Below are 258,354 nucleotides of genomic sequence, written 5' to 3'. Positions count from 1 at the left end.
CTGCAATGTCTGAGAAAAACATGGTGACAGCATGCTGGTGCTGCTTGGACCTGTCAGGCCTATTGGCCACATGGTGGACTGGCCGCCGGAGGGTCAGGTGTCCACACTTAGTCCAGTTGGCTGTGGTCATGGGGACAGGATATGTGCTGTAAAGCATGGCCACGGATGTATTTGCAAGTCTAATAGCATAAGCATTTAATAAACACTGTTATAAAGAATAATAACAGGGTGGGGTTATTGGGGTGCCTGGGTGGCTCAGTCGGTTGAGTGTCCGACTTTGGCTCAGGTCACGATCTCCCGGTTCTTGAGTTTGAGCCCCGCGTGGGGCTCTGTGCTGACAGCTCAGAGCCTGGAGCCTGGTTCCGATTCTGTGACTCCCTCTCTCTTGGCCCCTCCCCTGCTCACACACTCTGTCCTTGTCTCTGAAAAAATAAATAAAGCATTAAAAAAAATTTTAAAGAATAATGTTCGAAACTTGTGGAAATTCATTCGAAATTTACCAGTAAAGGAAACAACCCCTTATGAACTGCCCAGACCTGCCCAGGCCCCCACGCCAAATTACCTGTTTTGTACACCCCATTTTTATGACCGCATCCGCCTGACTCTTGATATACTCACATGCTTGTTACCACAAATACTGCTCCAGGAAGCAGTCTTAGGGGCCTCAAACTTGAATGATGGTATCGGAAGAAAGACTTTCTTTTCCTTTTCCCCCAAATGATCTACAATGTTATTAGAAAGAAAGTCTGTGATGTGAGAACAAAAGGCCAGACTCCTGCTCCGTACCTTCCCTTGTATTTACCCACTGGGCTCCTGACTCTTCTCTCCCTCCCTCCCTCCTCCCCTTCATCCCCAGTTATAAAGCCCTGCTCTGGCAAGGACAGCAAGAGCCTGAATCTTCAGCCAGATAGCTTCAAGAAGAAACAGCAGGACCAGTGGTACAGTGAAGGCTTTTGCTCCTTGTCGCCTCTATGATGACTTTTGGGGCAGAAAACGCACAAGGTTTCTCCACTCCCAGGCTACGGCCTGAAGTTGCCCCAGCAGCTGCTCACTCCCTAGGGTGGAAATCTCCAGGAAGATGAGTGTGCACGTGGAAAGGGCTGGAAGGACACTGCCCACCCACACAGCCCCTCCAAGTGATTTAGAAGGCGATATGTCCTCCTCCAGGCTCTTTCCTTCCTACTGTCGGAAAATGATCCACGTGGATGTGCTTGTGATGCCCGCGGTGCATTCCTACGTGGGGTTCTGTTTTGCAGTGCCCAACCTGTGCCGTTGTGCATGGCGGCACCAGAGGCGGATACCAGGTTGCTTCTCTGCCCCATCAGTGGGAAACTGAGTCTTGCTGACCATTAGCTATCTCTCCAAGCCTTCCCCCCATGCACGGTCCCAGTGGGGCCACCGCCACCTTCCCGTGTACCCCGCCTCAGCCCTTTGGAAGTCACCCCTCACTTCCAGGCTTTGGGATTCACGTCTCAGGTCTAGTACTTACTAGGACTGTGACCCCAGCAAGTGCCGCAGACTTCCTGGGCCACAAGGGCCTTACCTGTGAAGGGAGAGCAGTGCCAGCCTTGACATGGAGCTTCGGCGAGGATTCGTCGGGGAAACAAATGTGGTGTGGCACAATCGGGGCGCCGCTGGGTTCCCAGCGCCAGCCCCCCTCCTTATGTTCTCCCACTGATACGCCACACTCTGCCCAAGGAACATCAGCATTCGGCTACCTGGGTAGGTTCTCGCTCCAGCCCTGTCACTGCTGGTGGGGGTTGGTGATGCTTTAAACCTCTCAAGTAAAGAGCTGTAAGGGCAAAACAAGTGATACGTGAAATATTTACAAGCGTCCTGAACTGAGTTCCTTCTGAAGCGAAGGAACAAACTGAAATCCTTATCCCACACGCACCTGGCTTTTTATTTATTCCAGGGGGTTTCTGAGCTGCACATCTGTGCGTTAGGACACAGGTCAACTGATGGCTTCCAACCGAGACATCGCCCTTCAGTCCTGGGCAACTGCTCACCAGCCTGGCTCGCCAGGGGGGGCTGATGGCTCTTTCTGCCATGGGGTTCACGTTATCAACTAATTGCCCCAATACATGGACCGTCTGCCATGTGTCAGGCACTGTGCTAATTCATTTCATTATTCTATCCATTCCTTCCAATTTCTTCAGAAACTGCCATCACAGTGATCACCTGCAGTGTTTTTAATCATTGACAATTACCGTATTGCACGCTTTTCTTCCTCGCAACAATGCAATAAAACAGACATCTACAGAGGGTGTACTTGCTCTTGGCCCTTAAAAATTCCATTTCACATATAAATGCAAAGAACAATCTCAGACTTCCTTCTGGGTATATCCCTAGAAACCAGACTCTGAACGAAGTTCAAAAAACACCACCAGTTCTGAGGAAAGCAGCTCATGTCCTTGGGGCCCTGGCTTTCCCCAGGCGCCTCAGTTGGAATTCCAACCCCCCCCCCACACACACACACACCCCACCCCGCCAATTCCAATCCCTCCACACCTTCTCATGCTTCTCCCCTGGGAAAATAATAAGGGTTTAATATCGGGGGGGGGTGGAATTCGCGATAATGGCCCTTCCTACCACCCCCTCCCCCGAAACCCGTCAGCTCTCTACAGCTGCTGTTCCTAGAAGCCCCAGCAGGTGTCACTGTGACCCTGACCATCCTCCCAGGCCCCTCTGGGCCAGTGCACAGGACACCTTTGAGACCTGGGGGGGGGGGGGGGGGGGGGGGGGGGCTCCCAGAGGTGGAAATTCACCTCTAAGTAGAGTCCCACAGGAGGGGTCCTGGTCTGTGCTGCACTGTCTCCCAGGGCCATTTTAGGGAAGGGCTGTGGTTCAGTGAAGGTCCAACCTCACGGTCAAGGGGCTAGGCAGAGGTGGCAAAGTGGAGAGTGAAGGGGTAAGTGGGGTCCTAGACCCTCCTCCCTTTCCTGCCTCAGTCTCTTCTTGCACTGCATTAGGAGAGTGTCCTCCCCACCCCCGCTCTCCCTCAACCTACCCCACCACCAGCCCTGAGCTTTGGGGACAAATCTTGGTGACTGCTGAGGGCCACTCAAGGTCAGGAATCACTACACTGACGAGGCACAAAGGGGCCTGTATGTCAGGGAGGCTTCCCGGAGGAGGTTAGTGTGGACTCCAGAGAGGAGCTCCCCGCCTGGCCTCATGTGAAGAACAAGGGAGAAGAGGGGCCAACCTGGGGGGGCTCGGTACTGTCTGGGGGAGGAATGCTGAGAGGGGAGTTCATCGATGGCCATTTGGGGGGGATGTTTCTAGAGTCGGATATGCTTCCAGAGGCTCTGTCCCCACAAGCCGGAGAAACAGAAGCCACAGACTGTCTGTGTGTGTGTGTGTGTGTGTGTGCGCGCACGTGTGTGTAGATGGGAGAGAGCCTTGGGAGGGGTTAGCAAGGAGTTATGGGGGGATAACAGGATGCTGAGCAGGGAGAGGGGAGGGGGAGACCTTCCTTCCAGGTTAAAATTGGGTTGTCTAGTTGGGGGAGGGATGTGACAGGGGTGGGGTGAGGAGGGGCAGGGAGGAAGCACTAAGCCTGTGCCCGGCCACAGGTACAGGTCTGGGGCTGCCAAGTGTCTCTGCTTTCCTTGAGCCCTTGGCCTTTCTTGGGATGAAAAAGTCAGTGACAAGCCAGGGAGAAGGGCTTTTCCACAAAAGGTGGACTGTCCCACCTTTAAGCCCAGCTGGACCCCAGAGGGCCCGGGGGAACGGACCGGTTCCCTCCTCTGCATTCCTTCGTGACCCCTCTGTCCAGCTCCCCCGGAGCCCCTCGAGCCATCAGTGCCAGTCACTGCCCACCCGCCCCTCCCCCACCCCATCTCCCCCGCCCTCAGAGCTGGCAAACCTGCCCTTTAGGTCATCACCTCTCGGAGATTTGACCCTTCTGGAAGCAGGCCTTGACACCTGGATGGGGCCTGGCCCAGATGGGGACGGGGGAGCCTCGAGAGCTGGCAAACACACACATACTTGGGCAACACACAAGGGCGGGTAGAGGGAGGCAGGGGTCCTGGCTTCTAGGAGAACCTCTCAGGGCACACGTATACACAGGGCGAGAGATTTCGCAGAAGATGCAGTGATTTCTCTGTTGTGTCCAGAGCTGGTCTCTGCTGAGCTATTTCGCACTCAGCCCCCGGGGGAGGGGAGGGGGGTGGGGAGGGGGGAGCAGGCTGCCGCCCCGCCAGGCCCGCCCACTCAGGTGAGCCGCCAGCAGCGCCCCCCCTCCGGTGCACACGGAAGCCAGACGACCAGCTGGGAAGTTGGGGTGGGCGGGCTGTCTGCCTCTTTCCAACACAGACTCAGAGGCTTTGCAGAGGCCGGGGGTGGGGGGGGGGTACTGGTGACGCTCCCAGGACTAGAACTCGGGCCCCAGTGGCAAGCCAGAGGATCGGAAGAAACCGTGCAGAAGAAACTGCTTGCTCCAGTCTGCCTGCTGCACGAAGCAACAGAAATCACAGCCTGTTTTTCAGTGGGGGAGAAGAACTCAGGGCTGAAAGGAGCCCTGACACCAGAGAGATCACACCCACGTCGGATAAAATCCGCTGGGGCTCCAGCCGGGCTCCCGAGCCCAGCAGCAGAGGCCGCAGCAGCCTGGCTCACTGACCAGCCCCTGTACCGAGTGCACTGTGCGTGACCCCCGCGGCTGATGTCTCTCAATTGACAGCCGAGGTCTGGGACGCTAGAGTCCTCGTGGTGCCAGCAGCCCTCCTATTTACGCCTGTGGCCGTGTTCACTCCCAGCCCAGCAGCTGGGCTGCTAGGGCACCGTCCCCCAAGTGCTAAGGCATAGCCTTGGGATCCCCGCAGATCTATCATGGGGTCTGTGACAAGGACCAGGGGCCCAGACGGCAGGCTGGGGGACTTATCAGCTCCCCAGTCCCCCGTTGAGGATTCGCAGATACCGAGACACCCCCCCCCCCCCCCCCCGCCCCGTGCCCTCACGGCCCACCCAGAGCCAAGAGAAGACTCTTCCGCGAACATGCCACATTGGATGCTCCCGGCCTCCCTGCCCCTGCCGGCCCCTGCCAGTTTCCTGGTGCCCCTGGCTGGTGAGTTTCACCCCAGAAGTGGCTGCGGCCTTTTGGTGGCCAGGGCCACCGCCTTCCCCGAGACCTTTTCCATTGCTCTGTAGCCCAGTCTTGCTCATCCATAACCCCCAGGAGCGGGGGCAGGGCTGGGGGCGAAAGGGGCTCTCTCCAGGCAGCGGCAGGGGGCGGGGGCCAGGGGCTCCCCTAACTGCAGAGGCTAGCCTTACACACCCAGCAACACATGTCCCCCTTTATGGCCAGGGCTTTCTCTCGGTGCTTAAAGGCAACAGTGAAAAGAGCAGGACTGATTCTGGCTGCCTAGCCGTCTCCTGGCAACAGGCCTGGCAGGAGGTCTTTCTTTCTCCCCCCCCCCCCACCTCCCTTCTCTTCTCCACCACCCCCCTTTCTCTTTTCCCCCCTGTGTCTTGTGTTGTGTATCATTAAAACTTCCCTCCCAGCCACTTCGCAGCCAACGACCGGGCCCTTCTGGGGCGGCTCAGCCAGCCGGGCCTGGGGGTGGGGGCTCCGAGGGGTCAAGCCCCCAGAGACGAGGCTTTGTGTTCTGGAACCAAGGCTTAAACTCAATTTGGCAACCTTCGGCACGTTCACGAGGGGCAGCCACTAGAACCACCCCCACCCTCGCCCCGCACGCCCCTCTTCCTTCTTTCCCCCCTCCCCTGTCTCGGCTCTCGGCCTCTTCTGTTAGTGCCCTGAGCCTGCCAATAGTGCCCCTGGGCACTGTCCAGCCGTGCTAGGGCCTCCCGGGGCTGGACACCAACAACCCCTCACCTAGAAGGACAAGCCTCCGCCGAAGGCGGGGACAGCCCCAGTTGGAGGCCTGCAGCCAGCTCCGGCCCAGTGTCCCGGTCTGCCCTGAAAGAGGCAGGAACACAAAAGATAGTGGGCACGGGGATCATGGGGAGGCAGGTCATCCACTGTGAGTGTCGGGACCGGAAGGACTCGTCACTTGGCCACTTCAATCTAGAGGGACACTGAGACCCAGAGAGGGTAAGTGCTTTGCCCGGGAACACACAGCCAGTCAGGGGGACGATGGGGCTGGAACCCTGGTGTCTGCTGTCCCTCTTCTGTGGCTCCTTACACTCCTTACAGGAGGGGAGCGGGTGGCTCTCTGAGGCCACTGCACCTTCTGAGCTCTGACTTGCCTGCCTCAAGGCTCTCTGCCTCGTCCACACAAAACACTTCCATCACGCCTGCGCTGGGGGGTTGCCCAGCCGCTCTGCACAACTGGGAGATCGATGAGCTTCCTTCTCCATCCCTCCCCCGCCCCAACAGTGAGTGTCTGGGTCACAGAGTGCTGGGCCACCCTGTCATCTAACATATCCATAAGGCTGGATGGGTGGCCCCGAGTTTCCTATCTCGGTCAAGGTGGGGTGATGCTGGGAGTGAATCTCAGCTCTTGGCCACAGTGGCTTCCAAATCGAACTCGGATGCTTCTCCCAGTTCTGCCGGTTCCAGCCTGGCTCACCCTCAGGGCCCCTGGCCAACCAGCAGGCGCAGGTCACCAAGAAGGTGCCCTGGCCACACAGGCTGGCACCTGAAGGACGCCCTGACTGCCAGCACTCTGCTCTGCTCCAGCCACAATCCAGTGTTTTCCAGATTCCGGGCATTTCCACCCCACATTTACTCCATACTACCTGATCTGCTACTTTCTTAACACTTTCCTTTAAATTGCTTTGCTTTGTTCTTAATAACTCCAATTAAAAAGGAAATGTTAGATTACTATGATTTTCGACAATGTGATTTCATTCTAACCAGACGCTGTGCTCCCCGCCGCCCCCCCCCCCTTACAAAGGTTCTGAATGTGTGACCGTCTCTCTTTATTAGAAAGGAATCTTAGTGTCGTATTAGCAGCAAACAGACTTTCTCCTTGACAATACTCAAAAGGAGTGAAGGAGAATGGAATAGGGAATGTGAATAAATGAGCTTTCTCATTGTGTGATTCAGAGTTATTAAATACCACGCTTCATCTCGCGGGGCATCCATGGTCCTCTCCAGCTTCTGAGAAACGTTACCATTAGCGATGGAAATGCTCTCCAAATTCCAACCTTTGGCCAAACGATGTTTCAGACTTTCTTAAATTCTGGAGCAGGAAAAAAAAAATTAAATTAAATTGAAAATATTTTGGTGACGCCACGTTCTTCTGATTTGGACTTCAGAAAATGATTTCTCACCTTAGCACCCCCCTCGATGTGCAGAACAAAAGGCAGAGGGGACCTGGGGAGGGTCCAGGTAAGGGTAGGCGAGACAGATGAGGGGAAAAAAGCCTCAGGCCCAGCAAAGGGTATCTGGGAACATCATCACTATCAACCGCTGGCCCTTGATCATTCCACAGTCTGCTCAAGATTTTGCCATTTTGGGGTTTTAAATAAGTCTTAGGGCACCAGCATTCATTGTCTTCTATATGCCCCAAGCTCTCTGGGTAAATTATTCCATTTAGCCCTAGGAGTTGTGGAATTAGCATACCCATTTGACAGATAAGAAAACAGGCACACAGAGGTCCAAATAAATCGCCCAAAGTCACAGGAAAGCAGTGGATTTGAGCCAGGATTTGAAATGCCTCCGTCTGATCCCACAGCCCATGCTCCTCCCACAGCATCACTCTGACCCCCTCCCTGCAACCCGAGGCTAGCTGGCCAGTGGGGACAGACCTTAGGAGATCCTGGCCCCTCTGATAAAAGGGGAAAGCTGATGGTAAGAGGCCTGAACATACGGGGTGCAAGACAGAACGCAGCTCCCCTCCCCTCTCCCCCGGGCCCTGTTCCCAGAGGAGCCTTCCACCGGCCCCAGAGAGCACAACCTCAGGAAGTACCATGCGGATGTGTGGGAGGGGGCTTCTCTGGGAGCCTGAGGGAGCCGGTGAATGGAGGGCTGTGATTACAGGTGGAGAGAGTGTGGGAGGAAGGCAGCTGAACTCCAGCGTTTTTTCCCTCTTTGGTTAAATGGAGATATACCTCAAACACCATAAAAATCACCATTTGAAAGTGTTACCGTTCCGTGGCTTTCAGTGTATTCAGTAAGTTGTGCAACCATCACCACGATCTAATTCCAAAAGCTTTTCATACGAACCCCCAAATATACTTGTACCCAGGAGCAGTCAAGCTGCAGTTTCTTAAGGTAAAAGGAAAAGGGAGCACGAGATGGAAAGTATACGCTGGATTCATTTTAAGCCCCATCTCAACCCTACACCGTCTCTTTTGTTGTTCCCTTCTCCCTCCAAGTTGTCTCCAGAGTGAGTCTCCCAGCTCCGGGCTCCCACTGCCACCTCACCTCCACCCAGACTGAACCCCCAAGCCGAGAAAAAGAAGCCTAACCGGCCCTTAAATGGAAGCAACTCAACTGTAAGTCAGTCGGCAACCCTGAATCTAACCGCACTGCACTATACACACGGTGGGCAGGAGGGCGCAGATTTCACTTAGGAGGACGGTGGTTGCAGGTAACAGCCTGGAGTGACCTTACAACAAGGAGAGTGTGTTATTTCACATAATGAGGAGTTCCGAAGCAGGACTCCGCCGTGCTGAGCTGATGTCTCAGCAGTGGTGTCAGAGACCCAGCTTCTTTCACTCTCTCTGCTCTGTTCTTCCTCCACTACTCAGCCCCGGGCCGTCTCCCTCATGGTCACAAGATGGCTGCTGCAACTCCAGGCATCCCACCCAGACACGTCGTCCAAAAGCCAGCAAAAGGGACATTTCTGAGTCTCATTTTAAAGAGCCCCAGAAACCTTTTCCCAGAAGCCCTCTTGTACCGTCCGGCAGACCTCCCCTCATGTCTCAGTGACCACAGCTGGGTCACCTGCCTCCCTCTAAACCAATCCTTGGTAAGAGGAATGATCCCAGCTTAGACCAATTAGGATTTATCTCTGAGCCAGGTCGGGGAGGGGTAGATAGCAGAACAGGCTGAGGGCCTCTTTCAGCCTGAAGGAAGGGGCCACCAGCATAGAAGACGTTGCCTTCGAGAGGCTCAAGAAAGAGCAGCCGACTGCTATAAAAGTACAGAAGGGCCACTTACTGATCACTTCACATGTCCTAGGTGCCATTTCAGACACTGCGGCCATCACGCCACTGACTAGGCAACAGCCATTGGAGGCAGGTGTTATTTTGCAGAGGAGGAAAGAGGCTTAAGAGAGGGTAGGCATTGTGCCCGGTGTCACACAGTAAGAGGCAGAGCTGGGATTCGTTGGGTTACAGCAGTGGCAAGAGATCTGGGCTCTAAGACAACCTCTCAGACACAGGGTCTCCCCACCAGACGCATGAAACCCCCTTCGGGCCTTACCCGTAAGCCAAGATGAAGCAGAAAAGGAGATGGACCCTGCCAGGTGTGGGGCAATGCCAGACAGGTGCCCCCAGACAGCCCAAGGACCTGCCCATACCTGTCCCAGCCACAGCCACCTGCTCCTGGGCTCCTGCAGATGAGGCAGCTCTGACCCTGTCGCCAGCCCACCGGGTCTCTAGCCGTGTGTCCAGGCCCCCAGGCCCCGGGGCCAACAGCAGGCCCATCCTGGGGTCCCACCGATGGCTGCTATTGGCTGCAGTGGTCCGTGGACAAGCTAATTAGCTGGCAGAGCTCTGGCGGGTACCAACCACGTTTTGACCAGAAATCTCTACACTCTCTCCAAGAATCCTATCAGTCCTGTTCTGTCCCATCTCCCTGATGTGCCTCACAGAAGTCTTCCCCCCAAAAGACCCCTGAGAGGGAAAGAAAGTTCATGGCTCTTATCTTGGTTTCAAAGGAAACTGGGAGCCATAGTCTACGAGAAAAACTGTGCCAGCCATACGTGGCCAGCCACAGGAAGGTCTGGTCTACTTCCCTGGGCAGGATCACTTCCCCTGGTGGGCCGGCCCTGTCTGGGTGAGGGGCTCCCGGCTCTGAGGCAAAGGCAGAATAAAGGGGCTGGGGGATGGCAGGAGAAGGGGAAGAAAGGGAAGGAGAAGGAGGGAAAGAGGAGCAGAGAGGAGGTGCTGGCAGCATGGGGAAGGGCAGCATGAGGGCCCCCAAGCCCCAGACGCCAACCTCTGACCTCCCCCCACTTGGGGCAAGGCCAGTGTCCTCCGAAAGGGAAGCAGGAGCCAAACAACAGAGTGGAGGTGCTGGGGTAGGTGGCGAGCTCTAGGGGTCAAGGTCTGCTCACGATGGGGATCCCCAAGGGCCCTAAGGAACCCAGACATGAGAGAGCAGTCCTCCCATCTGAGGCCTCGGGTCCCAACCTCCCCCCTCCCTCTCTCAGCCAGTCATCAACAACGTTTATCTGGGGCCTGCTGTGTGCCATCCCCTGCTCTGGGTGTTGGGACTTCAGACATCCCACAGAGATTTGCTTTTATGTAGCAGGGGTCACTAAAGAGAGTTTTTTTAAGTTATTTATTTTGAGAGAGAGAAAGCGAGCTAGCGCGCAAGTGGGGGAGGGGCAGAGAGCCAGAGGGAGAGAATCCCAAGCAGGCTCCGCGCTGCAGCACGGAGCCGGATGCCGAGTTCTGATTTAAGAGTAGACCCGCAGTGAGCAACTTAACGGACGTATGTGATATACAATGCATGTAACAGAAGGTCACTGTTAAGGGCTGTGCAGAAAAAGAAAGCGGAATAAGAGGCCAAGAGGGACAGGGTCGGGGAGCAGCCAGTGGTAAGGGGGATCTCTCCGAAAAAGAGATTTTGAAGTGGGTCTCGAGTTGGAATGTCAGAGGCGATTTCCCTGGATAAGCCGTTCTGGGGGAGGCCCTTGGGCGCCTGGGGTGGCGGGGGGACTGCTTAGCTGAGTCTGGCTGAGGCAGAAGGAGCGACCCAAGAGAGCAAGTCGCATGTTCCTCAGCCCCTAAGAGCAGAAGAAAGAAACCCAATATTTATTATTCCCGGCCGCGGTCTGGCATTCTGTCAGCACTGTTCTCATTTAACGCTGACAGCTCCCTATGAGATGTGAAGTATTATCTCCACCTCCCACAGAATAGAGGAGGTACAGCCATAACCAGCAGCTGGCCAATGGTGCCCTTCCATTCCCTCCATGCTCCCTTCCCTTCCAAAGGACCCTGACCCCGAATCGCTTTCCAAAATGCCCTTGGGGACCTCGAGATGACCAGCACCAGAGGAGTTACTGCGACAGGAAAACAAAACAAACAAACAAACAAACAGAAACAACACCTTCGCTTTCCCTCAGGTGGCACCTGTGAACCGGGGTGCGGGTGGGCCAGGCTGGGAAGGACTCGGTGACATCACTCTACCGGCGGCAGCCTCGCAGATCTTGACACAGAGCTGAGGCAGCCGCGGGGTTCCCGCTCATGGTGCCCAGGAGACCTCACATCGCCTCAGCCCGCCCCGCGTCCTGCATCTCGGCCGCTCGCCCTCCCCAGGGAGCCACCTGGGTGTGGAGGAAAGGGGAGCCCGAAGCCACGCACACCTTATCCTCAGCTAAGCTCGGGATTGCGAAGTAGATTAAGGGCATTCACTCACGAGGACGCCTACTTAACCTGGATCCCCGAAGATCCGGGCTGCTCACCGACAAAGTCTCCGACTCCCCCACCCGCGGGGTGCGGGTGCGGGTGCGGGGCGGGGCCACCTTTCTCGCCTGCCGACTTTGCGCCTTTTAGTATCAGCACCGCCGCCAGGGGGCGCGCCAGGGCCGGACGACGCAGGGGCTGGCAGGCTCCCGGCTTTTTTTGTGTGTTCCGCTGGCGTTTTCTGCTCACCTATGGTGCTTAGCCAGTGCAGGCTTCTGGCATTTCCAGGACGCTACCTCCACGCTGGGCAGTTTAAAGCAATCTTATTCTGCGAATTCCTGTGCTCACCACCCACGCTCCAGCCTGCCTGCTTCCAGGCTGTCCTCTCTGGTTGTCCAGCCTTCTGGTGGCCTCCAAGGAGCTCGCTTGAACGTTCTGAAGCTCCTATAGCTCTTAGGAGACAGTTAAAAGCCCCTCTCTCCCGGGAGAGACCAGTGGAGGTCCCCCCCTCGCTGCTCCCCACCCCCCCCCTTGCTATTTCCCCCTCTCTTCACCCTCCCCAGGCTGGTGTGGGCGCCAGGTTTCTGAGCCCCGAGCAGCTTTCGGGCACGTTCCGGGCAAAAATGAATAGCACGGCCCTCGATCGATCGATGGGAGATTTCCTCCTCTCTCCCGGCGACAGACGGGTAGCCCCCTGCGGGCGGGCGGGGGCCTGGCCGCCGTATTCTTTGTCTCCGCGGTGCCTCCGCAGGGGGCCGGGCGAGCGGCGCTGAAAACACAGCTGGCCCACTGCGGGCTTGGGGGGAGCGCACATCAAAAGCGACCTCCGGGCGGCTAGCGAGGTGGGGGTGGCATGGGGCCGGGCAGTCGCTCGGCAGTCCCCGAGGTCCCCGAGATTCACACACACACACACAGCACCAAGTGCTTCCCACGTGCCAGCCCTCGGCTTCCGGGGCCCCGGCCCTCCCCGCCTCCTGCGCCCCCTTTCTAGAGGCCACCTTCCCATTCGGGGCGGAGGCCTCGGGGTCCACCGCACCGACGCCTCCACCACACACCCTCGGGCTGGCCTGGGGGTGAATTTAACCCTTTCCCCACGGACTGCAACCCACCCTGAGGTTCGGGGTGCCTATTAGAGAGAGGGTGTTTCCGTTTGCGACACGTAGCGCCGGGGCGCCCTCCCCCTCCCGGGTAGGGACCGTTTCTATGTTCCACAGGCAGCGCTGGGCGGGCAGGAGGAAGGAAATTAAGCCCGTGTTGAAGGAAGGACACCTGGCAGGGGAGGGGAAAAGGCTCAGGAATCCCCTCCTCGGGGGAGCTTTCAAGTGGGGGGAAATCCCCACACAAACTTCCATTCTCCAGGGCGCCATGCGGGGCCACTGGCAGGTTCCCACACCTCCCCCCCAGGCCTCTCCTTCACTTCCCCAGGCTGTGCGCCGCTGTCCCTGCGAAGGTCCGGGATTCTACCCTCCCACCCACTTGCTTGCTGGCCTCGAGTCCCTTCCCTGCCTCAAGCTCCTGACCTAGGTCTCCCGGTGCTCCCAGGCTGCCTGGAGGAGGCATTGGATACAAGTGGCCCTTTGGAGAATGGCCAGTCTTGCCTACACTGTCCAGGGCTCCTGGCTGGGCATGTCTCAGCCAACCCTCAACCCACCGACAGCCTCAGGGATCTGTTGCCCTCTCTTCCCAGGGCTAGCACCTATGGAATGTTAGGGCCCCAAAATGACCCCAAGAGGTCATCTAGTCCAGCTCCTGCCTCCTGGCCACACTGAATCCACAATCGTGTCTTGGTGGCCGGGGCAGGTAGTCCTGCTCAGTCTCAGAATGACGATTTGGGGCCCTTGGAGCCTCCCAAACTGCCAGGCAGAAGGTGAGATCCAGCAGGCACCTCTGATCTGAAAACCCACAGGGAGTAGCCATTGGGGGGGACAGAACACCTTGTGGGACCTAGCAGGCCCCCCCCCCCGGGTGTGTGGAGGGCTCTCTACCGCTAGAGCTGGGCCCTGGAGCTCGACAGTCAGCGAAAGTGGCAAAGCCACTGCGACCCTCTTTCCAGGTGAATCAGACACAAGGCACCCCCGAATTAGCCCAGCACACGGGCATTTCTCAAGGATCCCCATCTCTGCAGCCTGCACCCCAATCGCTGTTCCTGGGCAGGTTGGGGCTTTTTCGCCGTCTTGCTCATCCTTTTCTCAGCCTCCCTCCTTCCCCCTTCCTCCCCTTCTCTCTCCTGGGGCTCCCCCTGCTAGTCTCCCGCCCTCTTCTCTGTGTATTGGTGTCTCTCAGTTTCTCTCTCTCTCTCTCTCTCTCTCCCTTCTCCACTCTGTCTCTCCCTGTCCCCCCCCCTTCCCTCCTCTCTTTCATCTCTCCCCCCACCCCACCCCACCCCACCCCTCCAGCCGAGCACCCGGCTAGGAACGCGGCAGGAGCCGTGACAAGCCCAGGCGGCTCTCCCGACCCTTGGTGCCCCGGGGCCAGTTCCCCGAGCTCCCCGCGCCCCAGCAGCCGTTTAGGGAGAGGGCTCTCGGGATGGGCAGGGGCAGCAGGTTCGAGCTGTGGGCACGGGTGGCCCAGATCAAAGGCCAGGAACGTCTGGCCCCCTGGCCCGGACTTCCTCCAGCCATGCCCCCCACCTGGTGGAGAGATGGCCCGCCATTCCAGGCCTCTGCGGGACTTGGGGGCGGCTTTGCTGCCCCTTCTGCCGCAGTCCCCTGAGCAGTGGCCCTTGCCCCCCACCACTGGTCTTGTTTTCTTCATCCCAGGCCAGGGTCTGCTCTAGGGTCCAGGTGCCTCTGGGGCTTCGGGTGGTGGGAAAGGGTCTTGGGGAGCAGGCTGCCCAGGTGGCAGGGGGAAAGTCCCCCAGGATCTGGCGTCCATCTCGGCTCCACTCAGGGCTGAGACCTGATTCTTTGACTCTGGAGAGGGAGAGGACAGAAAGGACCCAGGGCGCCGTGGTGGGACTTTTTTCCTATGGTGGGGGCTGGGGGGTCGGGATACATTTGGCTTCCACACAGGGAAAGGACCCGGTTACCACCGAACCCCAGGTGGGAACTCAGGCAGGGAGTTGGGGGGAGGGGGCCCCCGGAGGGCAGCAGGGTCTTTCCGAAGACCCCAGCTGCTCCCTGCTGGGGCTGCGGCGTTCCCCTGGCCCCAAATGGTTCATCCCTAAGATCCAAATGGGACTGCGGGCACTGCTTCTGACCCGAGCTGGAGGCCAGGCCTGAACCCCTCGTGGAGGAGAAAGTGACCCGGCTCCGCGAGCAGGAAATGCAACTGGCCGCTGGTGTCAGTTGCAGGAAATGCAAAGGCAGCAGGAGGTCCCGATACCGATCTGATCCCTGACAAAAGACTCAAATGACACTCAGCTCCGTCCCCCGGCGCCGCCCGCAGCCAGACCTTCGAGCCTCCGCGGACCCTTCTGCGCGCCTCTCGGACACCCGGGAAGCGACCTCCTGCGGCTGGGGTCGAGTGGCCGGCCGGCTCTCCGGCTCCGGAGGCTGGAGGCTGGGAGGGGTTGTATTTCCCAACCCCCTCCGAGACCCTCGGATCCCGTCCTGGCCGAGCGAGGCTTCTGGAAACATCTCTGTGCTTTCTACTCTCGATTTCTCACACGCCCGAGTCCAGAGGGGTCACGGTCCCCCGAGAGAAAAGGAGCCACCCATCAATGCCCACGCCAACCCTGCACCACGTGAACGCCCCGGCCAAAGCCCCAGCTTCTTAAACCTGGCTGGCGGGGGGCCGCGGCAGTCCCGGGCCAGCAGAGGGTCCAACGTGCCGGCCCCTCCCGCCCCCCGCCAAGTTCCCACTGTGTCCGGGGCGCGGGCTTCGCCCAAGTTTGCTGGGCGATGCCCTTCCCGGAGCCCGACTCGTGGGCCGGGCGGGAGGGGCGCATGATTGACAAGCTGAACTACAGACTCATCTCTTACCTTAGGCCGCGGGCGCTGATTGGCTGCTCGCTGACATCCTCAAACCCGGCTGCTCCGCGCTGGGCTCGGGAGGGGGGCGGCTGCGGGTGGAGGTGCGCTTCTGACAAGCCCGAAAGTCATTTCCAATCTCAAGTGGACTTTGTTCCAACTATTGGGGGCGTCGCTCCCCCTCTTCATGGTCGCGGGCAAACTTCCTCCTCGGCGCCGCTTCTAATGGAGCCCCACCTGCTCGGGCTGCTCCTCGGCCTCCTGCTCTGTGGCACCAGGGTCCTCGCCGGCTACCCAATTTGGTGGTAAGACTCGCCTCTTGTCTGCCCGCGGCCCGATTTCTCCGCCGAGTCCCGGGGAGGTGGGGGGGGGGGGCGCGCCGGCCGGGGGTGGGCTGCGGCTTTTTTCTCCTTGCCTCCCTCCAGCCCCCCACTCGCCCACCCCTCCTGGATTTTCTGCTGGTGTCGCCTTCAGAATCCAACTCCTGGCTTTTCTGATAATCACCATTTTCCCTGCTACTCGCTACAGAGGCTGGAGGACTTTCCCCGGCTCAGAAGGTCTCTGATTCTTAAATCCTAACCCTTCGCCCGTCCCAATCTGGGGGGCCTGAAGACCCTCCATTTGCTTGCAGTTGGGTTTCTGGAAATCCAGCGCTGTCCCCGGGGCCCAGCCACTCCTCTTCTCCATTTTGGGGTCTTCATGGGCAAAATCATCCTGTTTCTTCATTGCCACCCCCCGCTCCGCCGGCGCCTCCATCAAGAGATTTCCCCACAATAACCCCGTTTTGCCTTCAGATTTCAGACCCCGATGGCTTCAGGGATCCCCGGGGTAGGGGAGCAGGGGGGATTTCATCAGATTCTCCCCACTCTGCTCTAGATTAATCTTGAGCCTCAGAAGTGAATATGGTATTTGCTGATCGAGATGCCATTGAATTCGGATTTTATACATTTCGTGTTTGTCCATCCTGGCAAAAGGGGGGGCTCTTTGAAAATGTAGTGGTTTGGGAGGGGGTGGGTTTGTGCTTTGACCAAAACCCCGATTCTCCATGTCAAATTCGTTCCTTTTGGAAAACCGAGGACCGAGGAGAAAGGGAGAGAGGGAAAGGAGAATTCTGTCCCCGAGAAATGCGGATACAAAAGACATTTTTAGTAAATAAGGCTGGGAAACCAGGCGCGGTGTTTAGGGGGGTGTGCGTGGATGGGGGGACTGACCAGGGAATAAACAGCCCTCTGGGAGCCCTAGTTCCCGGGAGTCCCCTTGTTTTCCAAGCAGCCCCACCGCCCCCGGCAGGTCCCAGAGGCCAGAGGGGAAAGACACACTGAAACCAGCTCTCTAAATTATACCCCGCCTGTCCTCAGTCTCCAGCCCCCTGCATTCCGGAAAACTTTAATTAAAGAATCTTACCCTCCTGGACGTAGGAGAGCCTTGGCCTGGGGGGTGGGAGGTGAGGAGGAAGAATTTGGGGTCCAGGAGCGAGAAGAGGGCCCGTGGCCCCTGGGGTGAGTGTCAGAGAGGAATGCCACCTGCGTGTCCCCCTTTCCCTGACTGGCCGCCCCCTCCCCAGCCCAAGGTAGGGGGAGCAGAGCCAGCAGGATTCCGGGGCCACACCCTGGGTCTGTCTCCGGTCGTTTGGGGACAGTAGCATTTGGGGGCCGGGACGGGGGCAGGAGCAGGGCATGGCCAAGGGTCCGTGTGGAGAGGGTGCTGAGAGTTGCTACCAGGACATATACCCAAGGGAAAGTCTTTCTTCTGCCCAACCCATCCTTCCCGCAGCTTCGGGCTGGCCTGAGGCCTCCTGTGCGGAAAGAAGTCCAAGGGGCGGCTGGGGCAGACAGGGATTCCAGGTTGGGGGCTCTGCCTAAACCAGTCCTGCCTTTCCAGCCCTTTCTGACCCTCTTTCCATCCCTGGGCCAAGGCCATGCTGTTCTTTGCCTTCCTGGGGACTACTAGGGGGGGAGGGTATGGAAGAGAATGTTTGGAGCCCCACTGGCTGCAGGGGCGAGGAAGAGAGACTAGGTCCCCTACCCCATTAACTGGAGGAGGGCACTTCCCCGGGCAGTGCCTGTGGGGAAGGGTTGTGTGTGGGGTGTCTCATGTGTAATGGTGTGTTGGGGAACACCTAGATAGGAAGATTTGGAAAAACCTGGAAAGCCAGGACATCTTCCCTGACATAATGCTGGGCACACGGCTTGTTTGGGGGCTAGCGGGGAGGGACTGGGGGGGACAGGGATGCTGCTTTGTCTGAGCAGAGGAGAGGGGTGTGTGTGTGTGTGTGTGTGTGTGTGTGTGTGTGTGTGTTCTAGGTCTATGATCCTGAGAGGTGTCAAATGTATACTAGTATCTGTATATGGAAGAGTCTGTGCCTGCCGCTGGGCGACCATGGATGTGAACTCATGTGAGATGGGGGGATCCATGGCTGTGACAGGGTGTGCTGTGCCCCTATAGACCAGTGACAGCAAGTAGCTGATTCTAGGATGTGTGTGTGTATGTGTGTATGAGACAGAGAAAGTCTAGAAGTGTCTATGCTCACGTAAAGGTCAGCACCTGTGTCTGCTTGTGACACTATGCATGACTGTGTTCATGACTGGGCATGCGACTGTTGTGTGTGTGTGTGTGTGTGTGTGTGTGTGTGTGTGTGTGCGTGTGTGCGTGCGTGTGCGCGCATGCCTTCATGACGGTGTAAGGGGAAAGCCCCACAGCTGTCTTTGTGCATGGATATCAGTGCTCATGGCCATGACCTGATTGTGCTTGTAAGTATGAGTGTGAGGCTGTGAGTGGGTCCGCCTGTGACCCTGCCCTCAAGTCACTGGCTGGGCCCACGGATGTGGATATGTTCGCGGACCTATGACTTACTGGTGTGAGTGACGTCCGAGCTTGGGTGCTTGGTGGGTGTCCATGGTCCTGGAGGGGCGGTCCAGCAGGAGACAAAGGTCTGACGAGGAAACTGCTGGGGACACAGCTGACCGAGGGTCGCGGGCTGGGCGGTGTGGGGCAGGGTACAGGGCCCTCCCTGGCGCGAGCTCATCCTGTCTGCCTGAGGACTGTGGTCAGCAGCCCTCCCCTCTCAGGCCATTTGTCTTTGGTCTTGGGACTGGGATGGAGGGTAAGTCGCCTTCTCAGAGCTGGGGCCGGGCCTGGGACGGGGACCATAGAGTGGACAGGCCTCAGATTCCTGTTCCCACTCTGCCTCCAGGGCGGTCAGTCGGATTCCAGGTCTTTGAGCGTCTGAGCCCAGCATCGCCTGCCCTCTTTGGCCCACCCAGCTCACACATTCCCCAGGAGGATTTGCAGGGGGAAGCTGTTAGCGGGGATTCCTGTCCATGCCACCCCTCCAGGAAGGCGCCCCCAGCCCCCTGCGGCCTGTGCCGCCCGGGCCCCAGCCCTGAGAAAAGGCGGACCAGAAAGTAGAGCCCTTATAAGGGCCTCAGACGGGGGCTCGTGGAAGGAAGAGATGTGCTCCGGGGCTTTACAGCCAGGTAGTGGTAGAGCTGGGACAGGAAGCGGTGACAGCAGCCCTGGATTCTAGAATTCTTCTTGTCAGTCCCAGTTAGCGCCTGCTGGAGGAACTTGTCTTTCTTCTCCCTCTTGGGGGAAAAATGAACTCCCTTATTAGGACCCATCCTAGGGCCCTGCTGCATTCCAGAGACAGAGGCCCTGATGGAAGGGGCCCTACCCGGGGGTCAGGTGCACGCCCTGCCTCTTTGTGACCCACCCATATGGGCGCCTGTGTCCTCATCTCTCACTCAGGGCTCACCAGCCTGCCCTGCCTCCTCCCAGCCGGGGTTGGGGGGCGGGGGTGGTGGCAGGGGGAAGCGTTCTGCCGAAGTCAAGGGCAGGGAGCTAGGAAATAAGACACCTGAGTTTTCTCTCCACCGTCCGGGACCTACTTCCCCACTCAAGTGGCTGCCCTAGTTCCTGCCTCAGTTTCCCCTGTCAGGTGTCCCGCTGCCTCCCCACCGCGCTCCCGCCTCCACCCGCCTTTCAGAGGCTTGTGAACATGTTCAGTCAAACCCCGTGGGGGTCAGTGGGCTGGGCCCAAGGAGGCACCTGGAGACTGCGGGGGAGGAAGGCCCCAGGCCAGGTGTTAACACTTGTAACAGGCAGGAATTACAGCTGGCTGGGGCTGGGGCTGGCGAGGAGCTGAGCTGGCTGGAGGCTGTTGATCCCACAGACAGACAGACAGACAGACAGATGGGCAGATCCGATGGCCGGGCTTGAACCGGGTGGTCTCCCTTCCAGGGCAGGCCTCTCCCTGGGGGAATGTGGCGGGGAAATTAATCCGGGTCTTTTGGAAGTGAGTTTACAACCCTCGCGCCCACCCCCCCCCCCCCCGCTGTGGGTGGGGTTTGCTGTCCAGCGGGAGCAAAATTGGTGGCCCGATCTGTTTGCGTTCTTATGATGGGACCACGTTTTGTTTTAAACAAAAACAAGAACAGGTCAAATGTTATAATAACACCAGGAGCCTGGAGCTGAGTTAGGATTGGGGGGGGGGGGGAAGGCTTGCGGTGGGGGTGGGGAAGGGGCAGCAGTCAGGGAAAGTTCTCCCAGAACCTCAGAGCATTTTTCGACAGCTCTGGGGCCAAGGGGCGAGCGATGGGTGGAGGCTGGGCCCTGAGCATCAGCCCCACCCCGGGGATCTTGGGGTCCCGAGATCTGAGACAGCTGCCTGGTAGGAAGACCTTTTGTGTGTGTGGGGGGGGGGGGTCGAAAAAGGCAGGAAGTTCTTTAGTGGACACTCTCCCTCCCTGCAGCTTTCCGTGGTGACAAACCCAGCCAGACCCCGCCGGCACCCACACTCTGGCATCTGGGCACGTGCTCAATAACTGATAAAGGTGGAGAAACTGAGGCAGAGCAAGAGGGCTCTAGGTGGAGGTCCCCAAAGGTAGATTCAGGCAAGCAAGCATCTCTAATCCACCTCACTGCAGAACTTAATGTTAAAAAAAAAAACCTGAAGGTACTTGGGCAGGTGGAGGATGGAGAAGCTAATATGGACGCTCCAGAAGGGGAAGAGAGCTCTGACCTTGGGGTTTTCTCTAGACTTTGAATAGGTCTGGGCAGGACACTAGGAGCTTTGAGTCAGGGCAGGAGAGGTGACTTTTCTCAGAGGAGGTTGGAGCTAACAGACTCTTCCAGGGAGAGTGGGGAAAAGGAAGAATTTCCTGGCCTCAGAAGGCAGTGAGCCCAGGGAGGGAGGGGGAGCTGGTGTTCCAGCCTTTTCCACCCACCCTTCTGTAAAAGCCACAGAATCCTTCTAAAGCCACCAAGGAGGGAGAGACATTCTCTACCTCTGTCCCTAACTGGGAGAGGAGGTATGCCTAACCCCTCCCTCAAAGGTTAGGGCCATCCGGGAATTACGTCTACACCGTTATGTTTTCGTGAGTGCCAGGAAGTGGTTAGAGCTGAGTGGGGAGACTTTTGTCTGAGTTCTGAGTTCTCCTGTGTGACCTAGGATGAGTTCCTTTTCTCCTCTGTGCTTTGAGTCCCTGACTCCCCTCCGGGCTTCGGGCTTCGTGTTCCTTACCGGGAGGGATCCGTTCTACCCCGGAGTTCACAGGGCTATGGCGGGGACTGATACATTGCTGAGAAACATCAGCCCCAGGTGGCCCCAGAGCCACCTTCCCCCACCCTCACCCCCCACCCCTCCCAGGCCCAGTCAGACATTCAGAGCCTGCCTCAGGCAGCCTAGCCCCTTCTGCAGCCCCGTCTGACCTCAGCCCCAAAGCGGGCAGCTCCTCTCCTGCCAGGCCAGGCTGCTCACGTTCACATCCGGCTTTTTCACGTACTACCTGGGTAACCTAGGGCAAGTTAACCTCTCCGAGCCTCAGTTTCCCCATTTATAAAATGAGAATAGTGATTGCTTCTACCTCACGGCTGTTGTGAAGATTAACTGAGTGGATACATATCAAGTTCTTAGAACAATGCCTGGCATACAGAAAGTACCTGGTAAATGTTAGTTACTTACACCCCATCTGCAAGCTAACTTGCCTCTTCCAAGAAGCCCTCCCAGGTTGGACTCACCTGGCTTTGTTTTCTCATCTTCAGAGGTCAGCTTGCCCATTATACTTGGCACTGGTGACCATGAGCCTGTTGCTTTCTTCTTCTTCTTTTTTAAGTTTATTGTTATTATTATTTATTTTATTTGTTTAGTAATCTTTGCAACCAACATGGGGCTCGAACTCACAACCCTGAGACAGAGAGTTGCTCACACGCTCTTCCGACCGAGCCAGCCAGGCGCCCTGACTGTAGCTTTATTCTTCGCTTGATGGAGTTCGGCCAGGCTGACCTAACCTCGGCTCTTGGCTTGCCCAGGAAGGGTAGGAAGAGAGGGCACCGAAGCCTCCCTGGCCCTCCTCCCACCCCACAGTCTGTGGGACTTGCAGCCACTGCCATTTCCAGCTGGGACCTGGAGCCACCTCGAGCCTGGGCCGGGCTGGGGAGGGGTGGGGGAGGCGGGCTCACAGGGGGAGTGGCACCGGGGCCGCCTGGAGCAGCCGGAGCACAGAAGTTGCTCCTCCAGGAGCCGAGAGATGATTCAGAAGGTGATTTATAGACGGAAGGCAGAAAGCTTGGCTCCTGGCCGAAGCGGCTGCTTAATTACATTCTTTGGTTTGGGGGGGTGGGGGGGGGGTGGGGGGACGAGTGGGGCGGCAGCAGAGGATCGACTTTTACCCCCTCCCCTTCCAGGCCTTGTCCCCATAGCTGCCCCAGGTCCAAGCAGTGTCCCCTCTTTTTCCTGCTCCCAGAGAAGGAATTCCCTATTGTCAATGCAAGCCTAGGCCAGGAGAGCAGGAAGAACTTCTGGGGCTGGAGGAGGGGGAGGAAAAGGGAAGAGGCCAGAGTCCCATCTCCTGGGACTCCTCCAGGGAGTCTGGCCTACAGAGGGGGCTGGGAAAGAGGACCGCCCTGGGGAGGATCACTTCCTCTCTCCCCTGCTTCTGGGCAGGTGAACAGCTAACCCAGACGAAGGCAAAGGGTTTCTAGAATCTTCCTGAAGGTACCGACCCCACACTTTCCCGCCGGTGCCCTATCCTACTGCTGCTTCTGGATCCTTCCTTCAAGTATGTTCCTTTTAGGTTGTTCGGTTTTTCAGCGAGCCGTGGGCTGGGGACTAGGGACCAGGGTTGATGCTGAGCGGTTGAAACCCAGTTCTTGAGTGCCCGACAACCTGTGCCATGTGGGCACAATGTCTGCCTCAGATCCAGAGGGCTCTCCAGGCAGGGTCAGCTTTGTATCAGAGGGAGAGGAACTTTGCTATCCTCATATTAAACCAACGTATCAGGGCCACCACACTTCTACTGCTAAAGCGAAAATTACTTCTGCACTGTTGACAAGCAATCCCCCCCTTCTGCTGAGTTACTTGCTGTGGTGACATCTGGATTCCCTGTGAACGCTGACCCGTGTGGCAGCCTGACATCTCTCTGCTACTTCTTGGTTCCCGTGCAGTCTCATCGTGGCTCTGAACCCCTAAGCCCCACCTCTAGTTCTGGAGGCTAGAAAGGTGTGTCGGGGGCAGGGTGGGAGGGTAGCCCGGACCGATAGAGTCTATTTATCTGTTTTGCAGCTCGGCATGTACAGCCGGGAGGAGTTGGCAGGGGTCAGGATGGGGACACTAGACAGCTCTCTGGTTCCCCCTGAGGCGGGCCTTCTCAAAATGGCCTCATTATGTGTGTGGAGTGAATTCCAGAAATGTCAGGCACACCCATACATCTAGGGCAAGGATGGAGACCCAGAAGCATGCTGGAGGACAAGAGGGGGCAGTGTGGGATGGCGGGAGGTTTCCGGCCCCGTGAGTTGGGGGTCCCGAGACCTGGCTCTGCCACTCGTTGTGGTCTGACATTAGGCCAGTCCCTTCACTGTTGTGGACCTCAGGAAATAAGGGACTTGGGCGAGCTGTTGGCCTCGGACTTCCAGCTCTGAGATTTCAGTCCCGGATTCTGATCACCCAGCGATTTGCATTAGCTAGCTGCCTGGTGGAGGGGGGGGTTCATCACCGAGAGTTGATCTCGGGGCAGGGTGGGGAGTAGTGAGCACAAAACTTTATACTCATCCAGCCGTGAGGTCATGGATGCGTCTCGAACCCTCCCAGGCCTCGGTTTTCTCATCTGCAAAGTGAGTGACGATAATAACACGATCACTCGCCCCGCCTACCCGTAGGGCTGCCAAGAGCTTCGGAAGCAGTGGTCTTTACGAAGCCCTTTGAGTAGCGTCAGGTTCCTTCCAGAGAAGTTAGCATCACTGCCGGTCCTACCAGAGAAGAGGAGTAAGATGCGGCCCCTGCTCAGAGGGTGCTAAGCGCGAACCCAGCAGGACTGTCTGAGCCTGAGGAGTTGGTATTTTCCGCAGAGGAGGAAGAAATGGGGCTGGATACGGGCATCTCCGCTCCTTCCTGGGGGCTTCGTGAAGCTCAGTGAGGAGTCCCCCAGGGAGGGGCAGAGGTTGAGGCCAAGTGGCCGCAAGACATGCCCGGGTCCATAGCGTGTAGTACGGGACACGGGAGCCCTCCCCACCTAACGCGGAGACCAGAGGCCTGACCGGGGCTCGGCCGGCACAGAGCAGGATTTCTAAGCAGCGACACGCAAAAGTGGGAGACGTGGGTGGAAGTGAAGTGGGGGTAAGAGTAGAGGGCTCTTCTGAGGCCTGTGGTCACCAGGTCATCGCCTGCATAAGGGCCGTTCACTCGAGCGAGGCTGGAAAGACCGGGGGCCAAGTGTGCTTGCCCGCGTACATGTGTGCGTGCGCACATGCGTGTTGGGGGTGGTAAGGACCAAGCACCCAGTCTGTTGGGAGGGCTGTTGGGTGAAACCTGCCCCTGGGCGAGGAGTCCCACTTATCTGACGGAGCCAGCCTGGCCAGCGAGAAAAACCGATCTCTCCTCTCTCTCCCCCTCTCTCCTCGCAGGGCCACTAGGAATGCAAATAGGGGTTTGTGGCAGTGCCAGTCAACTAGCCTCCTGCCTCCTGCCCAGCTCCTCGCCACGTAGCTTCCTAACTGGCATTTCTGAGGGCCTCTCCCCTGCTCTAACACCTCCTGTGGCTCCCCACTTCTCGTCTGGCACGGAGGCTCCCTAGGATTTGGCTTCTGCCCACCTACTTGGTAGTAGTTTCATAAGCCTCCGGGAGCACGCCCCCCTCCTCCCCCCCTCCCCCCCGCCCCCGGCCAGGTCCTCTGTGCCTGTTCGAGGAAATACCTCGTCACCCCCAGCCTCCCTTCCCCACACTCAACGGCTGAAATTCCACTTTGTCTTGGACCCAGATCAAAACCCTCTTCCCTCGGGAAGCCCTCCTAGATTTCCAAAGCGATGTCCTCCTAAGCGGGGAAAATGCCTTCACTCTCTGTCCCTACAAGCAGACGCGCCAAAGTTCCCACTGTCTTCTGCCATGGGCTTTGGGTGTCTTATTTTCGTCCTACAGATGCCCCCCTCGAGGGAGAATCTGTGTTGTAGTCCCCTTGTAACTGCCCCCCACCAGTGCCCGGCATCTAGTAGGGGTCAGTAAACAAACACGGCTCTGTGCCGTGTGTGATGCGCTCTCTCAAGGCACAGGGCCAAAAGGTGTTTCTGAGAGTCCCAGCTGCATCGTGCCTCGCGACGGTGTCACGAGCAGACTGAATGGGCCGAACGGATACAAACCCCACCTGCCGGTGTGACCTGAGGCTCGGAGCACCTGGCTTCTGCTGACTTTGAAAGGCAGCCGGACCTGCTTCCCCTTGGCCAGTGGTCAGCCTGCCCTGCTCCGCTCAGGTCCCCCTGGCTCAGGCCATGTGGCCAACAGCCCTGAACAGCGGGGTGGGAGCCCAGACCTGAGCAGGCTGCTGTCTGAGCCTTGTCCCTAGAGTCTCCGCTCCCCTGGGATTAGATTGTCCATCCCAGGTCCGTTTGAAAACTTTGTCCATCTGTGATCTCTCTCCCTCCACACCCCCCTCACCCTCACCAGCTCATGCTATACTTGGGAACCTAAATCTTTAGTTTTAAACTCCCATTTGGTGGGACGTGTTTCTCCCCCCCAGGATTAGGTGAGTGTTTGTTGGTGGTGTTTGTGTGCTGGTTCCCATACATACGTCATGGTCTTCTAGAAAAAATCTCACCCCACTCTGCAGTTGGGGACTCTGGTCACGCAGCCTGTATTTGGAATCCACATCCTATCGGGCCCAAAGCTTTTTCTCTCTCCCACCGCTCAGGCTCAAAAGCTGACTTCTTATTTGGGGCAAGAATTTACCTATTCATGTTCTACCTTATTCCCCAAAGGATGGCTTTGAGGCCAGATTACATGTGACCTTCAAATGGCAAGCTGCTACTTTGGGTCTATTGATACTATTTCTGAAACTCTGGGAGGTCCCTTAGATGAGGATGTGCGCTAGTCACTGGCGAACTTTCCACAGGTCTTCAAGCTGGGCTAGCTGGGTGTGGGCATTAGAGGCCAGGCGACCGTTTTGTCACCCCTGGGATGGGCGCAGGGTGCTTGGGCAAATCCCTGCTTTCTGAGCCTTCATTTTTCTCACCTGTGAAACAGAGTTCCAGCTCTAAGTTTGATCCTTCTGTTTAGTCCCTTCTGCCCCTTCGCGCCCGACCTTTGTCATACACATCCCAGAAAGCAATCGGACAGAATCCTTCGCGCCAAACCAATTCTCACGTTAGTGTATCTGATTCAACTGATTTTTCACCCCATCTTCACAATTCAGTATTCAACTTTATTCCTCCCTGAGGACAAGCATGATCTCTCCTTTCAGATGAAGTATATTTCCCTTTATGTCCTGGCTGTTAGGTAACCCAGAGTCAAACTTGGAGTTCAATCCTTGGCCCTGACTTGGCATATTTGTCTTCTTCACCTTGATCCTGATTTTCTGGTTTTAAGGTTATTATTTAATCCTGTGTGTTTTGTAGTACAAGCTCCTTAAGGGTACGCACCATCTTGCACACTGGCTGTATCCTCTGTGCCTGGCAAGTACAGAGTAGTTGCTCAATAAACATTTGTTGTCTTTGGAATAAACGGTTGCTATCAAATCCTTTCTGGAAATGGCAAGGCACACATACATTTTTTAAAAATCTTGCCCTGGAGCGCCCGGGTGGCTCAGTCAGTTAAGCGGCCGGCTTTTTTTTTTTTTTTTTTTTTTTTTTTTTTTTTAATGTTTATTTATTTTGGAGAGAGAGACAGAGACACAGAATCCAAAGCCAGCTCCAGGCTCTGAGTTGCCAGCACAGAGCCCAACATGGGACTGGAACCTGCGCCCCGTGCGATGGTGTCCTGAGCCGAAGTCGGAGGCTCAACCGACTGAGCCAGCCGGCCTCAAGTGATTCCGACTTTTGATTTTGGCCCAGGTCACATCTCACGGTTGTGAGATCGAACTCCGAGTTGGGCTCCGCTCTGGGAGTGGAGCCTGCTTAAGATTCTCAATCTCCTTCTCCCTCTGCCCCTCCCCTGCTCATGCTCTCTCTTTCTCTCCGGGAGGCGTGGTGGTGGGGGGGGGGGTGGTAGTTTTGCTCTATCAGGGGGTTGGGTGGTAAGAATTCTGATCAGTTTCTACTTCTTTATCATCGGCTCCCCCTCCACCAGAAATCTATTAAAATCTTGTCTTTGGGTAAGTGACCATCTTTTCTTTTGTCATGAGCTGCTTAATTCGAAACTTGAAATGGGAAGCTCTCTTGTTTCCGGCCAATGAGTCTGCTTTTCCCCTGCCCTGGCTCCCTTCATATCTGGTTCCTCCCACCTCCCCTTGCCCTGGAAGCCAGCCAGTGCCATTGCTGCCATTCTGCAGGTGACAGGATGCCCCGGTCGCATCCACCCCGTCTCTCCAGCTGGGATGCTCCCACTCCCCAGCAGCCACCGGGAGAACAGCTATCGCTAAAAGGCACGGTGGGGAGGGAGGCCGAGCGGGAGGAGGCCAGGCCCAAGGTCACGCCGCATGAGCACCAGGGCCCCTCTCCGCCAGCCAGGCCTCTCCCATTGGCGACACTGGCTTGGCTTGGAAGGTGCCAAGCCCCCACCTACCGACAGATCTCCAAGGAGGGGAGCTGGCCTGGGGGGCCAGGCGGGCCTCCCCCATCTGCCGGCAAGGAGTCCTCTCGGCTCTGTGTCACTTCTCCCCTCCCCTGCTTCTGCCCTGGGCAGCACCTCTGGAGACCAACCCACTCAGCCCCTTGATGTTAGGAAAGAGGACGCCCAACCACAGGCCGGGTGGACCTCCATTTTAACGGAAGCTTCTGCAAAGAAAGAGACTCTGGAGCCTGCCCCAGCTATCAGGAAGAATGGCGTGTAGGACGTCGCCACCGTCCTTGCAGCCGACCGCACCTTCCTCCCTATTTTGTGTGTGAGACAGCTGAGGCTGCCGGAGCCTGAGGAGGGAGCTAGGGAGCAAGCAGGGGAGGCAGGTCACGGGCAGCTGATAATTCATCGTGGACGGTGTATGCTGAGGAAACAGAGCACACACTTCATTTTTATTTCTTTTATAAAATTTTTAAAAAATTGAAAGTGTATTTATTTTTGAGAGAGAGAGAGAGGGAGAGATAGCACAAGCGGGGGAGGGGGCAGAGAAAGAGAGGGAGACACAGAATCCGAAACAGGCTCCGGGCTCTGAGCTGTCAGCGCAGAGCCCGACTCGGGGCTCGAACTCTGACCGGCAACATCGTGACCTGAGCCGAAGTCAGACGCTCAACCCACTGAGCCACCCAGGCGCCCCTCTTTTATAAAACTTTTTAAAGTTTGTTTTGTTTATTTATTTAGAGCGCGAGCTTGAGCAGAGGAAGGGGAGAGAGAGAGGGGAAGAGAAAGATCCCGTGCAGGCTCCGCGATGTCAACACAGAGCCCCGTGTGGGACTTGAACACACGAGCCGTGAGATCAGGACCCCAGCTGAAATCAAGAGTCGAATGCTTAACCCACCGAGCCACCGGGCGCCCCCGCACACACTTTAACTCATCCCCTGCCACGATCTCAGGAGGCAGATACTCTCGTTATCCCCATGCTACAGATGACAAAACTGAGGTCCCAAGAGAGCCCACCCATCGCCCCGGCCTCCACGGCTGGCCAGCCCGGGAGCTCCAACCACAGCACAAACCGCCTGTAGCCAGGCCCGCCAGGCCTCGCAGGCCTTCCAGTGACACCACCCCACATCCTGAGAGTCAGGAAGTTCCTCCTTAGGTCTCACTGCAGTCTTTCCTGGCTTAGTCCAAGCCCAGATTCTCTTGTTTGTCCTGCTGGGGACCTGAGCTGCACTGTAGATTTCCAGTTTGCCTCCAGGACAGGGGTGCATTTCTCTCTGAGTCTTCCCTTCTCCGGAACAACCCTTCCCGGGTGGCCCGGTCTCCCGCACGCCTTTGGCCACCTTGCTCTTCCCCTTCCAGTCTCTCTCCAGCTTCTCTACATCCTTTTGCAAGTTATGTGAGTCACACAACCTGCCTTTAGACCGGGGTGAAGGAGTCCTGCCAGACCCTTCAACTTAGAGGGCTCCGCTCAAGTGTCTTGAGGCCGTGTCCCTCCGCACCGGGCATGGGGTCTGGGGCCCAAGGGGCTGTACCCACCCAGAGCCCACACTCTCCGACCCCCAACCAATGCTCTGGGTACTCAAGCCCCTGGACTTTCTTGCCCAAATGGCCGTGAGCCTGCTTCTGGGCGGTGCAGACCTTTGTCTGGATTTCAGCCTGTCAAGGCAGACCATACTGCCGGTGTTGCTGGTGTGGGTGCCCCGGGGCGCAAGCGGTAACCAGGAGAGGCCATTGGCAGGGACGGTGCATGGGGGCTTGGAGGTTCTTTTGGGGTGTCCAGTGTGCGATAGAATAGAGATGGGCAGACAGCAGGCTGGGGGCTGGCTCTCCCCTTGTCACTGTTTTCTTTTTTTCTTATTTACATTATTTATTTATCTAAGTCATCTCTACATCCCACGTGGGGCTCGAACTCACGACCCCGTGATCAAGAGTCACATGCTCTACTGACTGAGCCAGCCAGGCGCCCTCCGCACCCCCACCATGTTTTCTAGCATAAAACTCCGTGGAGAACCCAGCCTTTCAGGTGGTGAACAAGGATGAGAGAATGACTTTTTTTTTTTTTTTTTTTTAATGTTTATTTATTTTTGAGACAGAGGGAGAGACAGACAGACAGTGTGATCGGTTAGGGGCAGAGAGAGAGGGAGACACAGAATCCGGAGCAGGCTCCGGGCCCCGAGCTGTCAGCACAGAGCCTGACGCGGGGCTCGAACCCACGAACCGCGAGTTCATGACCTGAGCCGAAGTCGGTTAAGACTGAGCCACCCAGGCGCCCCGAGAATGACTTTTTAACTCACGATTAGAGTATACACACGGGAAAGTATAGAAGGTAAAAGTGGAGAGCTCACTGAGTTGAACGGGAACACATCATATTTAACAGTTTGTTGACCCGATACGAAATCTTTACACGTTGGGCACTGGTAGAAGGGCCTCTGCTTACGCTCTCACGCAGGCCCGGGGGCCGCCCCAGCCTGAGAATCGGGGAGAAGGCTTGCTTCCTCCAACTTTGCATCGTCTGCCCTTTCCACCTTAGCAGGTCGACTGCCTTCTGCGCGGGCAACACCTCCAGCTCCTCCGCGTCTGGGGTCACCTCGCACCTTCAAGTCCCTTCTCGTTAAGCTGGAACGTTGTCTTCACCCCTCCTGAGCCTCGAAGGAGCCTCCTTCATGTTTGCTCGGTTTTGTCATTTTTAACCGGCCCCATCAGAAGCACGTTCAGCTGGCCGTTCTGTTGTGCCTCCTCCCGGGCACGGCCTGTGATGCCCTGCACGTTCCAGCCCCTCCCGAACCCCCCACCTAGCCCATGGCCCACTCCCACCCCCTCCCCATGACCTACTTTTCCTTGCATGGGTGAGAGTGTGAGCTTGGGGGACGGCAGTCCTGAGCTCTACCTAGATGGTTCTGCCTGTAGTAGCCGGGTGACCCGAAACTCTCTGAACCTCAGTTTTCTCTGCAAAATGAGGGTTACTCTCATTTCTCACGTAAAATGAGGAGTAAAGGACATAACACGCGTGGGACTTAGCGTGGGGTCTGGTGTCCACGCATTTTGCTATCCTTGATCTTGTTTTACTGTCTGTGTTGTCCTCACACTGCCTCATACCTCCAGGCCTCTATGCTCGGCCCTGCCTTCCTTTGGAAGGACCTCTTCAAACTTATGTTTATCTTTGAAAGCCCAGTTCAGGCAACATTGTGTCTGGGTGGCCCTCCTTCGGCCCCGGCCCCGGCTCACCCCCTTCCGCCTGGAGCCCTTTCATCGACTAGACTGGAGGCCCCTGTGGGCAGGACCAGCTCTCGGTCGCCTTTGAACCCACGTCCCCAAGCACGGCAGGGGGCATGCAGTGGGTCCTCTGAGACGAGTCGTGGAGTGAAGGGGACACTGCTGAGAGTCACAGGCCACTCACGGGCTCAGCCTTCCAGCCCCGGCTGGATGCTCAGAGCCTCTGTGAGGCCGTCCCGAGATAGCCTGCTGGCACTTTTCACGTACTCTCTTGAATTCTCACTGAGCCCTTCACGTACATCTGCCCGGCCTCCCCGACTAGAGAGTCGGCCCTTTGAGAGCAGGATTCCCCTGAAATGTCTTCATACCCCTAGTGAGCCTCCCACATCACCCTGAATAATGCAGGAGCACAGCTGCTAATTCTGCTGATTGGTGGCCGACGGGCCGGAGGCTCCTTCCCAAGCAAGCTCACGTCCGGTTTCGGCTGGTTCCCACTCTCTGGGACAGCGCTTCCCCCGACTCTGTGATTCCTCAGAGTGTCCAGCCCTGAGCCTCAAAGCCTCTGTGCTGGAAGGCAGCCTGGTGTTCCAGAAAGAGGGGTCAAATTGGCCGTAGCGTGAATCTCAGAGGTGCTACTTAGTTGCTCTGGAAGTTTGGGTGGCTTCTTAAAAAATCCCTGAGTCTCGGTTTGTTCGTCTGTACAACGGGGGTAGAATTTTCTGACCTCAGGGCAGATGCCAAGATGAAATGAAACAATACACAGGAGCTGAGTTAAAGGGGAATAAATGGTGACTAAATCAAGGATGTTCTGAAGGTCATTCCAGTGTAGCAGGGGTTATAAAACTATATCGGATTTGTGCAACGAAAAGACCTGAATTCCTTCCAAAACAGAAAAGGCCACACTCAGGGAAAACCGTATGCTCTATGCTGTTTTGTCCCAAGCAATTTAACCTGTTTGAAGAGAAAAGTGGGTGATGGGCATGGGGCAAAGTCTGTGACTCGGTGGACCCAATACAATGTGGACTCTGGCCTGACCTTACGTCCGGGTGTCCTGTTGGGCCAAAATACTCACAGAGGCCTGCAGCTCTTGGGAAGGGAAGGGCAAATCCGATGTGGAAGCTGTCAGTTCTTCCTGGGGTTCCAAGCAGTGGTCTGTGTGGGTTTCATACGACTCTGGTTACTGGCGTAGACACTGGCCATTTCAGCCTTGCCAAGTGCCGTGAGCCAATTAGGCTGAGGGCACCAGGAGGCCTGGGTAGGAGGCGGGCTGTCCCAGGGACAGCAGTGAGAGGTGAGAGAGGCCTGCCAGACCACGGGAAGGAATGTTGAGAAACTGAGGCACGGAGAGGCCCCTTAATGCTTTTTGTTCTTTAAAATATTTTTGATTGCACACTGATAAAAAAAAAAAATATATATATATATATATATATATATATATATATATATATATGTCATCTTTAAAAAATATATCCACGAGGGGCGCCTGAGTGGCTCAGTCAGTTAAGCGTGTGACTTCAGCTCAGGTTACGATCTCATGGTCCGTGAGTTTGAGCCCCGCGTCGGGCTCTGTGCGGACAGCTCGGAGCCCGGAGTCTGCTTCGGATTCTGTGTCTCCCTCGCTCTCTGCCCCTCCCCAGCTCATGCTCTGTCCTTCAAAAACAAACATTAAAAAATTTGTTTAAATAATAGTTTTCCCAGCTAAGAATGCCTAAACAATATGTATTTCATCTTGCTTCTTTTTAAGCGTTGTAAAAAGGACGTTATGCCGTCTGCAGTCTTTTGTAGTATGCTTTTCTCCCTCTACAGTAGGTTTCTAAATTTCAAACTAAGTTTTGGGTGTTACTGGAGCTCTTTGACTTTCACAGCTGTGTCATAGCCCATCGTCCGACGACGCCACACTTGGCCGATTCATCTCCCGCCAACGGACGGGTGTCTCGGGGTGCACACGAGTGACGGGTGACCATGGGGGTGCCTGTTGCACGATGCGCGAGTGTCCCCCTTTGCAAGTTGACACCAAGCTCTTCAAAGAGGTTGTGCTCATTTCTAACTCTCACCTTTGCTCTACATTGTCGCTGACGCTTTCGGAATCAAATGGCTTCATTTTTGGCAATCTGGCAGCTGCCAAACGTGATCCGTGGGCTTCCTGTGCAGAGATGGGACCTTTTTAAGGTCCCAGAGCTGGCGGAAGCAGAGGCAGGGCGGGGCGATGCATAGGACACGCATTTGGAAGAACATACGGCCCGCGTCTGGTGTGACTGGTGCAAATCCCCGACTTGGCCCTTCGGTCCTTCGTGCCCCCCGAGTTCTCTGCCTGAGGCCCAGAGGGCATCACTGGCATTCGGTGACGGGGCACATGGCTTAATGGAGCCCCAGCCTACTCTTCTCTGCCTCCCCTCACCATTCCTTGTGCTCCTCAAATGTGCCCTCCTGGGTTGTGAACGTGCCCGCTCGCTTTCCAGAAACAATGCCGCTTCGTCCAGGATGTCCCCCTGGCAGCCTCATGAGACCTAGGGTCCGTTTCCCCCCGGCCCTCTCTGTGCCTGAGTTACAGCCAGAACATCTCCCAGGTGTCACTTTAGGGAAGATCAGAAGGTGAATGTTTCCCCTAAATCTATCCAAAAGCCTGGACTCCTTCCTTCGGCAAAGCAAAGCCGTGAGCACCTCCACCCACCTCGGAAACCAGACGCGGCAGCCGTGTCCTGGCTGGAACCTCAGTCCTCACGGCTTGGCCTTGCCTGGGGTGAAACCCCACTTCCTCAGGCCTTTACTATAAAGATAAAGGGATCTTAGGACCCCTTCTTCGACTGGAAAACTCTTCCCTGTCACTTCTTCGCCTGACCATAACCTTCCCAGGATTTTTCAGAATCCAGCTCAGAGCTGCTACCTTCCCAGCCTAACTGCCGCCACCTTGCTCCCAGCTCATCTGCACGCATTTGGGCCAGAGCAGGGCTTCGGACATGCGTGGGTGAGCCTCTTACCCCTGTCCCACTTGGGACGTGCCACCTGCTACTCTTAGCCTCCTGGGGTTTATGGTGCTCATTAGCATATTAGCATTGATTAGCATAATAGCCACACAGGCCCCGCAGGCATGACCCTTGCTTTCATCTGTTTAGTCTGTTTCCCAAAAGTATTGAACTTGGTAGTCCCTTCTCTCTCCCCAAATAACAGCTATTACTCATTTGGAAAACACGATCTGGAAGATTCTCCTGCTCCTTTCACGTGTCAGTTTGTCCTTGTGGTCTTATTCTTCTCAGCAATCAGGCTGTGATTCCTCTTGCTTTCTATTTTGTATTTTCTTTTTAAATTAATTAATTGCTTTAGCAATCTCTACGGCCAACGCGGGGCTCGAATTCGCAACCCCAAGATCAAGAGTCGCCTGCTCTTCCGACTTAGCCAACAAGGCGCCTCTCTGACGTACAAAAATCATCCTTTGCGAACTACTTCGGTCCAGAGTAACCACCCCAGAGGGGTTGAATTGAATGAATGCATGTACTCGGGAATGAGTGAATGAGTGAATGAGTGAATGAATGAATGAATGAATTGAACAGTCAGTCAATTGGCTGGTCATCCAGCTGTGAAGCAGTCAGAAACTGCCGGGTCACTGTATCCTGGGGACACACTGCTATCTGGCCAGTGTCAGACCCTCTCCACAGTGGAATGACTCACTCTCCCGCATTAGGCTCTGGTAATTTTCTTTTTAGGCGTCTCTCTCCCGGTGAGACGGGGAGCCCCTGCAGGGCAGGGACCACATCACCTTCACCTCTCTGTATTCCCCACAAGTGGGTACACAGTCCCTGGTTGCTGAATGACATCTCTCCTCTGACTCCTTCCAGAGGGATCTAGAACACTGTGGTTAAACCTGCAGGCTTTGGAGCCAGACTGGATGAGTCTCTAACTACCCGGGTCACCTCAGGCAAATTACTTCATCTCTGTACTTCAGTTTCCCTAGCCAGCCGGGGGTGATAACAGTATCTTCCTTACCAGGTTGTTGGGGGACTATGTGAGTTAATGTGTGTAAAGCACATGAAATATGCCCGCCACGGAGGGCAGTGCTGGCCTGTGCTGGTGCCGGGAACCACAGTAACCAGGGACTGTGATGTGAGCTCTCCGTGCATCATCTCAGGGACCAGGAATCCGGGCAGCCGGATCATCTGCGTTACCCCGGGGCACCTCCCCTACCTCCTCACCTACGATCGCCCCCACTGAGAACCCGATGGGCTCTTTTACCCTCCGTCCTTCCCAAAAGATGGGAATCCAAGGCACTGCACGGGCGGATCGGAAGTGCGCGTGTGCACAGACGAGAGCGAGTGTAAGCGAGCGAGAATGAGTTCTTTGAGAGGCCTGGGGGGCGCCATCGCCTTCGTGGCAGACGCAGGGACACAAAGATGTTGAGGCAGGATGGGGAGAATACGCAGGAAAAAAAAAAAATCACCTGTGAATCAGCAATGCTGCAGAACTGGCAGAAGCCAATTTGGTTGTCACCGCTCCCGGCGCCTTGCCCAGGGCCCTGTGTGTGCCCAGGAAATGTTTGCAGGCAGGACATCTGTGCTCGCTTTTATCCAGGCAGGTTGTCCAGGTGGAAGACGGATGGTTATGAGAGGGCATCAGGACTGGGGGGGGCCATCCCTGACGGCTGGGGAGAATATGCTGGAATCCCTTTCCCCACGTGCCAGCTGGCCTTCTCAGACCCTGTAGGCCGACTCCATTCTTCTCCACTTAAGAGGAGAACCCCAGGAGTCATGGGGTTGACTGTCTTCCTTTTTTCCAGAGTGGCCAGGGCTTTAGCCTGGCCATCATCCCGGGTCTCGCGATATAATATGAGTGCGATGGAAGCATGAGGGAAGGGCTGGTGGGATGGCGTGAATGTAGGAGGTTTAAGACGAGCAACGCCACGGGCTGTTTATCTTGGAGCAGAGAAGGTCGGGGGGCTGCATTCCAGGCAGGGGAGCAGCTGCTCCGTCAGCACCTGAGGAGAGGCCACGAGAGCCAAAATGGCGGCTCCGAGGGATGGCGGTGAGCTAATTAGATGAGGTTGCCCATCACATGTCACAAGGCAAAGGCACCCACGAGTGGAAGCAGTCAGTGAGTTTGGCCGAGGGACCGAGAGAAGTGAGGCTAAGAACTGTCTGGCCCGGAAAGAGGAGGGAGTTCCCAGGAATCTATGGGCTGGTTGGTCTATCAAAAGCTTGACTGGTGTGAGAAGTTGCCGAGGGGGTGAATTTATGATTTCCGCCTCTCCGTGGTGGTGTAGTGTGTTCTGTGAATGAAGGGGAACCAGAATTCCGTGAAGATGGGGAAGAGCCCCTTATCACGGTTGGCTGAGTTCTTTGGCCCCTCAGCCCTTGGGATCCCAACTGAACTCCCAGTCTGGGCTACAGAGACTGGGCCTTGGTTTTGTGCCAAATTACCTTCCAGCTCCAACAGGCTTTTTTCAGGGGGAACGGCCCTGGTCCCCACTTCACTGCCTGCAGGGTCTAAACTCGTCAGCTGGGACCTCAGTCCCCGCTTCCTTCCCTCTTTGCTCCTTGGGTTTTGGTCTTTCTGAGTCACATCAATGTCCCAAAAGTCCCCTTCCTCTTCCTTTTCTCTCAGGGCATAAAAATCCACCTCAGAAGACCCCACCTCACCTTCACTTACTCGCCCCCTGTCTGAGGCTCAGTGTCCTTATTTGTAAAGTGGAGACCGTATCCATCTCTCAGGGCTGTTGAGGGAATTAACCAAGGCGCTGGGTGGGGAAATGCTTTCCCCAGTGGAAGGTGCTGGAGCGTTTGTCATCTCCCCGGACCCCTCTGGGACGCCTCCTGGGAGAGATCCTGAATTCACATGTCCTGTCTTACCCACAAATCCCTCCAGCCCTCAGACAGAGGTTTCTTTCCCACCGGGGGATGCCTTGAGTGTGGGTCTGGCCCTTTGTGAGATCCAGACAAGTCGACTTCAAGAACGGGAGGTCCATTACAACATGGAAAAGAAGGCAGACCAATAGGCAGGGACCCCAGTGTTGGGTTTACAGCCTGAGTGGCAGGATAGACTTGAGTACAAATTTCCTTCTCCTCGTCTCCCAGCCCTCCATCGACATGCTCCGTACAGACTCTGTCCTGAGAAACGTGTCCCCTCGTTGCTTTATGAGCCACTCGGTGCCACCATGTCCTAGCTGCGTGACCCCAGAGAAGTTTGCTCAGCCTCTCGGAACCCATGTCGTTCCGTCAGATGGGGGTAATTATAACCTCAGTGGGTTCTTTGGCAAATTAAACGATATATTCTACGTAACGTGCTTTACATGGCTCCTGGCACCAGCCAGGGCTCCATAAATGTGAGCTATTATTATTCACAATAATAACCAGTCTGAGCGCCCCAGTAACTTGGTCCCCTCACTACCTTACTTACAGAATTCAGTAATTTCTTTCCTCCTGACCTTATGAGACATCTTTACCCAAGTAAATACACCCTACATTCTCTTTTCCACCATTGGGCATATACCTGGACAGGCATTCCTCTTTATTTCACTTATAGCTCTGAGTGTCCCCATTAGCTCATCTCCCCTGTGCTGTGTGGGCACCTCCTCTTGCTTGTGGTGACTCGGGCCTCCTCTCAGGCCAGGGTGACTCCCGAGGGAACCTTGACGGGAGCTAATATGCTTTGACATTTTGCCCCTCGGGTTGAACACACATCCTATTTGTAGAGAAAATGTTTCTTTGTTTTGCTTTAAATGTATGCTACGTGTGTGTGTGTGTGTGTGTGTGTGTGTGTGTGTGTTGTGTGATTTTATCTCTTCTGCCTCACGTGTGTTTCTTCCTGGAAGAAATTTCTTCCTACTTTTGTCATGAATATGACTAGCACACAGAACTAAAAATATAGAAATTCCCCGTGGCCCCAGCACTGGTGTGGGCCTGGACAGGGTGGGTGCAGGCAGTGAGCTGAGGTTGACATGGCAGGAGGTGAGGACAGACCCAGAGGAGGTGAGTGGGACTCTACCATGGACTTGTGGAGAGAAGGCATTCCAGCGAGAGATGACTGGGGAGCTCGAAGTCCTAGACAAAAAAACAAAACACAGCAACAACCAAAAAACCCCAAAGGGGTAGCTGTGGGCAAGAATCGAGGAAGATGTGGACCCCCAGCGGGAGAAGGCCTTGGTGCCTTCGGTACCTTGAACCCCAAGAGAGTTGGTGTGGTACATCTCTGCAAGAGAGTTTCCACAGGCTCACAACATTCACACTGCCGCAAGGCTAAGAACAAGTTGAGATGCAGGAAGAAGGGGAAATAAAGGCAGAAAAAACCCAAGGGCAGCAGGACTGAAAGCTCGGAAGAGGGTCACCAGAAAAAGCGTCAGGCCGCAGGGGGAAGTGATCTCTCTTGAAATAGACTTTTTATCTCGTCTTTTCCCAGCGAATGTTAGCGCGTGTTTTGTAAGGCACACAAAATACGAGCATGGTGGCTGGCCGGCCAGTGCTGTAGACCCAAGGTGTGTGTGTGTGTGTGTGTGTGTGTGCGTGCGTGTCTGGAAGGACACGCCCAAACACTTTTTATGGTGTGCTGCTGCTGGGTCAAAAAAGTTTTGCTTCCTCCCTCGCTGTGAAGAGGAGATTTGTCGAGAGCCCAGGAGAAGGGATGTCGAGGGAGGGCTCTTTCGGGGGAGGAAGGTGGAAACACCGGTGGCTGGAAAGAATGGACTATTCCTAGGAGAAAGAGAGGTGGGGCCCCTGAAAGTGGATGGTAGGGAGTCAGCCCCCCCACCCCCACCCCTACCACCACCACCCTGGGCGGGGTCTGAGCCTTGTCTGTGACCCAGGACGCTAGGACAGCCTCCACCCAGTCTCCTCCCCTTAAGGTGGAGGACAAGCCGAGAGGAGGGGGCACCCAGGCCTGTTCCATCTGTTTCTCTGGGGGTGGGGCTGGGCCTCCGCAGCTGGAAGCTCCCCCGGGGCCATCTGACGCTCAGCCAGGCTTGAGAAGCAGTGATCCACCCCTCGGAGTGCTGGAACATGTCACGAGGTCCCGCACAGGTCTGCGGTGGACCCGGGACACAGCTCCTAACAGGTGCTCAGTAGATGTTTGCAAACCCCAGTCGAGGCGCCCGTGGCAATGAGCCCCTTGAGAAGAAAGGGCAGAGGGAATGAACGCAAGGACCCCCGCAGAGGAGTTGGCTGCAGGACTCAGGACTGGTGAATTGGGGAGGGGGAAGAGGGGGGCGCAGGGGAAGATGTTGAGGCTCGCTCCGGCTGCTTCCTCTGCAGATGGGGAAAGGGGCGAGGGGGAGGGGCAGCCACCGCTTTGAACTTGCGTGGAGCCTCCCTAGGCAGAGTGGGGAAGTCCAGGGGCCGCTCAGGGCTGTTTCACCTGCACGGGCTCGGCGCCGTGGGGGGACGCGCTCCTGGGAACGTGGTGGAAATACCCACTTTGAAAGCCAGGCAGCCAGCGGCGCCCAGAGAGCCCAGGAGCCTCGGTGACCTCGTGGAGTCTCGGCGAGCCCCCACCGCCCACGCCCTGTCATGCGCACCTGCCCCGTGGGTCCCAGCTCCCTGAGGTCTAGGGGTTCGGATCCGAGCCCGATGCGGCTGTGGCCAGCAGTCCCCGGTTGGGAGGAATTTTTATTGTTATCGTTCCTTCAAAGTTTTATGATGAAAACTGTTCATCCAGAAAACAAAAAAATACTACAAGGAGCACACATATACACACCTTCTAGTTCAACTGTTTTACGTTTTGCCACCGTTGCCCCACCCGTCACCCCCCCCCCCCCAAACGACCCCTGCCCCAAGTTTGGCGTGGGTTTTTTTTTTTTTTTTTTTGCTGAACCATTTCCAAGTAATACAGTCATGATGACTCTTCACCCCTGTATTTCCAAAATGTAAGGATAAACCCCTGTGGCCATATACCATATCACACTTAACAAAATTTATCATGATTCCTGAGGATTCAGATTTCCCCAGTAATCCTCAGAATGCCTTCCTTGTTAGGATTTTCACACTAGGTTCCAATTATTTGACTGTTATGTCTCTGAAGTTTATTTTAATCTAAAGCGTCTACCCCAACGCCCCAACACACGTGCGTGCACACACACACACACACACACACACACTTTTTAAAAATGACATGGACTTCTAGAAAGTTCAGGCCTCAGCCCTGTGTGCCGCTCCACATTCTCGATTTGTCTGGCTGCTTCCCTATCGTGTCGTTTGGTTTGTTCCTCTATCCTTCCTGTTTCCTGACTGGGTGACAGTTACTTCTCAAAGCCTGGGGAGATTCAGGTCAAATGTCCGTCCTTGACCAGAGAACGTCCTGCAGGGGGCCCGGCTACCGAACGTTGCGTCATCTCTTACCGTGCTATTGTCACACTCTGGGGGAGGTTTTTAATGATCCAGTTTTCTGGACGCCTCCCCAGAAAATCTGATTCAGCGGGGCTGGCTTTGGATCCCACGTGTCTGTGTTTTTCAAAACCACCCCAAGTGATCTCTGCGCCACAGTCCTGCGGCCTGTATCCCTGGCTGGTGGCAACCAGCTGGTAAATGCTCATCCTCGGGGCCTCTGAAAGGCGGGGTGAGGGAGCAGAGGTGGGATGGTTGATGTAGGGGAAGTCCTCGAGAGCCCAGCCTTCCCCAGTGTGTGCGATCAGTGCTGTCTGGGTGTGAAGCGGGGTGGCTGGGCCTCTGGGTCCCCGTAGCGGAGGAGCGTGGGGTATCTGGGGGCAGCCCCCAGGCTCCGCTGGGAGTTCTGGCAAGATGAGGGGCGCCCCCCACACTTGTCTGTGCCCCCAGCACCCAGCACTGGGCTTGACCTAGCATACGCGTTCGTTGAGAGACGACACCCACCAAGCTGACAGGGGAGCCCCGGGGAGATGCCGTGAGAGGGAATCTCAGCCGAGCGATTCTGTTTTCCGTGTTCCCTCCCGGGCTTCTTCCTAAGATTCAAACAAAGGATTTCTGGACGGTAGGGCCAGCAGCTGAGTAAGAAGGCCCAGAGAACCGGTAGGGCCATCCCCTGCCCTCAGCTCGTCCTGATGGCGGCCTGCGGGACCTGAGGAGGTGAGAAGGGCCAGGCGAGTCAGGGGGAGCGCTCGGTGTGGCCGCAGGAGCAGGGGCGCTGGACCTCTGGTGAGGTGGACACACTGCCCACCGCGCACAAACGAGTGACGTCATTCATCCTCTCGACAAACTAGTTTCAGTGGCGAGACAGGGAGCCAGTGGCCAGTTCAATGGAATGTGTTTAAGCGGCCCCCCCCCCCCCGCCCCGGGGTGGGTAGAAGAACTGGGAAATACCCAGAGGGAGCAGTTCAAACTGCACCATGAAGAGGGGGTCTTAAAATCGAACCTCGATGGATGGAAAAGAATCCAACGCGAACAGGAGGGCCGGGCAGGCTCTGTCTTGTCTTTTACCAGAACTTTCTTGAAGGTAGTGTATGCGAACCCAGCAACATCCTGGCCTGGGAACCAGCGGACTCGACTTCTCAGAACGAGCAACCTGGCCCTGTGGGGCCCTCCTTCCCCATCTTCTGTCTTCTATAATAACTTAGGGGCTGGAGGAGCTGGAAGGAGAGAATGTTCTCAGACTGAAACGAGCTAAAGATGCCAACGTGGTTTAGGAAGAGTTTACCTCGGAAATCGGATTGGTGGAAGGGGGAGACGGAAGACACAGGTGGCCGGGATCCAGGGGTCAAAGTTGTCCCAGCTGAACTCATCTGCAAGGCCCAGCTCCAAGGTGACCCCTTTGAAGATGGATTCCCCGCTCACAGCCCCTTTCCCTCAGCCTTCCCACCCCTGTGGCTTCCAGCCTGAATGAGATTTGTCACACTCCGCTGCTACCGTGGTCACCTGCGGGGATGTCTGCCCTGGACCAGGGTGGGGGCCTCCGAGGACGGCGGTGGCTGCATCTTATACGCGCCGGGCGCCCGGTACACATGTACTGAATGGGGCCCCAGCCCGGGGACCTGAGGCTTCGAGAAGGGACTGCACAGTGTAAGAGAGAGTTCCGGCTAGGGTCCCGAGGCCTGAGCTGACTCCCTGTGCTGCCTCCAACCAGTGGAGGAAATCCGGGCAAGTCACACTGCCCCTCTGGGCCTCAGTTTCCCCCGAGGAAGCGGACTAATGGTGTCCAAGACCCCATCCAGCTTCGACGTTCGACGGCCTGGTACTGGGATGGAATAATTAACACGTGTGGCTGTTCACAGAATGCTTCTAAAGCCTTTCTAGGGTAACCTGGGCCTCCTCCAACTGACAAGAGACCAGCAGGGAATCTCCTCGGGCAGACAGTTTTATTCAGCAGGTTTTTATGAAACACCTACCTTGTACCGGTGAGCGCCCAGAGACCCCTGGTCCCGCCACGGTTTCTGGAATGCTTTGCCTCTTTCGGTTTGGAGTGACTGGACCCATTGGGAGGGAGCTGTCAAAGAGTCGCCCCAAACTGAGAGGCAGGAGTGTGGCGAGCCCCAGCTAGTCATTTCGTGTCTTTGGGCCTCAGTCGCCTCATCTGGAGACAGCGTGAAACCCTTTGTGTGTCCGAGGGCAGAGGCTGGGCCGCAGCTTCCGCCTGTGAAGGCAGGACTCTGTCGAACAAGTACGAGATGGTGTGGCCAAGCAGGTGGCCCTGGGAGCGGCTTCCCCCTCTGTGGTCACCTGTAAGCATTTGTCCACCTGTGGTCCTAGTGCCTCTTGGGAGACCCTTGGAGAGTCTGAGGGGCGAGGCCCTGGGCCTGGACACCCACCTGGGCTCAGGCACTTCCGTGCCCCCCAGTGAGTCCTCCTGGGCCCATACCTGCCGGAAGGAGGGTACCCCCAGCTCACTGTCCTCTCAGGGTGCCGAGGGAGGACACAGCCCTGAGGAGACCCACCGACAGGTCAGAGCTGCAGAAACTCCCTCCCTCCATTCTCCTCACCTTCTCCCCGATCTACCCCCCAGCCTCTGTCAGGCCTCTCCCCCACCGCCCCCCCCCCCAACTTCTTCCCAGTCCTCACCCTCCTTTCCTTCTCCCCAGGTCTGACCATCCCGCTCTGAGCCCTGCCTCCCAGTTTGGCTGAAGGGGACAACCCCTGTCCCCCCACCCTCCTCCTCTTTCTTTCGTCTCCACTCTGATCAACTCCACTTTCCTATGAAATTGAGAGGAAAAAAAAAAAAAAAAAAAAAAAAAAAAAAAAAAAAAAAAAAACAACCCTCACGCTCACAACACAACAAAAAACAGGTTTAAACATTTTACAGGTTTCAACATTTTTCAGGCCGCCTTGTCACATCTTATCAGATCAGCCGGGAGCCGCAGGCCAGGCGCTCTGGGAGCTGCTTTGGAGAACAGAAGCTGTAACATTCCAGCTGAGGCTGGCCCGCCCTCCCCACCCCTCCCTCCCTCTTCTCCCCAGAGAAACACCCTACAGGGCTCCTGGGACTGGGACAGGACTGAGCGGATGGAGTGCAGGGCCAGCCCCTCCGCCCCTCCCTCTGACTGGGACTCAGTGTGTCCACCGCCCCCCTTCTCTTCCTCCCACAGTTGCCCAGAGCTGTGGCCCCTCTGGGCCCTCAGGTGGTCTTAGTTCATTCACCTCCTCAGAGGGCCCCACTTGGCCCTACAAGGGGACCTCTAGCGGGTGGCAGGCAGAGGGAAGTTGTCAAAGTCACTCACAGAATGTAGAAGTGACCACTTGGCCACTAAGGCCAGCAAGTCGTGTTGGAGAGTTTAGGGAGAGGAAGGAAGATATGAAAGTTCTTTTCAGGCTCCAGTGGCGAGTCCCCATGGCTGCCCAATGGGAGAGGATGGCTTTTTGCTTTGGTTGGGGGGAATGTGTGAGTTTATCATCCATGGCGGTGTGGACAGCTGGCCCGGAATACCCCCTCTCCCTCACATGCACCCCCAGTCTCCCATCTTCCCGTTCCTGCCACACTCATGGTGACTTTGGGCACGCAGTATAGGGTGATAGGTCCAGAAAAGGCTGCCCAAAGTCCAGCGGCACAGATTTCAGCCAAGCCAACCTGAGGGAAAGGCCGAAAACCTGCGTCCCAGGGTGAGACGGAAGGGCTCCTCCCAGGGAGGAGAAGGGTCGGGCTGGGAGGTGCCTCCCACCTGCACAGAGAGGGGCCCCGCAGGAGGACAAGGCTGTGGGCTGATGGCCTAGTGCGTGTTCAGAGCTCTCACCCAGGGAGGAGGGTGAGGACCGAAGTGAAAGAGGGAAAGACCAGAGCAAAGGCAGGGTGTGGTGACTCGCTCTGCCCAAGTATGCTGGCCGTGCCTCCACGGGGACCTCATCAGAAATACGGGGAAACAGAAGCCAGATGTGGGCACTTGGTGCAGGCGTTGGCTGAGCGAGGCCCAACCAACCCGGCTCCTGTGGGGGTTTGGGCGAGCCCACCCCATTTCTCAGCCTGCAGCGTGAGTCCGTCTGCTGTGAGGTCCCGGCCCCCCTCCCGGACGGCCCTGCATGCCTCGAGGCACCCCTGGGGCTCCTGCCTTGGCCCGTGGCATCCAGCACCCACACCACGTGGCTCCCTGCTCATCTCACCCTTTACCGTGTGCCTCCTGGGCGGGGGACAAGGCCTCAGGTGTCATCCAGCTGTCCTAGCCCCAGCACAGATTCCCAAATCTGAATTGCCAGGCTCTTTTTCCAGCCCTGTCTGGACACGGGTGCCTGGAGGTCTCCTCGGCCCCCCAGGCGATTTATCTTTGTTCCCAAACCTGCTCCACCTCTTAAGTTCCCTTTCTCCGTTGACATCATCTCCGTCTCCCTGATCATCCTGGCTCAGAACCTTGGTCGTGCTCTCTTCCTTCCTCTGGTTTCCATGGCCGCTGCTTCCTCTCCGCTCCTAATGCCTCCGCCCTGAGCCCCACTGCCACAGGCCCCACTAACAAGGATGGGTGATGCCCAGCCGCACAGTGGGTTCACCCGGGCCAGGGAAATCTTGCCCCTCAGAGGTCGTAACGTGCAGCCAAGTCTGAGACTCTCTTTAGCACAAATGTCACCCCAGCCTCCCTTTCCCAGCCCTGGGTCACTAGACCCCACCCTTCGGGGCCCATTTTGCAGTTAGACTTTGTCTTCTAGATTAATATTCCAAAGCCTCATTCGGGAGCCTCCAGTGCCGCCCAGGTTGCCTGGGTTAAGCTTGGTACCCAAGGCCCCTTTCCCCTCCTGCTCCTTTGGATGGTTTCTGGGCTCCAGCTGGGGTGGGACAGCTGCGGTTCCCTCTCCCACCCCGTGCCTGGGGCTCCTTCCTGTCCCCCCCCAGCTCCTCCCGGGGGGAGCCCCGGCCATGCCTTCGTGATCGCCACTGGCTAGGACCCTCTCGCCTCTGCCTTCCTGGATGCCTCGGCTCCTACCTACCGAGGCCTCTCTGGCCTGGTGGTTCCTCGGGTTGTAAGCTACAAGGGCCCCGGGACCCTCTGTCCCTTGTTCGTGGCACCCGTGGCACCTAGAATAGTAGTTGCTGGAAGAATGCCGTGGCTTCTTCGTGACTGACACACGCCTCCTGGCCTGGGTGCTCCGTGGGTGTGGTGTTAACGCAGCTTCACGCCCCCAGTACCTGGCACTCCGCCCGATTCCAAGTCATGACTCAAATGTGTGTGGAGTGAATAGGTGGGGGATGAATTTGTTTACCAAAGGAAGGCTTTCACCTGCTCTCCCAAGGGCAGGCACCTCCATTCACTCCGCAGGTTTACTGCCCTCGTGGGGCCCGGGCCCTCGTCTGGATGGCTGGGACTAAATCAAGATGGGAAGCCCGGCCGGAGGCTTGGCACCCCCCACCCCCACCCCCCACGGGCTCAGAAGCTCTGACAGTTGCTCCTTCACTGGTTCCTCTCTGGCCTCTGGGTCCCAGCTCAGTGCACGGACCCTTTCCACCCTCCCCATCCCTTCCCTTCCTGCATCCAAACAAGGGTGCTACTTAGCCTGCTGGAGACTCATGAGACCCATACAGCCCACTCATGCCTCCTGAGTGAATGACCTGAGGTCCAGGGAGATCTCCCAGCTTTGAGCAGAGGCTTCGCCGGGGTGTCTCTAGGCCTGCTCTGTGGATCACGGGAGCACGGGAGCCCCTTGGGACTCAGAAGCGACTCCCCATCCTTGGCCCGCACTGAGATGGGTGCAGCGTTGAGTTAGTGCTCAGCACCCACGGGGCTCGCACATGCTCCAGGGAGGACCAGTGGCTGGGCAAGGAGAGACGAGCCTCGTGAATCTTGAGGTAGGTCTCTCTTGCTCTGTCACGAGCTCCCTGCTAAGTCGCCCGGTGAGTCACCGGAGGCCTCTCAACATCAGGAACAGTGGTTACCTTGCCGTGTGGTTGCAGGAGTCAGGTGCATCAGGGCTCCCCAGGCCCTGCCCCTGCCCTGCCCCACCTGCTACATGCCACTGAACTTGTCAGGCTCCCCTCGTGCCGTCTGCCAGCCCCGAAGGGCCTCTTGACCTAAATGGAAAGGTAGTAGCCTTGAGTTCCCAAACCAACACTCGGCTCTTTACTTCCTGCCCATTTTCAAACCTTTCCTTCTCCTTCTGGGAGTTTCCGTCTTGTCCCAGGCCAGGGTGGGGCCCCACTGGACCCAGGAGCGGAGAGGGCACCTATCCAGTACTGCCCAGGGGGCCAGCAGGCGGAGCACCGAGCCCTGGGTTATTGTAGGGTTTCCTGAAACATGGTGGTCACTCTGGAGGAGAGAGAGAGAGACAGGTGACCGCAGAGCAAGTGGCTTCTGACTCCGTCCCCGTTCTGTCTCCTTCCTTCCCTCTCAGCACCCGTGTCAGGTGCCCTGCCTGGGGCTGGCAGAGATAGCTAGGCTTGAGGACTCCAAGAAAGACACGACTAGGGCAGGCGGCAGGCGTCCCCATGGAGCTTGCCCTGAGACAGGGGGGAGCAGAAGGGGAGACGTTCCTTGGGCTGTGCCCCTCCCCATCTTCCACAGCCCCACCCATAGGTCACTGTGTGACTTGGGAAAATGACAGACCTTCTCTGGGCCTCCGTCTTCCCAACTAGAGAAGGAAGGGATTGGACTAGACCAGCGGTTCTCCGGTTTCATCCTGCAGAGGGGCTGTTGGTGGGGGCAGAAACTATACTCATTAAGCAATAACTTCCCTCCCGCTTGCCGGCCTCTGGTAACCTCTACTCTCCTTTCTGTCACTAGGAATTTGCCTACTCTAGGTTCCTCGCGTACAACATTCGTCCTTTGGTGGCTCGCTTTTTTCACTTGGCATCATGTTGAGCAGGTTCATCCATGTTGTAGCAGGTGCCGGAACTTCATTCCTTTCTGTGGCTGAACAATATTCCACCTTGTGGACACGCCACATTTCGTCGTCCGTTCATCTGACCGACACTCGGGGTGCCCACCCGTCGCGCTGCCGTGAGGCTGATATACGCGTGCCTGTGTTCTTGCTTTCAATTCTCTTGGGCACGTATCTAGGAGTGGCACTTCTGGATTGCGTGGTGATTCTACGTTTCGCTTTTTGAAGCACGGGCCCCTCTTTTTGATCTGTTTTATGTAGAGCGGAGTAGGGGGGAAGGCTGTGTGCGACTCCACTCGGAAAGAGAAACAGCTAACAAATACGAAACACGGACACTGTGACCCCTGAGGCCCCTCCCGTCTCTAAAACCCTATTATGTTGGTGGTGGCGGGGGGGGGGCAAGGTAAAAACTATAAACAAGTTTGGGTGCGGCGGAGGTTGGGTGCAGGGCTCCAGCCCTAACGGAGCCTTAAAAGGAAAGCAGAGCAGGGACGGCACGTCCTGTACCCCCCTGCTGCAGACAGTCGGCCCGAAGTGGGGGGGGGCATGATGGGTGGATGTGAGAATCCGGGGGCCGACGATGCCAGCAACACCAGACGGGACACGCTCCCTGTGCAGAGCACTTGTGAGTGTCACCGTGGCGCGTAAGTCAAGTCAGCATCCAGGCCGACCTGCGTTCTTCGGTTACAAGTTTTATCTCTGCCCTAGCCCTCCCCACAGGCCCGCCTTCGGGCCTCTGGAGATGGGAGGTGTCGTCGGGGAGAGGAGAGAACCAGGGTGCGGTGGCAGTCGGATAAGGCAGTGCACATATTCAAGGCCAGCCTATTTGGACAGGGAATTCCCCCGAGAGGTCAACGTCGAGGGCCCCACGAGCAGCCTGTTGCATGCTGGCACCTGCTATGTGCCCGTCTGCCCGGCTGCCCGTGTCTGTCCTCGGCCCAGCTGGGCGGTGGGTGGTTGGGGTGGAGGACGAGCTGTCCTCAGGGGAGGGTGGCAGGGCCCTCGGGCAGGGCAAGGCCAGGAGCTGGGTATAAATAGCCCCCGCCCAGCTGGGAAGGCCCGGCAGTGCCCTCCGCCCTCCCCCTCACCAGCTGCCAATGCCAGGCGGGTCCCTACCTCCCTTGGGAGCCTGGCTGTTGCCCGCAGGTCCTAACCATAGGAACTTCCTCAGCGGAACCGAGGAGTCTTGTCCTGTGTGGAGGCGAGACCTCCGGATGCCTGGATTCCTGGGGAGTAAGGCCAAAACACTACAAGAAAAGGACATCAGACTGGCCTTTGGGGGAAGGAGTGGCTCCTTCAATCCTTCCCTTGAGAATTAGCAACTACCCATCGTGTGGCCTGGACTTTCAGTAGACCAAGTGTGCTCGTGTGTGTGTGTGTGTGTGTGTGTGTCACAGGCCGAGGTGTTGGAGAGATGGGAGAAGACACAACCTCTCTCCCTGGGGAACTCTTACTCCCAACGCAGATCGAACTGGAAACAAATGAGTCCAGGGCTTTGTGATAAGATAGGAATAAAGTACAGTAAAGACACAGAGGCGGGAGAGGTTACCTTCACCTGGGAGCCCCCGAAAGTCTTTAGAAAGGAGGTGACCCAAGACGCATGCGTTGAAGGATGGGTAAGGTGCTCGCCAGCAGCTTGGCAGGGGACGGGCACTCCGGGCGGAGGCCTCAGCCCCAGCAGAGGCGCGATGTGGGAGGCTGCCCGGCAAAGCACCCGGAGCCGCTTGCACTCGGGTAGGAAGAACTAGGGAGAATGAGGCTTGCTGCGTGGCACGCCACCCCCCCCCGGCCCCCTCCAGGGGAATGTGTACCTCCTAATGGGGGACGAGGAGCTGTGAGTTGAACTGACGCATCCGTGGCGGCAGAGGTTCAGACCTGAGCCCTGTGCGGGTAGGACGCTCGGTGGGGGGTGGTGCCAGGCCATGTCTAGGGGACGGCAGCCATCCTGCAGAAGTCAGTCCCAAGGCCGAGGCCTCGTCAGCCCCATTGCTGGCCCGTCGCCCCCATCCCCAGAGGGCCTTGCTCACTGCCAGCGGGATATCCAGATCTGAGCTGGAACCCTGGCAAGGAGCACCCTGGAAACGTCTCTGTGCCCTTGCCCTTTGGGTGCCTTTAACACTCAGCCAGATCCCAGGTGTCTGTCCAGCCACCCCGGTTAGCACTGAGCTGCTCTGAGCCCAGGCATCCTTCCCAGCGATGGATGGGAAGGGGTTCTGAAAATTCTGATGTGTTCTATCAAGTCAGAGATGGAGGGCAGGAGGCTGAGGGTGCTGACAGGGCAGGGACAGAGTGCTTGGGTCACCCCCCGCCACGGTAACTGCACGACCATCATTTATTCCTCTTACGTCTATGTTACAGGTGGAGAAACTGAGGCACGGCAAGGTTAAGGAAATTGACATCCGTAGTTAGGAAACAGCACTGGGGTGAATAGCTGGTTGGCCCCCGGGCAGCAGGGAGGGGCCAGGGTTTGGCGGGAAAGGGGAAAGGTCTCGTCTCTGAGGCAGGGAGTTGTTTTCAGAGGGTGTCACGCTTGGAGCCAGACAAACCCAGGGTTGAATTCCGGCTCGGCCCAACTTTCATCGCTGGGCAAAAAGAGGCTGGAGCGTTGGGGGCCTTGGGGCCTTGGCTGGTGAGCAGACCAATAAGTGGGGGAGGTGCCGTGGGACAGGGTCCCCGGTGCCAGAAGTGACTGTGGGACAGACCGGCCGTGAGAAGAGTGTGTGCCGTGGGGGCAGGAGGCCGAGCTGACGGCAAGCGCGGCCACCGGCCACCACAGGGGCGGTCCACACCTCCAGACACAGGCGTGGACGGGGGCCCGTGGTGGGGGCCCCGGGGAGACTGGCCCTGGCCAAAGGGGAAGGACGCTGAGGCTGGGAAGGGGGCCCAGGTCTTCCCGTGCCGCACTGGCACAGGCGTGGGGAGGGGGCAAGGACTTAGCACCACACCCCTGGAGAGGGGTTTTCATGGCACCACACTCAGGACCAAACCCAGGTGGGGTGGCAGGTTCCCCACGGGGCTCAGCTCTTGTCTCCGACTGTCCTCCTCATATGGGGCTTCGGGTCCTAAATGTCCAAGGAGGGAGTGGGAAAGGCCTGAGCTTCTTCCCAGGGGAGCCTCGCTCCCGTGCTGACTATCTACCCCCAACCCCGGGCTCGGGTTCCCACTCCATGAGGACAGTGCTGTCCGGCCGGCTGGTGGGGCTGGGCTGGAGGTCCTGGCTAAAAGCGGGTGGGGAGGCAGCCCGAACTGGGAGGGAGGCTCAACGCTGACACTTGGCCTTCCTGCAGACTTGGACAGGTTACTTGGCTTCCGGGCCTCAGTTTTCCTCATCTAGGAAATGGGACAATAACGATGATAATGAAGTTCCTATCTCATAGACTTGCTACAAGGATTACGTAAGGTAAGAGACACGAGCGCTTAGAACTGGCCCAGCATATAATCAGCGACAGATATTTGAATATCACGGTTATCATGATAACCTGTTTATAACTGGAAGCGGGGCAGGGGCAGAACAGGGCTCCATTGGGTGCCGGGTGCCATGTGCCCATCCGGGGGCTCTGGGCCGACCCGCTCTATCTCACTCGGGTGTGGGAACGGTGGTGTGGCTCAGGCCACAGATGGGCTAGTCCTGCCTCCTTCAGGACCCAAGCAGGCATAGCCCAGAAGACAGGTGGCACAGTGGTTTGCCCCACAGGCTCTGGAGCCAGATGTCTTGGGGTCCGATGAGCAACTTCTTAGCAGCTCTGCCGGCTGGGCTGGTTACTCAGTACACAAGTCTACACCATCTGGAAACAGGGCTTCTGTAATGCCCCCTTCTGTGTCACATAGCTGCTCTGAGGATTCAGTGAAGCAAACCCAAGGGGAAGACTCAGCTCGGGGAGCATGCCCTGCTCTGTCGCAGACCTGGCACCAAAAAGCCTTGAGCAAGCTGACTTCCTTCCTAAACCCCCGCTTCTTCGTCGCCACCCTGGAGAACTGATCAGAAATGAAGCACGTAGTAAGAGCTGATGAATGGCAGACATTTGGTTCAGCCCTGTGTCTAGTCCAGGAAGCTTTTGCATGGTTTTTTTTTTTTTTTTTCCCCCTGATCTGAATCTGGGGTCTTCTGGACCCTCTTCCCAAGGTTTCTGTCATCACTTTGTGTGGGAGACTTGACCAAGGTCACTGTCAGACTGGAGCCTTGCTGGGGTCGGTGCTGGATGTAAAGGGCCCCCATGCAACCCTTCTTCCAGCTCACACTGTCCTGACCACAGGGCTGATTGCGACTGGCCTTGAGGTCCACTGAGACCCACAGATCATTTTCTCGGTCTTTCCCACAAAATGTCATCCCTGCTCTTCCTGTGCTGGGGGAGAGAGTGGAAGAGCAGCACCTTGATTTTTCTAGTTTTTTTAAACTCTTGTTCCTCCTTCCCTGGCTTCCCCCAAGACCTTTCTTTCTGTTGACTCAATAAAATCTGAGGGTCTGACCGGATATGGCTTGAGATGTGAAGGTTAAAAGGTGAGGTGACTTGAGTAAGGTCGTGAGTGTTGGCTGGGAGAGTATGCTCTGACATCTTCTCCCTCCTGACACTGAGCTAAACTTGTCGTGCAACAAAGCCAAGTTCCAATTGCTGGTGAGAGGGAAGATGGCACTCTAGAAACTTCGAGGAAGCTGCCAAGATGGTCCTGGAGGCCCTGGTGGACAAAGGACAGAGGACCTGGTAGAAGCCATCAGTTCCCTGGGGAGACACTGGGATGCTTTGGGCTGGGCAGGCAGTATCCTGGGGAGGGGCACTGCCGTGGGCAGTGTGTGTGTGTGTGTGTGTGTGTGTGTGTGTGTGCAAATCTCAGACACACATGCATGTACAAGTTCCCCACTGGGACCGGGGCTTCTCTGCTTTAGCTGAGTTGGGACTGGGGTCAGGCCAGCTCCTGCCAGCATCCTTGACTTGGGTATGGGTTATTTCCCATGGGTCATAGGAGTCTCTATGTGGCTCTAGAAACTTAGACTCCCTAGAAGCTTGTCCAGCCCAACTGCTTCAATGCCCGTCAGGGCAACTGGCCCAGAGCCTAGGAGGGACTTAACCTGGGCTCTCAATAGGATTTTTCCAGTCCAGGCTTCTTTTCATGGTATTGCATTGCCCCCCAGGGCCCCCACAAGAGGTTCCTACTGGTCACTGTGCTCACGTCAGATATGCCCACATCAGAGGGCTGACTTGGTCTGGGTCAGAGCTCTGCCCTTCAAGGGATGGCGTATTCTTGAGGTCAAGACAGCGCATTCAGGTACCACGTTTCTCAAGGCCATGGGTTCGGGCTGACGGGCCCTCCATTGCTCCACCTGCCCCCAGAGGGCTCATGAGGAAGACACAATGCCCATGATGTTCCGTGTGCCCTGTGCCGGCAATGCCACTGCCCTCTGTCTGCCTGCAGGTCCCTGGCCCTGGGCCAGCAGTACACCTCGCTGGGCTCGCAGCCCCTGCTCTGCGGCTCCATCCCAGGCCTGGTCCCCAAGCAGCTGCGCTTTTGCCGAAATTACATCGAGATCATGCCCAGCGTGGCCGAAGGCGTGAAGCTGGGCATCCAGGAGTGCCAGCACCAGTTCCGGGGCCGCCGCTGGAACTGCACCACCATAGACGACAGCCTGGCCATCTTCGGGCCCGTCCTAGACAAAGGTACTGTCTCTGGGCTGAGTAAGAGGTGGGTGAGGGGCTAGATTGGGGGAGGGCATGAGGACACGCGAGCCTTCCACCTCAGCAGGCCTCAGTTCCCATCCCAGGGTCCCCAGGAGAGGGCCATAAAGCCGGTCACGGCCCACAGCCTCCACAGGAGTGGGCGGGCTCCCTCTCTGGATGGATCCAGTTGGGTCACCTTGGCTGCCACACCTTCCCAGGTGCCACTGGAGGTTGAGCAGCCTGGAGATGCTCTGTCTCCTGAGATCCTAGGGCAGAAGAGGTGGCCATGGCCTTCCTCCCCGCTCCCGGCTGCACAGTGGAGGGGGCAGGCCTTGATGTGGACACTTGCGACATTTTCCCAACACTGTGTTCAGTGCTATGCAAATCTAGCTTTTGGGTGGGATGAGGGCATCACCACCTCTAGGTTCCTCCCTTCTAGAAAATTCTGGAGTTGAGGAAACTGCCTGGAGCTGGTGGCATTGCATTGCCCCCAAGGTTTCAGGGAGAAGATCCCTCTGATCGCCATGTGCCCTGCAAGCTGGACGTGCCCAAGGACTGTGGAGGGGCTACTGGGCGTGCTGGTGTCCCGGTAACTTTCCAGCCCTCCTGCCACCCAGGAGTCTAACCCGCTGTACCTGAAATGAATGGGGTTCACCCAACTTGACTTCAAACATGACCAAAAGAGAGCGAGTGGTAGGGGGGCAACTGCTCCCAAGAAAGGGACTTTGAGGCTGTGAGTTCTGGGCTGAAGATGGGCAACTCTGAGGAACTGCAGTGTCCAGGAATGTAGTGACCCCAGCTGGCCTCCAAGGAGCCACCGCTTCCCCCCTCTGCCCCCACCCCCGCCCCTGTAGCAACTTGAACCCTCCCGACCACCACCAGGGCTTTGCCACCCAAATTGGTGAGCCTGGCCCTCCCTCCTACAAAACTGTATTCATAGCCAGAAGGAAAAGGGATCTGAGAGCCAGGTGGATCTGACAGGGGGTGGGTGGCAAGTGGGGGGACGGACTCCTACATTGAGTGTGTCGTGCCCCCTTTACCTGTGTCTCAAGTGTGCCGAGTCGCTCTGACCTACAGGCCATTGTCAAGGGACAGAAGGGCAATTAGCGAATCAATGGATGATGGTTCTGTTTACGCTTCTATTACCAAAGCTAATTATTCCTTGTTTACATAAAAGGTTTGGCCTCTAATTGGGGCCAAGTGGCGGCGGTTTGCATTTCAAACCTGATCTTGCCGGTGTGTCAGTCTCACCGCCTTCCGGTGCCCCACCTCGGGCCAGGGAGCGCTTAATCAAACAGCCTGGCGTCTAGACGCGCTCCCCAAAAGCAACACTCGCCTTCTGATTGCTTTGACCCTCTTGGGACATTTGGCAATGAAAATCGGGCCCTTTGAGCTTATTCCCCATTCACGTCCGTGTTTAACGTTTTAAATCGCCATTGTGGGTTCTGGTACCTGCCCCTTCATCATCCTAAATTGCAAGAGGGCAGTTTTGTGTTGGGCCGGGGCTGGGAGCTGGGTAACTTGCCCGAAACTCTAGGAATTTGATGAAGCCGAGGAGCGTCTGGGAAAAGGGCCCACGCACGCGCTGGCGCCCAGAGCCCGGGCCGTGAGCCGGGTTCGAACCCTGCCCTGGGCTCCACGCTGGCGCGCGGCCCTTGGCCAGCCCCCAAGCCGTGTGGGCCGCCAAGAGTTAATTTCTACCACCTTCCCGCTTGGAGAGCCAGGGTGGCAGGGCCCGGTCCCCGGGGCGCGCCTCTTCCGCGGAGGCCGAGGCCCACTCCCCACGGGTTGGCCGGCCCGGGGACTCGCACCGCGCGCCCGTGGGGCGGGGGCCGCGGGGGTCGGCGGCCGGAAGGCGACGGGGCCGCGACGGCGGGGCGCGGGCGAGCCGGGGATCGCGTTCCTCGGGCGGGGCGGCGCGGGCGGCCCGGAGGGGCTTAGGCGGCTTGAAAGGGGCCCGAGCGCCGCCCCCCACCGCGCGGCCCGGCCCCGCGCCCGCTGCGGCCGCCGCGCCATTCACACGCCCTCTGGCCATTCGGCGCGGCGCGGGGGCGGGGGGCGCCGCTTCAATGGGGATTTCGCGGGCCGGCGCCGGGGCCGGGGGCGCGGCCCGGCCGCGGGAGCCGCCCGTTGCTACGCGGTGGCGGCCGGCCCGGCGGCCCGGGCCCGGCGGCCGCATTATGCGGGTAATGCGGTGTGACACCGCGCGAACAAAGGCGGATTGAGCGGCCCAGCGGGCCCCGCCGGACGGGGACCGGCACAGCGGGGCTGTCAGCGCCGCTCCCAGGCTAATCCCCGCCCCGCCCCCGCCGCCCCCGCGTCCCCGGGGCTGGGAACCGAGCGCGGCCCGGGGCCCGGGCGCCGCCGCCGCCGCCGCCGCCGCGAGAGGCCGCGGGTCCGGCCGGAAGCGAGGCGCTGGGTCCTCGGCGCCGCCGTCCCCGGGCCGCCCGGGGGGGGGAGGGCGGGGGCTGGAACGGGGGGGGGCGCGGAGAGCGGGGCGGCGGGGCTCGGGCCCCCGGCCTTGGTGGCTCGCGGCCGCGGTCCGCCTGGGCTGCGCGGGTTCGCTGCGCCGGCGGGGCGGTCCGTGGAAGCGGGACGGGCGGCTCCTCTGCAGGTGGCCCATGAGGCCACCAGGCTCCCCGCTTGTGTGCGGGGGGCGGGCGCGATCTCCCTCCGCACTCAGGACGCGAGCCTGGCTCCTAAGCCGGCCCGCGTGGCCTTGGGCAGGTCACCTCCGGTTCTGGGTGCCTCGCCCGCGGGGAGAGAGAGAGTTGGACTGTCGTCTCCCAGGCCTTCGCCCCGTGGTCGTCAATGTCTGCATCTATAAAACAGGCCTATGTTAAGACTTTCTGCCTCGTGGTTAAGAGGATTAAATGAGCTAACGCACACGAAGGGCAGAATCTGGTGCATACTGAGAGCTCAAAGGTGGTTATCAGGATAAGGAGGCTAGGGGGACACCCCTAAGAATTTCTCCTTTCCCTTCACGGGACCCTGGGGCGGAACCAAGGGAACTGCTTTGTTTTCTGATCCTCCTGGTGGTGGCGGGCAGAGGGCTCGGGATGCAGGTCACTGCCGTCCTGGTCAGGAAGTCTGGTGACAGAGGGAACTTATACCCGTTTTACAGAGAGGGTAACTGAGGCTCAGAAAAGGACAGGGTCTGCCCAAGGGCATCCTGACTACGTTTAGGTGGTGGGTTCCCAGGCTGCCCGCCCGCAGACCTCAGGCTCTCTCAGGAGTGGGGGGGGGGGGGGGGAGGGGGGCTCAGGCGTGTGCTGTGGTCTCTGGAATTTGGGCAGATGCAAGGCAGGGGGCCTGGGGCTAGGCCAGAGCAGGACTACTTTATCTCTTCAGCAACCTGCCAGAGCTATAGTACCCACCGCTGTTTTTAACAGCCTCGGCTTGGCCCTGTAGCAGGTGTTGAGGCCCCGAGTTGATCAGTTACTGCCCTGGGCCTCAGTTTGCTCATCTGTAAAGTGGGGGTACCTCAGAGACTGGGCCAGTCAAAGGGGGTCGGAAGGGCACCTAGGTTCCTCCCTCTGTCCTCGGGGCCTTCTTCCCGACTGGGGAGGTCGAGGCAGAGAGGCTGCCCCCCGGGACCCGGCCTGAGCAATGCCCTCCCCGCAGCCACCCGCGAGTCGGCCTTCGTGCACGCCATCGCCTCTGCCGGCGTGGCCTTCGCCGTCACGCGCTCCTGTGCCGAGGGCACCTCCACCATCTGCGGCTGCGACTCGCATCACAAGGGGCCGCCAGGCGAGGGCTGGAAGTGGGGCGGCTGCAGCGAGGACGCCGACTTCGGGGTGCTCGTGTCCCGGGAGTTCGCGGACGCGCGCGAGAACAGGCCGGACGCGCGCTCGGCCATGAACAAGCACAACAACGAGGCGGGCCGCACGGTGAGCTGCGGCCGCCCTCGCCCCGACCCTGCCCGGTACCCCTTTTCGGACCCTGTGCCTGCCCCTCCCGGCTGGCCCCACCCCTGCCCCACCCTACCCTTCTGGTGCTTCTTGTACATGCGGGCTCCCTGCTCTCCTCTTTCCCCTGGTGGAGCCTGTCACCACCCCCCCCCCACCACGCCCCACAATCACCCTCCGTTCTCCTTGGGCTGTTCCCCTGCGCGCCCGCCCGCCCACCTTCCCCGGGGGTGCGTCAACTCGGGAGTGTGGTGGCCCCGTGGCGCAGGTACCCGCCAGCCCATCCAGTGCACTTGGGCAGCCTGTGCAGGGCTGTGAAGACCGGTGGGCTTGGCTTTGAGTTCAACCTCCACCCCTTCCTCTGGTGGTTTGACCTAGGGCGAGTCACTTACGCTCCCAGCCTCAGTTTCCCCATCTGTTAAACGGGGATCGCAATCCCTATTTCCTGCAGCTTTGAAATATGGCTGCGATTTCTGCCAATGCTTGGGCTGTGAAGGGGAGGGAGACGATGGTCATCGTTTTTAGGTCCGCACCTCGGTCCCCAATCCGTTGTCTTCCCGGCACCCAGTAGGCTCGGAGAAGGCTCCAGGGATGGGGGTGGGCGGGGGCACAGTGGGAGGGCCTAGGTGTACTCCCAGGTGGGGTCGTTCCGGGGGCCAGCTGCCACTCCTCTTCCCCAGACCATCCTGGACCACATGCACCTCAAGTGCAAGTGCCACGGGCTGTCAGGCAGCTGCGAGGTCAAGACCTGCTGGTGGGCCCAGCCCGACTTCCGTGCCATCGGCGACTTCCTCAAGGACAAGTACGACAGCGCCTCCGAGATGGTGGTGGAGAAGCACCGCGAATCCCGCGGCTGGGTGGAGACCCTCCGCGCCAAGTACGCGCTCTTCAAGCCGCCCACCGAGAGGGACCTGGTCTACTACGAGAACTCCCCCAACTTCTGTGAGCCCAACCCCGAGACGGGCTCCTTTGGCACCAGGGACCGGACTTGCAATGTCACCTCCCATGGCATCGATGGCTGCGACCTGCTCTGCTGTGGCCGCGGCCACAACACGAGGACGGAGAAGCGGAAGGAGAAATGTCACTGCATCTTCCACTGGTGCTGCTACGTGAGCTGTCAGGAGTGCATCCGCATCTACGATGTACACACCTGCAAGTAGGGAGCCAGGTAGGGTGGCGGGGTGGGGAGGGGGGGAGGGGGGCAGGGGGCAGGGAACTGGATTTGCCCCTCGCCTCTTCTCCAGCAGCCTGCTTCTATTCCTGAGTCACCCAAGGCACACAAGTTTCCAGGGACGAATTAGGAAGCCGGGATTTCCCAAGCTTCGGTGGCAATGATCCTTGGACCGCTTTCCTGCACGGATTGCCCAAAGCACAGATAACAGCGAGAGTGTGCACACAAGGCGGCAAGCAATTGATTAACATTTGTGTACAAGTTAGTCACTTATGAGCCAGGTCAGACTTTTGCGTGGCCACTGGCTGTCATTGCCGAGCATCTGTGGCGCCAGAGGAGGGACACTGGGGTTGGAAGCCAGGACACCTGACTTCTGGTCCCAGTGTTGCCCTGTTCCAGGAACTCCCTAATTTCCTGTTCTTCCGCTTTCGTGGGTCTCCGTTTCCTTACCGTAAAACAAGGGGGTTAAAATACTTGACATAGCAGGCCAAAGATCCTCTTTTCCCCCGGGGCAGAGTCATTTTTGCATCCACCTTGAACGGAGAGGGCAAGTTTTTGCACAAGCATAAATCCTACCGACCTGGAGGAGGTGGGTGGGGGGGAAGCGATGTATGTAAGCCCATATCCTGACAGATCTAAAGCTTGGGTGGGGCGGGGGCACTCTGAGCGAGTTTATGGAAGGGGATGGGGAGGAGGAGGGATTCAAGTTCAGAGTGATGGTGGTGAGTAATCAAGGGATCAAAGGCTGGTGGATTATGTTCCCAAGCTTCCCAGAGGTGGCCTGCGTGGGAGACACGCAGGTGCCAGGCCCCTGTGTCCATAGGTCCCCAGCATAGTTCAGGACTGATGGAGGGTGGTCCTCGAGTCTTGGAGGTGGAAGGGCTGAGGCCACTATGCCCCTTCTCCCTCTTCGCTGCCCTGAGAGGGAGCCTAGTCTATAGAGTCATGAGCCCTGGTCCAGCTGCCACCGCTTGCCAGCCGGGGGGACCAAGACCAGAGCGTTTTTACAGAGCTGCCTCCTTATCTGCCATCCTCCCCGGAGGTGCTGTGGGGGACCAATGAAAGGACACTGGGGACAGTGCTTGGTTCACTGCAAAGAACTTGCCTGCCTGGATCATCCCCTCACCCCCCTCCCGGGGGCAGGGCAGGAAAGAGCACCCCACCAGGTGATGCAATTCCCCAGAGGGCACTTCAGAGCTGGTGGCGCACGTCTAGGCTGTGCGGGCCTGGGGGCGGGGCCGGGCCTCCCTGAGGCTTGGGGGAACCCAGGTCATGGTCATGGGGAGAGCTCTGGTTGAAGGGGACTCACTCAGCCCATGTGCGAGGCCCCTCCGTGTAGCTCAGGTTACGACCTGGCCGGGATGGAGCCCGGAAAGGCAGCGGGAGGCACTTGGAAGTTGGTGGTAGTTTCTTGGTGTCTGAGTAAGTGCAGTGTGGCCAGTGGAAAGAGGACAGAGGTGGCTCCAGCTCCATCATGTACCAGCCGTGGAACCCCAAAGCCCAGTGTCCCCATCTGTACAGTGATGGTGGGAGCCTAACAGAAGTGTCGTGAGGCTCAAATGAGCCACCAGGGGTGTATGTTTGTCTGAATCTCCTACTAACAGAGAGGGACAGAGGCCGTCAGAGAGCCGTGACATGAGGGTGTCTTCCTGCGGTGAGATGGTGTCATCACCTGGCCAAGTTTCATTTCTTGCTTCTCACGAGGATAGAAGAGTTAGCGACCGTGAAAGAGCTCACAGGCCCACTGTAGCATGGCCACTATGGCCAGAGGCAACATGGTGTCCCCACCATCAAGCAGGACGTGGCCATTCTGAGAGGGAGCTTTGGGGAAGTCAGAATTTCAGAACACTCACACTGGACATCTGTCTGGCTTACCCATTGCCGGGGTCGGAACACTGAGCCCAGGTCTCTGCCTCCAGGAAGCTTCGTGTGTGGCAACTGCACAGGCCGTAGCAGCAGCAGCCCAGGTCCCATCAGTGGCTCTAGGGGGCTCTAGGGGGTCGTTGGTTCAGACCCGCAGCTGCGTCCCAGCACGTCCCCTCCTCCAGGTGGGCAGCCAAGAAGAGCCATCTGCCAAGCAGAGAAGGAGGTGTCTTGACCCTCAGGCTCCAGAAAATCCCCTGCCTTCCGCCCTTGGGGTTAGTACTGACCCTAAGAGGTATCAGTACATCTTCAGCCCTCTTTTCTCCCATTTCTGAAGAATAGTGTTTTCTCCAACCTTATAAAAGTGCTACGTAGACACGTTTTCCAGATGCCACGTCTAGGTAGATCAGGTCCCCAGGCCCTTCCTCTCCGTTCACTTTGGAGCCCTTGCTCTGGGACGAGTGGAGGACTCTCTCCCAATGTGGTGCCCTTTGAACAAATACTCTACTTGTTGAGTGATTTGGGACGAGCTGTTGAGCTTCTCTGTGCCCTGGCTCCCCCGTTTGTGAACTGGGGACAAGAGCCAGTCCCTCACGGGGTTGTCATACGGCTGTATACACAGGGCCTGGCACATGGTCCAAGGAGGTGGCAAAGATTCCCAGGCTAAGCAGAGCCGACCTCCGAGAGCGACTTACCCCAAGTCTGCTGCTTGATCAGAAGCCACAGGCCCAAGATTGGCTGAGACCTGGTTATCTCTCCCGTCTTTTCATCCACACTGACGCCATGGGCAAGATGGGAACTTTCAAGACAGGCCGGCAGGGACATGTGCCCTCCACCAGCTGGTGGAGCCCCCAGTCAAATGGCTTTCTACCACAGGAAGGCCACAGGAAGGCCAGAGATTCCCGGGCCCCCCTGGGTGGGGAAAACATCTTCTCTATTGCTTGTAGCTTCTGGGTCTCATGCTTTACCACTCATTTCCTCCCTTGGCAAGTACCGGGTTTATTCCTTGTTATTCAGATGTTGTGAGCCCAGTAAGCTGGACAGGTCTCTGGACAAGAGTCAGGTGGCCTGCCTGGCCCCAAGTGCTGGATCCGTCACTAACTTGCTGCAAAACCTTGGACATGTCCCTTTAATCTGGCTGAGCCTCGGTTTCTGCCCCCGGAAAATAATCTTCCCTGGGTCTCGTCAGCTCCCTGAGGAGTGGAGGGTTGATCGGGGATGCCCACGAAAGCGCTTTGGGGCTCAAATCCTTTATGAGATGGAAGTACACAAATGAGTAAGATGTGTACTTTGGTGCTCTCCTGAGAAGGAATTATTCGCAGTTAATTAAATAGACGTGCTCCTGTGTGGACGGCTCGTCATCAAACTATCGGTGCAACAGGGAAGCACAGGGCACGGGTCCACTCTCGGTGGGAATGGGGGGGGGGGGCTAGACTGGCAGGGTTCCCCCGGGGCCTACACAGGGCAGATTCTTGCAAGAGGACAGCTGCCCACGCCCAGGCTCCCTGCTGCCTGAGCTCCCAGCTAGAAGGTGGGGCAGGTAGGATTTGGATCCACATCGGTGGTGGCTAAAGCCCTACCGTTCCTGTTTAAATCTCGCACCCTTCCTCAGCGGCAAGCCCCAAAAGCAGAGGAGGGCAGGGGGTATGGAAAAGCCACTTAAGTGCCCCCGTTAGCCCCCGGGCACACGGGAAGTGTCGAGAAGCGTCGAGATCGCCTGTCATCAGCCTCGGATCTCAGCCCCCCAAAGGGTGGTTTCTCTGAGAAAGGCATCGCGTCTCTTAATTCTTCCTCTTTGTTTTCCAAAGGGCAGTGGGAACGGGTGAAGCGTGTGGCTGGGCAGATTCACCGAAGTCCCATGGGAAGCAGGACCTGGAGCCGGGCTCAGCCCTCAGCACCAGACAGCAAGGAACCCGGACTGTTGCCAGACGCCCGTGCGGTAAATTACCTGGACCCGAGCCGCCCGCTGACGGGGAGGCCCCCCTCGCGCTCTCTCTTAAGTCTCTCACCCTGCTCTGGATGGTGTGTGGTTTTTAAAGAAGGGGCTTTCTCTTTAGTTCTCTAGGGTCTGATAGGAACGGACCCCAGGCTTCTCTTTGCACATGTTAAAGAAAATAAAAAATGGAAAAAAAAAAAAAATTCTACTCCGACAGAACAGGCTGGGCTACCGTGAGCTCTCTGCCCGGTGGTGAAGACTTCAGCACAGGCAAGATTCTGTTTCCAGACCGCTCCTTCTGGTGATGCGCCAAGACGCCCGTGAGGTGGGAGTTACGAAGTAGGACAGACCCCTGCAGTCTCCTTTTCTCCGTCTCCTCCTGTGCAAATCTGATGTCCTTCCACATTCTGACAAAAGCCATAGGTTGAGCTAGGATAAAGTGGTAGGGAGGCCCAAGGCGATTGTGGGAGTAGGATTTTGAGTTTTGAAGAACCAGGAGCGCTGGGTGGCCTGGTAAGCTGTTTGAAAAGCAGCTGTGTGTTCTGTCTCGTTTTCTCTGTAACCCGGTTCTGCACAAGAGGCAGGCAGAGCCGCTCCCCCTCTTGTTGCCCATTCTGCGGTTTCCACCAGTAACGCGGGACGGTGGGGTTGTTTTGCTTGTTTTGTTTTTGTTGGTTTTCAGAGGATGATGTAAATAGGTTATGTTTCAAGGGGGCCGGCCTTCTGCAGCTCCAGTAGCTTCCTAAAGCAACAAGTGGTACCTTTAGACGGGGCCGTTCAATCCCTCCCAGCCCGGCTCACCGGCAGATTCTCCACAAAAACAAGTCCAGGTAGAGTGGCTGGGAGTCTAGGCCACCTTGGTAGAAGTTAGACAAAGGGTCAGGGAGTGGCGATCTGGTCCCGAAGTTCCAATTTGGCGACTCGTAGACGGTGGGGGGGGGGGGGGCGGGGGGGAGGTTAAAAGTCACTCCTTCGTCTCCTCTCTGAAGCAGACACGTCTTCTGGCCTCCTTTCCTTTCTTTGGCCTGTGTGGGTAAACAGAAGCGCCGAGTTCTTTAACACGCACCCTCCGGCCTCGCCCGCACGCGGACACCGCACCCATCCGCGCAGTTACCAAGGATCAGGGTTGGGTGTCCGAAGCGGGGCAAGCGGTCACTCGGTCCCTCGGGTAAAGCCTCTCACGGCCGAGTTCCCCTTGCTCTATGCTGGTCCTCTGGCGCGTCCTGAAGGAGGCTAGCAGGATGGAGGCAGGCGGATCGGACAGTATGAATCGATGCAGCTGTGTCTTAAGGAGAATCGGGAAGAATAGTCCAGAACAAAGTCGTTTCTTCCTTTTCTCCCTTCTCTCTCTGGTCTGCCTCACGCTGACCTAAGGTTCCGGGGTCTTCCCGCTTGCCCAGGCAGGCTTGCCACCACCATCTAGAAGCCATGCCCGCCCTCTTGAATCCGCTGGCAACGAGCCCTGATAAAGATCCACACCCCATCCCCTCTCCAGAGAGTCTGAAATGCCCCTCCCCACCTCACCTTAGACTGAAGTTTTAAATCATGTCAACCAGATGATGCTTGCTTTATGTGAGAATTATTTCAGCAGAATGGATACAAATTTTCAAAAACAGTCTTTTCATATCTATGTATTCTATATTAAAAGTGATAAAGTCATGTTTCTGGGGCGTATTCAAGTAGCTGACAAGTGATTATTTAATAATAGTACATTGAGTGCATTGTAATTATTCTTGCCGTAGTCAGGTAATAGTATCCAACAGAAATTTCCTACCAACCTGCTGTATCCAAAGTTTTGTAAAAAGTTGTAGAAGTTGTTGATCTTTTTGATTTTATATTCAAAAAGTCTCTTTTTATAAATATTATTTATTATACAATGTATATACCTTTGAGTTAACTAAGATTATATATTATATAAATATATATATATTTGGAGAAAATATATTTCATCATGCAGTTTTTTTCTGTTAAGTCATTAAAGAGAAGGTAAACAAACTTAAAACGGATACATTGTACCGTGTGTGGAGTTTCCAGATTCATGCTCAGGAGGTCGAGAGTATCCGATTCTGGATGTGCTGGCCTCCACCTGCACCCTTAAGTTAGTGCCCCAAATCAAAGCCATTCCCTCTGTTCTCTAAGCGGGATCATCGGAGACATCAGGGACAGTAGGTCTGATCCACTGCAGGGCCTTCTTACAGGCTTACTTTGCTCTAAGTCAACATCCAACAGATAATTCCCAGTTTTGCAAGTAAGCAGTTGGGCGCTAATGCTTTTCATAGACTCAGGCACCTCCACTGCACAAATTAATGTCACAGACACTCAGAGATGTGGCTCGAGGCCAGCAGACCACGGGGTTGGTTAATCCTTTCCTCACCCATGTTTTCAACTCCATTTATTGGGAAAATAGGATTTGCTCTATTGAAAATGAAACTTGACTGGAAATGGCTCCCCCCGCTGCTAGCTAATCTACAGAAGGGGTAGGTGGGTCAGGAAGATGAAGTGGTGTGCCCTAGCCTCTGGGTGGCCTGGAACAGGTGTCATTTGCAGCTTGCGATGGGGCAGAAAGGACTCCCCAGTGGGCACGCTCTGGGAAGGGCATTCTGTCCTCAAAACGCTGCTTCAAAAGGACTCACCTGAGACTCCCAAGCAATGCTTTCTCAACAGTGAGAGGCTATAACTCGGTTTTATGACAATAGACGATCCTTTGGTCTTCAGACCTACCCATAAAATGTCACCTTCGGTTTATGTAGCATGGCTAAAATGCTCTTGCTTTTTCTTTCTCCTGATTCACCTTTATTAGAAGCAAATCTTACTCATCTCACTGCATAGAAAAACATAAAAATAAAGCGGTCTGCCCTGTGTGGTGGTGACGGGCTGTCTCGTGCTACAATTCAGACCTCTAACCTTCGATTAGGAATGGCTACTACAAGTTCATGAATTTTACCGTGCCCGTTGCGTGTCTTTATTTAGTCCCTGAAAAGCTTAAACCACAAAAATGGTGGTATCGGCGGCACAAGAAATCGGACGTGGAAAGTATACGGAAATCTCTGTATCTTACAGCCCTGCTCATCTTGTACTTTAATTTTGACAGAAAGCCAATACTCATCTACCCCAGCATTCTAGGTAGTTTTGTTTTTTTTTTTTTTTAACCTAGAAGATTGCCAAATATTTAAATGGTCCCTATTCATACTTACCAAGGCCATTTGTAATCCTTTCTATGATTAATCATATACTATGATTAAAGAGAACACAGTTTATTGCAGTCCTTGAACGTTCAGTTTCTCCATAAGTATAAATACTAATAAACATCTAAAAACAAGAGGAAGTTTTAAAAAAATAAAGATCCAAGGGGCGCCTGGGTGGCTCAGTCGGCTAAGCGTCCGACTCTTGATTTCGGCTCAGGTCATGATCTCACAGCTCTGTGAGACAGTGCAGAGCCTGCATGGGGTTCTCTCTCGCGCCCTCTCTTTCTGCCCCTCCCCCCACTCGTGTGCTCTCTCTCAAAATAAATAAACTTAAAAAAAAATCTTTGGGCCACCTGGGTGGCTCAGTCAGCTGAGTGTCCGACTTCAGCTCAGGTCATGATCTCACAGCTTGTGGGTTTAAGCCCCATGTTGGGCTCTGTGCTCACAGCTCAGAGCCTGGAGCCTGCTTTAGATTTTGTGTCTCCATTTCTCTCTCTCTCTGCCCCTCCCCTGCTTGCACTCTCTCTCTTTCTCTCTCTCAAAAATAAATATTAAAAAAAATTTTAACCTTTAAAAAAAAAAGATCTGAAAGAGACAATATGAGATTCCTTTCAAAGCAGTATTTTATGAAAAAAGGGAAGAAAATGTGTGCATTCAAGGCTGAGGGGAAGAAGAACAAATAAAGGCAAAGGAAAGGCAGAGAAAAGCAGGGGAGAGATGGTGGTGAGGCTATGCTAGGTGCATCCAGTGATGGTATCCAATGGTCCAGTGGTAGATCCAGGCCACCCTGGGTATGTGGATGGACACGTAAGCTGTAGGTGATCTACATACACACAGGTGAAGTTAATGCAGCAAAATTTATGGTTACTCCGCTGTCATCATTTCTCTTAGCTTAACAGAGAACTTTCTAGGAGGCAAAGAGTTACCTTACCATTAAAATCTTAAACTCCCCAAATAGTGGGACAAAGTCAGTTGTGTGGAGAGACCGTATGCTGGGAAAATTTCAAACATGAGTCCTCCTTGCAAATTCTGTCTTCACGGCTCGGGATTCTTGCCCCTCACAGGTGCTCTGTGCTGCATTGTAAGGCCACACTGTCCGCACAGCACACGGCCTCTGTGGGCGCAGCTCCAGGGCCCAGTCTCAGCACCGCTTGCCAGTGGAGGAGAAACTTAGATCATTTTGCAGCAACTTCTGAAATTTACATGCATTTTTGAACTTTCATCCACACCTTCCCCAGTGTCGTCTTTGACGAGGCTTATGAATCAAGCGGCCAGGCGAGGAACATGAAATCTTGCTTTCACCTTTTGTGCTTGGGCTGGGCTGGTTGTTGATCGCTGACTCGGTGCTTCAACAAGTCTGTTAACCGGGACTTCATGATTTACACACTCGAATCTACTCTATGACTTGCTGTGGAAACTTAAAGCGGAGGCTGTTCACTGCAGGTTTTGGGACATGAAAAGACAGCCTTAAGGCAAACCATGTTTCAGATTTTAGCCACCATTATGGTTTTTCTGTTATATCCTTTTAAAGGTATTTGAGTGAAGATGTACAAATAACAGAAAGGAGGAGATGGCCTTTTTTTGAAGTTTTAATTACATTTTCTGACAAAAACTAGCCTGTTCGCAGTGGATCCATATGTGAAGAAACCCAAGGCAGCAGCTGGCTGCAGTCTCCTTTGCTTTGTCACTAAGCCTGTGACCTCAGACGCTCTCTTGCTCTGCCCAGCACAGTTCTGGGATAACTTCAAGACCCCACCTTCTCGAGGCTACACAGGGACCAGGGTGGCCTAGGGTCCTCCTAGGAGGTATAGACAACTCCTGGCGAGCTGATCCTGCTGTCAGAGAGGCTCTGAAACTGACCTCTTCCCACTGAGCCTTGCTGATTCTCTGAGCTGCCTTTCATCCTAGCCTGGTCCACCTGTGAAGATTGGGCTTTTAGACTAAGAGATCCTATAGCTCAGAAAAATGAAAAAGGATGCAGGATTCCAAAATGAAACAGGTGAAGAAATCCCGCTGAGAGTGTCTGAATCCCTTGGTTTGTGCATTTCACAGGAAGGAGTAATTCTGCGAAACAATTTTCTTTTCTGGAGTATCCCTAACCCATTTATAGCTTTGGTATAACTTGTTTTTTAGTAAGGTGCAAATAAGTAAAATAAGTATGGAGGTTCTTGTTGCGCATTAACATCTGAAAATACGCTAGTGATCTATTTTTCTTTTTAAATGACTATACTTCCCTAAATAGTGAAAATCAGTTTTTTTTTCATGTTTATTTTTAAGACAGAGAGAGAGAGAGAGAGAGAGAGCAAGCAGGGGAAGGGCGGAGAGAGAGGGAGACACAGAATCGGAAGCAGCTCCAGGCTCTGAGCTGTCAGCACAGAGCCCAAGGCAGGGCTCGAACTCACAAACCGTGAGATCATGACCTGAGCTGAAGTCGGACGCTTAACCAACTGAGCCCACCCAGGTGCCCCAAACCAGAGATGTTTAAATAAAAACAATCCATCTCCGTAGACTAGTTGTAACAAAGCAAGGAGGGGCTCTTCTGAGCCCCCTCTTCTTCACACATTCCTATCAGTCATACACTGTTTCATACAAAATACTGGTTTACAGAATGTTTTCAAGTATAGATATTCTTTATTGCATTCCTTCATTTGCATTAAATATATTTATATTTTTCAATATAGTTTTGGACAAAACACCAAGAAATCAACCTCATTTAACAAGAGACATAAGTTAATACAATGTGTGCTGCTTTCACAGGAAGAGAAAAGAGGCAAGCTGTAAAACAGACAAGGGAATCCAAGATACTGGCCACCGGGAATCACAGAATTTCACAATACAATCCACTTTTTAAAAAGCCACAAAATAAGCTAGGGGTGAAAACCCAAAACAAGATAGATATGACACTGAAGTCAACCAAAAATACATAGATGGCAAGATCTGGAGACAATTTGCCTTCTACCACGGGGACAAATGACAGAGCTACACCCAAGTGCCACTGTGGCAACAAGTCCCTGGGCGGCGTAAAGCCCCTTCAGATGGCTTCTGATTGCCTGTCCCTGCGTTTTAAGCAGCAGTGGGGAGAGAGTGGCCTGCTCTGTAAGTCTCATCACAAATATGATGACCTAACTAATTCCTTTTGACTCCGTTATAAGACAAACCACGGGCTCTCCTTCCCTTTGGAAGAAGAGTGTAGAGGGTAAAGGAAATGTGTTAAATGTACTGGAATGGATGTTAAAAGACTCAGAGGGCAAGGGCTAGAAAACAGTGTCTTCTGGAGAAAAGTGTTTTATTTAACAGATGCTAGATAGTACAGATGGTTTAAGATAAAGGAAGGATAAATTCTAAGTTGTTAAGCTAAGGATACTAATAAGCCTTTAATATTACAAAGAATTGTCCCATTTAGAATTGGACACTAGTAACGTGCTGAAAGTTCATAAATGATTTTATTGTAACGACTCCTTTCTATTTAGGGGTGTACGCTTTTTCCACATGGGTCTTTAACAAGTCTTGAACAACAAGCTACCAAGCGGTAACGGTTAGCAGATCTCTTACCACAGAGTAAGTCAGTAACATTGAGGATATGCCACGGCCAACACAGTAATAATCAGACTTCCTATTAAGAAAGACCTTTTGACTGCAACTTGGAAACATCTCTGAAAATGATTGAGAACAGCATTTCAAAATTCAAAGCCCTGTTCCTTCAGGCAAAGATAACCGCCAGTTTTCTGGGAGAACCTAAACCAAATACCCAAGTACCTTTAGTGTTAGCACAGGGGAGTTGTAAGATAATCCCTTTGAACCCACACTTCCAGTCACTCTTCCTGGTTTACATCTAGAAAGTCTTCCTTCTAAGAAGCCAAGTGTTGTCTTGGAACATTGTTACGTTTACTGAGGGGGTTGGGTGGCGATGGCGGTGGGGAGCTTAAAACGTGTAGTGTTCACAAGTGTAGTACATCACCCGCACTTAAAGACCGAGGAAGAAGAAATCATCTTAGCTTGCACAGAAAGGTAAGCACAGCATTCTAAAGCGAATTTGTACCTTCCACAAAACAGCAGAATATCTGAGTAAGCACAAGGGAGGGAGTTTTATTGCACTAATCATGCAGAGTGAGCACGTGTTGAAGGTAGGGACTGTTTCACTTTGTCCAGGATCTTGAGTTGAGTGAAGATCCCAGGCCATCTTCACCTTGGTCACTTCCCTTGGTCACTGTGTGTGTGCAAAGAGTCCGTTTTCAAAGTCAAGGGGGCTACTGAAAAAGAAATACCCAAAACAAACAAACAAAAAACCAGATGAGGGTCTACAAAAAAACCATGCGTCACAAAATCACTAAAAGCTTCTTAATGGTTTTTCTACGTTTTTCACTATGCATTTGCTATTAGATAGGCATTTCACAAAAGAAAACGGTCATAGCCCCATGCATTTAAAAGCAGGCTCCAATAAATATGTACCATTGAGTTTTTTCCTGCATTGTGACAAGGAAGTTTTGCGAAGCAGGACAAGGAGAACAAACCAACAGAACAACCAATTTCCTTGCTTGGTCTCTCAGGCCTACAACACAGTGAAGAACTCTAATAAATGGAAACAAAGTTGTCCAAGAAAGGTTGAGAATTCAAATTTATACGCACTGTAGAGCAAGTCTTAGAACAGGCAGTGGAATTTAACAGAGTGGTAAGTCTGGCTGACGGTCTTAAGTGTTGCATGTACTTACGCTCCTTCTTCTCTTAAGAGGGCCAAGAATTTTCTCACACGGTATTCGGGATCCATCTAAACACAACAGAAGAAATAAAGAAGATGGGTTAATGGTACCTTCTAATAACTATGCACTTCACGCCAAGGAAATGCGTGGTTTCATACTTCCTCCAGCGCTCTGCTGAGTCACAGAAATGTGTTAACCTGCTCCCTGACCAGCATTCTGACACACAGTGAAGCCGATGACCTCATTCCAGAGGAGTGAGCGGGATTTCCAAGTAGACAATTGCTGGGCATGAGGTTCCAAATGACCCAGCTGGTCATTCCCAGGCACCTCAGCTGAGTGTCCCGTTAGCTAGCACTGTGTAAGAGGACACGTGTGAGAGCAGACAGTGGCCACTCTTGGGGGCTCAAAGGGCATCCAAGTCATAGAACTTATTATGCAAGGTATATGAAACTGAGACCAAAAAAACCAAAATTAAATTAAAAAAAAAAAAAGGTGAGACCAAACTTAAAACCAATTGAGGGTGACTAAAAAGTAGCCTACCATCTATTCACGATTGACATGTTAGCTTTTCTTAGCCTTGGTCTCCCTCACATAGTTTCTTCTTTGCAATTAATTAAAACAAAATGTGCTGAAAGTAAAAAAAGGAAGAGTGGGCCTGACTCCCCTAACGCGACGCCTGGATAATCTGGGTCTCCCCTGACAGAAAAGCATCACACATGGGGCGCCTGACTGGCTCAGTCAATTGAGCATACAACTCTTGATCTCCGGGTTGTGGGTTCGAGCCCTGCACTGGGTGTAGAGATTACTTAAAAATAATATCTTAAAAAAAAAAAAAAAAAAAGGCATCATGAGTCCAGGTGAAGATAGAGAAGTTTTGGTTCGGGGGCTAGATTTAGGTTATTACTATTGCTCTCTATTCATTTTCCTTTTATATTCATATTTACTCATTTGTTTAAATATATTTTGTTCCCAGTGGTCAGCCAGAGATGTTATCTAAAAAAATGATGATTAAAAACATCTTTAATTCCTTAAGATGAATTTTTATTGTGAGAAACATGCCTAACTTTTAAAAAATGCTCCCGGGCAGGCATCTTTCCCCAGAGGGAACTCCCTGCCCTCCAGGAGTAGCTTTCAAACCTCGGTGCGGCTGTGCAGAAAGGTACAATTGGATCCCTCCAACCACAGTTTTGTTTTCTCTTTTTTTAAGATGTCTTCTCTTCTATCCCCAGAAAAACATCCAACAGAAGTTTCAAATGTATCAAAGTTAAGAGGTCAGACTACAAAGGACTAAGAAAAAGTACGAAGAACTGACAAAAGAAACATTTTCCCTCTTTGGGAATAGAATTACATATGAATCAATTGTCAAGTTCTTTAAAAAAAAGGAACTGGCTGGAGCTCAGCTGAAGTCCGTACTTGTAGGTCTTTGCCCATTAAATACATTTAATATGTGTGAGCAACGACTTACTGACTTGCCTGTAGCTATGGAATTAAAAGTCAAGAGAAAGGGAGGAAAAAAGTAATCTAGATAAATGACTTTATTCCCTCAGGTGACATCCAGTCAGAGCAGATACTCAGCACTGTGCAAGTTTTAACAGAATCGTGTAGAGTGAACAGAGAGGTAACAGGACTTATATTCTGCTCAACTACATGCCTCTTCACTTAGGCTCAGTCTCTCTAAGGCAGATCTAAAGAGAATTCACTCAGCTGCACGAAATCCATTTGACATGAAGGGGTTCAGACTCAGAGGCCTCTGAAGTGTCAGTCGCTGAAGATTAGGCCTGAGTGCCCCACTCTCACTTTCTGCCCCACATACATAGAGGCATTAAGGTGATCACTGACCTGCAGGCATCAAAGGAAGAAGGGGTAGGGACTGGAGAGAAAAACCCACATAGTTTCTTCTCTGCAATTATTGAAAAAAATTATGCTGAAACCAAAAAAAAAAAGAAGAAGAAGAAGAAGAGTAGAGCTGACTATCTTGACACATTTATCTTTACCCAAGGAAAGAGCTAATACATCTGTATATGCACCTTTACCAAGAAGAAGCCTGAGCAAAGTGATTAGACTGTAACTTTAATTTACCACTCACCATGGAAAATAAATAAATTTCAGTCTGGCTGAAAGTTCAATAGATTAAACTTTAGGTTTCTCAAAGCCACCATTTTGTTTTCAAATAGATGGGCCAGCAAAGATTAAAAAGGCTTCACTTCATGTTCTCAATTTGTTATTGGTCCAAGAGCCTATTTCAGGTGTCGCCGTGAAACTCAGACTTCCCCCCGCCACCCACTGCTCCCATCGAGTGAACGGCAGGACTGAGCAGCGGCAAACCATGCCAACAGTGCAGCCAGTGTGTCCACCGATAACCTGGGATGGACCCATCTGATGACAGTTTGATGAGCACCCTACTGTGTGTCCGGCTCTGTTCTAGGCACTGTGGATTCAAATAGTGAGTGATCGCCAAGATCCTTGAACTCACAGCACTTGTAGAAGTACATTTATTATCTAACCAGTATGGCAGATAAGGACAGAAGACACAGGACGGGCACATGCAGGGTGGAGTCCCCAAAAGTAGATGTGCGAAAGTCCCAGAGAAATTCCATCTGTCTTTGTCCAGGTACTAGCCTAGGGCTCAGTTTTCTATGTGATCCTGCATGCTTTAACTCTACAGTAGTTTGCATGAAATTTCTAGGAGCCCAGCCAGGGGGAAATATATAGAGCCTAAGTCGATTCTGTACAATTCAATTAACATGTCCCTTAAAACAGTCTCCCAGACCCCTTTTGGTGTAATGCACAGTAGCTTCTGGATCTCTGATGAACAACACCATCTTCCTTCCATCAGTAATTGGCTGTGTGACCTTGGATAACTCCTCACCACCTGTGGGACACTCAGTACCCTCATCTCTAAAATGGGGGGTGGGGGGTGGGGAGGAATAGCAAAGCAATTGCCCCTCAAAGCCCTTTCTAGTTCTAAGATCTAATGACTCCCTAAGTTAAAATTGAAAGTAACTTCATAATCTTTTCTTCTATTTCTGAATTTTAAGAAGAAAGAAAAGTACCAATAAGTTATTGCTGGTCTCAGAAGCAGGCTACTAATAGCAACTTGAGTTCAGAAATAAGAGAATTATGACAAATTATTCAAAACCCTGTAAAGGTGGGGTGCCTGGGTGGCTCAATCAGTTAAGCATCTGACTTCAACTCAGGTCATCATCTCACAGATTGTGAGTTCTAGCCCCACATCGGGCTCTGTGCAGACAGTCCAGAGCCTGGAGGCTGCTTCAGATTCTGTGTCTTCCTCTCTCTCTGTCCCTCCCCCACTCATGCTCTGTCTCTCTCTCTCTCTCTCTCTCTCTCTCTCTCAAAAATAAATAAACATTAGAACAATTAAAACCTTAGTAAAGGAAATATAAAACCTTTTGGTATATCATGAGGCTGTGTCTGAATCACACAGAGAATGAAGCATCTTACCTGTAGCGACATCTCGATCAACATTAGTAACTTCTTGATTCCTATCCAAACCTTCTTCCCTTTGACTTGCTGTGAAATTGTGGTACGTTCCTTATCTTTGAAGTTGCCCAAAAGCTACAAAAGCAATAAAAATAACGAAAGCACTTTGATAGTAAGTTAATTACAACAACATTAGTTAACAGTCACATTTATCCCTAAAAGAAGAGTGGTAAGAGCTACCTGACTGGTTTAAGTTGACAGGATTTTATCATATTTTATTTTATTTATTTTTTTAAATGTTTATTTATTTTTGAGTGAGACAGAGCATGAGCGGGGAGGGACACAGAGAGAAGGAGACACAGAATCTGAAACAGGCTCCAGGCTCTGAGCTGTCAGCACAGAGCCTGACATGGGGCTCAAACTCAGAACGGTGAGATCATGACCTGAGCCAAAGTCAGACACTTAACCGACTGAGCCACCCAGGCGCCCTGGATTTTATCATATTTTAAACTCCAAACTGACCTTCCTAACCCATTAGGTAAAATTATGAAAGTGAAAGCTGGTATCCTAAATCCTGTTTTCCTATAGACCTCCATTTAATTTAGAGATATATTTCCTGGCTGTGGGGAAAAAAAACTCCAACCAACCCATAATAAATATCAGTTACAATTTTTGAGTAAATTTTTTTTTAACATTTTTTAACATTTATTTATTATCGAAAGACAGAGAGAGACAGAGTGTGAGCGGAGGAGGGGCAGAGAGAGAGGGAGAGAGAATCTGAAGCAGGCTCCAGGCTCTGAACTATCAGCACAAAGCCCGACGCAGGGCTCGAACTCACAAACTGCGAGATGATGACCTGAGCCAAAGTCGGACGCTTAAGTGACTGAGCCACCCAAGGCGCCTCTATATCAGTTACAATTTTTAACATGTGTCAAAGCAGAGACTAAATTTAATTCTTACCCAACCTCGACACCAGAGCTGCTCACATAGGTAATCTGGAGACATTTATCATATAGAGAATTTCTATTTTGCTGGGAGTATGCCCCAACCGCATGGGTCTCGCAGAGTTCAAGAAGCTTTTACCACTGCTGAACAAATCACTAGGTAACATTTTTTTCACAGATCTCATCAAGTCATTTGTGTACACTGATATTAACCAAAAGTTTTAATGAAGAATATAGTTTTTTTTTTAAAAATTAAACTTTGGGGTGCCTGGGTGGCTCAGTCGGTTAGGCGTCCGACTTCGGCTCAGGTCACGATCTCATAGTTTGTGAGTTCAAGTTCCGCATCGGGCTCTGTGCTGACAGCTCGGAGCCCAGAGCCTGGAGCCTGCTTCAGATTCTGTATCTCCCTCTCTCTGCCCCTCCCCTGCTCGCACTCTGTCTCTCTCTCAAAACTAAATAAATAAAAACATTAAAAAAAATAAAAATTGGGGCGCCTGGGTGGCTCTGTTGGTTGAGCGTCTGACTTCGGCTCAGGTCATGATCTCATGGTCTGTGAGTTCGAGCCCACATTGGGCTCTGTGCTGACAGCTCGGAGCCTGGAGCCTGCTTCGGATTCTGTGTCTCCTTCTCTCTCTGCCCCTCCCCTGCTCACGCTCTGTCTCTCTCTCTCAAAAATAAACATTAAAATAAATGAATGAATGAATGAATGAATAAAAATTAAAAATTAAACTCTGTCATCCTCAAAAAATTTAAGAAAACATTCCTATATTATGAACTTAGTAAAGCAGTTCCTTTTACTTCTGCAGCTTTTTGAAGTCTGTAATGTTTTAATCACGGTTCCAATTTATTAAATGCAGGTAAATGGGCAGAAAGCTGTTGCAAGGGACCGAATTTTCTGCATGTTGATTACTCTACCCTCCCCTTCTCCCATTCCAAGTTTCTGGCCCACGTACCATATGCATCACTCATGGCGGGCACACAGGAATTCATTCCTGGCAGGCTGGGTACTGCTTACACCAAGGAATGGGAGAGTCATTCACTTTCACTGACATTCACCTCTTCCTCAAATTCCTGAAACTACTGAAAGTATATCCCAGACGCCCTGTTCTAGGTCAGCACAGAAATGAGGCACCGGGTGCAATGTCTGTGGTACACCCTGAGCGTTACTGCCACCCCAGCTCCTGTCGTACAGACAGTTTGCAACCCATTGACTTTTTTCACCTCCAGAGCTTCCAACAGCTGCTCTCCGGTGGCAATGTTGGGCACGTGGATGGTGGTGCTGAAAGCGTTCAACATTTCCATCTCCTGAAGGACATCTTTGCGGCTGGTGGTCCCAATGATAAGAAGCTTGCGGCCCTGCTCATAAGGAGAAAATGTGTTAAAATGCATAGGAGAAGACTGGTCAGGAAACCAGAGTAAGCCTGAACAATATCCGTTTATTTAATTGAGGAAATGTAAGTGATTAGGCAAAAGAAAAAAAATTCAAAATTTTCCTCATGAAAATCTAAAGAAAAGTATCAAGAGTATGATTCAGAAAGAGAGACACTTTCTTTGGAACATGATCCAGAAAGAGACAACAGCTCTTTCTTGTCATTCATGTCAATAAAATAATGGATAAATCAGGGAGACATACAAACCAAATAAAAAGACATATGTTGAAGTATATGTTGTAATTCATTTCTCACGGCCAACATGGTACACGTATGGTAGGGATTGGGAAAAAGGAAATGAATGAACAGAAAGTCTGTATCACCCACTTAGCAAAGATTTATTATGCTTTTAAGAAGGAGCAGGGTAACAAAAATTGCTTACATTTATGCAACACTTAACTGTGAAAGGCACGGTGCTGAGTGCTTTACATAACTGTGTCATTTAATATTTTTAAATTTCATTTTTATTTTTAACCCTAGAACATACAAAAAAATGTTTAAAAACTATAGCAGGCCTCTGCCACCATTTCCATGTCCCTCTTTCCAAAGGCAATCATTTTAAACTCTTAGTTTTTCTTCTTGTATTTACCTTCTTTTCTTACAATAACAAGGTGATACCACTATTTTTAGATTTTTGTTTTCCGCTTAAAATAGAATTTGATGACTATTATGGAAGATGAAGAAGATTTAATATTAATTTTTTACCCTCCCCCCCATGTGTCTCTTTTCTTGTCCTTCCAATGTAGTTATTTTATAGTCTTTGGTTCAATCTATATTCAGTATTTATCATGATTGCATAAATATGATTGACAGCTAAGCCATGTAATATACTATTACATTTCCTTTCTTAGGAAACATTTTATATTTATTAGAGTTAATAACTGCTATTTCACCCTTTGCTTAGTTTACCAGGTGCCTATTATAAGTTCATCCCCAAACACACACAACCATGAAAATCTTTTCAATACATTCAAACGTGTCAGGGAATTTTAAAGTTTGTTTGTTCGTTTAAGACCTCCCTCTCCTAGAGTCCTCTGTTCTCAAAGCTCAGTCTAAACTGATAGCTCTCTAGGCCTGTTGCACAGCTGTAGCTCTAGAACCTTCCTCTCTCCTGTTATATCCCCTACATCCCGGGGTCTTCCCTTTACTTCATTTATTCCCTTTTCCACGGTGCATCTACTTCAATAACTACCAGAGAAAGGGTGCACAGGAGGTGAAAATGTAAAGACTTTGAATGTCTGGAAATGCTTTTATTCCACCATTAATACTGTCTACTCCACACTTGACAGTTTGGCTAGGTAGAGAGAACAAGCCTAAATATAATTTTCCCTCCAGAATTCTGAAGGCATTACTCTATTGTCTTTTAAATTTCAGTGTTGCTGGCTAGAAGACTGACGCCATTCTGGTTTTCTGACTCTTTGCTTTTACTTTTTAAATTTTTTTTTTTTTTTTAAATTTTTTTTTTTTTTCAACGTTTATTTATTTTTGGGACAGAGAGAGAGCATGAACGGGGGAGGGTCAGAGAGAGAGGGAGACACAGAATCGGAAACAGGCTCCAGGCTCTGAGCCATCAGCCCAGAGCCCGACGCGGGGCTCGAACTCACGGACCGCGAGATCGTGACCTGGCTGAAGTCGGACGCTTAACCGACTGCGCCACCCAGGCGGCGCCCCATACTTTTTTAATTTTTAAAGGATCTTTTTCTCATCCTTATATTCTATAATTGCAAAATTAGGTACTTTGAGATAAGTCCTTCTTTACTCATTCTGCTGGTGCTAGATGGGTCCCTTCTAAACTGGAAACCTCTAATCATTCAGTTTTAGGAAATATCTTGGATTATTTCTTTTCATTCATTTTCTGTGTTTTTCTGTCTTTGTTTTTTGCCTCCCCACCCCACGGAATCTCCATTAGTTGCATACTGGTCTACTAAGACTAATCTATTATTGTTCTTTTCCTTTTTCTTGCTCCTGGTTTTTATTTTTTTCTCTTTCTAATGCTTTTTGGGTTAGCATCAACATCATCTTCCAAATTTATATTAAGTTCTTTGTATATTTTCATTTCTAAGCGCTCTTTCTTGTTTCTTGAGTGCCTTTTTTTTTATTATATCCTATTATATTTAATGGCTATGATGCCTTATTTTAAGTCTGTGTGAATCCTATAGATTTTATAATGTTTTCTTCTGTTTTCTGCCTAGTCCTTGTCTCCCTGGAGTTCCTTTTTTCCTATTTGTTTACTGTAGGTTTTCCTCAAGTATCTTGGTGATTGTTGGATGACCATTCAGATTTAAAAATTAAACTAATGACTGGAAGCTCTGAGTCTGAGGGCTTTAATACAGGATGATCAGATAAGACTTGGCTGATTATTGGGAGTCCTTCAAAGGTCAAGATGTGTACATTTTTCCCAGGGAAGAATCTTCCTCCTTCCTGAGGGCTCTAAAGGCTAGTTTCCAGCATTCTGGGAGTCGATGGGGGAAGGGGTCTGGGTATCTCATCATTCAATATGAAGACTCCCACTTATTCCTATTTACAGTATGGCATCTCTTGAGATCAGTGTCTCATTTACTGTTCATATAATCCTGACAATTAAGTACTCATGTTATCTCTACTGATGAGGCCATTGAATCTCACAGATAGAAGTAATTTGTTCAAGGTCAAACAACTAATATATAATGGAGGCAGGAATGGAAACCAGATCCAGAATCCAAAATTGTATACTGCTTTCTTCATGAAGAAAACACATTAAAAAAAGCCAAAACCAAAAACCGTTTACTTGGAAAATGGAAGAGGAACACATTTTAAACTATGTCACTAGATTGATGGTACACACTCATTCCACAGATAAGCCTTTAATACAACAATTAAACCTATTCACGGATCTTAGAAACGCATGATGTTAAAATAAATTATTATGTGAAAATTAAAATGAACGCAAGAAAAGATGTTAAGAAATTGAAGATCAGACACCAAAACAATTTCGATTTGGGTTTTGTAAACATTACACCACTACTATCAATAAGGCATACCAGCCATTCACAGTTTTATTCATCGTTTTTGTCCACCTACTGTGCCAATAATGGAAAATGAACCACAGGCATTATCAAAGAAACACAGGCATAAACAAAGGCATATCAAAGAAAGCTGAGCCCTTCTGGCACAATTAGTGACTGGCATATCAGATGACTGTGCAAAGACTATGGGGTACAAGTATATTTGTGGGGTGCCTGGGTGGCTCCATTGGTTACGTGTCTGACTCTTGATTTAGGCTCAGGTCATGATCTCATGGTTTGAGACGGAGCCCCTTGTTAGGCTAATGTGCTGACAGCACGGAGCCTGCTTGGGGTTCTCTCTCTCTCTCTCTCTCTCTCTCTCTCTCTCTCTCTGTCCCTCCCCTGCTTGTGCATGCACAGCACTTTCTCTCTCAAAATAAACAAATCCACATTAAAAAAAAAAAAAAGAAGTATACCTGTGGAGTTTAACTGAAGGATAATCATTACTATTCTTCAAGACATCAACTATCTAAAAACCAAACACGTTTTCAACAGAGCTTTGTCAAGCTCCTAGATGAATGTGGAATAGACGTTGTATATATAGAGAGACAGCTATGAAATAGATGATGACGCTCCAACATGGACAGGTGGGAGGTATTATGCACAGGATGTCGTGGTAGAGGGAGGGAACATGTGGCACAGAAACCTCTCCTGCTCCTTCTCTGGAACAGAGTCTTAAGGAATGAGTAGGCTGATTAGGAAGATGAAGGGGAAGGCTATTCCAAGCCAGAAGGAGCAGAAACACCTAAGTCTGAAGGTGAAATAACAAAACCTGGGGAGCTGAGGTAATTACAAACACAAACACATACACACTTCCGCTATCACAGAAGAGTGGTGCTCTAACATTCAGCACGAAATTCCATCTGTAAACTTGGGAAGGGATCTCTGAAGGCTAACAGATGCTAAAGGCCACACAGGCTGGTGGAGCTGCCTTACAATGAAAGTTAACTGACTGTTATCTCTCCTTTTCCTTAGGTTTTTAATGTTCATAATTCAAATTCCCTCAATTCCCTCCATTCAGCCTGTAATTCAAACTCCCTCATCTTGCCTTCTCTCAAGGAAGGCAGCATTGGCCCTAGAAGAACAGCACTGAGGAAGAAGCTTTTTACTCCAGAAAGACGGAATTGCCATTTTCCTAGTGAAAGTTTCTCTAACGTTAACAATGACTATGCTCTTCGGAGTGTTGAAAGACTGGGAAATGTAGAGCAACTTATAATGGAAACACTAATTTATGTTTTGCTTTACTTCTTGTTTAACAAGACTGCAAACACTGCAGAGAGGTCATGACCCAGGCGAGTTCAGGCCTTGACTTGTAAAGCATCATCTTTAAGAAAACACCGAAAATCATTACCAAATAATTAAATTGTGTTGGGTCATTTTGTCTATTAATTAGTGGTAATGCTCATGAGGAAGCTTTATCATGAAAAAAACTGAGTGTAATAAATCATATTGGAGAACATTTTGGAGGAAAAGCTGCCAGCAGCATGTAATAGGAAAGTCAGCTTTGAAAATAAAAGTAGAGCTCAACCCAAGAGGGGAAATCCAACTGGTTAATGTGTGGCTCCTAGGCTTAAGTCTACAGCATGGAAACATGCCCCTTGGTGGAAAGAAAAAAAAAAAAAAAAAAAGAGTGATAACTTATTTGAAGGGAAAAAAAAACTGTTCCCAGCATACTCTTTACTGAGATTTGCTAGTTCCTGATACAATAAAGAAACAGGCCTAAATAAAATGACTATCTGCCAATCGGATTATGATAAACATTGTTCCAAGGTTAAGTAAGTATTAGTTAACTAATTCTTGGTACCATAAGAAGCAACTCAGGTGAAAACATTACCATGAAAAAAGCAGGGCTCAGTCAGGTGTTGATCCTTCAAAAAAACACTTCTTTACATGATGAAGAATGAACAAAGTACTAAGCAGTATCTAAGCCTTTTGCCACACAAAGGACTAACCAGATAATCCACACCCTTTCAGAGGTCCTGCCCATTGATTGGCCCCAATAAACTGATTTGTAACAAAAGTTCATGTGGAAGAAAGCTTTTTTTTCTTAAATAAAAATGCCACCAATATAATACTGCAGTGAAATGGAAGGGCTGATTTTAACCTGTGAACAAAAGTAAAGTCAGTTATGCAGTAAAGAAAGGCCATTCTTTCCGTATCATTCAATGCTGAGCAAGTGTAATACACCCTTGGTAAGAAGAATTAACTGTGAACAATTGGAAACCCTGAAATGGATTAAGAAGTGAGTTTAAAAGTGCAACTCAAAACTGCTGTGTGCCGGGGGCCTTAAACTTTATGTCGATTGTTAGAATTTGAGGTTTTTGTAACTGAGAGTGAAAATGTTCAGAATAGTAAGGATTTCTAAGCCCAGTAAGCAAAAGACTCGTTGATCAGACCATTACCAAGAATTTATTCTGTTCAGATATTTATGGAATTATGAGATTTGATTTGTGTCTTCCAAGTGATTATAATTTAGCTGGGAAGAGCAAATAGACATTCAGGATGTGTACCAAGGAACACATCAGCAAACACAAGCTAATAATGGCAGAAGGGGATAGTTTTATTAGAGTAGGTTCCTCTAGGAAGATTCCCGTAGTACTGTAGGGACACTGACAGAGAGGAGGCCCTGGAGGAGACGGGACGGGTCTCTAATGCTACTAAATCCTATGTGGGTGGTGGAGGCAGCTGAGCCAGGGCACTAAAGTCTTTTTAGAGAGGGGAGTGGGCAGCCACTAAAAGGAAGACTCAGAATGCTAAACTAAGGAAGGAGATTTAGTATAACAAGCAACAGGAAACTACAGAAGGCTCTTGAGGAGGCAGAACGGTGATGGAGAGAGAGGATCCTGGCAGCTGGAGGCAGGCCGGTCTGGGGGCCCGCAGGAAGCTGCAGCACCAATGGTGTGCTGGCACTACAAGTCAGCGTGCCCAGGAAGGATCCATGTTGTCCCACCAATACCTCACACACGCCGTCCTTTTGAAGGCAAGCCCAGGGCTGGCAGAAAGCAAAGGAGGAGAGGCAAGTCCCCCCAATGGCCAGGTGGTTTAGTGCGGTAGCAAAAGGTCAGGCTCCATCATTCATAATCGCGTGATTTGGGGTAGATGATTTAACTTGAGTACCTGTCTCCTTCCCAACCATACAAGTGGGATACAAATCCTATCTACACCAGCTCAGGTGAAGAATGCTTGGGGAAGGGGGGCTCTTGGCCATCGCGGTCGGAGGAGGCCAAAATGAAAGGAGACGCAAGCTTGAGTGCATAGGTCTTGAGAGGAACCTGAAAAAGCATTCTCTGCCTAGGATGTCGGGGCCCCATAAGGGTAGGGTTAGGTCAGGGTCAGGTCTCGTGGGTGAGCAGTGGGGTGCCTGGAAATCCCTGTCCACCTAACACAGGGCCCTGGCAGCAAACGATGCACAGAGAGTGCATTCTCCCAGAGAGCCAACACTTCCTCTTAGGGGAAGATGAGAGCTCCAATCTTCAGCTTGACTCAGGTGGCAGTGAGGCCCAGACGGGGCCCAAACAGAAGATCAAACACCCCCTGGAATCGTGGAGTAGGTGAGAGTGAGTGGCCTTGTCAAGAGGCTTCTGAGGGAAAGGTCTGCTCAGGGCAGGGGTGTGAAGGAGCATTCCTGGTAAGCCGTGCTTTAGTCCACCCCTTACCCTAGCTTCATTCTTGGAATGGGAATAATTTCACACATTTTTACTTAGTTTGTATTAGCCAATACAGAGACCTTTAAAAAACATTCTACCTACCATAGTGCTTGTACAACTTTATCGCTGCATTTATTCGCAAGTCTGAATCTTGTTCCTAGACTATCAGCTCCCTGGGGGTAGGAGCCGTGTTTCATTGCTTGTGGCTGTGAGCACAACATGCCTGGTGCACGGAAGATACTCCTAGGCGCCCTCCGCCTAGAATGCTCTTCCCTTATACATCCACGTGATTCTTTCCCTAACGTCAAGGCATTGCTTGCACGTCACCTCTTCCACTGGGCCCACACAACCCCCCATGCTCCGCCATTTAAAACCAGTCTCCCCTTCTTCATCTCCCTTTATCCTGCTCTCTCTTCCACTGTATGGTTTAACATGCTCTATATTTTACTCATTTACTACTGTCTTTACTTGTTTATTGTATTAACTGCTGGTCCTCCTTCGGGAGGACAGGAGTTTTGTCTGTTGGGGTTTATTGATATATCCAGGGCTAGAGCATAGTGCCTTGAACATACTGCGAAGTGAATAAATTTGTGTTGAACAAAGGAACGGTGATCTCATTGTCGGCTTCAAGGGCAGCAGATCACTCCTTCCTTGTTACAGTCTCTCTTCTGGCCCTGGAGAAATGCACGTTATGCCAGTGTTCAACAGGAAAGTTAACTATCTACCATTTCAGAGTCTATACCTTGGAGCCTCACGTGGTGAACGTTAAAACAAGTTTTCAAGAAAATAATCCAGAATGAGCGGCACGTACGCTACATTTACAACGTAAGTAGATGCCATAAGGCTGTCGTCTCTCTCTTTTAATCAAGTGATCGATGAGTAGTTAAGCTATTGATCGGAAAATACGCACTTCTCTAACAGGGAAATGATGAGATTTATTAGAGGGCATTAATTTAAGCTAGTGAATTAAGTATTATGAAGCATCTCCTACAACTCTTGGTTTCCCCAAAAAAAGAGAAAAAATTGACTACCATTAAAAACAACCAGAGTCTGGACAGTAAAAGGAGAGGAATGGGGCCTCTTTGCATATCCTGCATGCATTTCTGATTTCTCATGCTCAAAATGTCTGTACCTTTTTTTTTCTGTAGTTAAATGTTTAAGTTGAATACCAAAGGAAGGATGTTTCAAATAAATCATGCTACAACTAGGCTGACGACTACACTTAAACGCTCCATCAGACTGTACCCTGAAGCAAATTCTTAGTCTACTGTCTTTGTAACCATCCTCATGGTGCTGTAAGAAGGACAGAGGACAATCAGGAGGGGAATTCATGATGCAGATTGGATATGAAATGAGAAACTTCACCCCAAATAATTTAAAATAATTACTATAGTAAGAGTAGACCACTTTGTGATATTACAGAATATTTCAGTACCAATATGTGAAAAAGACACTGAATCATCAGATTTTACACTTGGAGTCGCTCTTAAAGATTACCTCGTCTAAAGATTACCTAGTCCTCCCCTGGTTATTTTGTAGAGAAAACTGGGATGAGAGGTAAAGTGACCTGTCTGAAGCTTCTATACCCAGGCAGGGAGCTGAAGCTTCAGGCCTCTTTGATATTCCCATTATGCTTTGCTGTGCATTGTTCTCATCTGTGTAATTTGTAACTCCTATCAGCAATGGCTGATCTCTTAATTATGAGTTAGGGAGATACATCACCTAGAAATTATGATCTTTGAGCTCTTGGGAGAAAAGTTTAAATTAAGCAAATAGAGTTGTACTGACCATGGCACAGTATTCTTAGTGCCAAAAGGAATAGTTGTGTAGGCACTCTCTCTCATTAGAAACTGAACTAAGGGGTGCCCGGGTGGCTCAGTTGGTTAAATGACCAACTCTTGATTTTGGCTCAGGTCATTATCTCATAGTCGTGAGATCGAGTCCTGCATCGGGCTCTGCATGAGTGTGGAGCTTGGGATTCTCTGTCTTGCTTCCCTCTCTGCCCCTCCCCTGCCCGCATGCACACACTCTCTCAAAATAAATAAATAAATTAAAAAAAAAAAACAACTGAACTAAGATGATCACTGATTACTTAGCGAATCCAAACTCTTCAGCCTTGCACCGACAGAAAATTTCCCTCCCTCTCTCAACTTTTAGTTTGATATGCCTTTGATATGCCTGTGACCTCTGTGCTCTCTAATCAGGTCAATTTTCTTCTTCCTTCTCATTTTTTTTTTAAGGTTTCATTTTTTTGGAGTAACCTCTGCACGCAATGTGGGGTTCAAACCCACAACTCCAAGATCAAGAGTTGCACACTCTACCAACTGAGCCAGCCAGGCGCCCCCTTCCTTTTCATTTAATTTCTATCTCTGTGATTTTTATTCTCAGCCTTCCTCTTTATTAAAGTTCTTTCCAGAGTTTTCTACCAGTTTGTAATTATCTCTTAGGTCCAAGATATTTTAGAGAATGGATCGGTATGCCCAGTAATAGCACCTCACTTATCTGGAGGCCAATCTGCTAAGCAATTTCAGCTATCCAGAACACAGACAAGAACCAAGATATAAGCAAAAATACTCTAACTTCTGGGACCAAAACAAAACAAAACAAAACAAAGTGAGGTTCAAGTGACTCCGTGCTGCCAGTGCCAATTTATCCACTAGGCACAGTGGGCACAGCGGCCACAGGGCCCATAAAACTTTGAAGGGCCCACAAAAATATTCAAATTTTTTTTTTTTTTTACATCCGAAGAAACAAAGAACTTTCAGGTCAAAGAAAAAAATTTTTTTTACCATTTTAAGTAATCTCTATACCCAATGTGGGGCTCAAACTCACAACCCTAAGCTGAAGAGTCACATGCTCTACCAACTGAGCCAGCCAGGCACCCCAGTAAAATGTTTTCAATACCAACAGTTGGAAAATAAAATACTGAACTTTTTTAATGAAGGAAGGGGCCCAGGTATAGTCACAGGAAAGTTCCTTCAGCTCTTGTGGCCTGGTTACCCTTACTTTATAAAACAACTCATGAGTCCTTGCAGTTGCCTTTTTTTAGTGCACAGCTGACCAGAAGCAGCAAATTAGAAAAGTGGGAACCATCAGAGGCAGGGCGCCTGATATAATTCAATGGGATTTAGAAACAGCTAATAGTAAAACCATTAAGAAACATTAAGAACAAGGAAAGGTACCAAAAAATAAAAACAAAACAAAACAGGGCACACTGGACCCATTTAATGACTACATGGGCAGAGTCTTATACATCCCAATAGTTCTTGCTGTTACTCGTGGTATTACTGACTCATGTGATTATGATTTGTAATGATGATCCTTATTCTTTACCATACTGTTTATTATACTTTGCTTCAGACACCAAACAGGTATGTAACAATTTTTTTCTCTTAAAAAAAGGCTAAAGTGGGGTACCTGAATGGCTTGGTTGGTTAAGCGTCTGATTCTTGATTTCGGCTCAAGACATGATCTCTCAGTTCGTGGGATCGAGACCCACATCAGGCTCAACACTGACAGTGCGGAGCCTGCTTGGGATTCTCCTTCTCTCTCTCTCTCCTAACCACCCTTGTTCACATGCTCTCTCTCTCTCAAAACAAATGAATAAACTTAAAAAAAAAGGCTAAAGTATAACAATTGATATTTACAGAAGTTAAGCTTTAGCCATTTGGAAAAAAATAAAGCTTTTCATTTCTTATGAAAGCTCTCTCCAGTGAAACTGAATATGCTATATGAAGCCTGAGATAAGTAACTGTACACAAAACATATCCTTAAATTTCCAAGTGTCAGTGTGTAAATAATAAAAATTTGCTAATTCTTGCATAGACACATCCTTCGCTGTCTCTCCCCATCGCTTCACAGCTGGAATTCCTTAGCAAGGCACAATGGCCCTGATAAATCTCCCTTCTACTCATCTTTCAAGACCAAGATCAAGAACTATTTGTGAAACATTTGCAGATTCTCTCAGGAAAATTGACTGTGCTTTCCTTTATATTCCACTGGAACCCACATAACTTATAAAAATTAACTAGATACATCATGTGTACACATCTTTCTCCCTCACTGGATACTGACATGGACACCAGTCAGCCTCAATTAGAAAAAGAGTACCCCTCCTAGGGGGATGAACTAGAAAGAAGCATGCCCCTACCCTAGGCCCATTCCCCAAAGTCCCAGCACCTTGTATGAGTAACTCTCAGGGTTAAGGCTGCCAGACAAAGCCCCAGGTATGCCCCAAACAAGTATATCTCATGCAGTGCTTGATATCTTTCTGAAATTCAAATTTACCTGGACGTCCTTTATTCTTGCCTACTAAATCCAGCAACCCTACTCAGGGCAGATGCAGCCCCACACCAGGGTGGATGGCTTAGTGAGCACAGTGTGGGCTGAATGTTAACCCTCAATTGTCACTTGACCTTGTACACAAACTGCACAACTGAACAGGTGGCCCTGGATTTGAAACTCTTTGAGGGCAGGTACAGTGTAGTGGCTCACTCATCCTTGTATTTCTACAGGTTGGAACAAATGTTTATGAAATGCACATCCTAGTGAAAGCATACATCCTGTGAAGTAATATTTCAAACGTGGCATGTCGAAAGAAATATTTTTGGATGGAAAAAAAACTTTCCATCTCCCTTCCATGGAACGTAATACAACTGTCACTGTCTATCTTAGTCAATCTTGGTCACATTGGCATTCCTGCATCGTTAAGCTCTGACTGGAAGCAAAACACTGAGCGGTATGCCAGGTGGTGTCCAAGGTCAACTGTGAGAGCCATGAGGCACCCTCACACTTGTCCTCTCAGAGACACAGGTGTCTTATACACAAGACCTTAAACCAGCCTTAAAAGAAAAAAACAAGGTGGGGTGCCTGGGTGGCTCGGTTAAGCGTCCAACTTCGGCTCAGGTCATGATCTCACGGTTTGTGGGCTCGAGCCCCGCGTCGGGCTCTGGGCTGACAGCTCAGAGCCTGAAGCCTGCTTCAGATTCTGTGTCTCCCTCTCTCTCTCTGCCCCTCCCCAGCTTACACTCTGTCTGTCTCTCTTTCTCTCTCAAAAATAAATAATACATTAAAAAAAATTTTTTTAAAGAAAAAACAAGGTTAAAAAAAGCTACATGTAGACGAGCTTAGAGACAAAGGTACATTCATTTAAGTGTTAGTTAAATGGCACATCAGTTGAAAAGATTGGAATTAAAGAGTTTTGACAGTTATATGCTGCTAGTTAAAAATGAAAAAGAGCATACACATTTTTTTTCCTGATTATGAATAAATGCATAGTGTTGAAATTTATAAAATATAGGAAATAAAGTTGAAAAAAAATCACCTATAATCCTATCATCTAGGATAGAGTGGGTACTTTTAAGATGGAAAAATAATAGAACTTCCTTTGATTGCATTCTTTTAAAAATCACCCTTTTTGCATATGTTTTAAAATGAACATCATCTTACAGAATAAGAGATGTATTAAAATATTGGAAGGATGAGCTCAAATGCTATTTTGACTGGTAGGGGTATGCGTTCACAAAGTTGAGGGGCCACTGAGACAAAGGCAATCACAATAAACAATTTCGGCACACCTCCCCCAGTCCTTTCTCCTTTACGACTGAAAGCACACTCGGAGAGTAACTGAGGATTAAGTGAAAGGTGATTTGACAGTTATGTAGGAAGTTTCTGACCTAAGCCCAGTTAATACAGATAACGGGTCACTAGCTGGGTGGCCAGAATTTTCCATCTGACTGCTGTCACCTGGTGTTTCTCCCTGTCCGCCCTTCCCATTTTTGTTCCTCTTATTCTGGAAACTGCCCCCTTCTTCCACTCGCTCCGGGGCTAAGTAAGGCAGGCAGGGGCTGTAGGAGCAAGATGGCGGGCAGCTACGGGCCAAGAAAGCCGCTATGCTCTTTCTTGCCAGCATTTCTAGGGCTGGTTTCTTCAGCAGCAGCCACGTGGAGCCCAACTCCTTTGATATGGGTGGGTTGCTTTGTCGGTTTTATGTATTTTTTGTGTGAGGAAAGACAGGGTCAGAGTTTTCTTTGAGGTGAATCATACACTAACAACTGAGCTGTGCTTTGCGGTTTACAGAGAACTACAATAAACATTTATCATATTTCATTCTCACATCCTCAACCTCAGTATTATTATTGCTCCGATTCTAGAAAAGTGAACACTGAAGCTCAGAAGTGACTGGGTTCTAATTCAAGTCTCTGAATTCTAACTCCTGTGCTCTTATTTACACTGCCAATGCCAGTTTTGTGTGTGGTTAACACCCACCACCTTCAAAATAGCCATTCAGTGAATATTATCATCCACATAGCCTAAATAGGGGAAGAAAGGAAGGAAGGAAGGAAGGAAGGAAGGAAGGAAGGAAGGAAGGCAGGCAAGCAAAGCAAAGCAAAGCAAAGCAAAGCAAAGCAAAGCAAAGCAAAGGTGGGACTGTCTGGGGCCTTTCCTGTGGAAGCACTCTCTCCATTCCCCAGTGTGAGGTATAAGGAGGGCTGTCAAGAGGAAGATGTGGTTATAGACCAAGGAATGATTTAAAAAGATCAAGACCTCGTTCCATCTATATCCCAAGAACTATCAGGAATATTGATGGATTGTTCTGGACCTTTTGTAAGGTTCTCCTTAGTGGCTCTTCTCACCCAACATTGTCATGCCAGGTAGTAGAAAGCCCTAGGAAATCCCCAAATATCTGTGTGCTTGTTTTAGGGACAAGAAGGTAGGAGAGACTCTATGAAACACTGTTTTGTTCCACCTTGAGTTGGGAGAAAAGGGAGCTTTAGTCACAAGCAACAGGCGACTGCAGGGAAAGAGCCAGTATGTGGGCCAGTCCCTGGAGGCTGAGGATAAATGTTAATAGGCAGTGTCCGTGGGGACCTCACAATGGCCAGAAGCCCTAGTCCTCTGTCTACTCCTTCCCAGCTGAGCCCTGACATTCCCGTCTCTATTTCATTCTTCCTTTTATAACAGGGGTCTTTAATTCCCAGACCAGAGCACTTAGGAAGCTTCTAATTCCAGCAAATGGGAGATAGGGAAGTAGGGGGTACTTGTTTTTCCCCCAGTACTGCACATGAGGCAAGTTGTGCCTGGGCACTCCAAGTTGGAACCCTGAACTCACTCTCCATGAAAATCTGCTACAGAAAAATGGCTGCATTCTTTAGTTTTCCTGTCTTACAAGCTACAAAGATTCTGTGGACTATCTAAAGGTACCTCTATTCTTAAAACAAAACAAAACAAAAAGACAACAACCAGAAGATGTATTTGTAGTTCCATACAATAGTCTTCACAAAATACTAGACCCTCTAAGAACTTTGAAACAGCAACAAAACAGGAACAAACAGTATCTGAGATGTCAACCCTGGAGCCCCAACTAATGGGCATATTCAAAACAAGGACAGACATTCATTCCCTTTTTGAAGATGTTAGGAGAAGACTCTATAAGTCAATTCTTTACAAATGGCATGCTCTGTGGACAACAAAACATTCCTACTTTTCAGTAACTCCATGCTTTTTATAACAAAGCATTAATACCTTCTACCTGCGTAGTCCACGGGTTTACAGAGGACTTCACTATCCATTATACAACTATCCATTAGTTGGCCCTCATTGGGGTAAGTAAAGCAGGGAGGATTACCTCCATTGTACAGATGAAGAAATAAACAAAGATATTAAGGGACTAGTTCAAAGTGGACTGAGCTAAGACTCCAACTTAGGTTTTCTGACTCCAACACAAAGAGGAAGTTCTGCAGAGGGGGTTGTCATAACAAGGTTCACGGCACCGTGGAATACTATGGTACTAAAATCAACACTTTCCTAACACCGATGTCATGTCACAATAATATATTTAAGGTGATGGGGCTAGACCTGAAGACATTCTGGCAGTGAGAGGCTATTGTCTCGACACCATTAGCAGTTTCCTGCTGATTAAACTTTAGATATTTAATTCTGAGTTAGCTGAAAATACTGTATATGTTTTATAATTTTTGTATTCATTAATACCTATCATAGATGTGCTCTACCAAAAACCAAAACAAAATCCCGATTTTGAGAAACATGTATTTTAATGTGTCTGTTTTAATTTATTTATTAACTTGATTTGACTTATTTTTAAGTAGGTTCCACACCCAACGTGGAGCTTGAACTCATGACCCTGAGATCAAGACTCGAATGCTCTATGCTCTACCGACTGAGCCAGCCAGGCGCCCCTGAAAACATGGTTTTATTCAGCAGATATCTGTAGCAACGCTTTATGAAAGGGCTCACCAAATGTCTTTCACTGTAATTTATGTACTTAAAATCATTCTACATATATATGTACTATATGTATATTCGATTTAAGCAAAGTATAGGCAATTTTATAAAATACAGTAGCCATTTAATATCACTGACTTAATAAATGGAAAAATTGGGCCACTAAGTTGTCCACCATCATACAGCTTTTCTTCAACAAAGAAGTCCAAAGCACGAGTCACCACATCGGTGATTACAATGATGTGTCTGGCAAAATGACTACACCTCTTTCCTAAAGTGGTTATACATCTTACTGAGTCATATTGTAGTCATTAGCCAGAGTTAATTTTGAACAGATAGATGGGGAGATACTCATGTTGGAGCCTGCACGATTTGGAGTCTCTTCCATTATCTGCTTATTTTGCTGAAGAAACCCAAAGCCTGAAGAGTTGCTTAATGTTACCAAGACTTCCTAATACCATCTCTGAAGTAAGACCGCGCTCAGATGTCGTGTAAGGATTACACGAAAGGCAATCTTGTCTAGAGACCGGTGATGTCAAAACGAAATCCACGGGACACACAAATAACGCCCGCTCGAGTTCCCACCAGCAGCTCTCAACAGTTTCTTACTGGTTTACACGTGATGCCTGGCCCAGTTCTAAATCCTCCTTCTTTCGTATTCGGTAACATCCCCAGGTGCCAGAGCAGCGAGGGAGTTATTTTTACCCTCAACAACTTTGTATTTTAACTAAAACTCTAATAACAACCATGAGGTCTGAATTCTACTTCAGTAATATTGCTATGAATTTGGAGTGATCTTCTCTTACAGGAGTTCACCGTTGCCAAAGAGTTTTCGAACCGGTATGCCGCAAATAGGTTAAGGGTGGACTCAGATGTCAATTCTCGTCAGCCCTGGGGAAGGCTGGGTGGCCCTTGGGGTGGCTGCGTCCACTGACCCATGGGCCTCCTCAGATGTGACCATTTTCTCTATGCCACTACATGAGAAAGGTTGGGAAGCACCGGAACTCAAAAAGGCATGGTTCTCCATAGATCACAAGGCCATTCTGGTAGACACAGATGCCGTCTTCCAAACTGATTCCCCCCAAGTGTCAAGTAAACTGAGCACTGAAGCAGTCAGGTTAATGGGCTTAACTACTCCCGCACTTGAGGAAACTGGGAAGTCCTGTCATTTTACAGCTTGAGGAGTTCCTCTGCAGGCACTTGATTTTGTCTCTCGAAAGGAAAAAAAGGTGCCAGAAGAGATCTGTGAGGAAAATAATAAAGCCGTCGGTGCTGCAGGTTGCGGGAAGATTTACCTGGCCTTATGGCTTTGCTACTGCTTCTTCCTCGACATTAAGACTAAGGCTTTTCATCCTCCTGATCTTGAAAAGCACATTCCCCTCAACTTCCATAAATCCGCAGAACCTGAAAAGAGCCCCAGTGTCACCGAGTAAAAGAGCCGGCTTTAGGCATCTCACTGGAAGGAGGGGTGTCTTCAAGCCTCTCACTGCTAAGCCGGACATTTCCTAACACTGGACAAATTGTACATCCAGCTCAGGGAGGGTGAACTGCAGTGGTCTTTTACCCTCCGAGCCAATTGTTAGCTTTTCACGGGAATCAGCAGGGAAGCACATGTGAAGCCTCTGTGGTGCCGGTGAGCGCCCCCGTGCCTTGTGTGACTCTGCATGTAGATGAAGCAGGCCGGGGGCTTTCTGAGCCGCGGCCGCTGAGTTCTCAGAGCAGCGCTTTTCTCCGGCGTGGCTCCCTGCTGGGACAGCCCTTTTCAGTCCTCTACCCCCCCTCGATCTCTTCTCCTGCACAACACAGGGAAACTTGATTGAAATAAAGACCTAGGGAACATGTTTTATTTTCTCCTGTTCAATCCATTTTAGAAAAGCTTTTAATTGGTTTTAAAAAGATGCTAAACAAAATGTGATGATGTTTTTCAGTCTTCATGAACTACAGATACCACTTTTTATACTTTCAAAGGGCTAATAAATCAATCATGAAATTAACTCTCCAGCTAAATTTAAAGCAAACCCACTGAATACCGGGTTCATTAAAAATCTATGCATTTACTTAGAAAAATTTAAAATTCAAAGAAAATTATCCTGGTAACTGAAATCTGACTTGAATTTTTAGTCCTACACTGAAAATCCAAGACCAAAGCAATCACAAAGGGGAAAAAAGAAGGCTTGTGAACCAGTTTTAATAAGCCAATTTACAACGAGGAGGGGTGTGGGGGGAGGGGAGGAGGAGAAAAGAGAATATCTTGATACATAACAACATAGTGCCCCTGAAGGGATTCTTTTATTTGAGCATGTGCACACATGCACACATAATTTTTCTACGTGAAAGCTGGAATCACAACAAATGCGATATTAAGAATTCTGTGGCTGATATGATTACTATATTGTATACATGTACAGTTCCTCTTTTTAAAGAAAAATGCCTTCAACTTTTCTGTTTTGACAGCGATACAAATAACTAAGAGTTTCCTACCACCCTAGGTGGCTCTGCGACCCTCAGATTCATGCGCTTTTAATATTTAACTGAAAACACCTGAAAAACCTACATGGCTGATGGTCCGGTGGAATGAATGCTTCCACTGTAGAAAGACGAATCTTCTCGACACCGGACCACAGCCTGAAATTTTTCCCTGAATTCTCCTGAGAGAATATAAACTGACTTAAAAAGCAAGGTGGTGCAGAGACAGCATATTTTCATTTTGTCAAATGTATGCCAACTAGAAATACTGGCCACAGTAACTTCTTCTGCCACTGGTTCACGTAAGCAGCAGGCCACCATCTATCAGGCCGGGTCAGAGTCACCCAATCCTGATTCAGGACGGCTGGTATTCCTTAAAAGAGAATCCCTGCCATTTCCAATCACTAAGGCGACCAGATCTATCTTTGACTTCTTACATATTCCTATACCCTTCCTTTGCGGCCCTTAGATAAATTAGTCCTACATCCCTTTTGAATGATCCAATCCCTGTTTCTAAGACTTCCCCCAAGCCGGACCATGTACTTTGGATGCTCACTTCTTGCTTCGAGCTCCCCCATAACCCTCCTTTCATCAATTAGGTAGCTTCAGCAACCGCTTTTTTTAAGTTCCTCTTTTATTGAAATGTGAGTCACATAACACACAAGTCGCTGAGGTAAAGTGTACAATTCGATGGTTTTTAGGGTTTTTTGCGGATATGTGCAACCATCACCATGATCAATTTTAGAACATGTGAAACATCCCGAGAAACCCCATACCCGTTAGCAGTCACCTCTCATTCTCCCTATCCACCCCTCTCAGTCCTAGGCAACCATGAGTCTGTTTTCTGACTCTACAGATTTGCCAATCCTGGACATGTCATACAGATGGCGTCAAACAGTATGTGGTCTTTTGTGACTGGCTTCTTTTGGTTAGCATGTTTTCAAGGTTCATCCATGTGACAGCACGTGTCAGGACGTCATTCCTTTTTATTGCTGAATGATATTCCGCTGTATCCATATACCATATAGCACATTTTATCTGTGAACATCTAGGTTGTGTCCGCTTTTTGGCTATTATGAATAACGTTGCTATAAGCGTATCTACAAGCTTTCATGTGGACATAATATTTTCATTTCTTTGGGGTGTATACCTAAATTGTTGCGTCGTAGGGTATCTCTCACCTTTTGAGGAACTAGACCCAAAGGCTGCACAATTTTTATACTCCTATCAGCAGTGTATAAAGGTTCCCATTTCTCCAAATGCACAGCAACACTTGTTACTATCTGACTTTCTGGCTGTAGCCATCCTGGTAGGTATGAAGTGGTATCTCACTAAGGCTCTGATTTTCATTTCCCTGATGGCTAAGGATGCGGAGTATCTTTTCATGTGCTTATTGGTCATTTGAAATTTATTTTTGAATGTTTTCACTTTAATCATACCTCGACAAATATAAATTACAGTACAAAATAAAATACTTAAGCCCACCAAAATGAGGGGACACAGAAAAAATACCTTTAGAAGTAAGTTATCTAGGGGCACATGGGTGGCTCAGTCAGTTGAGCATCTGACTCTTTTTTTTTTTTTTGTTCAGGTCATGACCTCACAGTTTGTGAGTTCAAATCCTGCATTGGACTCTGCATTGACAGTGTGGAGTCTGCTTGGGATTCTCTCTGTCCCTCTCTCTCTGTCCCTCCCTCGCTCTCTTTCTCTCTCTCAGAAAAAGTAAATAAACTTTAAAAAAAGTTAAAAAGAAAAGAAGCTATCTATGTTTTTTGTTGAATAAGTTATTCATGAAGTACATCTGTATAAACCTGTACCAGATGTTAAGATTTAAAAACATTAGATAATGTTCCTTTCCTCAAGAATTTTACAATTATTTTTATAAAATGGAAAGTTATTCCTAAGTCTTTAAAGTGTTGTCTTTTTTTTTAATATGTCCTATTTTATTTCTACTGGTATCTATTTTGGATTACAAATAATAATTTGTATTCTCAACTAAGGTATGTCTCTCTTTTTAAATGAATGTGTTTAACAGTGTAGAGCACAAGCGGTTTAAAAAATACCATTAAAAAATTATTCTTCCTTCTCCTAAAAACTGAATAAGATACACATTTAAATGCCTGGAGAGTCTCCCAATCTAGTAATTTTTTTTTTTAATTTTTTTTTTCAACGTTTATTTATTTTTGGGACAGAGAGAGACAGAGCATGAACGGGGGAGGGGCAGAGAGAGAGGGAGACACAGAATCGGAAACAGGCTCCAGGCTCTGAGCCATCAGCCCAGAGCCTGACACGGGGCTCGAACTCACGGACCGCGAGATCGTGACCTGGCTGAAGTCGGGCGCTTAACCGACTGCGCCACCCAGGCGCCCCAATCTAGTAATTTTTAAATGCTATTTCATAAGAAAGGATTCTTTTTGTAGGTGATATACATGGTGATTCGGGGGTATATCCTTTGTCAGCAACTTTAGCTGTATCTATTTACATACTTATTGAAGGAATCAGAAAAGGGAAAAATATACTCACTTCTCTAACTTTACTATGAGCTAAAACTGCAATTACTGGGAATGATAGTTTATGGAAAAATGATTACAAAATCCTTACAGTCCATGTACGCAGTAAATTTTCAAGGTTGTTGTACCTTCTGTTTCTTTTAACTATTCTAGAAGTACAAAAAAACAAAAAATCTTAGAAAATCAAGACAAGTCAATCACTTAGTTCTGACACACACACACACACACACACACACTTTTAACTGTTAAATTAAAAAGTAGATTCACCAACTTAACATTAAATATTTTCCATGTAACTTAGTTAGAATCTCTAACTTCAAATACCAGATTCCCATACAGACATTAAGATGTTTTTCAACTTACTGCTTAACCCCTTTGTATCTGCTTTTGTCTGGCATTTCTTCAAGGTCACAGTATATAAAATCAGTCAAGAGAATTTGGGTCTTGTGTCATAGCCAAACATGCTCTGGAAGCCTCTACATAATTAACATATTTAACCAACCCTTGTAGATTAGTTTTAAATGTGTTAAGTTATCAAAATCACCAGTCTCCAATAGCAGCATCAGTAAAAATGCAACCACATGAACAAAGATCCTGGCTACAAACTCCCTACTCAAAAGTGCCACATGACACAAGAGAAACAATTCAAGCTTAACTGTAAAAATTTTTAAAAAGAAAAGAAGAAGAAAAATCTGCCTACAGGCAATGAATTTTCCCAAATACAAATTCTTAGGAAAACCTAGGAAATGATAAATGAAACAAATGGAAACATGCATTTAATCCCTCCTACACGAATATCATAGTCTTTCAAGGGAGAGGGAGGCAGGGAGGGATGTGTAATATGGGGGGGGGGAATTTATAGAACAACAAGAACAGAACACCAATCGAAACTAGGATTTTGAGATCTTCAGAAAAGGACACTTCTCTGTTAAGAAAATCATTTACCTTCAAATCGAAGGCCAAACCAGAGGATTTTGCAAAAGCCCCTCAACAACAGAATTTTATACGTTCATGGTCGCTTGCTTATTTGCCAGCTCATTCGCACCATTATGTGCAGTTTACTGGAAAAACTCTGTGAAAGGTTCCTTATATTATTTTTACCTGAGGAGGTGCCTTTTTCAGTAACACGAGAAGAGCCTGTAATACCAGATTAGAAAATCGAGGGCCAATGGGGACATAATCTGGAAGAGAAATATTGCTCTGTTTTAGGGATTCAATACATATATGCACATATTCCAAACATTCAGATTTTTCTGCATCGAGAATAAACACAGCTCCAAGTAACTGTCAGGCAACTAATGATAATTAGAAAAAAATATCTCCAATAACTTAAATGCTTAAAACATTATGTAAGAACTCTTACCCATACATTTTTTTTAAAAAGCTTCTAAATATCCATTTTGAGTTCAGGTAGACATTTTTTTTTTTTTTTTAAATATTCAGAGACATTCTTTTTAAGGGAGAAGAAAAAACCCAGATATATTTACTAAGCATTTCCAGAAAATTACCACAAACCACAATAGTATAGTAAGCTTGCAGCAACAAAACATACCAGAAAATGGGTAGGGGGGGGGGGGGCGGGAGGAGGGGGAGGGAGATGGCAAATAATAACGTAAGTAAGATACTTCAAAATGACTGAACTGATGATAGAGCCACTAAGACTGGTCCTCAGATGGGGAAGAACAGAGAACTTTCTACAACTTTCTGTTAAACTTCTACTAATCCTTCAAGATTCAGCATGAATGCTACCTCCTCAGCTTTCTCTGTATTGTGCTTAGAACGACCTTCAGGCATTAGCCCTCTGAAGTCAAAAGTGATCTTTCCCTTTTCTGAATATCCAGAACATATGGCACATTCTACTTTGCATTCGTTTTTCCCAATATATGTTATAGCGACAGCATCTTATTTTTTGAGACCCTACTAATTTTAGCCCAGTAGTAAGGGCTCAGCTTACTTGTCGAATAAATGAACAAACAAGTACAGATAATAACTATTCATACAAGTGAAAATATACTCAGAGGGCACACATTCCTGACATAGTAGTGTTGCTATGACCACACATCTCAATTGTGTTTAGATAAAGGAATTTACACAGAGCTATGAGTTTGTGCTTAAAAGCTTTTAAAGAAATAATCCTATAAACTGGGCCGAAATGTATCAAAAATAGCAGACCAAAACCCCAGGGTCACTAAATAAAACTACCAAATTAAGAAGACCTCAGATACACCTTTATATATAAAGGTATGTCTTTGCTTTATAACAAACATTGCCTTAAGAAACGAGAAAATAAATAACAGAGGGCTAAAGCAAGTCTGAAAATCATGAGGAAAATTTGGTAAGTACAGTTTCGCTGGAATCATTACTACACCATTTTGGATAGCTTGAGAAGGGATCACTCAAGTGTTGGGTAGTACCTTAAGAAGTTTATGAAGTCACCATGTGGGTTCCATTTCAGTACAGTTATCACAGCATCCTGAGTGACTGTTATAATGCACTTATTCCAGATTTATCTAATTTTTGCATGAAATAAAATGTAAGTAACAACACTTTTCTGACATTTACTGGGGGATTACTACACCTTATGAACTGTGTGCAGGGACTGTCTTATTCATTTCTGTATCCTGTAGGAGTGCATTTAAGCAAAGGAGATGTTTACTCAATATTTGTAAGAATTACTATAGAACACTTTTAACTTTCAGAATGTTTTCAACATATTTATCCTATTTTTGTCTTCACGATTACTCCATGGGATGAGTGAGGAAGGAAACACTGTCTCTGTTTTATAAGAACAGACACTGAGGTACAAGGCACTCGCAGCTTATCCCCAAGTGTTATTTCACTCCATTCATATGCCCCTCCTCCCTTACTTAGTTCTGTCAAAGTTCCTAAGTGGAAACTCTGGGGTACGGATGGGCAACTCAGAGGTACTAAACAGCAAATATATCCATCAATGGAAATTACTAACCGCTTATTATGGGCAGGGAACTCTGTGGAAGAAACAAAATAATATGAGGTATGGGCCCTTATGGGAAAGCAGTTGATAATGGAGTTATGGTCATAAGGCATATTTAACATGAAAACCACCACTGACTTTGCATATAAGAACATAGTTCTTTGTAAGACAAAGAAAAGTAATTCTATTGCTCTATAGTTTACAGATACCCATTATTTTTCTCCTGTAATTTGCGAGACATTAGTGTAATGTGGCAAAGATAGTACAATGGCAAAAGTTATGTGACTCACCAAGCAGTCTCTCAATGTCATCTACAACCACACAACTAAGCTGGGATTTGTATGCATCATCAAAGATCTGGAAGAAAGCAAAACCATTTATTTATTATCTCGCTGCTCTCCTTAATTATGACAATATCCACAAAGATAAAATTTACTTAATTCTTGAGCAATGCCTAAACAAAGCACAGGATAACACCAATATTTCAGACTCTACTACATTAGAATTTAACAGACAATATAGGATTTTAAAACTAAGAGTTCCTGCCATTTAAAAATGAGGAAATTGAGGCCCAAAGCAGTTAAATGACTTGCTCAAGATGACACAACTGGATCACAGCTGAGCAGGAAGTAGGGTGATGCTATTTTCAGCCCCACGAGCTGGATGTGTCACACGCAGGCATGCTGAGGAGTGCTGGTCATTAATCAACTGGCAAATCTCATCAAATTATCACAATGGTCTCTCCTATGTCAGGAGCGTGACTTCAGTGTTGTGACTCAAGAGCTAGACGGAGCCACAAGGGATGCGCAGAATAAAACTAGATGTCATTCTATTATCTATAAGAGTTGTGGCCCTGGCTAAGCAAGAATAACACTGAAAGAATCCTGTTCACTCAAATCAGACCATGGTCTGATGGTTAAAATGTTTACAGAAGAGTTAAAGTTGGTTATAAAGGATCAGATAGATGTATCTTTAGAACCAGACAAAAGATAACAGTACATTGTCTTAAGGCAGTGAAAGAAATGCAAATTAAAGCAAGCAGTAAAGGAAATCGTTATATCCTCACAAGGATGTAGCAATTTCAAGCCAGACAGAAGATTTAATTTACGTGTAAGTTGAATGTAAGTGCCCAAGGCCTTGAGACCAGGCTTTTCATAAATGTGGGCGTTCCTATTCTAGCGACTATAACTGGGGTTCAGGGCATCTCACAGATGTCATCTGTAAGAAGTAATTCCTGCATCCCAGCCCGGTCTTTCTGGTTGATAAATAACCTCAATGCACCAGGATGGTAGCCACCCCTCCACCCATCTTGCTTGGGGTGGCATAATAATCCTTAGTGGTTATCTTTTAACCATAGATAATTAAGTATTAGGTACAGAAATAAAGTAAATCAAAGCCTTCCATATTAATATTTTTCATATCAAATTTAAAGACAACTTGTGTATACTTGGTCTCTAAAGTAACAGTTAAGAAAATTTACCGTATGAAGATTAGATTAGCCTTGCTAGTTCAATTTAAAATACACAATTGGATAATTCATTTTTATAAACTTTTACATTGGAAGGTAAGAGATAACTTAAATAGCCTTTCACATAGTAAAGATAATCTAAGGCTCACCATACTTTTATTATTAGTTGTATTTTAACTTATCATTAAGTAAATATAATTACTTTGAAACTCAATGTTTTGTTAGACAAACAACTGAAGTACTTCAAAAAAGAAAACAAAATACTTTAAATGGGTAAATATAACTTAAAATATTAAAAGAAATTTAATTAAGTTGTAAAAGTCCCCTTTAAAGAAATTGCTAAATTTCACTAGACTTACAAATAGAATAAGAGATGTAACTGAACTTTTTTTAAAGTTTGTTTTCAGGAAGCCTTGGTGGCTCAGTCAGGTAAGCGTCTGACTTCAACTCAGGTCATGATCTCATGGTTCGTGGGCTCAAGCCCCATGTCGGACTCTGTACTGAAAGCTCGGAGCCTGGAGCCTGCTTCGGATTCTGTGTCTCCTTCTCTCTCTCTGCCCCTCCCCCACTTGTGCTCTCTCTCTGTCTCTCAAAAATAAATAAACGTTAAAAAAAAAGTTTGTTTTGTGTTGAAAAACTAGGTTTTAAATTACAAAATTTTAGTATGCTGACTTTTCATTTTTTTAAAGTTAGCTTTGTTTGTTTATTTAATAGAGAGCGTGAGCAAGAGAGGGGCAAAGAGAAAGAGAAAGAGAGAGAGAGAGAGAGAGAGAGAGAGAGAGAATCCCAAGCAGGCTCTGTGCTGCCAGCGCAGAGCCCAATGTGGGGCTAGAACTCACAAACTGTGAGATTATGACCTGAGCCAAAATCAAGAGTTGGACGCTCAACCAGTCGACTAAGCCACCCAGGCACCCCGACTTTTCATTCTTTAAGCCTCAAATTAACTCTACACGGTCCTTTTATGCTCAAAAGTCACCCTCAAAGATGTAAAACAAAAACCCTGGCAAAGTGGACAATCTAGATAGTAGGTTCCTCCCAACATGCTATCTGTTCTTTAAGGTAGGAACCATCTTCCTCAGTATTAGGTTTGCAATGTCTGACACGTCACTGGTGCTTAATAAAGGTTTCCTGCTTGCGTGTGTGAAAGAACACTTCTGTTGCTTGCTTTCCTTTGCACCGTCCCCTTAACCCCTCGCTCACTCTCCCACACTGTGTTAAATCCCATTTTAAAATCCCATTTACTCTTGCCTCCTCAGCTATGTATCTCCCCGCTGGATTGTGAGGTGGATAAAAACTTTATTCGTGTTGTCTTTAGGATCTGGCACAGAATAGTATTTACACTTGCCCAGTGGATTTGGTGGTTCAAACGACACAAGTTCTAATTCCATCTTGCCATAAATCACTTGTCTCTGTTCCGTTTTGGTACAGCATTTTGTATATTGTGCACATATTAAGGGTCCATTGTATTCTTCCTTGCATTATACTAGACTATAAGCCCTTTGAAGGCAAGTGGTGTCTTAATTATCTCTGTATCCTCACATTACTTAATATAATGCCTTACCAGAAAGTAATCAATAAATATTTTCTGTAAGAGTAAATTTGCATTTTAAATTCAAGCAGAAATATCAACAAGTAGTTGGAGATGTATGATTGAAGTCAGGGTATGGAGCTCACCTTCAGGGCAGTCAGTGATTGCTGAAACCACGAGAGGGGATGATATCTTCAAGGAGAAATGGTAGAGGTAAAAGAACAATGGGTCAAGTACCAAATCTTAGAGCATTGGTCTATTCATTCATTCAACATATAATTTTGAATTCCTATTATGTGTCAAGCATTAATGAAGGCAATGGAGAGAGTAACGAAAAAGACATATACGATCCCATCTCCGCAAAAACTGGAGTGGGGGAGCAGGTCCACGTAACCATAATGAAGCATGACGCTACTATGCCGGAGGAAATACAAGATGAGATGGTGCTGTATAGCGAAAGAGCTGGGGTAGTCACTGGGGAGACCCACACACGAGCTGGCATGTGGTCGGGCTGTAGTTCTCCACCCCCTCTTACGTCAGGGATGGCTATGGGGCTTGTGTCGGTTAATGAAATGTGACTGGCAATATAGATCACTTTCCGAAAGGAGCTTTAAGAGCTACTGCACGATTCACCATGTTCCCTTCATCTGGCCTCGGCTATCATGCCATCACATGTGAGATGGAGCCTCTGTTACATGTTAGTTTGAGTCTCTGAGAAACTTCAATGAGCAGAGCTCCCCCTCTGAGCCATGATGGACATGCAGTGTGAATAAGAATTAAACTGTGTTATGTTAAGCCACTGAGATTTGAGGGTTGCTCAGTATTGCAGCATAACTTAGCCTATCCTAACTGACACCGAGGATTATGGAATCAACGATGGTGTCCTAAGTTTAGGAAGTGACATTTAAGCTGAGACCTGAAGGATACACAACCAGTGGAAAACGGAGAAGAAACTGTTCCGGGAGGAGCATACTGAATATTAGGAGGCTCAGAGTGAGAAAATTCAGAAGCACTGCAGGAACTGACATATAGTCAGTAAGAATTAAAAGGAAGAGATGTTGGTGTGGTATGTGTGGGAAATGGTTGGTGAGAGTTGAAGCAGAAGAGGTGACGCAACAGCCTGGACGTGAAGTGTCTCACATCTCGTATGAGCTGAAGTTTTACTGTAAGGAAACGAAAAGCCACTAAAGGATTTTAAATAATGGACTAACATGTCAGGTTTATGATTAAGAAACACTTTTCTGCCTGATGTAGAGAAAACATCAGAAGGGAGTAATCATTGTTTAATACTGTAGAATTCCAGGTGAAAGATAATGGTGGTCTGGAAGCGGGAGGGGGTTGTTCTATAAGTGGATGGACTCTAGAGATGTTTAGGAGGCAGAACTGAAAAGACTTGGTGCTGAACGGGTGTGGTAATGAGGAGGAAACTAGAGTCACGGGTTCTTTCTGGTTCGGCCACTAAAATAGAGAACAGAGGAGAAGCTCGTCTGGGGATGGGTCATGATGAGTACATGTAAAGAGCAGGGAAAGAGAAGCCCCTCACCTCTCCTTGCACCGCCCCTCAAAGGGAAGGAAAATAGGACATTTATTTCAGCCTCCTGATACATAATGATGGACCCTTTTAGGTTTGAGTTGGTGAATTCAAGATAGTAGAAAAGTTTAGAAGCGGTTCCTTAGTGGCTCTTTGCTATTTTTTTAAAGACCGGACCCAATATAGCAGCCAGTGTGGTATCCTATAAACTTTAGTGATTTTAAGGAGTCCCTGAAAATAATGCTTGCTCTTCAAATCACTGTTCAGAATTCCACAAAGGCTCTGATGCCATCACGGAACTCTGTCTGTCAGGCTGCAATATTGTGGGTTAGAGCCACAGGGCCCGGGGACATGGTGGACTGGCTATTTGCAGTACTAGCTTTTTCCTGAATTAGTCCGTCTCCCTTCTCAAGAACAGTGGAGAGCTTACACTGCTACAGAAATCTTACTCGGGACATTGCTGGGGTCAAAACTGATGATAAATTGGTACGCTGTCTCACCAATTTACCTCAGATACTGTGTTCATGAAGCATTACAAATCCCTTCATAGTTGACTGCATGATTTACCTGTAAGATTTTAGAAGAAAAGTACCTACGGCAGTCATTTAATGTAGTTTTTTTTTTTTTTACAGACAGCTCTTAATGTACTAATTACTATCATGAGGAGAGGAGCACTCACAGCTAACTCTCTTAACGACCTACTAACCATGACAAAGGCTGTGCGATTCCAGTTGTAACTTGACCAGTTTCAGTTGACAGGTCAACTGAAACTCCTTTGGGTAGCAACTCTGCTCTAATTTAAATACACACACCCCTTTCACTTCTTACACACGTAATTCTTTACTAGTGTAATGGAAGGTCACCACCCTTCCCCCAGATCCCTGTTTCTGGCCTAGTGTCCTCAGTCCCTTCCAGTCTAGGCTCCCTGGCCCAGGCCCCAGCACAATGTTCACTAAGAAGACACTCAGATTTGACTGACAAGTACACGCAATTAGCTGCCAGATGAAAATCTAAGTGAGATATTTACACAGTGAGTTGGGAAGTTCTACCACAACTTTAGGTAGATAAACCCAAAAAGGAGGAGTGGTACCAGAAAGAAAGATGCAGAAAAAAAAAAAGAAAAATGTACAAACCGTCCCAGCTAGAGCACTACAACTGACGTGCCAAACTTACCATTGCTAAGGGCACACGGCAGATAGATACACAGTGCTGCTGCACAACAAATGACGCCCAACAAGTCAGGCAGATGGGCTGAAGCTGGGCTAGTGGTCATTCTCAAAGACTCCTTGTTTGCTTGTTTTCAAGATTTTTATTTTTTTATTTTTTTTTTTAATTTTTTTTTTTCAACGTTTATTTATTTTTGGGACAGAGAGAGACAGAGCATGAACGGGGGAGGGGCAGAGAGAGAGGGAGACACAGAATCGGAAACAGGCTCCAGGCTCTGAGCCATCAGCTCAGAGCCCGACGCGGGGCTCAAACTCACGGACCGCGAGATCGTGACCCGGCTGAAGTCGGACGCTTAACCGACTGCGCCACCCAGGCGCCCCATAAGATTTTTATTTTTAAGTAACCTCTACACCCAACGTGGGACTTGAACTTACAACCCTGAGATCAAGAGTCGCACGCATGCTCCACCAACTGAGCCAGCCAGGAGCCCCTCCCGAAGTGTCTTTAAAAATTAATTTAAATTCAGATCCTCTCACTTAGTACGACAAAAGTACGTACGATGCTCAAGTTTCATCTTAGTGGAGAGGTTCTCAGTTGGGGATCAGATAAATAGTTATCATGCAAACCAGGACACCTGAAAGTAGGGAGCTGTTAATAATCATGCTGGAAGAACAGGTAAAAACCAGGATTGCTCAAAGCAAATTGGAATGTCTGGTCATCCTAGTTTTATCAGGAAGTTTCCTACAGGAAACTTCTCAGTATAAAATTATCAGCATATAATATCAGTAAATATCAGCAGGTAAAATTATCAGTATATATAGCGTTAGAGTCTGATAAGAAGCCTGAAAGAGAAGGCTAAAGAAAAAGAATTGGAAGGACTGAAGAAAAAGTGCATAAAGAGTAGCATTGGTCAACACGGACATAATGACAGGTCTGTTCTAGAAGATGGACAGTTTCTCTAGAAAACAGAGAATCCCACAGTCTATTTCTACTCTTGAGTACCACATCTCTTGTATGCCAGGTAGGTAGCGGGTCATAAGAGACAAACTAAAGTACGAGGAGCCTGGGCTGAAGGCAAGAACATGCTGGAAGCACTATGCAAGCACGGAGGAAAAGAGGCGCGGGGCTCCTGCCACCAAGGGCTTGGGGCAGGTCTGATTCTGGTCCTCAAGGACACTGCAAGTTCCCCAGGCACAGAGCCCACTCCTGGAATCTACAGACAAGCTGGGAGCCACCTGTGTGTAGGGGAGGGGCAGCAGCTGCAGCTTCTGGAGTCTACATGAATACACATGGGAACACGCCAGCATGAGCTCCACGTTAATCCCAGCCTTTCAGAATCACAAACCACAGCAAAGCATGTTCTAAGTGGATTCTATCCTCCATTTTCTATAACCTCATTAGTGCTCTGAGGCAAGTGAAGCCAAATACTCTGGTTCTTCTGGGGCTGAAAGAGTTCATCTCAATTCTGAAGTGGTTGGCGTGAAGCACCTAGTTAGGAGGAATCTGATGACAGTAGGAATCTGATGACTTAGAAAATCCTTAATGTAGTAAATCTGTCAGCAATTAGTTGAAAGCATACCCTAATCATATTTGGTAGCATATAAAAACGTAAATGAGCAAATTCAAATCGGTGCTATCAGTAATAATCTCTAGTTTCTAAAAATAACCTGGGAGTAGACCAAGCAAACATTAGCTGTCTTCTAATGAAACTGCCTCAGGAAGTGGACCTAAACTTTTGGCAAAGCACTAAAGCTTCCTGGAATGACCTTAAAATCCCTCATTTGTTCTCCCTGCTTTTCAGGAAAAATTCTTACATTTTTCACATAACACAAACCACAGAGTGGGGTATTCTTAATAATATAAAAAGTCACAAGGTCTGAAAGTTCCACTAAAGATCTGCACTATTCTCCTTTGTGTGCCAGAGATACGAACGCCCAAAGACAGAGTGTATTAAACAAAACAACGACATGCGCCCGCCCCCCAGCCATACAGGGACCAGCAGTCACTTCCGGAGTGTCCACTTCTCTCATTTAATACGTGCACAAACTTCGGCAAATCAGCTACCTGATATATTAGGATGTTAACCAAAAACATCCAAATTCTGTTGCTTAGTAACTGCTGTCAAAAGATCCAATTTCCAGCTCTGCTCTTTGTATGGACTAAACCATGAAAAGAGGAGGATTAGGCACCATGATTCTGTTCTGTACAGACTACAATTTGCAGTGGGATTTACAGGAGGATATTCAGAGAAGATTATTTCCTTCTTGCAAAGCTAGTGGAAAGGAAAATTTCTCCCATTAATTTTCAGTCCTTTAAAAACAAGACCATATTATGTTATTAGTGGGTATGGTTTTATAAATCACTGATATTCCTACTTAATTTTGTTCAAACAATTTAGTCACACTGGATTGTTCCATTTCATCTCTGTACTGATCGTGTACTCAGAAAGCATCAAGATTACGTAGTTAGTTAAAATCAAACTCTACTGTTTTGTTCTTTTGTTCATTTAATGGCACTAATAGAAATAGTAAAATAGATTTTTAAAAAAATATAGATGCAAAATGGATAAAGGAACAGAAATTTAAAAACAGAATGGAGTTGGTACGCAAACATAAACTAGGGAGAAGAAGGTCTGTAAATCCTTCAAATATCTTAATGGAACATGTGGTATCCCCGCCCACCCCACCCCTGAATGTGGGGATAATGGCAGTGTTGAGAAAGGATTTCTCTCCACAGAGAAAGGATTTATTAAGCAAATTAAGAGAAGTACAAGGTAAATTTTTAATGAACTGAGAATAAACTATCATGTATTTTAGCACCCTCCATATGTGAACAAGAAGCAATAGCTTAATTACAATTAAATCTCTAAGATACTCATTGAAACAGGCCGAATGGCCTCCCTACTAACAAAAACTCTTACCTCTTGGTTTAAGCAATAAAATGGTACATAACAATATTCTATGAATTAGCTAGTCAGATCGTCTTTCTTTAGCAAAAATATGTTAAATTATATGAAATTATAGTTTCCAATTTCAACTATTACTGTTACAAAACATTTTAAAAACTCTTTCAATTTGAGTACTTACTCATTAAAATGTAGCTGAAGAAATTTTTTAAATGTTTATTTTTGAGAGAAGGAGAGTGTGCGCATGCCCGTGCACACACACATGCGCACGCATGGGTGGGGGAAGGGCTTAGAGACAGGGAGAGAAAGAATCCCAAGGAGGCTCCAGGTTGTCAGGGCAGAGCCTGATGTGGGGGCTCAAGTTCAGGAACTGAGACCATGACCTGAGCTGAAATCAAGAGTTGGATGCTTAACCGACTGAGCCACCCAAGTGCCCCTGAAGAAATAATTTTAAATACCAATCTTTTACCTCATAAATTGGCAAAAAAAAAAAAAAAAGTTGTTTTTTTTTTTTTTTAAAGATTTAATTTTTAAATAATCTCTACATCCAACATGGGGCTCGAACTCACAACTCCGAGATCCAGAGTTGCATGCTCCACCAACTGAGCTAGGCAGGCACCCCAGGAAAAATATTTTAATAATATCAAGTGTAGGTGAGAGTCCAAGGAAACTGACATTCACATGATGGGGCTGCGAATGTAAACTGGTACAACTTTTTGAAGAAGTACACTTTATAAATCAGCAGTATTTTTACATAAGAGTTTTGATACCAATATTCATCAGAAATCTTCAAAATATCAATGTTTTTACCTCAGCATCCCAATTCGGAGAATTCAAGGAAGTAACCCGAAATGTATAGACAGCAATAATGATAAGTAAAAATAACCACTACACTTTACTGAGCACATATTCTATCCCAAAGCACTGCACATACTTTACATAGATTACCATCTCACGTAATTCTGAATATTATCTTCATTTCATAGACGAGAAAACAGAGGCTTATAAGTTAAGTGACTGTAAGACCTGGTAAGTGTGGTGGAGCTGTGATTCTAAGGTAGATCTATTTGAAACCTAAGCCCAAGTTCCCAGCCAATAGAATATGATGCTACTCTAAGAAAAATCTAGTAAGAAAATGGGGACGGTGATTTCTCTAGTTTGATAGTTCTAAAGAATATTATTTTTAATTGTGAAAAAACCTGGAAACAAACTAAAGTCCAGCAAAAGGCGAATATTTCAATGAATATCATACAGGGGCGTCTGGGTGACAGTCGCTTGAATGTCCAACTTCAGCTCAGGTCATGATCTTGTGGTTCCTGAGTTCGAGACCTGCATTGGGCTCGCTGTTGTCAGCACAGAGCCTGCTTCAGATCCCCTGTCGCCCTCTCTGTCCCTTCCCTGCTCATACTCTCTCAAAAACGAATAAAAACATTAAAAATAAATAAATGAACATTATACAGTTATTGACATAATACTGAGATACATTTTAATGACACGGAAAAAGGCTCGTAATAGATTAAATGAAAAAAGCAGGTTTCAAACAGTATGTCCAGGGGCACCTGGTGGCTCAGTCAGTTGAGCGTCTGACTCTTGATTTCATCTCAGGTCATGACTTCAGGGTTCATGGGACTGAGCTCCATCCTGAGCTCCGTGCTATTGGCGTGGAGCCTGCTTGAGATTCTCTCTCTGCCCCTCCCCTGCTTGTGTTCTCTTTCTCTCAAATAATAAAATAAACTTAAAAAAAAAAACCCAAAACCCAGTATGTCCAATGTGATCCCCCATACACAATGCATGTGTATGTGTGTCGAAGCATACAAGAAAGTTGAAAGATAAACATGGATTCTTTTTTCTTTTCTTCTGTGTCTTTTCTGTATTTTTAAAATTATTTTTGTGATCAGGAAAAGCTACATCTTTGGGGAGGAGGGGTAGAACTCAAAAAGAAAGAAATGTCCTCTCCACGATCAATAAAAAATCATAGATTATTTGTGCTCTGGGGGAAAAAAAAAAAAAAAACGAAGAAAGAAAACATCTTCTTCCCATCCTTACACTAAAAATGGAGGAAAAATTACAGCAGTGGGAGGTAGACCAGAAGCACTAAGGAATGGCATTTATATTTCATTTTCAAAAGCAGCCTGGAAGACTTAGCACCTTTAGACTGGTTTGAGCCCTCAGGCGTTTGTCAACCTATCATTAGGCAACAATGTGAAAACTATTTGCAGGGTAGGATTTTGCAATATTTCTGATATATTTCTAAGACTCCTAGGCTTCATTCTTTGTTCTGTACTTTAGTTACAGGGAATGACTTTTTTTTTCTTTTTTCTTTTTTTTTGTCAAGAAAAACCGAAAAGTCTAATAGGAATTTATAATACTGACGACATGGAAATAATTTTTGTAACTTTAAGGGTGCATGGATGATCCAGACAGTGAATCATGAATCGAAACAATTTTGAATAAGCTTGTATAGACACTTATTTTTATATTCCTTAGCCTTCTGCTCATCTAAAACTCTACCTTGAAAGGCTTTAACAATTTAAAGATTAAATCATAAGTTATTAAGTCATTAATTTAACCATTTAAGCCTCTAAGCCCAGCATCTATTACCTTCCCCCCTCAAGTCAATTTGCAAGAGATTAAAATAATAAAAATGATAATATCTCACACTTACAAAGCAGCTTTGATCTGTAGGAGCCTAAAGTGCTTTTTTAAAACTTTATAGAAAAACTAGGACCATCCACCCACATCTCAGAGTACATCTGAGGTAGAAGCTGGCAGCTGGTGAAAAGCAATGGAGTCATTTACCATCTGTACAGAAGACTACTATTTTTGAACAAGTATAAGGAATTAGAGGACTTAGGGAAATACAAACAGAATTAGCCGCTCAATTAAGTGGTACGTTCAATGGTCACAGGGTCCAAGGGCTATTATCTAAAGTTTCACCAGAGGAAGTTGTTTAAGGGTTCCCCTGAGAAGGAAAAAACTAAAAAACAAAGAAAAGCAACCCCTACCTACATTAGGGAAGTTACTGGTTCTAGTGATTCCGTCTAGATTTTCCCCAGAAGGACAGGTACTACCGGTGTCACCTCAGACACAGAAAAAACTATGACATTTAGGTTCTTTTTGTGTCTTTTTGGGTCCTCTTTCACACCCAATTTCAAAGACCTTTATAAAGAATGTTGATCTGGGGTGGATTAAATGGGTGACGGGCATTAAGGAGGGCACTTTTCAGGATGAGCACTAGGTGTTCTATGTAAGAGATGAATCACTGGGTTCTACTCCTGAAGCCAAGACTACTCTGTATGAACTAACTTGAAAATAAATTCATAAAAAAAAATAAATTAAAAAAAAAACCCTAGAATATTAATCTTGATGTTACAGTGTGTAGGAGAAGAATCCTGGTTCAAGCTCTGCCCCCTCCACCCGTTTCAAGCACCTTATACCAACAATCTTCTGCCACCTGCACAAACGAGAAGCTGACTTCTCAATTTATATATATTTTAAAATATATTTTCCTCTTCTGTCTCTTCCCTTAAGAAACCCCTAAAGTCATATCCTATATCTTTATAAAGTGGGAGCCTAGGAACAAGGTAAAAGAACTCCTGAGCTATCTTTACCAGGCTGTACTCCAATTCTCAAGGCTCTTTTCTCAGATTCTGATTTTCCCACATTTCATTAAGTTAGAGTCAGTTCATATCTATAAAAGTTCAAGCATGAAAAATAGGATTTAAGTAGGAGAAATACTTCGACTAGATATAAAAAATAACTTCTTCACTGTCGGGGAGTACACCAAATCAGAATATCGACGGGAACACTGGCTCCCAAGTGACAGCCATTAAGTCTTATCAGTGATTTTTGTGTTTTTAAAGAGCAGCCACTTGCTATCCCAGAGGCCTGACACGGCACTTGCTCAAATGTAAGAGATGGTCTTAGAGTCCTTTCAGCTCTGGGACTCTGTTCTATGTTGCTCTTCCTTTCACTGACGGTTCAAAGTAGTCATATTAAGAAGGCGACAAATGGCACTTGGAAAGAAAAAGAAAAATGAGGACCGCATCGAGTCGCCAAGCAGATTGTGATCATTACCTACCATATCACCATCCTTTTGTAGGGGACTTGAGAATACCTTTCCAATGATCTACCTTTGTTCCTTCCCAAACCACACAACCTAACTGATCTCCAAAAGTTTGATTTTGTACACTGATTAAAAAAAAAAAATCCTAAATGAATTTGCTCCACTCTACTCAAATACTTTTAACCTGATCTTTCTTTCAATCAAGTCGGTACAAACTTAAGAGATGAAAATTAATAGTAATACGTATTAAACAAAACATCACTTAGAAGATAAAGGAATGCTAATAAAAATGCATTACAAAGTTAAATCTATCTAAACAGTCCCGTTTCCCCCCAAATTCTGCTGATAATTTAGTTCCACTTGAGAAGAACATAGCTGCTATGGCTTTTACATATATACAGGTACAAAGATAGACAGATATGTACATGTGTACACACATGTATCTAAGAGATAGGAGATTCAAATGAAAGCAAAAATCTTGATACCTTCTTCATGGCCTGACACTTGGCTGTCTCAGAAAAGCCAATCATCTTATCAGGAGAGCAGATCTTGATGAAGGGGAAGTTGGATTCCTCTGCAATCTTTGCAGCTAAAGCAGTCTTCCCACTATGAGGAGGGCCTGCATAAAGATATGAGCAAGTCAGGGGAAAAAAGCCAAACCAAGCAAAGGGGAATAAAACAAGTTTAAACTTTTATCCACAATGTACTGAGGTCTCAACTAGTTGCTCATTAACATTTCCTGACACAATTTCACAGCAGACATGTTTTCTCTTATTTATTAGCAACTAAACTTAATGAACTGATTAGCATTTCTCAAAGGTATGATGAAATACATTCCTTCTTTCTTTCTCATAGTCTTAATCTTTCAAACTTCTGGCTAAATATATAATATGCAAGGGTTTTGTTTCTTAAAAAAAAAAAAAAAAGAAGAATACCTTCAAACACATTATCTGTCCTATGTTATTAGTTCTACCAAATCACTTGTCTAATAAACAAATACGACCTTCTTAGGAGATAATATTGTGGGCAGGGGAAAACTGCCTTATTAGAAGCAAATACGACTTTAAAAGCTTAAATTTTAAAGATTTAGGCCTTCTCATAAAGGCCAAATCTATAAGCTTAACTGTATTTAGACACCTTCTCCTCCTTCCCTTCTGTGAAATGGAAGATGTGTCCCTTTTCCACCCATAAACCAACCGATTCTTCCTTCCCATCTTCTCAAGAACCTGACATTACTGACTGTATCCTCTTGCCCATATGTTCCATCTCTTTGTCTTCCCTGGTCTTTCCAATAGCATTTAAGCACATTTGAGCACAAAGCAAAAAAACTTTCTGGACTTCACACCCCTCAACACGAGTCTTGCTTCTCCCTTCAAAATGAAACTTCTCTAAACAATTATCTACACCGGCTGCCACTTTGCATTTTCCCTCCATTCTCAAACAAATGCTATGGTTTCCATTCCCATTACATGGAACAGGCTCCCATCTGGGTCATCAATGACCTCTATGTCACCAAATCCAACAGACACTTTATCTGTTGGCCTCTTAGGAATATTTGATACAATGGGAGAACTCTTCTCTTCTTAAAAATACTTTTCTTGGCTTCTGTAACAGCACCTTCTCTTCTCCGCCTCTTACCTCCCTGGTTACTCTTGCTCAGTCTTTGTCAACTCTTCCTGCTTTACTTGCTTCTTAAATGTTGACAAATCTCAGAGATCAGTTCCAAGCCCCCTTTTCTTCTCAACCTACACCCTTTCTGTAAGTAACCTCACCCAACCACCATGGATTCAACAACAGTCTATACACAGACAACTCATAAATGTTATTGTCAGCCAGACCTCTCTTCTGAGCCCACATATCCAATGGGCTGCTCAACATTTCCAATTCAATTATTCTATAGGAACCTCAATCTCAACATGTCCAAAACTGAACTCAAAACCTTTCTTCTTAAAATCTGCTTCTCCACTAGTGTTCCCAGTCTTAGTACACAGCACCATTTACCAGGTTGTATACACTAGAATCCTGGTGATCATGTTTGATACCTCTCCCCATATTCAATCTAGTTATTTAATATTTCTAAGCTTCAGCTTCCCCATCTACAAGATAGGGATAACAGAAGCATCTGCCTTCATAGGATTGAAGTGGGGTTTAAATAAGATAGTGTATGCAAAGTGCTAGTAGAGTGACTAACCAATAATAACAATTCAAAGAATGTTAGCTTAATTATGAGTAATAACGATGATTATTATAAATCCTCTTTCCTTCTACCTCCTAAATATTTCTCAAAATGGTCTGCTTATCTCCATCCCCACTACCAGGATGTTACTTCAAACCACAATCAACTTTCATCAAGGTGCATTAATGCGACTGCTTCTAACCATTGGTTTCCCCTGTATCTTTTTTGACTCTCCAATCCATTCTCTGTCACAAAGCGGTCACGACATTTTGAAAATACAAACCTTATCATGTCACTTTACTGCTGAAAACCCTACAAACTGCCCCTCAGACAGAGACTAAATCTTTAATATGGCCCACAAGGCTGTGCATGAACTGGCTCCTGTCTACTTCTTTGGTTTCATGCCTAGCCACTCTCCTTTTCTCTCTTTCTTTTTTTCTTTCTTTCTTCCTTCCTTCCTTTTTTTTTTTTTTTTTTATATCTATTTTTGAGAGACAGAAAGACAGAGTATGAGTGGGGGAGGGGCAGAGAGACAGGGAGACACAGAAACTGCACAGAGGGAGCACAGAGCCTGACATGGAGCTCGAACCCACAAACCACGAAATCATGACCTGAGCCGAAGGTGGACACCCAGCCACTAAGACACCCAGGAGCCCTTCCTTTTCTGTTTCCATCTCCTTCCCATCCAGGGCTTTTTCACATGCTGGTCCCTCCACCTAGAACATCTTCCCCAATTACTTTGCTCAGCCAGTTTCTCATCCTTCAGGTCTTGGCTTAATGTGTTTCAGGGAGCTTTCACTCCCAGACCTTTGAAAGGAGTTAGATTCCTCTGTCATGTGGACTCACCAAACTTCTCTGTTGTTGTACTAATCATAACTGTAAACAAGTTAACTGGTGAACAGAATGTCCTTACCTTTTTGTCTACTAACTAATCCTTCCAAGTCTAAATTAAACACCACCTTTAGCTTTCTTTGATCATCCTGCGCAAAATGACTTGCATTCACACACACCTTCACATATATACTATAGTTAAGAATTTGTTTACATGGGGGCGCCTGGGTGGCTTCATGGGTTAAGGGTCTGACTTTGGCTCAGGTCATGATCTCACAGTTCATGAGTTCGAGCCCCACATGGGGCTCTGTGCCAGGTCACGATCTCGCGGTCTGTGAGTTCGAGCCCCGCGTCGGGCTCTGGGCTGATGGCCCAGAGCCTGGAGCCTGTTTCCGATTCTGTGTCTCCCTCTCTCTCTGCCCCTCCCCCGTTCATGCTCTGTCTCTCTCTGTCCCAAAAATAAATAAATGTTGAAAAAATAAATAAATAAAAAATAAACAAACGTTAAAAGAAAAAAAATTAAAAAAAAAAAAAAAAAAAAAGAATTTGTTTACATGTTTTTTTTAATGACCAGACTGAACTCTGTGAATGTCTTTATATCCCCAGCAACTGGTTCAATACCTAAAACATTTTACTCAATGAATACTTATTTAATTGAATTAAGTATTATGTGGTATCATACAGTCTACTACATAATATTTAGTGAATATTTATTTAATCAAGTTGATTACTATGTAGTATCACACAGTCTATTAAGTAACAGAAGTTTCAATGCAATTCTACAAGAAAACTAGTTACTATCATTTGTCAGTAACATGCCCCCCCCAACTTTAATTTGTGTACAATATTGAATAGGTTTTAAACTGAAAATAATTCATTTTTCTGGAATGTGCTAAATAAATAACTTTGTAAAAGTGCTTTTTTTTTTTTAAACTTTTAATGCCATCTCTTCATTCTTTCTCACCTTCCAAAAGGACGCTAACCAGGGGTGTACGATCACTATTTTTAGTCTGCTGAACCAGCAGCTCCCCATCTTCTAGAACTCGAGTAACTGGATCGCCCCATTTGATAATACCATTCATAATGTAACTTGCATAATCCTCTTGGTTTGTGCCAAAAGCCTATGGAGGAAAATTATAATTTAAAGCATTTTGAGTGTCAGTATAAAAACTAAAATTCCCAAAAATATAAAAGATGAGTAATAATTCCTACATATTAAAAGTATTGAGCAATATCCCACATTAACGTAAAAAGCCTGAAAAGCATATAAAAACAAACAAAAAACCATTATCTTATAATTTCTCATTTAAACTTTACCCAACGGTGGTGGGGAGGAAGCTGTTTTGGGTGACTTAACAGAATAAAACAAAGATTCTAGGGTCAGATTCTACAAGAGCCCTAGCCCTTGTAACCCCTGAGAAAGGGCAGGTTCCAATGTGCTTGTTTCTATAAGGAGTACACTGCTTGTGTCCTTCTGTTAAGAACAAAGGGAGAAAGAGATTATGGACTTACAACTTAGAAACAGTTGGCTCAGCAGACAAAGATACTATCCTGACATTGACTGTCGGTGTCATGGATTAAAATGGGAAATGAAATGGCATTGAGGAGATCTTGTCCACATCAGCTTGGTGGTGGGGGATGTAAGTTAAATGGCACCAAGGTAAGTTTATGTGTGTAAATATAAGATTTAGAATGAGGTAGCAATAAGCAACTATAATGAAAGACTAAAGTATCAGAAAAAGGAAATAAAAAGCAATCACTATATATAATAATTTTACGTGTGCTCGCTACATATTAGAGCTTAAATCACATCCCTCTTCATTTTCAACTTCTAGTTTTAAATTGTAACTCCCACCAAACCAGCTGCCAAGGGTAATCAGTAACTTTAGTACTTAGCGACTTAATGGAATTGTGTTTTTAAAAGGTTAACAAGTGAAGAAATGAGTAGGAAAACATAACTCAACGTAATCTAAAGGTCCCATATCTTGAGAACTTCAAATTTTAAAAATTTACCACATCCCTCAAAAAGTCAATTTTTCATTATCCAACATATGGAATGATTTTAACAGCTCTTTAGAACTTGCACCTCACAGAAAGTCATCCTCTGTAATACTGTCTCAACTACCTACGGTGGTCTCTCATTACTCTGTTACTTTGCCACCAAATCATTTTGCAGACCACGCTTTTGTCCTTGAATGCACTAGTCCTTTGATTCCTGTACACAGAAGAAAGTTATCATTCCCTGTTTTGGATATGAGAAACTCGATGGCCCTGTAAAAAGTTATAAAGTAGGAGTCTAGTAAGCACTTGTTGAATGGCTACTGAAGGAAATATACAGATTGGCTCGCTTTTTGTCTTTAATTATTCCAAGTATATGCTGTAAGCTTCATAGCAGCAGCTTTAAGATACCTGAACCTGGAAACAGTAACCCTCCAGGCTAACCATATATAGGGGTCTTCCTTACTCATTCTGTCATTATATTTTCTGTTTTATCCCCTGGACCCTTGGAACAAATAAAAGGAAGTTATTAATTACTTAACTAAGCAAGTTATCTCAGCTTCTCCTTCCTGGTAGCCAAATTATTTGTCATTAAAAAAATCTTGGAATAGATCAGTTAGGCTGGGCTCTAATATTTTTGGTAACTATTATGAATGATAACAGCAAAAGATGAAATCATTTCCAATGCTCAGTAAGTTAAAGTAATTATTTTATATTTAAAAGTCACAACAGTCATAAAAAAGCAGACAGGGCTAAAACAAATTGATTTTAGTCTTTAAAGGAGATACTTGCAACACATAATTATTAAGAATATATAAAGAACTTGAACAGACCAAATAAAGAATAAATAATACAACAGAAAAACAGGCAAAAGACATGAATAGCATTTCACAGAAGACACTCATATAGCCAATAAACATACGCAGAGATACTTAAATTCATAGGTAATCAGTGAACTGCAAATCAAGGCCAAAATGACAGCTCATTTTACATTCGACTGAATGGCAAAAATGAAGTCCGAGAGTACCAAGTGTTATGAGATGGTGATCTCCCTATCATGAGGAATAATTTCAATTTAAGTACTAATTACTCAGCCATCAGCATTAATGTGCAGATATTTCTCCTACTGGACATTTCCAATCCTGAGATTTCCTGATTTTTAAAAGTACACACCATATAACCTTACAGAATATTGGGCAAAATGGCGATTGTGGGTTTGGTTTTTTTTGGTTTATCCATCACTCAATATCCATACTCACTGGTTTGATATCATTCTCCAAAGAAGCAAGAAAGTCTCCTCTCGTCACCTGCAGGCTCTCTGCTTTCTCCATGTCCACCTCTACTTTAGTGCTGGCCTAATCAGGAATGAAAACAAAAATGTAAGGCCTTCCAAGATTTAAGACTATTTTCAGTCTAAGAATGTAATACCTGGGGACTTTTTTAAAAAGCATATTTTCACAGACAAAAGACATCTCTCTCAAATTCACAAACATACATAACTTTTGCCCGAACAATTCCCCTTCTAGGGATTTATCCCAGGAGTATATCCACAAATGTATGCAAAGTTACATGTATCAGGATATCTGTTAGAGTAATTTGTAATAGCAGAAGATTAGAAGCAAATTAAGTGTCTACCAGAGGGTACCAGTTACGTACATTAGGACACATTTGGACCAAAGAACGCTGGAGAGTTTTGGTTTTTTGTTTTTTTTTTTCCTTCAAAATAAGGCACAAGGAGGAGAAAATACATACAAAGGGTCTCTAAGAACAGTGGTTCTCATCCTTGGCTACATACGGAATAACCTCTAGAGCCTTTAAAGATACACAGAAGCCCAGCCCCACTCCCTTCAGGATTTTGATCTGACAGGTTCAACAGAGGGTCCATGCATTTATAGTTTTAAAAAGTGCCACGGGTGATTCTAATGCTCAGCTAGGTTTGTGAACCATTATTCTAGAAGACCAAGGTCCTACAATTTTGATTTGTACTCATACTTTGTGCCAGCTCCAAATATTCTGCTTACTGCACCTGGAGCTAGCACTTAGAACAGACATCTGGAGAAGCATCAAGGCCTTTATCAGCACTTGGAGCTGCCTGGACCTGATGAGTGATTGAGACACTAGCACATTTTTTAACGCGACTGGGCTCACTCCCAATAGCACGAGGCAAATGAGTCTAATTTGTAAATGGCACTGTGTTTTTTAAAAAAGGTATCTTCAAAAACATCTGACTATAAAACAAAAGGAAATTAAGCAATATTAACCTTCCATTGATTATTATAAAACACGAGTCATGTTCCTTTAGGAACAGATTGTTGAGACAAATGAAATGACAAACATTTTGTAAAAAGTCTGACTTACAGGATAAAAGGAACTATGTCAGAAACCGGATCAAGACAGCAAAACAGAATACATTTATTTATCTCCCTTCCTGCCCCAAATCCCATGAAATGACAGAAAGTGAAAGATAAAGGTTAAAAAGCATAGAAGACATATGCAAAAATTTAACAGAGAGGAGTCTCAGAAGGAGAGAAGAGAAAGGATGATAGAGAAACGAACAATAAGAGACAGAAGAAAAAATGTTCTCCGCAACCGAAAGAGTGTCTTTGCAGTTTAAAAGATTCAATGAGTGCTCATTAGATAAATGGAAAAAACCCCACATCTGTCTAGACACACTGCTATAAACTATCAGAACACCAAAGGTGAAGAGAAGTCCTAGACAACTTTTTGGTGACAAAAACAGGTTACCTGCAAAGAAACCAGAGTAAAACTGGCATATCTCTCACTAGCAACACTAGAAACAAGAACACATATCCAGCTGTCTCCCCTAAAGAATGATTCTCACATATATTTAAGGAGGCATAGGCAAGCATTTTCACAATAGTTATTATGCACTGTTTTGGACACTAGAGACATAACAATTCAAAACAGGGTTCCTGCCCTCATGGATCTTACATTTTAGATTGTTGTAATATTCTAGAATACTGTGCATTTGTCCAAAATAATGAAGACTTGTGCATACTGATGGAAAGTTACCCAATATATATTGCCAAGTGAAAAATATAAACTGCAGAATAATTCCATTAAAATCTTTTTTAAAAAGCACACATATGTATGACTGTAAATGTAGAGAAAAGATTATAAAGATACATCCCAAATGTTGGCTACCTCTGGAGAGGGAAAGACAAGAGGTATTGGAGACAGCCCTTCTCACTTTTCCCTATATAATCTGGCATCTGGAATCTCCTACAAAAAAATTTATTCATACATTTATGTATGTATGTATGTATGTATGTATGTATGTATGTATGTAGGTATGTATGTATTTTGAGAGAGAGAGAGAAAGCATTAATAGGGGAGGGGTAGAGAGAGGGAGAGAGAAAGAAAGCATGAGTAGGGGAGGGGTAGAGAGAGGGAGAGAGAGAGAATCCCAAGCAGGCTCCACACTGTCAGCAAGGAGCTTGATGCAGGGCTTGAACCTATGAACCGTGAGATCATGGCCTGAGCTGAAGTAAGATGCTTAATCAACTGAGCCACCCAGGCGCCATTTCTAAGTTACTTCACATTTCTAAGTTAAAGAAAGGAAATGGTGTTACAGGAAACAGCACCTCTATGAAAAAAATTATAATGCTCAGTTCACAATACAGACATCTCTATAGTGCTTTATAGGTTATAAAGTATGTTTGCATATATTTTCTCATTTCATCATACCCATTATCTCATTTTATCCTACACAAGCCCGTACGTTTTCTTACATTAAGGGTAGGATAATTTAACTATGGGATATAAGGTTTCCTTCCCAGGTAATCTTACATACACGTTTTAAACTCTGATTAAAACTTTTTGACACATCTTAAAGGATTTGACAAGGTGTAAACTCTCAGGTGGAAGTGAAGGAGCTCTGACAGAATCACATTAAAACCCCAGTGAAGCCACCAGCCTCGTTCCAAATGTCCCCGCTCTATATAGCCCTGAACTTTTATTTTTTTTATTTATTTTTTTTAATTTTTTTTTTTTTCAACGTTTATTTATTTTTGGGACAGAGAGAGACAGAGCATGAACGGGGGAGGGGCAGTGAGAGAGGGAGACACAGAATCGGCAACAGGCTCCAGGCTCTGAGCCATCAGCCCAGAGCCTGATGCGGGGCTCGAACTCACGGACCGCGAGATCGTGACCTGGCTGAAGTCAGACGCCACCCAGGCGCCCCAGCCCTGAACTTTTATTATGATGTTTTATGTGCTGATTTCCTCTGCTAGCGAAACTAAATTCAAATGATAGAAACATATAACAATATGAAGGGAAAATCTTACCTTTCCACATTTGCCAAAAAAGTATGACAGATTTCAGGACTGAAACTGTGTGAAACTTGTCTTTTTGCCATTAAGAAAGGGCTCACTCAATGAATTAAAAGTAAATTAGATGGCTAGGGGAGTTAATTTAGGACAAATTTTTGTTAGGCACTACAGGAATTTTAGAAGTTACCTAATTGTAAACAATCAATATTCTAAATTATTCCTACCTCTTCATTAAAATAAGTTTTCTAAGGACTTCTCTTAGCTAACTTTTACTATTTTGTCAAAATTGGTAAAATCTAGTTTTAAAATATTCTACAATTCTGAGATGAACGTAAGGGAAGGGAAGCAAAAATAATATAAAAACAGGGAGGGGGACAAAACATAAGAGACTCTTAAATATGGAGAACAAACTGAGGGTTACTGGAGGGGGTTGTGGGAGGGGGGATGGGCTAAATGGGTTAAGGGGCATTAAGGAATCTACGCCTGAAATCATTGGTGCACTATAAGCTAACTAACTTGGATGTAAATTAAAAAAATAAAATAAAGTGAAATCTTCTACAATTCTGAATGTTTACTCATTCAGAAAACCTTTTCTCATTTGTCTGAATTACTGTGATTTTTTTCTACATTTTATTTATAACAGCTAATCAATATAGAAGAGGCAACATCTTTCAACTTATACCTGCAGAAACTAATAAGCTTGTATTTCAACACAAGCAAATTATCAAGTGGTCACCCTTAAATTTCATAACCTTTTAAATCTGACCTTTCAAAGTTCTTATCATTCCTCTCAAATTAAGGGCAGAATGACCTTAATCAATCAAAATTCTACAGAAAATAAGAAATAATGCTATTGAAATTGTGTAAGCATAAATCAGAGCTTTGATTCAGGTGGAAAGTGTCTGTGTGTCTTGTGTACGTGCATGTCCTCAATTTACTTCCTTACAACCGATTAGAGCAGAAGAAATTTGGGTTATGAGTCTTTTCTACCTGAAGCAGAAATTCCTTTCAAGAGAAAAACAACCAAATGTCATACGAATTTCAGTTGACCACAAACATGGGTTCAAGTACAAGTGACATGCACATCAGGTGTTTATGACTGGATTTTCCACTTGATTCAGAAAACTTAAAGAAAACAGTCTAACAGGGAAGACTCATTTAGTTGAGTCCACCTGAGTTTATTTAAGCCTAAATCTTTTGAAAAGGAAACAAAATAAAACCAATACTGGCTTTTTATAATGCAGAAACAGGACATTAGAACAAACAGTTGAATGCTATGGATGTTTTAAAGTTCTGTCTCAACTTTAGATCAAAAGCTTCAAATTAAACACTTCTTCATCAATCCTTACTAGCAAAGCTATAAACATCTACAGCAATGGAAATACTACAACTGGACGCCTTTTGTTCAGCTGAGGAGTCTTGTTGTGAAAGCAGTGTTTTGATGACAGATTTTTTTGAATGCAGAAAAGGCAATAATAGATGTTCACGTTATTTCTTTCTGGGGACTAAGGGTTAGTGGCCTACAAGTCTCTTCCCTGAAGTCCCTTGTATCAGCTATTTCATAAACACTGTAAAAAATTAAAAGCTGTTTGATACAAAAGACACTGATCACAAGTCAACATGCATTACCTTAAGTCTGAAAGTAAAAACATGGGAAACGTGAAGGAAAGAAAATCAACTACTTGCACTGCTTCTTACTTGCAAATCTGAAGGATAACATACTCTGTACGGTGGTAACTGACACAGTGAAAAAAACTGTAACTGCAAACAGTCAACAAACTCAGAAACTCAGACACTGGAAAGGATATTTACGGTATGCTCTCAAACCAGCCAATAATAACGAAATTGGAAATAATTAACATTTATTTAGTCTGTAAGGCATTTCCATATACAGTATCTGATTTCATTTTCACAAAAACCTGATGAGGTAAGTAGTTATTTCCCCTTGACAGAAATAAAGTATAAGAATTATAATGCAGAGCCACACCTACTGACTACAAAATCTGTGATCTTTCCAACATTCCTCATTGCCTCGTGTGTAGATAAACCCAATACATGCTTGAAGAATGTGTGTTTCTTTGTGAGACAATGGCTTAGAATGACATTTTGGATTAGGACGATTGTGGTAAAAATTACAAGTGACTAAGAAAATAATCTGGTGGCCAGTGCATATACGAAAACTCTGATAATACACGAGCCACTGTGGATTAAACCAAGATGCACTGATGTGTTCTGAGAGATCAGTATGGTGGGGAACAATTTTCATATCATTCACACAATTTTTCTTGAAGTCCCCATCACTTCTAAGACATTTCTTAGAGCAAGGAGGAAGGATGAAGGAATGATGGATGGATGGATGGATGGATCCATTCTATGAAGGACCCAGTACTATATTTCCACACTATCCTGACCTTTGGCATCCCTGAGCTAGAACAAAGTCACTTCTATTATGTAGGGAAATTACGACTTATAGGTAGAGCTTAATTCGGAATACATACATGAGTTTACTAGAAATATTTACCAAACACCTGCTCTGTTCTCAGTATTTAGACCTATTTAGGGCACTGGGGGAGATTCAGACATGAATAAGATATGGACTTAAAGTCTAGAACAGGGGTTGACAAACTTTTTCCGTAGAAAATGAGACAGTAACTATTTTAGGCTTTGTGGGCAATGCAGTCCTTATTGCAAATACTCAACTCTACCATTGTAGCATGAAGGCAGCCATAGACAACACATAAATAAATGGGTGTGTTCCCAGAAGACATTATATATAAAAATGGGTGGTTAACTGGATATGGCCCACGGGCCATAGTTTGCTGATCCTCAGGTTAGAACGAGTGATAGGATGTTGCCAACTCCACTCTCCTCAATACTCCACTCGACACAGCTGTCAGAGTGAGCTTCTGTTTTAGCACTATGTCACTGCTATTCTTAAAACTCTTCAATGGCTTAGCACTACTCACAGGAAAAAAGTCCATACTTCTTAGCACAGTATAAAAGGCTCTTTGTGCTCCACTCCCTGCTTTAGTCTCCTGACTTGTTCCTCACAACGTCTCTCTCTACCTCCCCTCCGCTACCTTTTATGCTGAAGCGATACTGAATTACCCTAAGACACCATGCTATTTTGTGTCTCTGTTCCTTTGCCCTCTACCTAAAATGTCCTACACCACCAAGAAACACATCCGCCCAGAAATTCCTCTGTGAAGCATCCTCTCACCCCACAAGTTGACCAGCTCTGACACGCTTTCACTTCCTTAACTCTCCTGTACTTTCTGTTCCTGAATGGGGAGATTAAACTGTGAGCTGCTCAGGGGCAGGCGGTTGGTTTACTTCTTTCAGGTGTAGCAGTAACTGCTAGCACAGCGTCTGGCAGAGGGTAGGTGCCAAATTAATCTACGGTGAACCAAAGTCAACTGAAGGTATCACAAAGCGATACATTACTACTTCAAGAAGGAAGACAATACAGACTTCTTGAAGGAGAACAATCAGAAAAGGTTTGAAGAAAGTGGTGGCATGTGAACTAGGTATTAAAAAGGAAAGTAAACGCAGACCGTAAAGACTTCTGCAAAAGCAAAAAAGTGAAAAAATAAATTAATGTCTGATGACCAATGAGTAGTATTTCAGTTTGGCTGAAGTATGGAGAAGAACTGGGAACACATTTGGAAAGGTTAGTTCGGGGTCAGATCTAGAGGACTTTAAAGATCTGGCTAAGAAGTCTGTACTTTGTGCTGAAAGCTTCTGTAGGGCACAACAGTATGAAACAGGAAGACTAATCCAACAGAAGGTGGGTAGAAACTGAAAGACACCTGCCAAGACAGAAGCGACATTTGCCAAACGACTTGATGTAGGACACACTGGAGTGACAGGAATTAAAGAGAATCCTGAAGTTTAAAGCCTGGGAAATTGGGATAAACAGGAAAATATGAACAAGAAGGAAAGTAGCTTAAAAAAAAAAAGACAGTGAATTTGGTTTTGGAATATTAAATTTGAGACCTGATAAAACACCCAGGTAGAGATATTTAGTATAAATCTGAAAGTGGGAGAAAGAAACTTTCAAGAGATGAGACGTCAATCTGGGAGTCATCCATCCATCTAAAGACGAGAAGGAATGATAAAGATTCGAAAGCATTTTATCAACATAAAAGTATCCTCATATGTATTTCTATCATAATGTCAATAACATTATTATACTAATTTGCAAACAGGTCCATCTGCTTGACTCTAAATTCCTTGAGAGGCGAGGTCACGGAGCTCGTGGCTCCATGAGAGACATGGCCAAACATCTGATGATGTGTCACCAGCTTAATGGTCAGAAAATAGCAGGTATTCGGTGTGTGTGCTGAATGAAGCAGCCCCCATAATTCTAGCATTGTAGAGAACACAATTTCCTATGACACATTACGACATAGCACAAACATTAAAAATAAAATCCTTCGAAATCTTCATCTTCACATGTCTGTATCGGATGGCGTCAATCGAAGGCAAATGTGTCAGTGGTTACCATGGGGCAGATGCCGCCCTTACATTTCTTCCTGCTACTCTGAAGATGTGGCAACCGACTATTCCTATTTTTACCATGTCTCTTCTCTATCAAAAGTCAGCATTACCACAGCCCTTGGCACATGTGAAAGGAAAGAATACTGACACAGTATTTATAGAGCTGCAGGCTCCTAATTTGTTAGTGATCTTACTGACCTTTTTTTTTTTTTTTTAATGTTTATTTATTTGGAGAAAGAGAGAGTGCACGTGAGTGGGAGAGGGGCAGAGAGAGAAGGAGAGTCAGAATCCCAAGCAGGCTCCATGCTGCCAGCGCAGAGCCCGACGCAGGGCTTGATCCCATGAGCCCGTGAGATCATGACCTGAGTCAAAATCAAGAGTCGGGTGCTCCACCGACTGAGCCCCCCAAGCGCCCTGATTTTACTGACCTTTATGTGTCGGTTCATAGCAGTGGACTGTGCCGCCCGCACCAGACCCTCCAGTTCGGCACCGCTGAAATTCTTGGTCTCTACAGCCAGTTCTTTAATGTCTACATCAGCAGAGAGTAACTGATGCCCTCTCATCCTTGCTGTGTGGATGTGAAGGATCTGTAGTCGACCCTTCTCATCTGGTAAGCCTGATAAAATTGAAAATAAAATAGAAATTATTATAATCCTAATGCTTTTCTGATAGGTACTTAAGTAGGTAAACCTGTGCTCCTCACGACATACAACTTTTCTATCTAGTGTTAAGTTACATGACTTTGCTCTTACTAATGAACTCTAAACATACACCCTTCTCCCAATAGGTGACAGACCTGCTTACCTATCTCCATTTTAACTTCCAGTCTTCCAGGTCGAAGGAGAGCCTCATCTATCAGATCTGGTCTGTTGGTCATTCCTGAGCACAAATTTTAAAACAAAACAACAAAGTTCAAAAATAAGATAAAATGTCCCTTTAGTGTATGTAAGAGTAATAATTTCTCAAACAAGACTTTTTATAAACATCAAATAGAAAGTCAATTATTCTCAAATAAAAATATGATTTGTTCTTGATCTGTTCTAATGAAAATACCTGAAGACTCTGCTTTAGTATTTCACTACACTGCCAATGAAATATAAATGTAATGAAAACTTCAAATATTTAAAAAGAGAATGTAAGGTTCAGAGAGGATAAGTAGCCTATCAAAGTGAGAGAGGGGCAATGTATGGGAATGTAATCTGTCCAACCTCAACGTCCCTCTCCTTTTCCGTAGGCCAATGGTTTTCAACCTTCCTAAGCAGCAGAAGTTTTGTTTTGTTTCTAAAGTCACCTTAAGAAGAATCTCAGTACAGGGGCATCTGGGTGGCTCAGGTGGTTAAGCGTCTGACTTCAACTCAGGTCATGATCTCGCAGTTCGTGAGTTTGAGCCCCACGTTTGGGCTCTGTGCTGACAGCTCGGGGCCTGGAGCCTGCTTCGGATTCTGTGCCTCCCTCTGTCTCTACCCCTCCCCAGCTCATGCTCGGTCTGTCTCCCTCTCTCAAAAATAAATAAAAACATTTCAAAAAAAGAAGAAGCAAGAAAGAAAGAAGGAAGAAGGAAGAAGGAAGAAGGAGGAGGAGGAGGAGGAGGAGGAGGAGGAGGAGGAGAAGGAGGAGAAGAAGGAGAAGAAGAATCTGAGTACATGAAGCAATTAAAAGAAGTTACCACTGGGATACATGATCTGAAGCTCACTCACAGACCCTGAGGCACCTCTGGGGCCCCTGGAGGCCTACAGGATGCAATTTGAAAACCACTGCATTACACTCTGCTGTCTTTTTCATCTTTGAGCTGTAAGCATACACCCATGAGTCACTAAAACCCATCTTTTATTTGTCCTATTAAGGCTAGACATTAAAACAGTCAAATTCTTCAATATCACTTGATTCTAATTTGGAAACATGGGCAGTCCAGTGTAATTACAACCTGCTCAGATCTTAATTCAGAACCTATTTATCTCACGTTTTTGAAATCATAGAACTTTTGTTTTTTTAAAGCAAACATACCAATGACTAAGATGTTGTTCAGCTGCTCTACCCCATCAATTTTGGACAGCAACTGGTTGACGACAGTGTCATGAACTCCTGTGCTACCAGCCATGCTCCCTCTTTGCTTGCAGATGGCATCAATTTCATCAAAGATGATTATGTGCAAACCACTGTTAGCACCAAGCTAGAAAGGGAAGAAATTATATTAAAGGTCATAACTTGAATATATTATTAAACAAACTAATTTAAAAAAAGCAAAACAAAGCTTCCACGGATTGATTTTGCTGCATTTTGACTAATAAATGCAGAAAGTATAATCAATCATGGCTGCTGTGCTCTCAAAGGCATTCCAGAACCTCATATTTAATAGCCATAAAACAAAAATACACATTATTTACTGATGAATGTGAACAGCCCACCAAATAACAACCTGTTCAATGACACACATTTCTTCTCTCACTATTTGAAAGAAGAATTCATAATTATCAGATCCATGTCTTAAGTCAGTGAAGGGCAACTCCCTCCCATTTTCCCTGAGTTTTGGTGAGAGAACTATCCCAGCTGCAGCAGGTTTAATGTTTGTTTGTCACACTATACGACTATGAACAGTAACTCCACTTGGAGGCCACCTGGAAAGGGGGCAGATGAGGGAAGGAAGTGAGCATGATTCACATTCTGTTACATCACATGAAAACAGATTACTTCTTCCTAACAGTAAACTGAGAACAGAGACACAGTTTATAGAAGGAATAGTCAAGGGGGTGCTATTTCTTCTGCATAGTGATTTCTGTTTGAGTTTATTGAATAGAGTCATTATTACAAGAAAATAATTTTATGTACTGTGAACCTTTAATAGATGCAAATACTTCCAAATGCTAATAATTCACTAGGTTAAGTTAACATGGACCTTCTAACAATTTATAGTCAAGTATTTAATTCTCCCATTAGGAACCAAAGAAGGAAGTATACTCTATACATTTCCTTTTCTTTTTTTTTTAAACAAAAACAACAACAACAAAAACCCATCAGAGATTAACAGAATATGTGAAAACTTGACTTACATATGGTTAATATAAATGATGGGTACATGTGATTCAGGATTAGATATGGTTGGTATTCATTAACCCTCTAAAAAGGATATAATATTTTTAATATTTATTTCATTATAAAAGCATTAGATACTAACTGAGCAGAAATTGTAAAACAAATAGAAATAAGTTAAAAATAAACTATGTCCTATCATACCTATGATATATACTATATAATACCTAAAGATAAATGCTGTTAACATTCTCTAGATTTATTTTTATATTTTAAATTTATTTTAGTTAAAAAATTGGGAGCTCACTGAATCTTGTATTTTCTTGAATATTAACTATTCTTTGAAAACTATTTAGGGTGCCTGGGTGGCTCAGTGGGTTGAGCATCCGACTTTGGCTCGGTCATGATTGGAGTCGGAGCCTGCTTCGGATTCCGTGCCTCCCTCTCTCTCTGCCCCTCCCCTGCTCACGCTCTGTCTCTGTCTCTCTCTCAAAAATAAACAAACATTAAAAAATTTTTAGGGGCGCCTGGGTGGCGCAGTCGGTTAGGCGTCCGACTTCAGCCAGGTCACGATCTCGCGGTCGGGAGTTCGAGCCCCGCGTCAGGCTCTGGGCTGACGGCTCAGAGCCTGGAGCCTGTTTCCGTTTCTGTGTCTCCCTCTCTCTCTGCCCCTCCCCCGTTCATGCTCTGTCTCTCTCTGTCCCAAAAATGAATAAACGTTGAAAAAAAAAATTATAAAAAAAAAAAAATTTTTAAAAATGGGAATGCAAGCTGGGGCAGCCACTCTGGAAAATAGTATGGAGGTTCCTCAAAAAACTAAAAATAGAACTACCCTAGACCCAGCAATTGCACTACTAGGCATTTATCCACGGGATATAGGTGTGCTGTTTCGAAGGGACACGTGCAGCCCCATGTTTATAGCAGCACTATCAACAACAGCCAAAGTATGGAAAGAGCCCAAATGTCCATCGATGGAAGAATGGATAAAAAAGAGGTGGTATATATATACAACAGAGTATTACTCAGCAATCAAAAAGAATGAAATCTTGCCATTTGCAACTACGTGGATGGAACTGGAGGGTATTATGCTAAGTGAAATTAGTCAGAGAAAGATAAATATCATATGACTTCACTCATGTGAGGACTTTAAGAGACAAAACAGATGAACATAAGGGAAGGAAACAAAAATAATCTAAAAACAGGGAGAGGGACAAAACAGAAGAGACTCATAAATATGGAGAACAAACTGAGGGTTGCTGGAGGGGTAGTGGGAGGGGGGATGGGCTAAATGGGTAAGGGGCACTAAGGAATCTACTCCTGATATCATTGTTGCACTATATGCTAACTAATTTGGATGTAAATTTTAAAAAATAAAAAAAAAAAAATTAAAAAAAGAAAAGTATTTAAAACTGTTATTTTTGTTTCTATTTGCAAAATACATGATTATAGAAAATGTGGAAAAATACTAAAAAATGTAAAGAAATCACAATCATCCAAAATTCAACTAGCTGGAAATAACTCCTATTATTAATTTGGTGCTATGTAAGTAGTTTGTAACCCTTTTTTCAGTCCAGATAGTATCTTCAGCCCTTTCACATAGCTATAAATAGAAACTGCAGAAGATAAAGGTCAATTTTACTTCATAATAATAAGACTGCAGTTAGGTCAGCGAGAAACAATTGTACATAAATAAGGTAAACAGAATCTGTAAGTTTATTTTGGTAATGGAAGTGGTGATGACTAAAAAAGCAAAGTTCTACTCTTCCTTCTCTTTCTCTCTGTCCCTCATGGGATTCTCTCTCTCTCTGCTCCTCGATCATGTGCGCCCTCTATCTCTAAAAAAAATCAGAAAAATAAAAATAAAATAAAATAAAAAAACAAAGTCCTAGATTTGATTATTGCCTGCATGTGGAAAGGGGAAGTGACAACAAAGATAAGAAATACCTTGTAGTTAGGATAAGAAAGATGCAGAATGAAAAGACGCAAAAGAAATTTTTTTTAAAGTTTCTACTATGATAATATTAAAGTGTCAACAGAATATCTAATTAGAAATATCCTCCAGGGGCATCTGGATGGCTCAGTTGGTTGAGCATCCAATTCTTGACTTCAGCTCAAGTCATGATCTCATGATTGTGGGTTCGAGCTCAGCGTAGGACTTTGCACTGACAGTGCAGAGTGTGCTTGGGATTCTTTCCCTCTCTTTCTGTCCCTCTCCCCCCCTCAAAATAAATAAATAAATAAATATATATATATATATAAATGACCTCTAGAAAAAAAAAAGATACATGCAACTAGACAAAAGAAAGATCTGAAAGTCATCTACAAGCAGTAAAGAAGAATCTAGTGGCAAACTAGATTCTGTAAGAAGATGAATCATATAATTAAACTGGAGAAATATAAAAGCAAGAAGGTTCTGGGCTGCAATACCATATGATGTCTACAGTAAAGGCAACCTGAAGAAAAAGAGAATCAGGAAAACATCACAAAGATGAAAGATGAAATGTTACATCAGAAGTAGGAAAATAAAAACAGCTCCAAAGCTGAAATTAGACTAGGTCTAAAACAAACCTGAATATGTAAAATATTTTTTAAAATCACAAATAGATAAAATACTCTATGATCCAGAAATTCCACTCCTTGGTATATAGCAGCTCTCCTCATAATTGCCCCAGACTGGAAACCCAAATGCCCTTAAGTGGCTGAATGGATAAACAAACTATAGTACATCCATACAATGGAATTTTACTCAACAATAAAAGGAGATGTCTGATACATGCAACAACTTGGATGTATCTCAAAGGCAATATGCCAAGTGAAAGAAGCCAGTCTCAAAGGTTACATACTACGATCCCATTTATATGACATTCTTGAAAAGACAAAACTTCTAGGGATGGAGAACAGATTATTAGTATCCAGGAGTTATTAGCAAAGGGAGAGTGACCATAAGGAGACAGCATGAGGGAATTTGAGTAGGGGTGGGGGGGTGATGATAAATGTTCCATATCTAGACTTTGGTGATGGTTACATGAAACTATACATGTGTTAAAACTCATAAAACTGAATACTAGAAAAGTCAATTTTACTTCATAATAAATTTTTAAAAATAAAGTATCTTATAATACTTATACTTCACTATTCATATTTGGAATATTGTTCACTCTTTAATGCAATTCTATGCAAGATGATAGTCTTATGTTCATCAAGGTTTCCAAAATTTAACTAGTTTTTTTTTCCTAAACACTACTTAAGATTGTTCTCTTTCCACCAATGTTTTAAAAACTAAATTCAAATCTGAAAAAAAATTTAACTTATTTTCTCAATATAGTCATATTTACCGAACAGATGTCTGATGATAAGTGATAGCCTGTTGCCTAAAAAAAAAATTCAACACCAAAAATGATTATCTTTCTAACTGCAGAAATGACTGAGAATCAGGAATTGGAACTATACCCTCAGCTTTACCAAACACTTCTGTATGATAGGGTATTCTTGCCATATTTGGTGCAAAACAAGGTCACTGCTGTTTGCCACTAAAAAACTGAGATTTTACATTATTTCGTAAGACATTTTTATTCAAGGTTGCCTGCCAATTTAGCATGAAACAAAAAGCTGCTAAAAAAAAAGTATGAATTTTGCTATCAGTGTGCCTTATGTTGCCACTGGAATCATGACTTCCTTCTCAGTCCAACCTCAAAAGTCATCTGCGTGGATGGGAAGCCAGAGACAATAGGAACACTGTAGGATCATAGGAGCAATCTGTCTTAAACATAATTCAGTATTAATTCTGACCTTTTCACAACCTTACTAATCTTGTGACCTGTCATCAAGTGACTTCCCCAACCTAGTCAGTACAACCACATCAATTTTTACAGGTGTGTTACTTAAATAAAGGTAAGTTCTTCTTGCAACAAATTAGGAGTCAGGTAAGGAAGATGTCAAGATTAATGTTCACAGATTACAGCTGACTCATCAATAAGCCCTTTACCAAAGAGTTTAAATCCTTTTTAGTTCACTGGCCTCTAGCTCTGTTCTTACCATCTGCAAAGTCTTCCGCCATAGAAACAAAGCTGATGCTGTCGCGCCCCTGGCAACTGCCTTTGATAACGGCTGTTCTATATTTAACTAGTTTGACCTATATGTAAGTGTTCATCTCCGTCAGCCTGGACTGTCCAGAATCACAGAGGTGATGCCTTTCCTTATTATGTAACACACACCTACCCTTCATGGGGTCATTAGCTGAGTATACCAAGCCCTTTCTGGATATAAGAATTGAGAAAAGGTGTAACTGAAAAAGCTGGCTACATTAATATCTACCTAGAAATCTTTGTCAATTCAGTTTTATCATTAACAGTGTCATATTTAAACTGTAAGTTTTTTTTTTTTAATTTTTTTTCAACATTTATTTATTTTTGGGACAGAGAGAGACAGAGCATGAACGGGGGAGGGGCAGAGAGAGAGGGAGACACAGAATCGGAAACAGGCTCCAGGCTCTGAGCCATCAGCCCAGAGCCCGACGCGGGGCTCGAACTCATGGACCGCGAGATCGTGACCTGGCTGAAGTCGGACGCTTAACCGACTGCGCCACCCAGGCGCCCCAAACTGTCTGCAAGTTTTAAAACAGCACCAAAGATACCTATAGCCATGTGGAAACTGTCACAACAGATTTTACAAAATGCTTCTTTACAGGACATTTTGACTCACCTGCACCTAGTGTTTAACATTCAGTACACCATCAGGGTGCTTTAGATAAAATTTCTGTTTTCAAGTTTTTTGTTGAAAAGTTTCAAATGTTTATAAATATTGGTATTTCATGACTTTTTATTAGAAGTCTTTCACAGAACAAAATGGAAAATACATTTTTAAAAACAGAATACATAGAATAAAATTCGTTCTATCTTGCAATTACCATGAATCCACTGGATCTTTTTATAAATCTAAGATATATTATGCTAGTTCAACATTCTAGAAATTATGTCATCATTACTCATCAATTATTCCTAACTATCTTAAAAAAGATTAAAATAATAAGAAAATGGAAGAATGATGGAAGTGCTCAGAGGGATAATGCAACGGTGGAAATCAATACCCCATGACATCACCCTTCAGCTTTCTTACTGTGTTGCCCCAAGTACACCACATCTTTCAAGAAGGTAGAAAAGAAATCTGGAGACAACATCCTCCATCTTTGTTGCCTGGGTTTAGCTTTAACTGAACACAGTGGAGAATTCAGATTTTTTTTTTTTTTAATTCTCTGGCCATAACGGCAAAGAAAAGAAAACGGACAGAGGAAGCTATTTCATATTTATTAAGTGAATCCAAAGATTAATGCAGAGTGATTAGCGGCACCTAATGAAGATGGTGAAAATCATCATTATAAGTAAAATCTCAGAGTCTGTTCCCTCAGATGTTATCCTGCATAAGTTTTCTCAACCTCAAGAATGAGTGAATATTTCTAAGGACCAAAAAAAATGGCATTTTCATCTAGTTACTTATTAAACAAAAATCTTCACAGTGCAATATTTTGTGACAAAAAACTAGACCATCTCATTTTTCTAAAAGGACACATGACAGTATTCTTTCATCTTTTATTTCATCTGTGCATTGCAATTTCCTTGATATGGTTTCAAACAGACAGATGCTGAAGACAGGTATTATAGAGAGATAATGAGAAGAAACAGGTGATACAGACATTAAAAATCCGATTGACCAATCTAAAAGGTGTATACAAGTTTCAAAATGAAAATGTTTTGCAACTATGGAGCACCTGGTGGCCATCCTCTCTTCAACAAAATGAAGACTTTTTAAAAAATTTCTTAAGTACTGTATCTTGCCAATGCGAGTATAAGAAAAACCAGAAGTTATGATAAGCTAGACTCTGTTAGAGGTGTATTTAAAACAGAATCAGTCTGTAGAAGGTCATGCGTGACAACTGATGAACAGTTAGTCACACTCAGGGGCTCCTGCCCATTTGGATAGATGGACACACACACACACACACACGTATCTTCAATCCCAGGAAAATATGGAATAAAAACTTGGTTTGCTGTATTTAAGTTCTTATTAAATATTTAATAGTCTTTCATTCCCTTATATTCTTACATTTGTAAATTATTTGTAAAATACCTTAAAAAATTTATTTTTTTGGGGCGCCTGGGTGGCGCAGTCGGTTAAGCGTCCGACTTCAGCCAGGTCACGATCTCGCGGTCCGTGAGTTCGAGCCCCACGTCGGGCTCTGGGCTGATGGCTCAGAGCCTGGAGCCTGTTTCCGATTCTGTGTCTCCCTCTCTCTCTGCCCCTCCCCCGTTCATGCTCTGTCTCTCTCTGTCCCAAAAATAAATAAACGTTGAAAAAAAAATTTTTTTTTAATAAAAAAAAAATTTATTATTTTTTAAATGTATTTATTTTTTCACAGAGCACGAACGGGGGAGGGGCGGGGGGGGGGCAGATGATCTGAAGTGGGCTGTGCACTGACAGCAGTGAGCCTATGTGGGACTCAAAAGTCAGACACTCAACTGAGCCACCAGGTGCCCCAAAAATAATTTTTAAAAAGGAATTCTTTCAACCCAGATAGTAAATGGTCGTGATGATTCTTCTTGGTATACTTGGTATTAAAAAGATTTTTGAAACAGAAAATACTGTAGTATTAGGGATGAATGGTAAAACTGAATTGGTTCTGGCACTATCTGAGGAGTTAAGATCAGCTACTGGACTTGTACCAATCCACCAGGACCCATGCCTTCTAGAACCAATGTGGCTTAAAAAGCCAGAGACTTGAACATATGAACAAGTGCTTAATGGGACACAGAGCAGCAGGGGAGAAAACCACCTTGTGTCAGTGAAACAATTAAGCACTCAACAAGCAGACTAGAAGCATTAAAAGGTTTAAGAAGGCAACGTTAACATTTTATTTTTACTGTCAATAAAAATAAGAGAAAGAGGGAAATGACAGGTTAGATTTGGCAAAGCTAGATTTAATAAAATATTAGATGTTATTGTGTTTCTATTATTTATATTGACCCATGTAAATCTATTATTATTCTTTTTTTTTTTTTAATTTTTTTTCAACGTTTATTTATTTTTTGGGGGACAGAGAGAGACAGAGCATGAACGGGGGAGGGGCAGAGAGAGAGGGAGACACAGAATCGGAAACAGGCTCCAGGCTCTGAGCCATCAGCCCAGAGCCTGACGTGGGGCTCGAACTCACGGACCGCGAGATCGTGACCTGGCTGAAGTCGGACGCTTAACCGACTGCGCCACCCAGGCGCCCCTATTATTATTCATTTTAATGTTTATATGATATCCCATTTGCTACCAAGGAAGAATCAAGATGCTTCTATTTTTACCCCCATTACAAACAGTGCAGCAATCAACATCCCGGTACAAGTCATTTTGTGCTCAAGCACTACAGTGTTTCTCTAGGGTTGCTGTTTTGTAGGAAAACTCATGGGTCATGGGGTTGCACATCTTCACGATGTTGCCAAATTCATACGCAAGATATTACCCATTTGGTATCTTCTTCTAATTCACCCTACAACTAATAATGTATATGAGGCCCTGTTTCTTCACAACTTCACCAACTTTTGGTGCAATTAGTCTCTGTAAATTCTGCCAGGTTGTTTATAAAACGTATCTCATATTATGCATTTTCCTGAGCATATTTTCATTTGCTTATCTTCAGTTGGGTTCTTTCTCTGAGAAGTGCCTGTTCATATCCTTTGCCCTTTTTTTTTAATTGTGATGTCTGCCTTTTTTGTACATATTATACAGGAGTTACTACAGAGAAGTTATTATATAAAATGCCAATTCTTTGGCGATTATATGCACTGTAAATATCCTCTCCAGTTTGAGATATCTGTATTTAGTGTAATTTGTCAGATGGAATCTTATATTAATGTAACCAAGTTAACATTTTTTTTCCTTAATGGATTTGATTTCTGTATCTTAATAAAGAAATTCTTCTCTAGCCTCAATTCTTAAAGCTTCTGGCCTATTTCTTCCAAAAATATTTTCTCTGGCAAGTTTTAGTTTATTTTTTGCAAATCCATTCTGCAATTCTGTATGATGTGAGATAGGGATTGTATTTTATCTTTATCCAAACAGAAAGCCAATGATCTCGTCCTGATTCATGGAATATTCTTCCCCCTTTGATTTGTAATGTCATTTTTCATACAGCAAGTTCTTCTGTGTTCTATTCTGTTTCTTCGGTCTGTTTATGCAAGAACATATAAATGTCTTGATTATTACAGCTTTTTAGTAAGTTGTGATACCTTCTGAAATAAGCCTTCATAATTTTCCAAAATTTTTATGGCTCCTTGAGCTTCCAAAAAAAAAAAAAAATCAAGTTGTTAAATTAAAAAATTGCTGTTAGATTTGATTGGGAAAGCATGAATTCAAAAATTAAATGACAGGGCAGACCTGTCATTTTTATGATATTGTCGGTATTCCCACATGTAAACATGTTTTATCTTATCATTAGCTCTTAAAAAAAGATTCTCAAAAATGTTTACAGTTTTCTTCAATTTTCCTGTAAGTATTCGATTCTAGGTACCTTATAATTATGACTGTTGATGTAAGTGGAAAAAATTTTTTTAAGTTATATTTTCAATATCTTCAAATTTTTTTTGAGTCTTGGCCTTCTGAAGTATTTGAGTTTTCTTGATTCCTTTCCCAGCTCCTTCTCATGCTTTGGAAAAGCATGAAAGTTATACACAAATTTCACATACACATTTATGTTCATTAATAGTGCTATTCTCTTCCCAAATAATACAAATATCTTATATATATTTAATCTACTTCCCATGTTTTGTTCCATATTTTAGTTCTACCCTTAAAAACCACCCACATTGATGATTATTATTGTTGTTGTATACAGTGAGTGATTATTAAGTTTACCTCTTTTAAATTTATTATTATGAAGTATGGTGTACAGAGAGGGAAGGTTCACGAAATATAAATGTATTTTTCAAGGAACCATCACAAAACTAACATCTAGATAACAAGAAACAGAACAGTGCCAGCATCCTGGGAACATGTCCTCACAGCCCTTCCTCAATATCCGTCCCCTAGTTTTCCCCATAGGCAACCCCAATTTGATTTTTTAGGGTAATTACTTCTTGCTTTTCTTTATACTTTACCACGTAAGCATGCATCGTTAAACATTATATTTTCATTGAACTTTACATAAATGGAATCATATAGTATGTATTCTTTCTCATCTGGTTTTTTTTGCTCAACATTTATTTGTGAGATTCACAACTGTGCATAGCCATAGTCTATTTCTCATTACTGTGTAGTACTTCATTGTATATTTACATGCCAATTTATCCATTTACTGGATATAAAGTTCTAAGTTAACAGTTATTCTCTTTCAACTTCTAAAAAGTATTCAACCGATTTCTGGTTTCCATCATTTGTGTTGAGAAGACAGCCACCAGCTAACTGTTGCTTAGTTAAAGATAATCTTTCTTTTTTCTCTGCTTTTAAGATTTTTCTGTTGTTATCTGGCAGTTTAACAAAGATTATCTATAGGAGTAAGCTTCTTTAGTATTTCTCTTGCTTGAGGTTCATGTAACTCCTGGAAACTATGAATTAATGTTCATCAGTTTTAGAAAGTTCTAAACCATTTTCTCTTCAAATACTGTTTCTGACCCATCCTCTTTTTCCCGACTTGCTGGAACTTTAAATATACTCACTAGACCTCCTTGGGGAATTTTCTATCTCTCTTCATTCCTTCCATCCTTTGTTTCTGGTTATTTTTGTCTAACATCTTTTAGTGCACTAATTCTCTCTTCACATGTGTCTAATCTGCTGTTTAAACCCATCTACTTGAGTTAATTTCAGTTGCTGAATATCTCATTACCAGAATTTGTTTTATTTTTTTAATGTTTTTATTTCTTTTTGAGAGAGAGAGAGAGAGAGAGAGAGAGAGAGAGAGAGAAGAAGGAGGAGGAGGAGGAGGAGGAGGAGGAAGAGGAGGAGGAGGAGGAGGAAGAGGAGGAGGAGGAGGAGGAGGAGGAGGAGGAGGAGGAGATGATGATGACGACACAGAATCTGAAGCAGGCTCCAGCCTCTGAGCTGTCATCACAGAGCCCTACGTGGGGCTCAAATCCACAAACTGTGAGATCATGACCTGAGCCAAAGTCAGATGCTTAACCAACTGAGCCACCCAGGTGCCCCTCCATTTGATTTTTTTAGTTTCCAGTGCTCTGCCAAAATTCTCAATCTTGTGTCCCTTTGAACATGGCAAGTGTAGTTATTTTAAAAGTCTATATCTGAGAATTCCAATATATGGAGGCCCAATTTCTACCACCTTTTGTTTCTCTTTCTTCAAGTGGTTTATGTCTTTGTATAACTGACTGCTTTTGATTATAACCAGGCATTTCATTTGCAAGCTATAAAAATAATTTGTGACTTTGCATGGTATTAACTTCTTCTAGGAAGGATCTATAATTCTGCTGGATGCTGGAGAGCATGAGCGATTTAGGAACTCTCAATTTAATTTTAGAGAAGTTAGATGTGATTCCAAGCTGATCTGCAGCTTTGACAGGATGTCTACTTCTGGTTAACTCTTGCTTCTGTGGTGTAGCCCTACAGGTTCCCAACCCAAACTGAGGCATGTTCATCAAGTGTCCTCTCTTCATGAGCCACGGATTGATTTTTTGCTAAAAATTTTTTATTTATTTATATTTTTAAAAAGTAGTTTCTAAACCCAATGTGGGGCTCGAATTCACAAGCCTGAGATCAAGAGTCACATGCTCTTCCAACTCAGCCAGCCGGGAGCCGCCATGATGGATTTTAATCCCTGCCCCCTTATTCCCACTGGCCCGTCCAAAGGGCTGCATAGCTGTTCAGCAGATCCTTCCAGAAATGGCAATATCTCCAGAGGAACGGTAACCGTACACACCAGGACCTTTTATTCTAGGCCTCCATTCTCCCCCTAGATCCTAAAAGTTCTTCGATGCCTTTAAGCGAAAACTTTTTCAATATTTGTTGAGTTCTTCTGGTAGTCTTCATGGCAGGCATGATTCAAATTTCCTAATATGCCACTATGAGAAGCAGAAGTTCCAGATTTTATCCACATTAGCAACCAATTTCATTGCTCAGCATTATTTCCTGTATCCTGTTTCCTTCTGGGTTCAATTTCCTTCAGTCTCAACTACATCCTGCTTCACATTCTTTCAGCAAGCCTCTGTAACTAGTTAATTCTATTAGCCTTTGCCTGAAAAAATATCTTCACTTCATCTTTATTCCTGAATGAGAATTAAGCTGGGTATAAAATTTTAAGTTGACAGTTATTTTCACTTAACTGTGAAGATATTCTTCCACTGTTGTCTGCCCTCTCTTGCTGCTGTTGAGAAGTTGGCTGTCAACAAAATGGATATCCTTTTGTATGTCATCATCACTTCTCTTTTGTTGACATTTAAGATGTTTCTCTTTTTCTTTGGCATTCTCTACTTTCACTACAATGGGTCTAGAAATAAATTAATTTTTATTTATTCTATTTGGGCTCATGGTGCTATCACAATCTAAATATTTTCTTTTATTGATTCTAGAAGATTCTCAGCCATTCTACCTTTGAATATTGCCTCTATGCTATCCTTTCTATTGGGACTTCTCATCTTAACTCTATTATCTCTACATCTCTTTCATATTTTCCATCTCTCTGTGCTATATTCTGGGTGATTTCTCTAGATCTATTCTTCTGTTTATCACTTCTCTTTTCCCCTGAAACTACTGGCTTTTGTTTAACACAGCTGCTAAGTTTTAAATTTTGATGATGACATTTTCCATTTATTGTTGTGGCTTTCCCATGATAATCTCTTGTGGCCTGGATTGTTGGAACATCCCCAGGGGTCTGCTTATAGCTAACAACCCCATGTTATCATTAGTCCAGGATTCATTTTTATTCTTATTTTTTTTAAGTAGGCTTCACACCCAGCATGGAGCCCAACACAGAGCTTGAACTCACAACCCTGAGATCAAGGCCTGAGCTGAGATCAAGAGTCAGGACACTTAACTAACTGAGCCACCCAGGTGCCCCTGGAATTCATTTTTAAGTTAATTTCTCAGCTTGGGAGCCCTAGACCACATAGATCAGTGGTGGTGGTTTATGTGTGTGTGTGCGTTTTTAAATCCTAAGCATCAGTTAAGAATCCATACTTTAGAATTCCCATTGGAGATTCCTTAGCTCCCACTCAGATGGTTAAATGTTTTTGTCATTTTGTTGTGGTCAGCAGATAATTTCCAGTCCATTCTTTTCATAGAGGGCACGACCCCTTTGAAGGTTCAGGCCCTACTCCATACCTTAAGCCAATTCAAGGACTCATTCTCTGTCTGCTAGTGGGTGCTAAAACTCAAACTCACACATTACCATAACCAAAAGTTGCAATGAATATTTTTACCACTCTAATTTTCAGAGTTTTAATATCTAGAAATCTCCTTTTCTTTCTTGAGAGATAAATTATACATTTAAAATAATTTTAGTTATATTTTATCCAGTATTTGAAGGTGTTTATAGAAGAAAGGTTTTCAGTTACCCAGTCTACTGTATTGCCAGAAGCAGAAATCCTATGGCATTGTTTTTAATTTAAAAAAATGTTTTAAGATTTTATTTTTAAATAATCTCTACACCCAACATGGGTCTCAAACTTACAACTCTGAGATCAAGAGTTACATGCTCTACAGACTGAGCCAGCCAGATGCCCCTATGGCAATGTTTTAAACATCTGTCTATGAAATAAACATGCTATATATAAAGAGATCTATACAGATCTAAATATACATCTATATCTATCTATCTAGAGAAAGATTAATTATAAGGAATTGGATAACTCAATTATGGGGGTTGACAAATCCCAAAATCTTCAGTTGACAAGATGGAGTCATAGGAGGGCCAATGGCATAGTTCTAGTCCAAAGGCCTGCAAACTTGAGACTGAAAGGGTTGATGTTTCAGTCTGGGTCAAAAGGCAGGTAAAAACTGATGGCCCAGATAAAAGCAGTCAGGCACTAGGAAATTCCCTCTTACTCAACACAGGAGCAGCCTTTTTTGTTCTAGTCAGGCCTTCCAACTGACTGAATGGGGCCCACCCATATTAGAGGAGGCAATTGCTTTAGTCTGTCTACCAATTCAAATGGTAATCTCATACAGAAATATCCTCACAAACACACCCAGAATAATGTTTAACCAAATGTGTGGGCACCCTGAGGCCCAATCAAACTGACATGAAATTAACCATAACAATTAGTAAACTCTGATTTGACTTTTAATTAATTTTTTTCCTAAGACCCACATCAAGCTTTCCTTTGAGGCCTAACAACTCTTACCTGTCACTCTACAACTGAGGTGACTCAATGGTAAGTAAACAAGCTGCTTTCTGCACATGGACCTTACATATACATAATTCTACAAGTCATGTGAATTTAATTTCCCCCTTTTCCAAAGGATAAATGAGTTCAAGTCTCTGAAAATAATGTGGAGTAAAAGTTACACCTGAAAATAAATTCATGATCTGTTTTTGCAAAACCTTTGGCTTACACAATCATCTATCTTTGTATTGTGTATATTTGGGTAATGACATTTGCTCCCATCATGTAAATCTCCCATAATCTCTGGTTCAGTGATATAATTTGGTACTAAATAAATTTCACCTGCATGCTTTTCAAAATACAGGTCACAGAAACAAGTTTTCCACCACAGCTTTGGGTTTCATTCATCATATTAAGTGATAACAAACTTGTACTAAGTTATATTAACATTACCCTTCTTTGCTCCTCTTCAGCATCAGCAAAGAGTTTACGAATGTTAGCCTCGGATTCTCCCACATATTTGTTAAGGATTTCTGGCCCATTGACCACTTTGGGCTCCCTTGCATTCAACATCTTGCCAATCTGTCGAGCCAAGAGAGTCTTACCACAACCTGGGGGCCCATATAACAGGATGCCTTTAACATGTTTGCAACCTAAAAAACAAAAGAAAACAGTCTTATATTAACCACCTAAAATCCAAGTGAGACATCTAAAGGAGTTTCCTTTCTTCTTCATATGAATGTTAGGAAAACTATAGTCATGCCATTAACATATAATATCCAAGTGCCATGAGCAAAACAAGAATGAACAACTAAAGTTCTTTTTTTTTTTTTTTTTTTTTTAAAGTAGGCTCCACGCCCAGCTTGGGTCTGAACTCACAACCTGGAGATCTAGAGTCGCATACTCTACTGGCTGAGCCAGCCAGGCACCCCTAAAACTCTTTTTTTTTTTAAAGAGAATCCAGAAGCAATTCCTACATGAGTGCCAAAATTTGAGGGGGAAAGCTGCCAATTAAAAGTCTTTAGAAAAGTATATTTGAACTATCATTTAAAACAAATACTTTTAACTCTGAAAACGTCTCTTTGACCTAAATACCTAATTAGGAACTATTACTTATTTTCCATTCTCCTTTAAAGTCAAGGAATAAAAGAGATCTGCTTTTAGGCAAATTTAACCCAACACAAATCTATTATAACACAGTAGGCTATGGAAACTGTATCTTAGTCATAGAAATTATAGGTGTACCTGTTGATACAAGCCCTTGAAGAACGGGCAAACATGTTTTGAGTTGGACTGGTATAGGCAATCCATAAGATCCAGACGGATGTCACACACTTAGTGGGTAAAGTTGAATGTCCTACTTCATGTGACTAATGCCAAGGGAGGCACACACTTTTCTCAGGGCCATCAAGATGAAGACGAAGTTTCAAAAGAATAGTATTCAATTCTTTTCTAAGCAAGCATTGCTAAATACCTTGAATGGTATCAGTAACAACAGGGAAAGAGCAAGACTGATGATTTTGACTCCCCAGGGTTTTTTTTAGCCAACTCTTCACGAGCATTTACTCCACTGCTAAGATTGCAGTGACCTGTGGTTTCAGTTTACTCGCTCTAGGAATTCCCACCTTTCCAGCAGTTTCACACTTAGGGTACAGGACTCTTTTTTTACAAGTTTTTTTCCTTATACTACACCAGAAAGGCACTTTGTGAAATAACAATTTATTAGATTTCAGTGTCACACTCAAAACTATAGGTGAAAAAGAAAATTTCTGAAAATGGAATATACATAGTGTTTGTCCTCACTTGGAACGAAAGCCTTAAGAAATAATTTCTTTAAAAAAATATATGACAATACATTTAATAAGTCCCATAAAAGCTATCACAAGGTACAACCAACTCTACTGGGAATTTTAACTTCTGAGTAGGAAGACCCTTTGGGTTATCAGCATGGTCACTGCTTCTATATGTCAAAAAAAAAAAAGACTCTCCTTTAAAATTTTTGAAAGTAATGAGATCTGTGCTTACGGTTAGATTTATAGAGACAAGGGGAACTTAGTGGAAACCCTTGAAGGCTTACAGTCTTAACCCTTCCCTCACAGAGTAAATTCCTGTCCTGAGAATCATGGTCCAATAAATGTCTTTGCCCTTGATCCACCCTTGGAAACACAAGTAGTAGGGAGATAAGGGGATAAGCCCTGAGCTTCTCCTAGAGGCAGAAATCACAGAAGCACTGCCAGCATCCAAGCCCCTGGGACACTTTTGATGAAAACTTTAGAACCTTGCTCCTCATCTTACCCTCTGAGCCAACCGCTACCATCATGATTTGAAACGATTCGTGTAAACCATAGCAGAGGGAGGTGGGCATGGTGGTGGTGAAAAACGGCACAGGATGGGGGAGCCACAAAGGAGAACATGAAGACTTACTGAGGCCCTACAAAGTGCCAGGCCTTATCCTCATCCTCCAATTTCTTAACTTTCTCCAAGTTTATCAACTACCTCCTAACCATACTTCCTTCCATATTAAGCTATACTTTCTTTCAAGGGTTCTCAACTCCTTGGCCTTCTTACACTTCTGTTCTACTCATCCCACAGGCCCTGAACACAATATGGCTTTACTGCACCTATGCATGGGCCACAGAGCACAGCCAGAGAAAATTACACCATTGTGCTGATAGGATGTCCTCACAATTTCATGCTATCCAATTTTAGTTCCACACTCACTGCCTGTCAATACTACTTGCCACCTTTTACTTGTTCTTGTTAGACCACCTTCCGCTCTCTGCACTACTTTTCCAGATCTTCCCTGCTCTGCTCTTCTCAAGTGCTACCCCACGCCATTAATTCATAGAGAAGATCTAGATTCCTGCTTCGCATATTTTTTAAAAAAGACGAACAGGTGTGAACTCCCTTCAGCTAATCGCTTCCCTATCCACAAATTTATCTGCAGACGCATCCAATCTCCACCTCAGCACTGGTTCTCAAAGAGGAAGAGTTCCTCTTCTCCAAGGTTTAAGTTGCAATTATTTGTTTATATACCTTCTTCTCTATTAGACCATGAACTATTCAAGGTGCTCTCTTATCCATCTGGCATCACAAACATCCACTACAATGCCTGGCACAGAATATGTACTCTTAAATAAATGGCTAAGTAAATTGTTGACTCCTTTCCTACAAACCTCAAAGAAAATGAGGGAAAGAAGACCATTTTAAAAAATTATTTGAAGCTCTTAATTTATGGAATAGTGTTTACTTTCACAGCTGGACTAATTTAAATACCTAGAACACGTATTTGCAATGACTGGGACTTTGCAAACTTAGCAGAGCTACATAATTTATAAATATAGATCTTCTTCAACTTACGATGCGGGCACCTCCTGATAAACCCATTGTAAGCTGAAAACAACCCGTGTGATGGTGTGGCTGTCCGGGGGTTGCAGATTGCCGCTGCCCAGAATCACAAGAGAATTCATGCTGCCCAGCTTTAGTCCAGGAAAACACCAAAATTCAAAACTTGAAGTACGGTTTCTACTGAATGCATATCGCTTTTGCACCATCATAAAGTCAAAAAGCATTAAGTCAAACCATCACAAGTTGGGGACTGTCTGTACTAGAGTCTTAACTCTGTAACTCTGTTTTTGTACATGGAAAATGCTCGATTTAATGTGGTTTGAATTAAATCGACTCAGATTTATAAAATAAACAATTCACAAAATATTACCATGAAGTTGAAGAGATAAAATTTATATCCATGGAACTTACTGTCTACCATACAGATCTCTGAAGTGACAGAATCTATTCAATATGACACCAACAGGAATGTCATAGAAGCTCTAGCCCGTGTTAGAACTAAAATTCTTTCAGGATCTCAAGAAAGCACATCAAAAATATACATTGACATGTGAAGATTTTCAAAATCCACTTCCACAAAGGAAGCAGTTACCTGAATAAGCGGTGGAAATGGGACTTTGTTATTACTACTGTTATGATAGCCTATTCTGACTTATTAAATAAGCATTGGTCTCTAATTTTAAATGAGTCATAAAAACTCTTCGTAAGTAATTCCATTCAACAAAAGTGTATTAAGCTCCTGTTTGGACTAGGCATGAAACTAGGTGTTAGGGATACAAACATGAAAAAGGCAGTCCCTACCTGCAGGGCATTTCTGGTTTAGTAGGAAAGACAGAAATAAAAATAGGTTATCTATAATATAATAAGACATTATCAGAGATATGTATGAAATGTTTTTGGAACCTGGCCAAGAGAGACAGATCCTGCCAGGGTGATGGCAGAAAATTAGGGATGGACAACAGGGGAAGAGATAAAATTTAGTGTGGGCTTTCAAGGACAGTAGGAGGTTCATGATTGGGCACGGGACAAGAAATGGCACCTAATGAAGGAAAGTAGCATGATCAAAGGCATAGAGGTATGGACATAGAAGCTGTCCTTTCAAAACAGCCAGTAGTAACCTGTTGTGGCTATAGCCTTGGAGTGGGGTTGGGGGGGTGGTGGGGGCTGGAGACTAGGCTAACAGGCTCCCAACTACAGAAGACCTTGATACCATGCCCAGGAGTTTTTAATTTGTTTTATAAAAACCTGAGGTTTTTAATCAGGGAGGGTGCACAGTGAGATATGTTTAAAAACTAACTCTGGCAGTAGAGTGGAGGAAGGTCTAGAGAACAAAGATCACGGGGTACAAGTGTAGTTGGAGGAATGTTTTTAACCTTTTTCTGGGGACTTTGCCTCACTGGCTGGCTCTGGATTTTTGCCAGTTAAGCTTTCATTTCCCTCCAAGTCCTTTGGAAGCACAGGAAAAAATGGGTCCAGAGGCCTTAGGAGGACACCTCCCTACTGATGCCCCAGCTTTCTCCTGAGCTTCTGCAGGGCATTAAGACCTGGCTCTGATGCTGGGAAGCCTCTGATCTGTGGCTGCTGGACTGTCCTGACTGCCAAGCTGAACTGATCCATTCACTTGTTCTTTCTTTATGTCTTACATACCCCCTCACTACTTAGAGGTGAGTGCCCTGGGCTGGTGAACTAAAAACAGCACAGAGCAGGCATGGAAAGCAGAGAAATCAGCGGAACTGACTCATTTAAATTGTCATTTTCTCTCATTCTCTTACCTTCTTCCCCATGGAATAGTCTAATGGACCTCTCCAGAAAAATGCACATTTAAAAAAATTTGCATGCAATTTTGAGGGTATTCTTAGATCCTCTGAGATCTATTCATGGAATCCAAAGTTAAAACCTCTGAATGTGCTACTGAAATAATCCAGGCAAGAGACCAGAAATGGAAAGAGGCAACAGTCATAAGAAACTGTAGTAGGAAAAGAAAGGAAGATTTGAGAGATACTCATCAGCACTCAGAGACCAAAAGAAAATAGGAGGAAGAGGAAGAATCAACGTTGACCTTAAGGTATGTAGCCTGGGCTCATGGTAAAATAATGATAACCCCAGAACATAACTAAGAAGTTAGCAAGAGGAGATTAGAGGGAATCATCACTTTGTTTTTGGCTATTAAGGTGTTTGAGATTCAGGCAGAAATGTCCATTAAAAAATAGGTTGAAAGCTCAGGAAAGATATCGAAACTACTGGTTCCATGTTTCTGAATGCCTGCTCTGGGCACATGGAAAGCCACAAGAAGTTTTAAGCAGAGGAGTATGACCATAGGGACAAATGCTGCAGAGACAGAGGATGAGGCCTGGAAAGAGAACACTAGATTTAAAAACCAGGAAGTTCAGGGGCGCCCGGGGGGCTCAGTCAGTTAGGCATCGACTTTGGCTCAGGTCATGATGTCATAGTTTGTGGGTTCGAGCCCCGTGTCGGGCTCTGTGCCGATAGCCCAGAGCCTAGAGCTGCTTCGGATTCTGTGTCTCCTTCTCTCTCTGCTCCTCCCCCGCTCATGCTCTCTCTCTGTCTCTCAAAAATAAAATAAAACATTAAAAAAAAAATTTTTTTTAAAACCCAGGAAGTTCATGCTTATCTGGGCCATAAGGTCTTAGGTCGGGGTCAGATCATTTTGGGTTGAGGTAGGAGAAGGAAGCTAAGTAATATAAGCAGGAACAAACAGAGATCACAATTTGGGGAACTCTGGCAATACAAAGGAGGAATTTTGAGAGAAATACCTTGCAAGATGAGTTAAGAAAAGGGGGGGAGGAAGTAAGCTGAGGTTATGCCCGTTGGATTCTATTTACTATGTGAAGTAGGAGCTAGTTCACCTACAAAATGAGGGATGAGGACAGGATACTGGGAAGCTTGGTAAAGATTTGGAAAGACCGTGGGGAACTAAGAAAATGTGTGGGAAAGTGTCCCTGAGCACATAGGTGCCATTAGGTAAGTGAACTCAGCATATGGAACTCAGGTCATCGAGGGACTCTCCTCTTTGTTGTGATTCTATAAGTAACTTAACAGTGTTACGTAAGGTGCAGTTTCTTATTCAATTCTATAAATACAAATTTCATTAAAGCTGGAATAAGAATCTTGACTTTTTTTTGGCTTGAACCACTTTATTTTGTTCAAAACTGAACCTTAAAATTGAGCAACATAAAGTAAATAAAAGCACTAATTTAAAGTCAACATATTATGGGCGCCTGGGTGGTTCCGTTGGTTAGGCATCCTGTTCTTGATTTCGGCTCAGGTCATGATCTCGTGGTTCGTGAGATCGAATCCTGCACTGGGCTTCTCACTGAAAGCACAGAGCCGGCTTGGCATTCTCTCTCTCTCTCTCTCTCTCTCTCTCAAAATAAATAAAAAGACATTAAAAAAAAAAGAGAGAGAAAGCCAACATATTTATAACTAAATTCTGTTATCTAATTTTCCCAAAGTGTGAGGGCGAAACCATCACAGGACTTGTTCTCAACATTTTCCCTCCACTTTCCACAAAGTTTAAGGCTTTGTCTTCATTTGTAAGTCATTCACATCTTTTTTCCTTCCTCTAGAACTTATATAAGAACAATTGTGGGCGGACAGCATAATCAAACATAGTTCCAAAGGATTTCTTCTCTTAATTTCCTGTGTTGAATGACTTAAGTGCTTATTTTATAAACTGTTCCTGTTAATGATCATCTTCTTAAAAATACCTAATTTTTATTTGGATACAGCACAAACATATTAACAACTCTTGGTTATAGTAACATAAAGAACAGTGGTAGTGAAAAGCATAATCTAAAATGGCCAAAAATAGATTTATATACAGTTTTGGAATCTAAGTTGCCAATTATATTTGCATATGGGAGTAAATCAAGTTCTGGGCTATCGTATTCTTTCACTCATTCAACAAATGCTACATTTGGTGGCCGTTCTCTTCCAACTACTTCTATTTTCTCAATGAAATCCTGATTCCAGGTCGTCAGCTGCTGGTGAGGGAGGGTGGACTGGAAGAGGTGGTGCTGGAGATCTGAGGAGAACGAAGAGGAACTAGTCATCTTAGACAGCAGGAGAGTAAACTGGCTAAACTAAGGAAATACGGAAGGAATACCAGAAAATACTGATGCCAAGGAATACCGAGGGCCCACTTGAGATGTGATTCTTAATTTCAAAGTAAGATCAGTCACCATAGCTTTGTGCTTTTCTTAAGCCATATTCAATAGTCTGGGTACCGACACAGAGTAGGCAGAAAGGGGAGACATACCTGGGGCTTTGACACACATAGAAGATGAGGAGCAAGGCCACTAAAGTTGTATTTGAGGAGGATAAACATGATAGACCATGGAATTGAAGCTGGGTAAAGAGGGAACAGAGAACAAAAAGTGTCAGAGTAAATGAACTGGAGGGTCCCGTGGGATCAAAGCAGTTAGAGCAGGGGGTGAGGGAATGCTAGAAGCCTAGGACAAATGCGAGGTGGCTTGAGGGCTGGATGCTTAACACTGAGATCTCCCAAGTGGTGGTTACTGGTAAGAGTGAAGCCTTCAGTATGACCAAAGAGGGGGTGGCTGAGATGGAACGAAGCAAAATTTACTGGAAATGAGGAATTCAAAGAACCGTGAAGACAGATTGTTGAGTAAATCCCCAACAGGAACGCCGAAGTCAAGAATAACAGAGAGAGAACTAAAACACACCGAAGGCTGCACTTAGGAACAGCAAGTAAGCCAGACAGCTTATCTGCCTCCGCTGTTCATTCTTCTCTCACAGGGCTACCCTTCCTCTTTCATTTTGTTCTTTAAGTGTTACTGACAGGGAAAAAAGTATGAACATTTATTGACATATCATTATATAACAGCTACTACTAAAGGTACGAACAATATCAAATGCCCAAGAAATAAACACAGCCAACGATAATGCCATTATTTACTAAGGATTTAAGTGAGTGACACACTGGAACCTCACCGTAAGACTACATTCAGTAAAGAATTTAGTATACGGCTTGCTTGTATCTCATTCTAGACCACCTGTCATAAAGCATTTTTTAACAACTTCCTAAAATATGAACTACAAAACTATATTCTAATTGTTTCACAATAGATATCTGTCCAAAGGATGAACATATGATTTGTGGTCAGGTGCCAGACAGATGAGGACCAACTGGATTAAATGTATTAGGAAATAAATCTAGTGAAAAATCTCTAGAGAACATTAAAAATTACTGAGTCCCACTTTTCTGACCAGTGGTTCTCAGACTTAAGAGTTCACAAAATAGTAAAAGACACCCCCCCCCCTTTTTTTTTAACTGAGGAGAAGCGCTGTCATGGGGTTACTTAGTTTTTTATTTTGCAAGGTAAAGGCTTCTTAAAAACAAAATCAAACTTGACATCTATCCCCACCATTTCATAAAAATATTTTTTCATATCAAGAGGTAGGGTGGACATAATCTCAGAATAAAGGACAGTTTTTGTATTAAACAAATTGAGTTTTATATATACATTGTTAAAAGTGGGGGCTCTGGACTCAGCTAGCCTGGTTTCAAATCCTGCTTCTTCGGTTTTAATAGCTAGAGACAATAACAGCAACCACCTCGGAAAGTTATTATGAGGATGAAATATAATGCACATAAAGCACTTAGAACACTTGCTGGCATACAGTAAGAGCTCATAAATACTGTCTATCGATTAATTATTCTTTACCATCTTGTTGGAGATAAGCGGTGAAATGAAACCAGTCTCCCCAACTGTTTTGAGAATTACATCACTGCTAGGTGACTGTAAAGCTTGAAAATAAATGACTATTCTGCTTATGTAATTCTTTCTGAGACTGACTATTGTGACCCCTTAACTTATCTAACACTATTGTCACTTGAACATTGCAAATTATAGTACACATTCTGCTGGACCTCAAGCTCCAAATGAGCACAGTAGTAAATAAGTTGGCGGTTTCACAAAGATTTGACTAGTGTTGCAGTTAGGATTCTCCAAAGCTTTAGCCTCCATCTTCCGGGTGGATTACTATCAGAAGCAATCCTGCCTGCTTCTCTTATGCCTCAGGCAGAGTCCATTCTTATCTATGCCTCAAGTTTTCCAAATTTATTTAGGGTCAATATGCAGCTCCTTCGCATAAACCAAGCTGCCATGACTATCAATTCCATGTGCATGCATCCTTCTATCTCCTCCACACCTTATTCTACCATAAGTATGCTTCTTCTCCAAAGTCCCCTGTATCTCCCCAGTGTAACCACTGTCATAGTCCCCCGCTGCCACTTCCCTCTCTCAAGGGGCACACACCTTGTTCTCCTGCGGCTCACCTGGAATGACTTGGTCAACTGGGGGGAACTGAGGCTAATTCTGGGTACTTCATCCAAAAGCCTATTTGTCATGCTACATGACCACAGCCTGCCCTCTGCAGATCAACCTTCCCACCTCACTTCTTATTCTCTCAGATGAACCAGCAATTCTCCAGCAATGTATAAAACCTGGAATACTATTTGAGCCCCAGCGGTTGATAACCAGCGATTATAATCATACCAATTTTGGTGGGGACAACTTGAAGGGGCTTTAAGGTGTGTACTACAAATAGCCTGAAGTGATTTCTGGCCTGAAAGTCTAAGTTGAAGAGGACCCTATCCACTCTAATAAGGCTTATCTAGCCTCTGATTAAAATGATACATGAAAATATAAGATTTCTAAAATACTAATTGAAATCTCTCTTCTTAAAATAGCTCAAAGCAAAATATATAGCCTTACTACTGCACTAAAATGAATAAACAGTAATGTTTGCTGTTTATAATCTTATAAAACATTATCTCAAAAAAGTAACAAGTAATTTGCTAGGCTATTTTACTTTATTTTATTTTTTTAACATTTATTTATTTTTGGACAGAGAGAGACAGAGCATGAGCAGGGGAGGGTCAGAGAGAGAGGGAGACACAGAATCCGAAACAGGCTCCAGGCTCTGAGCTGTCAGCCCAGAGCTCAATGTGGGGCTCGAACTCATGGACCGCGAGATCATGACCTGAGCCGAAGTCGGACGCCCAACCGACTGAAACACCCAGGCACCCCTAGGCTCTTTTATTTTAAAAAGCAGTGCATGGGTGTTTTATGGAAACCAATTTGGACAATAAATTTCATATATTATAAAAAATAAAAAAAATAAAAAAAATAAAATAAAAAGCAGTGCATTTTCTTTGTTTTCCTGAGATGATATCAGAGGCAAGCTGCACCAAGGAAAAACTGTCAGTCAACTTTTAGATATCCGAAAGGCGGGGGGGGGGGGTGGAATATATATATATATATATATATATATATATATATATATACACACACATACATATAGATATAAACTTATATATATATATATATATATATATATATATATATATATATATATATATGAAAGAAAAACGCAACCCAGTGATTTCATACAAGAGTGAACAGAATGATGATACATTAGAAGTGATCTCTGTCAAATTAGCATCAGGGTAAGGAGTGTTTACTTCATTTGGGGGGCAACATGATCTATAAAGAAAGTGTGAAGTGGGTTCTGAATATAACTGATGTTTAAGGGGTTAGTTCAAGTAGCTTCCAGTTCAAATGCAGACAGATTTGCCACATTTGCCTAAGAGGGAGACTATCAGCAGACTAGTGGCAAGTCAGGACATATTCACAAGTCTTGCAAGCTTTTCTCTGCAGTTGTACAAACCAGATTTGAATCCTTATTTTTAAACAGTGCATGCACTTGCAGAAATACGATCACAAATTAATATCTGATCTTTTGTTCTAAAGTTTGTGTGATTCCCACTTCTCCTAGAATCATGAGTATTTTCTTAGTTCCATCCAACTCATCATTTCAGTAGTATGCTATGATTATCGGCTTTAAGAAATGGTTTTGAATTTTCCAGCCAACCAGTGAGGACTTGGAGCATAACTTCCATCAGCTCATAATACAGGAGGCCCTTTCTGTTTGTTTGTTTGCTTCAAAGACTGGCAGCCAGCATCTAACACAGGTCATCATCTACATTTGCTGAGCTGTGCACTTACCAAATATTTAAGGCCCTGACCCCATCTGTACAGTCAGGTCTCTAATCATCCACGGGTATCATTCTGTCTAGCAGAGACTTGCTGCGCCCCACCAACTTTAGAGCACTCTCAGAACTCTCTTTGAGTTCCGTTACGATAAGTGAAAAAGGCCTACGCCCTGAGCACCAAGCAGCTGGGTGATGTCTACCACCTGACTGGTCTACATCCAAATTAGTCAACTGAGATTTAATATAGATCTTCTCATTAGATAGCCCAGAACCAAAGATGGGGTATGTGTAGCAACTCTCCAAACTAATCTCCGCCGACACCCCCACCCTGTTACACTCCCTCCTAGGGTGTGGCCTGGTATTTCATGAATTCTTGATGACAAAGATCATGCTTCCATTATGGCAGGTCCTGCCTTGCTGCCACCTGGCAGCATGTATTCTCACTGGTTTCAGAATTTTACAACTTTCCTCTCTTCTTCTTCCCTGTCCCTTGGCTTTCAACTTGTTGTACTTGCTGCTCTGTAAGGCGTCTGCTACAGACTAGCAAATATCTTGTCTTCTGAAGCAGACAACTTATTCTTTCCTTTCCCACACCTGGAACTTCTCCTCACTCTATCAAGTTCATGTTCTTCTGTTCCTCAGAAATCACCTCCTTAAGTAATGCCACGCAACCCCAACACATTTAACTGCGTCAATGCCACCTCGCTCGCATCACGTCCGTGGTCCTACTCTCCAACGCTTACGGTAGCAATAGTCAAACTTTAACATGCACCAACATTCAATGGAGCTTATTAAAATGCAGATTTTCAGGCATCACTCCTAGAAATCTGAATTCATTCATTAAGTCTGGAGTGGAGTGGAGGAAGGTGACTAGTTGATAAGTCCCTCCCCTGAGATGAGGCTAATGCAGAGGCCAGAGGACACTGAGAACCAGCCTTCATAGTTTCAACTGACACTCTATTAAGTTGTTTTCTAACAGTTCTTAGATTTTCATTTTATTTAGTGTATATTTTCTATAGCCTTAATTAAATCATAAGCTGAGGAGGACACATTTTTATTCCTTGACAAGTTGTAGCTGTAGAACAGCCGAAGAACTATTCTAACAAGATGAAAAAGTTACCAAGAATAAATGTAAGATCTCTGTACTTAAGTGTGGCTGGGGGAGGTATGGTTGCGTGAGAGATGACTTGGGGGATTTTACTCAACAGTAAATTCAACATGAGATAGGATCCAAGATAGAATGTGGATGTCAAAAATGTTAATGCAATTTCGGTGTGCATTAAAAGAAGACTAAGGTTTTGAACAACGGATGGATAGATCTGGTCTATTTCAGAACAGGGACGACACTTGCAGTACACCATGATTTCTGGGTTTCACAACTTAAGGTGAATATAAACAAATGTTAAAGTTCAGAGAAATGTGAATAGGATGGTAAAGGGCTGAAAATAAATTATAAAAGGATTGGCTGGAGGCACCAACCAAGCTGGGGGATTTAGCTTAGAGAAAAGATGAATTTTGGGGGCCTTTATGTCTGGATGGAAAAGCTCTCTTCATACACCTTCAGGGCTTCCACAGGGAAGTAGAAGCATCCTTGCTCTATATAGTCTTGGTGGGGGGAGATGTGTAGAAGCTACACATCTCATCTGAACGTAAGGAAGACTTTAACGTACAGTTGTCCAAAAAATGGAATGCAACATTTGAAGGGAATGAGTCCTCTGACACTGAAGGAATTCGAACTTAGACTACGGACCTTGACAGAAGTCATTTAGCAAAACTGGAGAGAAAATTCAAACCAAAGCACATGAACTAAATGATTTTTGAGATCCCTTGCAATGCTGAGATTCTATAATTCCCTAGCTATTCTTTGACAGAACCAGCTAGTATTGCAAAGAGGATGAATTTTGAAATAAATATTCCAGGATGGGAAGGAAAAAGGAGACTGAAGGCTAGGAAGATAATAAGGAGGCTACACTATAATTCAAGTGTGATTTACTGAAGCTATAAAAAAAGAAAAAAGGAGTGATCCGAAAAACAAAGCAGAAAACTATTAGGAGTATTCAATAATGGACTTGAAAAATGCACGCACACACAAGTACAGCCAACTGATTTTTGACAAAAGAGCGAAGGCAATATGTTAACGTATTGACTGAAGCAAAGATCATCCTTTCAACAAATGAAGCTGTAACAACTAGACATCCACATGCAAAAAAAAAAAAAAAAGAATCTAGACACAGATCTCACACCTTTCACAAAAAACTAATGCAAATTGATCCAGACCTACCTGTAAAACACAAAACCATAAAACTCCTAAAAGATAACAGAGGGCAAAAACCTAGATGACGCTGGGTATGGCAACAGCTTTTTAGACATAACACTAAAGCCAGATCCATGAAAGATATAACTGACAAGCTAGACTTTGTTAAAATTAAAAATTGTCTGTCAATGAAAGACAATGTCAAGAGAATGAGAAGGCAAGGCACAGACTGGGAGAAAATATTTGCAAAAGACACATGTGATAAAGCACCAAAATATACCAACAACTCTTAAAACTCAAAAATAAGAAAGCAACCCAATTTAAAAAATGGGCCAAAAGCCAAACAGGGTATACAGATAGCAAATAAGCATATGAAAAAATGCCCTACATCATATGTCATCAGGGAAATGCAAATTAAAGCAACAAAATACCACCACACACCTCTACAATGGCCCAAATCCATTCGATTGACAAGACCAAATGCTGATGAGGATGTGGAACACAGGAACTCTCATTTGTTGCCAGTGGAAATGCACTAGGGCACAGCCATTCTGGAAGACAGCTTCTTACAAAACTAAGCATACTCTTTCCCGCAATTGCACTCCTTGGTATTTGCCCAAAGGAGTTGAAAACTTATGTTCACACTAAAACCTGTACACAGATGTTTGTAGGAGCTTTATTCATAATTATTCTTAATTGCCCAAATGTGCAGGCAACTATGATGCCCTTCAGTAGGTGAATGGGTAAATGAGCTGTGGTGCATCCAGACAATGGGATATAATTCAGCGCTAAAAAGAAATGAGCTATCGAGCTGTGAAAAGACACGGAGGAACTTTAAATGCATACTGCTAATGAAAGAAACCAATCAGAAAAGGCTACACACTGTACGATTCCAACAATATGACATTCCGGAGACAAAACTATGGAGACAGTAAAAAGGTCAGTGACTGCCAAGGATGGGGGGAGAAGGCACAGAGGATTTTTTGGAGCAGTGAAAATATTCTGTATGATACCATAATAATTGATAGATACATGTCATTATATAGTTGTCCAAACCCACAGAATGCACAATACCAAGAGCAAACAGTAAATTTGGACTTTGGGTGATTATGATGTGTCAATGTGGGTTCAGTCATAACAAAGATACCACTCTGGTAGGAGATATTGATGATGGGGGAGGCTATGCATGTATACGGACAGGGGTATATGGGAAATCTCTGCATCTTCCCCTCCTTTTTGCTGTGGGCCTAAAACTACTCTTAAAAAAAAAAAGTCTTAGGGCGCCTGGGTGGCTTAGTTGGTTAAGCATCTGACTCTTGATTTCGGTTCAGGTCACGATCTCATGGTTGTGAGATCAAGCCCCATGTCTGCTTACCGTCTGCTTCTTTTTCTCCCTCTCCCTCTGCTCCTTCCCCACACGTGCCAGTACACTCTCAGGTGTGTTCTCTCAAAAAAAAGTCTTAATTAAAAAAAAAAATGCATACAAAGGAAAAGGGGAAGAAACATGACTCGAAGGACCTAGAAAATAAAGGTAACTGGGAAGAGATTACTATTTGTAAGATAAGGAAAAAAATGTTTAATAAATGTAACAAAGTTTTGAACATTTCAAGAATTCATTTCAGTAAGAATTCTAATGGAAGATGGTAAAAGCTTCTGGAGATATAGCCATATATTACCTACAGTAAAAGTATTCTAAAAATCGGGGTGCCTGGGTGGCTCAGTTGGTTAGGCGGCCGACTTCGGCTCAGGTCATGATCTCGCGGTCCGTGAGTTCGAGCCCCGCGTCGGGCTCTGTGCTGACAGCTCAGAGCCTGAAGCCTGTTTCAGATTCTGTGTCTCCCTCTCTCTGACCCTCCCCCATTTATGCTCTGTCTCTCTCTGTCTCAAAAATAAATAAACGTTAAAAAAAAAAAATTTAAAGTATTCTAAAAATCATCACTAAATGCTTGGACAAATGAATAAATTCACATGAGATACTACTTTTCAGAAATGGAATTAGTAAACCTCCACTCTGAGTATACTAACTTCCAAGAGTTGGAAAAATATAAATGTTATTTGAAGAAGAAATGAATAATTAATGCATACAGAATCCAAGAAGTGCCAGACCAAGGCTAGAACTGTAGTTACGGAAGCAATGTGCTAAGGGCTTTAACGTGTTCTCTTCTATAATCATTAAAATAGCCCTGGGAGCTAGGTATTATTTTTACTCTTCTTTTGGCAGATGAGGCACTGAGGCTTGTAGCGGTAAAATGCCTTTCCCCCAGAGACACAGCTGGCCAATGAGAGAGACAGAACTTGAACACCAACCTGCCTGATGCCAAGCGAGCCCTGCAGGGACGGCTCAGCTACCGACAGCACTGGGTGTCAGCTTTGCTGGAGACTCAGATTTAGTGGACTTGAAGGAGAATCTGGAAATCCATTTTGGGGGTTTTATAAAGCTCCCCAAATTCTGATAGACCTCAAAGATTGAGAACCATCGTGTTACTAAATAGAAGCGACATCAGAAGAGAGACATCTTGGAAGAACCCCCCAAACTGAAGAAACCTGGTGAGCTCTTTAGAGTGGGAAAAGACAACACTTAGTTGGAAGCTAGGCTCTTTGCTTTCATAGGCTGGGGGCATGGAGACCCAGGTACCACTCTCGACGCCCACAGATATTTACTGAGTATCCACTATATACCCTAAAATATGCTAAGCAGAGTGCTTTAAGGAGATGAATAAGATGGCCTTTGTCATAAGTAGCTCAATATTAAAAACCAAAGACACGACTATATACAAAGAAAATAAAGGGCTATGAGAAGCCAAAGAGGAAAATAATTACTTCTACTGGAAGATAAATGTGTGAGGGATCTTCCAGAGAAGGTAATCAAGCTACAACTTGAGGGATGAGCTTCCCTGCCAGAGTCTATGTACGGACCCCGTATCTCACTAAAAGGAGGCATTCATTCATATGGTAGCAGTTCTGGAAAGATTTCTATATCTAGTCCATCTTCTCCTTCTTACTAATGAGGAAACTAAAACTAGAGAGTCATACAATCAGTCAATGACATTTCTAAGGCTAGTCTCCAAAACTCTTGACACCTTGTCCATCAGTTTCCCACTAAACCATTACAGTTCTTGTATTTCTCTCTCTCTCATCCGGAGAACCTACTTAGTGATTAATTTCATCTATAACATTTTTACTTTTTAAGAAGGAAGTCTAAATTTGGCCGTGCATGAAAAAAAGGTTTACACTTGGGAATGCTCTTTGATATGGCGATTCCATTTCTAGGAATTTATCCTAAATAAATATGGATGTGCAAAAATATTTAGCTTTAAGCGTCCTTATCATAACATGGTAGATAATAGTGAAAAAGTAAATATAATATATATCTCTAAGTGTAGTAGAATGATTAATAAAACCATGGCATTATCATTCTATAAAATAAACTATAGAAGAATATTTAAGAAAGACTATTTACATTACTGAGTGGAGGAAAAGCAGTTATAAACCATAAAATACATTTTTGTCCCCCTCTATACATATACATACATACGTGAGTGTGTGCATGTGTATGTGTGTATACATGTACAAAGCAAAAACTAGTAAAATGACATACTCCAGATATTAACAATAGTTTTCAGGTGCTTTTTTTTTTCTTTTATACTTAGTGATTATCTTCTTTTACTCGTTTGTATTTTTTTTTTAAGTTTATTTATTTTAAGAGAGATAGAAAGAGCATGAGCAGGGGAGGGGCAGAGAAAGAGGGAGAGAGAAAATCCTAAGTGGGCTTCATGCTCAGCACAGAGCCAGACACGAGGCTCTATCTCACAACTGTGAGATCATGACCTGAGCTGAAATCAAGAGTTGGATGCTCAACCGACTGAGCTACCCAGGTGCCCCATTCATTTGTATTTTTGAAATAATAGACATGCATTTCTATAATTAAAAGAACTAATAAAAGTATTTTTATAAACAGATCTTAGATCTGGGAGATCTAAAAGACCCTATAAAAGCTGGTGAGATGACCAGATTAAAAAAAAAAAAAAAGAAAAGAAAAGAAAAGAAGGCGGCCCTGTCTCTGAACCCTCCAGGCCCACCAGAGAGCCTGAAGTGATCTAAAGGCAAGAAGGGGCTTTCTGAATCAAATTCAGACTCCAAAAAATAGTGAAGCTTGTTCTAGAGAATGAGGCTTCACATCCAAGTTGTGAAATCTGGAATAAGAAACCCAGTAATAAGTCAAATTATTTTAAGTGGCTGAATCAGGAAGCCTAAAGGTTACCAGACTGGGAACAAGGCAGCCTGGATTCTAGCCCCCACTTCTGCGACTTTAGCTTAAATAAGCTGCTTACTCTTCTGGGGTGCCAGTGTTCTCATCTACAAAATAAGAATGACATGGACAGGGGTGCCTGGATGACTCAGTCGGTTAAGTGTCTGGCTCATCTCACAGTTTGTGAGTTCAAGCCTAATAGTGCAGAGTCTGCTTGGGATTCTCTCTCCCCCTCCGTCCCTTCCTGGCTTGTGTGTGTGTTCTCTCTCTCTCTCTCTCTCTCTCTCTCTCTCTCTCTCCCTCCCTCCCTCCCTCAAAAATAAATAAACTTAAAAAAAAAAAAGAAATCGGTGCCTGGGTGGCTCAGTTGGTTAAGCGTCCAACTTCCGCTCAAGTCATGATCTCACGGTTCATGAGTTCGAGCCCCACATCAGGCTCCCTGCTGTCCGTGCAGAGCCTGCTTCGGATCCTCTGTCTCCCTCTCTCTCTGTGCCCCTCCCCTGCTCTTGCACACACACTCTCTCTCTCTCTCTCTCAAAAACAAATAAACATTTAAAAAATAAAAATAAAAATAAATTTTTTAAAGGAGCAAAAAGAAACCCCCAAGAGCATCTTTTATCGGGGGCGGGGAAGAATACATGGACAAAATCAGTGTTTCTCAAACTGGTATTTCCTTGGAATATTAACAGTTGTAACTTTATGTATGTATGGTTAAGTAGGTTTAAGTAAAATTGGAAAATGTTGACTAGATAATTTCTAAGGTCTCCTTCTCTAACCGGGCCTAATTCTGATTTAAAACCATAGTCATCTTAATGTACTTAAATCTACTATATTTACAGATATAGTGAATATCTACTTGTGGTTATGTCACAGAGAGGAGCATTAGATAACTCAAAATGGGTGACAAACCTTTTGAGAAAATGTCATACCTTGACAGCAGCAACTGAGTGCAGGAAGCAAAGGAGCTACAAGTTCATCCCATTCAACTTTTTAAAAATTAACCTTTAGATAAAAATAGAGAAAAGGATTCAATCTTTTGACTGTGGTAATAAACTATCATCTTTCTCTCCTTATGTTGACACAGTGTCCCACGTGGGGCCGTTACTACTTATAAGACAAATCTCAATTTTGAACAGCTGAGTTCTGTGATTTAGGATCACGTATGGGCAGCCTTCTGCAGCTGGAGAAAGAACAGACACAGAATCGGTAACTCAAGTACTGTGTGTCTTCCCTATCTCCCTTTCTGAGCTCATCGCAGCCACAGATGGTTGCCTAAGTGAGGAGTTACAGAAGAAACCAAAGTAATCAGGCAGCAGACAGAAAAGCAAGGAGAATCAATAAAGAGAAGTTCTGCAGGAAAAGTCCAATAACACAGGAAAAGTGTCAGGTCAAAAAGGAGTTGTGGAACACCATAGAAATGTCTCTGGAATGCAATAATAATCGGCAATTTGGATAAATTCTCCTACATATATTTGAGATTTGACTGAATATATCTAATGTGGGGCTTAGCGTTCTAATTACAGGTTTACCCTATAGTAACCATTCATTATCAAAAGGCTCTTAAGTCTTGCTAAATTTCCTCCTTCATGACAGGACTCTAGGTAGATTTTTAAAAATCAAAGCACTTCCAAAAAAATTATGTCATTGTGGATAAATTCGAGTAAATACATGTATAAATGGTATAGAAGTTCAAGCCACCTATGTGTGTATCTTTATATATCAGTTTTGAGTCACTCTAGAATAAGAATAACCTCAAACTATTACTCGCCCAGAGAAAAGATACTGTGTTAAAGCCCGAGATGTTAGTGAAGAACTCAAAGCTACAAGTACAGTAAATCTTTGAGCATTGCATACATCATCTACAATGACTTTCAATGTCAAATTTTACACTATTAGTAAAATGGTATATGGAAGGGATTTACCACTGTCTACTCTAACTTCTTTGAAAAACCTGAAAAAACAACATGTTATTTAAAAAGCAAAAGGCAAAACCCAAGTTTCCTGCAGGTTTTTTTTTTTTTTTAATTGTGAACATACTATCAAAGGATACTGCCCCAAGTAACAAATCATATGGAACCCTACGAAAAGTCTCTTTAGAATCACACTCTTCTAAATAATGCTGTATATAGTTCTGGGCAGCTTTTTGCTAACATTATTGCTAATTCCTTCTTCCACCTCCCTTTCTCCAACATCCTATCAAGGTAGTCGTCGTTTTTCCAAATCAGTACTCACATATAAGAAACTGACAAGATTTATAGAAGTGGTTGAGCATTTATCACCTCCTCTCTGATAGGATGTGATAAAAAGTAAAGATAAATCAGCCAAAGTATAAGTTCACAAATAAAAGATATCTCTAAGTGTCCTCTTGACTACCTTATCCACAAACACTTCAAAATGTGTAATTATCAAACACTATAAGAGGATAATCTAATGCTTGAACTATTTTCAATAGCAACAAAAGTTTAAGACAAGGAAATACATCTATAAACATTTTTGATTACAGGCAATGTATTAAAGATTTTTACCTCTACAGAGCTCTAAGAGTACCTCTGGCAATATAATCATACCAACCAACTACCTCTCCTGGAGTTTTTGATAGTGAGGATGAACAGGAGTTGGATAAAAAGATGGTGGAAAACACCCCGGGATACACAGGTAAGAGACAGTAGCGTGACCCATCAGAGGAACTGAAATAGAACAGGTTGGCTGGAACCCAGAGCATGGGGGAGGGGCACAGGCTGAGGGAAGAGGGGAAGTTCAGCAGGGGCAAGACCACATAGGGCTTGTAAACCACGCAGGGAGTTAAGCAGTGCTACTGGAAGAGTTTTAACCGGTGGAGCGGCAGGATCAGACTTGCCTTTTTATAAAAATCGCTCCAGTTACAGGGTGGAGAATGAAGTGGAGATGGGCAAGGCTGAAGGCCCAAGGAGCAATGCAGGCAAGGGGCGATGGTGTCCGGAGGAAGGCAGTGGCGGGGGCACGGATGGGGGGTGGGGGTGGAGGGAGGAAGATGGAGAGACTGGACAGACCTGACACAGTGAGGAGACTTCAGCACAGAGGGTCTATTCTGTGACTGACTGGGAACCAGAGGGGAGGGAGAAAGGAGTGTTAAAGAAGTGCCCAGATTTTTGGCTAGAGCTCTGCCTAAGACAGAAAACAGCGGTAGGAGCATGTTTAGGGATGGGAGGGCAGAATGAATTAACTGAATTTTGAACTTACCTGCGTGATCATGAGACAGACAACAGGTTATGCTGATAAAAACCCAGAGCTTTAAACAGAGACCGAGATAAAATTAACTTGAGAGTTAATGGCGTAAAGATACTAACTGCAGCTATGGAAATGGATGTGATCAATTTCAGGGAGAACAATCACAGAGGAAAAGAGGAGGTCTAAGACAGACTCCTGAAGTACTCCAGCATTTTAAAGGACACAAAAAACCCCAAAAGGGATAGCCAGAGGTATAAGGAAAATCACAAACCCTTGGAGTGAGAGAAACCAAGTAAAAATGATATTTCAAGAAAGAGTGGTCAACAGAGTGCTTCTCAAACACGGGTAAAGTGACTGAAGCTAGCCATCACAAAATAAAAACACCAGTAAGTCTTCCTGTCTTCAATTCAGGTCCCAGATTCTTCTCATGGTAATGAAAATATGTGCAACAATATTCTCCACTCCCCCCAAACTAGGTCGTCCTGGTCTTCTCACTTCTAAAATTTTCCCAGTGAGACCTCTCACCTCCAATTCTGTCACCCGTGATAAGTAATCACATTCTATCAATTTCGTCCTTGTAACCTTTTCTGTATCTCTTCTTCCCTTTCCATCCCCATCGCCACCACCCCAATCCAGGTTCTAAGTACCACACAACTGGATAATTAATCTACGTCTCCCAAATTAGGCAGTCTTTCACCTCTTCTCTAGAGCAATCCTTTTCACACAGAGTAACAGTATTAACTATCCTAAGACATTAACTTTGTTTTATTCCACTGCCAAAAGCCCTCCAATAACTCCCCATTATAATCATTTGTTCAAAACTTTAATTCAGTTCGGGGCACCTGGCTGGCTCAGTTGGTAGAGCACGCAACTCTTAGGCTATAAATCCAAGCCCCACGTTGGATGTAGAGATTACTTAAAAATAAAATCTTTAAAAAAAATATGTCATTCATTTAGCAAATATTTACATAGGGCAATACTTCTCAAACTATATATGCTAAGGTCCAGTTTTCTTTTACAAGTTTCTCATCAATATTTTTACAAAATACAATAAAAAACATGATGTTAAATTGCTAAAAAAAAAAAAAAAAAGTTTCTAAATTCTTACTCTGAGTTTCAATATTTATTTCATTGTGGACTGGTAACAAAGGTTCATGGTCCACCAGTGGTCCAAAGACCATACTGCAAATAGCCCTGATGCTGACAACACGTGGATAAAAAGACATTACGATTGTGCCTTCAAAGTCTTAGAGCCCTGGTTCTCAATGCAGGGCGATTTTGCCATTCAGGGGAAACAGTTCTGATCACTACACAGGAGGCAGGAAGGAAGGAGGGAACTACTGGCATTGAGTGGATAGAGGTCAGAGATGCTGCTAAACACCTACAACAAACAGATTTGGGCTCTTCTCCCAACAAAGAATTCCCCAGCCTAAAATGTCAAAAATGCTGAGGGTGAGAAATTCCCCCTAATGTGTGTAATGCAAATGAATAATTACAGTATATTAAGAATAGAGCTACAGGGGCGCCTGGGTGGCGCAGTCGGTTAAGCGTCCGACTTCAGCCAGGTCACGATCTCGCGGTCTGTGAGTTCGAGCCCCGCGTCGGGCTCTGGGCTGATGGCTCAGAGCCTGGAGCCTGTTTCCGATTCTGTGTCTCCCTCTCTCTCTGCCCCTCCCCCGTTCATGCTCTGTCTCTCTCTGTCCCAAAAATAAATAAACGTTGAAAAAAAAAAAATTAAAAAAAAAAAAAAAAAAGAATAGAGCTACATTCTAAGTACATACAAGGTACAGAGGAAGCATAGGAGAAGCACCGGAGTCTGTCTGGAAGGTCAAACAGATTCAGTAAAACAAAGGAGTCCTCATCTCCTGATTCACAGCTTTCTACAGCACAACTCCAACCTAACTTTTAAATCTAATTTCTTGCTTCTTCCAAAAACAGCTCTGCTAGACTGGTCTAAACTGTGGATTCTATACCTTGCTGAGTCTGTCACTCTTCCCAGGGCATGGATAAACCATCCTTTCCCCTCCTATCCCAAATCCCTCAGCACTCAAGGCCTAATTAAGTTCTGCCTCCTCCATGAAGTCTTCTGTGATTCTTTCTCTTAAAATTGCTATAGGACTTTTCAATTAGACCACTCATTTGGCACTTTATCATATACACTTTTGATATCATTTGTTAGGTTATGGTGCTTAACTTCTACATGATTATTTAACATTTATGTTCCATCTCTATGTTGACAATATACTTAAGACAAAGCTTCTGACATACCCATTCCAATCACTTCCTTCCCTGTATTAATGCTACAACAGATGCCAAAAAACATATGAAGAAAGTGGACTAGACTTATTAAGTATTAGACATTACAGCCCTACAACCAATGCTTCAGGTCTTTGAGCTCATGACAATTTGAATACATCCAGTTACTAGGGTGGTAGTTTATTTATAAACCTTAGTGTCACAGAGCGTCCATTCAATTCCACACATTGCACACTTATACTTCTTACTTCAGGCCAAGAGAAGTCCACTGATTTTTGCCACACTTAAGTTCCAGAAACTGCCAGAAGTAAGAAAACTAAGAAATCTCAGTTGGGGCAGTTTCTCTGCTCAAATTTTAAAACCGAAACAGATAAAGAGATCTTTATATTTTTGGTCAACACCCTCACTGCCATGACAAAAATCTGAAATTTTGGAAAATGCTTCTAATCTCAAAAAGAAGCAGAAGAAGAAAAGGGGTCGAGGGGAGGAGAAGGAAGAGAACCAGGAAGAGGGGGAGGAAGAAGAAAAGGATGACAAAGAGGAAGATGAAGGAGGTGGTTTAATTCTTTAGCAGAGAGATGTTGGAGAAGTTTAAACAGTTTAAAAAATTGTCTGGGGGCGCCTGGGTGGCGCAGTCGGTTAAGCGTCCGACTTCAGCCAGGTCACGATCTCGCAGTCCGGGAGTTCGAGCCCCGCGTCGGGCTCTGGGCTGATGGCTCAGAGCCTGGAGCCTGTTTCCGATTCTGTGTCTCCCTCTCTCTCTGCCCCTCCCCCGTTCATGCTCTGTCTCTCTCTGTCCCCAAAAAAATAAACGTTGAAAAAAAAAATTGTCTGATATCTAAATACAAAAGTCAGACTTCTGTAGCTTATTTTCTGAATGCCTATTTATAACTGTATACAGGCAATGATGGGGGGGTGGTGAGGCCAGACATACAGATCTTCAGTGTTTTAACAACCCTTCTCTTCCTCTTCACCCTCCTAACCTATCATTTCTAAGTTCTGAGAACCTTTACAGATGGAAAACTTTGTCAATTTCTTGGAGAATTAATTAAGGAAGAAAGGCATAAGTTGTACTTAGTTACTCATCATAAAATATTCTTTGACATAAAATTGAAAGCTTCCTTGACTACTTGATTCTTGGCTTCATCTCTCCAGCATCTGGAGAGGCAGTTGAGAATACAGACCCTGGAACCAGATGTCCTCCTTCCAACCCCAGCTCTGCCACTTACGAGTTGTACAAACTGTATGTCATTTCCTTCTCCTCCTTTAAGAGTTCCTGAATCAGGAGAACCAAGTTCTAGTCCTAGTTGTGCCTCTGCCTGTGCCTCTGCCTTGCTTAGTGACCTTGGGCCATAGTTTCCACATCTGTAAAGAGAAGAAGCCAGGGGATTGCACTAGATCACCAAGGGTGATTTTGCCCCCCGGGGACCATTTTGGCAATGTCTGGACATATTTTTGGTCGTCACCTCTAGGGGTGGGTGCGAAGTGTCACTGGCATCTAGTAGGTAGAGGCTGCTAAACATCCTACAATTCACAGGACAGCCAGCGCCCCATGCCAAATAATTATCCAGTCTAAAAATGTCTATGATGCCACAGTTGAAAATCCCTTGGCTCTAGATCTCTCAAAGACCGCCTCAGAGGTCCCCAAGAAGTGGGGCTGAGAAGGCCTATTTTAGCAGTTTTCTATGATGGGCTTTCATGAGAGAAAAACAACGTACATGTTAAGGGTATGGACTCTGAGGCCAGACTGTCTGGGTTCAAATCTGACTCCACCACTCACTAGCTATATATCTTGGACTAGTTACTTAACCGTTCTGACACTGTTTCCTTCTCCATAATATGGCGTCAATACAGAATCTACCTGATAAGGCTGTTGTGAGAATGGAATAAGCTAATGTACGTAAAGCACCTAGAACAGCACCTGGCACCATGTAAGTATTAGCTACCATGTCATCATCACCACCACTGTAAATATGGGCATAAGACGGGATAAAACAGCCAGCACTTCACTTCAGGAGTCACGTGAGCTGGATTCCTCAGTGGGAAGGGTGTGAAGACCGAGCAAATTTAAGCACAGGTCCTTCCACATCAGAAATTCTGCTCTCCCTCAAGTCATCGTGTCCCATGTCTCCCCTCTCCTGCTTCCATGGCTACGGAAAGGCTTGGATGCAAATGTTCTCATGGTTTGCAGGGAGCGTGGTACTTATACCCATTACTATCATGCAAAAAAGTAATGGGAGGAAGCAGTTTGTTAGCCATCAGCAACTTGGTCTTCACTTTCTGCCTCCCCTCATCAGGGGCTGCCATCAAAGCCCTGGGGGTCCTGTTACCCCTGCGCTGTTCTCCTCCACAGAAACTTCATGAAGGGTGTGGGACACACCTGTTCCCCTGCTGACAGTGAAGCCACCACAACAGAGAAACAGCCTATGATATTACCTTTTTGTTTGTTTTCTTAACTACACAAGTGGAAATATAATCTCACACTAAAACATTCAGATGCGGAAGCACAGCAAGTAAAAGAAGAAAAATCTCCCTGTATTTCCCATCCTCACTCCCCTTTCACAGAAGTAAACGTTTTTTCAATATAAACGTTTGTATTTGTAAAGTATACAAATACAAATACAGTATAAACGTTTGTGCTTGTAAAGAGTTTTGTAATGCATTTACTTTCAGTTTTATATATATATATATTTTTTTTTTTTTTTTTATTTATTATTTTTTTTTTTTTAATTAAAACATGTGTGGGGGCACCTGGGTGGCTCAGGCAGTTGAGCATCCGACTTCGGCTCGGGTCATGATCTCATGGCTTGTGGGTTCAAGCCCCGCATTGGGCTCTGTGCTGACAGCTCGGAGCCTGGAGCCTGCTTCGGATTCTGTATGTCTCTCTCTCTCTCTCTCTCTCTCTCTCATTCTCTCTGCCTTCCCCCACTCACGCTTTGTCTCTCTCTCTCTCAAAAATAAATAAACATTAAAAAAAAAACATGTCTGTACATTTGGATCTGTATCATTTTAAGATCTGCTTTGCTGTATTCCATAATGAGGGTAAGAGGATGTAGCATAGTTTATTTAATTATTTCCTTACTAGTGGACAGTGACCCAATTCTTGATCTGTAACTCACCTGCAGTTGCCAGCAAATCTAATCCATTAGACTCTACAGACAGCTCTGCCTCCTCAAAAGATTTATTTCTAAAAGTCTATTGATAAAAAATGTCAACTGAATTTATATATGATTGGACTCTTGAGATATTACCATAGCTACATTATTCCTGTTCAAATGTAAGTAAATTTTACTTAAAAAACCAAAACCAATGGAAGAATTAATTCAAGGTTAAAAATGTCAACTTATAAAAAGTTACCTATAGTATTTTTTTTAGAGTGTGTGCTTTAGCTCTAAATACTGCTTCAGAGATTTTGGAAATCACATGGTCATAAGCCATTTCTTCTTCTAAGAAAAAAAAAAAAAGAACTTTATACATTTTCCCAACATGAAAGTTAGAATTAGTAAATTAGTAAACTGTTACTTCTTCATATCCAAGTATCATCCACAAGTACTTTGTGGAAAAGCAGAAGGGGGAAGTTTTGCATCTCTAACTAGTGAGCAATTGCTTTCTTTTCCTTTCCCAATAAATTACAGGCAGACTTGAACAGATGTCAGGTTGGCATTCAAAACCTAAAATATAGCTGAAAAGCAAGTTATGACTAATACAAGGAAAAAAGATGAATGTCAGAAAGCTTCATTTTTTTTTCTTTTTTTCAAATTTCAGATAAGCTCTTTAGCCTTAGGGTTCCTTTTACAGAGCCCTGGAGTTCGGCTAGATGTCTTAACCCCCATTTAAATTGCAATCTCTCCTCATGAGTGGGGGTGTGAAAATGCATTTTAAGAGTGTCAGTGTTTATGTTAATCTGAGCAAGAACTCCCTCTCTCTCAAATATGGCGCACAAAACCTCAGTGCTCTTTCTTCCACAGTATTTTTTTTTTTTTTTTTTGCACTGTTCTTAGCATGTGAAAGATGTCCGCCTGTGATTGAGAGGCTCCTTATCTTCTCGGCGGCTCTACTCCATAGAGTAACTGCAGTTTCACGTATGATATCAGAAAGGAGTTGCTTTTCTTTAGGATTTCAAAAGAAACCTTAAAACTACAGATTGAAAATGGGCTTAGAGAGGGAGACTTGAAGAAAGGCGACCAAAAAGAACAGTGTCAGTTTCAAAGAAGGGGCGGGGAGGGGGGGGGCGCACAAGACCCTAACAGAGGCTCTCCTCCCCACCAGGTGGCCTGGATATCTGCAAGATACAGAGTCACCACAAGACAGCGTGAAGCTGGAAGCCCTTCGGTCTCCAAGCCCTTTTCCTTCTAGCCCTACAACGGGTAACTTCTGCTAAAGGCCCTTTCCTTGGATACATGTAAACCTAGTCCTAAAACTACATTAAGAGATGCTAATTCTTTAACAACTATTCCACTGTTCTTTGAAGAAGGTTTTTTGGTTTTGTTTTTTGTTTTGTTTTGCTCTGGCACTTACAATTTAGGGGTAACTGCCAGGGATGCGGAAAAATCAAGTTTCTCTACAGAATCTCTATCTTTGCCAACAAAAGAGCTACAATGAGAACTGAGGTAATCAATAGATTATCCAGAACACTCTCCCCAAAACTGCATGGAAGGGAATAAGTGTAGTAAATGTCTGAGCGGAAGGACATATTCGGCTGACACTTGAGTGTGCTCAAGGACAGCAATAAGCTGCTGAGTTTATTTGCTGAGACTTGCAGATACCAGTGTGTGATGCCCACATTTCTACCCTGGGTGCTCCTAGGACATTTATTGCAGGTGCGTGACCTCATCTGACCTTTAATGTTCCTGCAGAACTATGTGCCTCTCGTTAGCCCTTTAGTCTTCCTATACCTCCTCAAAGCAACATTCCATATATATCTAAACTATATTTTCAATCCTGAAGGTAACATGAAGCTTTACAAGCAAAAGAACTGTATTACCTAAAAGCATAACTATTCATAAACACAATGAGAGAAGAGAATTCTAAATTTATCATTCTGTGAGCTCACAACTTTGATATATAGGCAAAAAGATCCATTTAGTGAAGATTCCTGCTTACAAAGTAGACCCAATTCTAGACTCCATGGTACACACAATGATTTGGTCTCAAGCCAAAAGTAAAAGAGTTCTCTGCTTAAAACAAAACAGAACGGTCCCATAACCTACATAAATTATTCTTTACTAATCACTATTTTTTTCCATTTTAATCGATTTAAACAATCACACCCAGTGTCCAGTGGGATCCCAAAACCACAGAGGTTTATCTATTTAGTTAATTAAGAGTGAGGAAGAAATCAGCCAATTTTGTTCCCCCACCTGACAGGGTAAAAGAACACAGGGTATACATATAAAAAGGACCTGTGTAGTGTTACTTTTTATTCTATACAAAATGTAGCAATCTGTACTTTTATACGCCTTTACCAAAACCTAATGAGAATTTTATAACCATACTGTTCTTGCACTGCAATGAGGTACTCTACTATGGAATTCCCCCCCAAATTCAAAGGGAAAAAGAAGACTCTAACAGGAACAGGGAATGACACATGCACAGCAAGAGAATTATTTCCCAGCCTTTTTACCATAAAAATGTAGCTTTATGACATTGAGAATCTTCATTCAGAATAAAAAAAAAAATAGTAATGTCTTTCAACTTAGTTCAAAAGTAAAGGTAGTTTTTTTTAATACTTTTTGTCCTTTAAATCAAATTGTTAACACATGATTCTTGATGGCCAAAAGCCATAAAGAGAAAAAAAAATTTTTTTAAACAGAACCCATTTTTTGTCCAATTAATGTAAAAATATTAGAAAAATAAATCCACGAAAAAAGGTTTTGGATAGTAGCACTCACAAAAGCAAAGTATTATAATTTAACTAATTTCGATATGGACTACAGAAACACAGATTCATAAAGTCACTCAAAAATCCCAAATCTGTTTTGATTGAATTCCAACCTCTTCAACAGCTGGCAAAGTCACAAATCGACCGATAGGAGTTTTGCTCCTTCACACATTATCCACCTAACTGCAGACAGAGGCCCTAATGAGCAGGGTTTGGATAACGCACAAACAGGAAACTCGTATCTGAATAACGGAATCCTTAATAGCTTCCAAACTGTGAGAAAATATTATAATGTAATGAAAAGATATAGTTTATAACAGAAGCAGTTGGTTTTCTACTTGTTAGCCAGATAATATAAATGTTCAAAGAAACAGAATCATTAGACTCTCTCAGTCTGGAAAATTAGTAAAAACATTCCATAAGAATAATTTAGAACATTAAAGATCATCCTTTTATCCCTCCTCACACCCAAAATAACCTAAACAGTATTTCCGTGTCTTGACAATAAGTCCATAAACTTTCAAAATACACATGACCAAGATAGTGAATTACCACATTTTTTACTATGTTCCAAATTAAAATTCTGTTTTTTTTATGGACTTGGCCTTTGTATCTTTCAGATAAAAAAGTATGTTATTGCCATCTCAAGGTGTATAAAACTCAGGTGATGAGGGTCTCTGTCATTTTCTCTTAATCCAATTCCAAACTCGACCTTTACCCAGTGAACAGGTGTGTGCTGTGCCTGTAATTTATCACAGTGAGCGGCCAGGCAGGAAGGCTACCAACAATAGGAGGCTAACAGAACCAAGCACTTAGTGCCTACACAGCAGTTCTCTTCCCCACCACACTTTTATCTGCCAGTAGCAATGTAAAGATAAAGAATGATGGAGGGTGAGGGGAGTGATATATTCGTATTCCTTCAGGGTTTTTCTTTAGATACTGTTTTTATACTAATAGTCTGCCAGAAGCTGTTATACATTCCTTTCTCAGATATTCCGTGGCTCACATTCCAATTCAACCTATATGATATGGATATGGAAACAGTCACGACAGCATTTCCACTAGGGAAAATAAAGCCACTTCACACACGGATAAATTAAATAAAACTTCAAGAAGAAAATGATAAATGAACAGCACATTTCTGTGTATGCAATATGGAAACTTCCATGTATATCCTACATTTGTCTCTTTGGATCAAACTTATCTAATTTCAAAACATGCCAGGAATCCATTTACTAGGTATGAAGATGTACTAATTGGGTAATGCAACAGCAGCTAACTAACGTAAGAACAATGCCCACAGTCTAATAGATGACGATGATTCTGCAGCGTACATCTGACCCACAGTGGGTCTTTAGAGTCAGGTGAAATTTCCAAATATGCCCTATAGGAAAACATTCATAAATAGATAAATAAAATGAAATTTCTAAATCTGTCCTATCCACAGATGTACTTAAATTAATAAATAAATCAATAAGATAAAGTAACCGCAAATATTTCTATTTTCCCTATAAAACAAAAATGTAATTTTACAAGTTCTAATACCTCAAAAATTTTGGGAGAAACATTTTTTTAAAAGAAAAAGTTAAGACAAAAATACACTGGCAGGTTTGAAAAATAATTTCAAAACATTATTAAAAAAAAGACTTCATCACATTTTCTTTTTTTTTAACAACATAAGATTTGATCAAATTTTCCTTTTTAAACTCACCCATCTGCTCCACAATCTCTGGAGGAAATACTCGGGAAGCAAACGCTCGTCGAAAAATATCTGAAAATTCTTTGTCCAGACCTCCTATTCCCATTTTTTCAAAGTTCCAATCAGGATTGATGATAGACTGGCGATTTTCCTTAGTTTTAGCTTTGCCTATGTCAAACGAAGATAATCAAATGTGAAACAAGAACTTCATTACCAGGTGGAATAAGATAAGACTCACTGGGCATCTTTAATGAATAAAGAGAAGTTATCCTCTACAAAGATGAACATGCTCTTAGCTGACTTTCTAATAAGAAGGATGAGTTTTGCTATGTTAACTACTGTGCCTGGACCCATTTAGGGCCAGCAAAACACTTGTGAAATGTCTAAGCTCACACAGTCGTCCATTTGTGATCAATCCATGGAGCCTGGTCCTCTTAGCCTCTAATCTTAACCAAGTTAACTAACTTGGCTGATTAGAAGAAACATCATGTGTCTATCTGATGAAGGAAATACTAGTTGCTAGAAATGCAACTGAAATCTAGCAATCCTCAAGGCTCCTGAAGCAAGTGTATTTAAAAATGCATGTATTGGGGCGCCTGGGTGGCGCAGTCGGTTAAGCGTCCGACTTCAGCCAGGTCACGATCTTGCGGTCCGTGAGTTCGAGCCCCGCGTCGGGCTCTGGGCTGATGGCTCAGAGCCTGGAGCCTGTTTCCGATTCTGTGTCTCCCTCTCTCTCTGCCCCTCCCCTGTTCATGCTCTGTCTCTCTCTGTCCCAAAAATAAATAAACGTTGAAAAAAAAATTAAAAAAAAAAAATGCATGTATTTATCTAGATGTTTATAAACTCTGTATATAATCCCTCAGCCTGAGAAGATGCACTGAATAAGTCTGATGTCTTATTTTTGTTTTTCCCCATTTGCACACAAAAGTCTAAGATCATCCTAAAGCTTAATAATTTCAAAATTCATGTTTTCACTTTCACAAAAACAAAAATTATCTAACTTAAATGTCATAGTGCCACCTAAAGTAACTCAAGAGAACCACATGAGCTATCTCAAAAACAATAAAAGTGCCTTAGTACATTCTACTAACAAAAAAGAAAGTGATACAATTTTTTAAATTAGAAAACAAATGGTCACATTAGAAAAAGTTTACCCTAGATGGTGATTTTATGGTTAGAGTTTTGTGGACTCAACATTTCTTCTTTGAAGCTATCTGAAAATATATTTCTTATACTGTACTGCCCTCTTGCGGCCAAATTTACTGCATGCTATATCAGTCCACAATTTTATTTATCAATGGAAAAAACCTATCAATCACACCTTTGCATGAATTACTTAGAAATACCCACATTGTATGAAAGCCATGCAATGCCCACAAGACAAGACATCTTGGAGTGCCTGAGTGGCTCAGTCGGTTAAGCATCTGACTCTCAATTTCCGCTCAGGTCATGATCTCATGGTTCCTGAGATCGAGCCTCTTGTCCGGCTCTGCACTGACAGCACATAGACTGTTTTGGGTTCGTTCTCTCGTTTTCTCTCGTTTTCTTTCTCTTTCTCTCTCTCTCTCTCTCTCTCTCTCTCTCTCTCTCTCTCTCTCTCCCCCTACCCTGCTTGCATGCACGCACTCTCCCTCTCTCTTCTCTCAAACATTAAAAAAAAAGGTAAGGCATCTTAACAAAAGGTGTATGAAAGGTGTATAAAATACAAAGAAAACACTTCAGAAATGTACTGGATCAGTAATTGGAGATTCTGAGAAATCCTAATCCATAAGACAACATGCATAGTCATTAAAAATTATGTTGTTGAGGCATATTTATTAAGAGGCTTGAAATATGTCAAGCAAAAGAACAAATTATAAAACATTATGAAAATAGAATCAAATTGTAAAATTTTAGAGTGTGTGAGCTATTTTTGAGTGAATGTCTATCCAAATTTTATGAAACATTTATTTTATTGTAAAATTCAGAAAAAACAGTAAGAAGGGAATAACTTAAGGACTGGGGGAAAAGGTCACATATTTGAAGTTAAGTAACCTTGGAAATCGTGGTGTGTAGCCAACGAAAATCCTCTTCTTTCTACTGGTGTAGACACTGGCATAGTGAAAACCAACCCCAAGTCAGAACTACTACACAGTTGATGGCGTCATTATTCTGGGGAGTTACTTTTCTTAGAGACCAATCTGCATTATTTTAATATAATAAAAGCAAGACTAACATACAAGAGCAGGACTGAGCTATGAGTCTGTTGGAGAGACTTTCTTCACCTGCACATTCACCATTTAACTCAATCACAAACCAAAGTGACGCTAGGATCACATTTAACACACCACCGTGCACGAGGCAGTCGACAAATAACTGAACAGTTCTCAAGGTTATGAAAGACGGTGGAAGTCTGAGGAACTATCAGAGAGAAGGACTTTAGAAATTAAATGACTAAATGCAATGCGAGATCCTCAATCAGATCCTAGAACAGAAAGGACATAATGAAAAAACTAGTGAAATCCAAATAAAGTCTGTATTTTATTTTTTTAATGTTTGTTTTTTGAAAGAGAGAGAGCGTGAGCAAGGTAGGAGGTAGGAGAGAGAGGGAGATACAGAATTCGAATCAGGCTCCAGGCTCTGAGCTGTCAGCACAGAGCCCAACGCTGGGCTTGAACCCACAAACCGTGAGATCATGACCTGAACCGAAGTCAGACCCTCAACTGACTGAGCTACCCAGACACCCCTAAAGTCTATATTTTAGTTAGTGGCCATGCAACCATGTTAACTTGGTTTTGGTAACTGTACTCTAGTTATTTGAGATGGAACATCAAGGAAGCTGGTGAAAGGTATATCGGACCTCTCTGCACTATTCTTGCAAATCTTCTGTAAGCCTGAACTTACCTCAATATTGAAAGTTTAAAAATCAATTTTATCTGTATTTTTCCTGATTTTTAGTGTGGTTACTAGGTTACTAGGAAATTTAAAATTATACATATGGCTCACATTACACTTCTATTGGACAATGATATCTAGTGAAGGCTTTAAACTTTTTTCTCTGTATCAGCACATCTGACAGTGATGAAATCCTCCATGATTTTGTGATAAACCTTCTCAATGGAGATGCCCTTATTCTCCCAGACTTGAAAAGCGTAGTAGTTGAGGCACATATAATAACAGAGACAGTCTCACTTCATTCAGAGTTTTCTAAAATTGCAAATCTTACCAATAAGATTGAGTGATGAATTGTCTGCTTTTTCAAATGCAACTTGACTGTTTCCAACAACCAGTCCTACTTCAATCTGTATAGAAAGACAATTATTAGTAGTTAGTCTAATAATAGACTTCTGGACTTCTTAACACAAGGCCAAAAATGAAGGGGAAATAAGGTCTCTCTGAGCAAAGCAACTCTTCCAAACTATCATCTAAGTTAAATTAATTTTTCTCCTAACTACCTTGTACTATTTCTATTTAATTTCAATGCATGTGTCTTTTGATAATGCCTGTCTTTTTGTTATTATTTATGAACAATCATCATCTGCATTCAACCAGGAATACAAGTACCCATACAAATTTCAAATTACTATTAAGTCTACAAGTAAGTATATTTTCTGCTATACTTTAATAACAGCGCTAGCTTATAAGAGCAATGTTTTCTCCCTACTACCTTTTTAAAAGAAAGAGTACATAATATAAAAGAAATCACTGAGCAAGAGAATGGCTAGGAATGTTATATTAATCTGCACAATTCACATCACAATGATTATTAAAAATAAAACATACCTTCTGTCTTTTTCCTGTCGCAGGCTCTCCCTTCAGGATGCTAGGATCCATGGCTTCAATATCCTTTACGAGCAAACCGAAAAGCTTTTCATTGAAGCTAAATACAAGCTATGTAGAAAAGAGATAAGGGGAGAAAAACCACTTCATGATACAATGGCTTGATTCTCACATCATCACCAGTGTTTTCCAAATGCAGGGAAGCAGCTTTCTCCTGTACATCCCTCTCAAATCTGTTCCACAGGCAAACTGCTCACACAAGCAATGAGAAGAAAAGGGAACTAACATTTACTGAGTATCTTCATGTGCCAAACCGTATAGGATGTCCTATACTTGATATTCACAAACTGTCTTGGAAACAGATAGTCTTCCTCAGTTTTACTAGGAAGGGAGCTGAGATCCGGAGAGGGCTTAAGCAATGGAAACCAGAGTCATAGTAAACAATAGTGCCAGGATTCAAGCCTGGGTCCATGACTCTAAAATTCATGCCTTTCCACCACCAATGCAAAATTCCTGCCATACAAGTTCACAGACAGATGGTGAATGCTCATTCATTCACCAAGTATTTATTGAGTGCCTTCCATAACCTAGGCCCTCTTCTACATGCTGGAGTATAACAGTTAAGCACAGCAGGCAAAGCTGACTCTTAATTCTGCCACTAGTGACTACTGCAAGTGGGAATAAAAAGTAACAACAGCGATGTGGGGTAAGATATTTATTTCTTCTCTGTATTATTTGTTCCCTGTATTATTTCTTCTCTGCATAATCATATATCTGCATGATACTGGGTTTTACATAATTACAAATACCAAAGCATTTGCTATTAAGCTAGTAACACTAAAGGAAAAGGTAAAAACAATGACATTTAGGTAGGCAATGAGAGCACAATTATTCATCAAAAAGTGTAGGGATCCAGAAGAAATACAGCACAGCTCAAAAAGCAATGGACATGTGGTCACCAAATTATCAGCTGACTGTCATCTTGGGGAGCCTTCCCGGACCATCTAATCTCAATTAGCACCATACTGGTCCTCCAGCGCATCATCTCATTTTACTTAAATCCAAGTACTTAACATTAACAGCAATGGCATTTCTCATTTTCTGTCTTCCCCAACTAGAAAGTAAGCTCTGTAAGAGTAGGAATTGTGCATATTTTGTTCACTGCTGACCTGCAGAACCTAACATAGTAGCTGAAACATACTAGGTTATCCATTAAACACTTGTTTAATTAATTAGCAGCTCAATTAACCAATGGGTTCTTGTCTCAGCTACAGCCCTGGCAGTGTAGCCATGGGCACGTCATTTACCCTCTCTGAATGTAAAAATCACTCATTCCAATTCTAGTACTCTTAAAAATAATAAATGCACTATAACCTTTTCCTGTCTAGCAGTGACTCAGTTTCCACTTGTGCAAGTTTGATATCATAATGTATGGATTATCCAGATCCCTAGTCTTGTTCTTCCAGATTTATGCCATTTCACTTAGGTGAGAGAATCAAAAGAAATGACACTCCTTTCATCCAACAGCTGTTTCTTTCCACCACTTCTCTCCCTGCCGGTTCCACATACTTTCCCAGGTGAGAGCCTCCGAGACAGTGTAGGTGAGTCACTAGAGATCAGAATGCTATAAGCAGTGATTTGCAAACTTTTGGTCTTATGATCCCTTTATATGCCTAAAACTATTTGAGAACTCTCAAAGAGCCTTTGTTTAAGTGGATTATATCCACTGGTATTCACTATAGTAGAAATCAGAACAAGAAACTTAAAATGTATTTATTAATTTAAAAATAACAATAAATTTATCATGTGTGAACATAAATGATATTTTTTAACATAAAAAAACCACCTATTTCTGAAATAAAAAACATAAGTGGAAACCATGGCACTGTCACATTTTTGTAAATCTTTTTTTTTTTTTTTTTCAACGTTTATTTATTTTTGGGACAGAGAGAGAGCATGAACGGGGGAGGGGCAGAGAGAGAGGGAGACACAGAACCGGAAACAGGCTCCAGGCTCTGAGCCATCAGCCCAGAGCCTGACGCGGGGCTCGAACTCACGGACCGCGAGATCGTGACCTGGCTGAAGTCGGACGCTTAACCGACTGCGTCACCCAGGCGCCCCAACATTTTTGTAAATCTCTTTAACGTCTTGCCTAATGGAAGACAGGTGGACCCTCACATCTCCTTTAATAGCCAATGTGCTGAGCTAGCACACATCACATAGTTTGCAGAACTCCATTGTGCATTTCTGAGAGAATAAGAGGAAAAAGAGACATAACACCTTGGTATTATTATGAAAATAATTCTGACTTCACAAACGCCCTGAAGAGCTTCAGGTCTCTGGACCATACTTTGAGAACTGCTGCTATGGCGTTATGATAGGAGGAAGGAGTTAGGAATAATTAAGAAAAGTCACAAAGAAGGAGACAAATATAATGGTAAGGCCAAAAGAGCAATGCTTATTTATGTGTACAAACAAGCAGCAATTTATGGACTCACACAGCTTTTTAAGTAAAACTTTAAAAGAACAGAATTTCTTCCTAGGAGATTAACAATATACTAACTGAAGTCCTTTTGCAAGAAGACAAGATCAGCAATATCATTTTTAAGGATAGAAAAATTGGGCTTCAGAGGTTCCAAGAAAAACCTGAAAATACACATACATAATTTTCTTAAGATTCTCAAATTAGTTTAGAACCAAAAAAGTTACGAATTACTTTTCTACAGAAATATATCAGGGAAAAAGAAAAACCATCCAGAGACAAAACAAGTGTCTCACAATAAAAAAAGTAAGAAATCTGAAACATTTAAGTCTGCAGCATTCTCAAGTTTGCACAGGGAAAAGCTGCTGTAATTAAATTTGACATTGTAACCTAAAAGTTACTTTAGAATTTTTTTGAATGGACTCAAGACATTCAGCAAACGTATCACCCTCACTTTTTATCGCTCAATTGGATATATCTGTCCATATACAGAGCTCCTCCCAGTTCTTAAACAGTCGAATTAATTTGGACAACTGCAATGACTGGAATGCCTGTCAAGTGGAAGAAATGAAAGAAAATTCAAAACTACCTGCTGTCCCACTGAGAACGCCTGGTTGTTGAACTGCTGAATGAATTCTGCTGCCATCTTGTCAGTATCATAAGGATTGGAGTCAATGCTTTTTTTCTGCAGGAAATCAATCTCGATGGTCATTGTGCCAATACACTGTTTGGCCTTGTCAAATGTATATAAGGATACTAGGGGGGAAAAAGAAGCATTTCTTAAAACACAGGGACACCAAATACTTGCTGTGTTTTGAGTAACTAAAAGTTTCACATAAATGAATCCTAACAAAACTTGACCAAAAGAGGGCTTTCCATGGCCTTTACTGACAGGACACACAAGCACAGATTAAAGAAAATGATAATAACCACTAGAGATTTTGTTCCCCTCTGAATTAATTAGTTCACATTGTACAGCATTCTCCCTCTACCTTTACCCCTCACCCAACTCTTATGGGAAATCACAGCCCTCCCCACATGGTCTCTACATCTTCCTCCTTCTCATTTAACAGAGGACAAATGATAGTATGGGAAGTCCCAGTGGAGTTGGCATAACACGCTGCTTTCAAACAAGATTTTTGTTTGACACAAGCAAAAGCTAAGGTGAGAAGTGTGTACTCTTTTGTCCTAGCAAGTTACTATGCAGGACAAAAAAAAAAAAAAAAAAAAAAGCTTGAGAAAAAATAAATTACTCCAGAGCGATTTGAAGTTCGACATTTCTTTAAAAAAAAAAAAAAAAATTATGTTTATTTATTTTTGAAGGAGAGACAGAGTGTGAGCAGGGGAGGGGCAGAGAGAGAGAGGGAGACACAGAATCTGAAGCAGGCTCCAGGCTCTGAGCTGCCAGCACAGAGCCCGATGCAGGGCTCAAACTCACGGCTGTGAGATCATGACCTGAGCCGAAGTCAGATGCCTAACTGATTGAGCCACCCAGGCACCCCTGGCATTTCTTTTTTAATACTATAAAAATATTTACTAGGGCACCCAGGTGGCTCAGTTGGTTAAGCGTCCAGCTCTTGGTTTTGGCACAGGTCATGAACTCGCAGCTTCATGGGTTTGAGCCCCGCATCAGTTTCTGCACTGGTAGCTTGGAGCCTCTCTCTCCAAGAGATTCTCTCTCTCTTGGGATTCTCTCTCTCTCCCTCTCTCTCTGTCCCTCCCCTATTTGCACTGTCTCTGTCTCTCTCAAAATAAATAAGCTTTTGAAAAAATATATATTTACTGAACACCTACTATAGCCAGGGAACTATGGTAAGTACTACATGTATAACATGTAAAAGAAGCCAAGGACGTTTTTAACTCATCTTTGTATGAACAACACCTGACAGCAAAAAACCCAATTTCCATGCTGGTAACAAAGGAGGCAAGACAAAGGGACTTTGGAGTCTGTGTTTCAATAGATTCTGTTAGTAACTAGAAAATCAAAGTAAATCATCTAGCTCTCTGTGCCTTGATTTGTCACATTTGTAAAACAAGAAGACAGGACTACATAAACCTTATGAGGACCACATAAACCTTATGATTCTTTCATACCCTAAATTCTATTCTAAATTTATTTCTTATAGTCTAGCCAGTTGAATTAGATTTAAAGATTTTCTCTATATTCTCTGAATGAAATTGCTTATGTAATCATATTTTTATATCCTGGCTTACTGTTGTAAAAGGGTACACACATATTTTGAAGATAAACATTTTCAAAAGCAAAATAACTAAGAAAGCCAGAGTAAGGAATAGAAAATTCACTGAAGATCAAAGAGTAAGTCCAAATCTCAGCTGAAAGTTTCAGATACTTTCTTGCCTCTACTTCTCAGTGTTTTGTTCTTTCTTAACATTTCCTAGAAAATACAGGTTATACATTAAGTAATTTTCATAAACAAGACAGCCTAATTGTTTCCTCACATAGTGAAGATAAGTATAGAAGGAAATGTTAATGTAAAAATGAATAAGTTGATTCATCGATTCCATTTCCAGGTGTCTGTCCCAAAGACTCCTGAACATTTGCCTAAAAATGGAGAGGTTCCTTGCACCATTATTTTCAACAGTCAACACTGAAAAAAACAGTGATCAGTAAGGAAATAATGAGTAAAATGTGGCATATTCATAATGTGGAATACCAGACAGCAATCAAAATAAAAACTTGATGTATATTTAATAAATATGGCTATTAAAACAAAATATTGAAGGGGGCCTGGGTGGCTTAGTCAGTTAAGTGTCTGACTCTTGGTTTCAGCTCAGGTCATGGTTCGTGAGTTTGGGCCCTACATCAGGCTCTGTGCTCTCTCCTTCTCTCTCTACCCCTCTCCCACTTGTGCTCTCTCTCTATCAAAAATAAATAAATAAACTTAAAAATATATATATTGAATAAAAAACTATATTGCAGAAAGATTCATACCGTATGACATCATTATATGCATTAAAGACTCAAAAATAGGGGCGCCTGGGTGGCTCAGTCAGGTAAGTGTCCGACTTGGGCTCAGGTCATGATCTCACAATTCGTGAGTTCGAGCTCCACGTCAGCTGTGTTGACAGCTCAGATCCTGGAGCCTGCTTCAGATTCTGTGTGTCCCTCTCTCTCTCTGCCCCTCCCTTGCTCGTGCTCTCTCTCTCTCTCAAAAATAAACATTAAAAAAATTTTAATTAAAAACAAATAAAAATAAAGACTGAAAAACAATTCTATAACATAATGCATGTACATGTATATACATACACACACATGTGTTTATATATGAGTGTGTATCATCTATATATCAAGAAACTTAAGTGTATTAAAATATCATTATTACTGACTATAGTTTTTCAAATGTGCTTTAAGGTTAGTGTTCCTAAATAGAAAAGACCAAGCTCTTAGAATTTCAGATGCTGTGGGCAGTACCATGGACAGCGCCACAGGCAGCACCATGGTCAGCACCATTGTCAGCCTCAAAGGGCCAGATGCCCTGAAGCATCCACATGCAAAGGACCATAAGACTGAGAATGTTTTCTTATTTTAAGATTTATAGCAATTTAATGTCAAAGACTAATAAAAATTATTTTTATAAGCAAAGAATGTATAGGCAGTATTTGAATAAACAGTTACAATGAATAAACATTACAATGAAAAAGGTATATGATGATGGTCAAAAACATGTTAATTGAACATCAGTCTGTAATACCTAAAATACGGCATCTCCAGATGGAGAGAAGACTAAATGATTCTTCTAGAAGATTCCTTCACACTAAAATCACTGACCTGACTGCAAAAAATTCTCACCCTACAGACAGAAACTCCTGTTCCAGAATCTTTGAATTAGCACTCCCCTTCATACCACACATCCTACCCTAACTGTGCCCACATCACTACTACACTGAATCAGTTTTCTACCTTTATGGCCACATCATCTACATCACTCAAGCCTCCAAACCCTTCCTTGTCCCAACCTTACCCCCCTAAGTCCCACTTGATCATTTAGTTTTATAATTTTGACCATTAAATCTGCTTGGGTCACCTTTTAAGAAAAATGTTTATTTATTTATTAAGAGAAAGAGAGAGAGAAAGAGAGAAAGAGAGTCACAAGCAGGCACTGTCAGCACAGTGCCCTATGCGGAGCTTGACCCCATGTGCCGTGAGACCATGACCTCAGCCAAAATCAAGAGTCAGACACCCAAACAGACGGGCACCCCATTTGATTCACCTTTTAAAGAACGGACTGTACTGCTAGTGCAGACCCTGCTTGGGATTCTCTCTCTCCCTCTCTATCTGCCCCTCCTGCACCCACATGCACACATTCTCTCTCTCAAAATTAAAAAAAAAAAAAAAGAACAACTCTACCATCAAGACAACCATTTCTGGTAGCAGAAGAATGCTTTAAATATAATTTAAGCCACAAAATACATTTCTCAACTCATCAAGATTTATTACCTTGAATTTCCATACCTTTCCACAACAGAATGTATCTACATTAAAGGTTAAACTTAAGCGCTCTCTTAACTGTATTTAGAAAAATATGTTTGAAGAAATAAGCAACCTAAGCTACATACACACTCATTTTCTCACTAATACATTTTCATTTCTACCAATGTCTGTAAATAAGGAACCTTGGTTTCATGCACTGACCTACTTCACTTCGGTGCTGAATTCCTTCACTGTTTCAGCTTCTCACCCTACTTCAGGTGAGGGGGTTATAATAAAGAGAATCACTTGTCAGTGTCTCCCAAAATGTGGCTGAGGAACCACTTAACAATGAGTGTTAAAAACACAGATTCAGGAATCAGATTCCTCAAGGAAAGGGCCCGAGAATCTTTTTTTTTTTTTTTTTAACAAACTCTCCAGATGTTTCTCTCAGGCAAATTTGGAAAGCACTAATTATGCAACTCTCCCCACCAGCTACCCATATCTAAAGTAGTTTCCTTTATTTTTACCCCAATCAAAAAATTTTATCCTTCATCCTATTTCCACAAAGGGGGAAAAAAAAGCCACCTAAAGATATCCCCAATATTGGGGCACCTGGCTGGTTGAGTCAGTGGAGCATGCAACTCTTGATCTCGGGGTTGTGAGTTCAAGCCCCATGTTGGGTGTAGAGATTACTTTAAAAAATAAAATCTTAGGGGTGTCTAGGTGGCTCAGTTGTTAAGTGTCTGACTCTTGATTTCAGCTCAGGTCATGATCTCATTGTTGTGAGATTGGGCCCCACGTCAGGGTCTGCGCTAAGTGTGGAGCCTGCTTGGAATTCTCTCCCTCCCTCTCTTTCTGCCCTTCCCCCACTCTCTCTCTCAAAAAAAATAAAAAAGTATTTTAAAAATAAAATCAAATCAAATCTACAAAAGAGAGATAACCCCAATATTTCAGTTCCCTCTAAGGAAAAAATAAATAAAAAGAAGTTCCCATGAAAAATTTTTAAAAATAACTCCACAAGTTTACTATGAAAAGAAAACAACATATAACAAAATACTGCAGCATTTCAGCTGATGAAGTGTCTTCCCCCAAAGAAATCAACCATGAACTAGAAAAAAATATGTGTAACACTTTAAACTGAATTAAATATCCTCAAACAAGTACTTAGAAAAATAACAAAACATCTAAAATCAGAAGATTAAAAAATAAGAACACAAATAGACAAAAGAAATGCAATGAGAGTTTATGGAACTCAGGAAAGAAACTGAAGAAAAAGATAAAACTATTTCAGAGTGAATAATAAATTATAAAGTGCCCACAGGAGAGGAGATTCAAATTACTATTTAGTAAGAGGCAGTGAAAGAAGAGGAAAACAACCAAGAAAATAAAAATAAAAGAAAGAAAGACTTTTAAAAGAACAAAGAGAAAGTAGCTGAAATGGAAGATAGGCAGACAAGGACTAACATACATATAATTAGAGCCCCTAGGAAGAAAGTCAAAACAACTGGACCAGAACTAATGTTCAAAACCATAATCTAAGAAAAATTTTGGAAATAAACAAAAACTTAAATCTGCATATTGAAGTGACCCATTATATCCATTGGTCATTGACCTAGAATATCCTAATAAGAATATTACACTTTAAATACAGAAAAGTCCTCAGGGCTCCCAGACAGAAAAACTGAATTACTTATAAAGGTAAGAAAATTCGACTGGCATCAGACCTCTTAAGAGCAGCATACAAGGCAAGGCCATTGTGATCAGTATTTTCAAGAAATTCAAGAAAACAAGCCAAGAATTCTATGTCTATGCAAGCCAAGCTGCATTTGAAAGAGCAAAGATATAGAAAAACAGTTTGAATAGAACTTAATGAACACCTATACACATATATACTTCCTAGAGGAATGTACTAGATCATAGGTTTTATACAACCAAGTAGAAGCTGGCAAAAGGACTATCATAATCATTTAAGTGACTTAATTGTAGAGTTAAGACTACAACAAGTATGGGGTCATGTGTGGAAGAATAGCATATAAACATCATGCTCTGACAAAGCAGAAAGAAAGCAACTAATATGTAGAGCATGGTGACTATAGTTCATAATACTAAATTGCATATTTGAATGTTGCTAAGAGAGTGTATCTTAAAAGTTCCCATCACAAGAAAAAAACTGTTTTTGTAACTATATATGATGATGGATGTTAACTAGACTTACTGTAGTGATCATTAGCAATGTATACAACTATTGAATCACTATGTTATATACCTGAGACTAATATAATGTTATATGTCAGTTATACCTCAATTTTAGAAAATTTCCTTCTTCTACTTAAAAAAAAATTTTTAAATTGGAAAAGAAAGCAACAAACAAAATTGGAGAAGGGGGGCAGAAAATGATCATTAATTGCTATACAGGCAACAGAAGACAGTTAAAGGATATCACTTAGAACTGACAGAACAGAGTTTTTGAAAAGGTCAAGAAAAAAAGGGGGGGGGGGAACCAAGGGTACTATGAGAGGTATAAATGCAAAAGTAGTCACTAAAACAAAAATATAAATACTCCTAAATACCAAAATAAAAAATTAAAAATAGCCAAGATGATATACCAAATAGAGAAACACAACTAAAATGGAAGATAACAGAACTGAGATTGAATATATCAGTAATATCAATAACTATGAAAGGGTTTAATAAACCTATTAGAAGATTTTTAAATTAGCTCATAAACCAAAACCCAACTCTGTACTGTATACCATAGACACATCTAAAACACAGGGATTCAGAAAAGCTAAAAGTAAAGAGATGGGCAAAGATATGCTGAGCAAATTAAAAACAATAAGAAAGGAGGGTTTGTAATCCTGACATCAAAGTATAATTTACAACACATTAAACAAGACGAAGAAGGATACTTTATGATGCTCATAGCCACAATTCACATTAAAAATATAACAGTTATGAATATCTACATACCAAATAACATAGAAACTACTATGTAAAGTAGATACTACAGGAGATGCAAGGAAAAATAGAATAGAAGAACACTAAGATTTTAACACACCAGTTTCAGTGCCATACAGGGCAAGTAATTCCACTAAGAATACAGAAGATCTAAACAGCATAATTAGTAAAGTAGAGCTTACAGATATATAGCAGACAATAAACCCTGATAACATAATATACCTCCTTCTCAGTGCACACGAACCATTTTCTTTCTCTGCGTGTGTGTGCACATGCATGTGTGATGACAATGCTTAAGATCTACCCACTTGGCAAAGTTTAAGTATGCACACAGCATTGTTAACTACAGTCACCCTTCTACACATTAGATCTTCAGAACTTCTCCATCTTACAAAACTGAAACTTCAATAACCCATCCTATAAATGTATTCTTCAAAAATATCACCATCATGAAAGGAAAAAAATAAAAGCCAAAGATCAGAGAAATGACAACTAAGTACAATATACGATCCCGAAGTGGATCCTCTGCTGAGAAGGAAAAACATGTTGTAAAGGAAATCACTGGGACAATTAACAAAACTGAAATATGAACTAGAGATTAAAGTTTCAACATTTAATTACATTAACGTTTAATTTCCTGAATTTGATTACTGTAAGAGCATATCTTTGTCCTCAGGAAATATACGCTAAAGTATGAGATGTAAAGACGAATGATTTCTGCAATTTAATCCCAAATGCTTAAGAAAAGAAATGTGTGTGCGCACATGTGTGTAGGGAAAGAGAGGAAATGAATTTTAAAAATATGGTAACTGGTGAATCTGGTAAAAATAGTATATAGGAATTCTCTTATTTTTGCAAATTTTTTGTAAATATCCAGTTTTTTAGGTTTTAAAAGCAAGCAGAAAAAAAGCTGACTTAAGTATTCTTGGCTTCTTCTCTCCTTCTCCTGCCGTACCCATGAAGTTGACATGAAACTAGGTGACAAAAAGATTCATAGTCCATTTTCCCAATTTTGACACAGTGCCTAGGAGACAATGCCAATATTTGCTTATTTGTCCCTTGGCTTATAATCCACAAGTAGCTTAGTCCTTTTTTCCTCCTGAAGTCATAACCTTCTTTCCACGCCCTCCCCCAATGAACTGTGATAACTTCATTATAAGATACACACTTCATTAAAATAAGTATACCGTTTGCTTAAATACTGCCACTCTTTCTTCTCCTTAACTTAATCTGATTTATCTTTCCAAACAAACATAAAAGAAAACATATCTCAGTATATAGTAAAATGGAATCATCAAATAATACCAATTATTCCTCTTCAATATATCTTAGACTTTTAAAAAATTTATTCCACAGCCATAATTTCACAAAGGCCTATTCAACTTAATTCTAGGCAAGTCAGATAATCTCCAAGCTATTTTCCTTGACTCCTGAATTCTCCCCATTCCTCACTATACTCCACACTGACATCAGAATCTTTTCTAAAATTAGGATTTTGATGGACTCACTCAGAAATCTTCAGGAGCTCTCTATTGTCTTTGAATAAAATCCAAAAATTTTAGTATGTACTTTTAGGCCCTCCACTAACTGCATGTTTTCATCACTTAATACAATTCATTCAGGTAAATCCTTTCAATCAGGCACACATACTTCCTGAGCACTGCCTATGATTTGCTTGCTCCCATCTCAATGTCTTTTATTGATATTATTTCCCATCTTAAGAGCCTTTCTTCCTTATCTCTACTATGTAATGCTTTTCCCCTACTTCATAAACATGCTCAAAACTCCAGTGCCTAAAAAGATTTCTCTGGCTGATTTTTCGGCCTCCAACCAATTCATCCACTCCCATTCCATCTTAGCACTTTCACACAGAGGTGCCAATGGTAACACTTGTGCACTTATTTACTCTGTACACATTGTGTGAGCTATGAATAAGTGGATATTCTCTCCCCCATTAGATTGTAATTTTCAGGCAGACATAAGTACCGTAACTATTTACTTTCCATTCTCATATGTCTAACCAGTAATATAAATAGGATGAATGTTTAATGGCCCTGATGACCAGCAACAGAAAATTTTACAGATTTCCACAACTATGAGAAAATCATAAAGAAAATCCACATCAGGTAGCTAAAAAAAAAAAAAAAAAAAATTACCTACCTTCTATTTCTTGCCCAATAGAAAGTCCAGCCCATTTTCGCTATAAAATAAAAGAAAAAAAAAACACTTAAAACCAAATCAATAAAAATTATAGAAATGAGGAAAAGGGGAATGTCTATGAATTTCAGTAATAGAAACACATCCAAAGATCAAAACGTGGTTTAGTGTTGTGTGTTGAACTGTGATCCACAAAGATATGCTGGAGTCTTAGCTCCTGGCACATATGATTACAACCATATCTGGAAAAGTGTCTTTGTGGAGATACAGTCAAGTTGAGATGAGGTCAGGCGCACCTGGGTGGCTCAGTCGGTTAAGCAAACGACTTTAGATTTCGGCTCAGGTCATGGTCTCATGATTCGTGAGTTAGAGCGCCACACGGACAGTGCAGAACCTGCTTGGAATTCTCTCTCTTCCCTCTCTCTGCCCCTCCCTCCCCTCTCTCAAAATAAATAAATAAACTTTAAAAAAAAAAAAAAAAAAAAAGGTCATATAAAATTAAGATAGACCAGGGGCGCCTGGGTGGCGCAGTCGGTTGGGCGTCCGACTTCAGCCAGGTCACGATCTCGCGGTCCGTGGGTTCGAGCCCCGCGTCGGGCTCTGGGCTGATGGCTCAGAGCCTGGAGCCTGTTTCCAATTCTGTGTCTCCCTCTCTCTCTGCCCCTCCCCCGTTCATGCTGTGTCTCTCTCTGTCCCAAAAATAAATAAACGTTGAAAAAAAAAAAAAAATTTAATAAAAAAAATTAAGATAGACCATAAACCAATATGACCTGGTGTCCTTATAAGAAGAGACAGACAGATACATGGGGAGAAAGTCATGTGATGATGGAAACAGACTGAAGTGATACATCTACCAGTCAAGCAATATCCAGGTTTGTTGGCAACACCAGAAACTAAGCATGGAACAGATTTTTCTGTAAGGCCTTTGGACAGAGCACAGCCCTGCTGACACTTTGATTTCATTCTTCTAGACTCCCAAACTGCAAGAGAATAAATTTAAGCCTCCCACTCTGTGGTACTTTGCTACAGCAGCCCCAGGAAACATATTTATATGCTATACTTTATATCTGAACATCTATTCAAAAACATACAAAGCTTGTCTTTGTACAATAAAACTGGCCTCATTGAGTAGGAAGCTCCTTTGCACACTATACTGCTCCTGAAGGCCTTCATAGTATCAGATATTTCAGTGTTCTAAACATACTATGGTTACTTATACTGTTTCTTAGGATATCTCAAAAAGAAAGACACTCAATTCATGAAAACTAAATTAAAACTGGTCAGCTAATCTCTCCTGAAACCCAAGCAGGGATTCCAATCATTAGATGCTCCTGGCTACTCTTTGTACTAGCCGAAGGATTTTCAGGCATTTGCAAGTAGACTTTAGCCTCTCCCAGGTCCAGACTGGTTGCAATGGCAAGAATGTACGAAGGCAGGCCAGACTGCGTTTAGGCAGGAATTTAGGACTGGCTTGGTATGGATTCAAAATTAGTCACTACTGATAACGCTCCAAAGAACAGCGAGAAAAATAACTTTTGGCCAAAAATCCACATTTTGTCTACTCATCAAACAGCGTGGATTTGGGGGTGGACTGTGAAGATGCTGCATTGTGAATATGTGCAGCACTTGCTTTCCCTCCAGCTCCCTCATCGCAGGCTACTTCTCCCTCCTCTGCCCTTCATGCTCTCTTCCGTCACATCCCATCTTGCTTCCAGCCGATGAAGAATTGAGCAGAATGCTGAGCAAGTCCAGACTTTGTGTCACCAAGCAGCCAATTAGGTTCCGGACTTCAATCCCAAAGACAGACTCAAAGGATGACAGTAATAGTATTTATCATATGGGGTTGTTTTGAGAATTAAATGAGCTAAAATATGCAATCATGCATTAGTATAGTACCTGGCCTATAGTAAATGTTAGGGTAATTTTTAAAAAAAAAAAAAAAGCAGAGAAACAAGAAGAAATAATCAAAAACCGTATTTCTGACCACCAAAATCCCAGCTCTGCAAAAGCTGGCAAACTCTAAAATATCCCAAACATCTTATGTATAGAAACAAATGCGGAAAGTAGTCCTGATAATAAAGAGGCATTCAAATAGAGAAAAGGGGAATAGTAAAGATCTCCCATAATCTTTCAGAGCTTCACGAGATCTTTAACAGATCCCTAAAGAGTGTTTAATCTCTTTCCTTCAACCTCCAGGGTAGTAAATCACTGCTTACGAACATACTGGAAGGAGATCAGGGTTCTATTACATTGCTGAGGACTATGGGATCAGCAGCATGAGTAAGACAATAAGGTAGAAAAGGACACGGACTAGTACGTGCAGTGCTCCTCAACTATGTATTAGGTGCCTGTGGACAATGCTAGCCAGTGTTCCCACCACAGAATCCACCAACAGTTATAAAGGTAATCATAATCCTTCCACTCATTATAAAGCCCAGCAAGTTAAATTGCAATTTGAGGGGTGCCTGGGTGGCTCAGTCGATTAAGCATCTGGCTCTTGGTTTCAGCTCAGATCATGATCTCACAGTTTGTGAGATTGAACCCCGCACTGGGCTCTGTGCTGACAACGTGGAGCCTGCTCAGGATTCTCTCTCTCCCTCACTCTCTGCCCCTCCCCCACTCTCCCTCACATGTGCACACATGCACTCTGTCTCTCAAAATAAATAAAAACCTTTAAAAAAACTGTAATTTGAGGGGCGCCTGGGTGGCGCAGTCAGTTAAGCGTCCGACTTCAGCCAGGTCACGATCTCGCGGTCTGTGAGTTCGAGCCCCGCGTCGGGCTCTGGGCTGATGGCTCAGAGCCTGGAGCCTGTTTCCGATTCTGTGTCTCCCTCTCTCTCTGCCCCTCCCCCGTTCATGCTCTCTCTCTGTCCCAAAAATAAATAAACGTTGAAAAAAAAAAAACTGTAATTTGAGATAACTACTCAAATCACATTCATTAGTGTGACATCATTGCATTTTCTTTTTTAATTCTTTTAATCTTTATTTATATTTGAAAGAGAGATAGAGAGACACAGAGCACAAGCAGGGGAGGGCCACAGAGAGAGGGAGACACAGAATCTGAAGCAGGCTTGAGGCTAGGAGCTGTCAGCACAGAGCCTGATATGGGGCTCAAACCAATGAATCGCAAGATCATAACCTCAGCTGAAGTCAGACACTTAACCGACTAAGCCACCCAGGCACCCCAACATCACTGCATTTTAAAATCACTATCATCAGGGGCGCCTGGGTGGCTCAGTTGGTTGGGCGTCCAACTTCGGCTCAGGTCACGATCTCGCGGTCCATGAGTTCGAGCCCCGCGTCGGGCTCTGGGCTGACGGCTCAGAGCCTGGAGCCTGCTTCCGATTCTGTGTCTCCCTCTCTCTCTGCCCCTCCCCTGTTCATGCTCTGTCTCTCTCTGTCTCAAAAATAAATAAATGTTGAAAAAAAAAATTAAAAAAAAAAATAAAATCACTATCATCAGATGTCAATTGTACAAGTAAATGTTATTTATTTTCTTAAATTTTTTGTTAATGTTTATTTATTATTAAGAGACAGAGCATGAACAGGGGAGGGGCAGAGAGAGAGGGAGACACAGAATTGGAAGCGGGCTCCAGGCTCTGAGCGGTCAGCACAGAGCCCAACACGGAGCTCGAACTCACAAACCGCAAGATCATGACCTGAGCCGAAGTTGGACGTTTAACCGACTGAGCCACCCAGGCGCCCCAGTAAATGTTATTTTAATATATTTTCTTACCCTGCAAGTTAACACTGAAATAACCTGAGACTTAATCTGATAGCTACCTGGTATTAGCACAGAATTTTTTTAAATTAGGAAAAAAAAAATCAAGGCAATAAAAGGAAGGTATAGTAGAAATGGGCAATTAAGAATGCATCTTTAGGGGCGCCTGGGTGGCGCAGTCGGTTAAGCGTCCGACTTCAGCCAGGTCACGATCTCACGGTCCGTGAGTTCGAGCCCCGCGTCAGGCTCTGGGCTGATGGCTCGGAGCCTGGAGCCTGTTTCCGATTCTATGTCTCCCTCTCTCTCTGCCCCTCCCCCGTTCATGCTCTGTCTCTCTCTGTCCCAAAAATAAACGTTGAAAAAAAAAAAAAATTAAAAAAAAAAAAAAAAAAAAAGAATGCATCTTTAAATTCCTTATATAAACACCTAGATGTTTTTCTTCAATATGAATCAATACAGTTATAGGAAGATGCTTGCTTGAAACGAATTGATTCTTCTAGGACTTTTCAGAATGGAAGAGAATAAACTAGCATCTGGGTTACCTGAGGTAAGCTGAATGCGATGCTCCCTGGAACCACTGATGGGTGGGTCCTCAGTGTAAATGTATACCTGTGGTTGGGAGAAGTCCTCACAATCACGTGCCTAAAAGACGGAAACATAGTTAATATTCCATGTCATAGGAAATAGAAACATTAACTCCTGTGTATGTGTTCGTTTCCAACAACTGATGCTTCATGAGTACCAGGTGGAAACATGGTAGAGTGTTTGAGAGTCCTGAAGGAAGAGAACCACAAATTGCATTTCTAAAAACTGTCAGCAATTCAAAATTTTTTCCAGGCAGAAGGGGTACCTTGGTACAAACACACATCAAGCAAAATCGGGACCAAGTTCAAGAGCATACATACCATCCAAAATATCATTTCCAATTTACATAAAACTGAAGATAATGATTTAGAATCTTTGATTTTAAGTAAAAATTAGAAGAAATTCCTCTCCTGAGAATTATTTCCCTTTTTTTTTTTTTTTTTTTTTAAGGTTTATTTATTTTGAGGGAGGGAAGGGGCAGAGAGCGAGAGAATCCCAAGCAGGCTCCATACTGTCAGCACAGAGCCTGACATGGGGCTCGAACCCACCAACCATGAGATCATGACCTGAGCCGAAACCAAGAGCCAGACATTTACCCAACTGAGCCATCCAGGTGCCTCTATTTCACATCAAATAGAATAAAAGGAGGAGAAAAAAGATAGAAGAACCAGGATACAACAATCCAAAAAGAGTTAGTTTTAGGACTAATCATTAAATCTCTGTAGGCTCTCATAACAGTTGAAACAGTAACAACCTATAAAATTAAAAAGATGGTAAAAACAAGGAATTGTTACAAAATACATCAGCTTTCATATAGATATCAATATTTATTATTTCAAAGCATCTTTTGCTAATTCACTCTGCTCAGGAGTTACCCATGAACAGATAAAATATAGTCATCTCATGATAACCTCCTACGCAGAGAAATTGCCAAGGACTGTGTGTGTAATAAAACCTTTAAACTCTATTTTGCAACAGCACTATCTTTTTAAAAATCATCTTTTAGAATGCTATGACTTTCTAAATATTAATGGTTAGTGTTTCTATACACTAGAACACAAGTTCTTTATATGCGCTGTATTTCAAGTAAGCTCCATCATGAGTACAGCGAACTTTTGACATATGTAAGAAAAGTCTATAAACAAATTCTCACACTGATTATCTATACCCCAGTTTATACAGAGAAAGTTCTGTGCTCAACTTAGCATCATAGAATTTTTAGGGCAAGAAACAATATTACTGCAATCATTCAGCCCCTTACTCTGAAACTGAAAACTACGGATAACTGGCAATTCTAACTTTGTACAACTCATGTATTTTATAGATAGCTTTGAAAAAAAGGGCTCAGTTAAAATCCTGCCTTGTTGTTCCTTATTTCCCCAGTCTGCCTTCTGGTAGGCATCCTTTATCTCCATACCTCTATCAGCCTCAGAAGCATATGGATGGCACTTTAGAAGTTCTGGCAGTGGATGATGCGAATTAGTTAAAATAAATGACAACAAAAAAATACTTATAAAAAATACTTAAAAATACTTTGTTGTGCATCTTCCAATGTTCATTTCTTAGATCACAGTAATAATTATCAAAAGAGCTAACAGTTATGGAGGTTTATTAATGTGCTAAGCACTATTCTAAACGCTTTATCTATATAAGTCAATCTTCACAACTATCCTGAGGAAAATACTATCATCATCTCCATTTCACAGATTAGGACACAGAGGCCCAGAAATGATAAATAAGTTATCCAGGGTCACCCAGTTTGTAACTGGCAGAGCATCCAAACTCAGACAATCTGACTGCAGAGCCAAAAACCTAAAGACTATGCTATATATGATCCATACAACTAGTATGTTTAGTTCTGCTAACAAAGTTAATAAAAATAAAAGCTACATATAAAAAGCTATGTATGATTTTAAAAACATATTAATCAAAGTTTAACACAGTAAAGACTAAAATACAGGGGCCCCTGGGTGGCTCAGTTGTTTAAGCAGCCGACTTCAGCTCAGGTCATGATCTCACAGTTTGCAAGTTTGAGCCCCGCATCGGGCTCTGTGCTGACAGCTCAGAGTGTGTGTGTCTCTCTTTCTGCCCCTCCCCTGCTCGCTCACGTGTGCGCTCTCTCTCAAAAAAAGAAATGAATAAATGTTAAAAAAAAAAAAAAGACTAAAATGCATAATTCTCATCTTTTCCATTTTCCAACTTAGCAACAGGAATAAAAAAATTATTTTCAAGTTTCGTAAAACACAAGTGCTCTCTAAAAGTTTCCAAAATACCATTTGGCAGGTTGGAAAAAAACAAAGTTAGATACTCACTGGCCAGGCTGGAAATCCTTTTCATTCACAACTGCACAGTTGGTTAAAGATAATTCATCTGTAGGACATCTTGCAGCTTGCATACTCTACAAAAAGCAATGATTAGGAAAAGAAAATTAAGTCATCTTTTATAACCTTAAAGAATAATTTATGCCTCCTGTCCTCTATTCCTCATCACCTGTAGTAAATACCTATTGTTATTGACTCCCTGCATTCCTTCCTCTGTGATCACAGCAAACCCTTCCTTTGGGAAACTGTTCCTTCCCCCTTCCGTATAGGCTTTTGTGGGCCTGCCAATCACAGCACACGTACAATCACATAGAGTCCTATCCCATTCATAGGATTTATAGACATGTGCCAGAAGGACACTCTCCCCTGCCTCACCACTGCACGGTGGTCAAATTTCTGCTCTAAAAGACAGTAAAACTATTACAGAGAAAGCAAAGATAACAGAGACAAAGAAACAAATAGACACTTTGAAACACAGATCTGACAACCAAGTTAAAGCCCTTGAGACCAGTACTGCATTGGTTATGTTGGTTATGTACCAACAAATACTTTTTTTTTTTACTCAAGCTCTTTTGATTTGGTTTTCCAACTCTTCTGATGAAAAGAATTTTGAGTGATTCAAATGCAATGAAGTAAATTCAGTACGTTTAATCAAGTGTATAATGAAAGAGTTATCTTTTTTTTTTAATTTTTTTTTTAACATTTATTTATTTTTGAGACAGAAAGAGACAGAGCATGAACAGGGGAGGGTCAGAGAGAGAGAAGGAGACACAGAATCTGAAACAGGCTCCAGGCTCTGAGCTGTCAGCACAGAGCCCGACGCGGGGCTTGAACTCACGAACCGCGAGATCATGACCTGAGCCGAAGTCGGATGCTTAGCCGACTGAGCCACCCAGGCGCCCTGAAAGAGTATCTTTTTATAAGAGATCCCAAGTGGCATGGACCACATCTCCTATGGATTAAGAAAAACCATCTTCTAAATATCTCCCAACAAAGGTAACTGAAAGGCATATTTTTTCAAAACAGCAAGTAATATTTTTGATTAACAGCTACTAGCAAAACATTCCTTCACACAATGTACTTAACCAATAACTCTTCCGCCATTCTCTTGGATTTCCTAGTTAGTGAAATATGACCCTTTTAGTCATGACACATAGTTTATGACTCAAGTGCTCATTCTTCAAACCTCAAGCCAAAGCTGATTCTTCTTAAATTTGTCTCTCAAAAATGTATAGGGCAAAATAAACTACCTTTTGCTTTGCTTCTGTTTTAACTAAAAGGCTAGTTTCAATACACTTATCCCAATCGTTGAGAGCAGTGGTCCCTAAAGTGGGCTAAGTGCACCAGAAGGATCTACAGATAATTCACGTATCAAATTCAACTGCAGTTAGAAACAGACCTCTGAATAGGTGTATCATAAGATATCAAGCCAAGATTTTAAAGAACAATGAAGCAGCAATTGGTTTTCTGTATTTTTTAATAAAATAAAGAATATTTTTCACCTTTAGTTCCTCCTTTTTATCTTTTCGTATATACTTTACCATGTATATAAACTCTGAGTATATCATTTATAAATAAATATGTAAATATATTGCAGATACATGACCAAAGATGTTTTTCTTATGGGATTCATAAAATATTTGGAAATCATTAATATTTAGAACATGAGAGAATAAAGCCTGGGTCATAAGGTTGCTTTACGAATGAGACTGTATTTTTGCCCATAGTCAGTGTGACCAGATATCTGACAAAAGCGTACCAAACTTTTTTAGTTTCCCACCCATCCTAGGGTCTCTCTCACCTATAAGCTTCTTCCTTTTATATTCTTCTCTCTCCCCTAATGCCGAGCCTCTTGCCTAACTAAACTCCTGTTTGTTTCAACAATTCTCAGCTCAGACATTACTTTTTCTAGAAGACCTTCCTAGACACCTTCCCCTCCCCATTAGACTGAAATAATAAACTTCAAATGAAAGTATCTGACTGTATTTCCATGGTCTGTTTACATGTTTGCATTGCATACAAGAGAGGAAGCTTCTCAAGGACTCAGCTTATATCCTGCTTACATCTGTGGTTCCCCAGAGCTAGCACAGGGCTAGGTAGAGTGCTCATCAAACACCTGCTGAATCAATGAATTGCTGATCAATACAAATCTACCTAACTGCAGAATAAACAGTTCAAAGGACATGTATTCAAAGGACATTTCAAGGTTATTTAGGAAGTGATCTAATTTAAATTATCTAATAGTTCAAAATTGCACAGAACTGATATAGCCACAGTAATAATAAATTTACAAAACGTTAAGTTAACCTTTTCATTTGTAAATGTATTTAGCTGTCAAAGAGGTGGTGTCCTTGAAAAAAAAAAGTGAAAAACTCAGTGGAAGTCATCTGGCTGGCCAACTACAACAGATGCTGTGAGCAAAAGGCCTCCCTACTGGAATCTAGAAGCATCTGTGTTTTTATGATAAGCCAAGCAGGGTACCTCATTTTTCATCAAAATATAAATTCCTATAAATAGTAGTTGTTTACTTACCACAGTAATGCCAAGGGAAAATTCCACAATTTTTCTAACATTGACCTTGCCTCTAGGAAACAAATAAAAACTCAGCCACTACAGCTGCGCAGCTCTTATGAAATGAAAAATACTACACGGATAGGCAATTTTATATAAATTCAGTTATCTGAGTGACTACATTTAACCATCTAAATGCTGTAAAATGCTTTCACTAATAATTGAAATGTAAAAAAATTATTAACTCTGCTACTCAAAAGAATAAAAATCTCAAATCCTTAATGGAAACCTTAGAAGTAATTATATCATTACTTGAAAGCCTTTAAAGTGTAGAAAGAGAATTTGCTTCTCTTAATCAAAAAAAATTGGGAGGATTTAATCAGGACTCCTCTCTGCAACATTATACGGTTTTCAAATTTAAACAACATACTTTTGTCCAAAGGTCCACTTTAAAAATTAGATTACTCAAATACAGGCTTTACTGTCTACCAAAGAATTTAGGAGGGTAAAATAAACATTAAAAAACACAGAGCATAGTATCTAACTAGAAGAGCTCCTTACCAAAGAACCACCCCTACCCTAACTAACTGCAACACTCCTGAATCCGCTGGTTCTTCCTTTGTGGTACTCGAGGCCTTGGCTACATCTCTCTAGAGACACACGAATCCCCCCACGGGAAAGGGAAGTAGGACAGAAAATATGAACTTAGCCAGTGGGCTCAGCTGACAAGTCTTACTCAATTATTTTTTGTCAGTGACCTTTGCTGAAAAATAACATTTTAAGAACTGCACTGTCCAATAAAGCACCACTAGGCAAATATGGCTATCAAAATTAAAATTAATTAAAGTTCAAAATTCAGTTCTTGGGGCGCCTGAGTGGCTCAGTCGGTTGGGCGTCCGACTTCGGCTCAGGTCATAATCTCGCAGTGTGTGGGTTCCAGCCCCATGTCGGGCTCTGTGCTGACAGCTCGGAGCCTGGAGCCTGCTTCGGATTCTGTGTCTCCCTTGCTCTCTGCCCCTTCCCCACTTGCACTCTGTCTCTCTCACTCTCAAAATAATAAATAAATATTAAAAAAAAATTTTTTTTTTTTTTAAATTCAGTTCTTCAGTTGCATTAGCCACCTTTGAAGTGCCATATGTGGCTCATAGCTATCACCACAGAAAGTTTCATTGGACAGTGCTAGTCTAGAATAAGGTGAGAAAGGCCATCAGTAATACCTGTCTTCAGGCCTATGGATTCACTCCGTGCTATCAACTCCTATAATAATAATTTCTGTTAAAATTTTGAAGTCACATGGGCCTGAAAGTGATGGGGTAGGAATCAATTAAACTAGTATGTCCTATAGTTATCTCTCAAAGAGCCTGTAGGGATACTTTTACCTTATCCATTTCAGACCAGTAACTATTCACATAAATGAACCTCCTGACATCCATTTATACTAAAAAAGAAAAAAAGCAAGTTCCCATTTTGGTCTTTTTGGGAAACACCAAAGAAAAACGTAAAAGGCTGACAACATTAAATACTGGCAAAGACATAATATAGTTTCTTATAAAATTAATGGGACCCAGCAGGTATGTGCCTAGATTTTAGTCAAGAAAAAAGAAAACATAGCTACACTTATACACAGATATTCACAGCTTTATTCACAATAGCCAAAAATTGGAAATAACACAAATGCCTACCAACACATGAATGGATAAAAAAACTGTGATATATCCACATAATGGAATACTACCTAGCAATTAAAAAGAAACTAACTACAGGTACATATGCAACAACATGAGTAAACTTCAAAAACAAAATGATGAGTAAAAGAAGCCAGACACAAAATAAGAGTTCATCCTACATTATGTAAAATTCATCTCATATTTGGATGAAATTCTAGAAAAGGCAAAATTAATCCAGAGTAACAACAACAAAAAAAGATCCATCAGGGGCTCCTGGGTGGCTCAGTCAGTTAAGCGTCCGACTCTTGATTTCGGCTCAGGTCATGATCTTACCACTTTGTGAGATCAAGCCCTGCATCAGGCTCTGCACAGTGAGGAGCCTGCTTGGGATTTTCTCTCTCCCTCTCCCTCTCCTTCTCCGCCCCTGCCCCTGTTTGCATTCTCTCTCTCTCTCTCTCTCTCTCTCTCTCTCAAAATAAAGAAATAAACTTAAAAAAAATTTTTTAAATCAATCAGTGGTTGCCTGATGAAAGGGACACCAAAGCAGCATGAAGTAATTTTTTGAGATGACAGAAGTATTTTCTATCTTGATTGTGTTTTACTGTATACAGGTTATACCTCAATAAAGTTCAGAAATTATGTTCTGATTTTTTAATGGCTGGACAATCTCTAATAATTCCTATTGCAAAGACAGGATAAATGACTTTCGATAGAAAGTCAAAATGGGGCCCCTAAATCTATATAACAAAGACCCAGACCTTGAGATGTCCATACTGCTATCTGGTAGGAAAAGATACTTGGGTCTGCAGAACAGACTCCCCAGCCAGTCCTCAACCCAGATCAAGGGATTATAGAGAACTAAGAGAATGGTCAAATCTACCTTTAAAAGGCCAGTCCAAGGGTGCTGCTCATACTGGCCTGCTAGTCCTGGGCATAGGAAGTGAAAGAGGAAGGATAAAACCCACACCTCCTTCTGGCACAAATGTCCCATACTGGCCATCAGGTGGGGAATTCTTCCTCCTGAGAAGAATAAGGATGTTCTTCCCCTGAAATGATTCTTCCCTTAAGAGGCAAGGAAGTTTGAACTAAAGTTCCACCTTCCCTATGGGCTGGGATGGAAAAGTGACCAAATAGGAACTGTGCACCCACCCACACAAATACAACAATGAGAATCAAATGAGATAATCCTCATCTACTGTATGGAGTAAACACTTACTGAATGTTAGCTATTATTATAACTATCCTAGAGATATTCAGAAATAGAAAAAAAAAAAAAAATCACAGACACCTAACTCCAAATAAATGCCAGAAGTAGGAGTGTGGTTAAAGGAATCTCAAGGATGCAGCAATGTCAAGGTACTTCTGTGTGGACTGACAAGGGAAAAATGTCCACAATATAGTGCTAAATTTTTTTAAAACAGTATGTAGGGTAAGCTTTTTTTAAAAAAATAAAATACACACTAAATTGTTAACAGTAGTTACTACTGAGTAGAAACTAGAAGGAATAAGGGGAATACTTTCACTTTCCACAATTCTAAACTGTTTTTACAATAAATAACCCTTGTTGTAGGGAAATTTTAAATATAGAAAGTTTTTATGTACAAAATTGTTCTCCACAGCATTATTTTAACAGTGATGAATTAGGGGCAGCTGGGTGGCTCAGTCAGTTAAGTGACACTTGGTTTCGGCTCAGGACATGATCTCACAGTTTCATGCCTTCCAGCCCCGCGATGGCTCAGTGTGGAGCCTGCTTGGGATTCTGTGTCTCCCTCTCTCTCTGGCCCTCCCCAGCTCATGCTGCCTTTCAAAATAAATAAACAAACTTAAAAAAAAAAAAAAAAAAAAAAACAGTAATGAATTAGAAGCAATGTAAAAATACTATTTCTAAGTAAAGGCTACCCAAACTACAATATACCCACTTAATTAAATATCATATAACCATCAAAAGCCTCATAATATAGAGGGTTTTATATCACAGGAATATGAAAAAATATGTTTTACCTTACACTTTGATTTTTTAATTTCTTTTTGCTTATTTATTTTTGAGAGAGACAGAGACAGCACAAGTGCAGGCGGGGCTGAGAGACAGAATCCCAAGCAGGCTCTGTGCTGCCAGCTCAGAGCCCGATGTAGGGCTCCAATCCCTGAACCGTGACATCATGACCTGAGCCGAAACCAAGAGTAGGACGTTTAACCCACTGAGCCACCCAGGCACCCCTGCAGCTTGATTTTTTTTTTTAACTGTAGCAAGTCAACTGACTGAAAATGCATCAACATATAAAAAACAATTGTGAATGGATAATGAAACTACAGGTGATTTCATTTCTTTCCATCTTTTCCACATTTTCCAATTTTAAAATATAGATATCATTTTACTAATCAAATTAAAATTTTGTTTTAAAGTTAATTGATTGCATTTCCCTTTAGACCTCTGTCTGCTTCTCTACAGACAGTTAGGACCATGCACATTAGGAAAATAAGTCCAAAGGCATGCCTAATAAAACGCACTGTCATTATTCATAACATACAAGACATTGTCTCATCATTTGTGTGTGGTTTTTTTTTTTCCTTCATAATTAAATCATGTTGTTTAAGCTAATTTCCTCTGATAACAGTATGACAAAGATTTTTGTAAAGAAAAAGTACTTTTGGCAAACTCAGTAAGATGCTATAAAATGTGGTCTGAAACTCAGAACCATTTGATAAATATATAAAGAGTTAAAGATTTATTTATATTGGACAGGTTAAACAATGACAGCATCAAAATGAGCACTAAATCATAGCCATTTAACTGAGTCCTTAGCACTGCGAGTAAATAATTTCCTGTCCAAGGCTGCAATAATTTGGGAGTGTTCAGCAATGCCTTAAAATAAATTACCTAAAAATTTAGAGAAGTACCTGAAACAATTATCTAGCACATGACAGGGACTCAATAAACATTTGTTGAATTTAAAAAATTTTGGAGAAATGTATCTAGAAAGTTGAAGGAAATTAATGCCTATCCAAGAAGATAAATACATAAAATCAAAAACTGCTATAAATAGGAAGTTGACAACAAGTTCCAATTATAACAGAAACAAAAAAATGCTTAAAGTACTAGAAAAAAGTTTAGCAAAAATACATAAGATCTTCATGAAGAAAACCAATGGAAATACATAAGAGAATATCCAAATAAATGCTGTTATCGTCTGCGATGACTCAATATTGTAAGGATATCATGACCTCCAAATTAACCTATAAATGTGATGTAGTTATAAACAAAATCCCAATGGGTCATTCACAAATTAAATCTAAACTACAACTGGCAAGTAAAATACAGCAAGAAAAAGGGAGGGAAATTTTTTAATTTTATAATTGATTCCTTGAACTACATGGATTTGAACTCCACTTCTATGCAGCTTTTTTTTAATAAATACATTACAGTATTATAAATGTATTTTCCTTTTGATTCATGTATGTGTATGTATACACACACATATATACACATATACATATATATATGTATATATACGTATATGTGTGTGTATATATATATGAGTTTGTAATTAATTAAACTTTATGCCCAACATGGGGTTCAAACTCATAACCCTGAGATCAAGAGTCGCATGCTCTATCAACTGAGCCAGCCAGGTGCCCCCTTATGATTTTCCTAACATTTTGTCTCTACCTTGGGGTGCCTGGGTGGCTCAGGAAGTTAGGCATCCAACTTTGGCTCGGGTCATGATCTTGCAGTTCGTGGGTTTGAGCCCCGTGTTGGGCTCTGTGCTGACAGCTTGGAGCCTGGAGCCTGCTTCAGATTCTGTCTCCCTTTCTCTCTGCCCCTCCCCAACCCTCTCAAAAATAAACAAACATTAAAAAAAATTTTTTTTTAATTCTTTCTCTAGGTTAATTCATTGTTAAGAATACAGTCTATAATACATATGGCGTACAAAATGTGGTATTAAACTGTTCATCAATAAGACTTCTTGTCAACACACTATTAGTAATTAAGATTTGGGGGAGTCAAAAATCATAAGTGGAATTTCAACTGCATGGGGAGTCAACGCCCCTAACCCCCATGGTCTTCGAAGGTCAACTGTATTTGCCTCACTCTAGTTACCACTTTGTTTCTCACAAGAAAATTACTTCTCTCTAAATGATTTTTTTAATATGGTTCATTCTGAATACCAAATTAAGAGAAATAATTCTAATTTTAAGGTAAATAACCTGAATATTGCATATTTGTATCCTACAGGTACCTCCAATTTAATTCAAAAAGTAATATAGTTCCATTTCATCACTTTCAAGGATCACAACGTTCCACTGTAACCTCAACCGTGCTAGCACCCTGATCTTAAGACTTCCAGCCTCCACAACTCTGAGAAATAAATTTCTGTTGTTTATAAGTTATTCAGTCTTGGCATTTTATTATAGCAACACAAATAGATGAAGACAATCTCCTAGAACATACAATTCATCATGTAAAACATACACTTCAGTGTTTTTTAGTATATTCACTATGCTGTGCAATCATCACCACTAATTCCAGAACATTTCCACCAAACTCCATAAAAGAAACCCTAGGCCTATTAGTAGTTAGTCCCAATTCTCCCCCCCCCCCCCCTTCACTCTCTGATAACCACTAATTTACTGTCTCTGTGGTTTTGCCTATTCTGGACATTTCATATAGATAAAATCATACAATCTGTCATCTTTGTGTGACTGGCTTCTTTCATTTAGCATAATGTTTTCAAGATCATCTACGCTGCAGCACATGACTGGATTATATTCCATTGTATGAACATTTGTTTATTCATCAGCAGATGGATATTGGGTTATTTCCACTTTTTGGCTATTATGAATAATGCTATGAACATCCACATAACAAGTCTATATAAAAACATGTATTTTCAACTCACTTGGTTATATACTTAGGAGTAGCATTGCTGGGTCATTCTGTTTAACTTTTTGAAGAACTGCCAAACTATTTACCACAATGGCTACAGCATTTAAAAAATTCCTACCAGCAGTGGATAAGGGTTCCAATTTCTCTGCATGAGCACCCACACTTTTTTTGTTTTTTTTTTTACTATAGCCAACCTATAGTGTGAACTGGTATCTTATTGTGGTTTTAATTTGCATTTCCCTAATGACTATGATGTTGAGCATCTCTTCATGTACTTATTGGTCATTTGCATATCTTTTTAGGAGAGATGCCTATTCAACTCCTTTGCCCACTTTTTTTTTCCCTTTGCCCATTTTATATTGTCTTTTTATTGTTGAATTGTAAGAGTTCTTTATATATTCTGGATCCTTGACCCTTATCAGATACGATTTGCAAACATTCTCTCCCATTCTACGGGCTGTCTTTTCACTTTCTTGATAGTGTTCTTTGATGCATAAGAGTTTTAAATTTTGTTGAAGTACAAATTATCTGTGTTTTGTGCTTTTGTCATATCTAAAAAAATCGCTGTTTAACCCAAAGTCCTGTAGATTTTTACCAATGTTTCCTTCTAAGAATTGTATAGATTTATTAGATCTTTGATCCATTCTGAGTTAATTTTTGTATGTAGTGTCAGGTAGGGACCCAAATTCATTCTTTTGCATGTAGGTAGCCAGTTGTCCCAGCAACATTTGCTAAAAAAAAGACTATTCTTTCCCCATTGAATAGTCTTGGCCCTCTTTTTGAAAATCAATTCACCATGAATTTATGTGTTTATTTCTGGATTCTCCATTCTATTTCATTGGTTTATATGACTATCCTTTTACCACTATCACATCATCTTGATTACTGTAGCTTTGTAATAAGTTTTGAAAACAGGTGTGTGTCCTCTAATTTTGTTTTTCATTTTCAAAATTGTTGTGGTTAAAATGGCTTTGCATCTCCATAAGAATTTTAGGACCAGCTTATCCATTTCTGGAAAAAAGGCAGCTGGAATTCTGATAGAGATTGCATTGAATTTATAGATCAATTTTGAGAGTATTTCAATATTAATAATATTGTTTTCTAATCCATGAACACAAGATGTCTTTCCATTTACTTAGATTTTTAATTTCTTTCAACATGTTTGAGTTTTTAGCGTACAAGTCTTGTACTTATTTGATTAAATTTATTCATAAGTATTCATAATATTATATTCTTTTTGATGCTATTGTAAATGAAACTGTTTTCTCAATTTCATTTTCAGATTGTTCATTGCTAGTATACAGAAATGCAACTGATTTTGTAGATTGATCTTGTATCCTGCTATGTTGCTGGATTTATTTTTTATAAATCCTTTAGGGTTTTCTATATATAAGATCATGTCATTTGCAAATAGATAATTTTTCTTCTTCCTTTCCATTCTTTTTTTTTCTTTTTCTTGCTTAACTGCCTACCTAGAACCTCCAATATAGTGCTGAATATAAGTGGCAAGCGTACACATCCTTATCTTGTTCCTGATCCTAAAAGGGAAAGCTTTCAGTGTTCACCAGTAAGCACAATGTTAGCTGTGAATTATTCTGTTAGTTGAATTTGGCTTGTTGAACTGAACTTACAGAGTGCCAACTCAAGGTTGCTCTGAGAATCTAACAAGATCTGTGAAGGTGTTTTCAAAACTGTAAAATACCATTTAGTTTAAGATACACTTATTCAGGGGCGCCTGGGTGGCGCAGTCGGTTAAGCGTCCGACTTCAGCCAGGTCACGATCTCGCGGTCCGGGAGTTCGAGCCCCGCGTCAGGCTCTGGGCTGATGGCTCGGAGCCTGGAGCCTGTTTCCGACTCTGTGTCTCCCTCTCTCTCTGCCCCTCCCCCGTTCATGCTCTGTCTCTCTCTGTCCCAAAAATAAATAAACGTTGAAAAAAAAATTAAAAAAAAAAAAAAAAAGATACACTTATTCAGTAACTTAGTGCTCTTACTCTAAAGAGTTATCTCTAAATGTGAAAGAAATAAAAACAATGTTTGTGAAGTTTTTTTTTAATTCCCAGCATCCTGATGAAAGTTTAGCACCTACATCCTTTTGAAGAATGAAGAGGAAGAGAAGAATCTGGAGAAGGAATCAGAACAAAACTAGAAGGCCTAAAGCCTCCCCCCAGTCTCAACCCCTAAGTCTCTTACCTATGGACTCTTCACTTAGCACAACACAGGGCATTCAGAAAAGCAGAAAGCAGAGATGTAAGACAGGCAAGAAGCAAGAGGCAGCATGGTACAGAGAAAAGAACACAAGATTTGGTGGAAAAACTTAGCCATGATTCTAGCTGTTCAGGAAAAAAATGACAATAAAGAAAAAAACAAACCGTGTGGCACCTAAAAGGACATTTAGATAGGTCTAATAAACTTCACATCTTCAAAGCTACAAAATCTAGTGACTTACATCTATAAGTCCACACTGTATTTATCTAAATTGCTGATGTTAATCTGAGTCATTATAATTAAACATAATGTTAATAATTCATGATGTATGTGCTTGTAATATGAAGAAGTTCCTCATTTAATAAAATCAGCTTGATAATAAATATAAGCACAATATATTCATATTATTTATATTTTTATTATTTACAAATAATTGAGTAAAAACTTGGCTGTTAGAAAGCAAAAATTACAACCTATTTTTTGTTCAATGGAACGAATATTTTAATAAATATCTATAACATCCCAGACACTTTGCTGTGTGTAGATGCTCAATTAACAATGAAGCAGTGACTTTTATTTTTTTGAATACTTAATAAGAAAAAATAATTTTTATTATTTATTTTTGAGAGAGAGAGAGTGCAAGCTGGGGAGGGGCAGAGAGAGGGGAACAGAAGATCAAAAAAGCAGGCTCTGTGCTGACAGCACCAAGCCCAAGGTGAGGCTTGAACTCCTGAAACGTGAGGTCATGACCTGAACAGAAGTCAGATACTCAACTGACTGAGCCACCCAGGCGCCCCCAAGTCCATGGTTCATAACTTTGGCATACATCAGAATCACTTGCAGAATGTGTTAAAGGAGATTGCAGGGGCCCCACCCAGCAGTTTCTAACTTTCAGTCTGGGGTTGGGCCTGAGAATATACATTTCTGACAAGTTCTCAGATGATACTGATTAGCTGGTCTGCAGATTCCACTTTGAGAATCACTGTATTAAATAAGGAGAAATGAACTTTGTGAAAACAGAAATACTGACAGGTTCGTATCTTCCTACAATAGAAGAGAAAATGTAAAAAAGAGGCTTCAATAATGCTCTTGGGCCATTTCATCATTTAACTTGATAAGTACAATTAAAATTTTTTTGATGCTTGATAAGTAGTAAATTGACTGGAAGGCTTTATATACAAAAATCAGTAACCAGACTCAATATCAGTGCATGGAGAAAAAAGACTAGCATGAAGTCCAGCAACTGTTTAAAGTTTGATCTATGCCACATTTTTAATTATCTGATAGTCTGGCAGAGAATATAAAATTAGAATTCAAACTACATTGTCCAAAATGGCAATTTATTTAAGTACTTTGAAATAAATGTTCATCCATTCACTCAACAATCATTCGTTAATACCTCCACACGAAGCTCTGTTCAAGTCTTTTATCATCTCACAAAATGTTGTCAATAATATTCTCTAGGGAAAAAGTAACTAGGATAACTAAATTTTTTTAATTCTCCCACACTGATGTTCTTTGGAAGACCCAGAATCAGTGATAATTGCTATTCTCATTGCTTGTCAACCAAGAAAATGTTTGTTCATATGCATATAACACTAAAAACACTTCACAATATTTAAAAATCCACCAGCAAAATACTCTTTATTAGTGAATGTTGGATTTCAAAAATGACAACTTATTTCTTACTTTAATAATTTTCCCATTTTCTCCATTACCAAAGATCTATATGGTTAGTGCAAAACACGTAAGAACTTTAGCACTTCATTCTGAATTTAGCAAAGGACCAAAATACCCTGCATTACTCATAAACAGCTGATGCTAATTCATTGGTATTAAATCTATAGAGCACAATGTGTTAGTACTTTTTGGCTTCATGTGAAAGAAAGAAAGAAAGAAAGAAAGAAAGAAAGAAAGAAAGAAAGAAAGAAAGAAAGAAAAGAAAAGAAAATCAGCTTCCTTGAGCAATTCAGCTGAATTTTGTTGAAGTGGTCTTTGTATCTACCCTTGTAAAATATAAGAAAAAAAAGTAGGTCAAAATCAATAGCAATAAAAATAAATTTTAAATTTAAAGAAAATGATATTTTTTAAAAGAGGAAAGATTATTATCATATGGAAAAGGGCCAAGAAATGCCAAATAAAGAAAAATAAAGAGGGGGCAAGAATAATTTTAGCATATAGCAAGAATAATTCTAAAGCTATTGTATAATATATATAATATTAAATAATATATTTATAATAAAACATATCTGATATATTTAATATAATATTAAAGCTATTTTAATTAAAACACTGAAACTGGTACACATATAGGCAAACAGAATATGAACCAAAATAGAGTCCAAACTTAGAGTGGACATAAAACACAGAGAGCATTAAAAATCAGTGAAAAAAAGGATGGACTCAATAATGATATTAAGATAACTGGCTACACATACAGAAAAGATAAAATTAGCTTCCCAATTCACAGCAAACACAAAAATAAATTCCAGATGAATTAAATACCAAAATGTAAAACGCAAATGTTAAACCATTTAGAAGAAAATATTCAAGGTAGGTAAAGATTTCTTTTAAAACACACAAACGTAATAATCATAAAGGTAAAAAAAAAAAAAGGTAGGTATTTATAGCTAGCTCTAATGAAATTTGTTTTTGAGAGACAGAGAGAGCGAGCTGGGTAGTGGCAGAGAGAGAGGGAGACAGAGAATCTGAGTGGGCTCCATGCTGACAGCTGAGAGTCTGATGCCAGGGTCAAACCCACAAAACATGAGATTGTGACCTGAGTTGAACTCAGACACTTAACCGACTGAGCCACCCAGGCGCCCTTGCTGGCTATAATAAAAATTTAAATGTAAAACTCTGTGGGGCGCCTGGGTGGCCTGGTTGGTAAAGCTGACTGACTCTTGATATCAGCTCAGGTTGTGATCTCATGGTTGTGAGATCAATACCACATCAGGAGCCTGTTTGGGATTCTCTCTCCATCTCTCTCTGTCCCTCCCCCACTTGTGCTCGCTCTCTCCCTCTCTCTCAAAATAAACATATGTACATAATAAACAAACAAACAAACAAACTCTATAACCGGGAAAAGATCACTACTGTCTGGGAGAAGCTGTTTGCAACTAAATAAATTCCAGGAGTGCCTGGGTGACTCAGTTAAGGTTCTGACTTCTGCTGAAGTCATGATCTCGGGGTTCCTGGGTTGCAGACCCCCACCCCCACCCTACGTCAGGTTCTCTACTGTCAGCACAAAGCCTGCTTGGGATCCTGTCTCCCTCTCTCTCTGCCCCTCCCCCACTCATGCAAGCTCACATGCTCTCTCTCTCTCTCTCAAAAATAAATGAACATTTAAAAAAAAAAAAAAAAAAAAAGAGGGGCACCTGGGTGGCTCAGTCAGTTAAGCCTCTGACTTCGGCCCAGGTCATGATCTCACAGTTCGTGAGTTCAAGCCCCATGACAGGCTCTGTGCTGACAGCTCAGAGCCTGGAGACTGCTTCAGATTCTGTGTCTCCCTCTCTCTCTGCCCCTCCCTGCTGTCTCTCAAAAATAAATAAACGTTAAAAAAAAAAAAAAAAAAAAAAAGAATTAGATGCCAAAGCATAACTTAGTCCCTACAAAAGGAAAACTCTACAAATCGATATTTTAAAAATTGCTAATGGCCCAACAGTAAAAATGGGCAAAGGTGATTCACAAAAGAGGAAATCCCAATGACCAATATGAAAACTGCTCAATCTCACGAGACATTAGGAAAAAAATGCAAATAAGATTGTTTACATCCATCATATTGTAAAAGCTAAAATGTCTGCAATGTTAAGTGCTGGAAAGGACATGAGTAACAGGCACTCGTATACTGCTGGCAAGACTGCAAACTGGTAAAACCAGGTAAAGACAAAGGTAACTCATCACCCAGCAATTCTACGTAGCAATGTCCATGTCTCTAGACATATATCCTAAAGAAATTCTTACATATGTATGTAAGGAGACATATAAAAGAATGTGCACTCCAGAAAAAAATTAGAAGCCACTTAAATTATCCTCAGATAATAAAACAGATAATTTTGGTATATTCACAAAATAGAATACTACGTAGTAAACAGAATTAACTGGCTCTCTATATACCAACATGACTAAATTTGAAATGCCATTTTAAATTTTATTTATTTTTATTTTTTTCTTATTTTTTTCAACGTTTATTTATTTTTGGGACAGAGAGAGACAGAGCATGAACGGGGGAGGGGCAGAGAGAGAGGGAGACACAGAATCGGAAACAGGCTCCAGGCTCTGAGCCATCAGCCCAGAGCCCGACGCGGGGCTCGAACTCACGGACCGCGAGACCGTGACCTGGCTGAAGTCGGACGCTTAACCGACTGCGCCACCCAGGCGCCCCGCCATTTTAAATTTTAAAAATGCAGGTTGCAGAAGGAAAGATACAGTATGACACCATACACACAGAATAAAACACACAAAATATATTACTTATGGGCACAAACATACATAAATGTGCACAGAAAGGATCTATACCAACTTTAGGAGAGTGGTTATTTCTGGAAAAGGGTAGTGGAATCCAAAGGAGAATCAAAAGGGATTCAATTCGATCTGCAATGTTTTATTTCTAAAAATTCAAGTTCTGAAACAAATATCACAATATGTTACCACTTAAATCTGGAAGGTGAGCATATGGATATATATGTTATTTTCCAGCATGCTTGAAATCTCTTAAAATGTATATAAATTATAGTCGTTTGAGTGCATAGAACTTCTAGAAACAGTTATAGTCATGAAGGGAATATTTAGTTTCCACCATAAAAAGTTGGAAATTATAAGATTAAATCACTAGGAAACTGAAGGTAGTATAATGTAGACCTCAGAGCCCATTCAAGGGTATTAATATTAAAGTATGAAAAAGAATCTCATAAAGAGATTTTTACTGGTACGCCTGACTGGCTCAGTGAATAGATAAGTGACTCTTGATCTCGGGGTTGTGAATTCAAGCCCCACATTGGGTGTAGAGATTAAAGAAATAAATCTTTAAAAAAATAAGTAAAAAGCCTCAGAGAGAGAGAGAGAGAGAGAGAGAGAGAGAGAGAGATTTTTACCTGAGATACAATACCCAGAGTACAGATCCTTAAGAACTGCATTATAGCAAGTGTCTAGTGCATGGCCAATGCAGAGGTTTCTAAGGGTTCACTGTTCTGCCAATTCAAGAATTTTCAACACCACAATAATATACTTTCACCTTATGCCTCTGAACCTTCATTTAAATACTTGAAAAAATCCACCCATTTTAAGCATAAATTCCTCTGGTTTCAAAAAGGTATTTAATAGTGCTATAAAGACTTCCTTTTTGTTTTCTAAAATCTACAGCATTTGAAGATACTTTAAAAAATCTCCAGTAAAGTAACATACAAAAACAATAACTACTGCATGTAAGGCTGCACAAAGTTGATACACTTTAGATACCATGACTTTGATTTAGGAAACAACACTACAAAACATTCTGTATTACTTGCTTTGACTTGTGGTATTGCACATAAGCTATCCCCAATTTACAAAAAGATGGTGTTCACTCACAAAAGGTTACAAATGGCTACGTTTCTAGACTAAGCTACAAAAGTTTCATCACTGTAGTAACTGATACTAAATACACTAGCCTGCCCTCATCAAAACCGATATTAGGTAAATTTTACCTCTAACATCTTTCTACACCTCTTTCAACTCCTAAGACAGTTCTCTCCCTTAGATTCCTATTTAACATCACCCTACTCCTATTTCTTCACCACAAATTTACCTCAACTAGGTGTAAGAATTCATGAAGTGATCCATTGGATTTATTTGCATTAATGTAGGCATATTTTCAGAAAGAGACTACGGAATCTCTGGCAAGTGAGATTTCTGGCAATTTTAAAAGACAGAGTACAAAAAGTTCGGGCGACGTGATAAGCCCTTCTACTTTTCTTTTCAGTAACTAGGTGGTGCTGATGGCATAAGAGGCCCAGAAGGCCACACCACTGGAGCAACTTTACTAAGGAGCCTCTCCCTGCTCAGAGTCAGCTCTCCCAAGCAAGTAAGGCTGTATTTCAGATTCTTTCTTTCCTCTACTTCTGATTCCACGGTTCCAAAGAAGCTGTAGCATAAGAGTTCTGACAGACAGTGTGGAGGCCTGGGGCAGCGGTAGCCGTCTGTCTGTGGAGTTCATTTATAAATAAGAGTCTGTGTTCAACGTAAGTAATAAGAATTGGAACTGTAGAATCTGCTTTATTACCAGCAAAAATGTAAAACAGCCAAGAATAGTTACTACCTAATTGAATCATTTTGAAAGGTCAAAGGAAACCAAGCAAGTTTAAATCAATTCATCATTTATTATAAAATGTATCCAACTTACAATTCCATATTTTTTTCAAACAGTAAATATACTAAAAAAAAAAAAAAAAAAAAAAAAGTTAAAATTTTTCTTTTAGGTTCTTTGCCTTTCAAAATTTTTATTTTTTTAAGCAATCTCTACACCCAACCTGAGGTTTGAACTTACAACCCTGAGATCAAGAGTCACACACTCCACTGAATGAGCCAGCCAGGTGCCCCAAGGTTCTTTGCTTTTCAGATTAGGAGCTTCAAGATATTTTAGGATTAGTCCAATTTCTGATGACCTAAATGCTATATACTGAATAACATCACACATTTCATTGGTAAGCCAATTTCCCAGATAAATTAAACACAACGCTGCCCTTTTTTGGCCAAAACAGCAGAGGACAAGATATACAGGTCACTAAAGCTACCAACAGCAACAATCAGTGATACAACAGGGGGGAAAAAAAACCCAAAAACCACCTTCAATTACAAAGTGAATATAAATACCATCTACAAAATATCAGAATGTCAAAATTACACTAACCAAAAGCAATAATTCAAAATAGCTTTTCCCCCCCTAAAAAGGAAATTCAGAACCCATTTAAAAAGTATTACAACAAGGCTAACTCTATTTGCTAAACATCAATAGTTACTAGGAAATTATGACTATCACAAGATAGAAGACAGAGAGGGGCCAAAGATAGATAGGCCAATCCGATTTTCCAAAAGACAGAAGGTAGTTTTTGAAAATCAAACTTTGGCAGCAACCTCCAAAAGTCCTAGCTAGGGTGAATCTACTCTTCCCTATACCATTACAACTAAGTTGGTGAAGCAGGTAATAGTAACAAACAGAGCTGAATTCATACCTTGACCCTGCTTCTTGTGAAGCTGGCAAATTACTGAGCCTCTCTCTCTGAGTGAAACAATATTAATACTACCTAGCTTGCAGGTGGTTTTGTCAGAAGTAAACGAGATAGGTTTGTATTTAAGTGATAGCACCCAAGATATCTTGATATGCATCAGCCTAGAGGAAGGTCTCTAACAGCATGCTCATGGGCTATTTCTGACCCACCTCATTCTCCTTTTTAATAATGACTGGAATGTAGACACAGAAGTCATGATTTTAAAACCTACACGTGAAAACAAAATTGGCAGACAGAGCTGTGTTGCATAAAAGAATCGCAGAATCAAGAAGACCTTGAACAAGTAATAGGTAGGCCCTGACTCTCCAAAAAACTGAATTGTAAAGGGGATAAATGTAAGGTTTTATACTGAGGTTCGATAAACCAACTGCACAATACCTACAAGGGGATGGGAGAGCCAATTTAAAAAAAAATTTTTTTAACGTTCATTTATCCTTGAAAGAAAGAGAGAGAGCATGCACGGGGGAAGGGCAGAGAGAGAGGGAGACAAAGAATCCGAAGCAGGCTCCAGGCTCATGAGAGTTCTAATTGACTGCAAGCTCATTATATTACTGCAGAAAAAAGCGAATACAGGGTGCCTGGGTGGCTCAGTTGGTTAAGCGTCCAACTTTGGCTCAGGTCATGATCTTGTGGTTCGTGAGCTTGAGCCCCGCATCAGGCTCTATGCTGACAGCTCAAAGCCTGGAACCTGCTTCAGATTCTCTGTCTCCCTGTCTCTCTGCCCCTTACCCACACATGCTCTGTGTCTCTCTGAAAAATAAATAGACATTAAAAAAAAAGAAAAAGTGAACACAATTTTATCCTGTATTAATAACACTAGTGTCCAGCTCAAGAGAATAAGAGTTCAGCATATTCTTCACTAATCATTCTGTTCTAGTTGGGGCACATTTTAGAAGAAACATTGGTAAAACAGCATTTCCAAAGGAAGGTAACCCAAATGATGAAGGGTTTGGAATACAGAATATTTGAGGAATTGGAGATGTTTAATTTGCAAAAGAGAAAACCTGAGAGAATTTGTAACCTGTCTTAAAATATCAGAGGAGCTGTCACATGGAAAAGAAACTGTTTTCTTTAGTTCTACATGGCTCTAAAGAGCAGAAATCATATCTATCTAAAAATTACATGGAACTCCATACAAAAAAGGCCTAACGTGACACTAAAATGGGCTAGCTTTAATGGTCTGCACTCTCTATTGGTAGAGTATTCACACACAGATTAGGTTAAATTCATTCTAAATTTATTTATTTATTTTGGGGTGGGGGGGGGGAGGAGAGTGCACGTGTGCAGGGGGTGGCAGGAAGCACCAGAGAAAGAGGGAGAGAGAGAATCCCAAGCAGGATCGCTGCTGTCAGCGTGGAGCTCGACAGGGGGCTCGAATTCACAAACTGTGAGTTTTGGCTCATGATCAGAGCGGAAACCAAGAGTTCAGACACTTACCCGACTGAGCCACCCAGGCTAGATGAGACTCGTTTTAATTTTTTTTTTTTTTTAACAATTATTTATGAGACAGAGAGTGAGCGGGGTAGGGGCAGAGAGAAGAGACACAGAATCTGAAGCAGGCTCCTGGCTCTGAGCTGTCAGCAGAGCCTGACGCAGGGCTCGGACTCAGAAACCATGAGATCATGACCTGAGCCGAAGTCAGAGGCTTAACCGACTGAGCCACCTGGCACCCCTAGGCTCAATTTAAACAAAAATGTGGGGCGCCTAGGTGGCTCAGTCGGTTAAGCCTCTGACTGCGGCTCAGGTCATGATCTCATGGTTTGTGGGTTCGAGCCCTGCGTCAGGCCCTGTGCTAACAGCTCGGAGCCTGGAGTCTGCTTCTGATTCTGTGTCTCCCCCTCTCTCTACCCCGCCTATGCTCATGCTGTCTCTCTTTCTCAGTAATAAATAAACATTAAAAAATAAATTAAAAAATAAATAAACAAAAATGTATTGAGCTCCTAGGTCCCAGGCAGTGTGCAAAGCACAGATGATGATGGTAAAAAACTAACATGGCCTCTTCTTTCATGGAAGATAAATAGTAAAGGCAAATAATCACATCAACATATTTAAAATGACAAACAGCTGGGGCGACTGGATGGCTCAGTAGGTTAAGCGTCTGACTTCAGCTCACGTCACGATATCACGGTTTCATGGGTTTCAGCCTTGCATTGGGCTCTGTGCTGACAGCTCGGAGCCTGCAGCCTGCTTCAGATTATGCATCTCCCTCTCTCTGCCCCTTCCCCGCTCGTGCTCTGTCTCTCTCTCTCAAAAAATAAACATTAAAAAAATTGTATATCACCGTTAAATCTCTAACGAAAGGCATACAGTTGTTCAAAGGCATGTAACAAAGGATCCTGACTTGTGTGGGATCAGAACACGCTTCTCTCGAGTACACGAGTGATCTATGAGTAGGAGGTAAATGGTTGGGAACAGAACATTACAAAGAAAGGAAACAGCACATGCAAAGACCTTGTGGTAAGAAAAACTACTAAAGTTCAAGGAACTGAATTCTTATATAACCTGAGCAGAGAGAGTAAGAGAATGAGTACAGAGAAGCAGGAGTGGAACCACAAAGGGCCTTAAAGGCCCAGTTCGGATTTGATGTTCTCCCAAAAGTAACTCGATGCTACTGAGGTAGGGGTTTAAGTAGCAACAGGCACGGGAGGAAATAATCAATGTGGAAAATGTTGTAAAGAGACCTCTAGAGAGCTTTCCAAAGTAGTCCAGACCACAAATGATGGTAGTTTGGGGAAATGAGGTGGAAATGAAGATGTAGAGAGGTGGACAGATTGAAGAGATTTTTAGGATATGTTAAAATGATGGAACCCACATGACCATTCCAGTGGCTTCTTTGGGTATAGTTTAAAGCAGCAATGCCCAAGACAGATTCTTTGGCCCTAATAATACCCTTTTTTGTAAGCGGCTGGGATGGGGGGGGCGCGCGGGGCGCAGAACAGAACTCAGTGATGAATTTTACAGCGGGGCAGACGATGTGGGGGGAGAGAGGCGGTATGAAGGATGACCATGACCGCCACCATCACCACCCCACCCCACCCTGGTTTCCAGCTTATGTAAGTGCACGGAAGGTGGTGCCATTCACTGAAATAGAAAACAGAGAAAGTACTAATTAGGTGGGTTTAGATTTGAACAGTAGTCTTTGAGATGCCTTGGTTTTAAATAGGCAGTCCGGCATATTGATCTGGAACTTAAAGGATAAGTCTGGACTGGGAGTAAAATACTGAGCATCGTGGGCATAGAGAGGGTAGGTGAAGAGAATGCCTGAAGAGAAAACGGAGTGAGAAGACAGCCTTGAGGAATATCTGCATTGAATAACAGGGTAGAGGAGGGTGAGTCTGCAAAAGAGAGGTCTGAGTAAAAACCGGAGCAAGGCTGCACAGAAGCCATGGGAAGAGCGTTTTCCATGGAGGCAATGGTCAACGATGGCAAATGCTGTGCAGACAGCAAGTCAGACAAAGAACTGAAAATGTCAATTAAGTTTAGGGACACATTTCAGTAGAATGATAGGGCCAGAAATCAGACTGCAGTGGGCGGGCTGAGGGGTAGGAAAGTGGTAAACAAATGGGAGACAATAAATGTACACAACTCTATCAAAATTTCTGGCTGAAAAGTGGGAAGAGACAACGGGACAGCTGTGGGGGTGAAGGGAGGATTTGTCTTAAGATGGGAGAAGCTTAAGCATGTTAAGAGGGAACAGGTGAATACACAGGAGTGGGGTGTCTTAGGTGGGAAAAGAGAATCTGAAGCACGGGTGGATAGATAAAAGGAGAGACTACGGGAAAAAGGAAGAGGAAGAGGTCAAATTAAATGACCTGTAAGGTCTCTTCTCACTCCATAATCTCACGAGTTACAATTCCTTTTAGATTGGACATTTGTATGTATGCATAAATCTATGCAAACTTGTTCAAATATTCCGGTATAAATAAACCAGTCAAGCACATCCTTATCCCCAGTGACGCAGTTAATGTCCCCAGGTTGATGATCAGTGTCATCTCTGGGCAGGATGCATCCCTCAGAGGGCTTTCAGCTCAACGCACTCTGCAGTACAGCACAGTACCAGCCCTACCTCCCCTTGCCAAACCCATACTACACCGCGATCTTAGGAGGCTCAAGGAGGAAGTAAAATTTAAAACCCTGAAACTACCACATATTCTGCTGCATTCAAAGCGACTGTCATTCATAAAAACAAGCCGCGACACCCCCAATGCATCCCTATTCCAAGCTAAAGACATTCCTGCCTGACCCGACAGTGACAGGTCCCCTAGATGGCTGGGGTTTAACACTAAAAGTCATTTGCACCCCCTCCTCCTCTCCTAAGACCTTTCACTCTGAAGCAGAAATGGGTCCCTAATGTTCCTTCCCAAAGCCCTCGCCCCAACGCAGCAGACGGATCCCCCGCAGTTATTTCAGCGGCTGCACCTAATAAGCCCTCGCAAGGGGGTGCGGAGAAACCCCCAGAGCCGGTCCGACGGGGCTGGGACGGCCACAACCCTGCGGTTGCCTTGGGGGACGCGGGTAACAAGCCCCAAGGGATGGGAAGGTAGAATTAAGGGAGACCCAGGAGACCGGGGTGGGTAGTGAGGGGGTCACCTCCCCTAGAGCTTCCTTAGAGGGATGGAGTTTCCGAGGAGGGCTAATCCCCTGCCACCGCTCCCCCTTCTCACCCGCATGCCCTTCTCCGGCTTGCCGCCCTCTCCAATTCCCCATTCGCTCGGACTCACTCCCCCTCCCCTGGAGCCGGCTGGACCTCGGAGTACCCGCGAGCCCGGCACCCCCGCCTCGAGCCGTAGCTCCGGGGCCGGCACTCACCCGGCCCGCCATCTTCACGGACACGTCCGGCTCGGCGACTGCAGCTGGGCGCTCAGTAAAGCCCGCCCCCGCCGCGCGCGCGCGCGCGCGCCTGCCGCCCGCCCTCGCGCAGGCGCGCAGCCGCCTTGAGGCCGCGCACGCGCCCGGCCACGTCCCTGGCGTCCCCGCCCGGCAGGGCGCGTGCGAGCTCCGGGGCCGCCTGGGGAGGGCGGGGCGGTGACGCCATCTTGAGCGCGAGCGGTGGATGCAGTGACTCGGTTTTTTCGAGTGCCTGTCCCCGGGCGACTTCTCAAAGGCTTCTTTTGCGAATCTTGTCCCATCTGGCCGTTTGCGCTGGACTTTGTAGCAAGGCCTTTGATGCTTTAATTACTTAGCCTTGTTTCTCTTTGCCCGTTGCCGCTTGCCCAGGAACGGCCTTTCTGCTTCCAGACCCACTGAATTGTGAAAAGGTGCTTAAGAGCGCCCGACACGGGTACAGTTGGTTCTGAATTCAAGTTCTTAATTCAAGCTTTTCTCTGTAGGCGAGCTTGTTTACCTAGCTCCTGGAGATTATCAGCGTTGGCCTTTATATTTAGCTTATGTGTAGCCTGGAAAATGCAGTATTTTCATCAAATTTGAAAGTGAATTGTGATTATTTCTAGAACTTTCTTTTCTATATTTTTAACTTCACTATTAAGTATATTTATTTATAAAGGTAATGTTTTTAGCAATCTTTGTCATTCCCCGGGGTTGTTTCACTTTAGACCCTAGGGTAGAGTTTGAGTGAAATATGCCGTAAACTCATCCATTTTTTTACCTCGATGTACCTACTATACTATTTGCTCACTGGAATCTCAGAATAGAGGATAATAGGGGCGCCTAGAGGCTCAGCCAATAGCGTGTGTGACTCTTGATCTCGGGGTCGTGACTTCAAGCCCCACATTGGGCATGGAGCCTGCTTAGAAAGAATTTAAAAAAAAAAAAAAGACGACTAGGGGACAATAATAGGATAAATAATAGTAACAGCATCAGCGCTATGCAAGAAGGTTGAGATTCTGCCTAACAGTTTTCTTTTTTTTTTTTTTTTTTCCAACGTTTATTTATTTTTGGGACAGAGAGAGACAGAGCATGAACGGGGGAGGGGCAGAGAGAGAGGGAGACACAGAATCGGAAACAGGCTCCAGGCTCTGAGCCATCAGCCCAGAGCCCGACGCGGGGCTCGAATTCACGGACCGCGAGATCGTGACCTGGCTGAAGTCGGACGCTTAACAGACTGCGCCACCCAGGCGCCCCCTAACAGTTTTCTTGATGCTTTTATTGCCCATGCCCCTGCTAGCTTAAATTTTCTCCATACTTACACAAGACAAGGAGAAACAACAGAATTTGTTATCTTTCATTTCTCACAGATGATTAGGAAAAAAAAAATAGTTTTTCCAACATGAGCCAAGGAAAAAAAATTAGAAGAGCTGGGCTTGCTTAGTGGTTTAAAATTGAGAATAAAAATGAGAAAGTGACCTGAAGGCAGGCCAGGGACAGAAGTAAAAAGATCAGTTTTATAAACTCTCACACTGTACCCGAGAACCATCCTGCTTTATTGAACAAATCAGATGTTAGCGAGATCATCAGTGAGTCAGAGTTTATCAGGGAAGACAACTAGTTGAACTCTGATCTATTTACCTGCAAAAACTACATAAATAATCAGAATGAACTGGGGAGACTGGAGGCTTGGGTTCTTGTCCCTATTCTTTCTCTGCCAACTCACTTGCCATATCCCTTAACCTCTCTGAGCCCCAGTTTCCTTACTGTCTTCACAAAGTGAGAGGTATAATTAGATGAGCTTCATGGTTGTGTCTTACACTTTTTGATACTTTGAATTTGACTTGATACATCAAAAAGATTTACCAAACGGATCCAGAAGATGACAGTGGTTCTCAGTCCAATGACCTCCTGTGATTTTCAAGGCCAGAGAGTAATGCAAATATATTTATACTGCTGGTTTGTTACTAAGTAAAATAGATTGCAAGGGAAAATGTCTTCAATGTGTCCAACAAGGAGGAACACTTTCCACCTAGGAAAGATAGGCCTCCTTGTTGGGTTCCAATGTGTCTGCTTAGAGCATGTATACCCGTGATAAGCAGTCCTATGTAGCATCTCACAAGTGGTATAAATTCAACAGAGTCATGTGCACGATCCTGCAGGTCGGTGTACCAAAGAAGCTCTCGGGAAACATGAGCTCTTGTCCTTAAGGTGCTTAGTATCCAGCTGGAGCAAAAGGATTCTGAGACCTTGCTCCAAGCTGTCTCCGTGTCTGTGCTTCCTGTCTGTGCCTTGCTCTGATATTTAAGATTATCTTAGATCTAGTGGAGCTGATTCTGCAACACCTTTGAGCAATCCTTACAGAGACAGTCAATAGACAATAAATATTTTGCTGCCCCAAATCCATGTCCCCCTTTCCTAGTCACAGTTCTTCCAGCTCATGCAGCTTGGAAATAATTGTCTGACAAAGTGCCCTGCCATCCCCTGGCCCAGGAGAGAGCACAGAACCCAAGCTCCATCGGTCAGATGCTGTCTCTCCCCGAGCAACTGCAATCTTGACTATCCTGAGGAGGAAAGGAAACAGTGGATTTACTGCAATGGTGTCACCTTGAAAAGACCATTCCTGAATTATCTAGACCCCTGGAGTTTATCTGGCTTCTGTCTTAGGCAAAATCTGGCTGTTCCCCTTTGTCTTCATTTGTGTGTGTGTGTGGTCACTTTCCTTTTTCTTTCCCTTCCTCAAAAAAAATACTTTCCTCAGCTCTTCGTTAATCCTAAAACCTTTTTAACAAGCTTTCCTTTTACAATGAGAAAATAGGTAAGACAGCTAACAATGATTTAAATTTATCCTTCTTTTGGGGCGCCTGGGTGACTCAGTCAGTTAAGTATCTGACTTCAGCTCAGGTCATGATCTCATGGCTTGTGAGTTCAAGCCCCACATCGGGCTTTGTGCTGATGGCTCAGAGCCTAGAGCCTGCTTTGAATTCTGTGTTTCTGTCTGTCTCTGCTCCTTCCCTGCTCATGTTCTGTCTCTGTCTCCCTCTCTTTCTCAGAAGTAAATAAATGTTTAAAAAATTTAAAAATAATAATAAATAAAATAAATTTAACCTTCTTTTTAAAAATGCCCAACATGGGGCTCGAACTCATGACCCTGAGATCAGAAGTCACGTGCCCTAGTGACTGAGCCAGCTTGGCATCCCTAAATTTATCCTAAAGTATAAATGACTGACATCATTTTCTAAGGGCTGGAGGGTGTTTTAGGGGGACCAAGAGGTGGATGAGGTGAGACTAGGGATAGAGCCAGAGAGGAAAGGGGTAGTAGGTACCTCAAATGAGAGTGCAAAAGATAATGACCTAGTAAGGAATTGGATATAGCAGTATCTAGGATAAGTAGCAGTGAATAGTGGGAGGTGGGTAGTGAGGATTTGATCCAGATCAGTTCTTGTTGAACATAGCTACTGGGTGACTCAGTGTGATGGCCAATTTTATGTATCAGTTTGGCTGGGTCACAGTGCACAGATACTTGGTCAAACATTATGCAGCATGTTTTTCCACAAGGATATTTTTAGATGAGATTTACATTTAAACCCATGGATTTTGAGTAAAGTAGATTGCTCTCCATAATGTGGGTGGGCCGCATCTAACCAGCCAAAGGCCTGAACTGACTAAAAGGCTGATCTTTTTGGAGCAACAAGAAATTTTCCAGCAGACTGCCTTTTGAATTCATCAGCAATATCACATCGTCTTGGTTCCAGCACGCTGCCTTTAGACTTGAACTGCAACTCTTTCCTGAATCTCCAGCTTGCCAGCCTCCCTTATCAAATTTTTGGACTCCCTAAGCTTCCACAACTGCATGAGCCAATAAACCTTTTTATTTTATATGGATACATATTATATATTTAATCTCAATATATATCCATTGAGTCTGTTTCTCTGGAGAACCCTGACCTGGTTACATAGACATTTTGGTTTAACAGTTGTAACAATTTAACTGGGGGAAAAATTTCTTCTGTGTTTTGAAGAATGAGGGCAATAGTAAACAACATAGAAGTGAACTGATTCAGTGTCATCTAGTTTATTTAATAAAGCAGTGCAGCTTTTTGGCACTTGCCACGTTACCCAGAATGAAACTACCTTTTGCTTGCGGAAACTCTAGGGTTAAACGAATGATGGGGGGGAAGAGAAAGGTGTTTTAGTCACTTTAAGGCGTGGGTTTCAATGATCTTCCAATAAGACTGCATGCAGGTGTTTCAGAAAACAGTGCTATGCAGTGAATTTGCCACTGCATTGTAGATGTCAGAGAGCATCCTCCAGTGGCCGTGTGTATGTGAGTGACAAGGACCTGCCCACCCCTCTTGTAGAAGATATCATTGTAAAGCAAATAAAAGCGGTCTCCAGAGGTCCTTTTATACCCTTCCCTCTGCACCCCCTCCTCTCTTTCCCAAGTTCTTCCAGCATTAGTAACCTAATATATCACTCCTCCCAGAAGTATATGCAATTTAAGAGAATATTGCTGGGAGAGCGATGCCTTCCCTAAGGAAACAAATTGCTACTGGTGAAATTTCAAAAATTGTGACATCTCTGTATATGTGGATAATAATCCTTAGTCTTGCCCCTCCAATCATAACCCACAGGTCAGCCACCCATGCCCTAAGCTTAAGGGAGCCTTGCTGAAAATTTCATTTTACAGCCCCATCATTGCCAGTTTTAGGAAAATGGAGTTGCCATCTGTTTGTTTTCTGTCAGAGAAACCTATTTTCCAAAATGATGGATAAGGCCAGGGGATGGAGCAAAATGAAGAAACGATATGGAATTTTCAAAGAAAGGAAGACTAACTGATGCAATGCAGCATTCTAGCTGCAGTCAGATTTTTTGTTGTTGGGCTTTTTGTTTTTGGTTTTTTTTTTTGTTTTTTTTTTGTTTTTTTTTTTGCTTTCTGGGTTTTGTTTTGTTTTGTTTTTGTTTTGTTTTGTTTGTTTATGAATAGGTCTTTTCTCTTTGGAGGATCAAGGACAAACACCTATAGTCACAAAAATCAATTTGTTCTGGAAAGTCTGAGTGGGCAGGAGTGATGATAGAATCTTCCATGGAAGGGAACGAACGTTGCTATGGAAACCAGAAGATCCTTCAGTGCAAGCCCCAAAGCGCTTGCCGGGCTGCCTAACCCTGCAGATTAATATTGTGGGTCTGGAGAGCTGCTTGCACCTCTTTGAAAAGAAATTATTCAGAGATTGGTCTTTTTTTTTAAGTTTTATTTATTTATTTATTTATTTATTTATTTATTTATTTATTTATTTATTTATTTATTTTGAGAGAGAGAGAGCGGGAGTGCGTGCACAAGCAGGAGAGGGGCAGAGAGAAGGAGAGACAGAATCCCAAGCAGGCTCCGCAGGATCAGTGCAGATCCCTACAGGGGGTTAGAACTCACGAACTGTGAGATCATGACCTGACCTGAGATCAAGAGTCTGACACTTACTCGACTGTGCCACCCAGGCGCCCCCAGATATTGGTCTTATGAGCTTTCACGCATTTTGAGAAAAGGGAGTCAGAGTCTTCTGGGAAGGCTGAGTTGCTTGAAATCTTAAGACACTAGAGGCCCACAAACTGCAGCTCACTGGGCTTGGCAATACTGGCTATCTGGCGGTTCTCAGGAAGGCTGTAGAGAAAAAGTGAAGGTGTGTCTTAAGGTTTCTCCTAAGGATTAATTTTCTGGAGGGCTGTTTCTAGGGCAAGGAACAGGTACAGCAGGGTTTTTCAAGAGAGGGAGAAGACATCTCTTGAGCAGAAGTGTGACCAGAATAGAGGGCTAAGGGGGCGCCTGGCTGGCTCAGTAGGTAGAGCATGTGACACTTGATCTTAGGGTCATGAGTTTGAGCCCCATGTTGGGCATAAATAAATAATAATAAAGAATAGAGGGATAAGTTTAGTGATACTTGGGGGAAGGCGATGTGGGTATATTATGTGACATTTAGACTCTCTGAACTTAAATGTTTTCATGTGAGAATTAGATGAGATAATTATCACACAGTACCTGACACATTTAGTACCAGATCCAGCAATTACGCAGCAGATAACTAACCACCACTACCAAGAATACTATACTACTGGTAACGCTGTTAACTAATCTTAAAGTCTAACTAAGAGAAGGAAAGCTATCTCCAAATAAAATGTTTCTCAGGGTGAAAGGATCTTTGTTTCTCCCAAGAGCACTCTGTACTTTCCATGCTGTACAAATAACCTTCTATTGATGTGATCTTTTCTATTAACAAAAAGGCCCCGGGGCGCCTGGGTGGCTCAGTGGGTTGAGCTTGAGCTGCCGACTTCGGCTCAGGTCACGATCTCACAGTTCATGGGTTTGAGCCCCACATCAGGCTCTGGGCCCACCGCTCAGAGCCTGAAGCCTGCTTTGGATTCTGTGCCTCCCTCTCTCTCTGCCCCTCCCCCACTTGCGCTCTGTCTCTCTCTCTCTTTCTCGTTCTCTCAAAAATAAATAAACATTGGGGCGCCTGGGTGGCGCAGTCGGTTAAGCGTCCGACTTCAGCCAGGTCACGATCTCGCGGTCCGTGAGTTCCAGCCCCGCGTCGGGCTCTGGGCTGATGGCTCAGAGCCTGGAGCCTGTTTCCGATTCTGTGTCTCCCTCTCTCTCTGCCCCTCCCCCGTTCATGCTCTGTCTCTCTCTGTCCCAAAAATAAATAAACGTTGGAAAAAAAAAAAAAACTTTAAAATAAAAAATAAAAAATAAATAAACATTTAAAAAAATTAAAAAATAAAAACCAATCAGTCAACATCACTTACAGTAGCAATTTATTTATTGGATCACCGCAATTGAGCTGGATGAACCTCCCCTGAACAGTTACCATGATCTCAATTAAACCTTCTTCCTAATTGTCAGTTTTGTATTTAAAAAAAATAAATAAATAAGTTGAGTTTTGCCCTCTGAAATTAGTATTTTCTCTAGATCACTTAAAATCACAACCTTGTCTCCTGAATACACTTACTAGCAAATTAGAGCTGTTTTCTTCTAGCCCCTCTCCCACACATTCCCCATGCATATCATAATAAAAAATATATGAAACATATAATGTGTATAAAAAACACATATAAAAAGATAAAACATAAATATGTGTGTATGTATATAAAACATGTCTCTGTGTTAATGTGTGAATCTATATATGGTTGTAATCCTTTAATAATTGAGTGCCATGTGGGCAGGGACTTTGTTTTATTCACAGGCATAATGCAGATATTGGGAAAATAATGCGTATTCTCAGGTCAGTAGGGGTGGAGGGATAAAGTCTCATTATTATTAGCTCCAACATTCCTTCTGTAGGTATAAACAATGGTAGATAAAAAGCTTTTTGCTATTTCATCCTTTTTTCACGTTATGAGGAATCCATTTAAGCAACCTTATAGTTGCTGGCAAAACAGTTTTGCATCTTTGACTTGAAAGTCAGCAGAAAGACATGAATAGATGTAGTAGATGAAATACAAATATTAGTAAACATTTGGGAAAAAACAAGTAATCAAAGAAATGAAAATGAAACCAACATGAGATCCTTTTTTTGGTGGTTATCAAATTAGCAAACAAAACACATTAAAAAGAGCTTACCAAATGATGAAGTAAGCACTGTTTTCACTTGGTTGATGGGAATGTTCGTTTGTACAGTCTACTCAGAATACAATTTGGCTGTGTAATTGTTATCGAGACTTAAACAACTTCATGTTTTGACCCAGCGATTCCACTTTTGGACTTCTTTCCTGAAAAAAATAGCAAGGAATGCTGGGGGGGGGGGGGGGGAAGTTCACCGCAACATTATTCACATAGAAAAACTTAAACGCAATCTAAATGTTGAACTCCTTAAAAATGATTAAATAAATCAGGGTATATCTGTACGATGGAATATCACACAGCTATCAGAAATGTTAAAATATTGGGGCGCCTGGGTGACTCAGTGGGTTGAGCATCCGACTTCAGCTCAGGTCATGATCTCATGGTTCATGAGTTCAAGACCCAAATCCGGCTCTGTGCTCACAGCTCAGAGCCTGGAGCCTGCTTTAGATTCTGTGTCTCCCTCTCTCTGCCTCTCCCCTGCTCGCATTCTTTCTCTCTCTAAAAAATGAATAAACATTAAAAAAAATTTTAAGAAACGTTACAATGTTAAGTAATGTGGAAGATGCTCAGATTAAAATGCTAACTGGGAAAAAACCCAAGTTTTATGTATTCCTAATCTGAACTATGTAAAAATTGCACAGAAGAATGACTGGAAAGAAGTAATTGAAAATATATCAGTGATTGCCTCTAAGTGATAGAATGATGGGTAATTTTTTTCTTTTCTCTTCCCCTTCCTCCTTTTCTTCCTCTCTCTGGTGAGGAATGCCATTTTTCATGTATTTTTAAAAGCAACTTTGTATAAGTTTTTTATACTCAGAAAAAATTTTTAAGGAGTCATGTAGAAAAACCTCCTATATGTTTACTTTCATACGTACAATCACTGTGACCGGGACAGAAAGTATTTCATTAAAAAGACTAAGACCTAAGCTTTTATCTGTGGTCGGCTACTTAATTTTCCTCTTTGTAAAATGGAAATGATAGTTTCTAATTCACGAGGCGTTATGGTCATGCAGGTAAAGCCCTTGACTTTCATGGCACACGTATATGTTCAGCAGGTGTTCATTTTCGATTATTTTTTGTTAGGTATCATTTACAGCAGTTGGTTACCTTTTTAACTAACCAAGTTGGCATTGAGAGGGACTGAGTTATTATTGAGTGGAAGTGAAGTGAAGACTGTGGTACTGTGACATCTGAACTCTGCAGGTGGCTAGTATTTTACCCAACTGTTGAAAATCTGTTTGTTTAGAGGCAGGGCTGCAGTCTCGCTTCAGACTGAGTAGGAAACTTTCCTTAAGCCTAAATTCGGTGTCAGCGTCTGGGTATTTCCTACACAAGACACCGCCCCAAACTAGTTTCTACTTTTAGCTCAACCACGGTAAATTTCCTTAAATATCCTTATGAACTTGGCCCCGCCCACATGCCCCCACCCGGTTGGTTCCAATGCTCCCGGGGTTAGTTCAATCCCAAGGATTTTTCCGAGTTGATTGGCGCAGCAAATCGGAAATCCTTTTACTTTTCTGATTGGTCGCGCGCGGCACTGGGGCGGGGCATGTGGGAGTGTCTTGCCTGGAAGCCGGGAGCTGTCATTGGAAGATAAACCCGGCATTTCCAGAGCTTCGTGCCGTCGCCTAGGTCGCGAGGGGCGGGCCTCCTCCCGCCCAGGCTCTTATTATCCTTTGCATTGGCCAGACTTGTCGTCACTCACAGAACTTCGTGCTCATTGGTACGAAAGCTCCAAGAGGCGATGGATGATTGGTTGGTTGCCGTTCCCGCCCCCGTGCCAGTCGCCATTTTGCAGAGGGGAGCCGAAATCCGAAAGGCAGTGGTGTGGGTAACGGTGCCCTGTGCGGCGGCAGGTAAGTGCGGCTGGGTAGAAGGGGCGGCAGCATTCAAGGCCTGGCTGGATTTCCGCACCGTCAGCGGCCAGGAAACCAGAGAACAGCGGTTGGCCTGCGGAAAGGGGTCGGGCTCCCTGTCCCTTTTCCACCTTCTGTAGGGCCAGCGCTACGGGTACCCGGGGGAAGCTTGGCGCGTCCACCGTGACCCTCCGCTCTCCCGAGGGCAGGCAGGTTGAGAGGGAGCGGCCTGGCGGACGGGCAGAAAAGGCATTCTGGGTTCTTCCCGGGGACCCGGAGCCCGTGCCTGCCCGCCGCGCACGCCCATTTGCTCTCCTCCCCCGCCCCCTTCTCGTTCGCGCCCAGAGGGTCTCGCCGCTGTTCCTCCTTGATGGATAGTTGGTGCTTGTGGCAGGGAAGGGTGAACGCGCTAAAGAGGCGCCGGGATCGGGGATATTTTTCCCCAGAGGGTTTCCAGAAACGCAGCGGGATTTGGGAGCCTCTGGCAGATGAGGAGGAAGAAGAGGGAAGGAGAAGCAGAAGGGAAAACCTAGGTGGTGTACCGTGTGTGGTTTGGAGGGGGAACGGAGCACGAGTATTTGGCTCAAAGGACGTGTAAGTGGGAAGTACCTCCCCACTCCACTCCCAGCACGTTCCTTACAGTTTTTCTCATCTATGCGGTTTGCGTTTTTTTCGGAAACAAAGACAAGGCGTCTCTAGTTTTGTCGCCCAACAAGATTTTGACTGCTGCAATGCCCTGGACGTTTGTATACTTTACATACAAACCATCTATGAATGATAAAAGCATTCATCATTCTTTGGTTGTAGCAGTTCATCTTTACTTCATTTATGTACGGGATAAATGCTTCTTTTCTCTGATGGCGGAACAGAATGGTGTATGCTTGGACATCATACGTGTTAGGCTACTGTGGGAAACCGTTGAATTTCATTCGTGAGGCCTCTGGAATTTGGTGACCTCCCCTCTGAGGTCACTAGGGTCCAGATGAATGAGATTGGCAGTCCTTACTGCATTTTCTCTCTGCTCTGCCAGGGAGTAAAGTTTTTCTTTGTTTAGCAGTTTAACTGGAAAATCATAGTCTTTATAACAAGGATTTGGGGGGGGGGGGTGGGAGAATCTTTGTAGACTTTGAGGAGCTTGGTTCGAGATTCAGACAGTACTATTTTAAGTCTTTAGAATGTCAAGCTTACACTTCATAGGCTGATGTGTTAAAAGACTGTAAATTCCTGCAAAGCTAGTCTGTCTTTACTATTGCTTTTCTTTATAGAATCTATCATGCACTCTCCTAAAAAATAAAATATTGAACATGTATGCTGTTAGATATCAATAGTAGTGATTACCTTTTGGGAGGTAAAGATTGGGATTGAGGAACAAGGAGCTCTGGGTCGCTGGTAATCATCTTTTTATGATTGGTTCCTGACATTTCATTGAACTATATGGTTATCGTGTGTGTTTTTATCTGTGTGTAAATTATATTTCAACAAAAAGTAAAAAAAAATTGGTTGAGAGGCAGGTGATGTCAACACTGGATGCTATGGGATCTCCTCAACTCTTTGCCCAGTTTCTCTATTAGCAGTGCGGTGTCTCAATGCCCTATTTCCTCCCCTCTGAAAATTTTGTAGGTTTTTTTCTGGATATTGATACTGATTGCTAGCCAAAGGCAACTACTAAATTTCTAAGAGATACTGATACTTAACCTGCCTTAAGGACTTTGCTTCACATCCAGTAAAATACACTGGTTCTGGGGCGCCTGGGTGGCTCAGTCGGTTAAGCGTCCGACTTCGGCTCAGGTCACGATCTCGCGGTCTGTGAGTTCGAGCCCCGCCTCAGGCTCTGTGCTGACAGCTCAGAGCCTGGAACCTGCTTCGGATTCTGTGTCTCCCCCTCTCTCTGCCCCTCCTCTGCTCATGCCCTGTCTCTCTCTGTCTCAAAAATAAATAAAAACATTAAAAAAAAAATACACTGGTTCTGTCCTTCATTAGTTCTCATTTCAAGAGAGTGTAGATGTATATGTTGTGGCATGGCTTCCATACTTAGGGTGACCAAAGCCTGCTGCCATAGTGGTATCATTGACTGTGTTTCCATTATCCCATTTGGGTGCTGCAAGGAAAAAAGAGAATTTTGTGGCAAGACATCAAAAAGCTTAGTTGAATTTCCCTTTTTTTTTTTTAACGTTTATTTATTTTTGAGACAGAGAGAGACAGAGCATGAACGGGGGAGGGGCAGAGAGAGAGGGAGACACAGAACCGGAAGCAGGCTCCAGGCTCTGAGCCGTCAGCCCAGAGCCGGATGTGGGGCTCCAACTCACGGACCGTGAGATCGTGACCTGAGCTGAAGTCAGACGCTTAACCGACTGAGCCACCCAGGCGCCCCTCCCTTTGAAAATTAGATACACTACTCTTTATTGGCCAAATTATACTTAAAATTGTTTAAATTTTGCTAGGAGCCACCTCTGACAGAGACTTGTATTTTATGTATGGCGTTTCTATATCTCTGCAAAGAACAGTTACTGAATTTGCCTTTCTTTTCAGGTAACAGAATTCAGTCACAATGGGGAACGTTTTTGAAAAACTGTTTAAAAGTCTATTTGGGAAAAAAGAGATGCGGATTCTTATGGTGGGTTTGGATGCGGCTGGAAAAACCACCATCTTGTATAAATTGAAACTGGGAGAGATTGTGACTACCATCCCTACAATAGGTATGTTCAGGACCTGTGACAAGGCCAATTTACAACTTAGTATGTTATACTTTCGCATGCTTTTTTGTTATTGAATACTTTTTTTTTTTTAAGTTTATTCGAGAGAAACAGTGTGAGTCGGGGAGGGGCAGAGAGAGCAGGACAGAGAATCCCAAGCAGGCTCCATACTCTCAGTACAGAGCCTGATGTGGGGCTTGAACCCACGAACTGTGAGATCATGACCTGAGCTGAAGTCAGATGCTTAACCGACTGAGCCACCCAGGCATCCCTATTACTAAATACTTTTTTTGAAAATTTTGTCTGCCCCAAGAGCATAAACTTTTTGAGGCCAAAACTAGGTGGTATAGAATTTCTTAGCTGTTCCTTGGCATCTCTAGGACATTGCTAGGTTTACAGGGCATTCAAATGAACACATTTCGGTTTAAGCACACTTAACCCTATCTGCTTGGCAAAAAAAGGAAAAAGATAATAATTAAAACAGGGAGGGCAGGGGCACCTGGCTGGCTTGGTTGGTAGAGCTTGGGACTCTTGATCTTGGGTATTGTGAGTTTGAGCCTCATGTTGGATGTGGAAATCACATAAAGATAAAATCTTAACGTTTATTTATTTATTTAAAAAAATTTTTTTTAACGTTTATTTTTGAGAGACAGAGCACGAGCAGGGAAAGGGGCAGAGAGAGAGAGAGAGAGAGAGAGACAGACAGACAGACACACAGAATCTGAAGCAGGCTCCAGGCTCCAACCTGTTGGCACAGAGCAGGATGCGGGGCTTGAACTCACGAATTGTGAGATCATTACCTGAGCTGAAGTTGGATACTTAACCTACTGAGCCACCCAGGTGCCCCTATGTTGATTTATTTTTGAAGGAGAGAGAGACAGCGTGAGCAGAGGAAGGGCAGAGAAAGAGGGAGACACAGATTCCATAGCAGGCTCCTCGGGACTCTTGATCTTGGGTGTTGGGAGTTTGACCTTCATGTCCGACGTAGAGATCACTTAAAGATAAAATCTTCAAACAAACAGGGAGGGCAGGTATGTCCTCTCTTCCACTCAGTGTGTGTCCCAGCCTCAGCCTGAGATGGGAGCTGGCAATTACTGTTGCCTCTTCAGTCAGACTTCCTTCCAGCTGGCCTTTCTAAGGGGAAGCATGTCCGCAGGAAGTATGCTTCTAGGTTTAAAGATGCAGTGTGATTTTCTTCACTCTGGCTCAAACCAGTTGCTTGAGTTGGTGTCCAGCTGAAGAATCTGATTTATTCCAACGCTGGAGGACGACATGGCAGTGTAGTTATCCCTGCCCCCCGGCACTGTGTTTTGTGGGCCATTTAGGGATTTTGCAAAGGCAGGTTTGACAGGACTTGATCTCTGCCTTATGAACTGCCTCTAGATCCAAACTCCCACGTAAGAATAGGCTCCCCAGGATGATGTGTGAAGTCAGTAGCATTCTGAATGTTGGATTAGTCACAGGAACCAAAGGATCGACTTCCAACTTGGGCAATGGTTTCAGAGATTGCAACATTTGGAGAAGGAGGAAACCAGATGGACAAAACGTTCATACCCACAATTTTAAAAAAATGTCATCAGTCCCAAATGAAAATAGCAGAATTGTGTGGTTTTCTCCAATTATAAAAATAATTCATGCTTCCATGATATCAGACCTACAGCAAAACATAAACAAGTCTTAAAAACACTGTACCATGAAGATTTTGGTGAAGGGGCATCTGGGTGGCTCAGTCCTCGATTAAGTGTCCGATTCTTGATTTTGGCTCAGGTCATGATCTCGTGGTTTGTGAGGGTTCTTGAGATCGAGCCCCGTGTTGGGCTCTGTCTGCACTAACTGCATGAAGCGTGCTTGAGATTCTTTCTCTCCCTCTCTCTCTGCCCCTTCGTTGTTCTCTCTCTGTCTCAAAATAAATAAACCTAAAACAGGGGCGCCTGGGTGGTGCAGTCGGTTAAGCGTCCGACTTCAGCCAGGTCACGATCTCATGGTCCGTGAGTTCGAGCCCCGCGTCGGGCTCTGGGCTGATGGCTCAGAGCCTGGAGCCTGTTTCCGATTCTGTCTCCCTCTCTCTCTGCCCCTCCCCTGTTCATGCTCTGTCTCTCTCTGTCCCAAAAATAAATAAACGTTGAAAAAAAAAAAAAAAAACCTAAAACAAAAAAAAGATTTTGGTAAATATTTTTGTAAAATCATATGTGTGCTGTTTTCCACCTTACTCTGCATTAGACAGTATATTTGGATCTCTCTTGTTATTTCCTCCCTGTGGAATGCTTTCCCGCTTTCTTCCTTAGCCTCCTCCCCCTTTATGTAGCTAATGCCAGCTCATTCTTTTGGTCTTAGTTTACACATTATTTCTCAGGGACACCTCTCCTGATACCCTGGACTGGTTTTCCCCCGGTAAAAGTTTCCATAGTAACTTGAACTTCTTAGTAACTCTCAACACATTTGTCATTGCTTGCTCACTTGTCTTCCTTCCAACAGTGTGTGTGTGTAAGATAAGGGCAGGAACCATGTCTGTCTTTTTCACCACTGTTCCCAAGCCCCTAGCAAAATGCCTGGCACATAAGTCGTCCAGTAACTTTTTAAGTTTACTTATTTTTGAGATAATTTTTAAAGTTTATTTTACATATTTTGAGAGAGAACACACAGAAGGGGCAGAGAGAGAGGGAGAGGGAATCCCAAGCAGGCTCCATGCTATTAGCACAAAGCCAGATGCTGGCTCGATTTCATGACCTGAGCGGAAATCAAGAGCCTGACACTTAATTGACTGAGCCACACACACACCCCATAGATATATATATATATATTTAAGTTTATTTATTTATTTTGAGAGAGAGAGAGAGCACATGCATGCGCACACATGAGCCAGCCGGGGGGCAGGGAGGGTCAGAGAGATTGAATCCCAGCCAGGCTCTGCGTTGAGAGTGCAGCGTGGGGCTCGAACTCAGGAGCCATGAAATCGTGGCCTGAGCCAAAAATCAAGTCAAGAGTGGGGCACTTATCTGACTGAGCCACTCAGGCACCCCTGTCCAGTAAATGTTTGGTGAATGAATTGGATACCAACCTTGTGGTAGATCATTAAACTAATGGCCCCCAATGCATCATTCCTCTCTGTATCCACGCCCATATGCAGTTCCCTTCTACTGTGATGCTCAGCTTGGCCACAGGCTTGCTTTGGCTTAGGGAGCATCAACAAATGTAATTCAAGCAAAGATGAAGTTAGTGCTTTTGCCCTGGGGCTTGCACTTTTGGAACACTGCCACCTTCAGAAGAGGAAGCCCAATGTTCCTTGAGAATGAAAAGACTACCTGGAGAGAGAGAAGCCTGGCCCAGCCCCCAGGGGATTCCTTGGCTGAATGTACTACAGGGGGGAAACCCAGGCAACCCACAGAATTGGTGGTGGTGATGGAGGGAATCATTATTCTAAGTCACTAAGTTTGGGGGCTTACCTAACGACTGATACAGATGAACATCGCATTTTAATAACTGGATAGTATTCCATTGTAGCTATATTTTAATGAATTTCCATTGATGGTTGTTCTTTGTAAGTGATGCTGAAGTAAACATCTTTAACATTTTTGCAGTTTTCTCCTTGCAGTAATTTCTGGAGGAGGGATTGCTATGTTAAAACCAATGTACATTTGGGGGGGGCTGGCTGGCTCACTCAGTGGAGCATGTGACTCTTGATCTTGGAGTTGTGAGTTTGAGCCCCACATTGGGTGTAGAGTTTACTTAAAAACAACGTACATTTAATATGGGTACACACTCACCAAAAAGGTTGTGTCAGCAGCTACTAAAAAGTGTTAATTTCTCCAGGGAATTTGCCGATCTGATAGAGAAAAAACACTGATTTTTATTGGGATTTCTTCTATTGTAAGTGAATATATTCAAACATCAGTGGGTCTTTTGTATTTGCTCTTCTGTGACTTGATTTTTTTTTTTTTTTTTTAATTTTTTTTTTCAACGTTTATTTATTTTTGGGACAGAGAGAGACAGAACATGAATGGGGGAGGGTCAGAGAGAGAGGGAGACACAGAATCGGAAACAGGCTCCAGGCTCTGAGCCATCAGCCCAGAGCCTGACGCGGGGCTCGAACTCACGGACCGCGAGATCGTGACCTGGCTGAAGTCGGACGCTTAACCGACTGCGCCACCCAGGCGCCCCTGTGACTTGATTTTAATATGGTTCTAGGGTTTTTTCTTTTTGTTGGCATGTTTATATGTCTCTTAACGATTTGAAGAAGGACATTATGGGTCAGGAACAAGTCTTGTCCCATGCTGGTTTTCCAGTTGATGGTCTTTCAACCTCAGTTTTTCTGTGTTTTGCCATACAGAATTTTAGGTAGCCAAATTTACCAATTTTTTTCTTTTTTTAGGTTTGGTATCATTTTTAGAAAGGTCTTCCTTGCTCTGGGGTCATAAAAGTATTCACCAATATTTTCTACTGCTAACAATAATGCATTATTATTATTTTTTTTGCATTATTTTTCATTTTTAAAAACATTGAAATATTTACTTGAAGTTTATTTTTCTGTTACAAGTAAGTTAGGGATTTAGTTATATTTATATTTTTATATATAAAAATATATATATATATATTTTGTTTTTTTTAATTATTTTTGAGAGAGAGAGAGACAGAGTGTGAGCTGGGGAAGGGGCAGAGAGAGGGAGACACAGACTCTGAAGCAGGCTGCAGGCTCTGAGCTGTCAGCAGAGCCCGAAGCGAGGCTCGAACTCACAAGCTGCGAGGTCATGACCTGAGCTGAAGTCGGCCGCTTAACCAACTGAGCCACCCAGGTGCCCCTAGTTATATTTTTCAAATGAGAAGGCCAGTGCTGTCCAGTAGAACATTCTGCAGTGATGGAAGTGTTCTGTGACCACTGTCCAGGTTGATAGCCATAGCCGCAAGTGGCTCTTGAGCGCTTGAAATGTGGCTAGTGCGATTGAGGAGCCCACGTTTTTAATTTCAATTAAATCCAGACAGTCACATGTGTATAGGACATGTGCAGGGATAGACAGCTCTCCACCATTTATTGGATAGTGTTTCCACACTGATTTTAAATGCCTTCTTTGTCATATATTAAGTTTTCATGGGTGTGTGTGTCCTCCTGGACAACCCCCTGTTGTCGTCATTTGAACTTAATTATTTCAAGTATTATTAAGGTTTGATAATATCTTTAAAAAAATTTTTTTGTTTATTTATTTATTTTGAGACACACGCACACACAGTGTGAGCGGGGGAGGGTTAGAGAGAGAGAGAGAGAGAGAGACAGAGAATGAGAATCCCAAGCAGGCTCCGCACCATTAGCGCAGAGCCTCATGCGGGGCTCAAACTCACGAAACCGTGAGATCATGACTTGAGCCAGAGCCAAGAGTCAGACACTTAACCGACTGAGCCACTTAGGCACCCCTAATATCTTAAAAGTAATTTGTTACCTGTTTTCAGAGAGTTCTTGGTTATGCTTACTTATTTTTCCAGATTACATTTAAGATCGTTTTGCTAAGTTTCCTATCCCACTTCCTTTCCCTCTTCGCTTTAGAATGGCATTGAAATTATACATTTATTTAGCAAGAATTGAGATTTCTGCAATGTAGTGAGAGCCCCTCGCGAAAACCAGGCTTGACTCAAAGTGAGATTTGGAAAGTGAGCAGTCCCAGGTTGTGGTAGGCCTCGACAGTCATGTTTGAGATTTGGGTGTGGGAAGCCAAAGAGAGATTATTTTTCCCCCCTTATTTTAAATATTTCAATCAAGCATGAATGTGTAGGGAAGTGATATGACCACATGTGTTTTGAGAGTTTTGATTAGAAAATGGTAGTGGACAGAGAGGAAGAGTGGCTGCCGCTAGATTAGTTAGGTTGCTTCAATAATTGAGGCAAGAAATGACAGTTTCATGGGTTAGGATGACTATTAGATATTTAGGAGGTTGGACAGATAAGATTTGATAATGAGAATTTTTTTTTATTAAAAATTTTTACTTATTTTTGACAGTGAGAGAGGGACAGAGTGTGAGTGGGGGATGGGCAGAGAGAGTGAGGGAGGGAGACACAGAATCCAAAGCAGGCTCCAGGCTCTGAGCTGTCAGCACAGAGCCCGACCCGGGGCTCGAACTCGTGAACCGCGAGATCATGACCTGAGCCGAAGTCGGACACTTAACCGACTAAGCCACCCAGGTGCCCCCATAATGAGAATTTTAGGGGTGAGAGAGTTGAAAGTGTCAGTGATGCCTTCCAGATTTCCAGCTTGTGGGATGAAGGGGTGCAGGGGTAGCTAGGAGAGGAGCAGGTTAGAGGGGTGGGGATCTTAAGTTCAGTTTTGACGTACTGCCTTACCGGAGCCTTTGAGACATTTAACCAAAGATGTTGGATAGAAGGTTGGATTATGGACCTGAAGCTCAGGAGATCTGGGTTCAGATCATGTAAATTTGAGAGTCATTAGCACAAAAATGGTGATACAGCCCCAGGAGGGAAGGAGATTACCTCTGGGGATGTGGAAAGAAGAGAATGGATGGGGCAGTACAGAGTCCTAGGAAGTCCATCATCTAAGGATCAATTAAATGTGGTTGAGCTAAGTAGACCGAGAAGGTTCAGCCATAGAATTAGAAGGAGAATGGGAAACCAGGGAAGAGTTTCAAGGAGGGAGTGAGCAGTAGTGTCAGATGTGAAGTCAAATTACCTAAGAATCAAAGAGCATCTGTTGGATTTATTGACATGCCGATCGATCACTACTTGCCTCGGCAACGCCAGGTCTGTAACATGGTGGGCAGAACCAAGGTTTTCTAGGGTACAAGGTGACACAGTAGGTGCAGTGAATGTAACTATTCTTGGAGAAGTTTGGCTTTAACAGGGAAAATGGAGGGTGGTAGCAGTTCAAGATGTGGAGTCAAGGAAGGGCTTTTTTTGAAAGATGTGAAGATTTAAGCGTGCTAAGAACAGGGTGGGGATTTCAGAGAGCGGGGGGGAGAGCAGCCCAAGGTCTGGTGGTATGAGTGGTTAGAACTGACATTGGATAGTGGCCCTCTTCTGTTGTTCCAAGGAGGGAAGCAAAGGGTGGGGAAAGGTGTAGGTAGGTTTCTACATTGGTGGGAGGTGAAAGTCGTCCCATTAGTGGCTTCTGTTTGCTCTGAAGTGCACTGTAAGATCTGCTGAGAGAAAAGAAGGGGATGTGTGAGGTTTGAGTCTGGAGAGAGTAGAGAAGGTGAAAGAGCGAGCTAACATACTCGGTTTTGTAAGCCATAGATCTTTTTTTCTTTTTCAAGTAAGCTCTAGGCTCAGAGTAGGGCTTGAACACACTATCCTGAGATCAAGCGTTGCATGCTGTATCCACTGAGCCAGCCCAGCGCCCCTGTAAGCTATAGATCTTTGGCTGGCAAGTTGCTTTGTAAATTAAAAGTACTGTCCAAATGTTAGCTGAAATTCATTGGAATCGTTCAGCCAACAGAAGTCTTCATTAACAATTTTCTCCGTCTTTCCAATTTAGGTTTCAATGTGGAAACGGTAGAATATAAAAATATCAGCTTCACAGTCTGGGATGTTGGTGGCCAGGACAAAATCAGACCTTTGTGGCGACATTATTTCCAGAACACCCAAGGTAAAGGTTATCCAGCCTGTGGTCTTGGAACCATTTGTATTAAATGCGTCTAAAGTTGGATGCTCGTGGCAAAACCTTGTGCTCTGCTCTGTTTGGACTGTCAGTCGTTCCTTCTCTTCCGATGACCCACTTACACTTCCTGGGAAGGTTTCTTTTCGGAAAATGGTCCCTGCCTTTCTAAAAAAGGTGCTTGGGCATTAATGCCCTACCTAGAAAACTTCTCTTAATCCAGATTCGTTAAAAAAGGGCTATCCTGATGAATTTTGTCTTTTGGTTCATTGAGAATTGTATGTATGTTAGATGAAGTACCAGTATTGGAAGAATTTGGATTCAGTAAGCTCTTTTAAACCTGTTGAGAATATCTAAGAATCATGCCTCTGGAGAGAAAGAAATGAACAGGCGTGGCTGGAACCCCAGATGCCAGCATCTTGTGTGGCCACCGTCCCTCCCTGTTGCCCTGCTATTCTAGAGGTGCAGGAATCGACATGCATATCCCAGATCCTTGCCTTGTTTCCTTATCACTGGTTTCTTAGAAGTTGGGGTTCTAATGGGTCCACACCCATCATCAATCTCTTTGAGGTTTTTTCCATGGATTTTGTGTTGGATAAATGCTACCTTCTAGAATGTTGCCTGTCAAGATATCCATAAACTGTTCACATAGCTGTTTACACCCTGATTCTCATGTAGAATCATAACCAGATGGCATCTTCACGCTCGCTTTAGAACTTATTTGGAGTCTTAATTTTGCAGATTCTACTGCTGGTGGTGTTTTCATTGCATGTGGTTCATAGTAAAGGCCTGTATTTGTCGGTCTTGTCACACCCAGTGCCCAAGCCTGCTGGCCCTTTATGTTTTAGATCATTGTTGTAGCACTTCACTTCATTTGCAGCTATTTTCTCAGCCTTTAAATTAAATTGTATATTTTTTTCTTTAAATGCTGTGTGTGTGTGTGCGTGTAAACATATGTATGTGTGTATGTATACACACACACACACACACACACACTTGTTGTTGTTGTTAGTGGAAACTTCAAAAGATATAAGGAGGAGAGGATGCAGAATGAACCCCCCTTGTACCCATTGCCCAGCTTCAACAGTTTACTAGCATTTTGCCCAGAGTATGTTCTAGCAAAGCCCAGAAGTGATACCTTTTGCTCATGTATCCTTCAGTCTTCATTTCAAACCGATAAAGCCTTTTTTTCTGAACATAATCTCCATGCCATTATCACACCCCCAAAATTAGTATTAATTCTTTAATGACAAGTACCCAGTCCGTATTCAAATTTCTCCAGGTGGGTCAGATATGTCCTTTCTATGTTTGATTTGTTTGCATTGGGAACCAAAGTTCACACATTGTGTTTCATGGTTATGTCCCTTTAGTCTCTTACTCTAAAACAGATCTTCTCCCCACCTCTTTTTTTCCTGTGTCATTTTTTGTTAGATGTTTATCCTGCATTTTGGATTTGGCTGATTATTGTAGTGTTACTTAATTTGTCTATGGATATCTTGTAAAATGGTAGTTTGTTCTAGAGGTTTGGTTACATTCTGGTTCATATTGGCGGCAAGAATACTTCAGAAGTGGTGCTAAGTACTTCCTGTTGTATCACATCTTAACACAGGCCTGGTTGTCCCACTTTTAGTGATGCTAAATGGATTCAGATGGTTTCAGCATACTTCTCCCAAAATAAAGTTGCCTTTCACTTAGTGATTCTAGCATTCGTGGAAGACTGCTAGATCTGTTATTAGAGTTACAGAATGGTGATTTTTCTAGATCGTGTCATTTCAGTTGTATTTGTCAGCTGAAATCCTTCTAAACAGAGAACTCCCATCAAATATTTGGTTTCTCTGAAATATAGTTTATATAAGAAAGGCAGAAAAAGTGCTTAATTCTTTACCTTTATTGATCTTCAGAGAACGAACTTGATAACCTAGCAACTTCCATGATGACTGTTAGATTTTTACATCTCTGTTTCAATCTGCTGCAGACAATATACCTTCTGATACTCAAGAGTGTTCGTTTATCTTGGGTTGGTACTTGCCATAATGGCCAGACGGATGCAATTCCTCATTAGTCAATAAATCTAGAAAGCGTGGGTCTGAACCACAGCTCTGCTATGAAACCTTGGGAAGGTTAAGTAATCTTTTCTCAGTTTCCTTATCTATAAAATGGAGGTACCACCTCCTGTGTTGGATCATTTGGCTTGAATGAGATTGATTTTGTAAAATGCTTTGTTCGGTGGTTAGATGGTAGTAGGCTAGGAGCCTGTATTAGTCTGGCTTCTCCAGAGGAAACAGAACCAATAGGATGGATGGAAATCTATCTATCTATCTATCTATCTATCTATCTATCTCAGGTTTATTATAAGGAACTGGCTCACGTGGTTACAAAGGCTGAGCAGTCCCAGGATTTGCATTTGGCAAGCAGGAGAACCAGGGTGGCTGATGCTGGAAGTTCCAGTCCAGAGCCAGAAGTCCTGGAGGCCAGTTCCAGGATGGCCAGGCAGGGACTTCTCTCACTCTTTTCTTTTCTTCAGGCCTTCAGTGGACTGGAGAGGCCACCCCCGCGGGGAAAGGCAGTCTGCTGTACTCAGTCTGCTGATTCAAATGTCATTAACCTCATCCAGAAACCCCCTCTCAGACACACCCAGAGAAACGTTTGACCACATGTCTGGGCACCCCGTTGGCCAGTCAAGTTGACATGTAAATTACCCCATCACAGAGCCCAAATTGTGAGAGGTTTTACTTCCTCATTCTCTGGCAGGATTCCTTTTGCCTGCCTGATTCAGTGCTGTCACCTTCAGTCACCAAGTTGAAATGCCTTTTTGTTTTCAATCTTCTATTCTTAACAAGTCCAGTTTAATTGAACTCCAGCGACTGTTGCTTTGATGGCAGGCACCTGGCTGTGTTCTAGGACCTTGCGGTGCGTAATTTAGACTGCTCATGAAATTAGCAAATGGGGAGTGTTTGAAGAATGGATTTGCTGTCTGTGGTGGGTCCAGGCATCTCAGTTCTGAGTGGCCTTGGATGCTGCCTCTTTTTCTTCTGCCAGCTTCTCAAAGGTCAGGCTGTCTTTTATTATTTAAATTTTCTTCATCAGTATGTTGAGTATGACAGACTAAATGATAGCTTTTAGCTCTCCATTAAGACATTTGTCTGCACTAGGCTTCGCTTGTATAGATTGGAATTTGAATAGTTTATGTGATTTCTTAGTTGATGATATTACATAGAGTGCATAAAATGGTCCATTAGTTCTCACGTGGACAGATTTTTCTCTTTGGTTTTTTTTTTTTTTTTTTTAAGGTTTTTCTCCTTGATTGTAAGTGTAGTAATTTTAATTTGTTAAATGGCCATTCATTTATATGGTTCAAATTTCCAAAAGAAATAAAAGTGTATAATGAAATGCCACTGTCTCCTTCCTGTCTCCTAACCACCCAGTTCTCCCTCCGTAGACCAGCACTTCTATTTTTTTGCACATCTGTCCAAAGATATTTTCTGCATGTCAGCTCAGAGCCCAATGCCAAGCTCGAACTCACTCATGGACCGTGAGATCATGACCTGAGCCAAAGTCGGATGCTTAACCCACCGAGCCACCCAGGTGCCCCAGCCTCCCGGCCTTTTAAAACAAATTGTAGTGTACCATTCATGTGTAAAATGATCTTTTCTAGGTTCTCCCCGTTCAAAAGTAGAGTCAGTCTGATGCTAGATTCTTTTGTTTCTCAGATCAGGATTTATGTGAAAGCAGTATAAAGTGGGCCCTGATATTTATAAACCTTTGTTTCTATCAGGAATGGCAAGGGATTCTATGCTCCCACCCTGTCAGCTCTGCTTTGGAGACTAAGGATCTCCTCGAATTTCTGGATAACCTTGTTTGCTTAGTTATGATCAGAGACCTGGTTATACTATTGGTAGAATATTGCATCTTTGGGAGAAGTTTTGGATGTTCTGCATTGTTTTAATCTGATGTGATATAACAGACGGGACTTTGGCTCGGGTGCAGCACCCGAGCACCCCGAAGCCATGGGAGCTCCTGTCTGAGGAGTGGGCCACCCCAGAGCAGCTGGCCAGGCAGCTGTCGGGTGGGCCTGGGAAGCAGGAGGAAAGGGGCAGAGGGCCAGCGCCGGTTCTCCCTCCTGACATCGCTGTGAAATCCATGTTGGAGGCAGCCAAGAAGTCATCCTCTCACACTACACTTCTGCTACCGGGAAGGTCCCTTTGGCAGTGTCCCCATAAGCTGTGGCTGAAGCGGGGCACAAATCTCCCCAGCGACAAGGAGGCCTCCCGAGGCAGCCCGTTGCGTCTTCAGTTTTGTTGACTCTTTGTTGATGTCCTGTAGTTTGTACCCACTGATCTTCAGGGTACTTATAGAGCTATATAAAACCAGTTGAACCTCTCTTTATGGCATGAACTCTTAGATATTTGAAGACAGCTGTCAGTCCCCCAGTGAGTCTTTTCTCGAGATAAAATATCCCCGGTTATGTCAGTTCTTTTTCGTCTGACATCGTCCCTAGTTCCTCTGCCGTCCTAGTCTTTCTTTGAATCCTTCCAGTGCGCCTGCGTTGTAGAGCGTGGGGTCCTGCAGCGACCATGTAATCTTCACAGGGTGTTCTGACTGACACACGATAGAGAAGGCTTTTTGTCGCCCATACCCTAGAAACTGAGCTGCCGACACTGCTCTCGATACAGCCTGAGAGCAAATTAGTTCTGGCAGCCACTTCACGTTTTTGTCGCACGGAGGGCTTATTGTCAGCTAGCCACCAAGTTCTTACTATCATTATGTACTTTACTATACGCGGACGGCTGCGAAGACGGTCTTCCCCATTCTCTATTTGGGCGTGAGTAGGATTTCCCAGGGAATCATCTTGGCCCAGTGCTTCCTCCAGCCAATGTAGCAGCAACCAGGTCTGTGCAGGTTTCTACCACCTTTGCTTCCACACAGTGTGGTGGTATCTTTCTTCGACCTGTCTCTTGCTTCCTGGGGATCCCCTGATGCTCTCTCCAGTGTGGGATCCTGCAAAGATTTCCCGACACCAGCTACCTGGAGTTGGACCAAACTTCACAGGTTAGAGGCACAAGACTCCCTCACTGCAGACACCAGCCGTAAATGGGGTCCCCAGACCACCCTCACTTCTCATTGGCTGGCTGCAAATTCAGCAGTTCCCACGACCCCCTCAGGTTCGGTAATTCATCAGAATGACTCACAGGACTCAGGAAAGCGAGATACTTAGAATTACAGTTTTGTTATAGCACAGGGATACAAATGAACCAGCCAAAGGGAGAGACACATAGGGCGAGGTCTGGGAGTTACCAGACACAAAGCTTCCATGGTCCTTTGCACACGGAGAAAACCTGCATTACCTCTGGCACGCTGATGTGTAACATCATTCGAGTCTTGCCAACCTGGGATGCTTCTCTGAACTTTGACGTCCTTTGTTTTTATTGGGACTTCATTATGTAGGCATGATGTAGAAGCAAGGTGGTAAAGCATGAACCTTAACCTTTTCTCTCTATATTCTTGTTTCTGTTAATCTGGTGAAGGTCTGTGATGCTTCTGAAAAGATAGGTGGGTTGAGTGTGCAGCAGTCTTCCTGACTCTGGAGATTAGATGTCCTTCCTTATGGATTGCTTTCGGTGAAACCATACACATAAGTAGGGAGAAGCTGTAAGGACGTATAAACAGTTCCCCTTTCCAGGTTCAGATTACCAACATGCTTGTGATTTCTTTCCAGGTCTGATTTTTGTGGTTGACAGTAATGACAGAGAGCGGGTCAATGAGGCCCGAGAAGAACTAACCAGAATGTTGGCAGAAGATGAGCTCAGAGATGCAGTTTTATTGGTGTTTGTAAATAAACAGGTATGTTGTTGGCTTTCTGAATACCGGGACTGAAATTTCTGCCAGATGTTCACTTAAAAATATGGATACTTAAATTAGATATCTGCCTTCCTCTCTCTCTAGTCTCTACTGTAACCTTCCCACCTTACCCCCCACCTCTCTCTCTCTCTCTCTCTCTCTCTCTCTCTCTTTTAAAGTAAGCTCTAGGCCCAACATGGGGCTTGAACTCACAACCCCGAGACAGCCAGGCGCCCCCTATGCACTTCCTTTTTAGCTTATGTCTTCTATTCATTCATGCAACAAATATTAATTGAGCATCTACTAAGATCCAGGCATTGTTTTAGGTATTGGTGTTGTAGCAGTGAGCAACCGGACTGACAAAAATCCCTGTGTTCATGGAGTTTGCATTCTAGCGCAAGCAGAGTCAGTCGGTAAATAATATGTAATGTGTCTGCTGGAAGTGTGGAGGATAGATGTGGGGAAGGGCCAGGATTCCTCCATCATAAGATGACATTTGAGAAGAAGACCTGAAGGCCAGCAGGAAGGGAGCCATGTGGGGCCAAAAATAGCAAGGCAGTCAATACAGCTGGAACAGAGCGGGCAGGGGCGGGCGGTGAGGGAGGAGATGGTTGCATCATAGGGGGCCTATCTTCCAGGAGGAGAAGGGTCTTCTACATAAATGTAATGGAAAACAGTAAAGGAAGAGTGGGAGGAGGGCCAAGTGTAGAGCCGTCCCACCTCGGGACTCAAAGCCGAACTAAGCTTGGAAAAGAAGGTAGAGTTGTGGAACGTACCAGCCTGAGATAACCTCAGTCGATTGTGGTGTGTTTCCATCCACTTTCTCCTCCATGAACACATTCGTTATGTGACTGAGCTCACGCTCTTCTGACTGCGTTGCATCCTGTGTGTCACTTTTTCTCTTGCCATCCAGCTCTTTGTAATCATGATTTTAAATGGTGGCTGGGTCATCACTCAGTGATTACCCTACCGCTGGGTTCGATGCCAGTCCAGAATTTCACTAGTGAGCACAATAGACTTTCAAAAAGCGGGGCGCCTGGGTGGCTCAGTCGGTTAAGCGTCCGACTTCAGCTCAGGTCACGATCTCACGGTCCGTGAGTTCGAGCCCCGCGTCGGGCTCTGGGCTGATGGCTCAGAGCCTGGAGCCTGCTTCTGATTCTGTGTCTCCCTCTCTCTCTGCCCCTCCCCCGTTCATGCTCTGTCTCTCTCTGTCTCAAAAATAAATAAACGTTAAAAAAAAAAAAGAAAAAAAAAAAAGAAAATGACAATTGTTCTTTTTAATTATAAAAACAGAACATTGGGGCGCCTGGGTGGCGCAGTCGGTTAAGCGTCCGACTTCAGCCAGGTCACGATCTCGCGGTCCGTGAGTTCGAGCCCCGCGTCGGGCTCTGGGCTGATGGCTCAGAGCCTGGAGCCTGTTTCCGATTCTGTGTCTCCCTCTCTCTCTGCCCCTCCCCCGTTCATGCTCTGTCTCTCTCTGTCCCAAAAATAAATAAACGTTGAAAAAAAAAATTAAAAAAAAAAAAAAAAAAAAAAAAAAAACAGAACATGCCCGTGGTATAAACATGCCAGCAGTTCAGAATACCCAGTGAAATGTTCTAGCCTCACTCTTCAGGGTAAAACATTGTTGAATTTCTTCTTTTCCCAGAGTTACGACGTTCTATGCCTGTGTAAACAGTTATGTGATTGTATTCATATTACATTCTGGAGATCAGCTTTTTTAGCATATCTTTGATGTCATTCCATATCACTATATCTAGATCCATATCAATATATCCAGATCCATATCAGTATGTCTAGATCTACATTACGTGGCAGGCATAGTTGTAGGAACTTGAAATATATCAGAGAACAAGCTTGTAAACAAGCTTGGGTTCTAGTTAGAGGAGACCGATGATAAGTAATTCACGTACCAAATAAGTAAGTTTTATAATGTAGCAACAGATGGTGACTGTGGCATTTGAAAAGATTAAGCAGGACAATTAGGGAGGGGTCCTGGGGGCTCAGGTCACGAAGGCCTTGCAGACCATCACAAGGACGCTGGCTCTCCCCCTGAGAGAGACGGAGCTGTTGTCGGGTTTTGAAAGAATGGTTCGCTCTTCCCCTGACCGCTGGGTTGAGAGCAGACTTGAGGGGTACAAGTGCAGAAGCAAGGGGACCAACTAGGAAAGTTCTTTCAGTGCTCCAGGGTAGAGGTCATGGTGCTGGCATCAGGAGGGTATCTGTGGAGGTGCTGAGGAGGGTCAGATTCTGCATCTGTTTTGATGGTACACCCACTGGTCGTACCCAGTGTGGAGTTGAGAGGTCAGAGAGAGAGAGAGAGATTAAGGATCAGCTGAGCTCAGACTGTGGGGTGGGGTAGGTTTGGGGAGAAGAACGTAGTATTTTGTTATATAAATGCATCGTTAAAAACTGACTTTCGGGTGTTCTTTTTCAAGGATCTTCCGAATGCTATGAACGCAGCAGAGATAACAGACAAGCTCGGCTTACATTCCCTCCGCCAGAGAAACTGGTACATTCAGGCCACTTGTGCCACCAGTGGAGATGGGCTTTATGAAGGCCTGGACTGGCTCTCCAACCAGCTCAAAAACCAGAAGTGATCGGAAGTGATCCCTTCCCCGTGCGTTGTGGCAAAGTCCACTGGCCTCTTCTGTGTGCATGCGTGCGTGCGTGCGAGGAGCTGAGTGTGGGTGTGTGGCTGGGAGCGGGAGCAGCTTTCTCACACTGTGCCTTATACATGCTGTAAGAAAACCAGTCTTACGTTTGAAGAAAAACCAGTGTTACATGTGAAATGCTACCTTCCACTTGAATAGCTCCGGCGCTCAGCCTGGCCGCGGGTGGAGGGCCCCCGGGGGCTTCCTGGTGCGCGCTCGCCAGAGCCGTCTCCACGGCGGGCAGGAGGCGGGGAGCTGGCTGGGGGCTGAGTGGAGCTGGCAGAGCCGGGGCTGGCGTCTCCGCACAGCTCGAGTCCCGTTAGACGCTGGTGTTCTTTTGTAAGCAGGAAGGGCCCGTCCTTCTTGCCCATCACTGCCAAGGCTAGCAACTCACTTGTCAGTCCTTTAAAGCAAAAGATCCTCAAGAGGAAAAAGGCACTTGCTTCCTGCGGGTTTGAAGTTCAGATCTGAACTTTTCCCTTGAGTTATTTTCTTCCTGGTGTAATGTGCTTCATTTAAAGGAACTCGAGGTCTTTTTCATTAGAGTGTCAAGTCTCCATAACACTAGAAAATTGTCCAGTCCTTCCCTCATGCTAGTTCCTTCCCGTTTGCCTCTTATTTGCCTGATGGAGACCATGTGGGGTAAGTAACCCAGCGGGAGGCCGAGGTTCTTGGCCACAGGGTCCTGCGGAGGGGCAGGCGTGTGTCCCTGCGTCTGTCTCCCCTTCTCAGGTTTCAGGCTCCCGAGGCTGCTGCTCCCACTTCTCTGTCCCGTGCTGAATGTTCTGTGCTCAAAGCGGGAGGTTCACTCCTGCGATGGAATCGTCGCCAAGTTCATGATCTCCCTTCAACTTTCGGTTTTGGTCTGTTTCTGTTCCCAGAACCACACACCTGTGAGTTCTGCGAGTGAGAGAGGGTTGAGAGCTTCCTTTGGGGTCGAGATGAAACTCCCGGCCACCCCTGTGACTGCCCCTGAGTCGGTGCTCACTTTTGATATGAAAATGTCTCCTCCCGACCGCGCTCTGCGGCGCCCGCTCCCCCTCCCGGATGGCAATAATGTCCTACGTGGAAACGTGCTTTATGTGGTCCTCAGAATGTTCATGAAAATGGCCTGGAGGTGAGCTTGGTTTCACGTGGTAGTCTAGAGCTCGTTTGGCCAGACAGCTGTTGACCGGATGTGTACCTGAGCACTTCCACTACGTGACCCTTGAGAAGTCTTTTTTCAAAAAAGCTTCTTATTCAAATTACAGAGGAGGGGAATGTAAGGTGAACTTGAACTAAAGTAACCCTTGTTTATTGATAATAATGAAGTCGATACTACCAGGAAGAGATTTCCTGCCACGATCAACGTGGGGTGTGATGTTTTTCTGTAAGATGTTGACCCTAAAGACTGTTCATTGCAATACTGGCATCCAAGTCCCGATTTGGTTTTTAACCCTGGAACAGTTCCTGAGAGATTTAAGTTGTGCGCCTCAAATGGGCAGGGACTGTGTCCTATACTTTTGTATTTGTGCTTAGTACGGTGTACCTAGTACAGTGCTAGGCCTTGTTTAACAATTGTCGGTTGGTTGGACAATAAAGAACTTGCTTTGGAAGGAGGAGAGGACAGCCACGTGCTTCTGTATGTGTCGTTGAACTACTTTAAGATCCCTTTTCCCTCCGTCTTAGCAGACTTCCTATTGAACATTCCCAGGGTACTTGTGCAAAAGACGACCCGGGAGGTGCTGTCCTGGGCCTTGGTGCCTCTAGCAGTATCCTCACTGATCGCATCCGTGACACTTTCAAACTATGGGCTTTCCCTGTGGTCTGGAGCTGGTGAGTGGGGGTGAGTGGGGCCACTTCAGTGTAGTCACTTTGAACAAAGACTTGGGTCCCTGAAAGCCATGTTGATATCCCAGTTATGTCCCTTACTGGCTGCTGGCCTCTGGCCATTTACTCTTAGCTTCTGTATCTCTTGAGCCTCCATTTGCTTACCTGTTTTCCTTTCTCTTTCTTTCTTTTCCTTCTGTCTTTCTTTCTTTCTATGCTTATTTATTTTTGAGAGAGAGCGAGAGGCAGAGTACAAGTGGGGTAGGGGCAGAGAGAGGGAGACACAGAATCGGAGCTGTCAGCACAGAGTCTGACGCCAAACTTGAACCCACGAACCGTGAGATCATGACCTAAGCCGAAGTCGGACGCTTAACCGACTGAGCCACGCAGGGGTCCCTTTTTTCCTTAACTGTTAAATGGGAATGATGATACTTACCCAGCAAGGTTGTGCGGATTCAGTGTCTCAGACCTTTGTATACCTTGCTCTGGTGTTTCCCGGGGAGTATCTTCATGTCTAAGTGTGAACAACAGTGCTGGTGGCCACAAACCGATGAGCGTTATTTGTAGGAGAAGGGAAGTGGGATCATGTGTGGGGGCTGTATAAATCTCTCTCTTGCTGTCTTTACCTTCTATTCCTGCTGGATGCTTGGTCCTTTTCTAACCATGGTGAATGTTCACGAGACCAGCTGGGGTCCTTGATTACCAAGCATGTTGCTGTGTCCTATCCTCACCTGTTTCTCTTCCTTTTTTTGGTTCATTCTGTGGTTTTTAGTATATGCAACCACAACGACTGATTTTAGACAAGCCCCCCAAAGAAACTCTGGATCCAGTAGCATCCACTCCCCATTCCTCCCTTCCCCCAGGCCTGTGGCAACCACTAATCTATTTTCTGTTTCTTTGGATTTGCCTGTTCTGCGTAGGTGAGGGGCCTGGGGCTGGTGGGTGCTTTAGGAAGTGCTGAGGTGCTGTTGGCCTGACCACAGCATCCGTCCAGAGACATAGATCTGAGGCACAGATGAGGCAGAACCCCAGGGGAAGGACTACCCCATAGGAACCATGGAATGTGTTATCTTGAGAGGGAATGGAATGCTACCAATAATTATGCGGGACACAGGGCAAAAAATGGGTTGTGTGGTCACCCTATGGAATGGTAAGGGCTCTGAACCTTGAATCCCAAGTCTGAAGCTGAAATTAAAGCTCTGCCCACTTCCTGGCTGGATTTGGTTGGGCTACTCAACCAATGACCCTGCATTTCCTTACCTAGAAGCCTGACCTCTGGGATACAGCTCTGTGTGGATACCAAGAATATGGGGTAATATGGGGGTTCTGTGAGTCAATTCTATATATAGTGGGTCGTATAATCAGATCTATAATATAATATAGGCATATAATGCCTATAATAAGGCATATAATGCCTTAACAGAACTGGGAATGTTTCCATGTGAGTTGCTCAGCATCGGAGGGTTTACACTCCTGTTGAGGTAGGTTTCAAGTGAAGTAGGACACCATGAAGTGACCTGAGTCCTTTGTCCACAGGTCTGATGGAGGTCGTCAGATAGTACACACAAATCTGATGATAAGCCGTGGAGATGAATTTTTTTTTCCCTTTGAAAGTTTCGATATTCTTCTCACCTTTTTTGGTAGCAGCTTTATTGAGACATAATTCCCATGCTCTGCAGTTCACCCATTTACAAGCGTACAGTCAGTGTACTCAGTATTCAGTTTTCAGTATACTCAGATCTGTGTGACCATTATTGTAATTTTAGGACATCTTTGTCATCCTGAAAAGAAACCCTATGCCCTTTAGCATTTGCTCCCCATCCTCCCTCCCCCTCACCCCAATCCTAGGCAACCACTAACCACTGACACTGATCTTTCTGTCTGTAGATTTGGTGGGGATGCTTTTTTTTTTTTTTAATTTTTTAAAAATGTTTGTTTATATTTGAGAGACAGCGTGAGCGGGAGAGGGGCAGATCCAAAGCAGGCTCCAGGCTCTGAGCTGTCAGCACAGAGCCCAACGTGTGGCTCAAACTCATGAACTGCGAGATCAGGAGCCGAAGTCGGACGCTCAACCGATTGAGCCACCCAGACGCCCCTGGTGGGGATGCTTTTTAAACTGGCTTGTCACACCTTGTGGTCTCTAGGAGCACCATGCTACGAAATTTTCTTCTCTTTTTATTTTTATTTTTTTTTAATCGTCTTCTTTTATTCTAACGCATGGCCATGAGAAGGAGGGTGCTGTGCACACACAAGACTCACAGGCAAGCATTGGATGGACCACTGACCTTTAAGGCTCCGAAGTGTCTTAGTCAGACTAGCTACTAATTTGACCAGTAAATAACTTGCTGCTGCTCATCGCCAGTAGGTGGTGCTGCTGCTTCATCCCACTGACCTACACGCAGCGCTGGCAGAGGTGGGCCTTGGGGGTTCCAGGTGCTGGCAGCATCCGTCTTCTTCCCGGGACGTCAGGAGTAACCTAGGAAACGGCCTGCAGTTAGGGATGTGCCTGGAAGAGAAAGGCAAAGGACACCCAGAGCTGAACAGTTGGGAGTGCCAATGATAATAAAGGTGGCAGCAGGATTAGAAGCGGTAATCATAATCACAAAGCAGTAATCACTGCCATTTATTGAGCATAATACCATTGTAGGCACTTTACGTACATCAGCTCTGCTCTTCACACCCAGCAAGGCACATATATTGTATCTACTTTGCAAAGGGAAAAGCCAGGGTTCAAGAGGATAGAGTAACTTTGTGAGGCCACATGGCCATGATTCAAATGTAGATCTGGGGCACCAGGGTTCATAGTCTTCCAGAACACACTGCCACCTCAGACTCTGTGCCGAAGACCAGACACTGGCACGTGGGGAGAGAAGGAAGCAAAAGTGACAGTGGAGACAGCTGGGGAGGGTCCAGGGCCCAGGCTCACAGCAGCAGGTACAGAACCATGTCAGCTGACAGGAAAGGATGAGTGGTGGATGGAGGGGAAGAGCCAGGGCATGGAGACGTGGGCTGCATTATTAGGCCAGTGGAGGCTGCAGCCAAGGGACACCTCGACCTACCTTGGATGCTTATGTTCTTTGGGAATCAAAAACTACAATCTGGGGGCGCCTGGGTGGCACAGTCGGTTAAGCGTCCGACTTCAGCCAGGTCACGATCTCGCGGTCCGTGAGTTCGAGCCCCGCGTCGGGCTCTGGGCTGATGGCTCAGAGCCTGGAGCCTGTTTCCGATTCTGTGTCTCCCTCTCTCTCTGCCCCTCCCCCGTTCATGCTCTGTCTCTCTCTGTCCCAAAAATAAATAAACGTTGAAAAAAAAAAATTAAAAAAAAAAACTACAATCTGTTCTAAAACTGGATTGTGCTGGTGGCTGCACCACTGTATACATTTATTAAGAGCCTTCAAATTGCTTCCTCACAGTGGGTGAATTGGATAGTAGGTAAATTACCTCAAGAAAGCTGTGTGAAATTTACAATCATGAAACCAGTGGCAACAAGGGTGCTGAGTTAGTACATCTTGGCAGTGCTGTAGGCACCTTGAGAAGAGGGAGAGTATCGTCTCAGTAGGAGGCCTGGCTGACAGCTGTCCAGCCTCTGCTTGTATGCTTTTGGTGCCAGGGAACTCAGTACCTTAAAGCAGCTGATTCCAGTTTGGGATAACTCTCTAATCTTCAGAAAATTGAAATCTGTCTCTTGCCCTTATCCTTCTGTGCAGAAGAAATCTCTTTGCTTTGGCATGTGACATTTCTTTGAGTGTTTGAGGGCAGACATTGCATTCCCCCCAAGTTATTTTTATTTTTGTTTTTTGGGTTTTTAGAGAGTTATGTGGGGGGGGGGGCGGTGGTGAGGGGCAGAGAGAGAGAATCTTAAGCAGGCTCCAAGCTCAGCATAGAGTCTGACACGGGGCTCGATCCCACAACCCCGGGACCATGACCTGAACTGAAATTAAGAGTTGGACGCTCAACTGACTGAGCCACTCATGCACTCCACCCCCCAAGTTCATTTTTTATCCCATACGGAACCCCCCCAGATTTTTCATATGTAAGACTTCTAGCCACTCCCATTCTGGTAGCTCTCTGCCATACTTGCTTTGATCTGTCAGCATCTTTCTTAAAATGTAAGGGCCAGGGGTGAGCCCAATGATCAGATGCCAGCCTGGTGATATGGCTAATAGTTTGAATCCTGGAGTTAAGTTCTCTGAGTTCAAATCCTTGCTCCACTAAAGGTCAGCTGTGTGACAGTGGTTAAGATACCAACCTTTCTGTGCCTTATATTTAAATCTGTTAAACCTTATTTCTTCATCTTGGTCACCATGAATCCTCAAAGATTCTGTCAGTTGCTTCGCCAAGAATAAGTATACAATGTGCATAGCAGCGTCTTCATGTACCGATTGATCAACAGTGCAATGAGGTCAATTTGACCATTTACCCTTACTGAGTACGTTGGCCACAAGTAACACCTGCCATCTTCTCTGAGGGCTTAAAACAGAACTGACTACAGGTCAACGTCAGACCTGCCAATCTCATTTCCGGAATCCACTTTCTTTTTCAAATGTGGGCAACATTTTCCTGTTTCCAATTTCCGCCCACCCCTTGCACCTTCCTGGTTTCTCAATATTTATCAGTGAGGGTTCTGCAGTCACACCAGAAAGTTCTCGGATATATTTAGTTGGAATCAAGAAAGCTGAGCCCATGTAAAGCAGCAGGGCTCTCCTTGAGCACTGCGTCACCTGTCTTGGATCTCAGTTACTCCATAATCATGTTTGTTAACCTTTCCAGCTTGAGGATTATTCCCTTTAATAAAGGAAATGTAAGAAAATAGAGAGAAAGGAGGCTTTAGCTCTTTCCCAGTCTTTTATTAATATCGCATCATCTGCCTTGAACATCTCCCTGTTACTCTTGCTCAGGAGAAAAAAAAATGAGCTTTTGAAGGCTGCCTTTGTTACATCTTATCACAAGCCCTCATCATTCTGGTATTCGATGATGATGATGATGATAATAATACCACCTAATATTTCTTGTATACTTACCGTGTTCTAGTCACTATGCTGTCTTACACGTATTCGTTTCATTTGTAAACATTCCAGCAACTGTCCATTCTTATCACTTATCCTTCGGTGTTTCTCATTCATTGTCCTCTTATAATCTGAGTTTAGCCCTGAGCTCCCAGTGTTGCCACCACTTACATTTCCTTTAAAAGCTGCTGCTCGTCCCTTCCTCCTGATTGGGTGGGTCCTGCCTCCCAGGAAGTCCTGCCTTCCCAGACCTGCAGGGGTGGGGGGTGGGGGGAGGTTCCCTGGGGCTGGATGACTCCGCATAACTGATGGCTGCATACAAAGGGAGAAACTCAAATTTAACTGAGGAGGGATGCAGAAGGCAGAAAAGTGGTCTGGCCCTAGGAATGCAGTGGGAAGGAGTCCAAAGGTTAAAGTCTAGGATATGTGGGCGTGGCAGGAAGTGGAGAGAAGGAGCCTCCTTCCAGATGGAGGCTGTAACAGTGTGAACCCATCTGTGAGGGTTCTTTGTATGTGTTGATTTAACTGGGCTAAGGGATGCCCAGATAGCTGACAAACAGTATTTCTGGGTATATTTCTGGATGAGTGTTTCCAGAAGAGGTTAGCATTTGACTCCGGAGACTGAGTAAAAAAGACCCATCCTCACCAATGGGGGCGGGCGTCACCCAATCCATTGAGGGCCAGAATAGAACAAAAAGGTGGGGGAAGGGCAGATTCTTTCTCTTCCTTCTTGAGCTTCGACATCCATCTCTCCTGCCCTTGGACATCGGAATCGGAGTTCATGGTTCTTGGTCCTTGGACTCTGGGATTTACATAGGCCTAACCTCCTTTGGCCTCAGACTGAATTATGCCACCAGCTTTCCCGTTCTCTATCTTGCAACAGCGTATCATGGCATATCTCAGCCGTAATAAGTCTCCCCTGTGTATCACCACGTATCCTATTGGTTCTGTTTCTTTGGAGAACCCCAATACACCATCATTTCTTTTTTCAACTGTGAGGGTCAGAAATGAGTCCAGAGGAGTGGCTCTCTCCCCTACTTCCTCAACCTACTGAGGACGAAGACCGTCCACAAGCAGGTAAGACCTTCCAGGATGCTCTACTTTTAGCAGAAGGAGCCTTTCTATCTGTTTCCCCCCAGAGCCAAATTTCCTCACCCCTCCTGGATTTTGCCTCTGTTCCATTCTGTGGCTTGCATTGAAAAAGAAAACAAGTTAGTCTTCCCACTGTGCCATCAGCTTTGAGATAAAGGACTGTGAATTTTTGCAAAATTCCCTCCTAGGGCCTAGCACTGGGTAGGTGTTCCACATATATTTGGTGAGTTACTGAATGAAATCAAAGTGCTCTCCTTCTGTTCTTCTGGCTGGGTAGTGTACGGAAGAATCCCGGAACGCCGTCATTTGTATTTCTGTCCCCTTTAACTGACCCTGATAATTCTCACAATGTGTCCATTTTCAGATGCATGGATTTCCATGCAAGCATTTTGCACACAAAGATGGTTCAATATATATCACTTGTTCATCTGACTGAAGACCCCAGAAGAGACTAGCACCCCAAAGGAGCATACATTTCTCTTTTAAGGCTCCCCAACCCAAAGCAGGCATCTTAGGGATAAGCATGCAGTACGCAGTTGATAAACACTCAGTTACCAATTAAGGACCATAAATATGCAAGAGTGGTAAATTAAAAAAGAGCTGTGTTACAGATAAGCAAATAACAAGTTATCTAGAACAGCCGAGTCTACTGTGCTCTGCATATAGGGAGAGGAAGCCTCCACCAGCTAGAGAGATCTCCCTTCTAATTAGGCTTCCGTTAGGGTAACATTGCAAGTAGCTAGGGATATTACTGCGCTTATCTGCTACTCTTGGAATAAACTCGTGGGAGATTTAAGTTGGGCAGTAGAAGGAGGCTGTCCCAGGAATAAATAAATACATTGGGACCACTCCTGAGTGAATACTCCACACATAGCTAATGAAACGTTAACCATCAATATTAACCTGATTGGGTTGCTGCGTTTTGCATCAATGACACTAAAATGTAAGCTCAAGAATTTAGAAGGCCGGGAGCATCTCTACTTGCTAGATGGGGTGCCGCGTGATCCATGAATCATCTATTAAAGCCAATTAGGTCTTTTTTTTTTTTTTTGAGTTTGTTTGTTTGTTTGTTTATTGAGAGTGTCCGTGGGTCTGGGACAGAGAGAGAGAATCTCATGAACAGTGAGATCATGACCTGAGCCAAAATCAAGAGCCAGTCACTCAACCAACAGAGCCACCCAGGCGCCCGAGATCTTTTTTTTTTTTTTTTTTTTCTTTTTTAAAGAAGAATTTGGGTGGGCAATTAACAGGACATGGCTCAGGAAATTGTAGGTTTCAAATTTCGGAAAAATTAGCACATTTGGGCAACTTGAGTATCTTCTCATAAGGGTAGATAGTCTCTGCCTCTAAACCCTGGCTGACCAGGCTTGCTGCCGAGATGGGCACTGAGAGGAGAAAATATAATGTTCTCCATTATCTTGCCAGTCATTGAGACGTGTAACAGATGCATTTTATCCCCTCGACAGTCCCCTTTAATAAAACGGCTCAATTCTCTGTGGATTAATTGGCTGACGGGCCTATGGGGAGGATGCGCTGTCTGGGGGTGTTTGCTCTCCCTGGCTGGGGTGGGTTAAGGGTGTGGCTGGCAGATGGCTGGTGTGACAGGATCAAGCCACAGATCCAGCCTCTCTGACCCCTCCAAGCAGCAGATTTCACTTTATCTTCCACCCGCCACACTTCTCTTTCTTCTGAGACCAGAGAGACGGCGGTAGAACACAGATTTTTGTCAAAGGGCCTGAGCTGGTGTCCTGCCTGTCTCACTGCTGACTGGTTAGGTGATTCTAGCTTTCCAAGGCTCATCTTCTCCATCTATAAAATGGTATGATGATACCCACCAGAATCATTCAGAAGGTTGCTGGCAAGGGGAGGTGCCTGGGTGGCTACACAAGGCTTTAAAGAACCGAATGGCCGCTGGTTTTGCCACCCACAGTCGTTGCTGAGCCAGCCCTAGCAGCCTCCGCGCTGACGCAGGGCTGCCCTGCAGATGGCGCTGTGGCCCAGGGAATGCTCCCAGAGAGAACTCCGGCAGGTGGGACTACACCTGAGAGGGCTGGACAATGGGTGGGTCTAGTCTGGATTTCTACTTCCTGTGTGTCCTGGGTGTGTGTCCCACCGACAGGTCCCCCATGGTCACATTGGGCTTCTCACAGGGCCAGTTGCCTGCTAAACCAGTGGTCCTCTCTTTCTCCTTTTCTGCCCTCCAGGGGATGGAGTGCTGGGTCTTGCCTACCTGCTCATGCTCTTTGACCCCTTCTCAGGTGGTGCGTCTGCAGCCCTTTCAATCCCATTGGGGCATCTTAACGCTTAGATAACCCCCCGGGGCTCCATCTGTCTGTGATGGTGGCCACCAGCTCTACTCTGGGAAACATCCTTATCCTGACTTTGTTTCCCATCTGAGGCAATCTGACAAAGGATCTAGGCCAGTAAAAGAGAGGAGGCACCGGGACCCCCAAGTGGTGCTCAGAAGACAAAAGGCCAGGCTAACAGGGGGGCTCGGCTCCAGTCAGGTGGGAATCCTGGCCCACCACCCAGCATTTCTGTGTCCAGGGGCTCCTTCTGGGGGATGCCCAGAGCCCCCTTCCCTGCCCGCGAAGAGAAGAGAATTAGACCTGCCCTCTAGGATGCAGTAGCAAAGACTAAGTGAGATGAGTCATCCCGTGGGCTTCGCAGAGTGCGTGGTACACAGCAAGGTTCAAAGGATGGGGATTAGTGTTCAGTGAGGAGGTGGAGGGATCGGACCAGGGAGAAGATGGGCGGCTTGTGAGGGAGGAAAAGTGGCAGTGGAGGGGAAGGTTTCTTGGCCCTGGAAGGCTACCGAGGGGACCCACCCTCACTCTGCTGACCCCTGGGGCAGCCATGCTGGCAGAGCCAGGTGCCAGGCAGAACGAGCCAACCATCTGGCCAGTTGTTTCTGTAACAAAAACAGATGGTGGCAGGGGCTTGGAGAGCCGTACTCTGTTGACCACAACTGGCAGCGGAGGCCAGGGCCTCCTGGAGACCCCCCAGCCCCTATCAGCAGCATTCAGGCCAGCACGCTGCGGCAGCAGGTGAGGTCAGGATCTAGCCTCAAGGAAGCAGGCACAGAGGCCCAAGGGCCAGAACCTTCGCTGAGCAAACGGCAAATCCTGAGAGGATTTGCCCTTCCTCCTGGTCAGCGATTTCTTCCTCCAGGGGCACAACCTCCTCTGTGTCCCATGAAGGTGCCTCCCTACCACCACTGTGGTATTTATAGCACTGCACGGTCAGAAGTTCGGGCTCTGAGGCCAGACAGCCTGGAATCACCTCCTGCTCCCACACACACGGGCTGTGTGACCTTGGCAAGTTGCATAGCCCCACTGCGCCTCAGTTTTTTCAACTGCAAAATGAGTTGTCGCGAGTGTTCATTGAGTTAATGCCATGTAAGGACGCAGTGGGGCCTGGTGTGCCCGAGGCACCCAACACCTCATCCCTTTCTCTTCTTTTAAACCCCATCAGTCTCTGTCTCCTACCTCTCTCTCTCTCCCTCCCTTTTCTCTTCCCTTTCTCATCCATTCAACAAACATGCCAAGCTATGGGGAGGGGAGCTGAGGGGCACATAACAATGGGACACTGTGAGCACAGGACTCTCCAAGGTCCACCCCTTGTCAGGGCTGTGATCTGCCCACACAGCTGATGTCTTCGCCACCACTGCAATGGGGCTGGTCTCCCAGGCCCTGAAGACTGATCCAGCCCAGCTCCCACAGAAGGCAGGGCTGCCTTTGCCCTCAGCCTCCAGGGAGAGGTGATTCTGGGGGAGGGAATCTTCCTTCCTGAGACGAGGGCAGCACTGCTAAGAGTCTGCTGGGACTCTGAGTCTGCTGGGAGTGAATGGGGCTGCTGGGGGACAGCACGGCTGTCAAACCCAGGAGCTCCTCATCTGGGGACGGTGTGCTTCTGCCCGGCTAATGACAGAGCCATCACTCACAGGGCACCATGGCATCGTGCAGGACCAGACACTGCTGTCTGTCCCCAGACAGGGTGACAGATGTCATGGGGGCTTGGGGGGTTCCGAGGGGGAGAGTTGGGATACCCTCCTCCCCCCAAGTCATGTCACATCTCCCAAAGTCACACAGAGATGTTCTTACACACCTCAGTGCCTTTGCACGGGCCATTCCCTCTACCCGACCTGCCCTCCCCTACCTCAGGCCTCCTCCATCTGACAATGTGTCGAGCATCCTTCCAGACTCAGTTCCTGGGGCACACCTGGGAAGCCTTCTTCAGTACTCCAGGACAGAAGGAACCCCATCCTCCTCCATGCTGCTCAGATGCTTTGTACATACTTTTCCTAACACAGTGGTCACAGCAAATGACAGTTATTTGTTTAGGTGTTTGTTCCCCCTGCCACAGACAGTGAGTTCTTGAGACGAAAGGCCAGGACTCGGCTTTCTCTGCATCCTAGGGCTGAGCACACAGGTGGCACCTAATGAATGTGTGCTGAGGAGTGGATTGCCATTGCTGTCACCATCCGTCTCTACGTACATCTCGATGCTGAGCAGGATCCAGTCCCCACTTGATGTCTGGCCTAGAGGGACATCCTGCTTTAGTGAGAGGTTTAGAAAGCCAGCTGGCTAGAAGGATCTAGAATGAGGAGGCCTTTTCCTATTGAAGGCCAGATCTAAGCTCTCTTTTCCTAAAGAACTAGGGGATACCAGTTTGCAATTGCCTTTAAATGTTTATTTTTGAGAGAGCACGTGAGTGGGGACAGGGCAGAGAGAGGGAGACAGAGGATCCAAAGCAGGCTCTGCGCTGACAGCAGAGAGCCCGATGTGGGGCTCGAACTCATGAACTGAGAGATCATGACCTGAGCCGAAGTCAGACACTCAACCAACTGAGC

At 44.5% G+C, this 258,354-nt stretch overlaps 3 protein-coding genes across 8 annotated transcripts; 2 read left to right on the top strand and 1 right to left on the bottom strand.

Moving 5' to 3' along the window:
• The first annotated feature begins 15,449 nt into the window (after positions 1–15,449).
• On the top strand, positions 15,450–62,961 carry WNT3 (Wnt family member 3). Of its 6 annotated transcripts, none has more exons than XM_045489325.1 (5): positions 15,450–15,703; positions 52,168–52,409; positions 56,034–56,299; positions 56,998–57,473; positions 61,160–62,961. In XM_045489325.1, the coding sequence occupies exons 1-5, from the start codon at positions 15,624–15,626 to the stop codon at positions 61,386–61,388; spliced, it is 1,293 nt and encodes a 430-aa protein (XP_045345281.1). In that variant the 5' UTR covers positions 15,450–15,623; the 3' UTR covers positions 61,389–62,961. The 6 variants fall into 6 exon arrangements, with proteins under 6 accessions (XP_045345281.1, XP_045345286.1, XP_045345282.1 ...); XM_045489330.1 differs by having other exon boundaries at positions 56,998–57,485; positions 61,165–61,275; XM_045489326.1 differs by lacking the exon at positions 15,450–15,703 and adding an exon at positions 32,328–35,063 and having other exon boundaries at positions 61,165–61,302.
• Positions 62,962–67,083: 4,122 nt separating this feature from the next.
• NSF (N-ethylmaleimide sensitive factor, vesicle fusing ATPase) lies at positions 67,084–217,456 on the bottom strand. Its single transcript, XM_045489323.1, has 21 exons — positions 217,337–217,456; positions 193,986–194,071; positions 191,631–191,730; positions 187,371–187,410; positions 178,410–178,576; positions 175,342–175,449; positions 174,785–174,860; positions 171,592–171,747; positions 141,098–141,297; positions 126,315–126,480; positions 125,115–125,189; positions 124,739–124,926; positions 116,778–116,873; positions 114,485–114,641; positions 110,999–111,132; positions 98,139–98,205; positions 95,997–96,076; positions 74,776–74,910; positions 72,632–72,745; positions 69,182–69,237; positions 67,084–68,722 (listed from the first exon to the last, which is right to left on the bottom strand). The coding sequence occupies exons 1-21, from the start codon at positions 217,346–217,348 to the stop codon at positions 68,677–68,679; spliced, it is 2,259 nt and encodes a 752-aa protein (XP_045345279.1). The 5' UTR covers positions 217,349–217,456; the 3' UTR covers positions 67,084–68,676.
• Positions 217,457–226,490: 9,034 nt separating this feature from the next.
• Positions 226,491–247,194, top strand: ARL17A (ADP ribosylation factor like GTPase 17A). Its single transcript, XM_045489322.1, has 5 exons — positions 226,491–226,819; positions 229,349–229,515; positions 236,984–237,094; positions 242,820–242,944; positions 245,380–247,194. Exons 2-5 carry the CDS (start codon positions 229,368–229,370, stop codon positions 245,539–245,541), a joined length of 546 nt encoding a protein of 181 aa, XP_045345278.1. The 5' UTR covers positions 226,491–226,819; positions 229,349–229,367; the 3' UTR covers positions 245,542–247,194.
• Positions 247,195–258,354: the final 11,160 nt, after the last annotated feature.

This window comes from Leopardus geoffroyi, chromosome E1 (genome assembly GCF_018350155.1).
Source record: "Leopardus geoffroyi isolate Oge1 chromosome E1, O.geoffroyi_Oge1_pat1.0, whole genome shotgun sequence".
Lineage (NCBI taxonomy): Eukaryota > Metazoa > Chordata > Mammalia > Carnivora > Felidae > Leopardus > Leopardus geoffroyi.
The sequence above is the reverse complement of the archived record's forward strand: the minus strand, read 5'-3'. Positions and strand labels throughout refer to the sequence as shown.

What these genes read in the sequence shown, in the direction of transcription:
- WNT3 (XM_045489324.1), top strand. Translation starts at nt 34,972, where the DNA reads ATGTTGAGGCAGGATGGGGAGAATACGCAGGAAAAAAAAAAAATCACC. An exon ending in CGGGCCCGTCCTAGACAAAG is followed by an intron (nt 52,410 to 56,033) that starts GTACTGTCTCTG and finishes CCCTCCCCGCAG; the next exon opens with CCACCCGCGAGTCGGCCTTC. An exon ending in ACAACGAGGCGGGCCGCACG is followed by an intron (nt 56,300 to 56,997) that starts GTGAGCTGCGGC and finishes CCTCTTCCCCAG; the next exon opens with ACCATCCTGGACCACATGCA.
- NSF (XM_045489323.1), bottom strand. An exon ending in TCGCATTCAGCTTACCTCAG is followed by an intron (nt 187,411 to 191,630) that starts GTAACCCAGATG and finishes TTTATTTTATAG; the next exon opens with CGAAAATGGGCTGGACTTTC. An exon ending in GGTTAGCGTCCTTTTGGAAG is followed by an intron (nt 111,133 to 114,484) that starts GTGAGAAAGAAT and finishes ATCTTTATGCAG; the next exon opens with GCCCTCCTCATAGTGGGAAG.
- ARL17A (XM_045489322.1), top strand. Translation starts at nt 229,368, where the DNA reads ATGGGGAACGTTTTTGAAAAACTGTTTAAAAGTCTATTTGGGAAAAAA. An exon ending in GACTACCATCCCTACAATAG is followed by an intron (nt 229,516 to 236,983) that starts GTATGTTCAGGA and finishes TTTCCAATTTAG; the next exon opens with GTTTCAATGTGGAAACGGTA. An exon ending in TGGTGTTTGTAAATAAACAG is followed by an intron (nt 242,945 to 245,379) that starts GTATGTTGTTGG and finishes TTCTTTTTCAAG; the next exon opens with GATCTTCCGAATGCTATGAA.